This window comes from Actinia tenebrosa, unplaced genomic scaffold, assembly GCF_029948245.1.
Source record: "Actinia tenebrosa isolate PJP-AT-01 unplaced genomic scaffold, QUT_ActTen_1.0 PGA_scaffold13__45_contigs__length_12533684, whole genome shotgun sequence".
NCBI classification, from domain to species: Eukaryota; Metazoa; Cnidaria; class Anthozoa; order Actiniaria; family Actiniidae; genus Actinia; species Actinia tenebrosa.
In genome coordinates, this window is record NW_028292573.1 from 7928252 (window position 1) to 8179354 (window position 251103).

General features: G+C 38.7%; 19 protein-coding genes and 5 long non-coding RNA genes across 28 annotated transcripts; 8 read left to right on the plus strand and 16 right to left on the minus strand.

The window, feature by feature from the left end:
- Window positions 1-9137: 9137 nt before the first annotated feature.
- On the minus strand, window positions 9138-11414 carry LOC148911740 (alpha-1,3-mannosyl-glycoprotein 4-beta-N-acetylglucosaminyltransferase A-like). Its single transcript, XM_089028743.1, has 4 exons — window positions 11327-11414; window positions 10996-11037; window positions 10643-10684; window positions 9138-10576 (listed from the first exon to the last, which is right to left on the minus strand). The coding sequence occupies exons 1-4, from the start codon at window positions 11412-11414 to the stop codon at window positions 10272-10274; spliced, it is 477 nt and encodes a 158-aa protein (XP_088884869.1). The 3' UTR covers window positions 9138-10271.
- Window positions 9411-10082, minus strand: LOC148911741 (alpha-1,6-mannosyl-glycoprotein 4-beta-N-acetylglucosaminyltransferase-like). The gene has a single exon (XM_089028741.1). The coding sequence runs from the start codon at window positions 10080-10082 to the stop codon at window positions 9411-9413; it is 672 nt and encodes a 223-aa protein (XP_088884867.1).
- Window positions 11415-13116: 1702 nt separating the features above from the next.
- On the minus strand, window positions 13117-14211 carry LOC148911742 (uncharacterized). Its single transcript, XR_016119602.1, has 2 exons — window positions 13584-14211; window positions 13117-13361 (listed from the first exon to the last, which is right to left on the minus strand). It is a non-coding gene; the product is annotated as an uncharacterized LOC148911742 (long non-coding RNA).
- A 5142-nt stretch (window positions 14212-19353) lies between these two features.
- On the plus strand, window positions 19354-24296 carry LOC116287251 (vesicular inhibitory amino acid transporter-like). Its single transcript, XM_089028687.1, has 2 exons — window positions 19354-19755; window positions 22427-24296. Exons 1-2 carry the CDS (start codon window positions 19653-19655, stop codon window positions 23734-23736), a joined length of 1413 nt encoding a protein of 470 aa, XP_088884813.1. The 5' UTR covers window positions 19354-19652; the 3' UTR covers window positions 23737-24296.
- Window positions 24297-24870: 574 nt separating this feature from the next.
- On the plus strand, window positions 24871-27291 carry LOC148911743 (F-box only protein 5-like). The gene is made up of 3 exons (XM_089029224.1): window positions 24871-25342; window positions 25528-25642; window positions 26490-27291. Exons 1-3 carry the CDS (start codon window positions 24924-24926, stop codon window positions 26922-26924), a joined length of 969 nt encoding a protein of 322 aa, XP_088885350.1. The 5' UTR covers window positions 24871-24923; the 3' UTR covers window positions 26925-27291.
- Window positions 27292-29635: 2344 nt separating this feature from the next.
- LOC148911744 (biogenesis of lysosome-related organelles complex 1 subunit 5-like) lies at window positions 29636-31023 on the minus strand. The gene has a single exon (XM_089028628.1). It carries the CDS (start codon window positions 31014-31016, stop codon window positions 30564-30566), a length of 453 nt encoding a protein of 150 aa, XP_088884754.1. The 5' UTR covers window positions 31017-31023; the 3' UTR covers window positions 29636-30563.
- A 477-nt stretch (window positions 31024-31500) lies between these two features.
- On the plus strand, window positions 31501-60083 carry LOC148911745 (zygotic DNA replication licensing factor mcm3-like). Its single transcript, XM_089029036.1, has 24 exons — window positions 31501-31631; window positions 32875-32987; window positions 33715-33754; window positions 34354-34436; window positions 34971-35056; window positions 35547-35677; window positions 36475-36549; window positions 37135-37218; window positions 38188-38267; window positions 38683-38788; window positions 38940-39070; window positions 44941-44997; window positions 45833-45930; window positions 46182-46255; window positions 46328-46462; window positions 46943-47032; window positions 47378-47462; window positions 48121-48308; window positions 49143-49232; window positions 50284-50373; window positions 50986-51036; window positions 53714-53930; window positions 57799-57913; window positions 59010-60083. Exons 1-24 carry the CDS (start codon window positions 31563-31565, stop codon window positions 59209-59211), a joined length of 2490 nt encoding a protein of 829 aa, XP_088885162.1. The 5' UTR covers window positions 31501-31562; the 3' UTR covers window positions 59212-60083.
- Window positions 60084-98143: 38060 nt separating this feature from the next.
- On the minus strand, window positions 98144-103969 carry LOC148911746 (uncharacterized). Its single transcript, XR_016119608.1, has 4 exons — window positions 103895-103969; window positions 100642-100835; window positions 99350-99544; window positions 98144-98279 (listed from the first exon to the last, which is right to left on the minus strand). It is a non-coding gene; the product is annotated as an uncharacterized LOC148911746 (long non-coding RNA).
- A 1464-nt stretch (window positions 103970-105433) lies between these two features.
- LOC116300348 (stearoyl-CoA desaturase 5-like) lies at window positions 105434-109416 on the minus strand. Its single transcript, XM_031709208.2, has 2 exons — window positions 108878-109416; window positions 105434-106726 (listed from the first exon to the last, which is right to left on the minus strand). Exons 1-2 carry the CDS (start codon window positions 109414-109416, stop codon window positions 106294-106296), a joined length of 972 nt encoding a protein of 323 aa, XP_031565068.2. The 3' UTR covers window positions 105434-106293.
- LOC148911747 (uncharacterized) lies at window positions 106838-110415 on the plus strand. Of its 2 annotated transcripts, none has more exons than XR_016119533.1 (3): window positions 106838-107231; window positions 108353-108564; window positions 108906-110415. It is a non-coding gene; the product is annotated as an uncharacterized LOC148911747 (long non-coding RNA). The 2 variants fall into 2 exon arrangements; XR_016119534.1 differs by having other exon boundaries at window positions 108353-108486.
- A 1121-nt stretch (window positions 110416-111536) lies between these two features.
- LOC148911748 (uncharacterized) lies at window positions 111537-112442 on the plus strand. Its single transcript, XR_016119535.1, has 2 exons — window positions 111537-111674; window positions 112256-112442. It is a non-coding gene; the product is annotated as an uncharacterized LOC148911748 (long non-coding RNA).
- Window positions 112443-113579: 1137 nt separating this feature from the next.
- LOC116300347 (stearoyl-CoA desaturase 5-like) lies at window positions 113580-118820 on the minus strand. The gene is made up of 3 exons (XM_031709207.2): window positions 118590-118820; window positions 116293-116840; window positions 113580-115542 (listed from the first exon to the last, which is right to left on the minus strand). Exons 2-3 carry the CDS (start codon window positions 116829-116831, stop codon window positions 115110-115112), a joined length of 972 nt encoding a protein of 323 aa, XP_031565067.2. The 5' UTR covers window positions 116832-116840; window positions 118590-118820; the 3' UTR covers window positions 113580-115109.
- A 1869-nt stretch (window positions 118821-120689) lies between these two features.
- On the minus strand, window positions 120690-133654 carry LOC116300345 (uncharacterized). The gene is made up of 10 exons (XM_031709203.2): window positions 133499-133654; window positions 132400-132556; window positions 129273-129944; window positions 128464-128685; window positions 126745-126953; window positions 125092-125832; window positions 124460-124697; window positions 123325-123577; window positions 121148-121282; window positions 120690-120878 (listed from the first exon to the last, which is right to left on the minus strand). Exons 2-10 carry the CDS (start codon window positions 132467-132469, stop codon window positions 120743-120745), a joined length of 2676 nt encoding a protein of 891 aa, XP_031565063.2. The 5' UTR covers window positions 132470-132556; window positions 133499-133654; the 3' UTR covers window positions 120690-120742.
- Window positions 133655-138107: 4453 nt separating this feature from the next.
- Window positions 138108-150915, minus strand: LOC116300346 (uncharacterized). 2 transcript variants are annotated; one of them, XM_031709205.1, is made up of 10 exons: window positions 150712-150915; window positions 149251-149439; window positions 146320-146985; window positions 145040-145267; window positions 144311-144519; window positions 142484-143212; window positions 141500-141710; window positions 140613-140865; window positions 139742-139876; window positions 138108-138277 (listed from the first exon to the last, which is right to left on the minus strand). In XM_031709205.1, the coding sequence occupies exons 2-10, from the start codon at window positions 149408-149410 to the stop codon at window positions 138217-138219; spliced, it is 2652 nt and encodes an 883-aa protein (XP_031565065.1). In that variant the 5' UTR covers window positions 149411-149439; window positions 150712-150915; the 3' UTR covers window positions 138108-138216. The 2 variants fall into 2 exon arrangements, with proteins under 2 accessions (XP_031565065.1, XP_088885324.1); XM_089029198.1 differs by lacking the exon at window positions 150712-150915 and adding an exon at window positions 147727-147892 and having other exon boundaries at window positions 149251-149317.
- A 1541-nt stretch (window positions 150916-152456) lies between these two features.
- Window positions 152457-165955, minus strand: LOC116300354 (uncharacterized). Its single transcript, XM_031709211.2, has 9 exons — window positions 165787-165955; window positions 164104-164805; window positions 163292-163519; window positions 161742-161950; window positions 159979-160704; window positions 158757-158994; window positions 157483-157735; window positions 156880-157008; window positions 152457-152717 (listed from the first exon to the last, which is right to left on the minus strand). Exons 1-9 carry the CDS (start codon window positions 165833-165835, stop codon window positions 152573-152575), a joined length of 2679 nt encoding a protein of 892 aa, XP_031565071.2. The 5' UTR covers window positions 165836-165955; the 3' UTR covers window positions 152457-152572.
- Window positions 165956-169380: 3425 nt separating this feature from the next.
- LOC116300351 (uncharacterized) lies at window positions 169381-181044 on the plus strand. Its single transcript, XM_031709210.2, has 12 exons — window positions 169381-169537; window positions 171646-171896; window positions 172330-172777; window positions 173570-173796; window positions 173873-174067; window positions 174723-174932; window positions 175380-175700; window positions 176842-177057; window positions 177574-177811; window positions 179676-179928; window positions 180488-180622; window positions 180910-181044. Exons 1-12 carry the CDS (start codon window positions 169489-169491, stop codon window positions 180956-180958), a joined length of 2592 nt encoding a protein of 863 aa, XP_031565070.2. The 5' UTR covers window positions 169381-169488; the 3' UTR covers window positions 180959-181044.
- A 1075-nt stretch (window positions 181045-182119) lies between these two features.
- Window positions 182120-193820, plus strand: LOC148911749 (uncharacterized). The gene is made up of 8 exons (XM_089028847.1): window positions 182120-182516; window positions 184450-185178; window positions 185696-186126; window positions 188451-189197; window positions 189647-189884; window positions 190677-190929; window positions 191755-191889; window positions 192437-193820. The coding sequence occupies exons 1-8, from the start codon at window positions 182465-182467 to the stop codon at window positions 192591-192593; spliced, it is 2742 nt and encodes a 913-aa protein (XP_088884973.1). The 5' UTR covers window positions 182120-182464; the 3' UTR covers window positions 192594-193820.
- Window positions 193821-194452: 632 nt separating this feature from the next.
- Window positions 194453-198204, minus strand: LOC148911750 (E3 ubiquitin-protein ligase TRIM71-like). The gene has a single exon (XM_089028848.1). The coding sequence runs from the start codon at window positions 197750-197752 to the stop codon at window positions 195464-195466; it is 2289 nt and encodes a 762-aa protein (XP_088884974.1). The 5' UTR covers window positions 197753-198204; the 3' UTR covers window positions 194453-195463.
- A 2103-nt stretch (window positions 198205-200307) lies between these two features.
- Window positions 200308-203639, minus strand: LOC116290760 (E3 ubiquitin-protein ligase TRIM71-like). The gene has a single exon (XM_031697864.2). The coding sequence runs from the start codon at window positions 203606-203608 to the stop codon at window positions 201332-201334; it is 2277 nt and encodes a 758-aa protein (XP_031553724.2). The 5' UTR covers window positions 203609-203639; the 3' UTR covers window positions 200308-201331.
- Window positions 203640-212356: 8717 nt separating this feature from the next.
- Window positions 212357-224745, minus strand: LOC148911751 (arf-GAP with SH3 domain, ANK repeat and PH domain-containing protein 1-like; the record flags this gene model as incomplete). The annotated part of the gene is made up of 12 exons (XM_089028744.1): window positions 212357-212538; window positions 213963-214031; window positions 214719-214786; window positions 215065-215184; window positions 218646-218731; window positions 219420-219512; window positions 219659-219746; window positions 220077-220165; window positions 221370-221503; window positions 222224-222296; window positions 224279-224393; window positions 224714-224745. Coding segments are annotated over 10 exons (840 nt in total), but the record flags the coding sequence as incomplete, so codon positions are not given.
- Window positions 224746-228575: 3830 nt separating this feature from the next.
- LOC116291633 (E3 ubiquitin-protein ligase TRIM71) lies at window positions 228576-232232 on the minus strand. Its single transcript, XM_031698819.2, is given in 2 exon segments — window positions 228576-230365; window positions 230367-232232. Coding segments are annotated over 2 exon segments (2271 nt in total). The 5' UTR covers window positions 231875-232232; the 3' UTR covers window positions 228576-229602.
- A 2986-nt stretch (window positions 232233-235218) lies between these two features.
- Window positions 235219-238565, minus strand: LOC148911752 (uncharacterized). Its single transcript, XR_016119611.1, has 2 exons — window positions 238236-238565; window positions 235219-237985 (listed from the first exon to the last, which is right to left on the minus strand). It is a non-coding gene; the product is annotated as an uncharacterized LOC148911752 (long non-coding RNA).
- A 1251-nt stretch (window positions 238566-239816) lies between these two features.
- On the minus strand, window positions 239817-250453 carry LOC148911753 (uncharacterized). 2 transcript variants are annotated; one of them, XM_089028990.1, is made up of 10 exons: window positions 246403-247477; window positions 245982-246138; window positions 245661-245895; window positions 245051-245588; window positions 244474-244687; window positions 243959-244210; window positions 243691-243862; window positions 243220-243368; window positions 242697-242891; window positions 239817-242623 (listed from the first exon to the last, which is right to left on the minus strand). In XM_089028990.1, the coding sequence occupies exons 1-10, from the start codon at window positions 246637-246639 to the stop codon at window positions 242505-242507; spliced, it is 2268 nt and encodes a 755-aa protein (XP_088885116.1). In that variant the 5' UTR covers window positions 246640-247477; the 3' UTR covers window positions 239817-242504. The 2 variants fall into 2 exon arrangements, with proteins under 2 accessions (XP_088885116.1, XP_088885117.1); XM_089028991.1 differs by lacking the exons at window positions 239817-242623; window positions 242697-242891; window positions 243220-243368 and adding an exon at window positions 250409-250453 and having other exon boundaries at window positions 243618-243862; window positions 246403-247713.
- On the plus strand, window positions 241434-244074 carry LOC148911754 (uncharacterized). Of its 2 annotated transcripts, none has more exons than XM_089028994.1 (4): window positions 241434-241594; window positions 241692-241943; window positions 242039-242281; window positions 243423-244074. In XM_089028994.1, exons 1-3 carry the CDS (start codon window positions 241434-241436, stop codon window positions 242268-242270), a joined length of 645 nt encoding a protein of 214 aa, XP_088885120.1. In that variant the 3' UTR covers window positions 242271-242281; window positions 243423-244074. The 2 variants fall into 2 exon arrangements, with proteins under 2 accessions (XP_088885120.1, XP_088885121.1); XM_089028995.1 differs by having other exon boundaries at window positions 243429-244074.
- Window positions 250454-251103: the final 650 nt, after the last annotated feature.

The window sequence follows — 251103 nt, forward strand, 5'->3', positions numbered from 1 at the left end:
GCTTAAATAACACTTAGTTATAATGAAGTGCAAGCAATGTGAAAGGGAGTTCAGCAGCAAGCAAAGATTGCAATATCACGTCGAAAGACGGGTATGCAGTAAGGAAGTAAACAACGTTACCGTTTGCGAAGACTGTGATAAGCAGTTTAGCAGCGCGCAGGCTTTGGAGTACCATCGTAATAAAAGGGTTTGTTTAAAGAATGTATGCGTGCGCTGCGACGAGGACGTTACCGACGCCTGGCACCGACACAGATGCCTTGGTAATTACGATCTGCTAGGCGTAGCATGTGAGGAGCACGGTGACGTTGCCGCCAGATGTTGTCCGCAGGAAACCACAAAGGAGTTAACGCAAAGGAAGAAAGAAATAGACGAAACGTTTGCGGAGTTTGACCTCGTAGAAGGTGTAAGGTGGGAAGATAGGGAATATTGGGAGGCAACTTGTGAGCGCTGCGGCTGTCAAAGGAGCGGTCAACATATTTGGCAGTGTTTGTATGAGGGTCAAGGCGGCTTTAAAGAGTACTTAGATCGCTTTGATGCTTGGCATGCCAGTAACGAGGCGGCAAGGAAAGCCCGTAGAAGTTAGAAAGGGGACCTAAGATAGTAAGATAGGGTTTGTGCAAAGAGTCTCAAATCCTGATCTTATTTTTATTGTTGTTTGTTAAGTATCATCAACAAAACAACAATAAAAATAAGGACCCTTTTTAAAGGAGGTTGCGCACTAAGAACAAATAAGGCATAGACCTCTTTTCGTGTCCCAAAAGACGTCGATTCATATTCCTAGGTAGTAAAGTATGACTTGTGCAAAGAGTCTCGAAATACGACTTTATTTTTCTTGTTGTTTGTTAAGTATCATCAACAAAACAACAAGAATAATAGGAACCCCTTTTTAAAGGTATATGCTAGCCTACGCAGCAGCCTTCTTAGGAGGCATTCCTAATCGCCCTTTCAATATATGGACTGTATTACGTGCGAACTACCAGCCGATTGCATTACGCCTGCAAAACCGCGTAAAAAATACACCTGCCTTCATTGCGACAGGGTATTCCTGGAAGGATCCTTTGTGGGGCATTGGTGCTCCGCGGATCCTAAAGCGCAGCGGACCCTATTAGACGTCCTTACGAATGCAGAGGACTCTCAGGCTCCCAATTAACCACGTCAAATACCCACCTGCCATCCTTTTTACCATGACTCATAACATGGGTAACGTCCTGCCCTTCAATGGCGTACCTTATCCTATCGGGCGCCCAAAGGGTGTATATTCTTTTTTTATTCTTTAAGACCAAACGCAGGCGGTCCAAGTCTTCAAAGACTACGTAATTCTTTATCTCATAAATCTCCCCCACCTGCAAATCCCTCCAGTGTGTTTGTATAAACTTTAACTCGTTAAATTTATCCTTGTCCATATATTCTATGAAATATCTTTAAGTGTGTTGCCAAAGTCTCCGAGGTTTTAAAGACCTTACAACACCACCTGCAGGGAATTCGTAGGTGTTCAGCATACGCAGTGATCTCCCTGCAAATGACATCGTAGTCGCTGCTTATGAGCACCTTATAGCCGTTTTCTTCATACCTCTGTAAGAGCAGTTGCTGATCCTCAGATAACCTGCCGTTGCCTTTCGGGGTCTTTAGCTCTATGCAGAATCCACAGTAATGTGTGTGCGCATTCAAGATCATTAAGTCGGGTTGACCGCGTTGATATCCTTTCTGCCAGCACTTTATACGTTTGCCGTCTGAATCCTGCAGTTCACCTAGACCAGGGGCTAAAAGTATCTTAGGGTAAAACCTGCGGATGTAGTCCACCACCTTTTTATGTAGGTCAAATTCATTTTCTATTTTGAATACCAACTTGTTTGGACCGTCAAACCGCCTTTCATATTTACCTGTTTTTCTTAATGCGGGAAGGACTTCTTCGAAGACCCAATCGCGAAACTCCACAGCTTTGGGTAGCTTAGAACTAAATATCAGTTCGTACAAACCAGGTTCGGAAATGAACACGGAATGTGGCTGTGCGTTAGCAAGGGAGCGGTGATTTGGAGCCCCCCTTAGCTCATCCAACCTTTTCTTGTATTTATCAGAGACGTGATCCTTAATTGCATCTCTAGGGCGCTCATATCCTAACGCAGCTGCCACTTCCTTTGCTTTGAAGTACAAAGTTTCGCCTTGCACTATGCATTGCAGTTTGGTTTCGTTGTTTTCAAATACGCGAAGCATTGTATATATAGCATATTTTTTATAGCCATCAATAGGCAACACTTTTAAGTTGGTTCATTTCCACGCTCAGTTGCGCGTCTGAGACGACGAAGATGTAGCAGTTTATCTTGTCAGCATCCTGCGCATCGGTGTTCTTGGTGCGCTTGATCTCCAATGTTATGCCATCCTGCGTATTTACTAGACGTAAACCCTGACCATGTAGGTCTTCGTCGTTGATGGTGCGCATATCGATCCACAGCGCATACTTATCCTTAAAGAATTCCTCAGGGTTAATTTGGTCGCCAAACTTACGCTTTGCCTCCCTGTAAATGTCTGCGGGCTTTATCCCCTGCGAGTAGACCTTGTTTGGGACTCCGTTTATGTTTACCCCCACGTTAGTAATGTTGGGGTTGTGAAAGGCTTCGGAGTCGCGCTTACCGGCTTCGTAGGGCTTAGCAAACACCAACATCAACCCCGTGAGACTTCTTCGGGGGATGTTAATACTTTGGTTAATAACCTCATCCGTCTTATCTAGGAAGCTAAATGTCTTATACATTACTACGTGGTCGTATAAGAATGCCTTTCCGGCGCTATATTCCATACCCGCACTTCGAGCCAGCTCCTCAGAGTAGACTGTCTCGTACTGTAATTCCAAGTTAGTTATCTTGTAGGGATCAACAGCCCCGCTAATTGCGCTGTCCATTCCTCCTATGACGTTCGTAGTGTCCGCCAAGGTTACTTCAAACTGTAACTCGGATAACTGCCTGGGGTAGTACACACCATGGTTCGTAATCACTTCAAAGTCCAAAGGTATGACGTACTTGCTACCATAGGCGGTCTTTACCCTCGTCGCGTCTGCTACTGCGGTTGCTCCACTGGAATCAGTAGGCGCCGGGTTAGTATAGCTGCGAAGCTTACGAAGAATAACACTTCCAATTCCCTGCTCTATCTTTTGTGCACGGTCAAAGGCTGTTAGCCACAGATCCTTATACGTGGTGTACAGGTCGTACCTATTCAAATCCAAGAGGGATTCCCCTGCGAACTTGATTCTCATCTTAGAGACGAGGTTCCTACCCACGTTATTGACGGTATATCGCTTGTCCTTGGTGCTTGGTTGTATTGCTAGGTCAAACCTTAACGCCAGAGTGCCAGGAACCAATACTAGGTTATCCGTTAGACGGGGCACGCCTACATACAGCGTCTCACCTGGCTTTGCGCTGCTGGGCGTAAAGGTGACCCGGTGAAAGGTGCGTTCTGCTTTCAGCCCGCCAACCTGCTTAGGTAATACGTTGGGATTTAACTTTGAGCTTATCATATATAATGGAAGTAGAAGGAACGGATTTTGACCCCCTTACCGAAGAAGGCCAAGTTGATATTAACGATGAAGAATACGAGTCTTTACTTCCTAATGACAACGTAGACGGACGAAGTCTCTTTGAGAAATTAAGTAGTAAGTATGGTAGGAGGGCCCGCGATGCTATGCGTTCCTTGAGAGATAAATTTAGGTCTAAGAACCCCCACACGCCCATTCCAGAATACTTAGAAATGGAATCCCTTGGCGTGCGGTCGGACTTAATGGCGGACCTCATCGAGGACCTAAGAGAGCGATTCCCAAGCCTAAACCTGGCTCTCTTAGACATCCAAATAGGAGACAAAGGGCAGATTCAAGTTAGAGAATCGGGTAGGGAAAAATGGCACAACCTGTATCAAAGAAGGAATTCCAGCCTGCTTAACAACCAACTTCCAAAAGGAGTCACAAATGCGCTGGGAACGCCCAACTTGACCATGCAGCGAGGCTCGACTAGGGAGGAAATGCGACTGGATTTCAATAAGATCTTTAAGGCGGCAGCTAGATTACCGGCCTTTGCAGGCGGCCATGGAACATACGAAGAATTAAGGGCGCAAGTAGGAACGCTAAGTGAGTCACTCCAAACCAAGACAGAGGAAGTTGCTACGCTGAACTCTCAAAAACGGGAATTGGAGGCCAAGATAAATAAAATACAGACCTTACCAGCACGCCTTGCCGAGCAAGCCTCTTCTGCGTATGATTTAGCGGAAGCGCAGCGAGAATTGGCCGAGATTACTAGCCGAACAGAGGCAGTTAATAACGACTTAGAACGAATCACCAGGGAGCGCGAGGACCTCTTAAGGGCAAGTGAGGATTTGGCGGCTCTTAAGGTGTCTTTCCAGAATCTAGAGCTGGAAAACGACGTCCTCGAAGAAAGATTTAAGGAAATGGAAGACGAATTCATGAGGGGAAACCAAGCTACTGTTGAAAGTCATGCCGCCGAAGTTGCCGACTTTCGGCAGCGGATATCTAAGTTGTTAGATGAAAAGACCACTGCCGTGAAGGACTTTCAGAATGCCTTTAGCCGCTTGGCTGGTAAGGATGAGCAGCTAGTACGCATAGGAAATGAATTAGTGGAGAGTCACGACAGGGAAAGGCGTATTATAGCACAAATGGCTGAAAAGGATCTGGAAATAAGACAACTTCAGGAGACCATCGAAGACCTGCAGGGTCGAATAGAGCGGCAGCAGGAAGTAGCTGTGGACCAAACTCGCTCCGAAGAGGAAAGGGAGGCTGCTAGGAAGGAAGTAGAAGCCCTTGAGGTACGCCTTGCGGAATTACAAGCGCAAAGGGAAAACCTGGAAAGAGAATTAGGGCTTACCACCAAGGAAAAGATAAAAAGAGCCCTTTTGAAGTATGGCGTGCCGCTGGCATTTGCGATCGCTATTTCGAGCGTAGTAGGAGTAATCTTGTCCACGCTTAAGGCTACAGGCGCTGGCGTAAAGAAATTAGGCAATGGGCTGACGGACTTGGGAAAAAAGATGGCAGCCGGCTTGCCTGGGCTGCTGGGTTCGGTTGTTTCCTTGGCACTTAGGGCCGGCGGAGAACTGTTGAAGTTCGTGGGGAATAACATTTGGATCTTGGTTGTCGCTATTGGGGTGGTACTCCTGAAGAAGATGAAGGGTTAATCTTATCCTTGTGTATTACTGGCGGCTTATAATCGTCGTTAGGCGTCCGAGGTGTTCTAGACTGGGGATAAGTAAAGATAGTATTCGCACCGCCTTGATAATGCGGAACTAGCGGCAGCACACTCATGGTGCTAATGGCCTTATGATTATAGACAGCGTCCTTCCATTCATATTGCCCATTTATTCGGAGGATGCCGGGGTATTTACCACCACCGCGGGCATCGCTGGGGCGAACTTGAAGCTTTGCATATTGACAATTAGCTATCATATGAAAAGTCGCGGGCGTTAAATCTTCTCCGCTTAGTGTGTTGGGCTCAAATGAAAAATGGGCTGGGTTCCTATTATCGTTTTTTATCCTATAAGGTGGTAACGGGGTATTAGTCTCGTCTAGGATTCTAAACCCAACATTACAACTATCTCCCGTATTAATGCTAATAGTGCAAATAATCAATCCTAAGCCTCCTACCTCAACCCACAACCCAGTGTCGCGCCAACTATCACCACCCGTATATTTTTTATACTCTAAGTAATGAAGAAACCAATCTTCCTTCGCATGTGGGTTCATATACTTAACACCGTAAGAGTGCTAATGGTGGCGTGATTAAAAGCCGCATTTCTTTGATTTTCCATACTATTTACGCAAACGCTCCCGGTGTCATCTACGCGCATTTGCAGCTTTACTTTCCCGTGGCAGTCGGCAACCATGTGAAAAGTCCAAACGGAAAGATTCTCGACGCTCGCCGTTGGCGGCTCTACTGAAAAATGTGTGGCCGCCCTGTTGTTCGTCTTCGCGCGTATGGGTTGCAGTATACCGTTCGCATCCAAAAACCTGAAGCCCACGTTGGCGTGGCTGCTCGCGCCAATGCAAATACTACAAAGGATTAACTTCTTTCCCGAGTAGTTCAAATTCACGGACATGCCCGTGACATCAACCCAAGATGCCTGGGTGTATTTTTTCTCGCCTGTGTAAGTCGTGTAAACGCAATCTACTCCAGCTACGTAGGGGTTGTTCATCGCCATATATAATAGCTCAGACCAATGCTTGCAGCTGTAAAGCCGGCCTTTAGTAGGTTGTGGTCATATTCCTCCTCCTTTTTAGGCGCTCGGTATGGTTCTTTTTTAGGCGCTCGGTATGGTTCTTTTTTAGGTGGTTGGTGCACTTTTTTAGGCTGTTCAACTAAGTGCCTCCTGATGGTGTCAGAGTTCACGTCATTTACCCCAAACTTCATATCCTTAGTAGCTCGTTGAAGTTTGTTGTTGTATCCTACTACAGAACCAGTATTTATAGATAAATTACTAGGCATTAACCAACAACCAGGGGCTACTGCATAGTCCAACCTCGCCTTAGAATTTTGTATAGCTAGTTGGTAACGCTGTACGCCCTTGCTAATGTCGCCCTCCAAGATCGAACTTTCGAATAAGATCAAAGCTTCGGCTCGCGTCTCTTCTGCGGCGCCCGTATTTCCGATTATGCTGGATCGGGTGTTTACCTGAGCTCCCAAAATGGAATACACGTAAGCTTCTATGCTGCGGTTTAAACGGGCAAGGCCAGCTTTGGTTAGTCCTTTACCTTCTGGGGGTATAAAGTTAAAGTATTGCTTCGTTTGCTCGTCGTTGGTAATTTTGATAATCAGCGGATTGGCCCCTGCATACTTACCACCCTCGTCTTTGAACAGAGGTCCGTCTCTAACTTCCTTAGTGGTCTTAGCATTTGGTTCAAAGAAGGTGCTACTGTCGTGAGTTTCTTTGTGATACCCAGTGTTCCATCGCAACTGCAGCGAATGAACTTCCTTATCACTTAGCACATGTCCACCAATCCCCCAATAAGCCCAAATATGTCCCAGACCATTGTTAGCACCCGCGGTACATCTAAAATCCTTCCCTACAACGCCAAACTCCTTACAAAGTCTATCATAAGCCGGCACGCTGTATTTGTTATCTCTAGGATAAAACGTGGCATCTCCCGGTAATGCAACCACCCCCATTTCATGCAGTATTCTTCTAACCGTGAAGTGAAAGTGAAACATAAATATTGAATTCTTCATCAAGTTTGCGCTTACCCCACAGCCGCTAGTGGCACACCAAACCGCAAAGTTCAACTGCTGCGGCCAATAACGCATGTTAGGACCACTTAACCATTCATGAGATTCCTTAGCGGTGGTATGATTAATGGGTACGTCTTTGAAGATATCTCGCACCTTTAACGGAAAGGAATGCTCGTTAGAGATCCGCATGTTTAACGTTAGGTCCAAGCTTGGGTGCTTGTCAAATGGAACCGCGGGTATCGGATAAGTACTGGTACCAAGCAATAATTCCTTTGACCAACCTTGCGTTACCGTGGGATGCTGCACAGATACCGTAGGCGTGGGTTTAACGTAACCAGGATTCTTCAACTGATTGTCTATCTGATTAACCAGCGTAGGTTTCAAATCCTCATTACTGTACATTCTTTCGCCGTTATAGTAAATCCCATCGGGTCTTCTTTCAAACTTACTGGGGTCTGCATGTGGAAACATCTTCCTAAAGGCCCTCCAGTTCCAGTAATCCCGGTTGTCGTGATGCGGCTGCTCCTCTACGTTATTCCCAAAGGCGTCGTACATTAGTATATATAATGGATGTTATACCATCAGCACCTCCACTTTATCCTGAACTTCCTAAGGAGGGCCCCAACGAATTAAATGCCGAGAACTTTCGTCTGAATAAAGCAAACTTAATACTGGCTTACTTGGAAGGGCAAGCGAAACACTACGAAGAGGTTAGAAAAAAGTATGCTAGAGCCCGAAGCATACTACATAAAATCGCAATAACTTCCGGCTCCATGTCCGTGGCGTTAACAGGCACTGGCGTTGCTACCTCACTCACCGGACCTGGAATAGTCGTTGGCGTTCCTTTGGCCAGCGTTGGAGCCGTCTGTGGCATCGTTTCCGCTGTTACGACAGGTATTATAAAGCAATTGTCCGGTAAGATATCCAAGCACGACACACACATAGCCCTAGCAAGAGCAAAGGCTAACACCATCGCCGACTTAGTCTCCCAAGCTCTGCGGGACCGCCGCATAGACGACACGGAGTTCTCTTTGATCCTCGCGGAGGAAAAGAAATACGGCGAGCTAAAGTCGGGTAATAAAAAAACCATCGTGAAAGATCTTTCCGAGGAATCTCGCAAAAAGATCTATCAGGAGGCAAAAGAGGAGCTGCAAAGAAAACTCGCTCAGTAGACATTTGCTTTGAAAAGAACGTAGGGGGATTTCGGCTGCACATTTCATCTTCTCGGAATCCATTCTAACAGCGGGTGATTGGAGTCAATTTGCTGGAATATTTCGTAGATTACGTCAGGGTAATAAGGAATATCCTTATCCAGACGACAAAACATCCACTCGGCTCTGCTCATATCAGAAACCCCGGGAATAGACTTACCGGTAATTTCAGACAAAAGATAGGGAATAGCTTTGTAATATTTTCCTAGCTTTAATTTTTTCAATGTCTTTCGTAGACTTCGCGGGGTTGACTCTTCTAAGTGGTCTATGATTTTCTGCCTTACTTCATCGCCTAAATATACCGGATGTAAACCTTGGATATGACTCATCCAGTCTCGGAAGTATTTTATTCTCTTGTATGGGGTCTTCGTACGACCTCCGTTTGCGTAATACTGCTCTTTGGTAGCATTTGGTACGGCATTACGAATATTCTTACCACACTCGTAACACTGTGCTGACGTGTCGTCTTCTATTTGCATTTTTTTACCACAACACCAGAAACCCTTGGGTTTTGGAATATTAACTTTGAATCTTAGGCAAATCACACAGAAGTCATTGGTGCATTCATGCATCGTATATCCGACAAATATCTTAACCTCCGTTTGCGGTACCCAACAGAGCAGCAGTAAGGGACTTTTCGCGCTGCCACCCGATCGCGCAAGACCCCCCGTAGGGCCTCGTCACTGCTCCAAAAACCCCACCCCCCCCCCCCTGGTGTTTTTCGATTTGTGATTTTTGGCAATGCCGGCGCTTCGCGAGTCCCCCTTACTGCTGCTTTCCGTATATATCTTTAAGTTTATACCTAGCTAGACGTAGTCCATACAGCTATTTCTCGTATAGCAAGCCATCTCTTCCTACCTATTCGATCTTTCCGTATATATCTTTAAGCATATACCTAGCTAGATGTAGTCCATACAGCTATTTCTCGTATAGCAAGCCATCTCGTCCTACCTATTTGATCTTTCCATATATATCTTGAAGTATATACCTAGCTAGATGTAGTCCATACAGCTATTTCTCGTATAGCAAGCCATCTCGTTCTACCTATTTGATCTTTCCGTACTTCAGTGATTTCAATTTTCAAACATTGACAAAGAATTCCTTTAGCACTGTTGCTCTGTGCCTTTAATTGCCCAGTATCTTTGTATTCCTGCCACAGGGTAAAGAGACCACACTGTCCCCTACCATCGCTGTTGCTGTAAGATAACTTAGCTCCTCCAAAGTAATCCTCAGGTGCGCTAACTCCACCAGATTCGACAATCAGCCTAGAAACACGTGCTGGAGTATAAAAACGCACTAAAATGTAGTCTCCTATCTTGATATTTTTACCCCAGAACATCCCATGGAAAGTAGTGTCATACGCAGATGTGATATTGTGTCTGTTATAGCTTATTATTGATGTATTGACTTCAGCATGAGGATTGTGACTGTCTTTGTATATCCGATAGGTAGTTTTAATGTCTTCAAGCGGGCGCACTTGGCCAACGAGAGATGAAAATGTGCCCACATGACGAAAGATTGGGGGACGACACCTCGCCCAAGCAGGATTCCCATGCAGATGGAAATCGTTGAATTGTCGATTCAATATATCAATAGGTAGTACCCAGAAGAAAGATTTGACAAACATTGACAATCGACCAATATCAGTGGTTCGATACATTATACCAATGAATCCTCGCGCACCAAACTCTAATACTGACCACGCTCTCTTCTCATTGGTTGTTATGAAATTCTTAATTGTCTTGAGGTATCCTTTACTTGTTGAGATATCGTCTTCGATCTGAAGATAGTATTCACCCAAATCTTTGGAATATTCAAATAGGAATGCGTAATCTAAGCACTGCTTGGATCACCATTTTACTCTCTCAGGCGAGTCTCCCCACAGTCGCGGAAGGTTCTCGAGGCTTGGGTAAAACGACCGAGGCGCCGTGACCACCCGTAGTAATCCAGAATTCATTTCCTTCGCAAATGAATCGGATATTTCTTTCCGTATGCTTTGGATAACAGTTGTATTGAAGTCTGTTATGAAGACTAAGATAAGGACTTCGCTTTTCTCATGTTCTTCCAATCCTTCCACTAACTCTTTTAACGTTTGGCTGAGGTAGCTGGCCGCTTTTGGTCGCCTAACTGTCGGAACACCGATCACAAGGAAAGCTGAAAGATGAATTGAAAGAACTGTAACTGTTTTTGACTTTAACCTTATTTACTATTTTAACTTACCTCGGGTTTTAGCAGCTTTTGTTATGTTACTTTCACCAAAACCTGGAATAATTTTTGAGTCAAAGTATAAGATATTAAGACAACGCATTTTGGATTCCACTCGACTCTACTGCACTGCACTGCACACTGCACACTGCACACTGCACACTGCACACTGCACACTGCACACTGCACACTGCACACTGCACACTGCACACTCCACTCCACTCCACTCCACTCCACTCCACTCCACTCCACTCCACTCCACTCCACTCCACTCCACTCCACTCCACTCCACTCCACTCCATTCTTCTCTTCTCTTCTTGTATATAATTACCATTTTAGATATTTTAAAATATTTATAAACCACGTACCTGACTTCTTAGCAGCTTCTGTCGTGACACTTTCACCAAACCCTGAAATAATTTTTGAGTCAAAATATGAGATATTAAAATAACGCATTTTGGACTCCACTGCACTGCACTGCACTGCACTACACTGCACTGCACTGCACTGCACTGCGCTCCACTGCACTGCACTGCACTGCACTGCACTGCACTGCACTGCACTCCACTGCACTGCACTGCACTGCGCTCCACTCCACTCCACTCCACTCCACTCCACTCCACTCCACTCCATTCTTCTCTTCTCTTCTTGTATATAATTACCATTTTAGATATTTTAAAATATTTATAAATCACGTACCTGACGTTTTGACAGCTTTTGTCGTCACACCTTCACCGAACCCTGAAATAATTTTTGAGTCAAAATATGAGATATTTAGATAGCGCATTTTGGACTCCACACGACTCTAATGCACTGCACTGCAGTGCACTGCACTGCACTGCACTGCACACTCCACTGCGCTGCGCTCAACCCCACCCCACTCCACTCCACTCCACTCCACTCCACTCCACTCCACTCCACTCCACTCCACTCCACTCCACTCCACTCCACTCCACTCCACTCCACTCCATTCTTCTCTTCTCTTCTTGTATATAATTACCATTTTAGATATTTTAAAATATTTATAAATCACGTACCTGACGTTTTGACAGCTTTTGTCGTGACACCTTCACCAAACCCTGAAATAATTTTTGAGTCAAAATATGAGATATTTAGATAGCGCATTTTGGACTCGACTCGATTCTACTGCACTGCACTGCACCTACTATGCACTATTCACCTACTACTGCACACTGCACCGCGCTTCTCTGCGCTGCGCTCCACTCCACTCTACTCCACTCCACTCCACTCCATTTTCTCTTCTCTTCTTGTATATAATTACCATTTTTGATATTATGAAATATTTATAAATCACGTACCTGACTTTTTAGCAGCTTCTGTCGTGACACCTTCACCAAACCCTAAAATAATTTATGAGTCAAAATATGAGATTTTATAAGGTGGGCATAAAAGACTCTTCTCGTAGAAACGAATGGATTCTTTCACAGTTCCCTACGCCATCTTTGAAGGTAGTCGTGCCTTTGTATCGAAGGCAGATGAACGGCGAGCTTGCAATGATAGAGGCATGTGAATAATTGTCCAAGGTTTTAAAAAAGGTCTCGCTTAGTTATTTTCGGACTTAATACCAACACGTACGAACTTCGTATCCAATAAAGGGTTGACAAGCTATGCATATGAGAAGCTGGAATTCCATTTATCGATGTGGGAGGATATCTAGCACCAGGACAGGCTAGCACTGAGCATGCTCACACTCGCACATAGCTTTCTTCGGGTTATCAAAAGAATCAAGAAAAAAGATCGATTCATGTTGCATCAAATAAAATAAAAAATAGGATCCTAAACTAGAGAAGAATACTATAAATGAACATAAGAAGCATAAAAAGCTATGTTTAAATTTTTTCAATGAGAATGAACACACTGTATTATGGTACTGTGATATTGGGCAGTATATTTAGATGCAGTGGGCTATGTTCTCAGAACCAGGCCTAGACCAACTATGATTATTACTGACATTTGTAAATGTCGTTCTAACAGTCAAAATGTTGACACAAACTATTCTAAGCTGCAGTAGAATGCAATCCATATTACTAACTACAGGGTTCGCGCTAAAGTAAAAACTTAAAATTCAAGGACTATTCAAGGAGTATACAAGGACCCAAAAATGAATATTCAAGGAGTGTGTTCAGCTAACTATGCCAAGGTTTACACGGTGGTTGCACATGGCCGACTTTCAGGTTTTCCGATCTTTCTGACTAGATCTATTTCAGAACCATGCAAGTAGAGCTAGTACAAACACTAAAAGTGTGTAACACTTTGCACTATTTAGTAGTAAATAGTGCTAATTAAACAATAGAAAACAATAATTTAACAGTATTTAGTGGTATCAGTTATGTTACACACTTATAGTGTTTGTACTCTAATGATCAAAACAAAAATTCAAGGAGTTTAAGGAGTAACACGAACCCTGTAACTATTAAAAACTAGTACAAAACAGCACCAATGAAACAATTGAAAGCGAAAGAGATAGATGTGTTTAGAGCTATTTATTCTTTGTGCTATTTCACGGATATATGGCTTGCATTATTTTGCGCATAACTTCTGAGCCATGCTATATTTTCTAGCCCACCTGTAGGGAGCACTAGCTAGTACAAGAATGTTTAGATATCAGAAACACGAAAAGGAAGATTCTTCGTTCAGGATCCATGATACGAAAAATCAGTATCCTAAGCTTTTGCTTTCATGTCCTTCCTTCTCGACTTTCTTCGCCAATATTCTAGGTATAAAATAAGTATATTTTTTACTACTTTGGGCTTGTTTTTAGTCTGTCTAGTACTTGGCAAGATTGTAGATAAAGTCTGTGTAGAATGACAATTTGATTCGCTGTTTTAGCGGTTAAATAGGAATCATCTTTCACTGTCTTTAACTCTGCAGCTCGATCAGGCGAGAAAGAATAGATTCATTCACTTTTAAAGTTAGCTTTTTTTTCTATCCTTACCTGAAGTTTTAATCCAACCAACCAGTAGTACGTTTGCAAGTAATATAAAGACGATGCCGAATAGCAAGAATTTAGCCAAAGTCTTCTTTGATCTACGCATTTCTTTTAGTGAAAGCGTATACTGATGAATAGTGGATATTGTGAATGCAATGGTTTGTGACCACGAGAATGCGACAGCCGGAGAGCAACAATGAAAATGATGCTATGTCTAAAGATAGACAAAAACGCCATGCTACGAAAGCTACGAAAACTAACAAAAAGCTAACAATGAATCTGTATAGAATTATTTGTGACCCAGAGGTAGTTTTTCATTACGACTGACAACAGGTAGTCCTAGCTCCGAATGTATGGGAGGTTGAGAAACAAACTTGCAGCGTGCAGAAAAACAAACTATATAATGATTGATTCTAAAAATATTATCAAAGTGTGCACATGATGGGGCGCGGGGATTCCTTCTCTTAGTTCATTTTCTCTTGGTATAAGTGTTTTTTAGTAAAAAATAGACAGGTGGTTCTTGAAAATCTCGCGCGCTGATTGGTCGAGAAACTCACACTATCACACGATAGTCGCCTCCAGCGATAAACCAAAATGGCGTCCAGCCGCTTTGTTGCTGTTACCGGAAAAAATGCTTTTTATCTTCTTTTTTTTTTTTTTTTTTTCCTTCTTCTTTTTTTCTTTTTTTGGAAGAATCACCTGTGTATTTATACTAAAACAATTATTTGCCTCAGCCTCAGTGAATATCGGAGAATGTTTACCTCGCCGCTCGAAGACTCGTGTCTTGGTAATTATTTAAAGGAGGCATTATTAAATATACAAACCTTTTCTGTAGAGGTAAAATATCCTGCGGGTATAAACCTTGATATCTCCAAGGTGCATCACTCAAACCATAAAATGTTTTTTTCATTCAACTATTTACTTTTTTTAGAATCAATGCTGAAAATCAGCTAGGTGTCATAGGCACTTTTAGCATTTTGTGAAGTTGTGTCGTAATTTGTCAAAGGCAAACCTACTGGACAAAAGTACTGCAGTTTATCTCTAATTTCTTAAAGAATTTAGAAAATATATAACGCTAACAGGTATGACATACATCTAATTAAGTACAATTGATTGTTTAAATTCGAAAATATATTAAGTTTAGCTGCTTATTGTAAATAGGAAAATGTTATATCTCACTCGCAATGATAACAATACAATAATTTATTTAATATAAAATACAAAAAATGACAAATTAACAAATCAAAATTAATGGTTGCTAATATCAATAAAAAATAAGCCAGCATTTGATAAATCCTAGCCTCCTTTGCAGCAGTTCTTAGGAGGCTAGATAAATCCTTAATACTTAACATTCTAACATAAGTAAGTTAGAAAACTAAACTAGAAAACTAGAAACTTAAACATTCCAAAAGCAATTAAAGATTTAAATCAAATCCCGTTCAAGATTCAGTCCTTCAATTTGCAGCTGCATAAGTTGCTTCACATACTGCGATGATATCAGCTCAATTTGATACATGACAACCGCAGTACAAATATATATTTAATATATATTCTCATTCACATAAATTATAATTAATGATGTAAAAATGATGCATGATAAGATAACCCTGGCCTGACCCCGGCCCGCTCTGTGTTTTGTGCTATTTCACGGCTATAAGGTTTGCAGTCCATTTAGCATAATGTTTGAGCAACAACGCTATATTTCCAAGCCCATCCGCTGGGTCCGCTAGATGATGACTAAACGAAAAGGAAGATTCTTCGTTCAGGATCCATGATACGAAAAATCAATATCCTAGTAAGGTTTGGCTTTCCTGTCCATCCTTCTCGACTTCCTTTGCCAATATTCTATTTTTTACTGCTTGCGTCTTGTTTCAGTTGAATGTGCGAAATGGCTTGCATTCTTTTTTTGGCATAATTTTTGGGCCATGCTATATTTCCTCGCTCATCTGCTGAGTTCGCTAGATAATACCAGCATATTTAGATAAAATGTAACACGAAAAGGAAAATTCTTATTTCATGACGAAAGATACGAAAAATCAATATCCTTCTAAGGTAATTTTGCTTTCCTGTCCTTCCTTCTCGACTTTCTTCGCCGATATTCGAGGTATAACATATGTATCTTTTTTACTACTTTGGGCTTGTTTTCAGTTGGGGACCGTTCATTTTTTATCGGGAGGGGGGGGGGCTGGTGGTTTTTGGAGCTTTCTCAGAAAAAAATGTATAGCCCGCCTAGTTTGGTACAAATTTTTTGTATGGCCCACCCTCTCGTTCATATTTCATTTAGATGCCCCCCCCCCCCCCCTCCCCCTCTACCAATTCCTCAAAAATACATATATATGTTTGTGTACAATTCAGTGAGTTCTGTAATTGTAACGTTACATTGATAATCAAAGTAACAGGGAGTACTCACATTCTAAAGTATATACATTTCAAGGCTGCCATTGTAATAGGGTTAACATCTAATTGATCGATCATTGTCTCCTCAGTACTATGATATCTCCGCATACTTTTTGTTGTTAGATTCCATACTTCAGATAAATATATGGTGTTGCATTTCCTGTTGACGTCCCTATTGTCTACAACAGCTGTCTACTTTAAATTTTTACACTTTGTCCAACACACCGATGGGGATATGACAGACTTATTGGAATTATCTTATTGTTCATGTTTACATTATCTACTTTCGTTAAAGATAGTCGAAGGGTATAAGTATAAAGTTTCTTACCGGTTGTCTTCATGCGACATAATTCGGTAGGCTGACGGTGTTACATACAGACGTGAATCACAAAAATCATGACTTGGAAGGGCTCTTATCTCTAATCCACTTTCCTCTGTTGGCTGTAACAGACTCTGGTGCTTTGTTCCCTGCTCAAACAGGTACAGCAAGATTTTGCAACCGAATTACACTGTGAAACCAGGTGACGGAAGACAAATAAACCACGCCATTGATGAACATTCTATCATTATAAACAAGCTCAATGACACACTTGACGAAATTAAAAAACATGACAACACATTGTTCAGCACAAATGGGAGAAACCTAAAGGAAGGGAGCACATTCCAACATGAATTTAATGCAAAACGAAAAGCGGGCATTGAAAAAGTAATTGCTAATGTGACTGAACACAAAGAAGCATTACAGCGGCTGCTGGACGACTGCAAACGGATTTTTAAAGGCTCTGCACAGAAGTTTACCTCAGAGAAGAGAAAGAAGAAAGAAAATAAGAGGAAAACAAAAAATAGAAGACAGCAGCGATATGATGCCAATATTAAGCGAGTATACAGTATTTGTATATCAAATCCAATAGATGCTGAACTCCCCAACTTCTTTTCTTACCCTCCATCCATCAAGGTCCCCGAACTATTCATTGCTGTCGAAAACATTGCTTCGGTGAAAGGCGGCATAGAAGCAAAGTGTGTCGCTCAAATAGTTGCAAATCACCTCACAAATGCAGCTGCTAGTAGACTGCTCACAAATTTACGAACAAAGATAGCGGATGAAGTCTTCTCTCACCTTTATCCCGAAGAGCAGGACACCAATTCAAATACTGATGCCCATATTGAAGTTGGTTTACATGACAGTGAGGACAATGTCAATGATGATACTGATGAAAATGAATACAGCGATGGTGACGATGCTGCTGGCACTGATGAAGATGGCGAGAGTGAGGAGGAAGACTTTTAATGGACTGCTGATATAGCTTTATCACTTTCGTTATTAATATATACTATAGATATTTATTTTTACACATTTATAGCACATTGTTCCTGTTTTAATTTCTATATCGACTGTAATAAAAATTTATTAAGGAAAAGTATGTTTATAAAAAGCGTAGCCCCCCCTCTCAATGCCTCATGTTGTGCCTGCCCCCCCCTTTTTTGGCAATTTTCCTCGGGTGGCCCCCCTCTCAAAACCACCAGCCCCCCCTCCCGATAAAAAATGAACGGTCCCTTGAATCTTTGTAATCTGTCTAATATTTGGCAAGATTGGAGGTATAATCTCGTGTTAGAATAAACGGAAGATTCACTTCGCTGTTTCACTATCTTCCCTGGAGCTCGAACCGGTAGGAAGGAAGAATATTATTTAACTGTTAAAATTATTTTTTTCTTATTCTTACCTGAAGTATTAAGCCAAACCGTGATGTTAGCAACTGTAATAAAGAAGCAACCGAATAATAAGCATTTGGCTAAAGTTCTCTTCGATCTACGCATCTCTTTTGGTGAGGAGGGTCAGCATACAGCTATTTCAAAAAACGCGTTGAATCATACTGATTACTGCACCAGAGGACACTCAAGAAAAACGTTTGCGCATGCGTGGATTTCGTTTTCTAAGAATCTGAAGCGTTTGAATGAGAAAATAAATGTTTGTTTTCTCCAAGTATACTTTCGTCAGATCAAGATACTGTATTAACATACACAATATGAAAGAATTAGCCTTAAGTTTCAAGCATGGACACTAAGTTTTGGCTTTTTGTGAAGTCCAATTTATCAGGCACGTTTATCAGACGTTTTTCACTCGTGTCGATTAGAGCCGCAGTTTTCTTATGACTGTGAAAAGCTCAGTGCCGTAAGCGTGACGTACCATGACCTTGATGCTTTCTAGAATTTTAATTGGCTGTTTTTTTTCACGCGCAATGTGATTGGTCTGGCATTGCCGTGACCTTGGCGTGAGCGTGTCTGCGTGCCAGAGGAGGTTGATCAAGTGGCACGTGACCTAATCGACCAATCACAATCACGATCACAGGCAACAAAAAATATCACAAGAATTTCATAGTCGTCGTTAGTTTAAGAATCATTACTTTCCCTTCATATTACTTATCATAACCTCATATTTTTTAACTGTTGCATGGATTAATGGCAGTAATCCCTGTACTCTGACTGCATACTGAATAGTTCATTCCAATACCAAAGTGCATTGTACTTAAGGCAAACGTTGAATTTTCAGCACACGTGATACACGAGCTACTGTCGAAGATATGGAAATATGAAAACATTCCAGAGGGCGCCTGGAGGCCTTAAATCAAACCGCCCTGTGGCGAACTCGTGGTAATACTAGTTGCGCTTTTTTCAGAAGTTTCACATTTGAAATATTCAATTTAGCTGGTAAGATCAGAAAACGTCCTTTTATTTATTTTCCTTTTAACACCTACTTTGTTTAGTTTGATATTTTGTTGAGTTTGGAAGCGAATTCTGTGATGAATTACACGTCTGAACTTCAATTACGAAAGACGTCTTCGACTTCAATGGAGTCAATTGATTTTTACAACCCAGGGCCCGGTTGTGCGAAGCCTGGATAGCGCTATCCAGCGGATAAATCCTTATCCAGTGGATAAGTCGATGCTGCAAACCAAAATATATTTATCCACTGGATAAGATTTATCCCTTGGATAGTGCTATCCAGGCTTCGTACTACCGGGCCCAGGATACCACTTTTTGATCCATTGAGCATGCGCTTAGAGCAGTAGCGCAAAATTCTTGATGCATGTTCACTCAATAAGCCTGAAGCGAGATGACGTCTTACCCCCGACTCTATACCATAATAGTTTTTTAAATTCTTTCATATTAAAATGTTTGTTTCCTTAGAGAACACAAGAACAATAGTCATAATTAAAGAGCAAAAGCAATGTGAAAAGAATTATGGTCTAGAGACGGGGGTAAAACGTCATCTCGCTTCAGGCTTATTAAAGAATCGTTGTCGGGTTCAGAAACATAGAACATAGAAGCTGAGACTGAAATGGCACATGGGAAGTACGTTAATTAGATGCATGATGTGACCGGCGACCCGTGGCATCATCCACTGTTTTTAATACGCGTTTGGCATCCTAAACCGACTGCATGGATGGCGCAAATAAATAAATAATAATATAATTATGTCATTTCCCAACTGCCATTTCGGTCTCAGCTTTTATGTTCTATGTTTCTGAACCCGACAGAGCTTGGGCTGCGTGTGGATTTGACTGACGTCACGCTTAAAAGCTCTATAGAGACGTCACCTTAAAGTTTGTTTGATTAGCTGCAAGTTACTAACTAGATCTATATGCTTCTGATGCTGGAAACACATTTTATCGAAGAACAATGGCGATCGAGCTTCTTTCCTTTAAACAACTTCAAACATTTAACAATAACGACAAAGCTGACGTGGAACGAACAGAGGCCGATAAAAATCCACGCTTCACTGGTAAACTATAAGAAAAAATATATATATGATTTTTGATAAGTTCATATTTGACCAAGATAAGTTTTCAGTGATAATGGTAATAGCACGCTCATGGGCTAGAATCGCCTTCCGTATGATATTTCTACTATACTTCTCATAGAAGCTTGATACAGTCACTCTTTGACCAGGAATCGTTACTTAGATTTTAATTCAAATTTAAAAACTTACATGCAGCTAAGATATGAACCGGGTACCAAAGAAGAGGCCTCAATCTTCAATTGAGTTTCGACGAGTCAGCCAAAAACTCCGTAAAATAGTTTAAAATGAAATCAATAAGTTTTCAAACAATAATAAGGAATCCTGTATTCAAATGCAATGCCTGGATTGGAACCACAGCCGAACATTAAAGCAAGGCTGCAGTAACATAAAAAATGTTTTGACTACACTATTAAGCATAAGTCTGCTGATCCGAGGAAAGACAAACGCGTCAAATCGAGCAAAGACAAACACATGAAATTGAAATCTTAAGCAGCTGAGAATCGCTTGAAGTTTATCTAGCAAAATATGGAAAGTTAAACTAAGCTTTTCTAGAATTCAGTGCAAATCGGTAAACTGCGCGCAAAATGTTTATTGGGAAACCTACTGTTCTAGGTTTTTGTTCGACTTTATCCACATAAAATCAAACAAAACCAGAACTTTTATTAAACAATAAATTTGTCTTTGTATGATGAATGCAAGGGTGGATACAGCCAAAATTTTAGGGGGGGGGGCTAATTGAGTTTAGGGGGGGGCTAATTGAGTTTCTTCCGTCAACACAACTAAAAACAATATAAAAAATTTTGTTTTTTTTCTGTTGAAATGGGGGGGGGGGGGGGAGCTTTAGCCCCCCCCCCCTTTGCCCCCCCCCCCCTGGATCCGCCCTTGGAATGTTCTGGTTGAGTGATAGCAACTATTAGATACTATTTGTCAGTATTTAGTTTGATTTTATTTCACGGTTTAATTGCACCCGCTCTATGATTTAAAGAGGATGTACACTTAATAGTGTAAAAACACTAACAAACTTGTTTTCCTCTAACCGTGCACAGAGAAGGAAAAGTTGCTCCGTTTGTTCACAGAATAAGGGTATAGAAGTTGTTTCTCTTTTAAAAAAACGTTCTAAAATACTTATTATTTGTTAATTAACCCTATATGATTGATATTAATTGTTTATTGAAAAGGAAAGTGCCTTTTTCCATGCTTTCTTATTTATCATCTAGTATCTTGACTGTATCTGCGCGGAAATATTTATTCGCATAGTTTGTGGTCATCAAATGAAAGTTTTCACTTTCAAAATGTTCATACATGAAAATAATAAGGAAATGAGTATTTTCAGCCATACTTGCTTTGGTCCATCGTGCACGGTCAGTATCACATGATGGTACGGTTCAACCTCAAATGACCTCAAACGCTTTGTTCTATAAGGGGTTTCCAAACTATTCCGCTTCATTAACTATGGTCTAACATGTAGCAACTCGTCTAACATGCAGGAACTCATTTCTTATTTGCAGCAACTCGTCTAACATGCAGCAACTCATTTCTTATTTGCAGCAACTCGTCTAACATGCAGCAACTCGTTTCTTATTTACAGCAACTCGTCTAACATGCAGCAACTCGTTTCTTATTTGCAGCAACTCGTTTCTTATTTGCAGCAACTCGTCTAACATGCAGCAAATCGTTTCTTATTTGCAGCAACTCGTTTCTTATTTGCAGCAACTCGTCTAACATGCAGCAACTCATTTCTTATTTGCAGCAACTCGTCTAACATGCAGCAACTCGTTTTTTATTTGTAGCAACTCGTCTAACATGCAGCAACTCGTTTCTTATTTGCAGCAACTCGTCTAACATGCAGCAACTCGTTTCTTTTTTGCAGCAACTCGTCTAACATGCAGTAACTCGTTTCTTATTTGCAGCAACTCGTCTAACATGCAGCAAATCGTTTCTTATTTACAGCAACTCGTCTAACATGCAGCAACTCGTTTCTTATTTGCAGCAACTCGTCTAACATGCAGCAACTCGTTTCTTATTTACAGCAACTCGTTTCTTATTTACAGCAACTCGTTTCTTATTTACAGCAACTCGTCTAACATGCAGCAACTCGTTTCTTATTTGCAGCAATTCGTCTAACATGCAGTAACTCGTTTCTTATTTGCAGCAACTCGTCTAACATGCAGTAACTCGTTTCTTATTTGCAGCAACTCGTCTAACATGCAGTAACTCGTTTCTTATTTGCAGCAACTCGTCTAACATGCAGCAACTCGTTTCTTATTTACAGCAACTCGTCTAACATGCAGCAACTCGTCTAATTGCTGCATGTTCCTTTTGGGCCACCGTACGGCAGGCTATTGCCCAATATTCCCCTTCACAGTTCCCTGCGCCATCTTGAAAGGTAGCCGTGCCTTTGCAGCGAAGCGAGACGAACGGTGAGCTTGCAATGATAGAGACCTTTTTTAAACACCTTGAACAATTATTCCCATGTCTCTATCATTGCAAGCTCACTGTTCGTCTCACTTCGATGCAAAGGCACGGCTACCTTTCAAGATGGCGCAGGGAACTGTGAAGGGGACTATTTCCCTTTCGCGACTAAGTGTCATCTCAAGTTAGTGCGTACGACGAAAACAGTGCCTTAAAATGACACTACTCTTTTCAATTTCAGCAAACCACGAGATGTTGAGTTTTGATAACCTAGCTTCAAGTAGAAATAGTGTTGGAGAAAGAGGAGACGAAAATCTTGACGACACTGACATCGTTAATGTCGAAGAGATAGCTCCACGCACGATAAAGATGTCAAGCTGGAAGGCTGCGGCTAACTTCATCTGCGACATCGAAGGGATTGGTCTCTTAAGTTTACCATATGCTATCTTAAAAGGGGGTATAGCGTCGTTAATAGCACTGCTCGTCGTACCAATTATATGTCACTACACTGGAGTAGCTATGATTGAGTGTTTATACGAAGAAGACAACGAAAAGAGGAAAATTCGAGTTCGTTCGACCGTTGAAGACTTGGGCGAGGCGTCTTTTCCCAAATATGGTAAAAAACTCGTAATCATCTTACAAAGCATTGGACTCCTAATGGTGTCTACGTCATATTTGGTTCTAAGTGGATCATTCCTTACGCATGCGTTTCCAAAATTACCGCTGAGTGAGAGAATGTGGATAATCGTGGGCGCAGTTGGTGTTCTACCAACTATCTTTCTCAAACATCTATCAAGAATTGCCTGGGTTAGCTTGCTAGGGGTCGTAGTTCTCATGGTACCAATTGGATTTGTTCTATGGCACGGGTTTTCGCATGCATCTTCATGGAAATTGGAAAATCTATTGTTTTGGGACAGCCAAGGGTTTTTTGTAGCTTTTGGGATCATAGTCTTTAGTTACACAGCTCACCCGGCTCTTCCTCGCCTAGAAGGATGTATGATATACAAGAAATCCTTCAGTAAGGTCCTTGGCTTTTCATTCTTATTTGTCACTCTTATTAAAGTTGTCTTCGCGTTGACATCTTTTTTGACATTCGTCGGCTTAACTCAAGAAGTAATTTTGAATAATTTTCCTGTAAACATTCTTTACCACGTTATCTGTGTGTTTCTTAGTCTTAATGTTCTTTGCTCGTATGCTTTTCCTGTCTCTGTCGTTTATCAAGTTATCCAAGAATCAATCGCGTCAGATTCATGCCTTCACAGATTACCCAGAATGCTTTCGTTCTCGTTGACTCGTTTATTCTTACTGTTCGTTACCTTGGTAACGGCTCTTGTAGTCCCACACTTCGCTCTTCTTCTAGCCTTCTTTGGGAGTATGATAGCGTCTTTGTTTTCATTTGTCTTTCCGTGTTTGTTTCACCTTAAGCTCAAGGGAGCTTCTTTGAGCTGGTGCATACGTTTTTGCAATGTTTCTATTATACTTCTGGGAATCTTTTCTGCTGTTTTAGGCACCTTTTTCTCAGGCAAAGCTCTCGTAGAAATTTACCAATGAATAGGTGGACACCAGTAATAAAATGCCCCCTTCAACCAAAGACATCCTCGATACAAGCTCATGCTAGGCTATAGAGTGACTCTATCTATACACAAATAACTTGTTTCAAGAGAATATGAACTAAGAGAAGGAATCCTACCTATATAGCCTTGTAACCATCATGTGCACAGTTTGATGCTATTTTTAGCTTGGAGATATTTTGAGTGAAGAACCCGATTGGTTGATTTCTTGAGGGTAGACGTCTTCCAGACTTTCAGTAAACAAAGCCTGTGTTTTTGTCATGGACGTAGCGAAATATGGCGCTTTTCGTGTCCTGAAACGAGACATTAAAGGGAAGCATGATTATCGCGCGGGTATGGTAACGAGTTAAAAATAGCATCAAAGTGTGCACATGATGGGGCAAGGGGATTGTTCTCTTGCTTGTTTACCATACATGCATACACTACAGGCAGCTGTGCATTTATTACTTAAAGTGTCTATTACCGCTAACGAAACGATATTTACAGTACTGATTGTATTTTAACTCTTAACTCGTCATATGACTAAAGCATTTGAGTTTATTTGTCAACATTTGTAATCTTTTGTTAGAAAAATGGAACTTTGGAAAATTGGAACTCTGGCGATTTAGGTCACTAGGAATTGAAAAACCAATGCGACAACATTGTTATATCATTATTATAATTCATTTTAAATGAGATTTAACGTTATCTAGCGTTAATGGTAGTTTCTTGGGCGAGAGTTCAATAATGCTGTTTGACAATTTTATCCATTCTCGTTGCCAAAACCTTCTCAAACCTTTGATTTTTCTGAGAAGGCTCTGGGTACGAGAATTCGAAATGGGCTTCCTGTGTAATTTGACAATTTAAAAGTTTTTATCTCAGTTCTTAGTTATTAGTCACGAAAACAATGTTCAATTAATAAACCGAGACGTACAAGACTCGGCGTGAATAAATGTTACAAAAATGAGTCTGTCATAAATGAAATTTAGTATTATGAAGAAAATACTTGATATGGGTTACCTGTGGTATTTTTTTAACGGGAGGGTTGAGATGCTGATCGCTGATTGGCTGAAGTGGTTCGTGGCGCAGAAATCAAAAACTCTTGAAATCAAACATGGAAAACGCCATCAAACAATGTTGACTGCCTAAATTTTGCCTTAATTTCCCCAAAAATCTCTCGCGATTATCATGAGTTCAGCAGAAATCAAGCAAAATAAGACTCCAAAGAACACTATGAAGCAATTTGCTACTCTTCCAAGCTGTTTTTTAACGCCAGAAAGCGATGAAAAGACTCACAGTTTTGGAAGAGTCACGCCAACACAAGATCAGTCTTCGTCTGTATTTCTGAGTCCTCCTCCGTCTTTGGAAAGGAAATCCTTACCAAACTTTGGGATTTCTACTCATGAAGATCCACTAAAGCTTGAACTACATTTTGATGATTACTCAACAAGGATATCTTCTGATTCAAGGAGTTTGAGATCTCCTTTGCTACACAGAGACAAGATCGGAAGGACAAGGATAGATTTAATTACAGAATTAGTACAACGCAACTGCTTCAAGATATGTCGAAGTATTTGTGAACATCTGAACGATCGAGAACTCTCCAGGTTAGTACTGATCCCTCAGTTTTATTCTATTGCAGCGATTGTGCCTTTTTTGATTTTCTTTTTTTCGTAGAAGCAAATTCGCGCCAAATATCTCAACAAAGCACGCGTTGTTTTCACAAAATTGAATTGCACATCAAATTCAAAATGATTATTGATCAACATTTATTTTTATAATAATTCTACAGGTTTGCTTCAGTGAGTAAGAGTTGGAGGAGTTTTGTTAAGGAAGAGCCTCAGATTCGCGATCGGTTGAGTTTTTATTTATTGCAGCGCAAAGAGTATTGCATTCTGAAAGGAAAGGTATGTTTCACTACATTTCTTGCACCAGCACCAAAGCAATAATAAAAATGACTCTTCTAGTCTTTTCTCTTGTATATTTCCCTCCAACGGAGAAAATCATATTTGTTTATTCCTTTGTGAGTCAATTTTTGGCTAATATGTAGCAAGATTGTTTCAAGAACAGTTTTAAAATTAAAAATTCTTATTGCCCTCCTAGTACAGCTCTGTTTTTTGCTTGTGTCCAGAGGGAAGGAAAAAAGGAGGCACGATCCAATTTCATTGTTATTTATGCTATAAATTTCCTTGCAATAGGAATCAATTCAAATTGATTTGAGCTGCTGCTCCGGGGACTTATACATGGACTGTATAGCCACTGCCAAAGGCACTTTCTTATATATGCTTTTGACTTTGACCCCGTTGAATTGCACCACTGGTGTATTTTTGGTGGTGATTAGCCATGACAAGTTTCTTTTGTGTGTGGCTTAGTGGTAGTACACTCACTTCTGCAAAACTTAACATGCTAAAGTTCAGTCTGTGAGTTGGCTGTGCCCTGACTTAGATCAGCACAGAGGTTGTTTCAGGGTTTGGTCTGTGAGTTAGTCATGCCCTGACTTAGATCAGCCCAGAGGTTGTTTCAGGGTTTGATCTGTGAGTTATCCATGCCCTGACTTAGATCAGCCCAGAGGTTATTTCAGGGTTCAATCTGTGAGTTAGCTGTACCCTGATTTAGATCAGCCCAGAGGTTGTTAGTTCAGGGTTTGATAGGCATATTCTTATTTAGATCAGTCAAGAAAAAGTCAAGATATATTTATACATTAGAAAACAAGGCTTTCAAAAATCCTCATTTTCCATAATTATGTTTTTGTAGGAAAATCTTGGTTCACCTACAAGTGTAAAACCAGACTTGTCTTCACAGCAGATCAAAAGGACACCCTTGGTAAATATTGATGCGAACAAGGTCACTTCAAGTGTAGCGAAAACAAGCAGGGAAACTCAATTACCGATTTTACAGCAACAAATATCTACACCTGTAACTAGTCCCTCTGAAAACTTTCGTCCTTGTCCAAAATGCTGTTCACCGTCTAACTATGCTAGAGTACTTGGTAGTCATTGTTGCTGTCAAAGATGTGGACTTGAATTTTGTTCGGTGTGTCTGCAAGATACCAAGACCCATAAAGAAAAAGTTTGTAGAGGATTAGATAACCCATGTGAGAGAATAGAAACAAGAAGTAAGACTAGAAGGAAAGGAACAGAAAATTTGGTAGGGAGTAGAAAGAGTAAAGAACGCATGCGGCGGTTATAACATTTAGAAAAATGTCGACTACTTATGACCTTTTTAAGGTTCAAGACTTGAGATGCACATACAGTATGGGCAGGCCCTACATCACGGAATGAAAGCAATGCATCTTCAAGTGTGAATATTCCCTAATGTAAATATCTTATTTATATAACTGTGTATCATATGTATGATTGTGTAAATACTTTATTTAGATAGGTATACTTTTATCAAAATTATCAATATATGTAGTGTCCTATGCAAGTTCAAGTGAGGTAAAAGCCACAACTAATTCTCCTTCTAAATAAGTTTGATTTGTACTTGTCCTAGCTTTTGGACAGTTATTTCAACATCAGGAATTGAGATTTATATCTTCAAGGTCATTAGTGAAATTCCATTTACATAGAGAAGACAAAGTTTTTACCTCACATTTACCTGTGAACTTGTTAATTAATTGTCAAATGTTTAACCCTTTTTTAGTTACATTAATTTAAATTTTTTAGTTAGCAAATTTTTAAAATATTACTTAATGGTCTTAGATTGTACAAGAGGTATTTTTATGACTTAAAACACAAACCATAGTTCACTAATTGTAAGTAGTGGAACATCTGTCACAACAATTAAAAACTTATATATCATGAGGCTATCATTTGTTATTATTGGAAGTTAATCTTAAAATTAAATCTTATCTTATTCGTGTAAGAGTAGGGGATTGTCTCCCCATTCAACAGCCTATCCCAATTTGGAGGCACAACACTAACGTACTAATAAATCACTCATGATTGTAAGCCACACGGCTGCTAATAGTGCCTTAACATGTAGCCCGTAAAGTCCTCCACTGCACTGTAAAGCGCATTGAGACATGTGATAATGTGCTATAGAAGAACCCCATTATTATTATTATTATTATTACTATTATTATCATTAGAAGAACTTGGTAGTTTAGGATTGGGTATAAATTTTTCCCTTTTCAGACCATGTGTCATTATTCGTTTTAGTTAGATCCATAATCACAAGCTTAAGTCTTCTGATGATCAAATATGCAACTGTTAACTTAGCATCGGTCTCACACTCCGGTGGTGCCGGGTTCGAGTCCTGCTGTGGACACCGAGTTGAGACTGTATTTGTCCTGATTCCTGATTAGTTCAGATTCAGTTTCTCGACCATGCTTGATAATAGCCAACTGGTTTGCTTCCTTGCCAGTTGGGATTCTTAACACACTTTATGTTTCTTTGATCATTCATTTCAGTTTCATTAATTAATTGTAGGAGGGCCATAATGGAAACTACTGGGTTACCAGTAATGTATGTCACCCTCGTTAAATAAAGTCAATTTAATTTCACTTATTTATTTAAACAAAGAAATCATACTCTAGGAAATGACAGATGGTCTGAAATGGGAAAACATTACACCAAGCTAAACTGTATACAGCTATCAAACACCTTGGGATAATAAATTGTTAGATTGTGGAGGAGAGCTTGAAGCATCATGCTGCTATTTGCATGATCAAATTAGGGAAAAAACATGATTCAACAGAGTTAGGAATTAAAAGAGAAATTGCTAACATGCTATGTAATCTTTCAAAATGCAGATGTTTTTACAGTCCGAACTGATCCAGAATATCTGAAAGGAAACCCAGAAGTTTTTGGTTAAAAATCAAGTTTGTTTGCTGCAAAAGAAGCCAACAACATTCTCAACTTCGGCAGGAAGCTAAGAAGGTCATAACGAACTTTTTTTTGAAGTTCTGAAGTTGGTTGCCAGCTTGAGAATTTTCAAACAGTTTGGAACCTGAAGGTGTAAATTAAATTAATTGATGTGGAACCAAATGTAATGTTTCTGTGAGGTAAACAACTAATTCTCTACATGTTGTGCATATATTCTTTTGTTTTGGCTATACTCTTAGAACCCTTAGGATTTGATAGCTTGTCCTCATCCAGCGGTGAGAGTGCTTGCCTCTTACCAATGAGAACAGAGCTTTCAATATGAGGTGGCTACCGGCAGTTTATCACCGGATACTTCACCTTAAACTGCAGGCTATTTTGACTAAAAATTAATTCATTGCCAAATAAAGTTATATACAAACACCAGTGGCTTCATCCCCCTACTTTTTAGGACTAACCACCTACTACAAATATTATTGAAAGTTCTGGAGAAGCAGAGCTTGATGTGGTATGTGAGTAGAGTTGTTTGTTGGTTCTCTCCTGTGTAGTATGTGAGTAGAGTTGTTTGTTGGTTCTCTCCTGTGTAGTATGTGAGTAGAGTTGTTTGTTGGTTCTCTCCTGTGTAGTATGTGAGTAGAGTTGTTTGTTGGTTCTCTCCTGTGTAGTATGTGAGTAGAGTTGCTTGTTGGTTCTCTCCTGTGTAGTATGTGAGTAGAGTTGCTTGTTGGTTCTCTCCTGTGAATAATGTGAGTAGAGTTGCTTGTTGGTTCTCTCCTGTGTAGTATGTGAGTAGAGTTGTTTGTTGGTTCTCTCCTGTGTAGTATGTGAGTAGAGTTGCTTGTTGGTTCTCTCCTGTGCTTCGACCGTTTTCCGGGTTCTCTGACTTTCCTCTCTCCGTAAAAATCAACTTCTAAATTTTAATTGGAATACAGTGGAAGAAGAGCCACTCTGTGGATTCCACTGTTAATCCAATTATTTAAATTATATTATTATAAATGTTATAAACAGCATTCTTGTTCTGGGTCTCCTACGTTTTTATGCCATCAATCAAATTGATGTGTTTTGAATAGACCTTGCTTGTCAGTAGCATTGGGCATGTCCATTTGTTTTTTATTCACTATTAATGCATTAATAAACAGTTATTTGCCTCAGGCTCAGTGAATATCAAGGAATATTTATTGAGATGTGAATCTTCAAGTATTTTTAACATAAGTGAATTGAATAAATAACGGAGAGAGAGTTTTTTTTAAAGATGTTATTTATCTCTGCAAGAGATATGCATGCTATATTCACCTGTAGGCTGGATTTATTACAAACTTATTTCAATAAAGTTAGTCACCTGAAAAGCTACAAAGCTGAGACCGGCAAGCATTATGGGTAGATACATTTTACATGTTTCAATCACTTGATAACTGTGATGGACTTGAGATCTTCTACCAGTTACAAGTTAACCTCCTCTGAGCATCCTCAACTATTGCAGTTTGTGTCAAAAGCTTTACTTGTTTGATATAAAACATTTCCCCATGGTTCTCAGCGATCACAGCTTTCTAGGTTTTTGATGACTAATTTTATTGAAATAATTGTATTCACTTGTGTAAAAATACATAGAGGTTATCAGTCGGCTAAGCAGTCCAGTATTTGAGTGAGTCAAAATACATGTAATGAGTAAAAATGCACAGCCATATCAGATGGTTAGTCTACTGATAAGTTGTTTATCATTTACTTCTGCAAAGAAATGCTCAGACTCTCTCTAAACCCTATCGTACCCAGCGCGAGCAGATGAGAAGTGCTGATGCGGTCTCATATCAGGAATGGTCTTTTCCTGTATCACGCACATTCTTTGCTGAATTAAATGATAATAATAACTATTATTATTTGTGAAAATGCTTGCCTATGATTGGCTGAATTTGTTTTACAAAATACTTTGCATCAGCCAACCAAAAGAAGTCTTTTTCTTAAACTAATCTTTGCCTTCTTTCTTTACTTTAGTACTTTGGAATAGTTTTCAATGTTCTTTTTTGGTTTCTGTTATTCCATATTTTTCTCTAAGTTTTTGAGCTTCTGTTTCAAACTCTTTTTTGATTTTCTCCTCCTCCTCAATCATTTCTTGTTGAAAATTTTCCCAATCTTTCCTCGCTTCTTCTTTGATCTTCTCTCTTCGTTTTTGGTGTGTGTCTTCCTCTTCTTTAACAAGAATATTATGACAGCTTTGTCTTGCAGTTTTCAACTTTTCTTTCAAGTCTTCAAGCAAAACTGCTTGGTCGATAGACTTTGGTATCACATCTTCGATCTGATGCAGTTTTTGCTGAGTTTCTGTTAACCTCTCTACTTCACGATCATTCCTCTTGCCTTCAAATTCTCTAAGGAAGTATTTACATTCCCCTCCAATCACTGATCTGTGATCAAAAAGTCTTCCATATACCCCAGTTATATTTTTCATCACTTTTTCGCCAGCCATTTTGAAAACAAGAACGAAGAACCACGAAATTTACCCGAATGCATTCCGAGCTTTACTCTTATACTTCGAGAGTTTGTCGTAAATTAGTCGGAAAAAGCAGGAATCCTAATTTGAGAAAACAATTCTAGTGCTTTATTAAATTTGTATTTTTTTTATAGAATAACTTTTGACATCTCATAAAAAAGATACAAATTGGAAATTACTAAATTATTAATTTGAAATATTTTATAATCATAAAGGCTGATTTATCATTTTTCGGTCTTTAAGGCAAAAATATTTGACAAATTGTACATCTAAGAAATCTAAGCTCATTAATAATAATTCTATTGAGAAGTTTGTGGTCATTAGAAGTTGTCATATTAGAAAATTACAAGGAAAACATCCCCTTAAAGTGGGCTTCCTGTGTAAGTTATTCCATATATGGTAAAGGTTCGAGTTTGGCGGGAAAATCTAATCACGTGGGTGAAGAGCAGAGCTGGTTCGTGTTGAAGTGAACATAAACCTCGTTGTTTTACTGAAGAATTCTTCCAAAATTCAACAAAAATCATGAGTTTAGACAACGAGCAATACCTCAGAGGGATTCAGAGAGAGTATCTTGACTTCCTTGACGACGATGTAAGTAGGATTTCGTTAACTTTCTAGTTTATTTTGTGAGATATTTTGATGTGTTCGCGATGGCTGTTGATTGAAGTTTGTACAACGTTAGAAAATGTGTTCAAAGTTAACTCTTTTGTCACTCGATCTCCCTCTGAACAACGCTATAACACCTCTATACCTTCCTTCTAGCGAAAATGTTAAGGTTTTAACTAATCTTTGCCACTGAAGAGTTTTAACTGGAACTTTATTTTTCCCGGGAAAATATGTCATCGAGTCACATGTTTCTTCGTAATGATTTTCAAATTTTCTGGGTTTTTTTCCTCAATGTTTTCGATTTATCTTCCATGATTCTAAACATTATTCAAAGTTAAATGAAAGACAGCTAGATCGATTGTTTGAAAAAAAATATTTCTCAAAATATTGTTGTGAAATTTAACGTTTACTATACCTTATGAATATTCACGACTCATGTTATATCACACAAGTGATAATAATAATGATAATAATTTTTTAAATATTTTTTTAGTCTTAATTTTCATCTTTTGTTATTTTCTCTTGTGGTGAGCTGTTAATACTGATCAGCATCATTACTATAACATAGCTTTATCAATTTGATTATGCAAAGAATGTGTGTGATGATATGGGAAAAGACCATTCCTGATATGAGACCGCATCAGCACTTGTCATTTGCTCGCGCTGGGTACGATAAGGTTTAGAGGGAGTTTGAGCATTTCTTTGCAGAATTAAATAATAAACAACTTATCAGTAGGTAAGCATCTGATATGGCTGTGCATTTTTACTTGTCACTTATATTTTGTAAATACTCAGTCACTCATAAAAAAACCCCGGCCATATCAGATGCTTAGCCAACTGATAACCTCTATTTATTTACACCCACCATGCCCCATCATGCCTTTCATTCTAAGATTGCCACCATATTGTGGAAGAAGTCCATTAAGCAACAAGTCATTATTTAAGTTGGAGGGGGGTGGGGGTGGAAACGTTTTTGAATTAAAATTTTTTTCCAGACCCCAACCTAATAGCATTCATGTGTTTTGGGCACCCCCTTCAATCGTTTAAAAAATCCTCCCAATCCTCCCAATCTTCGTTTTTGCTAAACACTACTACACTAAAAAAAATTTGAGGGCCCCTCATTTTCTCCTCCACCCCCACTCCCCCCATCTTAAATAATGACTGATTCCTAACAACACCTTACGCAGTAGTTTTATATTGAAGTATATTTATTGTTGCTGTGTTGTAGGAGGATCAAGGGGTGTACCATGGCAAAGTGAGGGACATGATCTCTAGAAATGAATGTCGTCTGATTGTGAATGTCAATGACCTGCGGCGAAAAAATGAGAAACGAACAAACCTGTGAGTATAGAATAGCAGATATTAGAGTTACACACTATTGCCTTCAAACAACAATTGTTTAAAAGTGAAACATTTGGGTCAATACAACAAAATGTATTGAAATTGACCCAAATATATGAGTGTAATATAATGTCCACATGATATGCTGTCAGCATTTGGAACTTCTTTGAATAATATTTGTTGAAATTTGCATTCTTTACTTTATCTTTGGTATTCTTCGATTGCATGTTACATCATCGCGGCCTCTCAAGGGAGCGCTGGTACCATTTAACAAAAGATTTCTTATTAGTATCCATTGTTATTCGCACCACAATGGCCGCCATGCTTTTGTCTTTTCACTCTCTTGGGAATGCTTACAACCCAACAGTTTGTTGATGTTTAGAGAGATATAACTAGCTAAAAACTAGTGTGAGCTGCGTCGGTGTTTCTAATGAAACAGTAATGATGAAAAGGTAAATTATACACCGTGAAAAGATGAAAAAACTTACTGACATTTCGGACGCTAGTCCTTCGTCGGAGTAAAAGAGATTTACTCCGACGAAGGACTAGCGTCTGAAACGTCAGTAAGTTTTTTCATCTTTTCACGGTGTATAATTTACCTTTTCATCATTGATGTTTAGAGACTGAAATTTGGGGTTTCAAATGATCTCGTTATCAAGAAATACAGAAGTATTTTATGAAAATGGGAAAACATAGAATTATTCACCAATGTATATTTGTTTTCCAGATTACTAAATAAAGGATTTGAAGAGCTTTTGGCATTTCAGGTAACATTTAATTGTTAGATTTTTATTTATCTGTAGTGGTGTTTTATATGTTATTTCTCATCCCCTTGAATTCTGATTTCCCAGGGTAAAAAGGAGATTTGACACATGAATCCTATTTTGACTTGCATCCAGCTAATGTTAGCCATTCAAAACCAAGAAAATTTTTAAAACTGAGATGTTACGTTTCCTCTTGAAATTATGGATTTTCAGGCAACAAAATGAAAAAAAAAAATTTGCTAACATGGGCTTGATAACAGGACACAATAATGAGTGAATTTTATATTTTTATTGCAATTCTAATTCTAATTCTAATTCTGATGCGTTTACCAATCCTGGGTGGACAGCTTGATGCCTAACAGGCCTTGTGGCCCAATTGATAAGGCAGCTGGTTAGCACGGGCACTGAAGATGGTCATCACCAGCGTCTTCAGTGGATCCTTTACGTCCACCTTATACAGGGTTATATAGTGAAGCAGGCATGTTTTTATTTTTCGCTGGTCAATTTTCGCAGGCTTTATGACATCTCAGTTTTGCGTGACATCATTTCTGTGTCACTATTTCAGATTAGCTGGATGACCACCATATTTAATTTTTTTTCAGAATGCATTAAAGGAGTTTGTAGGCACCGTTGATACAGCTTACGGTAAAAAATACGAAGAATTCTTTATTGGTTTTGAAGGAAGGTAAGGCCATTCATTCGATAGACTCCTTGCATGTGATGTCAAAGGATCACAATTTGGAGAACAAAACAAAAGAATTTTGATCTCCTGAGAATTGGATACCTATCGTTTCTAAACCTATTTGAGAAGGCAGCATGGTCAAGTGGTCATAGCAACGGTCTCGCAATCTGATGGTGCTATGTTCAATCCCTCTGTGGCCACTAGCTGAAACTGTATTTGTCCTGATTTCTGATTAGTTCAGGTTCAGTTTCTCGACCATACTTGTTAATAGCCAACTGGTTTGCCTCCTTGCCAGTTGGGATTCTTAACACACTTTATGTTTCTTTTATCATTAATTCATTTCAGTTTATTAATTTGTGGACTACACTGTGAACCAGCAGTTAGCTAAGTGTACTCTCCACATTAAATAAGGTCATTTATTTATTTGTTGTTTTGTCCTTCTTATTGAGCTGCATTCTGCCGTACTGCAAGGGGTATATTAGTATATTATTTTATAAAGCAGCAGTCAACATTGCATTTCATTTATTTTGCCCCCAGTTTTGGTTCTAAACATGTCACCCCCAGATCGCTATCTTCAAGATTTCTTGGCTCTGTAGTGTGCCTTGAGGGAATCATTACAAAATGTAAGTATTGTGCACGACACTACTTAACATTCAGACAACCATGCAGTAGAGCAATTTTCATATGATTGGGAAACATACATATTACTGACATAAGGTATGCGCACAGCACAACATGCTTTTACATCTAGGGGCAATAGAACAGCAATGCATAAAACTATATAAATAATATTATAATCATCATCATCATCAATATCATCATCAACATCATCGTCACCATCATCAGCAACACCACCACTGTATGGTTGCCACAAAGTATATAAAATAGACTGGAGACTTTTAAGTGTGTTTCATGAAAGCATTTACTAGAGCATGTGGCAAGAAGCGAATACATTAGTAACATGAAACTACATTTAATATAATTATACTGAGGATCACGTGCATCACCATCACCATCATCATCATTTATAATATCATAGTATAATTTTCGTAAGACCACCACTATCCCTACATCTATCAACATTCAATATCAACCTTGACTTGCTTTTACCAGGTTCATTGGTCAGACCCAAGGTGGTACGCAGCGTGCATTACTGTCCTAAGACCAAGAAAACACTAGTGAGAAGATATACAGATATGACATCACTAGATGCAGCACCAACAAGCTCTGTCTATCCCACAAAGGTTTGTTGGCCTTTATACTTTAAAGATCTGTCTACTGTAGATAGTCAGGCTCTAAGACACTCACATTATGACACTTTTTTGGGGGGAGGGGATAGTACCGTTGACACTATCTTGTTCAGATACTAGACATTGGGTTAGTAACTCTAAATCCAGTAGCCTAGCATTAAAACCATTAAACTCAAGGCAAAGCTAATAAAAAATTATAGAATATGATATATTAGCAACTAAAAGAATACATAACATTTACTTGGTAACATTTACTTGGTAACATTTAGGATATGCAATTTTCTCCTATTACGAAACTTAACGAAAACCCTGTTGCTTCATGATCAAATGAAATATCAAATAAAAAATCAAATAATAATGATAATAATAATAATAGTCAATAATAAATAGAGGATATTACATGGGCTCGCGGAGATACGAAATTTAACTTCGAGTGTTGAAAAGACCTCTCACAAGTGAGCGCAGCGAACAAGTGAGAGATTTTCAACACGAGAAGATAAATTTCGTATCTCCAAGCGCCCATGTAATATTCTGTTTATTATATAATTATCAATGAAAGTATGTTGTGGCTTTTTCAGGCAATTCTTTCCGTGTATTTTTGAATAGCCATCGCAATGGTGTTATTTTCATGTGTGAAGATATCAATTTTTCGAAATAGAGAAAAATAGATATTTCATTGGTAATTATATGATAATAAAAAATATTATCATCAACGAAAATCTACAGTGTACTTACAAACGTTATTTGATGTCTTTACAAATGGACTTATTAATGATGGTGCATCATGATAGGACGAAGATGGGAATCCATTAGAGACTGAATATGGCCTTTCAACATACAGGGATCATCAAACATTCACTATTCAGGTAATGGAGTGTTATGGTATGTTGTTGAAAAACAATGTCCAGCCAGAATCAGATCTTGTTCAGTCAAATCTTTGCCTTGCAAAGAAATTCATTTTGAAGAAATCCAGAAATTCAAAGTCATTATGACCATTAATGTTGAGCCAGAAACACGGTAGCTCTGAGCTAAAACTAATTTGACTGGTGACTGATCAGCCATTTTAAGCCTCATATATGCCTAATTTACTGTCTTTTCATTTCAGACCACGTGTCATTCCCTAGAGTATTATTTCCTTGTTTAATGATTGCACATGAAAAGACACATGAATATGGATACAAGTCAAACAAAGAATCTTATTCTCAAGACCACATGTCATTTCCTATAGTATCATTTCTTTGTTTAATGGTTGTGCATGAGGAAGACACATGAATATGAATACAACTCAAACAAAGAATCTTATTCTCAAGAGAATGACACGTGGTCTGAAATGGGCCAGACATACGACCAATAGGATTTGGTCTATTATCAGTGAGATTTAGTGTTTGATTAGAAATATACAAAAATAATGAAATAAAAGTGAATTATTTTAATATTATTTTTTCTCGCAGGAAATGCCAGAGAGGGCACCAGCAGGGCAGTTACCCAGATCAGTGGACATCATCGCCGATAATGATCTTGTCGATAAATGCAAGGTACATATTAGCCAAACATTTTGTCCAAGTCCAGTGCAATATTCACTCTCATTTATAAAATAGCAGTTGTGAATCTTGCATTCTGATTTGTTGGGAGGGTGTGAATTATGAGAGCACACAGCACATATGCACACTTTCTACTGGTCATTTGTATACAAAATAACAGTTAATCTAATTTGTATTTCATTAAAAAAATTCACAAAATTGCTTGCTGTGCTGTGAGCAGTGCACTGCTCTCTGTATCCACTTCTCATATTCTGCCAACCACCACATGCTTTATAGCGTGTCCCACTAAGCAGCATTATTCAATTTATTATTGGATTATAATTAATTCTTCATTTTCAATTGCCGTCAATGTATTCAAAAATATATTATGGCACATTTGAGACAAAAAATGATAAACTGTCAAAATAGTGCAAAATTAGCCAATCAACATTGAGCTTGACTACATTCCAACATGCGGCAATCATCTAATGTGCTCGGAGTGATACATGGGTCGATAAAATTTAAATTGGATGAAAACATCCCAATTTTTCAAAGTCCAAATAATTGAAGTATTTGTGGATAATTATTTGACTCAATTATGATTATGTAAACCAGACTAGTGAAAATTTTTGCCTGGGAGCCACTTGCAGTTGAGAAATTTTGGGTTAAAAGAGAAAAGAAAATGGGTTGAGTAAATGACGTCATTTACTCACAATTTATATGCTAAATAAAATTGATAATTTCTATCTGAGACATTTTACTGTAAAGAAAATATGTTGCTTGGATACTATTGGGGCCATACAGATACTTTTAACTAAGTTTATAGTCTTTTCCAATTTTTATCCATTTTCATCCAAGTGCCCTTTAAGACTGAAATAACCAAGAATCCAATAATAAACTGAATAATGCAGTGTAAGGGGTGAACACTTCATGTCATTTGGCAGCTGTAATAAACTGTTTTCTTTATTGTTTAATTGATCACAGCCTGGGGATAGAGTACAAATAGTTGGTACTTTCCGTTGCTTGCCGTCAAAGAAGGCTGGATTCACAGCGGGTACATTCAGGTTGGTAAGACAATGGAATCCAGAACTATAGATCTTTTCAGCTCTGACGTAATGTTTTCCCATTTCAGACCACATGTCATTCGCTGGAGTATCATTTCTTTGTTTAACGGTTGCACATGAGAAGACACATGAGTATGGATACAACTCAAACAAAGAATCTTATTCTCAAGGGAATGACACGTGGCCTGAAATGGGAAAATATTACCCCAAGCTGAAGAGGTCTATTAGGAAGTTTTGATGCTCTTCATAATGTTTTTATGTGGAAATCAAAGCTTGTGTGGCGTTGAATTGTTGAGAGGAAAGTGCTGTGCCACCCATGCTACCCTGGATGGGAGTCCCTTAACAAAGACATGCAGCTTTCTTTTTTTATAAGAAAGAGGGATAGCCGAGTTATTTATGTCTGTTTTATTTTCAGGACCGTGTTGATAGCTAATAATGTTCAAGTCATGAGCAAAGAAGTTGCACCCAACTTCTCTGCAGCAGACGTTGCAAAGATCAAGAAGTTCAGCCGCAGCAAACAGGTATGAAATATAGCGATGTCATGATACTCCATCCCATTCATCCCATCCATCCCTCTATCCCATTCATCCATCCATCCCTCCCATCCATCCCATCCATCCATCTCATCCATCCATCCATCCATTCTTGGCTAACAGATACATTTTATATCAGGATGTGTTTGAGATGTTGTCCAAATCCCTTGCGCCATCCATTCATGGTCATGAGTACATCAAGAAAGCTGTTCTCTGCCTCCTTCTTGGAGGCTCTGAAAAGATCCTTGAAAACGGCACCAGACTTAGAGGGTGAGCCAATGATAGTTGATAAGCCTAGTGGTAAAAAATGGTAAACTTAAATAAAACTAATGAAGCTTGATATTTTTAATGCACATATTTCATATGCATATGCTCACATGCATGCTTTCTAGATCAAATTAGAATTTACAAGTTAATATTTGCAGAGGGAAGAAAACCGCAGAACCCAGAGAAAAACCCTCTAAGCACAGGAGAGAACCAACAAACAACTCTACTCACATACTACACAGGAGAGAACCAACAAACAACTCTACTCACATACTACACAGGAGAGAACCAACAAACAACTCTACTCACATACTACACAGGAGAGAACCAACAAACAACTCTACTCACATACTACACAGGAGAGAACCAACAAACAACTCTACTCACATACTACACAGGAGAGAACCAACAAACAACTCTACTCACATACTACACAGGAGAGAACCAACAACAACTCTACTCACATACTACACAGGAGAGAACCAACAAACAACTCTACTCACATACTACACAGGAGAGAACCAACAAACAACTCTACTCACATACTACACAGGAGAGAACCAACAAACAACTCTACTCACATACTACACAGGAGAGAACCAACAAAACAACTCTACTCACATACTACACAGGAGAGAACCAACAAACAACTCTACTCACATACTACACAGGAGAGAACCAACAAACAACTCTACTCACATACTACACAGGAGAGAACCAACAAACAACTCTACTCACATACTACACAGGAGAGAACCAACAAACAACTCTACTCACATACTACACAGGAGAGAACCAACAAACAACTCTACTCACATACTACACAGGAGAGAACCAACAAACAACTCTACTCACATACTACACAGGAGAGAACCAACAAACAACTCTACTCACATACTACTATGGAGAGAACCAACAAACAACTCTACTCACATACTACACAGGAGAGAACCAACAAACAACTCTACTCACATACTACTATGGAGAGAACCAACAAAAAAACTCTACTCACATACTACACAGGAGAGAACCAACAAACAACTCTACTCACATACTACACAGGAGAGAACCAACAAACAAACTCTCCTCACATACTACACAGGAGAGAACCAACAAACAACTCTACTCACATAACTACACAGGAGAGAACCAACAAAACAACTCTACTCACCATACTACCCAGGAGAGAACCAACAAACAACTCTACTCACATACTTACACAGGAGAGAACCAACAAACAACTCTATCACATACTACACAGGAGAGAACCAACAAACAACTCTACTCACATACTACACAGGAGAGAACCACACAAAACTCTACTTCACATACTACACAGGAAGAGAACCAACAAACAACTCTACTCACATACTACACAGGAGAGAACCAACAAACAACTCTACTCAACATACTAACAGGAGAGGACCAACAAACAACTCTACTCACATACTACACAGGAGAGAACCAACAAACAACTCTACTCACATACTACACAGGAGAGAACCAACAAACAACTCTACTCACATACTACTAGGAGAGAACCAACAAACACTCTACTCACATACTACACAGGAGAGAACCAACAAAACAACTCTACTCACCTACTACATCATGGAGAAGAACCAACAAACAACTCTACTCACATACTACACAGGAGAGAGAACCAACAACAACTCTACTCACATACTACACCAGGAGAGAACCAACAAACAACTCTACTCACAACACACCGGAGAGAACAACAAACAAACTCTACTCGCATACTACACAGGAGAGAACCAACAAACAACTCTACTCACAATACACTACGGAAGGAGAACCAACAAACAACTCTACTCACAATACTACACAGGAGAGAACCAACAAACAACTCTACTCACATACTACACAGGAGAGAACCAACAAACAACTCTACTCACATACTACACAGGAGAGAAACCAACAAACACTCTACTCACATACTACACAGGAGAGAAACCAACAAACAACTCTACTCACAATACTACACAGGAGAGAACCAATCAAACAACTCTACTCAACATACTCACACAGGAGAGACCACAGCTACTCCCAACCTATTGAAGAACCACAAACACTCTACTCACATACTACACAGGAGAGAACCACAACAAACAACTCTACTCACATACTACACAGGAGAGAACCAACAAACAACTCTACTCCACATACTACTATGGAGAGACCAACAAACAACTCTACCACATACTACACAGGAGAGACCAACAAACACTCTACTCACATACTACCTATGGAGAGAACCAACCAAACAACTCTACTCACATACTACACAGGAGTAGAACCAACAAACAAACTCTACTCAGCATACTACACAAGGAGAGGAGACCCCACAAACAACCTCTACTCACATACTACAAACAGGAGAGAACACAACAAACAACTCTATCTCCATATATACACCAGGAGAAGACAACAAACAACACTACTCACTAACTACACAGGAGGAGAGACCAACAAACAACTCTACTCACATACTAACAGGAGAGAACCAACAAACAAACGCTACTTCACATACTACACAGGAGAGAACCAACAAACAACTCTACTCACATACTCACTATGGAGAGAACCAACAAACAACTTCCATATCACATACTACACAGGAGAGAACCAACAAGCACTCTACTCACATACTACACAGGAGAGAACCAACAAACAACTCTACTCACTCGCATACTACACAGGAGAGGAACCAAACAAACAACTCTACTCACGATACTAACCTACATGGAGAGAAACCAACAAACCAACTCTACTCACATACTACAACAAGGAGATAAACCAACAAACAACTTCTACTCAGCATACTAACTACAGGAGAGAACCAACAAACAACTCTACTCACATAGCTACTAGGAGAGAACCAACAACAACTCGACTCACATACTACACAGAGAGAACCAACAAACAACTCTACTCACTACTACACAGGATAGAACCAATCAAACCAACTCTACTCCACATTAATTACACAGGAGAGAACCAACAAACAACTCTACTCACATTTATACACCGGAGAGACCAACAAACAACTCTACTCACAATACTACACAGGAGAGACCACAACAAACAACTCTACTCCATACTACACAGGAGAGAACCAACAAACAACTCTACTCACATACTACACAGGAGAGAACCAAACAAACAACTCTACTCACATACTACACAGGAGGAGAACCAACAAACAACTCTACTACATACTACACAGGAGAGAACCAACAAACAACTCTACTCACATACTACACAGGAGAGAACCAACAAACAACTCTACTCACATACTACACAGGAGAGAACCAACAAACAACCTCTACTCACATACTACACAGGAGAGAACCAACAAACAACTCTACTCACATACTACACAGGAGAGAACCAACAAACAACTCTACTCACATACTACACAGGAGAGAACCAACAAACAACTCTACTCACATACTACACAGGAGAGAACCAACAACAACTCTACTCACATACTACACAGGAGAGAACCAACAAACAACTCTACTCACATACTACACAGAGAGAGAACCAACAAACAACTCTACTCACATACTACACAGGAGAGAACCAACAAAACAACTCTACTCACATACTACACAGGAGGAACCAACAAACAACTCTACTCACATACTACACAGGAGAGAACCAACAAACAACTCTACTCACATACTACACAGGAGAGAACCAACAAACAAACTCTACTCACATACTACACAGGAGAGAACCAACAAACAACTCTACTCGCATACTACACAGGAGAGAACCAACAAACAACTCTACTCACATACTACACAGGAGAGAACCAACAAACAACTCTACTCACATACTACACAGGAGAGAACCAACAAACAACTCTACTCACATACTACACAGGAGAGAACCAACAAACAACTCTACTCACATAACTACACAGGAGAGAACCAACAAACAACTCTACTCACCTACTACACAGGAGAGAACCAACAAACAACTCTACTCACATACTACACAGGAGAGAACCAACAAACAACTCTACTCACATACTACACAGGAGAGAACCAACAAACAACTCTACTCACATACTACATGGATGAGAACCAACCAAACAACTCTACTCACATACTACACAGGAGAGAACCAACAAACAACTCTACTCACATACTACACAGGAGAGAACCAACAAACAACTCTACTCAAATACTACACAGGAGGAGAACCAACAAACAACTCTACTCAATACTACACAGGAGAGAACCAACCAAACAACCTCTACTCACATATACTCAGAGGAGAGAGAAACCAACAAACAACTCTACTACAATACTACACAGGAGAGAACCAACAAAACAACTCTACTCACATACTACACAGGAGAGAACCAACAAACAACTCTACTCACATACTACACAGGAGAGAACCAACAAACAACTCTACTCACATACTACACAGGAGAGAACCAACAAACAACTCTACTCACATACTACACAGGAGAGAACCAACAAACAACTCTACTCACATACTACTATGGAGAGAACCAACAAACAACTCTACTCACATACTACACAGGAGAGAACCAACAAACAAACTCTACTCACATCTACACAGGAGAAGAACCAACAAACAACTCTACTCACATACTACACAGGAGAGAACCAACAAACAACTCTACTCACATACTACATCAGGAGAGAACCAACAAACACTCTAACTCACATACTACACAGGAGGAGAACCAACAAACAACTCTACTCACATACTATACACGAGAGAACCAACAAACAACTCTACTCACATACTACACAGGAGAGAACCAACAAACAACTCTACTCACATACTACTATGGAGAGAACCAACAAACAACTCTACTCACATACTACACAGGAGAGAACCAACAAACAACTCTACTCACATACTACACAGGAGAGAACCAACAAACAACTCTACTCACATACTACACAGGAGAGAACCAACAAACAACTCTACTCACATACTACACAGGAGAGAACCAACAAACAACTCTACTCACATACTACACAGGAGAGAACCAACAAACAACTCTACTCACATACTACACATGGAGAGAACCAACAAACAACTCTACTCCCATACTACACAGAGAGAACCAACAACAACTCTACTCACATACTACTATGGAAGAGAACCAACAAACAACTCTACTCACATACTACACAGGAGAGAACCAACAAAACAACTCTACTCACCATACTACACAGGAGAGAAATAACAAACAACTCTACTCACATACTACTATGGAGAGAACCAACAAACAACTCTACTCACATACTACACAGGAGAGAACCCAACAAACAACTCTACTACATACTACTATGGAGAGAACCAACAAACAACTCTACTCACATACTACACAGGAGAGAACCAACAAACAACTCTACTCACATACTACACAGGAGAGAACCAACAAACAACTCTACTCACATACTACACAGGAGAGAACCAACAAACAACTCTACTCACATACTACTATGGAGAGAACCAACAAACAACTCTACTCACATACTACACAGGAGAGAACCAACAAACAACTCTACTCACATAGGACTAGTCTGAAGGTCAAACCAGGGGGGTCGTATTGGGGAGAGGCGAGCGCTTTTCATGCTATGCCAACTGTTTCCCAATGGTGCATTAATTGTATGCTGTATTACATGCAAGGCCCTGTCCCTTGTTCAAATCGTCATATATTGCAAGACTGTATACTGTTATCAAATATAAACATTGTATAATGCGTTTGTTAAAAATTTTATGTTATTACTATTATTATTATTATTATTATTTATTATCAAATATAAATAACGTATTGTTATTATTAACAGAGACATCAACATCCTTCTGATTGGCGATCCTTCTACTGCCAAGTCACAAATGCTAAGGTATTGTTACAATGTAAACAAATATTAGGCAAAATAAAAAAATAAGTGTGTTTCCTGTTGCATGAGAAAATAATAATTGGGTTCAGTAGGTCGGATTTTTTTTTCTTACTGATACAACAGCTTACTGGGAACCCTGTGGTGCTTTTGGAAATGAAAAAAAAAATATTAGGGTCGGCAAATATTGGCAAGAAAATTAGGGTCAGTTGCACAACAGGAAATACACTTATTTTTTGTTTGGCCTTACTAGGAAAATATTATATGCTCTTGGCAGGACTTGAACCCACGTCTTTGGTATTTTAGATCTGTTAACCACTATAATACAAAGACTAACCATTGCTAAAACACAGTCAGTCAATGAAATATAAAGCAGCTGTTGGGGTCCGTGGGTGATATCTTTTCTCTAAGGGAGAAAAGTCGAACACTGTGCTGTGTTACAAGTTACAAGGCTTAGTACGATTTCTGTCTCAATGAAAGAGTGGACATCAATCAAAGTGTTTCCATGACATTGCAGGAAAATACAAAGTTTACAACAGCACATGCCTATGTAATGTAGTGAAAACGCCTTGATTGAAGTCCACTAAAATCGAGTTTGTTGCATCAGCGAAATGTACAATTTCATGCATGTGATTGGAAAGGGCTGTAATGGTACCCTGCGTGTAGTAACTAGTAGCTGGGAAACACCAACCGATTGCACAGTTACTTCTATCTATGACAGTTGTTTTATAAACTTTACTAATACCAACCATCCATGACAATACAGCAACCATCTTCAACAAATACTTGAGATTCTTGGATAATTAATTCTTGGATATTAAAATTTCTGCTATGTTTTTAGATATGTTCTACATTGTGCGCCAAGAGCCATCCCAACCACTGGTCGAGGATCATCAGGGGTGGGTCTGACGGCTGCCGTCACTACTGACCCTGAAACAGGTCAGTAATAATATTGTGGTATACCTCCACCATGGAGGGGGGCGGAGAGGCTGAGGAGGGTATATTGTGTAGTACCAGAAAATATCCATACCTCCCCCATGGAGGGGGATTGGAATTTCCAAGGGGTAGGAAGGGCCTGTTGAGGATATATTGTGTACCTCCCCTATGGGAGGTGATTGAAATTTTCAAGGGAAATTTTTGCTGGGAAATCCAAAATGAAGTATAATTATATTTTTTGTATTGATTGACAGGTGACCGTCATCTGGAAGCAGGAGCCATGGTACTTGCCGACAGGGGTGTGGTTTGCATTGATGAGTTTGACAAGGTACAACTGGATGACCTAACTTAGATCAACCAGGATTTGATCATAATGGAATATCTTTAATATATAATTCAGATGAGTGACATTGACAGGACAGCGATCCATGAGGTGATGGAACAAGGCCGTGTTACTATTGCCAAGGCTGGAATCCATGCCAAGCTGAATGCTAGATGTAGTGTGCTTGCTGCTGCTAATCCTGTCTATGGAAGGGTAAGATACTAGAATATAATATCACTTGGATGGTGGTGTATGAATAAGGGACATGTATTGGGGACACACCCTGTTGTGTGTTAGATGTAGTGTGCTTGCTGCTGCTAACCCTGTCTATGGAAGGGTAAGATACTAGAATATACTATCACTTGGATGGTGGTGTATGAATAAGGGACATGTATTGGGGACACACCCTGTTGTGTGTTAGATGTAGTGTGCTTGCTGCTGCTAACCCTGTCTCTGGAAGGGTAAGATACTAGAATATAATATCACTTGAATGGGGTGTATGAAAAAGGGACATGTATTGGGACACACCCTGTTGTGTGCTAGATGTAGTGTGCTTGCTGCTAACCCTGTCTCTGGAAGGGTAAGATACTAGAATATGATATCACTTGGATGGGGCTGACAAAGTTATTAAAATATTGACTGCTAGCTGTCGTGCGATGATGTAACTCAACACGCATGGGTTGTGTTTTTCAGTATGACGAATACAAGAATCCCATGGATAACATTGGCATGCAGGATTCTTTGCTGTCCCGTTTTGACTTGCTGTTTATCGTCTTGGATCAGGTATGGAGACACTCTTCAAAGGCATGACTTTGTGTGTTGGGATGGCTTTGTGTGAGAGTGGATTTGGATTTGAGCAAGGGTGTTAAATTTTTGTGTGGGTGTGACTGTGTGTATGGGCATGGCTTTGAGTGTAGGCTTGACACTCTTCAAAGGCATGACTTTGTGTGTTGGGGTGGCTTTGTGTGAGAGGGGATTTAGATTTGAGCAAGGGTGTTAATTTTATGTGTGGGTGTGACTGTGTGCAGTCATGGCTTTGGGTGTAGGCTTGACTTCATATGAGACCTGATTAGGATTAAGACATATTGATCATTCAAGGTAATAAATAAATCTATGTTATTACTACAGATGGACCCTGACAATGACAGAAGAATTTCTGAACACGTCTTGCGAATTCACAGGTTTAGAAAGCCTGGCGAACAAGAGGGGGAAGGTAAAAAGTTACATACATTAGTTATTATCTATCATTATTACTCAGTGTTTTTTTGAAATAGCTGTATGCTGCAAATCTAGCTTGTTTCTTTAATAGATGCCACAAGAGACAGTATTGTAGTGAACAGCATAACATACAGTCAATGTCATTAACGTTGTCCACCGATAAAAGACATTTAGAAATTTACACATTTAGACATTTACACATTTAGACATATACTAAAAGAAATACTATCACGTGTTTACTCGAACGTTCTGGCATAAAACAAACGCTGAAATACCATTCTCCATCTTAAATCCTCACTAAATGGTCGGGGCATTCTGGATTTTGGATTCACGAATTGAATTTTACATTTAAAGTTCAGGCTGACGCACACAAGGCAAAGAAAACATAATGAAACACGTGATATATCTTTTAGTCTAAATGTCTAAATGTGTTAATGTCTGTTTTCGGTGGACAACGTTAATGACATTGACTGTATATCAAATAGAATGAAGAATATTATTCATTATGGAAAACTAATAAATGATATAAATGATTTTCACTTGTCTCACGATTGAGGGTAATGACCTCAAAATGACCCTCAATCATGAGAAAAATGAATAAGTATCATTTGTATATCAAATACCTGAGAAATTCTGTTATATTTTTTTTGAAGCTCTTCCATTTGGAGAAGCATCAGATATCCTGTCTACCCGAGACCCAGAAGCTGAAGAAGAAGATGAGGATACACCCATATTTGAGAAGCATGACCCCATGTTATATGGTCCACGCAAGTCTAAGAATGACAAATTTATTTCCCTTGCGTTTATGAAGAAGTATATCCATGTTGCTAAAGCCATTAAGGTATGTGTATGTGCACTGATGGTCAATCACTTGACTGCATAGACATGCTCTGTGTTAATCGTCGGACCATGTGTTTATGTTGGATTTAAGAATGGGCAACCTTTGTCATGCAATTGGGCTGCCTGTGGTCCCATCATGTCCAGGGGGAAAAGATTTCTAAGGTGCTGATGAAAACTGGTTTTGATAAACGTTCATACGCATCATCCTTTACAAATACTTCAGAATAATATGATATTTTTTTCGTTTTTTTGGTGTGTTTGTTATTTTATGAAACAGATCAAAAAACAGTTTTCCGTGTTTGATACTCTGATCAAAACACTTGGGATGTTGAGAGAGCACTCAAGAAGCTGGAAACAACTCTGCTACGCGTTGTGGTTTTATACGCTCCTCTTGTGTTCTCTCAACATCCCACGTGTTTTGATCAGAGTATCAAATACGGAAAGCTGTTTTTGATCTATTAATTTATCTACCTCCTGTGCCTTCCAGAAAGTGGTTAATTTATGTCACATTTGGAAAACGAGAGATTAATTTTAAACTTATATGTTTCCTAGTATATCACTCCAGGTTACCATGTGTCATTCTCTTGAGAATAAGAATCTTTGTTTGAGTTGTATCTCTATATTCATGTGTCTTCTCAAGTGCAACTGTCAAATAAAGAAATAATCTTTAAGGGAAAGACTTGTGGTCTCAAGTGCCACCCGTTTCATGTTTCTGTGACCTAACAGACTTCAGGCGTCCGGCATTTTAGGCTCTGTCAATCAAATTTACAAGTAGTGCAGAACTTCATATGTCAAAATATATGACCTGCTTTGACATTGTAATACTTTTTTTCAGCCTGCCTTGACAAAAGAAGCTGCTGATAAGATATCCAAAGCCTACTCAGAATTAAGGGACCAAGAAAACGTGTCCAACGAAAGGGCAAAGGTTAGTTCGACGTCACCCATGGCTCCTGTATAAACATCTGAGTTTGGGATTAAATTTGTGTTGCTTTGGGGAGTGGCAAGCAGTCTTGTCACTTGTTGCTTCCCTGAGGAGAGCCCTTGAACAAAACCACCATAATGCTGCAATATCCTGATGGAGAGCATAGTGTCTTATATAAACATAGATTTAACAAATTGACATCTATATGTTAAGTGTATGCTACATCGAGTGTATAAGCAGATTAAAAAATCTGCCTCAGTTGGGTTTTCGCGGGACTCGAACCACTGACTTCTCGTTTGCTAGACAAGATCTCAACCGCTCTGCCACTGAGGCTTTACATCAGTTTTTTATGTGTCTGTCCTCTTACAATGTGATGACGTAATTTATCGTCAATAAGAGGACAGACACAAAAAACTGATATCAATTTGTCTTTACAATAACAAAAATGATAAAAAACTTTTCACTGATCAAAACAACCAATGAAATGAGTGCGCACTCATTGGCGTCAGCTTTATCTGTCTTTTTTCTTATTGATATTGTAAAGAGAAAACATAACATATTTTGACTTGTATTTTACAACTATCACTCCCAGTAAGAGTTCTTGCACGAGGGTTGCTCAACACTCAATGGATCAAAATTACATAGGTGTAATGTTTTGCACATTTCAGACTGTTTCATTCCCTTATGAATGATTCTTTGTTTAAAGGATATCCATATTCATGTGTCTTCTTATATGCAACCATCAAACAAAGAAATAATACTCAACAGAATGATGTGTTTATACCACATTCATTATTTACAGCACACAACACTCAAGTGTTTATTTCTATGGACGGAGGAAAAATGGAGAATGCAGAGAAAAACCCACATGACAAGGGAGAGAACAACAAATCAAACAAGCTCAACTCACATGTGGCTCAGTTGGGAATTGACCCATACTAAGCTACACATGGATGAGAGACAGTGCAATAGTAGCGCATGCCACTCATGCTACCCAGAAATCATTTATGTCAAAAAACATTTAATATTAATAAGTTTGCCTTTGCATCTATAGACTACCCCTGTAACAGCAAGAACACTGGAAACCTTGATCCGCCTCTCAACAGCTCACGCTAAAGCAAGAATGAGTAAAACTATTACTGAGGTAAGGTGCTGTAGATACCAGGGGTTACTGAGGTGAGGTGCTATAGATACCAGGGGTTACTGAGGTGAGGTGCTGTACATACCAAGGGTTACTGAGGTGAGGTGCTGTAGATACAAGGGGTTACTGAGGTGAGGTGCTGTAGATACCAGGGGTTACTGAGGTGAGGTGCTGTAGATATCAGGGGTTATTGAGGTGAGGTGCTGTAGGTACCAGGAGTTACTGAGGTGAGGTGGTGTAGATACCAGGGGTTACTGAGGTGTGGTGCTGTAGATATGAGGGGTTACTGAGATGAGGTGCTGTAGATACCAGGGGTTTCTGAGGTGTGGTGCTGTAGATACCAGGGGTTACTGAGGTGAGGTGCTGTAGATACCAGGGGTTACTGAGGTGAGGTGCTGTAGATACCAGGGGTTACTGAGGTGAGGTGCTGTAGATATGAGGGGTTTTTCTCAGCTGATCAATAAATGTTTTTATGAGTGAATGAATAAATGGATGAATAAACGAATGGGTGAAAAAATAAATGCATGAATACATTTACAAGTGTATCGAAGAAAGAGATATTAAGAGAATGAATGAAATAATGAATGAATGAATAACCATCAGTTGTGTTTTTAGAATGATGCTGAAGCTGCTATCAACATGGTCCAGTTTGCTTACTTCCACAAGGTTGGCTATCTGATCACTCTTAAAGTGCATATTTTTATGACACGAAAACAATTTAATGTTGAAAATGTGTAGTTTATTGGTACTAATAAGAATATCATGGTTAAATTTGTTTCAAAAACATATTTCTCTAGAAATTCCAAAACATTTAGCACAAGTTGTGATGTCATTTTGTTTACAAGTCTCCAGATTTAGTTGCAAATACACGAAATATGTTTGAATGTAGAATCTTAATTTCAGGTAGTACACTTTTCAGTTTCCGAATATTTGAAGAGAACTACGTAAAAAATAAATAGATTATGTTTTTTGTTGTTAATTTATACGAATTACCACAATTTACATTTAGTGCATTACTACCAAACCTAGAGTACGTGTCAACAAAATGACGTCACAAATTGGGCTTAATTTTCTCACATATCTCAAGAAATAAGCTTTTGAAACAAATTTCATTACGATATACTTATTATTACTAACAAACTATACATTTTAAAGTGCTACTACGACGAAAATCGCTCAAACTTGGATTCAGTTGAAACTTCCTAAGAATACTCTTTAAAGGTCCAATAATCACTGTATGAAGTGTTTTCTCGATATTCATGACGAAAGTATGATATTTTTACGATTATTTTTTGGAGTCTGTGACGTCATAAACTCAACATCGAACATCGCTCCATACATTTCTTTGTAGTTTATGATCAAAATATCAGTAGTAAAGGGAGAAAGAAATACCCAAACACCCCAAAATATTAATTATAGTCTCAAGTAATGTGAAATAAGCACATTAGCCACCCTTTGGGCTTCATAGGAATAAAATAAATTAAGGATTTATATACAAAGAAATATATGTAGCAATGTTTGATGTTGAGTGTATGACGTCACAGACTCCAAAAAATAATCGTAAAAATATCATACTTTCGTCCTGAATATCGAGAAAACACTTCATACAGTGATTATTGGACCTTTAAAGAGTATTTTTAGGAAGTTTCAGCTGAATCCAAGTTTGAGCGATTTTCGTCGTAGTAGCACTTTAAGCAATAAATTTTTTTTTGTGTCATATACACTGTAAAATACAAGCAAAACAAATCACACTTTTCTTTATTCAATTCAACATATTTGTTGTTTCCCAAGCTCCTGTAAGTATTGCATTTTGGAAGAGTCTAATGGGAGGGAGCACTGAACCCTTATTGAAGGCATGGATAGGACATTAGAGGCTTCATAGAGACCCCTTATATAAATTATGTTGTCATGTATATGCTTATAAAAACAACAGTAAATACAGGGTCTGGAAGGGTATTTGCGGGAGCTTGGACAATGCATAAAATATTATTAGCTCTGGTTCTGGGAAATTAGAACAAAATCTTACGTGATTCAAAATATTGACATCAGTTGTGATGCAGAATTTTGCTTTTGGATTTTTGGGAAAAATTTGAAAACATTAATAAATGTCATAGGATTCCGGGAAAAGTAGCACTTGATTGAGATCTGGAACCCCCCTTACAGACATTGTCATAAGGGACTGTTCAATAATTATGCCTCGGGGGGGCTGGAGGAAAAAATTGAAAAAAATCATGGAAAAATTCACACCCCCCCCCCCCCCCAATTTTATTTTGACCCCCCCCTCTCCTTATGACCTTTTAGACATACCTCAATAATGTTTCAACCCCCCCTTTAAGTCAGCAAATACTATTAAAGCCCCCCCTTCTTTGTGCGATTTTTTCAAAGCCCCCTACTTTTCCTCCAGCCCCCCCCCCCCCCCCCCCCCCAAGGCATAATTAATGAACAGTCCCTAACATTTCTGCTCCAATCCAACACACCAAATAATAATTTGACCTGTGAGTTTTCCATACTCTGACTTACTCACTTAGGTCAACCCAAAATTCGTTTCAGGGTTTTATAAAGTAGGCCTCTTTAGCTTGGGTGTATTGAATAATAATTCTGTATTCACTCCACCAACCTTATGAAATGAGTATTATGTAACTGCTCCCAAGTCACTGGGGGTGAAAGCACCACTGTTTCAAGTTTGAGGTCCCAAACAAAACTGATTTTTATTTCCAAATTTGGTGCACTCGTTGAGACTCATTGCATGTGGTCTCCACATCCCATAATATCTGGTTCCACAGGGAACCCATAGCTGATGATAGGCAGTTAATACAATATAATAGTTTTTAATTTTTATTTGAAAAATGCATTGACCTAACACATCCCTGACTGATGATTAAGAGAGAATTCTTTTCGTATTCGAGCGGTGAGTGCCAAAACTATTTTCTTGAAGAAAGGCTGTTGTTGTACAAGGCTAAAATCTTGTTATTCAGAAAGTTTAACTTGTTTGGAAGTGGAGATGACCGATAAAAGTGGAATCAAAGTGTTAACCCAAAGCAAAAAATTGAAGCGAAAATGAGGTTTAGGCCTTCATTTGCTTATTTCCCATACATTTTCTATAAAAAAACCTGACAAAGCAACATTCTAACACAAATGCAACAAAACATCTTTGTACAATTGAAAATACAGCTTCAAACAAGCATTTATTATAGTACATCAGTTTGTAACTGTTTAAAAAAGGTTTTGAGTGTTAACCCAAAACGAAAATTGGGATCAAAACTCATACAAAGGTCTAGTTTTTGGCGCTTTTTGCCATTATTGCTTGTTATTGAATAAAATTTCCATTTAATGCTTAACACAGGTGGAGAGAAAGGTGAGCAAGAGGAAGCAGCAGTCAGACACAGAAGAGAGCGGCACAGAGGGAGAAGACACAGGGGATGAGGGAACACAGAGAAAAACTAAAAAGACATCTAAGACACCTAAGAAAGCAAAGAAGCAGAAGGTCCCTAAGAAGAAAGAAGGAGAAGAAGGCTATGATCCATTTGATTTTGATAGTGATGAAGAAGAGGGACAAGAGGGTTGGTATTTCATTTATGCTTGATGACGTCCTCTTAAGCTACGGACACACGATGCAACATTGCACACAATGTTGCATGCAATTGATGTTGGAAGCCATGACACACAACGCATTTTGGTGCTCACAATGTTGTTGAATTAGAAAACTATCCTACTTCAGCAGCATTGCCTGCAATGTTGCACGCAGTGTTGCACCATGACATTGTGTCTGGGTCTTTACAACAAGTATAAGAATCCTGTTCTTGGTATTCTTCTTACTGGTATCCATCCTCCCTTCCTTTTCTTCCTTCCTTCCTTTTTTTGTCTTCCTTTTTCCTGTCTTCCTTCCTTGCTTCCTTGCTTCCTTCCTTCCTTGCTTCCTTGCTTGCTTCCTTGCTTGCTTCCTTGCTTGCTTGCTTCCTTCCTTCCTTCCTTGCTTCCTTCCTTCCTTCCTTGCTTCCTTCTTTCCTTGCTTGCTTGCTTCCTTCTTTCCTTGCTTGCTTGCTTGCTTGCTTCTTTCCTCGCTTGCTTGCTTCCTTCCTTCCTTCCTTCCTTTCTTCCCCCCCTTCCTCCCTCCCTCCCTTCCATCTTCTCTCCCCTTATAAATATCACACAGCGAGGACGCTCCAGCTGTGAACACTTGGATTTTTTTCATGATATTAATTCCTACTGTTTCAAACCATGTTAAATGAGGTAAATTTATTCATCTGAACATTTGTTCTCTTCTACCTAAAATGGATGAAATACGCTTAATATTGGAACATCATAACAAAATTGATGTATTTGCAATCACGGAAACCCACTTGAAGTCGACAGTCTCAGATAATGAAATTAAAGTAGATGGTTTTACTACTTATCGAAGGGATCGTCAAGCTAAAGGTGGTGGAGTTGTTGTTTTTGTACGGGACACTCTATCAGTTCTTAGAAGAGGGGACCTAGAGTCCACTTCTGTCGAAGGTATTTGGCTTGAAATTCTTATAAACAACTCAAAGAATATTTTATTTGGGGCAATTTATCGACCTCCTGTTGGTTCCCAGTATTTAAGTGACAATTTTAATTCTGAACTGGAAGAATCCCTTACTATAGGCGCCACAACTGAGAAAAAGGAAATATTGCTAATTGGCGATCTGAATGCAAATTTTCTTCCTCGCCAAAGAGAAGTTGGCACCTCAAGGGAGTTAAAAAATATTCTCAATGGTCTGGCCATGTCACAACTTATTAGGGATTCAACACGGACAACAAGAAACTCTAACTCATTGATAGATGTTATACTTTCATCACACCCACATAACATTCCATTTACATCTATTGTTCCTATTGGTCTGAGTGATCACTTCATGGTTGGTTGTGTACGAAAAATGAATTCTTTAAAGTTCCAAGCTCGCATGGTTTCGGGCCGTACTTATAGTAAATACAACAAAGATTCCTTTGTGAACGATCTAAAGAATGCTTCGTGGGACTCAGTGTCTTATTCTAATAGTGTTAATGATGCTTGGAATAATTTTAAAAGCATTTTTACCAAAATTTGTGATTTACATGCTCCTGTGAAAACAAGAAAGGTTCGTGGTTGTTCTAATCCTTGGATGACGCCAGAAATTTCATGCTTAATACACACTAGAGACTATCATTTACGTAAAGCAAAGCTTTCTGGGAAAGACGAAGATTGGTTCATTTATCGCTCATGTCGTAATCGAGTTACTGCTGCAATAAGGCGTGTAAAATCTGACTATAATAGGAACTTTATTGAAGAAAATATGGACTCTCCGAGAAACTTTTGGAAAGCAGTTAAAAAAATCCTCCCGAGTAAATCTCCAAAAGCAGATGCAATCAATCAACTAAAGATCAATGGTCAAACTATCACGGATAAAGAATGCATCTCTAACAGTTTTTGTAAATTTTTCACAGATGTAAAAGCTCGGATATCAGGCGTGAATAGAAATCATTCGTCAACAATCTTCTTTCCCCTTAGCAGATCTACTAATCACAAGTTCCACTTGAGTGAAGTTAATATCGGCTTTGTCTGTAAATAACTCTTGCAGTTAAAGACAAACAAAGTGACTGGGCTTGATGGTCTTCCATCACGATTGTTAAAAGATGGAGCTGTGTACATTAGTGCAGCTGTAACGTCTATTATAAATCTTTCCATCAGAACACAACAAATTCCTCTTGACTGGAAACATGCAAAGATTATACCGTTATTCAAGGAAGGAGGGAGAGACGAAATGGACAACTACCGTCCAATTTCCATTCTACCAGTGCTATCAAAAATCCTAGAGAAGGCAGTTCAAGTACAATTAATTGAGTATCTTAATGAACACAATCTTATGTCAAAATACCAATGTGGTTTTCGCCGCAAGTACTCCACGCAAGCAGCAATAAATTTCGTTACAGACTCCATTAGAAAGAATATGGATGAGGGATTATTGACAGGTGCGGTATTTGTAGATTATCGAAAGGCGTTTGACACTATTGAGCATGCTACCTTACTAGAAAAACTGAAGCTACTTGGTATCTGTGATAAAGAGCAACGTTGGATGGCCGAATATCTTAAAAATCGTACCCAGTCAGTATTTCTTGGTGGTTCATTGTCAGATCCTCAAGTTATGGTTTCTGGAGTACCACAAGGATCCGTATTAGGCCCTTTGTTGTTTTCTCTTTATGTTTCAGATCTTCCGAATTGTTTACAAAACACTAAAATACTGATGTATGCTGATGATACCGTTATTTACTGCTCTGCCCCAAACATGGCTCAGTTAACTCAAAAGCTAAACAACGAGCTTAAAAACCTTGCTGATTGGTCAAAGTTAAATGATCTCTACATCCACCCCAAGAAAACCAAATACGTGGTATTTGGAACTCATATGAAACTTAATCAAATTGACTCTAATTTAAACTTTGATGTTTATTTAGATAACAATATTCTTGAACGTAAGAGCTTTTATAAGTATTTAGGAGTATACCTAGACCAATCGCTATCCTTTAAAGAACATGTCCACAGACTTATAAAGAAAGTTTCAAGTCAGCTTGGCTTACTGAGTAGATTGAGAAATAGTCTCACTACGTATGCAGCTAACAAAATCTATACCACTATGGTTTTACCAAAATTAGATTATTGTGATTTTACATGGAATATCAATTTGGCTGCTTCTATTAATGTCTCTTTAGATCATTTACAAACGAAAGCTGGCCGAATAATTTTAAAGGATTGTAGCTTAGACCATGATAAGGTGATAGATAAATTGGGCTGGAAGAGTCTTCGAAATAGATGTTCAATTCATAAGCTTATTTTTATTTTTAAGTGCTTAAATGGCATTGCACCTGAGATTTTTAATGGTTACTTTAATTATGTCTCACATGGCTATAATACTAGACAAAATGGTTTAAATATTATCATACCAAAAGTTAGGACTGAATCAGCCAAGAAAACGTTTTATTATTCTGGAGCTATCATTTACAATAGTCTACCTAGCTCTCTTAAAGAGATTAATTCTTTATTATTATTTAAGTCTAATCTCAAAGATATTTTTTAAATGTTTTAATGAATTGTATTGATTTTTACTAACATTTTAGTATTTTACAGTATATATATATTTAATTATCTTATTATTTTGTTGATAATTTTTGTTGCCCCCAGGGCGCTCCTTGATAACAGCTGTTTGCTGACGAGCTTACCCTGGTAAAACATGTAATTATTATTATTATTATTATTATTGAGTTCAAATATCCTAATTGATCAAAATAAATCTTATTTCCAAAAGTATGCATAAATAGATAGTGACAAAAAGTGTTCAAGGTTCAAGATGTCCTCACTGTAATTTGATTCTTGAAGGTTTCTAATCCCATTCTAACTAGGATCAAAATTGACCTGTTCTTAAACACCTGCCTTCACAGATGTTGTGGAGAAAATAAAGAAGCGTCGCTCATCCAAGCCAAGTGCTGATGACAGCCAGGCAGAAGAACAAATGGACACAAGTGAAGCAACACAAGGAACAATAACAGATGAACGGTAAGACGATTTCAGTTCTTTTGCCTTCTGCTTTGCTGTATTGAATACTCCTGTTGCTTTAGAAATAGTCTTTAATCAATGTTCTCATACTCATTAATAATTCATGAGGAAACCAGCCAATCAATGGGCTATTTTTGGGTCACATGATGTTACTTGAAACCTGGTAAAGTCTTGTGAAAGGAGTGGATTCAGTCTGTAGTAACTGGAACAAAATTAATTCAGTCCTAGGACTGAATTAATTTTGTTCAAGTTACTCCAAGTCGAATAATAATGAGTATGAGAAGTAATATTTCAAAGCCTCCAATATCGGACTGGACGGGATTTCAAGTCCGCGCAATTAGTTGGAACTAATTGCTTGGACTTGAAATCCTGTCCAGTCCGATATTGGAGGCTTTGAAATATTACTTCTCTAGTATCAGGCCATGTGTTTAACCCTGTAAAATAATGCAAGATCGTTGGTGTATCTTGTGATGGATGCTGGAGAAAAAATAATACTCAAAGAAATGACATCATTAAACTATCTTTGAATCAAAATGAATATTAGGTATTGTGAAATTATATTGTTATACCATAGTATCCTTCAATGGCAAGTGTTTCGATGATGACAAAAAGGGTGTGGGGGAGGGGAGGGTGGGACATAGTGCTGGAGGAAGCAAAGTGGAGGGAAGATGAGCCAAACTTGTAATATTTAAAAAAATCTTTAATACCTTGAAATCCTCACAAACTATCATTAATTATAAGCAAGGTTTGTGCTACTCCTTAAACTCCTTGAAAACTCCTTGAATTTAATTCACGTTTTCAAGGGCACTTGAAAAGCTCTTGAATTTTACGATGTTAGCGAAACTCCTGGGATTTATGCTTTGATCATTACTTGCATGGTTCTGAAATAGATCTAGTCAGAAATATCGGAAAATCTTAAAGTCAGCCTTGTGCAACCACCGTGTAAAACCTTGGCATAGTTAGCTGAACATACTCCTTGAAAATTCATTTTTGGGTCCTTGTATACTCGACCTTGAATAGTCCTTGAATTTTAAGTCGTTACCTCAGCATGAACACTGTATGAGTTACTTAAATGTGAATTATTTCTGTTTGACAGACTTGCCAAGTTTAAAACCTCCTTGGTAAATGCCTTCTCCGCTGCTCATGCTCAATCCCTGCCTCTTGCTCAACTGAGGGAGTCAATAAACAAAGACAATACTGACGCTAAGTATGACGAGCTGGAATTTGACGCAGCCATTCAAATCATGCAAGAAGCTAACCAGATATATGCTGCAGATGACAATGTATTTCTTATTTAACATCGACATAGAAGTATGCATTAGAGAAATTTATTTGCAACATAGAGAGAAGGTAGTTTGGTGATAATTGGTTTATATGTGTATTTAACTATGCATGGTTTCTAATGATTTTACTGCCAATGATTTTTGGGGGCTTTTCATTGCCATCAGTCCAAAATATAATAGGTACAGACTGATTACTTTTGATTGACAGCAGCAGAAAACCAAATTTTAGTGAGCAGCTCCCCACTAGCAAGTTTGCATGTTTATGAAAATAGCAGTAACATGCTTTTACCATGCTTTTTCTTGGTTAAAGATCAAATTTAAAGCTAAAAGCAAAATCAAGGCAGGAAAATTAATTTAAGCATGTATAAAAGCTACAACATCCAGTTCTGTAAAACATGGTTACACCTCAACCCAGTGTATCCCATGATGCACTGGGACAAAATGGTTCAAGTCACTAACTTGATATGTATGTTGAGTGTATATATATTTCAATACCCAGTTACAGTGGATATTCTCGGTGGTGCCTGTAGTAACAAGCCTCCGCAATATCGCAAGTTATTTACAGGCATTTCTTTGTCAGTATTATCCACCAGGGAATATTTGCTTCTGTCCCCAATAGTTAGGTGTCTGTAACATTGGAGTGCCTACGAGGCTACAGTTGACTGTAGATTGTAATATTTTGAACCTCTTTATTTCATTTCCTGGAAAGGAATACTTTATAATACCAGCAACTTTGTTACCCTACTTTAGGTTACTTGAAGAGTCACACCATATATCTGTGAAACATTTACTATGTAGTGCTTAAAAATATTTAGTTAACAATTATTTAGTTGTAAAATAACTTAGAATTCACTCATAAACCAAATAAAGACGCATTGAGGTATTTCCTTTTTGCTCCCAATGTTCTGCTCTGTTAATATCCACTTTTGTACAAAATAGCTGCAATTAGACAACACGTTTGGTTTTGTTTCACGGATATATTGCATGCATTCTAAGACTTAACAAACTTGTACAACAAAGTATGTTAATGAAGATATTTAAAACACCAATATTTTACAGTTTATTCATTTAAACTATCAAAGGTATCTTGATATTTAACATACAAAGTTTCTCTTATTCCTCTTTCATTCACTTTTTTCTTTTCTCTTCCTTTTTTCTTTCTCATTCTTTCTCAGTTGTATTTTATTTTATTTTCTTTGCTAGCCTGCTTATTTTCAAGTCTTGTTTTCATTCCACTTCTCTTCACCCTCCTTCCCTTCTCTTGTCTATTCATTTATCTTTACTTCTCCTTTATTTCTGCTCTGCTCTGCTCTGCTCTGCTCTGCTCTGCTCTGCTCTGCTCTGCTCTGCTCTGCTCTTCTCTCTTCTCTTCTCTTCTCTTCTCTTCTCTTCTCTTCTCTTCTCTTCTCTTCTCTTCTCTTCTCTTCTCTTCTCTTCTCTTCTCTTCTCTTCTCTTCTCTTCTCTTCTCTTCTTCTCTCTTCTCTTCTCTTTTCTTCTCTTCCCTTCCCTTCTGTTCTGTTCTCTTCTCTTCTAGTCTCCACTCCTCCTCTCCTCTCCCATCTTTTCCTTTCCCATTCCTATTTTCTCTTTGTTTTAGTCTTGTTTATTAATAATAGCTACAGCCAAACAGTAGCATTTACTACGGATCAGCAAAAGCTGCAGCAACTGTGATATACTAACGACTTTCTTTGTTGCACTTACACGCCCGACAATTCAGTCTATGATTTTTCAACTAAGAAAACTTAAAAAATTAAATTGGCGAAAAAGCGCCATTCTAAGTAACTTTAATTTCGTAACTTCATAGAATGAGTTTTTCATCACCTGTTTCAATTCAAACACAGTTTCCTTGAACAAAGCGACGTAGTGCGCATTTATTTTTGTGTGGTGGGTGGGTGGGTGGGTTGGTTGGGTCGGTTGGATGGTTGGTGGTTGGGTTGGATTAGTGGCTGGATTAGTGGGTTGGTAGGATGGTTGGGTGGGTGGTTTGGTTTGTGTTGTTGGTTCATATGGTTGGTCCATTAGTGTCCATTAAATAGTCTTCACCCGTGGAGGGGGATTGGAATTTCCAAGGGTGGGGAGGGTCTGAGGAGGGTATATTGTGTAGTACCAGAAAATATCCATACCTTCCCCATGGAGGGGGATTGGAATTTCCAAGGGGTGGGGAGGGTCTAATGAGGGTATATTGTGTAGTACCAGAAAATATCCATACTTCTCCCATGGAGGGGATGAGAATGATTGTTTGGGAGGAGAGGGAGTGGTTGTTTTCACGACGTTGGTAAAACTCCTACGATTTCCATGATTCATTCATTATTTTACATATTGACAGGAGCGGATCCAGGAATTTTAGGAGGGGGGTGGGGGACTATTACAAAGGTTTTACCAAGAACTTGCGGAAAAGAGGGGATGACTTACTAAGGATAATACTGAGAAATGTGAGCGAAAGGGGGGTGACTATAATCACCCAATTTTACTACCCCTGGATCCGCCCCTGTATGTCGCTCCATAGTCGAAACATTCGACTTGGCTTGTCGAATTTGTGCTGGACTCAAACCTATTCAATAGAGTTGAACTTACTTGCGACAAACATCATTCGCTAACCATGAGCCTATTTAGAAATTAATAGCTTCGACTGAACTTAGTTCATGGTTGGTTCGACATTTGCCATGGCTAGTTGGGTACATCTATCGGTTTCCCCGCGCTTCACATCGGTAGTATAGGGGATGGGGGTTCCAGCGCAACGACCACCGGAGGATTACCCGTCTAAAGTGAATTCCTCGATTCGTACCGCGATTACCCGCATCCCGTGTCTATGTAGTTAAATATGTTAGTCTATATATGGAGTGCGAAGATTGTAAGAGGACTTTTAAGAAAGAAGTGGACTTGAAGAAACATTTGAAGATGAAGACGAAATGTATGAGCAGCTATGATTGTGGATGTGGTAAGAAGTTTGAGACTAAGGTTAAATTGTTTTGGCATTGTCAGGATTGTGAGTATGACTACGACGATCTGAAAAGGGTCTGGAATTAGGTATAAGATATTTCCTATTATATAGATGGAATCCCAAAGCAATTTCGAAACGGTGTCAATACCCGGTAACGGTGAGATTGACGTTAGACAGTTTTGGCGTCAGTCAGAAAGGAAGGTCAAGAGAACGCTTCGAAAAGGTATAGAGGAATTAGGAGCCCTAAAAGCGAGTATAATGGTAGAAGTAAGTTTGTCAAAAGATGAGGTAACGACAACAGCAATGCTGCGATCAAAGTCACTGGTTATATTAGAGTCCACGAATCTGGATAGGTCACTCAGCGAAGCCTTAGAAGCAATAATGGAGTCGCTGTCTAACTACACGAAAGAAGGATCAGGTTGGACAGTGGAGGAGGTAGAAGGTATGGAGGTTAGCATGGCAAGGTACGTGCCAATACGAGGAGGAAGTTACGTCCCCCTACCAACGTGGGTAGGAAGGAAGAAAGCCATAGTCAACGTAAAAAATGATGACAACAGATGCTTTATGTGGGCAATACGATCCGCACTGTATCCAGTAGATAAGGATCCACGTAGACCAAGCAAGTACCCAACAGATGATTTGGAGTGGGATGGCGTAGAGTTCCCAATGCAGTTGATAGACATACCGATATTCGAGCAGGAAAATGACCTAGCCATTAACGTTTACGGAGTCAGAGACCAAACGATAGTGCCACTAGTGCTGTCAAAGAGTAAAGGAGAACGAATACACCTCTTCTACCACGGCGGACATTATTCGTGGGTCAAACATGTTAGCAGACTATTTTACAGACACACCAAACACAAAGGCAAGAAATACTTCTGCGACTGTTGTTTGTTATCCTTTACCAGCGTTAAAGCTCTAAAGGATCACGACGAAATATGTCGCGGAGTCGAAGAAGTGGCGCAACGGATCCAGATGCCCACAGATAAGAACCTATCGTACTCAGACCATCAAAAGCAGATGCAGGTGCCTTACGTGATATATGCAGACTTTGAAGCGTTGATAACTAAGGAAGAGCAGAAAAGTGGTGTCACGAATAAGGTGGGATTACACGAGATCTGCTCCTTTGGTTACATAGTAGTCAGATCAGATGGTAAGGCCAACCCTCCTGTGATTTACCGAGGTAAGAACGCAGCTAATAAGTTTCTAGAAGCATTGCGAGAAGAGGAGGAAGAGATAAGAGAACAATTAAGACGCCCAAAGAAGATGGTATTTACCAAAGAGAACCAGGAGGCTTTTACCAAGGCAAAGAAATGCCACATTTGCCAACATACGCTTCTCCAGTTTGGAAGACGGGCCAAGAAAGCGTGGGACGAAGATGGAAAGTATCTAGGAGAAGCTCATTTTAAATGTGGCAGGTATGCAAGGAAGGGGGGAAAGCCCAACAAGCCTTCCACCCACTGCATTCATTGTCATAAAGCATTCGTTGAGGATTTCTATGTGGATAAGGTTAGAGATCACTGCCACATCACGGGTAAATACAGAGGTGCGGCTCATTGGAAATGCAATATAAACTTCAAAGTAGATCCAGAAATGGAAATACCTGTATTCTTTCACAATTTAAGGGGTTACGACAGTCACTTACTCTTACAAGGAACAGACGGCTCCGAAGTAAAGTGCATACCCAACAACAAAGAAAGGTACATGTCCGTAACTGTGGGCAAGCTGAAGTTCTTAGACTCGCAGCAGTTCATGGCGGACTCCTTAGCAAACTTGGTTAAATACAACACGGAGTTCCCCATTTCCAGCCAATACGGCGCGGAAAGGAAAGGAGTGTACCCATACGAATACATGGACTCCTGGGAGCGATTCGAAGAACCCCTACCACCCAAAGAGAGATTCTACAGCACCCTAAACGAGTCCGGTATAAAGGACGAGGAGTACCAGCATGCGTTAGATGTGTGGGAAAAGTACTCCTGTGAGAATATGGGAGAATACCACGACATCTACCTACGTTCAGACGTAGTGCTGCTCGCAGATGTTTTCCAAAGCTTTCGAAAGATGGCAATGGAATACTACGGGTTGGATCCAGCGAACTTCTACACGGCTCCTGGGCTTAGTTGGAGTGCGCTGCTAAAGAAGACAAACGCGCAACTGGATCTCCTAACGGAATACGACATGTACCGCTTTATGGAAGACGGTATCCGCGGCGGTGTTTGCGGACCCAGCAGACGATACGCAAAAGCGAACAATCCCACGGTGGATTACGACCCGGAGAAGCCAACCACATACATCTTCTACTTAGACGCAAACAACCTCTACGGTTGGGCAATGTCGCAGTACTTACCTGTACGCGACTTCGAATGGGACAACATAAAGCCCATAGAGTTTTACCTAAACGTAGGTAAAGAAGACGACAAAGGTTACGTGCTGGAGGTTGATTTGGAATACCCAGAGCACTTGCACGACGCGCACGATGAGTTCCCGTTAGCACCAGAAGCAATAGAAATACCATTTAAGCAGCTGAGTCCGCTGCAGAGGGAAATGTGCCCTGGCTACAAACCGTACAGGAAGCTAACGATGAACCTAATGGACAAGAAGAAGTACGCGGTGCATTACCGCAACCTGCAGTTCTATGTGCGCCACGGCTTACGCGTGAAGAAGATCCACCGCGTTTTGAAGTTCACGCAGGAACCATGGATGCGCTCCTACATTGACTTTAACACACAAAAGCGTACGCAGGCAAAGAATGACTTCGAAAAGAACCTGTTTAAACTAATGAACAATAGCGTATTTGGTAAGACAATGGAGAACATCCGCAAGCGCGTAAGCATAAAGATAGCCAGCACCAGAGAGGAAGCAGAAGCATACGTGTCACAGCCTGGATTCGTTAGATACGTAGAAATGTTAAACTTCTACGTGATTCACATGAAGAAAGCGAACCTATTCCTGAATAAACCCGTATACACGGGGTTTACAGTGTTAGACCTATCAAAGCTGCTCATGTATGAGTTTTACTACGACAAGCTAAAACCGAAATACGGTGATAAGTGCCGCCTCTTATACACCGACACCGATTCCTTGATACTAGAGGTGCAGACGGAAGACATTTGCGAAGACTGTGTTCCCGACATCGATGAATACGACACCAGCGATTACCCACGCGACCACTTTCTTTACTCCCCTAAAAACAAGAAAGTAATCGGGAAAATGAAGGATGAGATGAAAGGAAAACCCATCGTCGAATACGTGGGCCTGAAACCCAAGATGTACAGCGTTCTCAAAATGGATGGTGTAGAAAAGAAAGCTAAAGGCGTAAAAAAATACGTGGTTAAGAAGGACATAACCCACGATTCCTACTTAAAGGTCCTGCGTACGCGTAAGGAACAGCGACATAAAATGAACAGCCTGCGCAGCTACGGACATCAAACACACAACGTTACGCAGGAGAAGGTGTCACTGTCAGCATTTGATGGTAAGAGATGGATGTGTGATGATGGTATTCATACGATAGCATTCGGACATCACACGATAAGCAGTTCTTCTTTGACGAACCCACGAGTGGGACCATCATGAAGATAATACAAGATGGGCTGACCCTTCTTAGCTAGCGCACTTCGGATCTGGTAAGTTTCCAAAGACCAATTAGGATCCGTAGCTCTTTTGGATCCTCCTTCTAATTCACCCGGCTCATAGAGATATCGAACCGTGACATCACCTAATCTCTTTTCCTGGGGGAAGACCGCCCTCGAACTTCTGACGTAGGATTTGTGCTCCACGTGTTTCTTTTTTATGGCATCCTTGGGTTTCATTCCCGTAGCCCTGGCCGCCTCGTTGTTCAAAGCCGCGACGACCTGGGGGAGCCTCTGAGTCCATTCCCTGTTGCGTTTGGAGGGATCTTCCAGCTCTTTCCAATACTGGTATCCAAAGAGACGCTCAGCCAGGGTCTTATTGAATCTTTCGACAATGCTCTGACCCCTGTGGTACTCAGCTTCGGCTCTCCTAATCTTAGTGTCATGGTCTTTCAGGGTCTTAGTAACCACGCCCATGAACTCTGTCCCCGCATCCACTTGCAGCAGCTTAGGCCATTTCAAGACGCGCTTATAAATCCTACCTAGGGCTTCTGCGACTTCTCCAGAATCCTTGCTGGTTATGGGTTCGGCGTCCTTATATCTGCTTGCGATATCGACTACGGTCAAAGCGTATCTATAGGTCTTTCTTCTTACCTTGTCGTGTGGTAAGAAAAGCAAATCTGCCTGATGAACTTCATTGGGGGTATTTACGGTAAAGCTGGGCCTGGGAATGTACTTGGGCACGGGAAGATAAACCTGCCAGAGGGTTTGTTTTCTTAGCCAGTTCTTAGCCGTTTCTTCTGATACCCTGGCCGCGGTCGCGAGTTTCTTGATGGCCGACGCTCCTTTCCAATAGCCTTCAGGCCCATAGTAAATCCTTTTGAGTTTGTCCTCTACGCGGCCCATTATATGAATTCCAAAACAAGATTGATCTTGCGTCCGTTGAAATCCACCGTCTTTCCGTCCACTTTAATGGTGATGTTTACGCTTTCTACCAAATTAGACAAGTCATAGCTCAAAGAAATGGGAGTGTATTCTACTGGGTCAAATGGATTACCTTTGGGCAGAAACTTGGACATAAGAGAAGACTTTTCTCCATTGTTGTAACTATGGACCAAGTCGCAATAGACTTCGTAAGAGGATGCGACTTTCCATTTCACAGGTATGGCTGTGTTGGTAATCGTCTTGCCTGAGGCACATAATAAAGATCCCAATGGGTCAAGCTTTCCAAAAGTCATTGAATAGTTTGGCATATTGTGTTTGAGGGTCATTTCGTGCGGCAACCCCGTGGTGAGAGTATAACCGTGTTTTGCTAATTCCTTGGCCAGTGTGATTGGTGTGTAATGTCCATCGGGCAGCAATACGGCTTGATAGTTAGATCCTCCTGTATGCTCAGTGACTATGCCCCTAATCAGGTTATGCCAAGAATTGTACAAAGAGCAACTAACCAACCGAACCTTATGGGCTTTAATGGGGGGATTCAAGTAAGTGGTAAAGTCATTCTTGTCGCTTTCCAAAAAGACGATCATATATTTCAGGAAACACAGTTTCCTTCGTTAGAGCAGATACGCCAAAGCTACGCCCCCTGCCAGTCCTGCGACTCCTACAAAGACCAATTCATTGTCTTTTTGTTTCTTAGATGGCTGGTAGTAATTCTTGAACTGAGGCCTTTTCAACCCCGTCGATGCCGCGGGGTGTGCTTGCGCATAAAGTTTGAAGGCGTAGTCTGTGTTTTTGAAGTTCTTATCCGCCTGCATCTTGTCTTGGTAGTTCTTGTCCAACCAATCCCTGTGAGCTTGTCTTTTTTCATTCCAAGCCGCCACGTCTCGCTGATATTTCTCCAGCGCTAAGTCGTGTCTCTTCCTTTCGGCGGCTAAATCTCCGCTGCGATCACCTCTAACTAATCTATCCAAATATTGACCGCCATAATTAGCTCCAGTGAATGCTAAAGCTGCAATAACTCCACCTGCGACCACGCTAGCCATATATATTACACCGTAGGGAGGTACTTTTCCTTCCGTAGGTAATCCTTTACCATGATAGCCCCGCCTACGGCAGCGGTCATCTTAGCAAAATTAGCGAAGCTCTTGCTTGGGTCTTCAGTAAAGTCTTCTTTGAGCACTTTCTTACCTACCCAACCAATACCCGCAACGATGGAAGTAATAATAGCTGCTTCTTCAACAGTTTTCAATAACGCGGTTGACATTATATTACAAAGCGAGAAGGTTATTACTCCATTTCAGGGATCTTACTTTTTCTAACAGCCGGTTCCACAGGTGCGTGCACGGGCGCGTGATATGTTGGTGGTCCTACCTTTTTCGTTGCCCGCCATTGTAAGTAAAGGCTGCCTGCTGCTATAGCAACTCCTAACGCGCCAATGACGTACCCAGGATTAATAAAGGATTCCTCTTCTTTCTCTTCCACCTTTTCTTCTTTTTTTGCCTTGTTCTTCCTGTTCATCTCCGCGAGCTTCTTCCCCGCGGCAACTCTGCCTGGAGATTTAGCCTTGGTAATCTTGGTATCTTCTACGGGAGCCTTTTCTGGTTGTTCTTCGGTGCCACTCATCTTATATTAAGGGACTTGAAGGACTTGACAAGTAACTTGGTTACGACTTGAGAACGACTTAATAATGACCTGACTAAGTACTTACGAATGACTTGACTAAGTACTTATGGTGACTTGACTAAGTACTTACGAATGACCTGACTAAGTACTTAGGGATGACTTAACTAAGTACTTGAGGCGACTTGATCAGGTACCTCAGCAAGTGCCGCCTGGAAGACCTTTTCAACGTCCCTGTCCTTCTTGAAGTCCTTCCAAGACACCAGTACCTCCTTCAAGTCGACGTGCTGAGCTACGTGAAGTGCCGCAGAGGCGACTGCCATTAACTTACCACACTTCAAAGACAACCACCCACAGGTTATCTTAAGTTCTTGGGCGATGACATAGTCCTCGCTTATGTCCTTCCGTAGTTGCTCCACGTCGTCTATGGGCAGCGCAAGTCCAAGCAATTTAGTTGCAAGTCGGATAGCGGAGTCTGCTACGGCGTCCGTGGTCTTACTTGCAAGTGCGGCCTCGTACCTCTTATGGAACTTTTTAACTTCCTCTTCTGGCAACTTGTTAACTTGCTCATGGGTAAGTTCCTTACCTATCATTTCTTTACACTTCCCCGAAGACACAAGGATGTTAAGTTGTTCCTTAAGGTTACTTTCGTCTAACTGTGTGGGGACTTCATCTAAGAGCTGCTCAATGTCCATATATCTTTATGGAATACGGAAACCTCAAAGAGAAGATCATCTTGGAATGTTGGTGCGTTTTTAAATGTCGCATGTATTCGTGTAACTGTTCCTTGGATATCTCACCGCCGTAGTCGCTTAAGATGGTTTCCAGGTCAGACTTGCTCGGAGTATAAAATACGACAAGCGATCCTATGTTTTCCCTAAAAGGCTTAGAGACGCTGGTAAGCTGCTGCGAGAGCAACCAAACGCTGATATTGTCGTGTCTGCCGCTAAAGGCGAGCTTCACCAACTCTGACGTGCGTCTTTTTACGTCGTCCCCGCAGGCGATGTCATCCAGTATGAGCAAGGTTTGCGTATTCTTGGGGAATTGTTTGTGCCAAAACTTAAGATGGCTGGATAACTCGTTAGGGTCTAAGATATCTACGAAGAAGTCGTCGTCTTTCACTCCTATGCCCGTCCAGGTGCGGTTATTCACGTAGGTGGGGCAAAGCAGCACTATGTAGTCGAAGCGGTATCTAAAGGGTCCTAATAGCTGCTCCACGACGAACTGGGTCTTTCCGCAGCCGGTGGGTCCTACTATCAGAGCGTTACAAGGCATGTGATCTGGGTTCATTTATATCCCTTCTTTCGAAGGGAACTTGTTCCCTGATATATATGGAGCCAGTGGAAGCAGTGCAAAGAATTGTCGCCGACGCAAAAGATAAAAGAGACACCATAGAAATGCAAAGGGAGGAGATAGACCGGTTAAAAGAGCGCGTGCAGGAGTTGTACGATTAAATGTGCGGTCTGAAGCGTGCAGAACGGTTTGGCGCGCTGATAACGATGGCAACGTGGGCTAAGGAGTCCGTTAAGGACTTCATGCGATATCCCCCGTAGAATGTTAACAATAAGGTTAAATCTTTGTTAAGGATGCCTGGAAACTATTTAAAAAGTGTCTTAGAATGTTAACAATAAGGTTAAATCTTTGTTAAGTCGCCCATAAGCTATTCCAAAAAATGCCTCAGAATGTTGACAATAAGGTTAAATCTTTGTTAAGTATATGTGGAAACTATTTAAAAAGTGTCTCAGAATGTTGACAATAAGGTTAAATCTTTGTTAAGGATGTTAAATGGAGGCTAAGATACTGTTAAGTATATATGGACTGTTTGATGTGTAAAAAGGTGTTCAGCACCAAACAAAGACTGCAATACCATGTTCGGCATGGAGTTTGCACGAAGAAGCCAATTAGTAAGGTTTGTAAGGATTGCGGTAGGAATTCAGCACCGTTCAAAAGATGCAACAACATCAGGATAAACGCATTTGTGGGCTTTGTAAGGACTGTAATAAGGAATTCCACAACCCCTTCGAAATGCAGCAGCATCTGAAAAGGGGCGTCTGTAATCGAACCAGACAGTGTAGTTTCTGTAATAAGATACTTAGTAGTCGTCAACGTTTACAGACGCACCGGAGAACGCATGAAGTGAATTATAGGTTTCTCTCCCGCGCTTACGACTTGGAAGGCGTGGATTGCTACCAATGTGCGGATTTGATGTGTCGCTGCCCGCATAAAGAGGATTACTTAAAGTGCTACTACGACGAAAATCGCTCAAATTTGGATTCAGCTGAAACTTCCTAAGAATACTCTTTAAAGGTCCAATAATCACTGTATGAAGTGTTTTCTCGATATTCATGACGAAAGTATGATATTTTTACGATTATTTTTTGGAGTCTGTGACGTCATAAACTCAACATCGAACATCGCTCCATACATTTCTTTGTAGTTTATGATCAAAATATCAGTAGTAAAGGGAGAAAGAAATACCCAAACACCCCAAAATATAAATCATAGTCACAAGTAATGTGAAATAAGCACATTAGCCACCCTTTGGACTTCATAGGAATAAAATAAATTAAGGATTTATATACAAAGAAATGTATGGAGCGATGTTCGATGTTGAGTGTATGACGTCACAGACTCCAAAAAATAATCGTAAAAATATCATACTTTCGTCCTGAATATCGAGAAAACACTTCATACAGTGATTATTGGACCTTTAAAGAGTATTTTTAGGAAGTTTCAGCTGAATCCAAGTTTGAGCGATTTTCGTCGTAGTAGCACTTTAAGGAATCGCATAGATTACCATAAGAAGATAGTCCGTACTTTCCCCTCTTTTGAACACGCCGAAGGCGTTCCGTGGACTAAAAGGGAGTATTGGAGGCAGGAGTGCGATCGTTGTGGTTGTGTTAGAGAAGAGGAACATATCTTCAACTGTCTTAACAAAGATTTAACCTTATTGTCAACATTCTGAGACACTTTTGAAATAGTTTCCAGGCATCCTTAACAAAGATTTAACCTTATTGTCAACATTCTGAGACACTTTTGAAATAGTTTCCGGGGTGTCTTAACAAAGATTTAACCTTATTGTCAACATTCTGAAACACTCTTTGAAATAGTTTCTGGGGGCCTTTAATAGTAAAGCAGGGTTTGTGCAAAGAGTCTCAAATCCTGATCTTATTTTTCGTGTTGTTTGTTAGGGATCAACATTTAACAAAACAACAATAAAAATAAGGACCCCTTTTAAAGGTATATGCTAGCCTACGCAGCCGCATTCAATATATGGACTGTATTACATGCGAACTACCAAGCGACTGCATAATCCCTGAAACCCCCGCAATTCGTGAGGAGAAAAAATACACCTGCCTTCATTGTGGCAAGGTATTCCCCGAAGGATCCTTTGTGGGGCATTGGTGCTCCGCGGATCCTAAAGCGCAGCGGACTTTAGCAGACGCGCTTAACTACAAAGAGGAGATGGAGTGACCCTCCTTTCAATGTCGAACTCCCACCTCCCATTCTTCTTACCATGCGAGCGCAGATGGGTGAATTCCTCGCCCTGTATGACGTACCTGACCCTATCAGGCGCCCACAGGGAATACTCTATGCCGTCACTGTCTTTGAGGACCAGCCGCAAGCGGTTGATATCCTCGAAGACGACATAACTTTTTATTTCATACGCAATACCTTCTATTAGATCTCGCCAATGTATTTGCCGCAGGCTCATTATACCTATGGAATATCTTTAAGTGCGTTGCCAAGGTCTCCGAGGTCTTGAAGGCCTTACAGCACCACCTGCAAGGAATTCGTAGGCGCTCTGCATACTCCGTGATCTCCCTGCAAATGACGTCGTAGTCGCTGCTAATCATTACCTTATAACCGTTTTCTTCATACCTCTGTAAGAGTAGTCGCTGATCCTCGGATAATACCCCGTTGCCTTTTGGAGTCTTCAGCTCGATGCAGAATCCACGGTAATGGGTGTGCGCATTCAAGATGAGCAGGTCGGGCTGACCGCGTTGATATCCTTTCTGCCAACACTTTATACGTTTGCCGTCCGAATCCTGCAGTTCGCCTAGACCAGGGGTCACACGCATTTGGGGGTAAAACCTGCGGATGTAGTCCACTACCTTTTTATGCAGGTCAAACTCATTTTCTATTTTGAATACCAACTTGTTTGGACCGTCAAACCGCTTTTCTATTGCATATCGACCGTCCTTACGCAGCGCGGGTAGGACCTCTTCGAATACCCAATCCTGAAATGCTTCTGCCTTTGGCATCTTTGAACTACATATTAATTGATAAAACCCAGGTTCGGATATGAACACGGAATGTGGGTGAATAGTAGAAGGGATGCGATTCGTTACCCTTAACTCACTCAGCCTTTTCTTATGTTTTTCAGAGACGTGGTCACTAATAGCTTTTTTGGTGTTTTCGTATCCTAACGCAGACGCCACCTCCTTTGCTTTAAAGTAAGGCTTGTCGCCTTGCACTATGCATTGCAGTTTGGTTTCGTTGTTTTGAAATACGCGAAGCATATTATACGTAAGGAATATTTTAATAGGCAACGCTCTTTAGCTGATTCATTTCTACGCTTAACTGCGCGTCAGACACCACGAAGACGTAGCAGTTTATCTTATCACCGTCGCCGGCACTGGCGTTTTTGGTGCGCTTGATCTCCAATGTTATGCCATCCTGCGTATTTACTAGACGTAAACCCTGACCATGCAGGTCTTCGTCGTTAATGGTGCGCATATCAATCCACAGCGCATACTTATCCTTAAAGAATTCCTCGGGGCTAATTTGGTCACCAAACTTGCGCTTGGCCTCTCTGTACACGTCTGCGGGCTTTATTCCCTGCGAGTAGACCTTGTTTGGAACGCCGTTAACGCTTACTCCTACGTTAGTAATGTTGGGGTTATGAAAGGCTTCGGAGTCGCGCTTACCGGCTTCGTAGGGTTTGGCAAACACCAACATCAGCCCCGTGAGACTTCTTCGGGGGAGGTTAATACTTTGGTTGATAACCTCATCCGTCTTATCCAAGAAGCTAAATGTCTTGTACATCACTACGTGGTCGTAAAGGAATGCCTTCCCTGCACTGTATTCCATGCCAGCGCTACGGGCCAGCTCTTCGCTGTACACGGTCTCATACTGCAGCTCTAAGTTGGTGATAGAATAGGGATCCACGGCTCCACTGATTGCGCTGTCCATGCCTCCTATGACATTCGTAGTGTCCGCCAAGGTTACTTCAAACTGTAACTCGGATAACTGCCTGGGGTAGTACACGCCATGACTCGTAATCACTTCGAAATCCAAAGGGATAACGTACTTGCTACCATAGGCGGTCTTTACCCTCGTTGCGTCTGCTACTGCGGTTGCTCCGCTGGAGTCCGTAGGCGCGGGGTTAGTATCGCTGCGAAGCTTACGAAGGATAACGCTTCCAATTCCCTGCTCTATCTTTTGTGCACGGTCGAAGGCTGTTAGCCACAGATCCTTATACGTGGTGTACAAATCGTACCTATTCAAATCCAAGAGGGATTCCCCTGCGAACTTGATTCTCATCTTAGAGACGAGGTTCCTACCCACATTATTGACGGTATAGCGCTTGTCCTTGGTGCTTGGTTGTATTGCTAGGTCAAACCTTAAAGCCAAGGTACCAGGAACCAATACTAGGTTATCCGTTAGGCGGGGCACGCCTACGTACAGCGTCTCCCCCGGCTTTGCGCTAGAAGGCGTGAATGTAACCCGGTGAAAGGTGCGTTCTGCTTTCAGTCCGCCAACCTGCTTAGGTAATACGTTGGGGTTTAACTTTGAGCTTATCATATATAATGGAAGTAGAAGGAACGGATCCAGACTTTGACCCCACCACTGAGGAAGGTCAGGCTGACATTAACGACGGTGACGAAGAACCGCTGCTTCCCACCCAACAAGTCGACGATTCCCTAAGGAATAGAATTGCAAAGGCCCTAAGACATCCCAAAGCACGCGAGTACACGTTTCCGCGTGAGCACATAGAGCTTCAAAACATGGGCGAGCCGGAAGCAGCCGCACGGGAAACCATAGAGTGGGCGACGCAAGAGCTAACGCAGCGCTATTCCCACTTTGACGTTGACGACGTAAGGCTCACAGAACGCGAAAACAAAGTCCTCATAAGCGTCCAAGACCTAAGATTTCCTGACAAAGACCGCTGGACGAAACCACAACCCCTCTTTGATGAGAATGGTGACGTTAGGGGTGACGTCTCAAGATTAAAAGGCTTCCAGCGTGCCACTAGAAGCATGTTAGAAGGCTTGGAAGCATTGAACGAAAGGATTGCGCTAGAAAAACGCGCTATCGAACTGCAAAAAACGTTAAAAGAAAGGGAGGAAGAATACGCAAAGCTAACTCAGCTAATTGTCGATGCTGAAAAAAAGTTCGGTAACGAAAGAATGGTAGAAATGAGGAACCAGTTGGATAAAGCTTTGCGCGAAAGGGATAAAGCACAAAGGGACCTGGAGGAGGCCAAAGGCTCAGGCGCCTCAGCGGAAGCGCTGCGGGAAACGTTGGAAGAAAGGGAGGAGGAATACATGAAGCAAAACCAACGGCTTGCCGACGCGCATAGGAGGGAGGTCGAATTTAAAAATCAAGAAATAGCTGAGTTGGTAGACCAAAGAACCCGAATTCGACGTGAAAGAAATCAGGCTCAAAGGGCTCTTAACCTCGCCCTGCAAGAGTTAGACTTAATTAGAGGCGATACCGAAAACCTACAAACCACCATAGCTGGCTCTTTGGTGGAAAGGCGGCGGTTAATGGCTGAAATCAATACTAAGGAGGAACAAATCCGGCAAAGAGATCAGGCCATCGAAGACCTGGAGGAGCAAATAGAGCGGCAGCAAGAAGTAGTTGCGGACCAAACTCGTACCGAAGAGGAAAGGGAGGCTGCCCAAAGGGAAACAGAAGATCTAGAGGTGCGCCTTGCGGAATTACGGGCGCAAAAGGAAAACCTGGAAAAGGAGCTGGGGCTTACCACCAAGGAAAAGGTAAAAAGAGCCCTTTTGAAGTATGGCGTTCCGCTGGCGTTTGCGGTTGCTATTAGCACCGTAGTAGGAGTTATCCTATCCGCGCTTAAGGCTACAGGCGCGGGCGTAAGCAAGTTAGGTAAGGGACTAACGGACTTGGGAAAAAAGATGGCAGCCGGTCTTCCTGGGCTGCTGGGTAGTGTTCTTGGCCTGGCACTTAGGGCCGGCGGCGAACTGTTAAAGTTCGTGGGGAATAACATTTGGATATTAGTCGTAGCTATTGGGGTGGTACTCCTGAAGAAGATGAAGGGTTGATCTTATCCTTGTGTATTACTGGTGGCTTATCGTCGTCAGGCGCCCGAGGCGTCCTCGACTGGGGATAAGTAAAGATAGTATTCGCACCGCCTTGATAATTTGGTATCAAGGGTATGGCAGTCATGGTGCTAATGGTCTTATGATTCCAGGTAGCATCCACCACGCTGCCCTTTGACGTCGTGGCATTAAATACGACAAAGCCTTTATAGCTGGTGCCTGGGATGACGTCGCCGGGACGAAGTTGAAGCTTCGCATATTGACAATTGACTATCATATGAAAAGTCACCGGCGACTGGTTTTCCGCACTCGATGTCGAAGCCTCATACGTGAAGTGTGATGGGTGCCTGCTATTTACCTTTTTCCTATATGATAAAAGTGGGGCGTTGGCCTCATCTACAATCCTAAACCCAAGATTACAGCTATTCCGTAGGTTAATGTTAAGGGTACACATAACCAATCCTAAACCCCCAACCTTTACCCAAATTCCGGTATCGTGCCACTCATCCCCCTGGTAGTAAATCTCCCCTAAGTAATAATGGAAGTCTTCTTCCTTTACGTGCGGGCTCATATATTTCAGCAAATAAATTTGCTTCTAGAGACTAAGCACCGTAAGAGTGCTAATGGTCTTGTGATTATAAGCCGTATCTCTCTGATTTTCTATACTATTTATGCAAACGCTCCCGGTGTCATCTACTCTCATTTGCAACTTTACCTTCCCATGGCAATCAGCAACCATATGAAGAGTCCAAGTCGTAAGATTCTCAGCGCTATTCGTTGGCGGCTCTACGGAGAAATGCGCAGGCTCCCTGTTGTTTGTCTTATTTCTCATAGGCTGCAGTACGCCATTCTCATCCAGGAACCTAAAGCCCACGTTGGCGTGACTACTCGTACCAATGCAAATACTGCATATTATCAGCTTCTTTCCTGAGTAGTTCAAGTCTACAGACATGCCCGTGACATCAACCCAAGATGCCTGGTTGTATTTTTTCTCGCCTGTGTAAGTCGTATAGACACAATCTACTCCAGCTACGTAGGGGTTGTTCATCGCCATATATAATAGCTCAGACCAATGCTTGCAGCTGCTAAGCCGGCCTTTAGTAAGTTATGGTCATATTCCTCAGGTATCGCAGGCAGGACCTTCTTTGATGGTTTCTTAACTACGGGTAGCTTCGTTTCGTGTGACTTTTTTGGCTTCTCTACGAAGTGAGGAATGTTCCTAAGAGTGTCAGAGTTCACGTCATTCACCCCAAACTTCATATCCTTAGTAGCTCGTTGAAGTTTGTTGTTGTATCCTACTACAGAGCCAGTATTTATAGATAAATTACTAGGCATTAACCAACAACCCGGGGCTACTGCATAGTCCAACCTTGCCTTAGAATTTTGTATAGCTAGTTGGTAACGCTGTACGCCCTTGCTAATGTCGCCCTCCAAGATCGAACTTTCGAATAAGATCAAGGCTTCGGCTCGCGTCTCTTCTGCGGCGCCGGTATTTCCGATTATGCTGGATTGGGTATTTACTTGGGCTCCAAGGATAGAATACACGTAAGCTTCTATGCTGCGGTTCAAACGGGCAAGGCCGGCTTTGGTTAACCCTTTACCTTCTGGGGGTATGAAATTAAAGTATTGCTTCGTTTGCTCGTCGTTGGTAATCTTAATAATCAGCGGGTTAGCCCCTGCATACTTACCGCCCTCGTCTTTGAACAGAGGTCCGTCTCTGACTTCCTTAGTGGTCTTAGCGTTTGGTTCAAAGAAGGTGCTACTGTCGTGAGTTTCCTTATGATATCCCGTGTTCCATCGCAACTGCAGCGCATGAACTTCCCTGTTGCTTAGCTCGTGCCCACCAATCCCCCAATAAGCCCAAATGTGCCCCAAACCATTGTTAGCACCCGCGGTACACCTGAAATCCTTCCCTACAACACCGAACTCCTTACAAAGTCTATCATAAGCCGGCACGCTGTATTTATTATCCCTTGGATAGAACGCAGCATCTCCCGGTAATGCAGTAACGCCCATCTCATGCAGTATTCTTCTAACCGTGAAGTGAAAGTGAAACATAAATATTGAATTCTTCATCAAGTTTGCACTTACACCACAGCCGCTAGTGGCACACCAAACCGCAAAGTTCAGCTGCTGCGGCCAATAACGCATGTTAGGACCACTTAACCATTCATGAGATTCCTTAGCGGTGGTATGAACAATGGGAACGTTTTTGAAGATATCTCGCACCTTTAATGGAAAGGAATGCTTGTTAGAGATCCGCATGTTCAGCGTTAGGTCCAAGCTTGGGTGTTTATCAAATGAAACTGCAGGTATCGGATAAGTACTGGTACCCAGCAATAATTCCTTTGACCAACCTTGCACGGGCTTATGTTCGATATAACCAGAATTCTTCAGTTGAGAGTCTATCTGATCGACCAGCGTAGGTTTCAAATCCTCATTGCTGTACATTCTGGAGCCGTTAAAGTAAATCCCATCGGGTCTTCTTTCGAACTTACTAGGGTCTGCATGTGGAAACATCTTCCTAAATGCTCTCCAATTCCAGTAATCCCGGTTGTCATGATGTGGCTGCTCCTCAATATCATTCCCAAAAGCGTCGTACATTAGTATATATAATGGATGTTATATCATCAGCACCTCAGTTGTACCCAGATGCTCCCAATTATCACGCTACCACTAAGGATACAGGTCCTAACGAATTAAACGCGGAGAATTTCAGGCTTAATAAAGCGAACTTAATCCTGGCTTACTTCGAGTGTCATGTTTAAGATACATTAACCTATAGTATGGGCTCATGTAATGGGGGTGTCAGCATCAAGTGTCATGTTAAAGATACATTAACCTATAGTATGGGCTCATGTAATGGGGGTGTCGGCATTGAGTGTCATGTTAAAGATACATTAACCTTTAGTATGGGCTCATGTAATGGGGGTGTCAGCATTGAGTGTCATGTTAAAGATACATTAACCTTTAGTATGGGCTCATGTAATGGGGGTGTCAGTATATATTGAGTGTCATGTTAAAGATACATTAACCTTTAGTATGGGCTCATGTAATGGGGGTGTCGGCATCAAGTGTCATGTTAAAGATACATTAACCTTTAGTATGGGCTCATGTAATGGAGGTGTCAGCATCGAGTGGTGTGTTAAAGATTCATTCACCTTTTTTATGGGTTGTCATTTACTGCTTTGGTTAGTGTCTCACAACTGTGTGTCATTTCAATACAAGTTTTGATGATGAAAAACCATAATAATAATGGACTTGAGGAATGATTGCAGCAAACTATTTGAAATTATAAGCATGTTTGAATGTGGAATAAAGAAATAGAGCAAGATTTTTTTTCAAATCATTCATAAGTATTCAATGTGAGTTGTGAATCAAGGGTAAAATGAATATCTTCTTGTCAATTTATTCCTAGAGTTTGTGGCAGTCGCTCTTATGCATTTTTAAGTTCGGGTTGTTTTCGTGTCATAAATTATTTGATCTATTTGTCATATTATGATGATTAAGATTAGGATTTGCACACAGTCATAATGGAAGCTTATTTTGGTTTTAAATTACATTGCACAGGTGTTTTCAGCTTTTGAAAGCTGGGTATATTTTGCTGTTCTCTTGGTACTCTCATTCCATGCTCAATAAAAGGGTCAGGGCTAAAATTTAATCAAGTTAAACACAAACCTGGTTTTTTTTTCTAAATTATTTTTTGTGTTTTATAATAACAATTTAATATTAGGCTAAATATTTTATATTGGATTTTATGAGGGGGGAGGGGTCAGAGAAAGAAAAAAAAAAGTACAGAGTAACTTTGTATGGAAAAACATTGGAATTTCTGGGGGTAGGGGGGGTCTTTTGAGAAATTCCTCCGTAGATACGGATTGACAAGCAAATGGGACACATGCAAACAGCTATTCCTCCAGCTCCCCCCTCCCTCTCTAAAGAATGAATGATCCCCAAAGAGATTCTACTGGGGGAATAAATACAAAGGTGAAATTCTGTCCACTGATTCTTTATTTTCCAAGGCAGCCCGTCTTACAAAATGCTTATTTCAACTGTGCCAATAATGCTAAAAAACATTAATTATGTTGTAACCTCCATTTTTCCCCCAGGTCCAGAGTTCTCTTGGGTGCTTGACACTGACACTATTTGTACAGTGTGACACTACCGCAGCTGCAGTCACCTAGACCAGTTAGACAGAGTGAACCAATCAAAATGTGGTATGAAAACAATGCATCCTAACTACAGTATGGTTGCTGGAACTGGACCAAGAACCTATGATTCCTCAGTATGGTGTTGCAGTATACATCAGGCAAGTAAATATTATAGTTGTTCAGCCCGGAGAATATATAACCTAAGTTTTAGGCCCATGCAAGGGAAGGGGAGAGGGGAGGAGATCACTGGGAAGAAAGGGGACCGGACTGATATTTGGAACTCGTGTTGAGTTTCCATATTCTGGACGCCCTTCTGATTGGACAAAGACCAACAGGGATTTACCAGAAGTATCATTACAACTCCACCACTTTCTCTCTATACGAGATTCTTTTACAGACATGTTTACTGTATTACCAGGTTACCTTTGGTAACAAAGGTCATAGAATACCTTTTTAACTCGTGGATATGTGAAGCATAGAAACAAGTTATTGTGAGGGGTCTGAATATGCAAGTGTGTCACTCGCTCACATTCTCCACTTTCACATCCCCATAATGCCTTGCGTCTTTGGGGGGTAACCAATCAAAAAACTGTCCCAAATTGAAAGGTTTCTTAATTGAATTTATACTATACCTGCTTTTATCTGTACAATACTGATTATCCGTTTATTCCAAGTTATTTTTGCGTGTACAGATCATGAAGAGTTTTGGTCTTACAGAAAATGTTTTGACTTATGAAAAAAATTGTAAAATTTACTTTAAACGTGTTCAAGCTTCCATCCTTTTCTGTGTTTTACTTCATTTTATTTTTGGATACCAAACAAGGTATTTTCAACATTGTATGATCAGCCTTCAGCAAAATAAGTAGGTTTTTAACCTCTGGTTACCCCCCAAAGATGCAAAGTATTATGGGGATGTGAAAGTAGAGAATACAATAAATTGTCCAATACCAAACAGAGCGATGGTACTTAATCCATGAAATAAAAACAAAATAGTTATTAGCTAATAATCAATCTATATATGAATACACAGGAAACATCAAATACACAAGAAACATGTTAGTCATTTGTTCATCAATGCTATGACTATCACACATAGATTGATTCACTGGAGTGATATCAACTAAATAGACACTAAATTGCGACCATTGATTCTTTATTTTTCAAGACAGCCCCTCTTACAAAATGGTTATTTCAACTGTGCTAATAATGCTAATTAACATTAATTATGTTGTAACCTCCATTTTCCCCCCAGTTCCAGATTTCTCTTAGGTGCTTGAATGGACTGACACTATTTGTACAGTGTGACACGACTGCAACTGCAGTCACTTAGACCAGTTAGACAGAGTGAACCAATCAAAATGTGGTATGAAAACAATGCATCCTAACTACAGTATGGTTGCTGGTACTGGAGCCAAGAACCTATGATTCCTCAGTATGGTGTTGCAGTACACATCAGGCAAGTAAATATTATAGTTGTTCAGCCCTGAGAATATATAACCTAAGTTTTAGGCCCATGCAAGGGAAGGGGAGAGGGGAGGAGATCAGAGGGAAGAAAGGGGACCAGACTGATATTTGGAGCTCGTGTTTAGTTTCCATATTCTGGACGCCCTTCTGATTGGACAAAGACCAACAGGGATTTACCAGAAGTATCATTACAACTCCACCACTTTCTCTCTACCAGGTTACCTGTGGTAACACAGGTCATAGAATACCTTTTTAACTCGTGGATATGTAAAGCATAAAAACTAGTTATTGCGAGGGGTCTGAATATGCAAAAGTGTCACTCACTCACTAAGAAGTTAGCACATCGATAATTAAACAGTTAAGAATCTTCTTAAGTCATCTGCTTACGAAGGTTACATGAAACATATTATGGGACTTCATACATTTCTTATGTGATGTCTAGCACTGATCTGAGCATGCTCACACTAGCACACTGACCTTCACACAATCTTGTACCCAGAGCCTGCGTTTCTTCTGGCTTGCGGCGAAGAATGAGGGCTCTGGCATAATCCATTTTTTGATGCATGCGCAGTTTTTGGAAGTTAAAATTTGATCATTGAAAATCATGCTTTCAAACAGAGTTCTACGTTTATTTCCGATCTGAAAAAAGAATTGGAAATCGGGAACATATTTTTTTATTTTTAGCAAGTCTTTTAACGTGAGCGCTCTTATACCGGCAGTCCAAGAAATCCTGGTCTCAAAGAATGGATTATGCCAGAGCCCTCGTTCTTCGCTGCAGGCCAGAAGAAAAGCAGGCTCTGGGTACGAGATTGACCTTCACATTATTCATATAGAATGAATCAAGGAAAGATTGAACTTTAATTGGGAGGATGAGGTGGGGATAAACCTCAATAGGGTGAGTTGGGGATAAACCTCAATAGGGAGAGGTGTGGATAAACCTCAATAGGGTGAGGTCGGGATAAACCTCAATAGGGCGAGGTGGGGATAAACCTCAATAGGGAGAGGTGGGGATAAACCTCAATAGGGCGAGGTGAGGATAAACCTCAATAGGGAGAGGTGGGGATAAACCTCAATAGGGCGAGGTGGGGATAAACCTCAATAGGGCGAGGTGGGGATAAACCTCAATAGGGCGAGGTGGGGATAATCCTAAATAGTGCGAGGTGGGGATAAACCTCAATAGGGCGAGGTGGGGATAAACCTCAATAGGGCGAGGTGGGGATAAACCTCAATAGGGAGAGGTGGGGATAAACCTCAATTGGGGGAGGGGTATTGGGTACTTATTGATTTTTTTGTATATTGTTTTCAGGAAAAGACAAGTGATGGACTTGGCATATTTTGGTGAGGTCGCAGTATTTGATAGTTAGCCTTTTTTCATACCTAGTTTTTTTGACTTAGAAATTTTTGGACTTGTAAAAATTAATTTTTAATGTTGGGTTTGAAAAATAAAGTTTTACTATGGACTTAGCATGTTTCCTGTTTTTTTAATTAATTCCATCTTTACCCTCTCCACGCCCTTTTTGACAAATACCACCCTAAGGTCCCTCATCATCAATACCTCTTTGAGGTCTCGCCAGCACCGATACCTCCTCGAGGTCTCACCAGCACCACTACCTCCTCGAGGTCCCACCAGCACCACTACCTCCTTGAGGTCCCACCAGCACAGATTGTTGCTACCCCCCGCTGACCAGGACCACAGCAGTAAAATTACTGTCCCAACAACAGCCATCTTATGAAACCATACCAGCTAACTCCTCTAATGGTGAACACTGCTGATAAGAAAATCAGACTCTGAACTCCCTACAGACCCATGAGAGTACCTCGATTGCAAGCCAGCCTTTGTACTGTGAAGATAAGTGCAAGTATGAGAATTACAAAATAACCACACCCCATTCCCCATAGGTTTTACTGTACAACAGTGATGTTATTTAATATGAAAAGCTAACCTGGACTCTGTACCCTTCAATGAGTGGTTCATGTTACCCTATAATGTGTTCTATAAAGTATTAATGTATTCAGGGTCTGCTGAGGGACTGGGTCTATAATGCATTCAATTAAGTATTAATATATTCAGGGTCTGCTGAGGGACTGGATCTATAATGTATTCAATTAAGTATCAATATATTCAGAGTCTGCTGAGGGACTGGGTCTATAATGTATTCAATTAAGTATTAATGTATTCAGGGTCTGCTGAGGGACTGGGTCTATAATGTATTCAATTAAGTATTAATATATTCAGGGTCTGCTGAGGGACTGGGTCTATAATGTATTCAATTAAGTATCAATATATTCAGAGTCTGCTGAGGGACTGGGTCTATAATTGATATTAATTTATTCAATCAATCTCAAGGGAACAGGGATTATTATTTTACGCTGTATCATAATGATATCCCATCACATTTTTTATGGCAAAAACATTAATGAAGTGCCAAAATATTGACTGTTTCTTGTTCTGCTACAAAATGGTGGACTTCTGAATTAGGGTCCCCTTCAGATATTCCTGGCTACACCCTCCTGTGTTAAACTCTTGGTATTAAACATTTTCCATTTGTTGTTTCTTTAGTTGATATAGTTTTTCTGTGTAGGTTTTCATGAAACATTCTTACTGTTTAAATTTTATATGAAACTGAGGTCTTATTTTGCTGGTGCAAAAACTTGTTAAATTACAATCCTGTGATAGAACCTTGTATATCAGTCTAGCCGAACATCATTGAACTCAAGATTAGGTCACCTAGAAGTGATTCAACTTCTTGTCTTCCCAGGTTGATAATCTACTTTTATGGAAGTCTGAATGGTGTCTTATGCAAGACTATTGAGCACACTACCCTAAAGTTATCACTGTTGTACACACCCATGAATAGTGAGGTATGATTATTTCTACTCTGCTTGCACTTACCTTTGCAGTGACTAGCATTTACGCAATCGACGCACTCCCATAAAATCTGCAAAGAGCCATCACCCGGTAAACTTACCCACAACCTTCAGCAAGAGAACAGCCAACCGATAAATGGCAACAAGGTTAGACTCTGTCAGGTTAATCGGTAATTTTTTGCACTGTCTGACGATGATACCTAGCCTGGTAGGGCAACTTCGGTTAGCACTGATAGGGCCTTGTGGGATCACTCTTTGTCTGGCCCCTACCCTTCGACCTGTCCGGCATGGGTGACCCTAACAGGAGTACATGACTCCTGCCGGCATAGCTCTAGGGGTCATTGGGACACGCAAACTGCCTCACCACGATAAGGTGGTGATCCCATCGAGACGGGTTAGGACCTTGTGTGAGGTATCAAGTGTATAGAGTGTGTGCAACCATGTGACTCAAAATCCCTTGAGATGTGGATAGCAATGAAACAGCTGCCATCTTGACTGATCTAACAAGAGAAGCTAATGAGGAATGCTTTGTGATCATCAACCAAGATGGCGAAGATGACATAACATGCACCTGCTCTATTTCATTTTTCTGGTGTATGAAAAATAAATAGTAAAAAAATCTTAAAATAGCAGCCAATCTCATAATGAATTTCTTTAAAATTAAAATATATAATACTGAAATAAACGGATTTTTAAAAAAATTACATTTCATATGTGATTTTTTCTGAATTATTTATAGTCTTGGGTTTTGAATAAAAAATACTTATACCTTTTTAACCTTTCTGTGGTGTGCTGAAAATAGTTATGAATGAAAATGTTTTCAATAAAATTATTGTAAACCATAAAGAAAACATTCCTACAAAAACATTTCTGAAATAATCTTATTTGCAGGACTCAAAACAGCAGCAAAAAATTCAATGCCAATTTTCTGATTGCAAGTAAGATAAAATAATTGTCACCTATGCTCATTTTTTTATGTGACTTGGAGTTGTGAAAGGCTTGTACGGCACTCTTCTCCAGTCATTTCATCTATAAAGGCTTGTAATTTACCTATTACATAATTTATGTTCTTATTTGATATCCGAGCACATCCCACATGGCATACTGCCTCATATATAGAGGATATTACATGGGCGCGCGGAGATACGAAATTTATCTTCGAGTGTTGAAAAGATCTCTCACCAGTGAGCATAGCGAACGAGTGTGAGATTTTCAACACGAGAAGATAAATTTCGCATCTCCAAGCGCCCATGTAATATTCTGTTTATTATATAATTATCAATGAAGTATGTTTTGGCTTTTTCAGGCAATTCTTTCCGTGTATTTTTGAATAGCCATCGCAATGGTGTTATCTTCACACGTGAAAATAACATGATATTTTCACGTGTGAAGATATCAATTTTTCGAAATAGAGAAAAATAGATATTTCATTGGTAATTATATAATAAAATTATATATGTCACCTATGATGTTGAGAATAATATGTTGAACAAAAACGCTCAGTCAAAATTCACTTGTTCTGCACAAACATTAATTTGTGTTATTTTGAGCCCTGCATGTTACCATTCCTTTAGCCGAACATAACTTTTCCTATTCCTTCTAATTATTATTTTTTGTCGAATCTTAACTAAAAGCCAGTTTTTTTACTCCTAGGCCGAGGTAAAGTCCTGAAATTCTTTCAAATTAATCTTATAATAATATTATTGTTGAAATGTGTAGTTCCAGAAATCATCCATACCCAACCCCACAGAGGAATTTGGAATTTCCGAAGAGTAGGGGGGTCAGAGAAAGAACAAATATTACAGAAGTGCATGGAAGAAAATTGGAATTTCCGGGGGGTAGGGGGGTATCTTAAAAAAATTCCTCCGTGAGCCCTGAGGTATGGATAATTTATGGAACTACACAATTCTACAAAATTCTTATTTAACATTTTTTGTTTATACTATGGAATCCACTGCAGTGTTGAAATGCAAGAAACAAAGCATGTCATTGTTTACACCCACAAACATTCACATCTTGTCTCAAAACATACAAATTGTTGGCTAGAATTCGGAGCCTTCTTTAAGTCATGTTTCATAAAATCACAAAGGAAAAAGGAAAGAAATTTGCAATAAATATAAAGTATATATAATGTATTTATAGAAAGAATTCAAGCAAATTTAAAGTGCTAACTTGATAAATTCAAAGTTTTTTTTCAAGTTGCACATGCCTTTAGGAATGCAGTGGAATATGCATTGATGTTTGTGGGTGCAGGGATCATGACAGGTTTTTCCAGCATTTCCACACTATGGTAGATTCTGTAGTACAAGGTATACTTTTCTCATAGCCTAGGTAGTAACTATTTTTCTTAATTGTTTTTTTAAAACTTAAAAAATATATATAAGTCTAGCATTTTTCAAACTAATTTCTGAAAAATGCTAGACTTATTCTTCTTTTAATTGCTGCATAAATGATACTAGATTTTAATTTCTAAACCATGTTATTCATATTGATACCCTTATCTGTGATGAATGATTCCTGTCATCAGCATCGTATTGATTGACTTGATCTTGATGGTGCTGCATCATCTCACAAAGGCTTTGCAGCCCAACAGCTTGGTATGACTGAATATGACAGATTTGGTGAAGCTAGAAAATAAAAACAATGAAATTGTCAAAATCTTGTTGCCTGTTTTAGTCACACACATCAGATAGGATCAAACGGCTGAGTTATATCTTTGATAACTACAGTAAGCATGGGTAGTGCAGCAGTAAGAGCACTCTCCTCTCATGATCACCAAGGCAAGGGTAGCACATGGGTAGTGCAGCAGTAAGAGCACTCTCCTCTCATGATCACCAAGGCAAGGGTAGCACATGGGTAGTGCAGCAGTAAGAGCACTCTCCTCTCATGATCACCAAGGCAAGGGTAGCACATGGGTAGCACAGGTAAGAGCACTCTCCTCTCATGATCACCAAGGCAAGGGTAGCACATGGGTAGCACAGGTAAGAGCACTCTCCTCTCATGATCACCAAGGCAAGGGTAGCACATGGGTAGAACAGGTGAGAGCGCTCTCCTCTCATGTTCACCAAGGCAAGGGTAGCACATGGGTAGCACAGGTGAGAGCGCTCTCCTCTCATGTTCACCAAGGCAAGGTTTGTTACTGGACTTGGTGTCATATCCTTGGGGTGGGGGGAGAAGTGGGGTGGGTACTCCCATATATGGACTATATTGGGATGATCTGCTGAACAGGGTATGGTTTTTCAAGCTTCTTGTCATAAACAGGGTATGCAATTTCACTCAAGTTCCAAGTTCTTCCTGAGTTTCCTCTCATATTCAGGGTTTCTACTTTCGTATTGACTGAAACTGGTTATTATGGTCTTCAAAAAATGATCTGTGAGATGACATGATAATATTGAAACAAGAACTCAATGCAATTAATTTTATGTTTTGTCATAAACAGGGTCTACAAATTTGTGTTTTTTTTTTGTCATAAACAGGGTACCCCTTTCAGAATCCCAGCAGAACATCCCTACCCAAATCCTAGCAGAGTACAGTACCCCCACCAGGTGTCATATGTGAGTAGATTTGCTCTTGAAAGGTTTCTCTCCTGTGCTTCAAGAGTTTTTCTCTTGGACCCCAGTTTTCCTCCCTACACAAAACTAACTTTTAGATTCCAATCGTCAGGGCTCATTGGAAGAAAAGCCACTCTGTGGAATTGCCAAAGTTCAATTCAATGTACAGTATTGATTGATTGCAAGTCATACTACTAATTTTCTCAGTAATGACAAAAGGGTAAATTATACAGGGTGAAAAGATGGAAAAAAGAAAAAACTTACTGATGTTTGGGATGCTAGTCCTTCGTCGGAGTAAAAGAGGAAAGACTAGAGTCTGAAATGTCCCAGTGTATAATTTACCCTTTTATCATTACTGTTTCAATAAAAACACTTATACAGCTCACACTTTTTTTAGCTAGTTAACTCTTCTTAATTTTCTCAGCAATTTGTTTCACAGTGCTTGAAAATATAGCATTGCAAGTTGCTGAGGTGATGTGTTACACTGCAATGCCATCTCAGCAACTTGCAATATATTCTGGCTCCTCAGGAAAAAATTAAGAAATGTGCGCATACATCCTTGAAAAAATACCCCTTACTGCGTTTTTCATAAACATGTAAACTCTGTGTCTCAAAATTTGTTTTTTTGCTGCTGTCAATCAAACCTAATCAGTTGGTACCTTTTTTTTGACTGGCGGCATGCAGCAAAAAAACAAATTTTAGTATGCAACTCGGAGACATAGAGTTCGCAGTTCATTAAAAAATTGCAGTAAATAAAATTGTGAGAAAAGTTGTTTTAGGGGTCATATCATATTGAGTATCATATGTATTTTAAAAATATTTTTTTAATATATTTAATATATTTGGGTTTCCTTGGTTTGCTCAAAAACACAAAGAAACAAGAACAAATCAACACAAACATAAACACGGTGCAATTGTTGAAGTCTCTTGCATGAGCATTGCAATAGACAGCGCTAGCAAAAGATATTTTGCAGGTTGTCAGTGATTGTATATAAAAGACTGGCCTTTATGAGAATATAAGTTTTCATATGTACAATGTAAACTTGGATGTAGCTTTATTTCTGATAAAGTCATCCTCATTAGTATTCTTTATGGATAAAGACACAAGTCATTATATAGAAATTTGTTGAATACTAAAATGAAGAGGACTTTATCGGGTACAAGGGTCCAAGAATGTGATGTGTGTGGTCACTAAAACACTATGAACAGTATGTCACAATGATGTCACAGCTTGTTTATAAGGGAAAGAACGGTCAGCTGTATTGATACAATTCATATGTAGCTCTGAATTATATCTGGTTTTCAACTATTTTATAAACCCGTGTTTATCCTACAATATATACGGTATATGGTTGGTATTAATGCTTTCGTAAGTTCTAAAACGTACTTATTGGGCTTACTGGGCTACTTCGTCTTACTGGGCTATTCCTTCTTGTATATACTGTATTTGACTATACGTCTAATATTGGGATATTGATTTCTAAGCGTATGTAAACATCAAGGTGTCAATACGACAACGCAATACTATATTCAGTTCCATCTCCCCCCACCTGACTGAAATGATGAATAAAACCTGGTTTTTAAAAGAATATGGAACCGTAATGGTAATCTTAAGTTAAAGCTTAAGATTTTTAGTTCAAAACTGATTCAGTGCAAAAATGATGAAACGATAGCTCAAAATAAAATGCTTTTTTGAAGGATGAATGAATCCAGAAAACACGAAATAAACCTTATCATAGTATTTGTATGGATTAGTGTAGTATGTAAGCATTTCTTACCGGATAAAGGATGGTATTTTTAGCCACGTTTTTCTTCTTTTTCCGCCATCTTGTGTGTTTATGTTTTTGACAAAACCCGCACAGCATCATGGGACACCACAGGGATACCATGCAGTAGAAAACACAACGAAAAACAAGAAATGGTTGTAGACTACCTTAAGGAACCAAATTTATAGTGATTCCATCAGTCGATGTTTTCGCTCTTTTGTCGATTCTAAATACTACAACCCCACAAACTTACGGTTATTTCTTGTTTTTCGTTGTGTTTTCTACTGCATGGTATCCCTGTGGTGTCCCATGATGCTGTGCGGGTTTTGTCAAAACATAAATACACAAGATGGCGGAAGAAGAAGGAAAACGTGGCTAAAAATACCATCCTTTATCCGGTAAGAAATGCTTATATACTACACTAATATCCATACAAATACTACGATAAGGTTTATTTCGTGTTTTCTGGGTTCATTCGTCCTTCAAAAAAGCATTTTATTTTGAGCTATCGTTTCATCATTTTTGCACTGAATCAGTTTTAAACTAAAAATCTTAAGCTTTAACTTAAGATTACCATTACGGTTCCATATTCTTTTAAAAACCAGGTTTTATTCATTATTTCAGTGAGGTGGGGGAGGTGGAACTGAATATAGTATTGCGTTGTCGTATTGACACCTTGATGTTTACATACGCTTAGAAATCTGTAGCCCAATATTAGACGTACAGCCCAATAAGACGAAATAGCCCAGTAAGCCCAATAAGTACGTTTTAGAACTTACGAAAGAATTAATACCAACCATATCCCGTATATATTGTAGGATAAACACAAGTTTATAAAATATTTGAAAACCAGATATAATTCAGAGCTATCAATTCAGCTGTAGAGGAAAAGGAGTCCCAATTATTTTTTGCTGACTATTATTTCCCTTATAAACAAGCTGTGACATCATAGTGACATACTGCACATAGTGTTTTAGTGACCACACACATCCCATTCTTGGACCTTTGTACCCGATAAAGTCCTCTTCATAATTTTTAGTATTCTACAAATTTTTATATAATGACTTTATACATAAAGAATACTAATGAGGATGACTTTATCAGAAATAAAGCTACATCCAAGTTTATATGAAAACTTAAATTCTCATAAAGCACAGTGTCCTATACTGTTATGTAGTTATGGGTTTCCTGTGTTCCCACCCCCATAATCCCCTGTGTACCACACACTGCCTCATGGTATTTCAGGCCGAACTTTGACAGTGTAGTTTTGGTTGTTTATCTAAGTAATAAAGTCCACTTTTATACTCAAATATATCACATTTGGCAACAAGGATAGCTGTTACAACTTCATCTACATTTTATTTCAACACCATGCCTGAAAAGGAACGTAGCACCAACAGCCCCTCACATCAAGCTATGGCCTTTGTCAAGCCGTGCTACTGCTACGATGTACAACACCTTCAGGTGAACTGTCCGTTTAAGAACCCTCAGTGTCATTTTTGTGGCAAAACAGGCCACATTGCAAAAGTTTGGAAATTCAAGGCAGTGAAACAGAAAGACACACCAGTCAACCAGCTGACTGAAGGCAAAGCTTCAGACGAAGTGACTGATGAGTACTCCGTGTTTAATTATTCTATAGGATCTCACCGTTCTGCGTATAAAGTTCACCTATCTATTGATGGCCATGACATTTCCATGGAAATCGACACCTGGTCTTCTGTCAGCCTGATTTCCAGTCAGTTGTTTCATTCAGTATTTGGAGAACAAAAGCTCAACACCTACCCAGCCAAGCTCCGCACCTACACAAGTGAGGAAATCCCTGTCCTGGGTTACATAGTCGTTGAGGTCCAGTACAACAAACGAGTTGAAAACCTACCTTCCCTCATGGGAAGAGATCAGGCTGGATTGGAATGCAATTTATCATGTAGCCACAGAGACTGATATCCATCTGAAAGTACTCAATAAATACCAGGACCTCTGGAAAGACAACCTCGGTAAGATCACAGGCACCAAGGGCAAGATCTATGTCAAGGAAGATTGTCAGCCAAAGTTTTTCAAGTCGCGTCCAGTCCCTTACTCATTGAAAGATAAAGTTGATGCTGAGCTACAGTGCCTCCAATGCTTAGGCATAATAGAACCAGTGCAGTTCTCAGAGTGGGCTGCACCAATTGTTACTGTGCTGAAGCCAGATGGCAGTGTCCGGATTTGCAAATCAACAGTAAATCAAGTCAGCATAAACAACCAGTACCCTCTTCCAATAATTGAGGATATCTATGCAACACTTTCAGGCGGTGAAAAATTCATGAAGCTAGACTTGAGTCAAGCTTTCCTTCAACTTGTCCTGAATGAGGATTCGAGGAAACTCACAACAATCAACATGCAAAGGGGTTTGTTCCAGTACACTCGTCTCCCATTTGGCATCTCGTCTTCGCCCTCATTTTTCCAGCACATCATGGACAACATCGTTCAAGGACTGGACTCAACATGTGCCTACCAAGATGATATTTTGGTCACTGGAAAGAATGACCAGTAACATCTGGCAAATCTTGAAGCTGTGCTTAAGAGATTGTCAAACTCTGTCCAGAGTTTGCCTTAAAAGGGACAAATGTGTGTTTTTGGCCCCTGAAGTCACTTACCTTGGTTACAGGATCGACTCCAGTGGTCTCCACCCAGTCAAGGACAAGCTGGAGGCTATCACCAAGGCACCAGCACCAAGCAACGTGTCAGAGCTCAAGAGCTATCTGGGCCTCTTGAACTACTACGGCAGGTTCCTCCCTAATCTGTCAACTGAGTTGGCCCCCCTTCATCAGTTGCTGAAGAAAAATGTCAGGTTCCACTGGAACAGACCACAACAACAAGCCTTTGAGAGATCCAAACAGTTGCTGATGGAGTCAGATCTTCTGGTTCACTTTGATCCCTCCAAAAAGGTGATCCTCTCCTGTGACACAAGGCCATATGGCCTGGGTGCTGTTATCTCACATGTCATCAATGGAATTGAGCAGCCAATCAGTTGTGCTTCACACACACTATCACCAGCTGAAAAACAGTATTTCCCAACTTGAGAAAGAAGCATTGGCAGTAGTTTGGGGAGTGAAAAAGTTTCACTCTTACCTTTATGGTGGTCATTTCATCATTAACAATGATCACAAACCACTTGAAACACTCCTCAGTGAGTACAAAAGCCTTCCCACACTCGCCTCTGGAAAAGTGCTGCATTGGTCTCTAACACTTTCAGCCTATGACTATACCTTCAAGTATAGACCAGGAGCACAGTTAAACAATGCAGATGCTCTGAGTCGACTTCCTCTTGGCACGTCACCAGTCAACATTCCTGTGCCTGCAGAGACCGTACACCTCATGAACTTTCTAGACACAACACCAGTACAATCTAGTATGATTGCCACTCATACTAGAACTGACAAGGTTCTGTCTCAAGTAATGTCTTACCTTACGATGGGTTGGGCAAATCATGTCGAAGAAGATGATCTGAAGCCTTACTTTCTGTGAAGAAATGAGCTTAGTATAGAAAAGAAGTGTATTCTTCTGGGAAACCGTGTTGCCATCCCCACCTCTCTCAGGTCACTTGTCCTGGACATAATACATGGCACACGTGGGAATCGTCAAGATGAAAACTTTTGCCCGCCAGTATGTTTTCTGGCCTCATCTTGACAAGGAAATTGAACTTTTAGTCAGAGGTTGATTTATCTTGCAAGAAATAGCCTCAACATGATCTTTCCACGTAAAATCAGATGATAAAGTTACGCCCAGATGCTTAAACGTATTGGTTCTTAAAATAACATTATTAAGTACTGTAATGGATATATCATGTGCTAAATATTGTTAGTTTTCTTACTACTACCAATAAGCATAGATTTATTCTTACCTATAGATTAAGCGATAATTTGTTGCAATAACTAATCCAATAAGCCTGAAGTGAGATGACGTTTTAGCCCCGTCTCTAGACCATAATCCTTTTCACACTGCTTTTGTTCTTTAATTATGACTATTGTTCCTGTATTCTCTAAGGAATCAAAAATTTTGATATGAAAGAATTTTAAAAACTATAATTATGGTATAGAGTCGGGGGCAAAACGTCATCTCGCTTCAGGCTTATTTGCTATTTTGATTGAATCAGTATTAAGGCTGTTCTGTATATCGCTAACGTTCGAAGAAAAACAGTACAGCACAGTAACATCAGAATAAATTGGCATTTTGCAGTGTTCAGGTACACTCTACAGATCATTGATATAGATGACGAACAACAGAGGGTCCAAAATACTTCCTTGTGGTACCCCATGACTTACACGCATGAGAAAATTTCACAGTGTAGCAGAACCTTATATACTTGCACTCAATAAATACTGTACATTGAATTGAACTTTGGCAATTCCACAGTGGCTCTTCTTCTATGGAGCCCTGACAATTGGAATCTAAAGTTGGTTTTGTGTAGGGAGGAAAACTGGGGCCCCAGAGAAAAACCCTTGAAGCACAAGAGGAAAACCTTGAGCTAATCTACTCACATATGACACCAAGTCCAGTATCAAACCTTGCCTTGGTGATCATGAGAGGAGAGTGCTCTTACCTGTGCTACCCATGCTTACTGTAGTTATAAAAGATATAACTCTGCCATTTGATCCTATCTGATGTGTCTTACTAAAACAGGCAACACAATTTTGACTATTTCATTGTTTTTATTTTCTAGCTTCACCAAATCTGTCGTATTCAGTCATACCAAGCTGTTGTGCTGCAAAGCCTTTGTGAGATGATGCAGCACCATCAAGATCAAGTCAATCAGTACTGATGACAGGAATCATTCATCACAGATAAGGATATCAATATGAATAACATGGTTTAGAAATTGAAATCTAGTATAATTCAGCATTTAAAAGAAGAAGAATTATTCTAACATTTTTCAGAAATTAGTTCAAAAAATGCTAGATTTTTTTTTTAATTTTAAAAAACAGAATTTAAAAAAATAGTTACTACCTAGGCTATGAGAAAAGTATACCTTGTACTACAGAATCTACCATAGTGTGGAAATGCTGGAAAAACTTGTCATGATCCCTGCACCCACAAACATCAATGCATATTCCACTGCATTCCTAAAGGCATGTGCAACTTGAAAAAAACTTTGAATTTATCTACTTTAGCCAGCACTTTAAAACCTGGTTTTCACTAGCGACAGAAGCAGAAACGCAAGACGTATGTTCATATGAAAATCAATCAACGGAGACGTAAGCAGAACATTGACGTAAGCATAAGCAGAAGGAATGGAAGGTTTCCTTTTTCTTATGCTTCTGCTTCCTTCCTTACGTCACTAGTGAAAACCAGATTCTTATGCTTCCGTCACTAACATACAGAAGCACAAGGTGGTAAGCCAATCAAATTCTCATACTTAGTCCCCGGCACACATTGGATTCTTACATAAACAATGGCTTCCTGTTGTTTTTCTTATAGTTCTGTCACATTTATTTTCACTAGAACATAACGAGCTTATGCTTATGCTCATGCTTCCATCTCTTATGTTGCTAGTGAAAACCAGCCTTAAATTTGCTTGAATTCTTTCTACAAATACATTTTATTTTCGTACTCGTTATTTATTTCAAATTTCTTTCCTTTTTCCTTTGTGATTTTATGAAACATGGCTTAAAGAAGGCTCCTAGTTTGCTCTCGTATGCTCTTTAATCAAACTGCTGCTAAGAAAGACAACAATTTGTGTACAACAATTTGCATGTTTTGAGACAAGATGTGAATGTTTGTGGGTGTAAACAATGACATGCTTTGTTTCTTGCATTTCAACACTGCAGTGGATTCCATAGTATAAACAAAAATGTTTAAAAAGAAGAATTTTGAGATAAAGGTAAGAGAATTTTTGGCTTTACCTAGGCCTAGGAGTAAAAAAACTGGCTTTAGTTAAGATTTAAGAAAAAAAATATAGTAGGAATGGGGAAAATGTTTTTGGCTAGAGGACTGGTAACATGCAGGGCTCAAAATAACGCAATGCTTGTGACAAGTGTCAAGGGGGCAAAGGGAGGCTGAAGCCCCCCTCCTGCAGAAAAAACAAAACAAAACGAAACTGAAGAATGAGATGCTTTTTTAAATTGTTTTCCGTTGTGTTGATGGAAGAACCTTGATTGGCCCCCCCTAAAATTTTGGCTAGATCTGCCCTTGCGTGTTTCATGACAAGTGAATTTTGACTGAATATTTCCATTTACATATCAATCTTAATATCATAATTGGCAATTGTTTTATCTTACTTGCAATCAGGAAATTAGGGTTGAATTTTTTGCTGCTGTTTTGAGTCCTGCAAATAAGATTATTTCACAAATGTTTTTGTAGGAATGTTTTCTTTATGGTTTACAATAATTGTATTGAAAACATTTTCATTCAAAACTATTTTCAGCACACCACAGAAAGGTTAAAAAGGTATAAGTATTTTTTACTCAAAACCCAAGACTATAAATAATTCAGAAAAAATCACATATGAAATGTAATTTTTTTTAAAAATCTGTTTGTTCCAGTATTATATATTTTAATTTTAAAGAAATTCATTATGAGATTGGCTGCTATTTTAAGATTTTTTTGCTATTTATTTTTCATACACCAGAAAAATGAAATAGAGCAGGTGCATGTTACATCATCTCCGCCATCTTGGTTGATGATCACAAAGCATTCCTCATTAGCTTCTCTTGTTAGATCAGCCAAGATGGCAGCTGTTTCATTGCTATCCATATCTCAAGGGATTTTGAGTAACATGGTTGCACACACTCTATACACTTGATACCTCACACAAGGTCCTAACCCGTCTCAATGGGATCACCACCTTATCGTGGTGAGGCAGTTTGCGTGTCCCAGTGACCCCTAGAGCTATGCCGGCGGGAGTCATGTACTCCTGTTAGGGTCACCCATGCCGGACAGGTCGAAGGGTAGGGGCCAGACAAAGAGTGATCCCACAAGGCCCTATCAGTGCTAACCGAAGTTGCCCTACCAGGCCAGGTATCATCGTCAGACAGTGCAAAAAAATTACCGATTAACCTGACAGAGTCTAACCTTGTTGCCATTTATCGGTTGGCTGTTCTCTTGCTAAATGTTGTGGGTAAGTTTACCGGGTGATGGCTCTTTGCAGATTTTATTGGAGTGCGCTGATTGCGTAAATGCTAGTCACTGCAAAGGTAAGTGCAAGCAGAGTAGAAATAATCATACCTCACCATTCATGGGTGTGTACAACAGTGATAACTTTAGGGTAGTGTGCTCAATAGTCTTGCATAAGACACCATTCAGACTTCCATAAAAGTAGATTATCAACCTGGGAAGACTAGAAGTTGAATCATTTCTAGGTGACCTAATCTTGAGTTCAATGGTGTTCGGCTAGACTGATATACAAGGTTCTATCATAGGATTGTAATTTAACAAGTTTTTGCACCAGCAAAATAAGACCTCAGTTTCATATAAAATTTAAACAGTAAAAATGTTTCATGAACCTACAACAGAAAAACTATATCAACTAAAGAAACGACAAATGGGAAATGTTTAATACCAAGAGTTTAACACAGGAGGGTGTAGCCAGGAATATCTGAAGGGGACCCTAATTCAGAAGTCCGCCATTTTGTAGCAGAACAACAAACGGTCAATATTTTGGCACTTCATGAATGTTTTTGCCATAAAAAATGTGATGGGATATCATTATGATATAGCATAAAATAATAATCCCTGTTCCCTTGAGATTGATTGAATAAATTAATATGAATTATAGACCCAGTCCATTAGCAGACTCTGAATATATTAATACTTAATTGAATACCTTATAGACCCAGTCCCTCAGCAGTCCCTGAATATATTAATACTTGATTGAATACATTATAGACCCAGTCCCTCAGCAGACCCTGAATATATTAATACTTGATTGAATACATTATAGACCCAGTCCCTCAGCAGTCCCTGAATATATTAATACTTGATTGAATACATTATATACCCAGTCCCTTAGCAGACCCTGAATATATTAATACTTGATTGAATACATTATAGACCCAGTCCCTCAGCAGACCCTGAATATATTGATACTTAATTGAATACATTATAGACCCAGTCCCTCAGCAGACCCTGAATATATTAGTACTTGATTGAATACATTATAGACCCAGTCCCTTAGCAGACCCTGAATATATTAATACTTGATTGAATACATTATATACCCAGTCCCTTAGCAGACCCTGAATATATTAATACTTGATTGAATACATTATAGACCCAGTCCCTCAGCAGACCCTGAATATATTAATACTTTATTGAACACATTATAGACCTTAGTCCTCTAGGGTAACATGAACCACTCATTGAAGGGTACAGGGTCCAGGTTAGCTTTTCATATTAAATAACATCACTGTTGTGCAGTAAAACCTATGGGGAGTGGGGTGTGGTTATTTGGTAATTCTCATACTTGCACTTGTCTTCACAGAACAAAGGCTGGCTTGCAATCGAGGTACTCTCATGGGTCTGTAGGGAGTTCAGAGTCTGATTTTCTTATCAGCAGTGTTCACCATTAGAGGAGTTAGCTGGTATGGTTTCATAAGATGGCTGTTGTTGGGACAGTAATTTTACTGCTGTGGTCCTGGTCAGCGGGGGGTAGCAACAATCTGTGCTGGCGAGACCTCAAGGAGGTAGTGGTGCTGGCAAGACCTCAAGGAGGTATTGATGATGAGGGAACGTAGGGTGGTATTTGTCAAAAAGGGTGTGGAGAGGGTAAAGATGGAATTAATTAAAAACATAGGAAACAGGCTGAGTCCAAAGTAAAACTTTATTTTTCAAACCCAACATTAAAAATTTCTAAGTCAAAAACACTAGGTATGAAAAAATGCTAACTATCAAATACTGCGACCTCACCAAAATATGCTAAGTCCATCACTTGTCTTTTCCTGAAAACAATATACAAAAGAATCAATAAGTAACCAATACAAGTACCCCTCCCCCAATTGAGGTTTATCCCCACCTCGCCCTATTGAGGTTTATGCCCACCTCGCCCTATTGAGGTTTATCCCCACCTCGCCCTATTGAGGTTTATCCCCACCTCACCCTCCCAATTAAAGTTCAATCTTTCCTTGATTCATTCTATATGAATAATGTGAAGGTCAATCTCGTACCCAGAGCTTGCTTTTCTTCTGGCCTGCGGCGAAGAACGAGGGCTCTGGCATAATCCATTCTTTGAGACCAGGATTTCTTGGACTGCCGGTATAAGAGCGCTCATGTTAAAAGACTTGCTAAAAATAAAAAAATATGTTCCCGATTTCCAATTCTTTTTTCGGATTGGAAATAAACATAGAACGCTGTTTGAAAGCATGATTTTCAATGATCAAATTTTAACTTCCAAAAACTGCGCATGCATCAAAAAATGGATTATGCCAGAGCCCTTGTTATTCGCCGCAAGCCAGAAGAAACGCAGGCTCTGGGTAGGAGATTGTGTGAAGGTCAGTGTGCTAGTGTGAGCATGCTCAGATCAGTGCTAGACAACACATAAATGTATGAAGTCCCATAATATGTTTCATGTAACCTTCGTAAGCAGATGACTTACGAAGATTCTTAACTGTTTAATTATCGATGCGCTAACATCTTAGTGAGTGAGTGAGTGACACTTTTGCATATTCAGACCTCTCGCAATAACTTGTTTCTACGCTTCACATATCCACGAGTTAAAAAGGTATTCTATGACCGGTGTTACCACAGGTAACCTGGTAATACAGTAAACATGTCTGTAAAAGAATCTCGTATAGAGAGAAAGTGGTATATTTGTAACTATACTTCTGGTAAATCCCTGTTGGTCTTTGTCCAATCAGAAGGGCGTCCAGAATATGGAAACTAAACACGAGCTCCAAATATCAGTCCGGTCCCCTTTCTTCCCTCTGATCTCCTCCCCTCTCCCCTTCCCTTGCATGGGCCTAAAACTTAGGTTATATATTCTCCGGGCTGAACAACTATAATATTTACTTGCCTGATGTGTACTGCAACACCATACTGAGGAATCATAGGTTCTTGGCTCCAGTACCAGCAACCATACTGTAGCTAGGATGCATTGTTTTCATACCACATTTTGATTGGTTCACTCTGTCTAAGTGACTGCAGTTGCAGTAGTGTCACACTGTACAAATAGTGTCAGTCATTTCAAGCACCCAAGAGAAATCTGGATCTGGGGAAAACATGGAGGTTACAACATAATTAATGTTAATTAGCATTATTTGCACAGTTGAAATAACCATTTTGTAAGAGGGGCTGTCTTGAAAATTAAAGAATCAATGGTCGCAATTTAGTGCCTATTTAGTCCATATCACTCGAGTGAATCAATCTATATGTGATAGTCATAGTATTGATGAACAAATGACTAACATGTTTCTTGTGTATTTGATGTCTCCTGTGTATTCATATATAGATTGATCATTAGTTAATAACTATTTTGTTTCTATTTCATGGATTAAGTACCATCGCTCTGTTTGGTATTGGACAATTTATTGTATTCTCTACTTTCACATCCCCATAATACTTTGCGTCTCTGGGGGGTAACCAGAGGTTAAAAACCTACTTATTTTGCTGAAGGCTGATCATACAATGCTGACAATACCTTGTTTGGTATCCAAAAATAAAATGAAGAAGTAAAACACAGAAAATGATAGAAGCTTGAAGGCATTTGAGTTAAATTTTACAATTTTTTTCTTAAGTCAATACATTTTCTGTAAGACCAAAACTCTTCATGATCTGTACACGCAAAAATAACTTGGAATAAACTGATAATCAGTATTGTACAGATAAAAGCAGGTATAGTATAAATTCAATTAAGAAACCTTTCAATTTGGGACAGTTTTTTGATTGGTTACCCCCCAAAGACGCAAGGCATTATGGGGATGTGAAAGTGGAGAATGTGAGTGAGTGACACATTTGTATATTCAGACCCCTCGCAATAACTTTTTTCTATGCTTCACATATCCACAAGTTAAAAAGGTATTCTATGACCTGTGTTACCACAGTTAACCTGGTAATACAGTAAACACGTCTGTAAAAGAATCTTGTATAGAGAGAAAGTGCTGGAGTTGTAATTATACTTCTGGTAAATCCCTGTTGGTCTTTGTCCAATCAGAAGTGCGTCCAGAATATGTAAACTCAACACAAGTTCCAAATATCAGTCCGGTCCCCTTTCTTCCCAGTGATCTCCTCCCCTCTCCCCTTCCCTTGCATGGGCCTAAAACTTAGGTTATATATTCTCTGGGCTGAACAACTATAATATTTACTTGCCTGATGTATACTGCAACACCATACTGAGGAATCATAGGTTCTTGGCTCCAGTTCCAGCAACCATACTGTAGTTAGGATGCATTGTTTTCATACCACATTTTGATTGTCTGACTGGTCTAAGAGACTGCAGTTGCAGTAGTGTCACACTGTACAAATAGTGTCAGTCCATTCAAGCCCCCAAGAGAAATCTGGACCTAGGAGAAAAAATGGAGGTTACAACATAATTAATGTTAATTAGCATTATTAGCACAGTTAAAATAAGCATTTTGTAAGAGGGATTGTCTTTAAAAATAAAGAATCAGTGGACAGAATTTCAAATTTCTTTTTATTCCCCCAATAGAACCTCTTTGGGATCATTCATTCTTTAGAGGGGGAGGGGGGGGAGCTGGAGGAATAGCTGTTTGCATGTGCCCCATTTGCTTGCCAATCCATATCCACGGAGGAATTTCTCAAAAGACCCCCCTACACCCAGAAATTCCAATGTTATTCCATACAAAGTTACTCTGTTTTTTTTTTTCTCTGACGCCTCCCCCCTCATAAAATCTAATATAAAATATTTAGCCTAATATTAATATTAATTGTTATTATAAAACACAAAAAATAATTTGGAAAAAAAAACAGGTTTGTGTTTAACTTGATTAAATTTTAACCTTAGCCCTGACCCTTTTATTGAGCATGGAATGAGAGTACCAAGAGAACAGCAAAATATACCCAGCTTTCAAAAGCTGAAAACACCTATGCAATGTAATTTAAAACCAAAATAAGCTTCCATTATGACTGGGTGCAAATCCTAATCTTAATCATTATAATATGACCAATCAATCAAATAATTTATGGCACAAAAACAACCAAACTTAAAAATGCATTAGAGCGACTGCCACAAACTCTAGGAATAAAATGACAAGAAGATATTCATTTTACCCTTGATTCACAACTCACTTTGAATACTTATGAATGATTTGAAAAAAAATCTTGCTCTATTTCTTTATTCCACATTCAAACATGCTTATAATAGTTTGCTGCAGTCATTCCTCAAGTCAATTTTATTATGGTTTTTCATCATCAAAACTTGTATTGAAATGACACACAGTTGTGAGACACTGACCAAAGCAGTAAATGACAACCCATAAAAAAGGTGAATGAATCTTTAACACACCACTTGATGCTGACACCTCCATTACATGAGCCCATACTAAAGGTTAATGTATCTTTAACATGACACTTGATGCCAACACCCCCATTACATGAGCCCATACTATAGGTTAATGTATCTTTAACATGACACTCGATGCTGACACCCCATTACATGAGCCCATACTATAGGTTAATGTATCTTTAACATGACACTTGATGCCGACACCCCCATTACATGAGCCCATACTAAAGGTTAATGTATCTTTAACATGTCAATTGATGATGACATCCCCATTACAAGAGCCTATACTAAAGGTTAATGTATCTTTAACATGACACTTGATGCTGACACCCCCCATTACATGAGACCATACTATAGGTTAATGTATCTTTAACATGCCGCCTAATGCCAAGACCTCTATAAGGCTGTGTTCATAATGTATGGCAGAGGGGGCAGGTGAAATTGAGGGGGGATCAGGAAAATTTTGGTAGGAAGAAAGGGGGGATGGGCAAATTTTTATCAGACAAATGGGGGATGCACAATTTTTGGAAGAGGCTACAAGCCTTGCTAAGGGGGAATGTATTTTTTTGCATGACTTTTAAAAGGGGTGTTAAGAATTATTCTGAACATTTCAAATTTTCACCTCCCCCCCATACATTATGAACACAGCCTAACAAGATGCCATACTAAAGGTTAATGTTTCTTTAAATGCACTATATAAATAAAATTATTATTGTTATTATTATTTAACATGACACTCAATGCCAATTGCCCTATTTCACTATGACGTCACTGCTTGTTTATGTGGGGGATAGAATCACCAATCCAATAGAAAATTCAACAAAATTTGCTCCTAGCAAAACAGTTTAATCTAAAATGGCCTGGTTTTCAGATATAATATGTGTTAAGATGTACTAAAAAATATTCTGAGCATTTGCTGGCTATTCTACTTCTCTTCATGGATTGATATGGGTTTTAGGACAATTTTCGATTTGACCCCGTCCGATGACCATGATCCTTTTCGTTTAAACAATAGATTGTTTTGATGTGACGTTGTAGTGAAATAGGGCAATATATTGAAGTGTGACACTTGAAGTTTGATATCTCATTTGCCGACTAGCATTTTGGGGGATTAACACGTGGTGGATTAACACATTTTGTTGTCCCTGCCTAAGGAATGTGGGGCATTAGGTGGGGATTCGTTTTGTAAATTCCAAGATGGTAGCCATTGTCACAGCATTTTACTTTCTTATAAAACAACTAGTTATTCAACAATTATTCACCAAAGGCGAAATGATTATCGGGAAATATTTACCGAGACGTGAGTCTTTGAGTGGTGAGGTAAATATTCCCCAATAATCACTGAGTCTGAGGCAAATAATTGTTTTAGTATAATACACAGGTGATTCTTTCAAAAAAAGAAAAAAAAGAATATAAAAGGCATTATTTTCCGATAAGAGCAGCAAAGCGGCTGGCCGCCATTTTGGATTTTCGCTCAAGGCCATTATCGTGTGATAGTGTGAGAATTCTTGACCAATCAGCGCTCTAGCTTTTCTATAATCACCTGCATATTTTTACTAAAATAATATATTGCCCAGCAAAATTTAGTTGCCCCAGAGGGTGGGTGTGGAGGAATTAGGGTTGGGGTTTACTTTGACTGGTGCATTAATTCTTCAAAAGAAAAAAATGGTAACAGAACACTCCCAAAAACATTAGATAATTCAACCCATTATCTAATTGTTGTTGTTGTTTTTTTTTTTTTTGTTTTTGTTTTTGTCTTTGTTTTGCTCTCCAGGGAGGGGTTGGTAAATATGCGTTTTGGTCTGAAGAAAAAATAGTATGAAATTCTTTGACAGAAAAATTGAGTAAAGACATTCGAAAACGTAACAATAAACATCTTTAAACCTGTTCATAGCTAAGAAAACCATCCTACGAAGACAAAATGTATGTTTGAACAAGTTTTTTCGACCACGGCATCCGAGTAATTTCACGTGGTCAAACAAACACTCGCTAAGTCAACGAAAACACGACAAATATCAGGAAAAACGCCTATAGAGAAGTAAACGAATTTAACTTAAATCATTAAAGGGTTCTTCATAGGTTCTGAACGTTTTTTACCTTTTAAATAGCGTGTTTTCTTCTCTTTTAACAACTTCATCTTGTCCTCAAAGTCCGCCATGTTTTTGATGTAGCACCGAAAGGGCTGATGGGATATCTGTATTGATACCCATAATACCTTGCGCTAATATACCATTTAAATGCCGCAAAAGAAACAATCGTCAGAAATTTTTTTTAAATTTAAGCAAAAGGACTTACTTTGAACGGTTATATTTATTAAATATTTTAGATATAACGCGAGCGCTGATTGGTTACCTACCGTGTTTATGAGGGCAGGGACACACTTATTGTTCAAAACATTTTTATGAAAGCAACGCCTCGTCGTTCCTAAACTTGCTTCTCTCGTGCGCTACAGCTCACAGCGCGTTTATATCACAGTACAGAGACATTAATGATGAAAAGGTAAATTATACACCGTAAAGAGACATGCGCGCGCGTTTTATATTCGTTATTATAAAATAACTGCTTTGAATCTCGCTTTCTGATTGGTTGGGAGCGGGTGCTTAATGAGAGCACACAGCACACCTGCGCACCTTTAGTTGCGTCATTCCTATATAAAAGAACGGTTATCATAATTTGTATCTTATAAAAGAAATAAAAAACTTGTTTGCTTATGAAGCATTTGGGGATTGGCAGAACACTCGAGAAGTGTCGAGAAGTACTGCGTTACGCGTCGTGCTTCTCCTAACACTAACCCCCTGCGTGCTTTATAACTGCGCACAGCACGCGCCCGCGTTTGACGGAGCAAGTGTGACACACGAGACTTCATTAAACAGGTGCATTTTCGATTCTTTAATCTTTCTCTTTTGATTTCATGTCCTGCGCATTTTTAGGGTAGTAACTATCAAAACACGCACTTAAAACCCTTGAAAATTAAAACCCTCCAGGTAGATGACTATTTAATGGACACTAATGGAGCAACGAATGATAAATCAGACGAACCAACCAGATGAGCCAACAACACCAACCAACCTACCCACCCACCCATCCAACTCATCCCACCCACCTTCTCAACCGACCCATTGACCAAATAACCAACTGACCTACATACCCATCAATCCACCCACCAACCAACTTTCTGCCAATCAACCAACCAACCTACCTACCTACCCACCCACCCACCCACCCACCCACTAACCCACCAACCCACCCGCCAACCAACCAACCTACCCGCCAACCAAACAACCAACCAACCCACCCACCCACCCCCCAACCAACCTACCCTCCAATCAACCCCACCCACCCCAACCTACCCGCCAACCAAACAACCAACCAACCCACCCACCCACCCCCCAACCAACCTACCCCCCAATCAACCCACCCACCCACCAACCAACCAACCTACTCGCCAATCAACCAATCAACCAACCAACAAGACAGACAAAAATTAAGCAAACAAAGCATGGGTGGTCTTCAATGTGTTCTACTGAGTTCTCTGCCAAAAAATCAACTTATAAATTCTAATAAAATCTATATATTTTATAGATCTATAGATATTCTCACAACAGGGTTCATCCCATATTCTATTTAACACTATGATGCAAATAAATTGTTCTTTATTATTATTTTTTATCATTATTAACTATAAAATGTAACAATAGACAAAGTGGAGGTCATTTCGAGAATGACACATACAACCTACAACTTTACAATTCAACACTTAATTTTAACATACACTGTAAACTAGAGTACAGGAAATTCCATCTTTAAATCTTTATTTTTCTTAAACATTTTGAACCTTTTTGTTGCAAAGTTTTCTGAAAATATATGCTTTTTTATAGAATTTCCAAGTCACATGGAATTGAGCTTCAGGTATTGAGAAGAGAACAATAAATTAAATGGTTTTACTTAGTTTCCCTTTTCTTACATTTACTCCCTCCTTTTGAGAATGCAAACAATATTTTCACACCACGCAGTCAGTCCTATAGATTATGTTTCTTCACTCGTGGTAACTATAAATTTCGAATTGTACTTGAGATTGTAAGATTTCCTATACAAACATTTTATACAAACGTATAAGTTAAATACAATGGTGTAAACCTTTAGCTTATATTTATACTATTTTTTTTCAACAGACTGCTGATGATCATGCTTTTGGCAATTGTAGAAAACGGAATGAGCAAAATCAATGTTATGAAAAAAAATTGCCAAATTTATGTTCATAACAATATTTGAAATATATGTCAACTTTAAAACAGACTTTTTTAAATTCATAAGATATATGAGCCACTCAAGAAATTAAAAATTACTCTTGGGAATGACAAAGATAAATGGGAAAACATTGCACCAAAGCTACAAGGATTAAATGAAGATTTTTCGCTATAATTTAGACAAGCAAAATATTTTAATTTTACTTATTTTTTTCACCTCAATTAGGCAGCAGTACGTTATTGTTCAAGTCAGTCTGATTTAGTGTGCCTTAGCTCTCCAGTCCTCATCATTCTCTTCAATATGATTTCTCTTGGAGTGACCTTCATATCGTACACCCAGCCAATTCGAGCACAAAAATTGATCACTCGTGTTGTAAAATTTACTTTTGTACCAAACTCACTAGTTGCGTAATCCTGTGGGAATGTGTGATGATAGTTATGGAAACCTTCACCACCAGCTAATGCGCTTACCAACATGTTTTCAGAAGGATTGATGTTGACGTCATAGGGTTTGTTGCCAAACATATGAGCAAGGCTGTTGACGCACCACGTGACATTGAGAGTGAAGACGTATCTTAAAGCAAAAGCAGTGAAGTAGGACAGCCACAGACTCTCCCCCCAAAGGTAGGGTACAATTGTAGGGATTACCACACATGCTATCAGGGATATCAATTTGTAATGTCTGCAAAAAAAGCATTGATATATTTAGAAGAGATAACTAGCTAAAATGTTGTGTGAGCTGCATCAGCGTTTCTAATGGAATAGTAATGATAAAAGAGTAAATTTTATGTGACAGAGTCAAAAGACACTATTTTGGACAGTAATTATTTAGTCATAAATCTATATTTTTAATTAGGAATGCCTCGTGTACACATAGGAATGTAATTCTTTAGTTAACTGTTTGCGTGGAAAATGCGTAAGCAAGAAATAATTTCCGTACGTAATTACATTACAGTGAGTCATGCCTAGGTTTGGCGCTTGTTTACGTAAGTTCGTGTTTGGGACATCCTGTTTGCGCCTAGGGCGTGCAACATTGCGTAGGATGTGTAAGGTCTTAAGAATGCAGGTTTTTCCATAAAAATAGGCCCAAACTAAGCTTAAATCAGTGTAGTAAAAGTTCTTGAAGACGTTGCGTTGTCTACGGATATTTTCACATATCAAGACTAGGAATTCTCTTCGATGTAAAGGTATGAATCTTTGCAGCCTTTTACACTTTTACCTAGGATAGATTTAGGACAAATCTATGTTCATATCGTTAACTAGTCATTATATTTTATAGCTTAGATTTTCTACATATTTGTTAAGCATTCGTTTCATGTTGTAGTAATTCTAGTCGCATTAGCGCGTAATTTAGTACAAAGTTATTCACGCAGTAGTAATTTAGTAATCACGCTGAGTGTATCTTGTCTTTTAAACTCTTTAAAACGTTTACTATAGGATCGCTACCGCCTTACTCGCTTGTTTAACCTTTTTACTACGATAAATAGCCTTAACTGCGGGATAAAAGACCTTTTCTTTCCAACCTTTAATTTGTTCGCTACTTAAACTCTACACTCAAGGTCATTGTCGCGACCGCGTGTTCAGTAAACCGTGTAATTCTTAGTTTGTCATAAACAAAGGTTAAAATACTTACCTAAAGCCATAGTTAGCCTCTAGTCAATTTTTCCTATTGCTTTTTCCATTGGTTTAGTTCATTTTAAACGGTTTACCGACTTGTACATTAAACTTTGCAACCTAGTAATTTTCACTCGCGTATTGTAAACACTGCTAATCAGTATGCAATATTCAAATTACCTGTGACGTAATTTACGTATTTCCGTTTCTAGTTATATCTAGCAAAACTGTATTTTATTCATAACTTTTAGCTATTTAGATAAGCTACAAATTTATTTTATCTCATTGTAAATATTTTTCTTGTTTTCATTAGAGATATCCTGTAATCTCGTTCCCGTTTTTTTTCCGTGTATTGTAAAGTTGTGTGAATTTTTCAATAAATTCTTTTGTCAAAACCACTTGCAATCTGATTCATAGCTGAGCGCCTTGCCGCCGGTTACATTTACACTGTGAAAAAATGAAAAAACACTTCGGACGCTAGTCCTTCATCGCAGTAAAAGAGAGAGAGGTGGTAGAAAGAAGAGTTTATACTATACATCTATGAACAAGACAAAGAAACCAATGAAAACATTGAGAACTCTTTTACTCTAGCGAAGGACTAGCGTCCGAAACGACAGTGCTTTTTTATCTTTTCATGGTGTAAAATTTACCCTTTTATCGTTATTGATATATTTAGTTTGTTGGGTTTTTATAGAGAAGGGAAAAAATCCAGAGAAGCTGGAAAAAAACTTTTCTCAAGGAAGAGAACCAACAAGTTTTGTTCAAGTCGTACTGCTATAAGTGCAGGAATTGAGCCTTTGAAGACCACAGAGGGCTAGCACTCATATGGTTGGTACAACCTTGGCAAGGAAAATTTAAGTACTTTTCAAGGATAAAAGTCTATTTTTCAAGGATAACTTAATGCAAGTGAGCTAATACTCCCCTCAAAATGTAGCCACCTCTTTCCCTTTCAGTGATCTTACTCTGAAACTGGGTATGAATTTCAGCAATTTTACTCTGGAACAAGGTCAAGGTTCAAAGGGCTCAGCAGCACATATGTTGACATTAAACAGGCATGAGTACCCCATTCAGGGGGGGGGATAGTGACTATTTTGTCCCCTTAGAAAGCCCCACATTTGCACTGTATTACAGACTTTACCCAGCTTTCTCCTCAACCTTGGAAAGGCTAAAAATTAAATATCTTAGTAACTGAAGCCCTTCATTATAAGTTAATTAATACCTTCTTTGAAACATGACTATTTCATCAGCATACAGATCACTCAAATCAATTCCTTTTCCTTTGGTGATGACATCAGGATGCTTTCGTTGAAGCAGCCAGCCAACATGTGAAAAAAACAAACCCCTTTTGGCATTGTGTGGGTCGCCGTCAGTCTCAGAGTACTTGTGATGGACACGATGATCTCGGGACCACTCAAAGATGTCATTTTGTGCAGCCATACTATTAGATACCATGAGAATCAATCTTAGGGGCCACTTGGCCTTGTAGGAACGATGAGACCATAGTCTATGAGCTCCCATAGTGATGCCTAAGCCGCCAAAATGATGACACAGGATCACCCACAACATCGTCAGGATTTTAAGTCTTGGAAAGAGAACAATGCCATAGAGTGCCATCAAGTGGAGGAGAATCATGAATACCACGTTAATCCAGACAATCTGTCGTTTGAATGGCTTTTTCTCTGGCTGTTGGTCATTTTTGCCAGGAGTGGTAGCATGGTTCTCTTGTTGAGTGGTTTGTTTGGAGTCACAAGGTGCCATGATTTGAACCTGCAATGAAATATGAAATAAGTAAGGCCATATGTTACAGTGGTAGATTCTACCAAGTGAATAGGCCTTCAAATAAAGACACAAGCCAGCTGAGCAGTGAACGTGGTGCACAAAGCATGAGTGGACAAAAAGACCACCCCTAAGCATTTTTGGAGCTTGAAAAAACTGTTTTTATTCTTTCTTTCCATATTTCTGCTTCTTGTAGGCAGGTATGTTGAAGAAATGGAAATGCAGCCTGTACTAGTTTTAAAGCAGGTGGGGATTGGCAGAACACAAGGAAGTGTTTGAAGAAGCACGACATGTAGCAGAGTGCTTCTGGAAACTTCTCAAGTGTTCTGCCAATCCCCAAGAGCTTTATGACTCCACACAGCACAGCAAGCAAGTTTTTTATTTCCTTTATAAAATACAAATTTACACTAACTGTAATATTCAGTATAGACATGAGAAATGACACAACTAAAAATGCACGTGCTTGCTGTGTGTGCTCTCATAAAGCACACACTCTCAACCAATCAGAAATCATTTTATAACAGTTATTTCGTAATACAGTGGAATCCTGTTAATAAGGACACCCTTGGGACGGACAAAACTGTGCTTATTAACAGGGTGTCCCTATTAACCGAGGTTTCAGAAAAACAACACTGTACTGTAAACTTGAACTACAATGGTCGATATAACAGTCTAAACTGGAACAAAAAGCACAATACTGTACAAGCACGACATCATTTCTGTACTATACTGTACTATGCTGTATAATTTCATTTAAAGAAATCTGTGTTTTTTTTTGAACAGAGTTCAAAATACTGGGATTGAACCAAACTAATTGAACATCGCTTAAAATCCTGCTAAAATTGAGCACTGTCTATTTCATTATGCTGTAATAGGAAACTATACTGCAATGATCAGTGTGTGGTCCGTTGATATGCAAAAACTGACAATATAATCTGTAATATATGCTCATTATATCAATAAACAAATACAGTAAAGACGTCTTCAAATTTCAAGTGTCCTTAATGCGGGGTTGATTATGTATGGAAACTGTCATTCAGGTCCTAGAAATGTGTCCTTTGTACTTATTAACGGGTGTCCTTATAAAGCGGGTTAATTTAACAGAAAATGAATGGAGATTTCGTTGGGACTTTGAAACCTGTCCTTTATAATAACGAGATGTCCTTATTAAGTGGGTGTCCTTAGAGCGGGGTTCCACTTTATATACTTTAGTCCACAAAAAAAAAAAGAATATGCTAAAGTTGGGTTACAGTAGCCTGGGAATGAGAACCAGCGGCAAAACACAGCTAAATGCACTGCAGTTGGCTGGAAAAATTCACTGCTCAGCTGGAGAGCTATGAACTTGTGACAAATGACAGACTGCTTTAATGCTATTGCCAACAGCGAGGGTACTATCATAATGTCTTCGTTCAATAACACCATCAATATCAGCTGAAACCTTTTTTCTTTCAGACAATATATTAATAATACTAGCTATGATGGGGAAAAAGCTGTTTGTTTATTCAATATTTTAAGCTTTTGAATGAAAAACTAACCACTGTTCTCTCAAATTTTATCTCTGAAATACGAAATTAACCTTTTTTTTAACCTTTAGAACCAATAAATTGTTTTTAGTGAATGGCTATGGAAGGCATATTTGGGAGTCGTAATAAGCTTTACACATCAAATTATATCGTAAAATTACGATTTGCACATTAGTCAACGACACGGTAACTAATATATTTTTTCAATCTATTAAAAATTGGAATATTTTCAAAGATATAGATCTAAATTTGCATTTTTAACTTCGGTTAACCATTTTACTACGACGTGTTATTAAAACGTCGTAACAAGAAAATTGGCCTAATTTTTGGAGGAGTGGAAGGAAATCTTTGCACTTAAATTCCTTTAATCGTTTATTAAACTTTAAAGATCTATGAGAAGCAATCTTTGGCAAAAGAAATTATATAATAGATTCCCGGGTTTTGTACAAATATTTTGAAGACAAGCGAATGCGTATGAAATGTAGTCATAATTAATTCGTAAATAGCGAACTATCTTCTTACCTTTTGCAGTAAATGCTCCTAAACCCTTCTGGAGACCACGAAGAACTTCTTTTGAGTGAAAAAAGACGTTAAACAAAGGCGATCGAAGTCACTCCCAGCTTCAAAATGAAGAGTCTTCTTAATCCATATTTTTTATACTTCAGTTGCTTCGAGCATTCAAGGTTACCGGAAGTCGTACTATAAGAGCAGTCTGTAGTAAGTATGGTTAGGAGAATTTAGATCCATCGTCGAAACGTTTTTTCAAAACTCTCGATAAACATAGTCTAAAGTCAACTAGTTTTTAATCTAACTTTCCAAGTTTTGATATCTAAATTAATATGTAAGAAATAAGATTTAAATTGTAGAAATAAAAAAAAGATTAATTTGAGATTTACTTTGTAGAGGATTGAATTTCTCTATAGTTAGAGTAAAAGTCACGCTTATGAGTTGATTCATCTACTGTATATGATTTGTTAAGATCATGATGCGGTATAGGATATGGTGTGACACTTAAACCAATCAGAATCCTCAATGAAAACCCCCAAAAACTGAAACGTCACATGTACAAAAAACTTTAACTGTCAAAGTCGATATTTACATGCATCACGTTTTGTTTTCCGATTTTTTTTCTGCCTATGAGTGAAGAAAAACATTGTACGTATGTCGTATAAATTCTAAATATAGGATTTTCATCACTCATATTTATTATTCTTAAATTTTCCGTGAGCTTCACGTGTCTTTGAAATTCGTTTTTTTAAAAAGATTCTTATTAATTATTTATGTTTTTTTGGTTCCAGACCGTTGGTAAGAAAGGCCATTTTGTAAGCTGTCAAATCGAATAATATCGTCTGTGAAAAGAAAGAGAGATAAAGGAAACGAAAACAAAAAAGGATGAAGAAAAGAATAGACTACTAGAAGAAAAAATGTTTTTGAAAAATTCCTTCATGAGCGATTAAAAAATAAAGAGTCAAAAGCTAAAGTCAATGGATTGTTTTTACTTGGCCTTTGAAATAATTTACGACGTCGTATACTAATGAATAAATACTATGTGATGATTTGACGATTTTTGGCGATAGGATGTTGAGCACGTGAAAAGTCGATGTGTGACGCGCCACATGCAACGATTAGTCCATTCAACTAAAATTGTTCAACCCGAGAGGACATATTTTATTTAACAGCAAAAAGAGTTTATAGAACAAATCAGTAGACATCCTTATACACTAGTTTAAGAACGCCTAGCAACATGATTGATTTCTATATGCCCTGCTTCTACGATAAACATGATGCTTTATGGTATAACTTAGGTACTAACAACCATATAAGGTAGGATAAAAACTAAAGATATTCGTACCCAAACTGGACCACAATGCACCACAAAACATCCAGTGAGAGATTTCGTGTATATATAGCAATCTTTTCTATGAGAAAATGGATGCATTGCATTGTGGGATAACTTGGGTACAAACACCATATAAGGTATGACGAGAAAAACTACTTGTACCCAAGCCAGACCACAATGCACCACATTTTCTATGGATCGAAGCGCCTCCTATACAAGCATTTCAGTAGAGGAGTGTTCTCTATCTGTATGGTTGGTTTGCGGTGATAATACACCATCTGTCACCACGGTCCGAACTGATTTAATTCCTGGACCCGCCCTCCCAAAAGGCGATTTTCCGCAACTTGTCTCGCAACGACATTGCGGCAGAAGTTGCATGGAGCATTGTAACAGCGCCATTTGAAAAATGTTAGACAACAGTTACAAGTTGGGGGTAGACTAACCGAAGACGAGCCAACTAACCAATCAACGATCAATCAGACGAACCAACCAATCAACGATCAATCAGAAGAACCAATCAACCAAATCAACGATCAATCAGAAGAACAAACCAATGAACGATCAGTCAGAAGAACCAACCAACCAATCAGCGATCAGTCAGAAGAACCAATCAACCAATCATCGATCAATCAGACGAACCAACCAACCTACGATCAATCAGACGAACCAACCAACAAACCAACGACCCAATAATGCGAATAAATTAGTTGTCATTATTATTATTATTTTACTACTAACTTCAAAAATTAACTATTTGATTTATTGGAGGATGTTTTGAGAATAACACATAAATTCTATTATAATTTAAACTAGGATACAGGAAGCTTTTCATCATGAATTCTCAGGCTCAACATTTTAAACCTTTTTATTGCAAACGTTTCCAAAAATACATACTTTTTTATAGAATTTCCAAAAAATATAATTCAGCCATAGCTACCTAGCAACATGAATATACTACAGGTAGAAGAGGAAAATTTATTAAATCATTCTTACTTTTTATTTTATTTGTTACATCTAATGATCAATCCTCAGATCAATCCTGAGAATGAATGAATAGAATGAATGAATAGAATAAATGAACCTATAGGTAATGTTTAAAAGTCATTTTATACAAAAGTATAGATACAATATTTTTAGCGGCCCTCTCTTTCCTTATATATAAAACAAATTGGGCCCTCCCCTAAATACTTGCACAATTTTTTCTGGTCCTCCCCTCCCCCATAACCTAGGCTGACCTTGTTTTTAACATAGCAGTAGACGAGTTGCACGTCTTCCCTTCTTCTTGTCACAGTAGTTGTCATTCTACTATCAAACTCTTCTGCGTCATAATTCATTTTTTTACATTTCTTTTGACCTAATTGTTATACATAAAAAAGTTTGGCTTCCCTTAAGACTTGCAAAATTCTTTCTCGCCCTCCCTTTAAGCCTGCATGAAAAATAATGATCCTCACCCCCATTTGCACCAGCCCTCCCCCCCTTTAATTTTTGACCTGTCCCTAATTGCTTTATATTTACTTTCTATTTCAAATGACCTTTGGTCTTGGAATGCAGTATTCAGTATTCAACCTTTTTTTAAATAGCTGTAAACATTTGTCTCTTACGATAGATTGGTGAGGCTCGACCCCTTCTCATTGTAGAAAACACGATGAAGAAAATCAATTTTATGAAGAAATTGCAAAATACATGTTTACAACAATATCTGCAACATGTCAACTTTACTGTGTAGACACTAGAGCCATTCAAATGATCACTTCAGAAGCCAGATTCTTACGGAGGCTCCAACATTTTTTCGTTCGATTCCAGCTAGAGTCCCTTGTGTTGTTGTTGCCGTTAAAGCTTGATTTTATAACAACTACTTCGTCAATGAACGATATTTTTATCCCCCCCTGTATTTTATTGAAAGTTTGCACTTTGTGCCACAGTTTTGCATACTACCACGTTTAGCTGTTCATTAGTTCACACGGAGTGAGCAAAAAATTAAATATCTAAAGATTTTTCGCCCGCTTGTTGTGATTGGATGGCGCTAAAAATGCTTGATTCCTTTGTTTCTATAGAGAGCTGTGATTGGATCGTTATGAAAAAATGTCAAAAAAGTGTTCATGGTTCGAGACTTTTTAAATTCATAAGATATATGAATATATATCAGCCACACAAGAAATGATACTCTTGGGAATGACACACATTTTGAAATGGGAAAAAAATTACAAAAAAGTTACTAGAATCAATGAAGATTTTTCGCTATAATTTGGACGAGCAAAACTATTTACATTTTACTCAGTTTTTTTACCTAAGAACAGAAGTTATTGTTCTGGTCAGTCTGATTTAGTGTGCCTTAGCTCTCCAGTCCTCATCATTCTCTTTACTATGACCTCTCTTGGTGTGACCTTCATGTCGTACACCCAGCCAATTCGAGCACAAAAATTGATCACTCGTGTGGTAAAATTTCCTTTTGTACCAAACTCACTGGTTGCGTAATCCTGTGGGAATGTGTGATGATAGTTGTGGAAACCTTCACCGTTAGTTAATGTGCTTACCAACATGTTTTCGGAAGGATTGATGTTGACATCATAGGGTTTGTTACCAAACATATGAGCAAAGCTATTGACGCAAAACGTGACGTTGAGAGTGAAGACGTATCTTAAAGCAAAAGCAGTGAAGTAGGACAGCCATAGACTCTCCCTCCAAAGGTAGGGTACAATTGTAGGGATTATCACACATGCCATCAGGGATATCAATCTGTAATGTCTGCAAAAAAAAAAATAGCATCGATATATTTAAGGCGCGAATACAGGAAGAAATTTGTACTCTGTAACTTATCCTGCAACGACGTTGCTACAGAAATTGAATGGAGCATTGTAACAGTGCAATTTGAAAAAATGTTACGAGACAAGTTGCAGCTGTCGTTGCAAAAAGTATAATTCGTTTCTACTTTTGGCAAAGACTGCGTCTCCGTTGTACCTTGTGTAAACACTCTTGCAACCTGTTTCGCAAAGCTGTAGCGAGACAGGTTGCAAAGAAAGTTGCTCTGTGTAATCGCGCCTTTAGTGATTTATTTGGGTTTCTATAGAAAAAGGAAAAACAGAGAACCCTCAAAAAGCCCTTGTCTCAAGAGAGAGATCCAGGAAAATTTGTTCACAGCCATTCTCAATCACACGCGCCCTCTAGCGATTGTTTCTGTCCCAACGAATCAGGTGTGGACGTCAATCACAAGGCGTTTCCATAGCATTGTCGGAAAACACATAGCTATAAAGGCATGTGCCTATAGAATGTCATGGAAACGCTTTGATTGACGTCCACCAAAATCTACTTCGTCGCGACAAAAGCAGTCGCTAGAGGGCGCGTGTGATTGAGAATGGCTGTAAGTGATATCAAGTGAAGTGCAGGAATTGAACCTTTAATAAAGACAATGCACAGAGATACGAGGTTCTCCTCAACCTTGGGTAACAATTAAATATCTTAGTAACTGAAGCCCTTCGCTATGGATTTGATTGATACCTTCTTTGAAACATGACCATTTCATCAGCATATAGATCACTCAAATCAATTCGTTTTCCTTTGGTGATGACATCAGGATGCTTTCGTTGAAGCAGCCAGCCAATATGTGAAAAAAACAACCCTCTTTTAGCATTGTGCGGGTCGCCGTCAGTCTCAGAGCATTTGTGATGGACACGGTGATCTCGGCACCACTGAAAGATGTCATTCTGTGCAGCAATACTAGTAAATATCACGAGAATCAATCTAAGTGGCCACTTAGCCTTGTAGGAACGATGAGACCATAGTCTATGAGCTCCCATAGTGATGCCTAAAATGCCCATAGTATGACACATAATCACCCACAACATCGTCAGGATTTTAAGTCTTGGAAAGAGAACAATGCCATAGAGTGCCATCGAGTGCAGGGAAATCATGAATGCGACGTTAGTCCAGAAAATCTGTCGTTTGAATGGCTTTTTCTCTGGCTGTTGGTCATTTTTGCCAGGAGTGGAAGCCTGGTTCTCTTGTTGAGTGGTTTCTTTGGAATCACAAGGTGCCATGATTTGAACCTGCAATGAAATATGAAATAAGTAAGGCCATATGTTAGGGGTATAATCCAACAACAACCGGCGTCGGGACAGGTCATGCTGTGAGCGCCAAAGAAACTATTTTCTTGAAGAAAGGCTGTTGTACAAGGCTAAAATCTTGTTATTCAAAAAGTTTAACTTGTTGGAAGTGGAGGTGACCGATGAAAGTCGAATCAAAGTGTTAACCCAAAGCAAAAATTTTATTCGAAAGTTAGGTTTAGGATTTCATTTGCATTATTTCTCATATATTTTCTATCAAAAGCAACATTCCTAACACAAATGCAACAAAACATCTTTGTACAATTGGAAATATCACTTCAAACAAGCATTTTATCATAGTACATCAGTCAGTTTCTAACTGTTTAAAAAAGATTTTGAGTGTTAACCCAAAACGAAAATTGGGATCAAAACTCATACGAAAGTCTAGTTTTTGGCGCTTTTTGCCATTATTGCTCATTATTGAAAAACATTTCCTCTTAATATTTTACTACAGCAAAAAGTCACGCAATTTATTACGATGTAACGAGGAAATTGGCCTAATATTTGGTGAAGTAGGCCCATGAACAGGTACTTCAATGTCATTTTGACATTTTTTTCACAGCTTTCCAACCAGCGCCGTATTAGAAACAAAGGGATCAAGCCTTTGCTGGTTCTTAGTGTGAGTCGCTCAACGTTTCCCACGTGGGGAGGCAAACGTTGTGTGACAGACATTAAGCTGGCTTCTCAATCTTATTGAATTTGCGTTTTTCAGTTTTGTGGCCTGTCAAGTTGGATGCGCACGCAACCTTGAGAAAACAGTCTATTGTTTTGTGGTTTTAATTAGTAGTTTGCGGAAAGGTAATACTTTGACCGATGACCTGCGCTGGCGGATTGTCTTTTTTAACGAGAAAACTACTCAGTTCCCCACAGTTCCAATCAGTCTAAGATTTCAGATATCCAACCGACAACGTTTTTTGAAATAGGTGTATGTTCCAACGAATTGTATCAGAAGTAGAAAGTATCGAATTACCTTTTGAACTTTTTAAATTCATTTGTGACACTGATTTTTACAAAAGAATAATACAATATTGTCAATATGTTCCTTAAAAAATTTGGGAAGGACTGGTGGCGTAGCGGTGAGAGCGCTCGCAAAACATCGATGCGATCTGAGTTCGAGGCCCGCTGGGCTCGGTGTCTTGTGAGAAGAGTTGTTTGTTGGTTCTCTCCTGTGCTTTGAGGGATTTTCTCCACGTTTTCCGGTTTTCCTCCCTCCACAAAAAGGAGGTTCTTACACAAACACCTATTTCAAAAGACATTGTCATCGCCAAAGGCGATAGGTCATTCCGAGACAGAAACGGTTTCGTCAACTACAAACCACATTGAATCAGTCTCAACACTAAGGTCCATGTTCTTGACGAGAATAAGAAGCAGAAACACAAGTCATTCCAGCTATTCTTGGATCTTGCAATGACCTATATTCTATCTTTTACTCCGACGAAGGACTAGCGTCCGAAACGTCAGTAAGTTTTTTCATCTTTTCACGGTGTATAATTTACCTTTTCATCTCACACTAGTTTTTAGCTAGTTATATCTTTTTATATTCTATCACTTTCATCTCATCCCCTTTAGGCGATAACAACGTTTTTTGAAATAGTAATAATAATAATAAATTAAAATTAGAATAAGTACATACTTAAAGAGTAAAGATAATATAATAAATAATAATAATAATAATTAATAATATCTTCTTACCTTTTGCAGTAAAAGCTCCTTTCTGCGATCAAAGTCAGTCCCACCTTTTAAATGATGAAATTTGTTAATTGATATTTTTTATAGCTTAGTTGCTTCGAACATTCAAGGTTACCGAAAGTAGTACTTTGAACCTAGTCCGTAGGTCAGTGAGCATGGTTAGGAGAATTTAGATTCTTCGTCGCAACGTTTTTTTCAAAACTCTGGGTAAATATAGTCTAAAGTCAACTAGTTTTCAATCTAGGTTTAAGTTTTAATATCTAAATTAATATCTAAGAAATAAGATTTAATTTATAAATTAAAAAAAAAGGATTATTTTGAGATTTACTTTGTAGAGGATTGATTTTCTCTATAGTTTGAGTAAAAGTCACGCTTATGAGTTGATTCATCCATGTATATGATTGGTTAAGATCATGATGCAGTTGGATATGGTTTTACACTTAAACCAATCAGAATCCTCAATGAAAACCCCTAAAAACTGAAACGTCACAAAACTTAAAGGTTCAAAGTCGACATTTCTGACGTATTTTTTCTGAATTTGAGTTAAAAATACATTGTATTTATGCCTCATAAACAATCCTAAATGTAGAAATTTGATCACTCATTTTGTTTTCTTAAATTTTCTATGAGGTTCAAGTGTCTTGGCTCCCAGACCATTGATAAGAACGTAAATTCGAAGACGTCTACTAATGATGCCCAAATCACCTGATGTCGCACCATTAAATATTTTAAGCAAATTTGGAAAAATGCCAGTGTTTAAACACGTACTGTCAAATCGAATAATTGGTAGATCTTTGTAAATATATACGCTGTTATCGCTATAGGTGACAGGCGAAAGGGTCATTCCGAGACGGAAATGGTTTGGTCGACTTCAAACAATATTGAATCGTTCTCAACACTAAGGTCCATGTTCTTGAGCTATTTTTGGATCTTCGAATGAGCTATTTCCTATCATTTTTCGCCTACCACCTATTACCCATCGCTTTGGCGATGACAACGTATATTGGAATAGATGTATAAGGTTAGAGTTGTTTTCAAAAACCCGTGAAATGCACTCAAGCATATTTAACACTAATTCACTCTAATTCTTTCTCATTGCGTTTATCATATCGTCTGTGAAAAGAGAGATGAAAAAAAGGGAAACAATAAAGAAAGAAGAAAAGAATAAAAGAAAGAAAATGTGTTTGAAAAATTCCTAAAGCGATAGAGAAATTAATTAATTCATTACTATCTCCTTAATTAACTTTCTTGAATCTGATTGGTTGACGGCTTCTCCTATTTTAGCATTTATTGCCCATTTATTGGACAGTGTAATATGACAATAGCGCAGCGCACTGATTCTAAAAATAGCTTAAAGATTCGGACAAACATTGCATTCTGTTTAACCGCTACGAGGATTATACGAACCGATTTTATTATTTTTACTTAAAGTTACAATAATAACCCATGTAAACTAAGATCAACTGCGATCGGCTGTGAAAATTATCTGCTGAAAGTAAACTTGTAAGTTTGTTTGTCCGAATTTCGCCTTTGTCTTCGTTTTTATGACGTCACGGTTGCGCTGCGCTATTGAAAGAGGCAATACCAAAATATGTTATTGTTTTTGGTCGTTTTACTGGCTAGCAATGTTATCATGGAAATATTTTATTATCATCATCATCATCATTCATCATCATCATTATCATCACTATCATTATCATCATTATCATTATCGTCATCATTATCATTATCATCATCATTATCATCATCATTATCATCATTATCATTATCATCATCATTATCATCATCATTATTATCGTCATTATCATCATTATCATTATCATCATCATCATCATTATCATCATCATTATCATTATCGTCATCATTATCATCATCATCATCATTATTATCATCATTATCATCATCATTATTCATCATCATTATCATCATCATCATTATCATCATCATCATTATCATCATCATCATTATCATCATCATTATCATCATCATTATCATCATCATTATCATCATCATTATCATCATCATTATCATTATCATCATCATTATCATCATCATCATCAACATTATTATTATTATCATTATCAAAAGAATTAATACAAATAATATGGTGAATGAGGGCATATTTATTTGACAACAAATAAATAGTATAAAACAAATCAGTAGACCAACTTGTAAACTAGTTTCAGAACGCCAAGCAGCATGACCCCAGTATTGACAGAGAAAGATGATGCGTTGGCCTTAACTGGAACAGCTATGTCTACGATTCTGCTCATACGTTTACCGTCTGCTGACCTGAAATATCCAGAAAGATTTCAACTTTATTTTCTGAGTAAGATAGCCAGGATGCATTGTGGTATAACTTGGGTATAAACAACTATATGAGGTAAGATCAAGAACTGAAGCTATTTGTACCCAAACTGGACCAAAATCCACCACATTTTCTGTGGATCGAAGCGCTCCTATATTCAAGCATTTCATTTCGCGCGATATTTGTGAGGAAGAATCGTACCTCCCAAATAAGCCTTAAATTAAGAACATTTAAAAATCGGGAAAAGGCATACCAAGTTGCCAATTTGCTGTTTCTGTGGATCAATGTTTCATCTGTAACATCTTGCCATATTTTGCCATCATCGTCGGAGTACTTGATTTTCAGGCCTGGAAGTGATGTCCTAACTCTGATTTTGTTCCCATCAAGGCTTAGGAAGGAAAATCAAATTAAGAGAGAGATAAGTTTTATATCCTAAGGATTTGACTCAGCGACGCAGATTAATTCGCCGAGAAAACAAGAACATGCAGAGGTACAAAGCGCAAACGCAAAAAAACCGGGGGAGGGGAGGGGGGGAGGAGGAATTGGCGGTCCTTGTACGGTTTAAAATATTTCCTGTGTAAGCCTTTTAGGGATTCCGATTCAAAAGTCAGTAACATAACATAGCTGGTGCAAAAGGTTATTCCAAGAGCTAAAATGAGTAACTTGTAAGGGTGGCTCCATAAAGGTTTTGCACCATAGTGCGGTTTTCGAAAAGTTTTTTTTGAAAAGTTTACGGCACGAACACGGTCGTGACACAGCAAGGCATACGCCAGACCAATCACATTGTACGAGAATTTACTCTCCATCCAATCAAATACCCGGAACACGGCATAAACACGACGCGGACACGGTCACGCCAAGACCACGGCACTTTTAGACCAATCATATTGCGCATGAAAAAAATCAGCCAATTAAAATTCTAGAAAGCATCACAGTCACGGCACGTCACGCTTACGGCACTGAGCTTTCACAGTCATACGAAAACTGCTCTAATCCAGTTTGGGCTGCCTGTGGTTAGATGACAGAACAATAAAATCCCTTTGCTCTCGGGAATTGAATTCTTCCTCATGTGAAATGATTGTATTGTTCCTGCCATCTAACATGGCTGCCGTCACGTGATGGTGCAAAACCTCTATACCCCAAGTACAAAAAACCTTTATTTTGAAGATGTCATGAAAAGGTCTGTTGCAAAAACACCAATGAATAGCCGTTATTTTAAAGAGGGTAGATACAGGGCGAAATCATTGAAGGCACCAAGGATTTAATCAAATAGTTCAATAGACTCGAGTTCCAAATCAGTACCGCTGTGTTCCTTGATTACAGACTCATTTACTCAGGGTTAGCCTCGTATCAGTGTCTAAATATTCACAAATACCAATGGCAAAGTAAAGAATGCACAACTTTAACAATACAAACACTTTGAAATTCCACGGACCTTCACTGGAACACAGGAATATTCTATACAAAACCGAGTCTAACCCTGAGCAATAGAGAACTAGAAACTGGAGTATTCGTCTGGTCTTGCTTTGTGCAATCTTTCCCCATTTTAAACCACGTGTCATTTTCTTGAGAATAAGATTTTTTGTTTGAGTTGTATCCATATTCATGTGTCTTCTCATGCACAACCGTTAAACAAAGAAATGATACTCTAGGGAATGACACGTGGTCTGAAATGGGAAAACAGTACGCCCAAGCTTAATATGTCCATAATTGGACGTCAACCACAAGGCATTTCCATAACATTGTCGGAAAACACAAAGCTATAAGGGCACGTGCTTAATGAATGTCATAGAAACGCCTTGATTGACGTCCACCAAAACCTTCTTCGTCGCGACAGTAGAAACAATCGCTATAGCGGCGCATGTGATTGACGATGGCTGTAAAAACATTTAGCACAAGCTTGCTAATAGTCCTCGCCTTGACGTAATAGTTACCCATTTCAGACCACGTGTCATTCTCTTCAGAATAAAATTCTTTGTTTTAGTTGTATCCATATTCATGTGTCTTCTGATGCACAACCGTTAAACAAAGAAATGATACTCTAGGGAATGACACATGGTCTTGAGAATAAGATTCTTTGTTTGAGTTGTATCCATATTCATGTGTCTTCTCATGTGCAACCGTTAAACAAAGAAATGATACTCTAGGGAATGACACGTGGTCTTGAGAATAAGATTCTTTGTTTGAGTTGTATCCATATTCATGTGTCTTCTCATGTGCAACCGTTAAACAAAGGAATGATACTCTAGAGAATGACATGTGGTCCTGTAATGGAAAAACATTGCACCACAACAAATCAGGTCTTTTTCTCCCCAAAAGCGGAAAAGCGCCCGCAAAAGTTCTTCTTTGAACCCCGTTACTGAAACGCTAGGTTTTTGGCGCGAATTTCTCTCCGTCTGTATGTCTTCCTTAAAATTTATATTTACAAACCTTGCCCCTGGGGGAGGGACATAGTACTTGACACCCATCTTGTCCAATCTTGCCATTTCTTTTTGTCCCAGAAGGTTAGCAAACTGTTTCCAATTTTCTGTCCTCTTCTTGTTTCTTTCATTTCTATCACTCATGCCTTCCCACGATGCCTTGTGCCACGCACGTTCAGCGATCGCTAAGAGTCTCGGGTAAATCATGCTGTCCATTTGGTCAGCGGTGCGCACAGTCTCAGTCCACAGGGCTCCCGCCATACCTAAAATACAACCGATTTATCATTTGTTCTATAAACGATTAAATCTCTGCAAACGATTTTCTAGGTTAATGAGATTCTGCGCACACAATATTTTGCGTGCGCGGTTGCAATCAGAAAATGTGCTAATCTGCTTACTAATACGGCACGGTTCCCTACCTATCAAAGCTTGTGTGTTAACTTAAGTACATAGCAAAGTCAATTAAATATCTGTCTTGCGCGCGTGTTAGTTCGCGTTAGCAACTGTGCTCTGCTTACTAATACAGCACAGTTCTCGACCAATCAGAGCGCGCGTACTATTTAAACTAAATAGTTAAAACGATTAAAACTCTACGACGGATTTTCGATCTACGCCAATAAGATTATGCGCAAAATATATTTTAAACAAAATACAGCTATTTCAAAAAGGTTGAATGACTGAATACTTAATAGTTCATTCCAAGACCCAAGGGCATTGTGGGTCATAGTGACATTGTCTAAAGTAGGATTAATAATAATTACTTATTCTATTTTTAGTGTATTCCATCTGAAACAATTGATGGGTTGCAAGCATTCCCAAGAGAGTCAAAAGACAAAAACATGGCGGCCATTGTGGTACCGTTAACAATGGATGCTAATGACAAATCTTTTGTTAAATGGTACCAACATGGCCGCGATGACGAAACGTGCAATCAAAAAATATACTAACTACATGTAGAGAGTTAATTGCTGTATATTTACTTTTTATTTCAGTATTGAGTATGCAGTATTCAGTATTCAACCTTTTTTTAAATAGCTGTATACATTTGTCTTTTACGATAGATTGGTGAGGCTCAACCCCTTCTCATTGTAGAAAACACAACTTTTTTTAAATAACTGTATACAAGAAATGACAGCGGTACCCACCAACGATATTTTCTGTGTTTTTCAAATCGACGCACATGTTTGGATCTTTACACAACTCTTCCCTGGTCAAAGGTTCTCCATTTCTCTTGTTTTCCACGTTAGCAAACAAGTCATCAGGCATAAACCCGAACGTTTTACGAACATCTGTGAATCGAGTCGCCCAGTAGTACCCACGCTCCTCTGGGTCAGGTTCGTACGGGTGGTCAAAGTAGAGATGCGTGGCCTGGGTCATAACGACCTAAAATGTACACAACAAAAAAATTATGGTTTAAATTAACTTTCTTTATCGTAAAATATGACGGATCTGTTTACTCAAGCAATTCCTTCATACTTTGCGTTCACGACTCCAAACCCAAAGTAGATGTTATTTTCACCAAAAAAGTTTGAGTTTGAAAGGGGGGATTCGACTGTCACCCCCCTCCCCTCCTTCCCATCCCAGCCTTGTACGCGTGAAAAGGCGCAATCATGATCGTACCCAAAGCCCACGTTTATCTTGTTCAGCACTGAGAAAAGACAGATGAGAGGTTTTCTCGCTGCTGACCAAGAGGAACGTGGGCTCTGGGTACGAGATTAGCACATGCGCTCAAACCCAAATATGAACTGTAATATAAAAGCTAACAGCAATCTTTTACCTTATAACCAGCATTGGCCAGCTGGTAAGCTCGTTTTCCACCTCCCCATTCCCAAATGTTATTCCACGCATAAGCATACACCTCTGGGGTCGTGATGAAACTCCTGTTATACGGGACATCTCCTTTACCCAGCAATCCGTCCTCCCATCCAGCAAGATTCAACCCTTTAGCTTTGGTTATTGTCGCCACGCGCTGAACAAAGTAGTCTTTGAGTTGATCTACGATATCACTGGCCGAAAAATTGAGCCCTCTTTGTTGAGCAAGGTTTTTGCAAGCACTTGACTTGGTCCAGGCTCCATGAGCAACTTCATCGCCGCCAAAGTGATAAATAGTCAGCGGTTGCTTATTTGTGTGCATGAGCACAACCTCCTTGATGATATGCTCTACGAATGTGTAGGTCGATTCAAGGCACGGGTTTATGGCGTCGTCCTTGAAATACTGTACGGAGAGGTATTCTGAAGGATCGTCTGCTTCTGTTAAAAGGTACTTCTGAGCTTCTGATGGGTTGGTAGAATTCTTTTTCTTAAATCTACCCTCCATAGATTTGATAGCGGCGTATCCATGGCCCGGCATGTCGAACTCAGGAATCACTTGAATATGGCGGTCACTCGCGTATTGTAAGATTTCTTTGTATTCACCGACTGAGTAGTAATTAGGAGATGTTGGCTCGTCAGGACCTGATCCTAGGTCAGTCTGAATACACTTGAGACCTGTTGGGTCGTAACATCTTTTGGAACCAATCTGTACAATGGCAGTACAATGATTTGAACTAAGAGTTAGTCTTAAGGTGCTGACACACGGTGCAACATTGCACACAACAGGACTGTTGCAGCGTGTGTCTACCCCAAACTTATTCCACGCAACGTTGCATGCAACAAATCCTGAAGTTGAATCGCGCTCTACTCTTTCAACATTGCGCGCAACAAATTTCCATCATGTGAACATGGCTGCAACATTACCTGCAATATTTTGAAATTTCCAGCCAATCAGCTTGCGCCAAATTTATAACTGCTGACACAAGCAATGTTGCGTGATTTTGTTGTAATGTGTGTCACCCCAATTCAAATTTGTTGCTTGCAATGTTGCGTGCAATGTTGCACCGTGTGTCAGATCCTTTAAAGTGTTCCTAATGGAATCAGCCCCTAGGTTGCATCCTAATACCTGTTACCTATTCTCCTCGCGCTTCATAGCACATAGGGCCTTATACGTTGCATCAGGGTTCGATAAAATTCCATCGTCAATCACATGCGCCGCTATAGCGATTGTTTCTACTGTCGCGACGAGGAAGCTTTTGGTGAACGTCAATCAAGGCGTTTCCATGACATTCTATAGGCACGTGCCCTTATAGCTTTGTGTTTTCCGACAATGTCATGGAAACGCCTTGTGATTGACGACCACCAAAACCTTCTTCGTCGCGACAGAAACAACCTTGATTATGATTGCTTTGCTTTCCCGTAAGACTTCAAAAAAGACATCAATAATATCTAAAAAATTCGAACAAAAACTTTCCACCACGATTAAGCAGAAAATCAAACATATATCTTTGAAAGCAAAACACAGAGCAAAAGTCTGCTTCCCACCTGAGTAGGTTCAAGTAAGTAAGCAACCTTTTCCTAGAAAAAGGCTTGACTCTAATACAATTTAAACAAATACCTGAGTAAGTTCAGGCAGCCCAGGAATCTCGAGTCTCCATCCCTCGTCATCCGACAAGTGGAAATGAAACTTGTTCATTTTATACGTTGCCATGGCGTCGAGGAGACGAAAGACCGCTGACTTAGGCATGAAGTTGCGTCCAACATCTAAGTGCATTCCTCGGTAACTGTATCTTGGAGAATCTTGGATGAACACTTCAGGAACAGAGTCTAGAAAAACCGAGGAGGAGGAACGACACAAAATGGTCAAAAGGCTTTTCATTTTGGCCATAAAGTTAGGTTTCCCTTTCGATTCGAGGTTTTATCTCCGGGATCTCGGTGTTTCTCCCAATCCCAGTCTCCCCCTTGAGTTAGCCCTGCCCTGACTTAGATCAGCCCAGAGCTTGTTTCAGGGTTGGATCTGTGAGTTATCCATGTCCTGACTTAGATCAGCCCAGAGGTTGTTTCAGGGTTGGATCTGTGAGTTAGCCATGCCCTGACTTAGATCAGCCCAGAGCTTGTTTCAGGGTTGGATCTGTGAGTTAGCCATACCCTGACTTAGATCAGCCCAGAGGTTGTTTCAGAGTTGGATCTGTGAGTTAGCCATACCCTGACTTAGATCAGCCCAGAGGTTGTTTCAGGGTTTGATCTGTGAGTTAGCCATGCTCTGACTTAGATCAGCCCAAAGGTTGTTTCAGGGTTCGATCTGTGAGTTAGCCATGCCCTGACTTAGATCAGCCCAGAGGTTGTTTCAGGGTTGGATCTGTGAGTGAGCTGTGCCCTGACTTAGATCAGCACAGAGGTTGTTTCAGGGTTGGATCTGTGAGTTATCCATGTCCTGACTTAGATCAGCCCAGAGGTTGTTTCAGGGTTTGATCTGTGAGTTATCCATGCCCTGACTTAGATCAGCCCAGAGCTTGTTTCAGGGTTCTATTTGTGAGTTAGCCATGCCCTGACTTAGATCAGCCCCAGAGGTTGTTTCAGGGTTTAATAAAATTTGAGGCTGTTGAAGTAGAGTACATTCACAACCATAATATATTGGTAAACAAAGAAATAATAGTCAAAGGAATGACGTGGTTTGAAATTGGAAAACATTACGTCCTGAGTATGTGTCTATATAACACAGATGATAAACACATGCGCATGCTCCGAAGTTTAGCGAGAAATTCTTAAACACGTCGTGATAATGAATCAAACCATTGGAGATTTAACAGCGTTTGTATAATGCGAATTTCTCGTATTATTTGATCAGAGAAAGAAAACAACTTAAGTAATGTGTAAGGAAAAATAAGTTCTAACTTTTCACAAGCGGCCTTAACTTTAAAGATTTACCAAACACCCGTAAATATCCAATGGTTATATTTGAGATACAACTCGCGTGCTGATTTGTTGGCTACCGTGTTGATATCAGAGTTTTAGGACAGAGATACCGACATGCTCGTACAATATTGTTAAAAATATTTTATAAAAGCAATATAAAACGGGTTTTGATATATTTGTTCTGTGATATATACACTCTGGGAGCAGTAAAGCACTCGAGAAGCAAGAGACACTTAACTATGCCTCGTCGTTCCTAAGCTTGCTTCTCACATGCTCTGCAGCTCCCAGCGTGTTTGTATAACAGTACAGAGACGCGCGCGCGTTTTATATTCCTTAAACACGAGGCGTCTACGAATTTCCCGCCTATTTTCAAAGCATGCGCAGTGCGTCTTTCACCCGTGTCGGTCTATGTGAGACTCACCATTGTCATCTGTAATAGCAAGTAAGGACTGTATTCCGTAAAACACACCCGCTGCACTTCTCCCTACAATATTGATCATCTGCGTTGAAACTTTTATATCTAGGGTATACGCTTCAAGGCTGTTGGAATGGCTTCCTGCAATAGTGATGTTGCCAATAGCAACGCGCAAGACTTTGGTTGATGGACTGGGTGCTGACGTGACAACAGTCATGGAGAATTTATCTGGATGGTAAAAAATAAATCGAAAGTGAGTAAGCAAAATGTGGTTTATTCTATTGAAGTTGTTTTAAGGGCATTTAAAGCAACAAGTTCTGGGGATTCAAAATAAGTTGAAACAGTGAGGTTCACTGAGGATCAAACTATGGACCTCTTGCTTAGCAGGCAGCACACTAACTAACCAAGCCACACTTGCTCCTTAAAACAAGTGTGTGAGGTCACTGAGGATCAAACTATGGACCTCTTGCTTAGCAGGCAGCACACTAACTAACCAAGCCACACTTGCTCCTTAAAACAAGTGTGTGAGGTCACTGAGGATCAAACTATGAACCTCTTGCTTAGCAGGCAGCACACTAACCAACCAAGCCACACATGCTCCTTAAAACAAGTGTACCAGGTCACTGAGGATCAAATTATGGACCTCGTGCTTAGCAGGCAGCACACTCACCAACCAAGCCACTCTTGCTCCTTAAAACAAGTGTGTGAGGTCACTGAGGATCAAGCTATGAACCTCTTGCTTAGCAGGCAGCACACTAACCAACAAAGCAACACTTGATAAGGTCAAAAATCACTCATTAGCAATTGATTCTTACCAGCCAACACCTTTGCTTCTGTAGTTAGTTTACTATCAGCATATATCTTCCATTCGCTATCAATAGTCATTCTCTTGTCTTTGTCTAGACCCGTCATTGACAAAGGTTGAGGAACAATGAGCGGTATATCCTGAGAGTTAATGACATCAATACCTACTTCATCGTATCTCTTTTTCGCAGTGTATGGGTCGTAAGCATCGCCCGGAAAACGCTTCCATTGCTCTTTTGTCAAAAATGGCTCAACAAAGTCCAAGCTCTCTCCAACTGTGCTGGTGATAACCTTTGGCTTTAACCCAGGCGCAGAGACATACCAATTGGGCATGACATCGGTCCTTGCTGCAACCCAGTGCTTCGCAGTCACATCAATGTCAAAACTGTTGCCAGGCAACAGATCTGGGAATTTGGCTGTAGGTTGAAGCTTATGTAGGCAGCCATTGATATGTTCAAATTTGACTGGCGGGCTTCCTGTCTGAGGGATGACGAGTCTAATACTACAAAAATAGATAGTCCAGTCACTCTTTTTGATTGGCAGCTGTCCTTTATTGGTTAGATTAACCTTCGCAGTGTACTTTTCTCCTTTATAAGCCAAGTTACTGATGACTTTGTAACGGAGGTCAAGTTTGGATGCCATGTTGTCAATATCAGCTTGTGTTATGTCAGCTTTTACAAGAACTGTCAAAACAAAAAAGACATTTTCTTCATATTTAAATTATTATGAAGCTGGTAGTTTGCATACCATATATCCATGAAAAAGTTAACTAACAAAATTGTACAAATTAGTGCAAAGTTTTGTAGGTCTACGGTCTACTGAGGTCTACTGAACTTAGTGCAAAGTTGTGCAATTTCTTACAAAGTTTTTTAAACGTCATATGTTATCATAGTTAATAGAGGGGAATGGTTAGGAAACCTATTGTTATCAGGTCTTTGTTCGCTTTTGATGTTGAACCAGTCTTAACCGTGCACAATGTCTGATTTATGCTCATCTGAAATTGCAAAATAAGTAAACATAAACTTTGGGTATGGGATTGTTGTAAGGAATATTCAAAAATCTCTTATAAATCTTTAAGTATTTTGAACTAGCAGGAAAAAGAAAGATTTTGGTCTGTTCACTCAGCCATTGCCAACAATGGTAAAACAATGGTAAAACAAAGGATTGTGCACGGTCACGCTTGAAAAAACTGAACAAAGACCTATAACGATAGGGTTTCCTAACCATTCCCCTCTAGTCAGTGCACCTCACCCAAATGCAACAATTGTTTGGAGGCAAATTAAGACTGCAATTTTGATATCTGCCATTGCCCTATTTCACTATGACGTCACAGCTTGTTTATGACGGGGACAGAATGGCGAACAACATTATTAGGACTATTGAATTTTATTCTGCAGCTGAAGTGATAGCTCTGATATGTCAAACATTTTATAAACCAGAGTTTTACCCAGGGCTGTCAACCCCCGAGATATTCAAATCTGGAGAATTGATAGGGAAGTGACATGACGTCACAGCGCATCAAAAAGCGTGCGAAAAGATGTCTTTCGCTTTGTAACATTTGATGTGATTGGTTTATTTCTGACCAATCAGATTATCGCTTATATTACAATGGCCTGCTTGCAAGAACAGTTTATGAGGAACATTTTGATTTTGTTAGCGATGTAAAATAACACAAACAACATGAAATAATTGGAATTTTATGGTTGTGAAAGTCAAGTCTCACAAGACAAGAAATGGTCAGCTTCAGGGATTATCTGGGAGATTTGATACTCTAATCTGGAGACCGCGAGACACGGTCATAGATCTGGAGACTCCCGGTTTATTCGGGAGAGTTGACAGCCCTTTAATCTTCCATAGTTTGGGAAAACGTCGTTGGTCGGAGATATAAAATTTGAAATATTTTGAAATATTTTCACAGCAGAACAACGTAGTTTTCTTTTAGATTTGTATATGAAGCATGGCCTTTTTTTTTTAGAAATGTGATTTTTCATATCTTCAACGCTAGAAATCATAAAAGCACAAAATTTCTCTTTAGTCTCAGATCTCAGATGACAACGTTTTCTGAAATAGGTATATTTTATCTCCCCCCCCCCCCCCCTCCCCCGTCGGAAATGATTGATTCTGAGCGACATTGTGTAACCGGCGGCAAGGCGCTCAGCTATGAATCAGATTGCAAGTGGTTTTGACAAAAGAATTTATTGAAAAATTCACACAACTTTACAATACTCGAAAAAAAAAACGGGAACGAGATTACAGGATATCTCTTTACATCGTAGAGAATTCCTTGTCTTGATATGTGCAACGTCTTCAAGAACTTTTACTACACTGATTTAAGCTTAGTTTGGGCCTACTTTTATGGGAAAACCTGCATTCTTAAGACCTTACACATCCTATGCAATGTTGCACGCCCTAGGCGCAAACAGGATGTCCCAAACACGAACTTACGTAAACAAGCGCCAAACCTAGGCATGACTCACTGTAATGTAATTACGTACGGAAATTATTTCTTGCTTACGCATTTTCCACGCAAACAGTTAACTAAAGAATTACATTCCTATGTGTACACGAGGCATTCCTAATTAAAAATATAGATTTATGACTAAATAATTACTGTCCAAAATAGTGTCTTTTGACTCTGTCACAATTGGAATTCAAGTTACAGTATTCTGAGCAACATTGCAATGTGTCAAACGCTTCAGTTCACTGTGCTAGTGATTAAAAATAGTTACCAACAACACGAATACTGATTGAAATCATTTCAAAATGTGTAACAAATACAAGAACTAAAAGTCACCGATGATTCTTGAATCTAATATCTCGAGTAAGCCGTAGTAAAAACAAAAAACTAAACTTATTTAGTAGCAGACTGAAGGATAGTTCGTGCCTTCATTACACGAAATAATACAATAGAACTGCTACAAAGCTCAGCTGGTTTATGGGCTAGTTATAGCTTTAAGTCCAAATCATTTAACTAGTTTCCGAGCCATTGCTTCGAGACAAAGAATACTTTCAACTTTAGCCAGTGTCTTTTATAAACTTGAGTTCTGTCAGATACTCGAGCTCTAGCGTTTCAAAAAAAATGATGAAATGTCGGAAAAAGCCCTTAAAATGTTATTGAACACATGATTGCATGCTTACCCAACTGTATACAGAGCACAAATGCTAATCCAAGGACAACATGACTGAGCTTTGAGGTCTTCAGATCCATCTTTTGAGGTCCGTTTACTTAAGTAAATCTTTGGCGGTATTTAGGGTTTGCACGGTGTGACCTTCTGCAAAATGGAACGCCAAAAATCTGGAATCGGGAACATAGGAATTGAGGAATTGGAATTTAATTACGAATTAAAATGGCAGATATCATGACGGTTGATTATCTCGATCTTAAATGAAATTAGAGCTTTTATTGTATTGCTGTTAGTCTTTTCTCCTTCTATTTCTTCTCCTTGAAGTTCTTTTTCTTTTTCTTCCACTTCTTCTTCTTCTTCTTCTTCTTCTTCTCCTTCTTCTTCTTCTGCTTCTGCTTCTGCTTCTCCTTCTCCTTCTCCTTCTCCTTCTCCTTCTCCTTCTCCTTCTCCTTCTCCTTCTCCTTCTCCTTCTCCTTCTCCTTCTCCTTCTCCTTCTCCTTCTCCTTCTCCTTCTCCTTCTCCTTCTCCCTCTCCCTCTCCTTTGTCTTCGCTTACGCGTGTTTATGTTATCAAAAGTAACTGTAATAGCTATATATGAATCAAGTCTCTTTGTTTTTGCATAACTTTTAAAACAATTACTTTCCACGGGAGAAGGGGAGCCGGAATACACGACCTAACGATTTTCGGCTTTTTTCTCGTACCTTCACAACACCCTTAAACTAGAAAGTAATCTTAGATGTTTTTATAAAATATCTCAGTATACGAATATTCTGTGGGAGAAAGTTGCATTCGTAAAATGATTATATTTAATTAATTCGTTATTTATTTTCATAACTCTAGAGTCTGTAGAACTAATTTAATGTGTTTAAGAAAAAACAAGAGTAATTGAATGCTGTGAAGGTATAGACTGACATTTTTGATACCACTTTATTAGTATATACTAAAACAGTTTATTTGCATCATTTTAGGGAGCTTTTGAATAAAAAAATATATTCCTAATTGATTCCTGTTTGTATTTTATTCATTAATCATGACAATATTCTTGGAATTCCGTGTATATTTGGAGTTAAACTTTAATGTTAAATGATCAATTACTACTACTACTTACTTACCCAGTCCTTCAAACCTTTTCTTCGCGTGTGAAAGCAGGAGCGAAAATCTTTGTAACTTTAGATGAAAGCGTTCACAAAAGAATACATCGAACCATGCATAAGACACTAATAGAGCGTTTTCACTCACGCGAGAAGGCAGCCATAAACAATAGAAACTTTCTGCACAGTATTTGCATAAAAATAGAGTTCAATTCCCGGGGGATAGAAAATGTATTGTTTTGGTACCCCATAATGGCCGCTGTGATGTCACGTGAAAACGCTCAGCTCTATAGACACGGAATGCCTGAGATACTCTTAGAATTGATTCAGTCTACATGAAGTGAATAGCTAAATGTTAAAAAATGTTTCTATCGGATTTGAGCGATGCATCTTGACATTGTTAATTAACTATAATCTTGAAGATATTAAGGTTTATATTTTTGGCTGTGACGTCACCAGGGCAGTTCAAGGTCACTTTGTCAAGCATGGTTAGGATAGCAGCCAGGAAGATAGCGACGGAGATGATGATCAACGCGATTTTGTTTTGAACATATAGTTAAATTAATAGAGCGGAATGGTTTGGAAGCTACATAGAATAAAGCTATTGTTTTGCGTTTGAGGTTGAACCGTACCATTACGTCAGTGATGCCGACCGTGCACAATGAACCAAAGCAAGTATGGCTAAAAATACTCATTTCCTTATTATTTTCATGTACGAACATTTTGAAAGTGAAAACTTTCATTCGATGACCACAAACCATGCGGATAAATATTTCCGCGCGGATACAATTAAGTTACTAGATGATAAATAAGAAAGCATCAAAAAAGGCAATGGCCTTTTCAATAAACGATTAATATTAACCATATAGGATTAATTAACAAATAATAAGTATTTTAGAATGTTTTTTCAGGATTAAAAACTTCTATATTCCCTAATACTGTGAACAAACGAAGCAACTTTTCCTTCTCTGCGCACGGTCAACACCATATAACAATGGATAAAGTCGAACAAAAACCTAGAACAGTAGGTTTCCCAACCATTCCGATCTATTAACTATGGTTTGAAGTGCTGCCTCAAGCAGTCTGTAAACCTATATGTGGCCACTAAGGGGACGTGTACATGAAGAAAACTTAACTTGTCCCTGGTAGCAGGGACACCTTTCTAATCGAGCCAACTATATCAAGCATTTACACCTAATTAAAAAACGTAGTCGGGTTTGAGAAGGTCATTTTATCGAAGCTAAGACCGAAAAGGATTTTGGGTACTCCGAAATGTGTATGATATTTGCATATAGACATGTAAAAATGCACAGTAGAGCAAAGTTGGTCGACCTAGATTAACAACATGCCAAAGCCATGATGCATAAAATGTGCACAGGAAGGGAAAACTGCAATACGCATGAAATTAGTATAATTGTTTGTCTTCCCATGTTCCCCTTCGGTCTTAGCTTTGATGGCATGACCTTCTCGAACCCGACAACGTTTTTTCAATTAGGTTTATATGGAACGAAGTTGTCCCTTTGAACCCGGGACAGCTATCGGTGTCAATGAAGATACGCATGCTCAAACGAAAAAAATTATTTCGGTTAGGCGAGTTGAAGTGTTTACATGGGGAAAGTTGTCCCGGGTATATACCAGGGTCGACATCCTATTTCGCAAAGAGAGTAGCCCTAGCAGTAGGGTGACACAGGGTAGAGTCGGTGTAGAGGGTATCCAGTCTACCAGGGACAAGTTTTCAGACCCTAAGTCTTATTTCTGGCTCAATAACGCAAGGCGCCGAGTCTCTTCTACCAAGAGAAAATGAACTAAGAGAAGGAATCCCCGTGTCTCATCATGTGCACACTTTGATACTATTTTTAGAATCATCGATGATATTTTTAACTCGTTACCATGCCCGCGCGATAATCATGCTTCCCTTTAATGCCTCGTTTCAGGACACGAAAAGCGCCATATTTCGCTACGTCCACGACAAAAACACAAGCTTTTGTTTACTGCAAGACTGGAAGCCGCCTACCCTCAAGAAATCAGCCAATCAGGGTCTTCGCTCAAAATATCTCAAATTTAAAAATAGCATCAAACTGTGCACATGATAGTTACAAGGACTATATAGGTAGGAATCCTTCTCTTAGTTAATATTCTCTTGCTTCTACTCATATTGCTGGTTCTCTCCTGTGCTTCGAGGGTACTCTTTGTTCTCTGATATCTTCCACGCAAAAATATATTCTTCTAAATCTCATTTGTATTTACTTTATAAAAAAACCACTTTGTTATAATATCCCATTTCTTCGTTTATTTATTCAAATTTTACAGAAGTTAGTTCCTCAAGCTTTACAGCTTTTCATATTTGAAACTCTTTTTTTTTTACACGTTTGAAATGATTTTATTTCATATTCCGTATCTTAAACCTATGATAATAAATATGTTATTTTCAATAACTATAAGGGTTTCCCCCCTCAAAGCTAACTTTTTTCAAACCTTTCTCAAGCCTACCCCTGCAATAGACCCCATTACCTTGGGCGTAATGTTTACTCATTTCAGACCACGTGTCATTCTCTTGAGAATTAGATTCTTTGTTTGAGTTGTATCCATATTCATGCGTCTTCTCATGTGCAACCATTAAACAAAGAAATGATACTCTAGGGAATGACACATGATCTTGAGAATAAGATTCTTTGTTTGAGTTGTATCCATATTCATGTGTCTTCTCATGTGCAACCATTAAACAAAGAAATGATACTCTAGGGAATGACACATTCTCTTGAGAATAAGATTCTTTGTTTGAGTTGTATCCATATTCATGTGTCTTCTCATGTGCAATCATTAAACAAAGAAATAATACTCTAGGGAATGAGACATTCTCTTGAGAATAAGATTCTTTGTTTGAGTTGTATCCATATTCATGTGTCTTCTCATGTGCAACCATTAAACAAAGAAATGGTACTCTAGGGAATGACACATTCTCTTGAGAATAAGATTCTTTGTTTGAGTTGTATCCATATTCATGTGTCTTCTCATGTGCAACCGTTAAACAAAGAAATGATACTCTAGGGAATGACACATGGTCTTGAGAATAAGATTCTTTGTTTTAGTGGTATCCATATTCATGTGTCTTCTCATGTACAACCATTAAACAAAGAAATGATACTCTAGGGAATGACACATTCTCTTGAGAATAAGATTCTTTGTTTTAGTGGTATCTATATTCATGTGTCTTCTCATGTGCAACCGTTAAACAAAGAAATGATACTCTAGAGAATAACACGTGGTCTAAAATGGGAAAACATTACGCTCACGACGAGTTCTATTCTAGGTGGCTTGGATTGATCTTATCAATAACTATATTACATCAATTATTTTCTTTAAATGTTACTTTTGGTTGCTTTTTTTTTCTCTTAATTTGAAAATCATGACTTCATCATTTTATGATTATATTTTTTACCATTATTTTAACCTTGTTCTTTATCATAGTTTAGTAAGCGAGCTTTAAAGTTTGGATCTTAAATATTTAATAAATAATGATTCAGTTTACTATAGGATATGAAATTCAACGAAACGAAGTTCTTAAGGACCTTCGCGAGTGAATCTTCCAAGTTACTTTTTTTTCATATTTTCATCGAGGAAAGATATTCGTAACTAGTATAAGAGGGCCAAAAACATTTTATTGTTAATAGTTAATAGAAGGATATTCGCTAGTAATTTAATATCAGAAATTTTTCTGAGTTCCCTAGTGATAACTAGGGATGACAAATAGACCTCCTCGGCTCTGACGTAATGTTGTCCCATTTCAGACCACGTGTCACTCCCTAGAGTATCATTTCTTTATTTAAGGTTTGCGCTCGGTTGCACATGAGAAGACACATAAATATGGATACAGCTCAAACAAAGAATATTATTCTCAAGGGAATGACACGTGGTCTGAAATGGGACAACATTACGCTCGGTTGCTCCAGAGCCGAGGAGGTCTATTCATCAGTGTACTTTAAAAATTAATTGAGGACATAACGTTTAGTTCAAAAATGCGACATTTTAAATCTAAGAACAAAAACCCTGTGTTTTTTTTTACTGTGAACTGATCGTTCTAATAAAAACAATTTAGAAAGCTAAGCAACTGGTGTGATTTTGTAATTTGGAAGTAAAAAAATGCATGACCCCTACCCAATCCGAATCTTTTAACTTGAGCCCCTTTTAAAACAGGAAAAATTTAGAATTAAATTATCAATTCAGCTAATTGCCCTATTTCACTATGACGTCACATCAAAACAATCTATTGTTTAAACGCAAAGGATCATGGTCATCGGAGGGGGTCAAATCGACGCAAATTCACCGAAAATTGTTCTAAAACCTGTATCAATCCATGAAGAGAAGTAGAATAGCCAGCAAACACTCAGAATATTTTTTAGTACATCTTAACACATATTATATCTGAAAACCAGGCCCTTTTAGATTAAACTGTTTCGCTAGGAGCAAATTTTGTTGAATTTTTTATTGGATTGGCGATTCTATCCCCCACATAAACGAGCAGTGACGTCATAGTGAAATAGGGCAATTATTTTTGGGGTGACCCCCTTTAATGCCATATTTTACGTGCTTCCCAATTCCCATTAGCCACCCCCCCCCCCCCCCCCACCACCGTAAAAAATGAACGGTCTCTACATGTTTACTCCCAGTAGTTGTTATGGTATAAATCTACTGACTTGAAATGTTGTCTTTTCATGTGGATCATGCAGCTTGGCCGTGTATCAATCACTGGAAGGGGACTGGACCTCGATCATTCTGCTCATGCGTCGATCATCTGTTGACCTGTAATCACAGCAAATACACACTGACTATCGTGATAAAGGGAAGCAAATATGGTGTAGTAGTTAAATGTCCAAATTTCGCTACTGTAAGTCATACAGGTCGGGTCGCCGTTCGGGTCGCAGATCGGGTAGCGGGTTCAATTCTTGAGGACGCCATTTGTCAAATGGGTTTATTCAAGAAAGCATAAATAAGAGAGGGAAACTCCTTAATAACGCGCGCGCCATGTAAATTCCCTCGCACTCGCGCGCTCTTGCCGTTTATTGTTTTGGTCCACTAAAAACGAAACGGAAAGTCCGCGCGCGCGCGCGAGTCGATGACGCACGGGAGTAGGGTAAGGCGAAATTTAAACTGCATCCGATTACTAAAAATAGACCAACCGGGAATTTACATGGCGAGCGCGTTATCTATCATCCGCCATCTTTGTTTACTTACTACAAAAATCTATTTTTTCATGTGTTACTGATTTAAACTTTTCCTAAAATGTTCATATAACCTAGATTTTTAGGAGTTTTTTTCGAATGAGCTATTAAAAAATAGAGTCCCGTGCAAAATTTGAGGGTTTTGCCCTGTTGAAGCTCAAAACGCGTATGGTTCTTCAATAAAATCTTGTAGAGTTTTCAGCGGTTTTTGAGCGCGCGCACGTCGTGGGTTCAAATCGAACGTTCAAAAGTAGGCAGCCACCTTAAGAAGTTTTCCCTCTCTTATTTATGTTCTCTTGGTTTATTTGATGTGTTGCTTTTGGCACAAGAAATTTTTTCCAGGTTGAGAGGAAACCCTTGAAGCGCAAGACCTTTTACCCACACATACAGCGGGTCAAGGGATGGCGTAACTTGGTGAACGCCGGTGAGCTGAATTCAGCAGTACAAATGGCGCTCCAATCGACTCATTACAAATTGCTACCAAGAGCGAAATGGCTTTTATTTATTTTCTACAACCATGACATTGGCGCGCGCGTATGAACCTCTTTACCTTGGGCCTAACGTTTTCCCATTTCAGACCACGTGTCATTCTCTTGAGAATAAGATTCTTTGTTTGAGTTGTATTCATATTTATGTGTCGTCTCATGCACAACAGTTAAACAAAGAAATTATACTCTAGGGAATGACTAGAGAATAAGATTCTTTGTTTGAGTCGTATCCATATTCATGTGTCGTCTCATGTGCAACCGTTAAACAAAGAAATGATACTCTAGGGAATGACACATTCTCTTGAGAATAAGATTCTTTGTTTGAGTTGTATTCATATTCATGTGTCTTCTCATGTGCAACCGTTAAACAAAGGAATGATACTCTAGGGAATGACACATGGTCTGAAATGGGAAAATATCATGCACAAGGTAAAGAGCTCTGCTGATGAAACGAGTAATGGTTATGTTCCAACATTGATCACAATAATGTTGCGAACACGATAAGTTGCTGCGAACATTATCGCAATTTCAACGAGCTACAAGCATAACTTTCATACCATGTAGTAAGGTAGACTTTGCCATCGATATCTGTCTGATCTGTGACGTCATGCCAAGTTTTCCCGCCATTTTTGGAGTACTTGACTGGAAGGCCTGGCAGAGCAGTTCTCACTTTTATTCTTCTACCTTCGAATCTGGTGTGAAATTCAAGTTAAGAAAATAGAACTTAAACGCGAATTTAAAAAGTTACTTTCTTCAGTCAGAAATGAAAGGGTTATATAATTTGTCTTTTTTAGGAGTATGATTTAAGGATATAGATTGTATCGTGCATGCATTTATAGTGCTATAGGCCCCTTGCAGTACGTCGGAATGCAGGTCAATTTGGAGGATATAACAATAGGTTTCCAATTCTCAGGAGATTCAAATTCTTTTCTTTTCTCCTCCAAATTGATCTGCTTTGATTTCACGTGCGGGGGGTCTATAAGTCTTTCTGAGACGTCCAGAAAAAGAGAAACGAGTATTACTCGCGCTGAATCATAACGCTGTTTAAGGAGACACCATTTTTCCTTTTACAGATTTTTGTTTATGAATCGAGTCACCATTACTTTGGTATTCGGCCTGTTTTTCAAAATGTTTTCTCAAGCTTTCCACCATATTAAAAAAAATCGCGTCCCATAAAACAGCTCCTGATTTAGTAGGCGTCCTCATTGTTACCATTTTTGCGTCGCAACCTTGGAAAGGCCAATATCACTGCAACAGACCACTTTTCTAATTCTTTTTTCAATTTCCCCCCCATTAGTTTCTTTTGTTAGGTAAACCAATATGGCCGCCATCTCTATTGTCAGTTGAATTTCTAGGGACTGAGTGAAAACGCTTTACATAGTTCTTTTAATTAGTACTTCTAAATAGTTTAAAAGCTAATTGAGAAACCTTGCCCCAGGGAGTGGTAGACGGTACTTTATGCCCAGTTTATCGAGTCTTGGAAGTTCATGTTTTACAATAAAATGAGAAAACTTTTCCCATTCTGTTTCCATTTTTTCGTTTCGTTCTTTCATGTCCCGGATATCTTCCCAAGATGCTTTATGCCATGCTCGTTCTGCGAGTGACAGCAGACGTGGAAATATCATGAAGTCCATTTGGTCTGGGGTTCGAACAATCTCGGTCCACAGGGCGGCAGACATACCTGGAAACGAGTGGAAAGCTTCCCATAAGAATGGTTATCGTACGAGTGGGAAACGTATACGGTACTGACTTACAGCACGTACACGGTACGACATGCCGTAACATTGAAATGGCTTCCCATAAGAATGGTTATCATTTGAGTGGGAAACATACGGTGCTGACTTACAGCACGTACACAGTACGACATGCCGTAACATTGAAATGGCTTCCCATAAGAATGGTTATCATATGAGTGGGAAACATACGGTACTGACTTACAGCACGTACACGGTACGACATGCGTAACATTGAAATGGCTTCCCATAAGAATGGTTATCGTATGAGTGGGAAACATACGGTACTGACTTACAGCACGTACACGGTACGACATGCCGTAACATTGAAATGGCTTCCCATAAGAATGGTTATCCTATGAGTGGGAAACATACGGTACTGACTTACAGCACGTACACGGTACGACATGCTGTGACATTGAAATGGCTTCCCATAAGAATGGTTATCCTATGAGTGGGAAACATACGGTACTGACTTACAGCACGTACACGGTACGACATGCCGTAACATTGAAATGGCTTCCCATAATTAAAAACGATTATGAGGGAGGAGTATTGTGAATTAGTATCAAATAGACTCACCAATGATATTATCTTTCTTCTTCAGCCTAAGACATCCATCTTTCAGTTTCTTGCATTCGTCTTTCCCAGTATTAGCGTACACATCGTCAGGCATAAACCCAAACACTTTTTGGGTGTCTATGAATCGTGTCGCCCAGTGGTTCCCACGCTCCTCTGGGTCAGGTTCGTACGGATGATCGAAGTAAAGATGGGTGGCCTGGGTCATTATAACCTGGAATGCAATAATTGGTAATAAAGGTAATTCCCTTGAAAGAAATTTTGCCAATAACTTTGTCCTGAAACTTTGCATGGACATTAACTATGTTATGGACATTTAAAAACTGCAATAAAAAGATGTGTCACCATTCTCGTTGTTTCGCTAGATGCCGACTCTCCAAATATGTAAATTCATGGGTTTTATAGTGAAATGCGGTAGCAACCGGAAGCTGTAATCAAGAACCTTTATTCACAGTTAAAAGTACTTTTATATAACAAAACGTACTTATAACTCGAAGTTTACTAGATAATCTATACTATTAAATCTATCAAAGTCATTGGGTGACTATGATTCTTGAACTATTAGTGAAAAATGCAAGTATGTGGGCCTCTACAAACGTCCAAAAATTACACATGTCAACTATTCCCATCAAAATATTTCAAAATCTATCCAATAAACTTTCCTTCATATTTTGATATATAATGACGAGCATTGTATTTATCAAAAATCTGAAATAAAAAATGGGGTCACCATTCTCGTTTTTGATTTATCTTGAAAAAACATCTCAAAATAGTCGAAAACTGATATTTTTTCAAGTGGAGATAATTTTTACAAATACGTTAAATAAAATCACTGTAAACACTTTACAGAAGTAAAAACATTGATAACTCCATGGCCCTTGTCGAGATGGTTACGATCACTCATACGATTTAAATGTTTGAATCTTAACACAAAATATCCTAAAAAGATTCTAAGAATGTTGCGAAGCCAATGCCTTACCTACCTACCTTATAGCCAGCATTAGCTAGCACATAAGTTCCATTGCCGCCTGTCGCTGTACGAGCGTTATTCCAAACATTAGCAATGACGTCCTTGTTTCCAAACGAATCTCTTTGAAATGCTATCTCTTGTTGAGGAGACTTGAAAAACGCGTCTGCCCATCCACCAAGTTTAAGTCCATATTGTGCTGTGAGATTTGCTAGGCGTCCGATGAAATATTCCTTTATAACTGCCTTGCGATCTTCGCTTTGATTCTTCGACATAAATTTATCACATGCCTCGGAGCCTTCCCATACGCCTCTGGGAACCTCGTCCCCACCGAAATGATACACAGTCAGCGGCTGTATTTCGCTGTGCATGCGCATTACACTCTCAATGACATGTGAAATGAAATTGTAAGTTGATTCAAGACAAGGGTTGATAGTGTTGTCATTAAACAGCTGCACAGATTGGTATTTCGAGGAGTCTTTTAAATCTACCAAGAGAAATTTTTCCGCACTCGGGTCACCAGCTTTTTTGAGGTTTTTATATCTTACTTCCATTGACTTAATGGCGGCATGTCCATGGCCCGGCATGTCGAACTCAGGAATCACTTGAATATGGCGGTCACTCGCGTATTGTAAGATTTCTTTGTATTCATCGACTGAGTAGTAATTAGGAGATCCGTTGGGCAGAGCACCTAGTTCAGGTTGAATGCATATTGTTTCGGTAAGATCATGGCATCTTCGCGCACCCACCTAAAAATAAAAAATAAAAAACTTGTTATCGCTAATCATCACCGCAAAGTACAGCAGTGGCGCAGCTCAACGGGGTCGAACTGAAAGCATGTGAAGGCGCCTATGGCAGCCGCATTACAGCCCATGTATGACCCCGCAGTACAGCTCTAACCAGTTTGAGTTATTTAGGGTTGATTTGAGAGAAGGAAATAAAAACCCTCGGAGTCAGAAAGCGAACCAACCAACTCAGCTCATATGGGGCGACACCATCTTGACTCCGACATCCGACAATTAAGGTTATGACAAGCAAAACGTCGTGAAACTTGTTGCTCAACATTGGTTCAAGTTAAAGAACCGTGATATTTGATCCGCAATACATTCTCTTTGTGGCAACGAGTATAGAGAGCTTCTACCTCGTGCAATGAAGAAATTTTGCCGCGCGTTTGGTGGTAATATATATAAAAAAAAGCAATCGTTTTGCAACTTGCATTGCACCATTGCCGCGCGTCAAATATTGAAGAAATAAAAAAATGCGCGCGCTTGCCGTGTGCAGTTACAAAGCACATGGGGGTTGGCAGAACACAAGAGAAGTGTTAGGAGACGCACGACGCGTAGCGGAGTGCTTCTGGACACTTGTCGAGTGTTCTGCCAGTCAATGAATAACTTCACACAGCACAGCAAGCAAGTTTTTTCATTTGAAATATTAATATGAAAGTAAGATGACGTAGATTCAAGAGCAATCTATTATACAAAAATGCTGTCGTGGAAAGTACTGCTGTTTTTTCATTTGCAAATCATCCTTATAACTGAAATATATGGCTTTGTACACTTTTAGTTTTTTTTAACTTCAGAACACTTTGCGTAAAATAATCACACTGCAAAATGTAACCCATTCTTGAAGTTACGTCATTTCATTTGCATATTGATATTTCAAATATCTATATATATGAACAAAGGAGGCCACATACAAAAATACTGCAACAATACTACTACACTGTTCACATATGAGTATTTTTGAAAATAAAAATTTTCCTTGTTATACACTTTAAAATCTATTTTTTTGTGAGCATAAGCTTTTCCTTGTAAAAGGCTTCACTCTAATACATCTTATAAAATCACCTGAGTAAGTTCAGGCAGCCCAGGAATCTCGAGTCTCCATCCCTCGTCATCCGTCAAGTGGAAATGAAACTTGTTCATTTTATACGTTGCCATGGCGTCGAGGAGACGCAAGACCGCTGACTTAGGCATGAAGTTGCGTCCAACATCTAAGTGCATTCCACGGTAGCTGTATCTTGGAGAATCTTGGATGAACACTTCAGGAACAGAGTCTAGATGCACCGAGGACAAACGACAAAGAAGGAAACAGCGTCTAAGAAAAATGTGCACAAATGCTTGTGGTCATGTCTGTCTCCAGTGCGCAGACCTGTCTTTACACTTCTTATTAACAATGTTTGTCTTTTCTCACTCCTAATACATCAATGATGCTCTGAGTCTGTGTATATTGCATGTGGTCATGTCTGTCTCTAGTGCGCAGACCTGTCTTTACACTTCTTATTAACAGTGTTTGTCTTTTCTCACTCCTATCACATCAATACTGTACTGAGTCTGTGTATATTGTATGTGGTCATGTCTGTCTCTAGTGCGCAGACCTGTCTTTACACTTCTTATTAACAGTGTTTGTCTTTTCTCACTCCTAACACATCAATGCTGTTCTGAGTCTGTGTATATTGCATGTGGTATGCTTGTCTCTAGTGCGCAGACCTGTCTTTACACGTCCTCGCTTTTCATTGGTTGAACGTCAAGTACAAATCTCCCTACCCCACCCCTGCTGTATTCATACCTACTCACCATCTTTATCAACGAGTGACAGTAAAGTCTGTATCCCATAAAACACACTCCTGGGGGAGTTCCCAACGACTCGAACTGTTTGGTCAGCGGTGTTCACATTTAACAGATACGCCTCGTGATTGCTCGAATCAATGCCTTTCATTTTAATGCCCGGGTTGTCAATCTTTAGACTTATCACTTTATGCTGCATCGGAGATGTGGAAAATTCAACTGGAATCTTGAACCTGGCTAGGAATAGCAAAAATACCAAGAATATTATTCCCAAGAGAATTTATAAGAAGTGGACGTCATGTTGGATGACAAGGCGTCGTCTTCAGGATAGTCGTCATAAGGACGTCATTTGCAGGAATTTATGTTGCACGATATTTATTATTTATTAGTAACAACCGCTGCACGCATTCTTTTGTGTGTGTTTCCTCGATATTACTTTACTGAAAGGAGAGATTGCGCGATATTTTTTCGTAGCTTAAGTGCTTTCTTGATTTGGGGGGGGATTATGCAACCTCCCCCCTCAATTATCTAATTGTCCGTCCCTAAGCAAAGGGTTTTCATGGCATTTCGTAGGCACGTGAAGACTTTGTGGTAACCTACAACAGTGTCATGGACACACTTTTTGACGTCCATCAAAACCCTATCTCGGCACGACGGCAAATGTACGACTATGAACGTTCTATTGAGAAGCATTTTAAAAGTATAGTCAAATAGAAGTCAAAGTAAGTAAGTTCAAAGTCACGAAAGACGAACCTAGAAACTCAGGCCTTTTTAAGTTACTTTGTTAATAACACCAACCAACATGGCGGTCATGTCATTGACATTTGACATTTGACGACACTTAAGAGGCTTTGCACCATCACGTGCACACGCCATTAATACAGCTTGGACTGCCTGTGGTTAGATGGCAGAACAATAAAATCCCTTTGCTCTTAGGAAGTGAATTCTTTCTCATGTAAAACGATTGTATTGTTCCCGCTATCTAAAGCTCCGTTTATACTGGCGATTTTTGCGGCGATTTTTGCTGCAATTTTTGTGGCAATTTTCGGAAATATGAATTCTTTTGTCTCATCCTTCAAAAGAGACATTCGTCTAGGAAAATCTTGGTATCCTGAAAAAAACTTTACAATTAAATTCTTTATCATTATTTATTATGGACAAAATAGCAAAAAAATCGCAGCAAAAATCGCAACAAAAATCGCTAGTGTAAACGGGGCTTAACATGGCCATCGTCACGTGGTGGTGCAAAGCCGTTATGGCAAGAAAATGCTTGCAATATTATCTCTTACCTTGCAATAACTTTGCTTCGTTTTTCAGCTCATTCTCAGCATGAATTCTCCACCCCATACCAAGATTCAACCTCTTCGCCCTGTCAAACTTATCAACATACAGAGGCTGTGGTATGACCAACAAAGGACTGTCCCCCACCCCCTCAGGAGCATCGAACCCAATGACGTCATAGCGCTTCTCTGGAGAGTAAGGGTCGTACTCATCGGAGCGGTAGCGCTTCCACGTTTCTTTAGTCTTGAAATCTTCTACAAAACTTAGATCTTCTCCAACAGTACTGCGCACGAGCCTGACCTCATTATTTGGACCAACCAGGTACCAGTTCGGCATCACGTGAGTTCTTCCACCAATAAAATAGTTTCCTTTGTGATAAAGATGAAATGTTTCACCAGCTCTGATTATTGTCGATTCAGAAGCAGGTTCGATCTTGTGTAAACAGCCGTTGATGTGGTGTAAAGTGACCTTCGCGTCGTGACCGTGTAATAGTCTAATGCTGCAGAAATAAAGCGTCCATGTCTGTCCCTTGATCGGCGCGCTCCCGGTGTTGGTAATAGATATTATAGCATGGTGTTCGTCTTCGCTGTTGTATACCAGTTTGTACCGGATTTTAAAGGGGTTGGTGATTTCTTGTTGTTGTCGACTTCTTGCTGTCGGCTCCGCAGCAACCTCTAAAACAAACAAACCCAAATAAATAAATAAATGAATGAATGAATGAGAGGGGGGAAGAGGGGGAAAAGGGGGAAAAGGGGGAAAGAGGGGGACATAGGGGGAAGACGGGGGAAGAGGGAGGAAGAGGGGGCAAGAGGGAGAAGAGGGGCAAGAGGGAGGAAGAGGGGGAAGAGGGAGGAAGAGGGGGAAGAGGGGGAAGGCGAGGGAAGAGGGAGGTGGGAGGAAATATAGCGACAATCATTGAACTGTGGAATACACCCTTCTCATAATGGCTGATGAACTCATCTTGCAAGATTGAGCCAAGCTGCTCATTCAAAATAAAGGCTGTTAGCGCTAATTCAGACCAAAACAAAGGTCATTTTCAAAATACTTTTCTTCTTTAAAGTCATTTCATGTAATTTTATATCTTTTATCGTGAAATAATGACTGGGTGATCTCGTTTTCGTGCACTTGTCAGCCATTATGAGAAGGGTGTATAGGCCAGAATTTTTTTAATGATTTTTTATGACAGCCACACCCACTTTTGTGTGATTGCCCCTCCCATTTTCATTGACAATTCCAAACCTCCTACGTGTGTTCTTTAGCATGCCAACATGTTGGCTCCATTTTGATCCCATAATGTACAAGTGGAATATTTGGAATTTAATTTATCAATGAAAATCATACAAAAGTGGGCTTGGCTGTCATAAGTTTGGCCCTATTCCACAGTTTGGTGATTTTTATGGTATGTGGGTTCTTACCCGAGGGGGGTACTCCCACATATGGACTATACGGGGATGATCCGCTGAACAAGGTATGGTTTCTCGAGCTTCTTGTCATAAACAGGGTATGCAATTTCACTCAAGTTCCAAGTTCTTCCTGAGTTTCCTGTCATATTCAGGGTTTCTACTTTCGTATTGACCACAACTGGTTATTATGGTCGTAAAAAAGACAATACATGAGATGACATGATAATTGAAACAGGAACTCAGTGCAATAAATGATATCTTTTGTCATAAACAGGGTCTACAACTTTGAGTTTTTTTATCATAAACAGGGTGCCTCTTTCAGAATCCCAGCGGAACACCCCTACCCAAATTCTAGCTGAGTACCTCCCCCCCCAGGGTTTCTTACAACTTTTGGTCACTTTTACAAACCTAATGTTTTTGAGCCCTCTCATCGCTCCCCACCCACCCGAAATGCAACACATTCAGTTCCTTGAAACAGTACTAAATATATTTTGTACAAAATAGTACAAAAGAGAGCTTATCACTTTATATTGTTTCAGCTTTTTCATACAGTACTTGATTTCTTTTCTTTTCTTTTTTCTTTTTTCTTTCATTTAAACATATTTATTGTAACATTTACCCCAAAAGCAACGAAACTTAACAAGGGGGCTTAAGTCTATTTTACAATATAAATAATAAATAACAACAGTGGACAGTAGGTAAATAAGTACAATAAATACACAATAAATACAGACTAAAATAGTACAACAGTCTCATAATGAGATAACAATAGGAAAAAAAAACAACATCAAAGTCGGATTGGAAACGATTAGTGGCTAAAATATATTTTTGAACTTCAGAAAATAGTCATAAAGTAAAGAATTTAATTTTTGCTTTTTTGAGAACAAATTTGTCCACAATGATCCACAAATCTGTGCAGTTGAGGTAAGAAAAGAAGAACGTTGAGCAGCAAATCAAGGACATACAAAGAAAAAGTGCATTACTGTTTCATTCGAAGTCTCACAAACACATTTCGGAGAAGGCAAACAATTGATACAAAACAAATACTCAAACACACTTGCTTTCTAGTAACTTTAAAAAAAGAGTTTACCCATATTACTCTATTTGCTTCAAAAAAAATATTACCCATGCTTAGGCTGGGTTCATAATGTATGGCAGGGGGGGGCAGGTGAAATTTTATTAGGGATCAGAAAAATTTTTACCAGTAAAATGGGAAGCTTTGAATTTTTTTTTCCAGAGAATTGGGGGGATGCAAAATTTTTAGAAGAAGCTACAAGAGATTTCACCTGCCCCCCCCCCCCCCTCTGCCATACATAGTTATTTTTTGGGGGACTTCAAGGGGGGGTCTTAAGAATCTTTTTGTCTCAAAGATTTCACCTGCTCCCCCCCGCCCCTCCCTCTGCCATACATTATGAAAGTAGCCTTAACCCATAAATCAATTCTATTTAGTCTAATTCTAATTCTAAAAATTTATTACCTGTGCGAAGGCACATATTTGCTTAACCCGTAAATGTGTGAAATCTGTCTGGTACATACCTTTACTAACGACGTATGTGGGGATTTCATTATCAAAGTATTGATGGAGTAAATAATAAACAGTTACAATCCCTATGCACACCAAAGCAGCTGATGCGCGCTGGTGTTTGCAACAGCAACATGACACTAATTGCATGAATGTCGTTCGATATGATGACATTCAGGAAAAGTAAATGCTTGGAGTGATACCTAGAATAAGAAAAATAGCTTGTTAACAATCAGTGGGAGGATGGATGGATGGATGGATGGATGGGTGGATGGATGGGTGGATGGATGGATGGATGGATGGATGGATGGGTGGATGGATGCATGGATGGATGGGTGGGTGGATGGATGGATGGATGGATGGATGAATGGGTGGATGGATGGGTGGATGGATGGATGGATGGATGGATGGATGGGTGGATGGATGGATGGATGGATGGATAGATGTTCTGTCATCTAATCACAGGCAGTTCAAGCTATATTATTAGCACTGTCACATGAAAGAAATTGAGTAACTTTCCAGCTTTAGGCTTCCTTCTTGCAGAATAAGATTAAATTAGTCCCTTTTTTCATTCTGTAAATACCACTGTGTTTAAAGACTGAAGACTCATCTCTGCAGACTTAGCCTCCCTTAAGAGCAAATCATTTGCAAATGTGAACTTTAATGTAAAGAATGTGCAGCTTGAACAATACCAATGTTTTGAAATCCCACAGACTTTTAATGGTATCTGTGAATAGATGGCTTTTAAACAAGCTTTTAAACAAGGCTAAGCATGTGCAAATGAGTCTGTAGTCTTCAAAAACAGTGGTATACATTGAATGTGAAACTAGTGTATTGGCTCATTCAACAATAATAAATAGTTTTAAATTCATGACACATATCAAACACGTTTTGCATATGGCTCCAAGCCAGAATTTTAACAATTTCTTATCAATGTAAATTTAAGTCCAAGTATTTTTAAGAATAGAATCTCCAAAGAAGCCATGTCCTATTTCCAATTTTAATTTTGACTTGTGGGCTCACAGAAAGACAATACCTTTTTATTTCGTTGAAGTCAAATTTTTGGGAATCTTAACCAAACTACAATATATAATAAGCGTGTAAAGATTACTCAAGGATATGGTCTTTGTTTACCCTTTCATTTTCATAAATTGGACAGCGAGTTTGGCTCGAAAACTTAAAAAGGAAATTCCTATTCAAGAAAAGATTCAAATGGTATCTTTTGGTATCTTTTCTTAAGCCACTTGAGTCTAAAATTTAAGAAGAATTTGTAGTCTTTGAATTTGAGAATATTTTGCTTAAATTTTGACTTTGAAATTAAACTTTTTCTTCTCGTATATCAAGGCTTTTAAAACAATATCAGTTATACGCCATTTAAAAGGGATACTCAAAGATTTCATCGTTCTACTTAATCTAAGAAGTATACTTAAGATTAAAAGGATAATAAGTATAAAATAATTCTAAACTATACTAACCTTTGTTATTTATATTTCAAGCGATGTGTTGTCAACTCCATGCAGTTTCCTCCACTGTAAGCAACTTCCAACAGTTTGCCACATAAGCGTCACGCAAGGCTCGTCACGATAGGGGGGCATTTAACAAAATAAAATCCCTTCAAGTTTTGAAAGTTTTTAAAAACTCAAAATAATCGGAAAACCATTCCAAACATAAAATACACGAATGACAAGATGCCGCCGAGGAAAGTTTTCGTTCAAGGGTGGGCTTCCTGTGTTTATACACAGGGAACCCAACATTGAGACAAGCCATTCTGGAACGATCAGGTGTGTGTCAACATTGTTTTCTGTTATCTGGAGTTGCTATGAAACCGCTCAAGGTTCTGGGCAGGGACCATCAAGTGACATGCTAGACGGCAGTCCTCATATGAAAAACATTGTTATGTTATTCGTGTCATAAAACATGGTAGTCGTCTGGGTTCACTATGACGTGTCATCAATGGGGTAGTGAGAACGTACCGTAGAAATGTTTTCGAGTTGAAGGAAGAGAGGGAAACAAACAAACAAAAAAGGAAGGGAGGGAGGATGAAAAGAACGAAGGAACGAAGGAACGAAGGAAGAAAGGAAGGAAGGTAGGAAGGAAGGAAGGAAGGAAGGAAGGAAGGAAGGAAGGAAGGGAGGAAGGGAGAAAGAAAGAAAGAAAGAAAGAGAGAGAGAAAGAAAGAAAGAAAGAAAGAAAGAAAGAAAGGGAGGAAAAGAGAAAGAAAGAAAGAAAGAGAGAAAGAAAGAAAGAAGGAAGGAAGGATGAAATGAAGGAAGGATGAAATGAAGGAAGGAAGGAAGGAAGGAAGGAAAGAAGAAAGCAAGGAAGGAAGGAATGAAAGCGGAAAATAAACCAGCACGCCAAAAAGAGAAAAAAAGTAAGAAGGGAAAAAAAGGTAGAAAGAATGAAAGTAAGAAAAAATTAAATTACGGAAGGAAGGAAGAAAAGCAGAAAAAAATATAATCGAACGCAATGTATTCTGGTCTAGCTTGGGTCCAACATTTTTCTACGAGCCCATTAAGTTACCCATAATAAACCAGTATACACCTTGTTTACAACAAATTAAAAACAGAAATAATTGCTCAAATAAGCCATACTCGACAAAGGTATAAAAACCTATCAAGGTAAAGTATACAGCCTAGCGGGTGTATTCCAAAAGCTCAGTGAATGGACAACTTCGACGATACGGCGGCCATCTTAGATCTTTGTTACAGTAATGACGTCGATTGATATTAACAGCTCACCACAAGAGAAAACCACAAAAGATGAATCAAGATATTTGATATGTGATATTTAGGGGGATATTGAGAAAAGTTATTTTGCGTACATATATGAATTCAAGTTTTTTCATCTTTCAATGAAGTTTTCCTTCTCAAATGATGATGACTCAGATGATGATGATGATTATGTTGTTGGAACATTTGTCAGTGATAGTGGATAGGTGGGGTAGGTGATTTTGTGACTTGCCATTATACCCATTTTGTAAAATATTTTCTTTTTATTGAGGGGGGGGGGGGGGGGGTCCTGAATTTTTCAATCAATCTGGAAGGGGACTCACGAAAAAACTGAATGCTATCAGGTGGGGTTCTCGAATTTTTTTTGTATCATAGGCATTTTCTCTTAAATAATGATCGATCCCTTACATGCATAACGTCAGGGTCAAATTAACATTCTCGTGCAGTCTAGGTTTCTGATTGGCTCTACTACCCAAAGTTGGAATGCATTGTTTTCATTCTACATTTTAATTGGTTCTCTTGTCTAAGTGGTCTAAGTGAACCTGGTTACAGTAGTTGCACTCTAAGCTTCTAAACTTTGTTCACAAACTAAACTGAGCTAAAGCTAAATCCTCGAGAAGACGCACCAAACTAGAGAGATTACAGAAATGAGGACCAAACAATGATTTACTGATGGAGTAGGACTTGAAGACTTCACAGTAGATCCCTGATATTCCACACTCCTGCTAAGTCTTCTCCCATCCGCTGATCTGTTGAGGAAAACAGGATCAATGAGTTTGAAATACTTTATTGCAAGACAAGCTGCAGGAGAGATAACTTAGTGCGCGCAAAAAGGGGCAAACTCCGAGGACATTCTTTAGTACCAATATTTAGTAGAAAATCGTACTTTACTGCTCAAATTCGTGAGCAACTAGTTTTAGAAAAATAAATTACAATTTTCACTCTCAGCCATTTCTGAAACTATCTGTAGAACGAAGCACACGTTTTGGCACTTTTGATTCGGATGCTCACCAAGTCGGTTCAACCTAGAGCGTAGACAAGGGGGGCGAGGGGCGATGCCTTCCTTCGTGGCAACAAAATGACGGCTTAATTTGCAATTTATATAGTAATTTTTAGTTGCTTTGTTAGTTCTAGAAAATAAGACTTAAAACGCGTACCGGGCGGCTTTTTTGGTTCGACGTTTCGGGATCTCAAACGAAATGGAGCGAATTTCAAATTTCGCCCTCCCCTCCCCCTTCGGAAAACCCTGGCTACGCCTCTGCAAACTTCCTGTTGGATGAATAAATTATCTTTATGACCTGACGTTGAAGCCACTAAAATGTTTCAAAAGCTCATACCAGATAATTTACTTTTCTCTCTTAGGAAATCGTACGTTATTCTTAGCGCTATATAAAATATAATGTATTATCTATTTATTATTTTACACGCGTTTTACGCCATTTCATAGCCAACTAGAAAACTGTGTTCTGATTTTCTCAGCCATTTTTTAAAATATATTGAAAAAGAAAGCACACGTATTTTTCACTTTTGAATGGATGCTTACCAAGACGGTTCAAGCTTCACGTTGCCAGTTGAAATTATTATAACTTATTTAGATTTTGAGCCGCTAGTACGGGTTTATAAATAAAGGAAAAAGCGATGAATGCGACCCTGAATTGAGATTTTTAAAATACTTAACAGTCGACTGCCCTAGCAACGGTTTCTGGAAAGTTCGAGAAATTAGAATTGATGCTCGGCTTTTTTTTTAACTTCGTTTTCATCATATTACTAACGACTTATAACGACTTTAGTATGGTAAAACAAAGGATATTAACTCGGGGTCTGCTGATAAACTCGTGGGCCATTATAATACTTTCAATATAAAGTTATGCATCACAAATTCTGATAAACAAAACATCAAAGATAATATCAACAACCGTCCATAATAATAAAATACAATATGATATTTGAACCTAAATTACAATATAACATGCATATACGATATCTCTATATACACTTATTTCAATAAAGTTAGTCACCTGAAAAGCTACAAAGCTGAGACCGACAAGGATTATGGGTAGATACATTTTACATGTTTCAACCTCTTGATAATAACTGTGGATGGACTTGAGATCTTCTACCAGTTACAAGTTAACCTCCTCTGAGCATCCTCAACTGCTGCAGTTTGTGTCAAAAAGCTTTACTTACTTGAATATAAAATATTTCCCCATGATTCTCAGCGATCGCAGCTTTCTAGGTTTTTGATGACTAACTTTATTTATTGAAATAAGTATATATATCAACAAATATATCCTAAAATAGATAACAATTATTCTGAAAGTGACTCGTTTGATATCCAAATATAAAATGAACTCAGGGTCTGAAAATAACTGAGGAGAAAGTGCTGCCTTTGTAATTACATCTGCAAATGGTTAGACTTTCAAGTGGCTTGGATGTCCACTTTAAATGGCGGTGGTCCCACCTCTCCACATTTACTAACCAACATAGGAGGGACGTAAAAGAACCACTGAGGACGTAAAGAAACCCTGGCAGTGACCACCCTCAGTGCCTACACCTCATACTAACTATCTCTCATTCATAAATCATTTAAAGCGCCTTTGAACATATCCATATGGAAAAGAGCGCTGTATAAATATCATAATCATCATAATCATCATCAACATATATCCTAAAATAGATAACAAATATCCAGAAAATGACTCGTTTGATATCCAAATATAAAATGAAAGAGTGCCAGAAACAGAAAAAGATAGAATCTTGAGCAAGTTTAAACATATATCCTAAAATAGATAACAAATATCCAGAAAATGACTCGTTTGATATCCAAATATAAAATGAAAGAGTGAGAAACAGAAAAAGATAGAATCTTGAGCAAGTTTAAACATATATCCTAAAATAGATAACAAATATCCAGAAAATGACTCGTTTGATATCCAAATATAAAATGAAAGAGTGAGAAACAGAAAAAGATAGAATCTTGAGCAAGTTTAAAGTAATTAATCTTAAGAGTTTCTTCGTAAGTTAATATAATTTCTGCAACACCAAACCTTTTGATGTCCTTAACGCACTAAAATTACCTCAGAATGAACTGATAATCAGTATTTTACAGGCAAAAGTAGGTAGAGTATACATTCAATTTAAGAACTTTTCATTTGGGACAGTGTTTTGATTTGTTACCCCCAAGGCGCAAAGCATTATCAGTAACCTAGTCTCCCCCCTGGTCACTCAGGGGAGAAAGCGTTGCGTGACGACACTGAAAGCGGCTGTGGGGGAGACTATCAGTAACCCCGAGTGAAAGAACTTTACGAACCGGCTGAGTTCTCCTTCAGAACAAAGTCAAGTTCAGCCAATCAGAATTGAGGAGACAACTTCGTAATTCAATTAGCATTTCCCGTGATTCTGCCAAGAGAACCGTGAAAACCTAATTCTTCATTCTTTAAATTGATCGTAAATGCTAGTTGAACACATGGTGCAATTCCATTTCAATCGACAAGAGAAATCAACTTTGTACTCAGTTCTTGCTCGAAAAAAAAAATAATCAAAAAGAGTTGAGCTATGATGGCAACGCGGTCAACCCAGCTGTCCAAACACCAAGCAAACGCAGTATGTCTAATTTATATTATAAAATGTAACTAATTAGTGTATAGAATGAAAGTATTTAAGATAATGGAATAGTTATCAAAACGTCCGGTCACCTCCTGTTTGTTAATTAAAATTTCAAATAATGTTTTCTTAAAATTCTTCAAACTATCATAATACAAGTCACTCTTTCTAAAAAGATATTGCCAAATTGATAATAGTATGCATTTAGAAAAATAGAAAATCTTATGTGGATACCAAAAGAAACTCAAAAAAGTCGATTCCACTTTGCCATACCCCCGAGACATCCGCAGAGCTGAGGCGGCGTATGGACATCGGACCTGACGGCGATTAAATCCTTCTGCCCTTGGGTGTACGAATTACGCAAGAAAATGTTCTAGCCGATGCATCAGGGGAGAGACCAGCCGGCCCCCAGACCATATCGGCTAATTCCTTGCATCTCTGCCACGCACGGAATCGGCTGATAATCTGATGTTTAAAAGTCTGGTGCATATTGTTTTCACGGCTATTGTTATGCTGATTAACCAGGAACCGTGGTCCAGTGGAAAAAGCTTGGGCTACCATATCATGACGTTAGGTAAAGTCCAGTTGAGCGCGAACTGTTAGTACCTGGATGGGTGACCTTAAACTTATGCCTACTGAAAAATGTAAGCAGGTTTTTTCCCGTAACTTTCAATCCATTGAAACGTTTTAGTTTACGCTGACAAATCGTCGAAAATAAAAACTAAGGAGGCATTTAATCCGTGACCGACAGGTTGCAATCATGAGCAAGGTCAACGAAGAGAGTCGTTCGTATGAAGCTGTTAAAGTTGTTAAACTGCACGCGTTAAGTTATTCCCCTTGTATTGTACCTGACAATCACACTGTTAAGAAATGCGCGTTAAATCCCCCTCTCCACGTTAATTAACCACCCTGTTCCGGTGGGTGGCGGGGCGGAGGTGTCTTAAGCTATGGTCAATGCTTAGCTGCTTAAGCAGCCTCCCAAGTGCATTCAGAACTGGATATACGCACAACTAAGCATTGACCATTGCTTTTATAGCATAGCAAAACCGTAAAAAAGTATGTGTTGATCAAAAACAATTCAAATTTTGTTCTAAAGAAATCTCCATTAAATAGCGCGCGCTACTTAATCACATCAGCGTGCACCATCCACTTCTGGATACACGCTCGCGCACGCTAATCAACCAATCAGAGCGCGCGTTATATCATGGCTATGTTATGAGATTGACTTGTGCATGTATATAAGCGCCACCGAAGTAAGAATAATAATAGTATTTCTCTTACGGTCACGCAACGCCTAGCATTACTAACCTTGTCGCAAGTAAGACCTTGCCGTGTACTTCATCTGGTATGTCACGCCATGTCTGTCCATTGTCATCTGAATACTGCACAGTAAGGCCTGGGATAGCTGTCTTCGTAAGAATCTTTCGATTACTGGATCTAGTATATACATTGAGACAGTTTGAGGACACATATATTAAACAAATTATTGTAAACCAATTATAAACCTAGGATTTTAGGGAGTCGAGGGATGGATGGATGGATATAGGGAGGGAGGGAAGGGAGGGAGGGAGGGAGGGAGGGAGTGAGTGAGTGAGTGAGGGAGTGAAGGATGGTTGGATGGATGGATGGATGGATGGATGGATGGAAGGATGGAGGGAGGGAGGGAGGGAGGGAGGGAGGGAGGGATGGTGGATGGATGGATGGATGGGATTGGATGGATGGATGGATGGATGGATAAATGGACAGGAAAACCACGGAATCCGTAGAAAACCCTTGAATTAAAAGAGAGACCGAACAAACTCTACTCCAAGACCACATAGGTGAGAGCCAATAGTACCCTAGCACTACACCACCATTTCCCCCATTATTTCATTATTATTTCTCGATAAATACTTTTACTTTAACACTTACTTTGCTCCAGGAACAGGAATATGATATTTAATACCAAGTCTGTCTAGACGTTTAAGTTCTGTATATCCCAAGAAATTCGCGAACTTTTCCCAGTCCTCTGTAGTCTTTTTATCTCTCTCGGTCTCGTCGCTAATGTCTTCCCACGATGCCTTGTGCCACGCACGCTCTGCGAGCGCTAAGAGTCTTGGGTAAATCATGCTGTCCATTTGGTCAGCGGTGCGTACAGTCTCAGTCCACAGGGCTCCCGCCATACCTTTACAACAACAATACGACAATACCAATAATTGCAAACATTCTTCTAATAATGATAATATTGAAAGATTAAAGATAATCACAAACAGATAGATACAAGGCGAATTATTACGTTAATGATGATGATTAGGTTTATGGAGATACGTGATGCAATAGAATTAAGTTGATTGCCTACTTTTGAACGTTCGATTTGAGCTCACGATGTGCGCGCGCTCAAAAACCGCTGAATAATCTACAAGATTTTATTGAAGAACCATACGCGTTTTGAGCTTCAACAGGGCAAAACCCTCAAATTTTGCACGGGACTCTATATTTTTTAATAGCTTATTTGAATAAACTCTTAAAAATCTAGGTTATATCAACATTTTAGAAAAAGTTAAATATCCTAACACATGAAAAAGTACCGAAACTACAAAATATGATAATGATGGCGAAGAAGATAATGATGGTGATGATGATGTCAAAACGTGTGTTTTCTTTCTGAAGATAGATAAAAAATAGCTCAGAAAATTAGAATTAAGTTTTCTAAAGCTGGTGCCTAGGAATTAGAGAAGTAAATTAAGATTTTCTATGAGAAAAAATCTATTTATCTGAAGTAATCTCTTGAAACATTTTACTGGCTTCAACGTCACTCACAGAGATAATTTATTCATCTCACATGAACTTTGTTCCGACTTTGTGAGCTTGGAGTCAAAAGTGCAAAAACTTGTGTTTTCTTTCTGAAGAAAGATCAAAAATAGCCAAGAAAATTAGAATTGAGTTTTCTAAAACAGGTTGCCAAGGAATTAGAGAAATAAATTAAGATTTTCTAAGAGAAAAAAATCTATTTATCTGGTGTGAAATTTTGAAACATTTTACTGATAATTTATTCATTTCACACGAAGATCATTATCATTGTAATGATATTGATAATGGTGATGATGATGGTAATGATACTGATGATGATGATGATGATGATGATGATGATGATGATGACGACGACGATAATAGGAGTATAAAAAGTCACTAGTTTTCTAACCCACCAACAATATTTTCCTTCTTCTTCAATTCAGGACACGAGCCATCTTCCTTGCAAAGCTTCTCTCTCGTAACGGCTTTCCCCCAGCGATTCACTCGCACATTCGCATAAAGATTTTCCGGAATAAACCCGAATGTTTTCCGAGTGTCTGTGTACCGAGCAGCCCAGTAGTACCCACGCTCTTCCGGGTCAGGTTCGTACGGGTGGTCAAAGTAGTTGTACGTTGCTTGAGATAAAACCACCTGAAAAAAGACGCTGCATCAAATACTAGAAAAACGGAACATCTTAATGCAGACATATGTAGTGAGATAAAGTTATATCAATAAATTAACCTTTAGATTTCTTGACTCTAAACAACGGTCGCAACAAAGAAATACACTATACGATACACTGCTGACAACCAAAAAAAAACTTTTGGGTGCCTTTACACACTTTACACATTGACGACAAATCGTTTCTTCTTTGCAGTAATTAGTTGTTTCTTTTTTTGTTTTGTTTGTTTGTTGTTGTTGTTGTTGTTTTGTTATTTTTTGTTTTTGTTGCAGCAATTGGTTTTCTATACTATTGCAGCAACTCATCTAACATGCAGCAACTCGTTTCTTATTTGCAGCAACTCGTCTAACATGCAGCAACTCGTCTTATTTGCAGCAACTCGTTTCTTATTTGTAGCAACTTATCTAACATGCAGCAACTCGTCTAACATGCAGCAACTCGTCTAACATGCAGCAACTCGTTTCTTATTTGCAGCAATTCGTTTCTTATTTGCAGCAACTCGTTTCTTATTTGTAGCAACTCGTCTAACATGCAGCAACTCGTTTCTTATTTGCAGCAACTCGTTTCTTATTTGCAGCAACTCTTCTAACATGCAGCAATTCGTTTCTTATTTGCAGCAACTCGTTTCTTATTTGCAGCAACTCGTTTCTTATTTGCAGCAACTCGTTTCTTATTTGCAGCAACTCGTCTAACATGCAGCAATTCGTTTCTTATTTGCAGCAACTCGTTTCTTATTTGCAGCAACTCGTCTAACATGCAGCAATTCGTTTCTTATTTGCAGCAACTCGTTTCTTATTTGCAGCAACTCGTCTAACATGCAGCAATTCGTTTCTTATTTGCAGCAACTCAAACAAGACAAACGAGGACAAACGTTTTAGTTTTTAATTTCAATCTTTAATTAGTAGTTTGAATTTTTTTCTAAAGTTAACCAATACATCTCCAGATGTACCTACCTTGTAACCAGCATTGGCCAAATTATGAGTCCTTTGACCTCCTCCTCTCCACGCATAGCCATACACATTATCGTTTTTGATGTTCTCTCTCTTGTATGGCACGTAGTTCGGACCAAGTAGACCGTCTTCCCAGCCAGCTAGACCCAGTCCCTTTTCCTGCGTTATATTAGCAACCCGCTGTACAAAATAGTCTTTGAGTTTATCAACAATATCTTTGGCTTTGAAATCATACCCTAAGCGAGAAGCCAGTTTTTTACACGCACTTGAGTTGGTCCACGCCCCCTTAGCGACCTCGTCGCCACCGAAGTGATACAACTTCAGCGGTTGTATACTTTGGTGCATGCGTACTAATTCCTCGACTACGTGCTCAACGAAATTGTAAGTCGACTCAATACAAGGGTTGGTAGCATCGTCTGTGAACCATTGAACGGTCATGTATCTAGAAGGGTCTCCTAACTCCGTTAGAAGGTACTTCTCGGCGTCTGTTACGTTGACTGTCTTTAGGCGATGATAACGAGCTTCCATTGATTTGATGGCCGCGTGGCTGTGGCCTGGCATGTCAAACTCTGGAATAACTTCAATATGGAGCTTCTTTGCATGTCTTAGGATCTCTTGGTATTCACTTTGAGTGTAGTGTTGCCGGGTTGTCGTGCCTTCGGGGGGTGAACCAAGCTGTGGAATGAGGCACTTTCTTTCTTGTAGATCGTGACAACGTTTAGATCCAACCTGGAATAATAGAGAAATTGTTTAAGGAAACCAAGACGTGGAATCTGATTTCCTTCCAACTAAAACACTTCTTATACTGTTTTCATTGCTACGCGCTGATCGAGACAACGCAGAGACAGGTATATAGAAATTAAAACAGGGTTAAAAGAGGTTTAAATAAACGGGTTTAGATAACTATTAACAAACGCATTGCAACCTTTGATGCAAAAATGCTCATAACTGTCCTTTACGTTGAACAAGAAACTGTTTCAGGGCAGTTTGATTCTTGTGAAAATAAATGCTTGAAAAAACCAGTTTAACTAAGTTATGGCGTGAATGGAGTACTATTAGAATAATCCCCTTCACAGTTCCCTGCGCCATCTTGAATTGTAGCCGTATTTTTGTACCGAAGCGAGACAAATAACGATGAGCTTGCAATGATAGAGAACTTTTTTTAACAACTTGGAAAAATATTCACGTCTCTATCATTGTAAGCTCAACGTTCGTCTCGCTTCGATGCAAAGGCACGACTACCTTAAGCTTTGAAGATGGCGCAGGGAACTGTGATGGGGAATATTATATCTTTTTATCAAACTCATGAATAATTCATGAGGAAAACACAACAGAAATCACGGCCGTGAAGAGTGTTGTAAATCTGATACAAAACTGTGTTCATTTGCATAAACTTCAAGTTAGATTTTCTTGGCCAAATTCACTTTAATTTTGAAACTTTTAGTGAAACACAAAGGAACTAACCTAGAGGTTTGACAAGTCATATACAGTATTCGTGTCCGTGTTGTATCAGATATACAATCACTCGGCTACACCTCGTGGTTGTATATCTGATACAACACGGCCACTCATACTGTATATATTACTTGCAAAATTGCAAAATTGAATGGTTGCGAAATTTTCATGTTTCGCATACTGAAATAGTAATTTTAAACTCTAACCAAGAATCTTTCTTTCTAAGAGGTTTTTTTGAGCTCAAAAATTTAAAAATTGGATAAAAATCATAAAAGATAAAGAGATAACTCGTGGTAACCATGGTAACTTGCCTGTGTTAGCTCTTCCAGTCCAGGTATTTCCAGTCTCCATCCCTCGTCCTCGCACAGATGAAAGTGGAACTTATTAAACTTATAGGCTGCTAGCATGTCTAGGAAACGCAACACCGTCTTCTTGCTTTTGAAGTTACGACCAACATCTAGATGCATACCCCTGTACTCGTATCTAGGGACGTCCTTGATGGTTACCTTGGGAACCGTTCCTAAGGACGCAATCAAATGGTTCACGTTAACCTTAATTATGACGTAAGTTTTTCTAGTTTCTAGGGGCGTCCTTGCTGGTTACCTTGGGAACCGTTCCTAAGGACGCAATCAAATGGTTCACGTTAACCTTAATTATGATGTAAGTTTTTTCTAGTTTCTAGGGGCGTCCTTGATGGTCACCTTGGGAACCGTTCCTAAGGAAGCAATTAAATGGTTCACGTTGACCTTAATTATGATGCAAGCTTTTTTCTAGTTTCTGAGGCCAACAAAGAGGCAACACAAATGACCTGGAGTATATTTTAAATGAATTTTGATTCAAAGGTTTTCTTCCGGGTTCTTCAATTTTCCTGCAACTGCGAAGCCTTACATGTTAAATAAAGTCAGCTAGCCGTGCCCTGTACTTTGCTAGCCGTGCCCTGTACTTTGCTAGCCGTGCCCTGTACTGTGCTAGCCGTGCCCTGTACTTTGCTAGCCGTGCCCTGTACTTTGCTAGCCATGCCCTGTACTTTGCTAGCCGTGCCCTGTACTTCAGCCCGCAAGTCGTGTCATGATTTGATAAAATTGATTCACCATCATTACAGTAAAAACCCGCGTATAAGAACCTAAAATTTAAGAACCTGTTAGGCTAAAATTTCATTTTTAAGCACCCTTCACATAAGAACCATTGTAGGCTAAAATCCTAAAACAGGTTCTTATTTTTAAAAAAGAAGAAAGAAATAGAATCAATCTTTTCAAAAATATATTTATAACACAGTCTGTACACAATAATGCTATAAACACTATAACTGTACATGGTTACTGTAAAGAACATGTCCTCATTGAATAAAAAAATCCAACTTAAAATGAAACTTTATTTTATTTCTTGAACAAAAGTCAAGAACCTAATTAAGAACCTAGTTAGCCTAATTTAACACAAAATACCATTTATATAAGAACCTGTTTAGGCTAACTTGAAAAAACCTAGGTTCTTATATGCAGGTTTTTACTGTACTACCAGAATTCTCTTCGAACTCTTTTCTTTTATTCAAGGGTTTTAAAACTCGTTTTGGGAGTCACAATGCAGGGGCGGATCCAGGATTTTGTTCAGGGAGCAATGCTGCTCACAAAGTTAACCCAGGGAGGGGTGCACCCCTTAGAATCAAAGGGAAAAAACAGTATTGGTTATCTTCGAAGTAGGGGCACAAAGTCAAACAAGGGAGAGGTGCGCACCCCCTGCACCCCTCCCCTGGATCCGCCCCTGCAATACATTGGTATGAACTAGGTCGACAAGAAGAAATAGGAAAATGAGTCACATTGTATCTGTAGTTGCATTGTGATATGGAGACTAGAGAATTCCAAACCTTTCTCGTCGATCATCGCCAACAGGCTCTGAATCCCATAAAACACCGCAGTTGAAGTCAAACCAACCACTTTAATGGTCAGCTTTGAAACATCCACGTCAAGACTATACGCTTCCTGATTGGTTGATTTCTTGCCAGCTATTGTGACGTTGGGATCACCCAGCTCTAGCTTGATGTCCTTCACAGGGTCAGGCATGGATGGTGTTCGTTTAGTGTCGTTCACGTTTTCTTGTTAGCGAAAGAAAAAAAAAATTCATTCATCAGTAGTGAGTAGCCCAACATTACATTGTTGTTCAAACCTCATGATATGCACGTGACGTGCCGTAACTGTATACGGGCATTTTGATTGGCTAAGTAGTAATGTCCTGTGCCGGCTTTGATTGGTTGAAAATATGTTAATAGTAATTTCATGTCGTGAAGGTACCCAATACCTGCACAATCCTAAAATTCCTAGTGGAAAATAAACTTATATTGTATTGCGTAAATAAATGTCCAAAACGCTGTATTGAATGTGTGTTGTGGTTTATTGAGTGCACCAAAACGCTAATGAAAGTTTGAAAACGTTAATGAACCCACGCAAACATATTCATGATTGTCAAATTCAATGCTAAATTTCTTAATGAACGTTCCATCGCATGATTGAGACTCCGTTCGCCTTATTGTATTCCTGTTCGCTCTAATGACAGTGCTTTTTCGTTTCAATGAATATTCCTTTGCGGTTAATGAACAGCAAAAGGTGTACTTAAAATAACGGCTCGAATTGGTGAGATGAATAATGACTTTGACACAAAAGATCGGATAATATTTCTAACCTGCTAAGAATGTGGCCTCATTTTTAAGTCCACTCCCAACAGACATTGTCCACGTGGTTTTCACAAGACTCATTCGTTGTGTGTTATTCCATCCAGACACGTGTAATGGCGTCGGTATCAGCAGTAAAGGCGAGGCTCCTAAGTCTTTGATATCAATCTTATCATATCGCTGTTCAGGTGAATAAGGATGGTATTGGTCTTCTGTGTAACGCCTCCATTGTTTCTCACTCTTAAAATCGCCAACAAACTCCAGCCCCTCTCCTATTGTGTTCTTAATGGTCCTAGGTTCCAGTCCACTCGCAGCTACATACCAATTAGGCATAATATCCGTCCTAGCAACAGCAAAATACTTCACCTTAAATTCCACCTTAACTTCAGAGCCCGGACCCAGGTCCTCAAAGTCGTCCGTAGGTTCCATTTTATGAAGGCACCCATTGATATGAGTCAGCTTGACCCCGGGACCTCCAGGGACTATATACCCCTGGGGATTGTGTGGTAAATGATCGGGCTCTACGATGCGAATGCTGCAGAAGTATATTGCCCAGTTCCCTTTCGTGACGGCGATGGTTCCTTTGTTGGAAAGCGTGACACGTGCTTTGTACTGGAGCCAAGTGTCGATGAAGTTGTCTATGACGTCATAGCGTACGTTGAGGAAGGATGACATGTAATCGAGGTCAGTTTGCGCCAGTGAACTGACAAGAACTAAAAAAGAAAATAAAAAAAAGATACAAAACAGATATCTTATATTTTGTGATAGCATTACAAGAAAAAATGAGGACATTTTTCAAAATTTAAATACAACGTTTTAGAATTCGTACGAAAATAAATCACAATACTGCTGTTGATTGAAGACTCATTTACACAGGGTTAGCCTCATTTTAGTGTCTAAATATTCACAAATACCAACGGTAAAGTAAAGAATGCACAATTTCAACAATTTGAAAATCCACGGACCTTCACAGAAAAACGTGATTATTATACACAAAATCGAGGCTAACTTTGAGCAAACTGATGATCATGATGGTGATGATGATGATGATAAAGGTGATGATGAATGATACTGACGCTGATAATGATGATGTACAATAAAGCTTTCAAACAATGCTTGCAATTCTTGTGACATTCCCTTGAGTAATATTTCTTTAATTACTTATCACGCTATATAACACTAAGTTATTTCCTCGTCTACAATAACATAGATGACTACATGGCTGCCATACTTCAAATGCCTAAACTAATTGTAAAGTAAACCGCATATCATATCAGATACGCGAATATGGTACCACATTATGTTCATGCTAGAAACCAATCGGTTTTTCGTTCCTCGGCATTAAATCTAAAATAAACTTGCCATGAATAAAAAAAGAAGAGCTCTTGAGACGGATGTCATGATTTGCTAAGTCAGATAGGGACTATCAAACAGACAGAACTAATATTGACCTGCAAAGATGACCCGTCGTCGTCTGCAGACTTCATTCAGAGCTATTTAGAGCTCAATAATTCGATGAATCTTTAGTGCTAAGTTCATAAGGACACAACTTTCGATAGAGAATTAAATATCTAGATTCAATAGAGACAAAATGTTGACTTGTTGTTCATATTTGCTGGGAAATGACTCTCTGGATGTTCAAGTAATTCAGTGTTTAATTTGCCTTAAATGACTTAAATGTGAAGCTGAATTACCTGGAGTTGTTGTCAGCCATGTTAGAAGAATAAGGACATGAAACAACATGACGAAAAAACCCCAAACGAGCAGGGGAAACCAGTGAGGTTGCTTCAAACGATAGCTTATGCGCGAAAGCTATTCGCCTGTAACAGTACCTCGGTCTTCTCAAAAGATGCTAGATTGTGTTTATTGTAGATCTAGTTACTACAGACAGAAGATAGTTGAGACAAAGTAGGGACAAAGGGTCATCACAGGTGAAAAGAAAGATGATGATAGCAGGAAATACTGCAAAAATATCATACCTATATCCAAAGTTACAGTATTTTCTTATAAATTGATGCAGCAAAATTGTCGCGTTCTTGAATGTAAGAAGAAAGGGAAGACGGGCAAGTGAACAAGTGTATACTTTGCATTGACACTTAATACCGAATGGAAAAAAGTATTTTAAAAAATTAAAATAAGTTATAACGTTTGATGAAAGATTAAATGAAAAACATACACTCAATTGAAGAATCGTTGTCGAGTTCAGAAACATAGAACATAGTAACTGAGACCAAAATGGCACATGGGAAGTACGTTAATTAGATGCATGCTGTGACCGGCGACCCGTGGCATCATCCACTGTTTTTAATACGCGTTTGGCATTCTAAACCGACTGCATGGATGGCGCAAGTGAATAAATAGAGGATATTACATGAGCGCGCGGAGACACGAATTTTATCTTCACAGCGAACGAGTGAGTGATTTTCAACACGAGAAGATAAATTTCGTATCTCCAAGCGCCCATGTAATATTCTGTTTATTATATAATTATCCATAAAATCAACTTAACAAGCTTTTTATTATTATAAAAAGTTTTTATTTATAAACTAATAGCTTAAATACACATGGAAACGATATTTTCACATGTGAAATAACATGTTATTTTCACATGTGAAAATATCAGTTTTTCGAAAAGGAGAAATATAGGTATTTTATGGATAATTATATGATAAATAATAATAATAATAATAATAATAATAATAATAATCTGAATAATAGTAAATGAAAATGGAATGAAATAGTTATTGAATTAAAACAAAAAACAAATAAGAATGAAAATGATTTGAATTTAATCTTAAAATGACACGAATAATATTCAAGTAAGGCAAATGAAATGATGAAGGAAAAAAAATTATTGGAAAAACTTGAAATCATGATTATTCAACATTGTATGTCTTCTCTTGTATTCTCTTGAGCATAGAGAGTTTAGCGGTGTCGCACGAGAAGACCCATGAATATAGATACAACTCAGCTTAACCCAAACAAAGAACCTTATTCACGTGATACTAATGTTGATTCATTGATTGACAATCCAGGGCAAACAAAGGAATAAGATAGCGAAATTGTGTATATCTACTTAGGCCCCGTCCATTCGTATTCGGAAATTTTTGTATCCGCAAATTTTTGTATCCGCAAATTTTTTTTTTTTTTGCGGATACGAAAGTGTTTGCGTCCATACGCAACGTATTCAAATCGTCTCACCGTCCACACGTATCCGTTTTCGTACGGATACGGACACAAAAATTTGCGGACACGTGTGGACGCAACTCGTATCCGTAAAATAATTAGGTTTTAAAAATTCGAATTTTTACTTGCTATACTATTAAAATTAACGCAAAAAATTCATCTTTACGATTAATCTGATCAAAGATATCTGCTAAAATGCGCGCGTTTAAACTTTTTTTCCATTGAAAAAATAATTCTAAAAAATTAATATTTACCATCGTATTTTTGTAAGAATGTTGTTTGAGGTATAAAATTTTGAAAACGAGCGTTTTGGTTTTTTTTCTCTTTCTTTTTCTTGATTTTTTTAGATGTATTTTCCTACTATTAAAATCGATCTCCCTTGACAGAAACGAGATTGGCTCCGAGAATTTGGATAGACAGGAAGTGGTCTGTAACGACTTGCGAGCGAAGTTATATATTTGGTTCTGTTGCCCTTTCAACGAAGAAAAAAAATTTAAGATCACAAGTGTGAGTAGGAATAATGTTTAGGTCACCCATCCAGGTACTAAACCTCCTCAGTCGGGCTTGACTCAGTATCTTGGAAGCCCAAGGTTTTCCCACTGGACCACGGTTCCAAGTGAATCAGCATAATAATAGCCATGAAAACAATGCACCGAATAGACTAGACTTTTTAACAGTATTTTATCATCCGATTCCGTGCGTGGCAGAGATGCAAGGGATTAGCCGATATGGTCTGGGGGCCGGCTGGTCTCTCCCCTGATGCTTCGGCTAGAACATTTTCTTGCGTAATTCGTACACCCAAGGGCAGAAGGATTTAATCGCCGTCAGGTCCGAAGTCCATACGACGCCTCAGCTCTGCGGATGTCTCGGGGGTATGGCAAAGTAGAATCGTATTTTTTAAATTTCTTTTGGTGGGTTCGAATCCCAGCGTATCCAGATAAGATCTGTTTTATGATTTTGCCGTTGTCGTTTGTTTGTTCATCGTATTCAATATTGTAATCTTATTCTTATTATTATTTTGCAATCTTTTGCTATGTATTTGGAAATGATTTTTTAAACCTTTGGAAAAAATATATAAGACACTTGCCTAAAATTAATTCGAAAAAAATAGTTAAGAAAATTTTAAATTTTTTTATTAGATGACTTATATTCCACAGGCTTTTCTCGAATTTTTAGAAAATAAAACTCTCAATACAATCTCAATCTTAATTGGCATCAGACGTACTGTTTGATAGAGGAAAAACTACTGTAAAGCTATTACACCCATCTATCCACCCACACTTTTATTTTATTAAAAAATAAAGAAAAATGAAAAAAATGAAGAAAAAAATATAAAAAAAAAAAAAGGAAAGGGGGGGAGGGCTGGGGGGAGGGGGAGGGGGGAGAGGGAAGGGAAGGGAAGGAGGGGAAGGGAGGGAAGGGAAGGGAAGGGGGGCAGGGGAGGGGGGGGAAGGGAAGGGAAGGGGAGGGAGGGAAGGGAGGGAAGGGAGTGGAAGGGAAGGGAAGGGAAGGGAAGGGAGGGAAGGGGGGAAGGGAAGGGAAGGGAAGGGAAGGGAAGGGAGGAAGGAAGGGACAGGGAAGGGGAGGGGAAGGGAGGGAAGGGAAGGGAAGGGGAGGAAGGGAAGGGAAGGGAGGGGAAGGGAGGGGGGGAAGGGAAGGGAAGGAAGGGAAGGGAGGAGTGGAGGGAAGGGAAAGGGAAGGGAAGGGAGGAAGGAGGGCAAGTGTAAGTTTTTCCTGTTCCTCCTTTTTTCCATTCCTTTCCTTTGCTTTTCCTTTGCTTTCCAATCCTTTCCTTTCCTATCCTTTCCTTATTTCATTTTCTCTCTCTTCTTGTAGCCTCCGTACTTGTCTACAGTGATCGTACTGTTGTACTGTAAGACCGTTGTAAATTTACTTCAGTTCTATAGAATACATTTGTATCGTTATCAAAATATTTCCCCCAGCTGTCGAGAAAGTTACTGACAACGCCTCGGTATTGTCTCTCTCCACGGCTCTCTTGAACCACAGATGTCCAAGTGTACTAACATTTTATTCAGCTGTACAACTCCGCTACTCACACCTGGGTTCTGGACCAAAGACAACCAATGGTGGAGTATCTTTCGTATGTACTATCCATCGACTCTTGGGCTGACTCTGAGAGGCGGTCAAGAGTGAGGGAAGGAACTGTTAGCTGAATATTCTGTGTAAGATTTTTAACTACTTCAAGGATAATGGCTTCAGTTATGTTGATATTCCTAATTCTAGGAGTTTGCTTACCAGGTAAGAAGAAAAACCTTTTAAAAAGGAACCTTACTTTAATCTTTCAAATTTAATTTTACCAATTTAAGGATTTTAAATATATAAAAATTGGTTTAAAATTTATTTTCTAATCAAAATTATTTTCATGGCTTCGAAATTTTTAAATTTAAAACGAACAAAAATGCAAAACGGGATTGCAACAAAACGTCATTCGTACAATTTTGTTTTAAAAACTTAAGATATAAAGATAAAGCTAAATTTTAAAAGGGCCACAAATATACAAATTCACGATAGTTATACACCTTAACTGATCAAGAAGCTAGTTTCAAAGGAGTTTATAGTTTAAAGAAGTTTATAGTTTAAAGAAGTTTACCAGTCCATTTTTACCGGTAACACCCGAAATATGAAAACAAAACAAGTCGTCTAGTACATACTATATAATATACTATATACGGAACTATATACCATCATATTCTAATAACAACGCTTTTCCACCTTGCTTAGAGAAAACATCTTTGAAACACTAAGATGTTTGACTGAACTTTTAGGCCCCGTCCACACGTATCCGAAAATTTTTATATCCGCAAATTATTTTTTTTGCGGATACGAAAATGTTTGCGTCCACACGCAGCGTATTCGAATCGTTTTCACCGTCCACACGTATCCATTTTCGTAAAATTTGAGGAAAAGGACACAAAAATTTGCGCACACGTGTGGACGCAACCCGTATCCGTAAAAAAAAAATGCGGATACAAAAATTTGCGGATACGTGTGGACGGGGCCTTAAAAATTGGAGTAGGAGAACGTTTTGGTCAAGAAACCATAATAAGAGAAACAGAAATTGAACGATATTCAAAAAAAATTTTTTTGGACGAACTCTATATTTAGAGACCTCGATTTTCATAGCGCGATGCGATAAAATTCATGGATTTTAAAGATCAGAATAAGAAAATGCTGTGAAATGAAAAGGTGCAAGTAAAAGATATCTTAACGGTGTTTATGCGTTTGAACACCATTTTTCCTGGTATCACGTGCACGTCTTGCATATGTGTGCGAGTCCAAAATTGTTTGAAAAAAAAGTTTGCACCCTTGAATAAAAAAGAAGAAGAAAAAAACAGATGAATTACGCAAAGAAAAACTTTCCCTTCTTACTGAGGAACAGCTGGTATCTAGTTTGTCATATATACAGACGTTTTTTAAATCAACTTTATCGGTCGTCTAATCCGATTGCGCTTTATAATGAGAACGAAAAAATGTTGTGGGGATATGATAGAGAGGTTTATGAATGAAAACGGAAATGAAAACGAACAAACAAAACGAACGAACGAACGAACGAAGGAAGGACGAGGTAGGAGCGAAAGAAGAACGAACGATGGAACGAGCGAACAATCGATCGAACAAACGAAGGAACGAACGAAAAATAATCGATCGAACGAACGAAGAATCGATCGATTAGCGAACAAATGAAGGAAGTAATTAACGAACGAATGAACATGCAACCGAACGAATATATGAACGAACAAACAAAAAAATCGTTTGAACAAATAAAAGAACGAACGAACGAAAATAAAAAATCAATAGAGGAACGAAACGAACGAAACAATAGTTTAAGGAACAAGCGAGCGAATGAACGAACGACCGATCGATCGAACGAACGAAGGATCGAATGATTGAAGAAACGAACAAACGAACGAACGAACGAACGAACGAACGAACGACCGATTGATTGAACGAATTAGGATCGAATGATTGAAGGAATGAACGAACGAACGAATGAACGAACGACCGATCGATTGAACGAATGAAGGATCGAATGATTGAAGAAACGAACGAAGGAAGCAAGCAGTGAAAGGAAAGATGGAACGAAGAAACGAAGCAAGAACGAATGAAGGAACGAGCGATCGATCGAATGAATGAAGGATCGAACGATTAAAGGAACGAACGAAGCAAGCAGTGCAAGAAACGAAGGAACGATGGAAGAAACTGAAGTAAAGAACCAACGAACAAATAAAGGAATGGATAAAAAAAAGGAACGCGCGGCCATGTCTTTCGTTATTTCATTATCTTATGAATAATTACAAACCACCCTTTCTTAATGTAAACTAAGGTTAAATTCTTCTTTCCTTCAGCTTTGAACGCCCAGGTCAGCCAATCAACACTCGACTACATCGCAGGGAATCTCGGGTTACGCTATGACATACTAGACAACATGCAAGACACCTGGAAAACCTACTTGATAGAGCTGACCTTGACCAACGAAGGCTCACAAGCCATTAGCTTGGGAAACTGGGCGATATATTTCTGTCATATTCGCGTGATTGAACCTGAACACACGAAACATAACCCTAATGGTTATGTACTACCAGGCTACGCGCTAAAGGTAATTACATTAACACTAGGGATTGGTTAATATGTGAGATAAAACGAGTGCACTGATTGGCTGGTCTTCGTATTTTGAAAATGAAATCTTCAAATTTTATTGAAAAGCTTTCGATTTTAGTAGATTTACAATATTTAAGAATTGTTCGCAGAAGGGGCGAGCAACTCTATATTCAAGTCTAAAAATAAAATTATACTAAATATATATATTTAAAAAAAAACACTAATGACGATGATGATGATTGATGATGATAATGATAATAACAACAACAACAATAATAAGAATGATGATGATGATGATGATGATGACCGGAAGTGGAATCTGCTTGAGCCCGTGATGTTCTACAACAGACACGCGGTAAAGGAACCACCTTTACCTCAACGTATAATTATTATTGTAATTGTCATAAAATATCGGTATCATTGCCTGATAGATCACCCACATCAACGGCTGTCAACATAAGCTCGAGCCGACGCCCGAGTTTAGAGCCTTGGTAGCAGGTGAAGTCAGAAAGATTCGTTTCAAGTCGGAGTTCTGGGCGGTCGCTAAGACTGACGTCATGCCGAACTTCTATGTAGCCGCTGACGGACTGCAGGCTCGTACGATTACAAGCACTTCCGGTGAAAGCCTAGATTTTGTTGGGGACTTCACTACCCCTAAACAGTGGAAGCGCTACGATGCTGATAAGTATAATCCCTATTCTCCTCAAGTGAGATTTACGATTAATGACATCAAGGACATGAAGCGACCTGGCCTGCCAGTTATACCGAGTCCATCCGAGGTGACTGGGTTCGAGGATAGTCAAAGACTGAACTTAATGACAGGGGACTGGAGTTTGGTTGCTGAAAGTGGCCTCAGTCGAGAGAAGAAATTCTTGGCTAGTGAGTTATAAATATACATTGAAAGTATTTCTAATGGGTTATTTCTCACGATACTGTATAAGGAATACCTCGTTGCCATGGCAAAACTAAAGTTAAATTAAAGGGGCACTTGGATGAAAATCAATAAAAATTGGAAATGACTTTAAACTTGGTTAAACTTATCTATATGGCCCAGATAGTAGCTAGGTAACATGTTACCTTCACAGTCAAAAGTTGCGGGGAAAAGTACTCAATTTTATTCAGCATCTAAATTGTGAGTAAGTGACGTCATTTACTCAACTCTATTGTTCTTTTCGCTTTTAATCCCAAAATATCTCATCATGCAAGTAGCTCCCAGGCTAAAATTTTCACTAATCTGATTTTCATAATCATAATTGAGTCATATTATCCTCAAATACTTCAATTATTCGGACTTTCAAAAATCGGGGCGTTTTCATCCAAGTGCCCCTTTAAAGATAAGTATTGCTGTACGTGTTTCACTTCACGTCATGTTCCTATCTCATATTCAACTGCTGAATTAGAAGCTTTACAATAACTGAAAATTCTTTCTGGCTGACAGCACATGGTGGTCAGTGTTCGTCCACTTATTTGGAGCAAAGAATGAGATTCAAAAACTTTTATCACATGATTGAAACTTGGCAATCCCTTGTTAGAGTCAAATCCATATTCATTTAACTTTTCAAGTGTTACTGGTAAACAAAGAAGTAATACTCAACGGAATGACAAATGAGACTTTAGAAAAAACATTGAATGTGGCGAATATTGATCGGCTTGTTTTTTTCTCATTTTCAGCGGCACTGGGCCTAAACATCAATTACAACATCAACACATTCCGTCAGATCCACCTCAAGCTTGGTGACGTCCAGATCGCAGGAAAACCATCGTCCACTAACGAGGCGTACAGCCTAAACGTAGAAGTCTTGCTGGAGAGGATCACAATCACCGGCAAAACACCAGTTGCTGTATTCTGGGGGATACAATCACTGTTGAGTTTGGGCCACTCTGGATATGTACCACAGGTAGCCCTCTTCTCTCCTCTCCTCACTGCTCTGCTCTGCTCTGCTCAGCAATTCAAAATCTATTTCTCTGTTATAGATCTCAATCCGTGACGCCCCAAGATACGAATACAGAGGAATGGAGATCGATCTTGGGAGAAACTTCATGCCGAAGTCTGAGATACTGAAGACGATTGACGCCATGGCGATGTACAAACTGAACAAACTACATCTACACTTGACGGATGATGAAGGATGGAGGCTGGAAATACCTGGACTCCCAGAATTAACCACGGTAAAATGAACGTTTTCCTTGGACGATGACTGATCCCATCTTCTTATCTTGCCCTGAAAGATCATCTAGACTGATCTAAGTCAAAGCATGGCTAACTCACAGATTGAACCCTGGAACAACCTCTGGGCTGATCTAAGCATGGCTAACTCACAGATTGAACCCTGAAACAACCCCTGGTCTGATTTAAGTCAGGGCATGGCTAACTCACAGATCGAACCCTGAAACAACCTCCGGGCTGATCTAAGTCGGGGCATGGGTAACTCACAGATAGAACCCTGGAACAACCTCTGGGCTGATCAAAGTCAGGGCACTGCTAACTCACAGATTGAACACTGAAACAACCTCTGGGCTGATCAAAGTCAGGGCACTGCTAACTCACAGATCAAACCCTGAAACAACCCCTGGTCTGATTTAAGTCAGGGCATGGCTAACTCACAGATCGAACCCTGAAACAACCTCTGGGCTGATGTAAGTCAGGGCACAGCTTACTCACAGATTGAACCCTGAAACAACCTGCTCTAGGCTGATCAAAGTCGGGGCATAGAAATCGCGAAATGATGACGTCAACCTCGGTTTCTTGTAAAAAGTCAAATAATCAAATAGAGAATATCTAAGTGAGAATCGCTCACTAGGTTCTTTCATTTTTCTCTGTTAGATCGGATCCAGGAGGTGTCACGATCCACAGGAAACCCAGTGCGTGGATTCCCAGCTCGGCTCAGGGCCTGGAACGGGTAACGCAGGGACTGGTTTCTACACGGTCGACGAATACAAAGAAATCCTTCGATATGCTAATGATAGACACGTGGAGATCATTCCAGAGTTCGACATGCCTGGACATGGTCACGCTGCCATCAAAGCTATGCAGGTAGTCATGACAAAAAACCTACTTATATCTTGTAAGAACATGTGTAATAGGTAAATTTCGAGCCTTGTATGAAACGACTGAAGAAGAGGGCCAATGGGCCTTTCACAACTTCAAGTCAACTAGAAACCGTGGACAGCTGTTTCGGCCTGTATTGGGCCTCGTCAGCAGAATCCCACGAAAGTAGTACATGATAGATGAGGCGGTAGGCCGTCACCATGGTCACCGTGACGCGTCACGCAAAACATTTGCGCGCATTTTCAATAACTTTAATAGACAAGGCGACGCTATTCAACCGGTACTTCATACCGTTTTATTTGATATTACTGTTTGTTTTTTTGCATGCAAGTCATTCATACGACATTATTCTTTTCATTTATTTGACGTAACTAGCTTCACTTATTCATATGACGTAGTATATATGTTATGACGTCATTTTTCTCATTCAAGGCCCGTTACCAGAAGTACCTAGCGATGGGAGACTCGTACAAAGCCAACCAATATCTTCTATCCGACGCACAAGACACTTCCAAATACCTGTCAGTCCAGTTTTTCACAGACAACGCCATCAACCCGTGCTTAGAATCGACTTACGAGTTCTTTGAACACATTGTCTTCCAAGTACGAAACATGCATTTAGGAATTCAACCCCTCAAGATCTTTCACTTCGGGGGTGATGAGGTCGCTAAGGGCGCGTGGACAAAATCCCCGGCTTGCGCTAAGATGTCTGCTCAACTTGGTCTCAACTTCACAAGCCCAAATATTGTAAAGGTACAAAAAGCTTGGGCCTTGGCTAAAGTAGAAAACATGTTTCCAGAAACACTTAAATCGTAAAAAAATACCACGTTTCCAGTAACACGTTTCTTTAAATGTTCTCAAAGTTGGCAAAACTGTCAAGAAACATCTGGAAGCATGTACTTTACTCAACATCGGTTAGCGCAAGCGCACCTCCTCGGCCGCCATCTTGTTTTGACAAGATCAGCGAACGTTGCGAAGTAACGAACGTTTAGAATGTTGACTTTTTTGTGGCTAAACGATGAAACATCGGGAAACACTTGTTTCCATGCGTCTTGGAAGCTCGAAATGTTTCTGCCACAGAGGAGAAATATTTTTGAGTCTTCGAAGCAATATTTATTGCACGCAGCGATGTTTCTCATTTGGATAAACTTGGAAACATCGAGGAAGCATGTTTCCTTGTTTAGCCAGAGTCTTAAGAGGTAACCACACTGTGGATATGGTGATTCTAAAACGGAATACTTGACTTCATCTATTGTCTCGTGTAAAATGTTTATCAGGTGAATCATAAGTTTTACATATAATTCTTTCTGGAGCACATGACACAAAGACTTTTATCAGCTGATTGAAACCCTGTAATTCGACCTAATGATGATGAAACAGTAATGATAAAAAGGTAATGTAAATTTTACACCGTGAAAAGATGAAAAAACTTACTGACGTTTCGGACGCCAGTCCTTCGTAGGAATAAAAGAGAGAGAGAGGTGGTAGAAAGGAGTGTTTATATACTGATAATAAGACAAAAGAAACCAATGAGAACAAGGTGGGTGGGTAAGGAAACGAAAGAAACAATCAAAACACAAAAGAGTGGGTTAGTTAAAAACAAAGCGTTTATTAATCCCGTTGGGACTAAGAGTGCCCAATAGGTGAATAAGCCGTATTTCTTTGGTCTTGCGACAATCATTGTTACCGTTAATCAAATAAAGACCGAAAACAATGAAGTCAGAAAGTGAATGGTTAGCTAGATTAAAATGGCGGGAAACTGGTTTGGCGTAAAATTTACCCTTTAATCATTACTGTTTCATTAGAAACACCGACGCAGCTCACACTAGTTTTTAGCTAACTCATCTAATGATGAAGACTTGATCGAAAATATATTTCTACTTATTATCGAAAGGATCTGAAGGAAATCTTCGTTCGACGTGTGGCCAATATTGCGCACAAATACTGCTTGGATCTTGGAGCCTGGGAAGATGGTGTTTTAGGTGTTAAAGACACGCCGTATGATCGATCCTACCTCAAGAATCGTCACGTCTATGCCTATGCTTGGGATAATGTATGGGAATGGTTTCAAGGAGACAGGGCCTACAAACTGGCTAACGCTGGATACAAGGTAAGAATGTGTGACGCATAACGCAATCCTACCTCGAGAATAGTCACGTCAATGCTTTTGCTTGGGATAATGTATTATTGAATAGAGCAGGTGCATGTTACGTCATAGCCGCCATCTTGATTAACGATAACAAAGCATTCCTCATTAGCTTCTCTTGTTAGATCAACCAAGATGGCGGCTGTTTCATCGTTATTCATATCTCAAGGGATTTTGAGTCACATGGTTGCACACGCTCTATTGGCCAACGCTGCGTACGAAAGCGTGAAACTAAGCGTGACAAGTAATGCATTCTATCAAATTAAATAAAAGAATACGATATTAAAGAGCGTGACAAGTACACAAATACGATCCTTCGCATGATAATACATAAAGAAGATTCAATGTAGAAAGCGTGAAGACAAAACGCGATATTAATTCTCAAAAACAGCTAATACTCTTTACAAACTTTGCAATAGTAAAACTCATAAAACGAATCTTACTTGATTAAATCATTATTACTAATATTACTGCTTTAAGGTCGTTATGACCCAGGCCACCCATCTCTACTTCGACCACCCGTACGAGCCTGACCCAGAAGAGCGTGGGTACTACTGGGCACCACGTTTCATCGACACTCGCAAGACCTTTGGCTTTATGCCCGATGATTTGTACGCTAACGCTGACTTCACGAGAATGGGAGACCCGATAATTGACCTGTGTAATAACATGTACAAGGGAAAATGCATTCCTCTCAGCAAACCAGAGAACGTAGCGGGTAAGTTGAATCAGTACGGATCACGTGACTATTGTCGCCATGTTGGATTGCAAACAAAATGGACCATTTTCGAGATACAAATTACCGCTGTGTTTCTTGATTACAGACTCATTTGCACAGGGTTAGCCTCGTATCAGAGTCTAAATATTCAGAAAAACCTACGGTAAAGTAAAGAATGCACAACTTCATCAATATACAAACACTTTGAAATTCCACGGACCTTCACTGGAACACATGAACATTCCGTACAAAATCGAGGCTAGCCCTGAGCAACAGAGCAATCGAAACTTGAGTATATATTTAAAAATACAAAACATCAGAATGAAACTTGCATTTTTCTATTCGAAAATAGCAAATATCTTTGATGATATAGGTCAAAATGTCTTGCTTTCAATCTCAAGGAATGACGTGACGTCACCAAGAAAGATAGCCGCCATATTGGATCATATTTAAAAAATATATAGAAAATCGTTAGCTTAAATCAACCAACATGGCGGTCATAAAAAATTATCAATTTTATTTAGAAAACCTCATGAAGTGATATAGTTAGTGGTTTGCAATGATCTCCAGGAGAATAAAATAACAAAAGACGTTGCTGCCTTGTTGGTATAACGAAAGGAAAAGTATTTTGTTGAATTCAGCCAACATGGCGGCTGCCGTGACGTCACACGAAACATGGCGGCGTCCGTGACATCGCACGAAAGCCGAGAACAGAAGAGTATTGTCCTGGAATGTCTATTTACTCGTTAAAAGCGAACCAGCACATATCCAGGAATTGATGAATTTTACGATAAATTAAATAGATGAAGATTGAAACTAAACTGTTTAACGGACCACTAGCTAGAAGCGAAAAAGTCCAGAAAAGTGCACAATAATATCGGACACAATCCTTGATAACAAAACAAACCGTGCAAATTTAAAATATTCAGATATTGGCTCAGTCAATAGATCCGCATTAAAAACAAGTGATCTCAAACACTTGCCAGTCCCGACCACTTTTCTCCAATTCAAGTACCTCTAGCTCTAAAAAATCTCCTTACAACGGAACATTGACGCGAGAGGGAGAGGTTAAACTACGCACCGGTCGGCCTTCCTTGATAGCAGGAACTAAAGGAACTACGTACGTATGAGGAGCGATTTGGGATATATAAATCTTGAAAACTGGTTCTCAAAATCCAATCTATCTAATATAAAACGCCGACGACTTTTCGAAAATGCGTAACATCATTATCAAGTGAAAAAATAAATTAAAAACATGGTATAAATAGTAAAGTGAAAAATAGAATATGAATCAGTTCTAAGGCACGCGTTGGCGTGTACCCTAGGGAAAAACAGTCACTTAAACAATTGAGACCGAACTGAGTGCGATTGTGTATTCAAGGTTAGCTTAAACTATCTTCGCTATTCTCTACTTTGACATCCCCATAATGCCTTGCGTCTTTGGGGGGTAACCAATCAAAAAGCTGTCCCAAATTGAAAGGTTTCTTAATTGAATTTATACTATACCTGCTTTTATCTGTACAATACTGATTATCAGTTTATTCCAAGTTATTTTTGCGTGTACAGATCATCAAGAGTTTTGGTCTTTAAATTTACCTTGAACTTCTTCAAGCTTCTATCTTTTTCTGTTTTTTACTCCTTCATTTTATTTTTGGATACCAAACAAGGTATTGTCAACATTGTCTGATCAGCCTTCAGCGAAATAAGTGGGTTTTTATCTTCTGGTTATCCTCCAAAGACGCAAAGTATTATGGGGATGTGAAAGTAGAGAATTGACTTACCAGTGATATGGAGATCTCGAATCCTAAATGTCCAACATTTGGTCCTATTACCGTGCTCGTACTGATATTGAATCGTTTTCCAGGAATGGCGGGTGCCCTGTGGAGCGAGACAGTACGAACTCCTTCCCAACTCCAATCCATGATCTACCCACGACTGTTAGCTCTGGCCGAGAGGGCCTGGCACGTAGGCTGTTGGGAGAGCGAGAAAGACGTAGCCATGAGAAAACAACACCAGAAGTTGGACTGGGAGTTGTTTGCTAATAGTCTGGGGCATAAAGAACTGATGAGGCTGGATAAGTTGAATATTGACTACCATATTCCCGTGCCTGGGGCAAGGTTGGTCAGGGACTTTAAGATTTGCAAAATCTACGACGACGGCGACGTCAACCGGAAGTGTAAATAATTTCTCTTTGGGGTTCTGTTCATTGGAGATTTCATTCAAAACATTGTCAGTGAATTCAACTCATCCATAAGAAAGACAGATTTTAAAGACTCGAAACCCCAAAGTGAAGTTATTTACACTTCCGGTTGACGTCGCCGTCGCAGATTTTGCAAATCTTAAAGTCCCTGGTATCTAACATGTCACGTGACTATAGCCATGTTGGTGTCTAGGACACGTGACCACAACCCTTTTGAAGTTCGACAGCTCACGTAACCACGCACCAAGTGGTTGACAAGAGGAAAGAAAAACAACAACAAAAACAATGAAGGTTAAAAACAAAACAAAAAATTCTTCTGACAAGTATGTCCAAAATTGCAATCGAGGGACGGTAGGGGAGATATCCTTGTTGAAATATGCGCTTCTGTCACCAGCCAAAAAATCCTATAATTAACTCTAGTTCCCCGAAATAGTCTCCAATCCCTAAACTGCTACCGTTTCACTTGAACATGACAGAGTTGTTAATGGAGTCCTGGAGACAAACGTCGCCTTACCAGGCCTGGTGGTACAGTACAGTACTGATAACGGCAGCACTTGGAGTGACGTCACGTCCGGTCTAAGACTTACGGGCAAAGTAGTGCTCGCTACCAGGTAATATTTGAAATATTCTTGGTTTACATCATGTACTATCCCTCCCCTCCCTCAGTTATAAATATAGTGTCATGGAGAGACATTAGTCTATTAGCTATCCCGAGGTTGAGGAAAAGCTGGATCGAGTCTTGATATTGCAGTGCATTGTTGGACTGTTTGGGGGACATATTTCCAAGATGGCGTCTATTTCGTCCTCTAATACAGTCTCACAATGCACTGCAATGCCAATGAATGTAAATCAAAGTTATGACTTACCCAAGAAAACCAATGAATATTCTGCTTCACAGGTCAGCAGACAGACGCCGACAGAGCAGGCGCATCGAGCTTCAAATGTAACACCATGGCATTGATGGACGAAACTAAAAAGAGCATAAAATGTAGTATTCAACATTACTTGAATAAAGTTTGTTATGATGTTTGAAGATTTATAAGATGTGATTAGATCCGGGGAACAACCTCTTAACTGAATTAAGTCAGAGCACCGGTGTGCTAATCTATGTCAGGGCGCGGCTAACTCACAGATAGAACCCTGAAACAATCTCTAGGCTGATCTAAGTCAAGGCTTGGCTAACTAACAGATAGAACCCTGAAACAACCTCTGGGCTGATCTAAGTCAGGGCATGGCTTATTAGTACTCAACGGCTCTAATCTCATGCGATGTAACGTTTCAATTTGACGCCAGCGTGATAAATCATATCGTTTTTCGCTAACTTTATAAACGGTTTTTTCTAATTGCTATAAGGATGTTTTTTCAACAAACGGTTCATCTAAAACCCTAACTCAAACTATTCAAATTTAAGCCCCACAAAACTAAAAATAAACCTTATCACATCATTTACATTCGCATATCACACCGCACCATTAGCAATAAATGAAGGGAGAGGGGAGGGGTGGTCTTCCTAAATCCACTGATGACGTCAAAGGAAGTATAAAGACTATACTATTGCTTACTATCAATCACGTGACAACCCCCAGTTGACTGGGGGGCAAACAAGCGGTTGACTGGGGGACAACTAGCGGATGCTAAGTCAAAACATATCAAAATAAGTCCTCAGACTATTGTATTTGCCTATTTTCACGACATCAAACCAGAAAACAAGAGATCAAAACAACCACCAGGATTCTACAAGCCATCAAAAAAGAGCTATTACCGGAAGTGACGTCTATTGATAGCAACCTGTAGGAAGTATGTTGCACAAGCTCTCCTTTCCCTATTGCTATTATTCATGAGCTTGAGCATCTATTTTTAGAAGTCACGTGACATGAACGTACTTAACTTGAAAAATGTCCAATACTTGGCTAAGACGCTGAATTCTACACGTCCAAACATTAAACATTGACAACAGAATGTCAGCTTATAAACAAATAGAATCAAGCAAAAATGTTTGGTTAGCTTACATATTTGGGTTTCTAGGAGACATTGTCTAGATTGAGCAATGAAGTATAGTTTTTTTTTTGAAATTTTTTTGAGCACTTTAAAGGCTTTAGAAGAAAAGAAAACTTGAGTTTATTGCTCACTTAACAAAATAGACGGAGAAGAAGAATATATTCAACGTAATATCTAGTTTGTACTGTTTATATCTGGAACAATGATAACACGTAACAAGAATAAACTACAGAAGCAAACATTCGCATCTTATATTCAATTCCATTTGACAGTCAACACCTAGATTCTAAGAACCTGTTTTAAAAATAGTCTAGACTTTCCAGTTTAGACTAGTGAACGCTTTAGGCTGAAGTTCAAGCTTGAAATAAGAGGGACATTTCTACGAAACTTCTCGATTTATCTCAGTCCGTTGTGTTTCAAATATGATAACTGAGTTAAGTCGAAGCTTATGAACCATGGATAAAATTCTTGCGTTTGTTACTATTTTTGCCTTGATTGTCATCGAAGGTAAGTATGAATAATTTGCTTATTCGAACAAGAAAGATTAATCTGTTTGATGCATTATTCCAGAGTCTCACTATGAGGAGATTCTAATTCTATGTTTTATCATAGTTCAACTATGGTTTTATGTTGCGTTAGAACTAGACACATAGAGGATATGATACATGGGCGCGTGGAGATACGGAATTTATCTTCGAGTGTTGAAAAGATCTCTCACGAGTGAGCGCAGCGATTTTCAAAACGAGAAGGTAAATTTCGTATCTCCAAGCGCCCATGTAATATTCTGTTTATTATATAATCATCCATAAAATCAACTTAACAAGCTTTTATTATTATAAACTAATAGCTTAAATACACTTGGTAACGATATTTTCACATGTGAAAATAACCTGTTATTTTCACATGTGAAAATATCAGTTTTTCGAAAAGGAGATATATAGGTATTTTATGGATAATCATATGATAACGCTTGATTATACAAACATTGACAAGTTAAACTGACTTAGTATTTTAATTCCTTTAGCTTTATACGAGCTTTATCCGGTTGTTACGTTGATTTGGACCATTTATCTATGAGACTGAACACACTGACTTTTGAATGCTTGTTAATATATATTGTTGGTATAACAATTAATTGGTTGCAAGTATTCCCAAGAGAGTCAAAAGACAAAAACATGGCGGCCATTGTGGTGCCGTTAACAATGGATGCTAATGAGAAATCTTTTGTTAAATGGCACCAACATTGCCGCGTTGATGTAACGTGCAATCGAAGGATATTTGGCACTGAAAGTGCATCTCGGTATGGACCACTTCGACGATTTGGCGACCATCTTGAATCGCAAGGCATTATGGGTCCCCCTGGGGGAGGGGAGGGGGGGGGGGGAGGAGGGCAAAACAAAACAAAGATGCTGGAATGACGACCACACAATATTTGAAAACATTTCCTCAGTTGTGGAACTGTTTATTCAATTTTGATTCATCTCTTGTCAACTAGACCGTTTTCTTAAGGTTGCGTGCGCATCTAACTTGACGGGGGCCACAAAAATGAAAAACGCAAATTCAGTAAAATTGAGAAGCCAGTTTTATATTTAAAGAGGAGAATAATCGATTTTATGAATTCTTATTAGAAAAAAATTCATAGAAATGCATGATAATATTCGTGTTCTGGTATCGTGGCCCGTCAGACACTAGAGAAAAACGTTTGCGCATGCGTGGATTTCAGCACGTTTTCTAAGAATTTTGAAGAGTTTGAGTGAGAAAATAAATGTTTGTTTTCTTCAGGTATACAAAAAAGTTCAAGAGTATACTTTTGTGGGACCAAGATACTGTATTAACAAACACAATATGAAAGAATTAGCCTTAAGTTTCAAGCATGGACATTAAGTTTCGGCATTTTGTGAAGTCCAATTTATTAGGGATGTTTGAAAATCAAATTTACATATGTTTTGACTAATTTGAATACGGATTCAGAGCATGCGCAGACGTTTTTACTCGTGTCGGCCCGTCAAGTTCCTTAAATTTCGATGCGCACGCAACCTTGAGAAAACTTGCCTTGGTGTGAACCGTGAATGTCAATTTACGTCATTATTATAACAAAGCTTCGTTTATTTTTTCTGCTGGATAACAAACAAACTTAATTAAAATGTCTCGTATCTTGAAATAAAAAGTATCTTATAACAGAAAGAAAAGTATATTTGAAAAAGTTTCAGGGTATAACATTAGTACTCCAGCAAAAGTTATTCATAAATTTAAGGAAGTTTTTTGCCATCAGTCAATCTATTAAACAGTCATGCGATTACTTCCTGCAACTTGCCTATTTCGCGAATCCCGCGGGAACCCAAGATTTCTCCCAACTCGTTCCCAAAGTTTCTCGATATGATAGCTTCGCTCCTTTAAAAAAAAACAAGCATGCGCTTTAAATACTCTTTAAACTCCACAGGCCCAGCTAAATACTCAAGCCTCGTAAGACTGGATCAGTACTTATTGAATAGAGTTGTATCTAGCCTGGCTGTGAGGTACGATGTTCTAGACAACCTTCAGACAACCTTGAACGATAACCCCAAAACATACCGAGCTCAAATAACCTTGACAAACAAAGGACGAGACGTCATACCGAAGGGAGACTGGGGACTATACTTCTGCCATATAAGGATGATCGAGGAGGAACATACTGCGCATGCTCCGAGTGGATACCGCATACCAGGAGATCATGGTTTCAAAGTTACGCATATCAATGGGTGCCTTTTCAAATTCAGCCCAACTGAAGACTTTAAAGACCTTGATGTAAAAAACTCGATTCGAATTCAGTTCAACGCTTCGTTTTGGTGCGTTTCTAGGACTGACGTCATGCCGAACTGGTACATCGCGGCGGAGGGACTGGAAGCTCGTACCATTACCAGCACAGCAGGGGAGGGGTTAGGCTTTGTTGGTCTATTTGATACACCAAGGAAATGGAAACGATATCCCAGTGATAAGTATAACCCCTATACCTCTGAACAAAGGTACGAGATGTCCGGGGTATCGGATATGGGGCGACCGGGGAATGTTGTACTGCCGACACCGTTAAATATATCGAGATACAACGTATCTCGTACCGCAGATGTGAGGACAGGAGACTGGATTATTGTGGCGCCAATCGAGCTTGAAAAAGAAGCAAGATTCTTGGCAGGTAAGAAAGACTAATACCCGGCACATATCCATAATTGAAATGGCTTCCCATAAGAATGGCTATTGTATGAGAGGGAAACGTACGGTACTGACTTACAGTACGTACACGGTACGACATGCTGTAACATTGAAATGGTTTCCCATAAGAATGGTTATCGTATGAGTGGGAAACATATGATACTGACTTACAGCACGTACACGGTACGACATGCCGTAACATTGAAATGGCTTCCCATAAGAATGGTTATCGTATGAGTGGGAAACATACAGTACTGACTTACAGTACGTACACGGTACGACATGCCGTAACATTGAAATGGCTTCCAATAAGAATGATTATCGTATGAGTGGGAAACATACGGTACTGACTTTACATAACGAAGTCGGTACGACCTGCTGTAACCATAAATTGGCCTAAACCCCAAATAATTCATGATTCTCGTATTTTATTCAAACCGCTTCAATGGCTACACACTAGATTGAACAAGGTTTGATTACTCACCTATTTTTATCGCCAGGTAAACTCGGCATCAATGAAGTAACGACTCAAGGCAGTCACCGAGTGTTCCGTCTTATCCAGCTCAAACTTGATGACGTCAAACTTGGCGGGAACTTTTCGTCCAATCAGGAAGCTTATGAACTGAACGTCGACGCTGGAAAGTCGATCATTACAATATTAGGGGTGACGGCCTCAGGTGTTTTCTGGGGGGTGCAGTCACTACTGAGTATAACTAGGGAGGGGAGGGTGCCGCATATTCATATCGTTGATGCCCCAAGATATGAGTTCAGAGGAATGCATATTGATGTGGCAAGGAATTTCTTTGATAAAGAAAATATTTTTAAGCTAATCAATGTGATGGCAATGTATAAGATGAATAAACTACATCTACACTTGACAGATGACGAAGGATGGAGGCTGGAAATACCTGGATTACCGGAACTTACTAAGGTAAATATCATTTATATATTTAGCCTTTACTTTGGGTATTATGCAGGGGCGTAACCAGGGGGGGGGGGGGGTCACAGGGTGCCCGTGACCCCCGCTTTCAAAGCCAAAAAAATCTATGATATGTGTTGGTGACTAATTAACATATCTTTTATTGCTTCGTTCTACAGAACGCTTTTTGTTTCAATTATAGCCGTGTACGTTGTTCTGTTCCCCTCTATCGACCACGATTCTTTTTCGTCAAAACAATAAATTGCTATGACGTCATATAACGTCATAGTGACAACTCGGTATGTAAGGACCCCCCCACCCCCTTCCCCCCAATTACAAATCCTGGATACGCCCTCTCTTATGTTTAACCATTTTGCTTGAAAATCTTCCTTTGAGATGCATTATTACCTATTGATTCATATCAATCAGCTGAATGAATCTCATTCATCTCATTACCAGCCTACAATGACAGGCAAACACTGCCCGTCATGTGCTATTAACCAGAGAGTATTCTATTGCTTGGTATCAATCAATGAAATAAGTCGACCTCTCACTTCCTGTCAATGTATTTTCTCAAGTTTTAAAGAAAGCAATAATCAAAGGCATGAAGAACAATTTAATATAATAACAATATTAACATGAAAAACGTTATGCATAAAGTAACTGAGGACCTCTTAGTGTAAGTAATATTCTTGTGCTATGGGCTATTAAGATCTAGCTCTATAGGTGATGAAGAATTGAAGGAAGGAACGCGGAATCGAAGGAAATTCTTCGAATACCCGCCAAACGATGGGAAATTTTGCCGAGTATGCAAAAAAATAAATTAATCACATTCAAGGAGTAGAAATAAAAAGAATGCATGGCTTATATGATAAACCGACTAAACTAAAGGAATAATTTTGAAAACACTTCATAAAAACAAAAAGATTATTATAACAACGACAACAACAACAAAACGAAACAAAACAAAAAAATTATAAAAGATCACGTGACCGTTTCCCGCCATCTTGCTCTCTAACGGCGGCCATTTTGAAAACTTCTAGCAAACTTCCTCTAAAATAATGTCGTAAAAAGCATCAACTTCGCATTTATCTTCAATTATTATACATTATTAAGTAAGGATTGATGTCTTTTTGCCTTTCAGGACATTATAAACGTAAAACTTAACTGTAAATTTCAAAATAAATTCCGAAGCAGTTCAAATTAGATTTTTTTAAATTATCCAAGGCTTTGGGTTTTCTACTTTTCTACGTATTTATCTCTATATCTCTAATTTTGACATTAATTGCAGATATATTTTTGTCTTTTTAGTCTTAAGAACTATTTCGTTTAAATGAGCTTTGGGCTTTTCTTAAATTGCTACAAAAGAGTGACTGAAATTTTAAAGTTCAAAACAAACTTAAAGGACGTGATTGTCCTCAATGAAATGGTTGAAATATTTAGCGAAATTTAGCTCTGGTTAAAAATATATGGATCAAGAAAACTTACCTTGAAATTTTGTTTCATAGAAGCTTATAATGTGAGATTTAAGCTTGTTTTTGTTGATGTTTTCCCCCCATCAAATGTTGTTACATCCAGATTCAGTGGGAACGTAGTCACGCACTTTCTTGATAGTAAATGTCACGCATCACACAACTCAGTCGCGCATTTGGTCACACAATGAATATCTGATTTGAAAATATATAAAATATATATTTGAAAACCCCTTGAATTAAAGGAGGGGGTAATGCGTGACAAATGACATGTATCAGTCAAATCGTTTTTCATGATGACTTTTGGAAATTTGTGGTAAATTTCGCTCTCTTTCTATATAAGAGTAGAGCGTCACTGAAAAACCTCACCGCTCGGTACCTAACACGCTATATACAAAATTGTCAATATCCTTTGAACCAATCGCAGCGCATGTGGTCACTATTCATCCAATGAAAATGCTTAATTGCATACACGGTCACGTCACGCTACGTCACGGCATGCCACATCCGTATCATATGTTTTCATACAAATCTTCATTGCAATGTCGTAGCGTGTGTCCGCGCCGTGTCCGCGTCTTTACTGGCTTGCTTCTATAGATGTTTTGCACCATCACGTGACGGCAGCCTTGTTAGATGGCAGGAACAATACAATCGTTTTACATGAGAAAGAATTCAATTCCCGAGAGCAAAGGGATTTTATTGTCCTGGCATCTAACCACAGGCAGTCCAAGCTGTATTACTGGCGTGTGGACGTTATGAAACAAAACCTTTATGCTTTTTTCCGTCCTTTAATTTGTGCAGACCTGTATGACCGGTTTCAAACAGGTTTATCAGGTATTGATTATCTCATTACTGGCTTTTTAGGTTGGAGGAAGACGCTGTCACGATCCAACAGAAAAAACGTGTATTGCATCTCAGCTCGGATCAGGCGCCTTCACTGGCAACACAGGATCTGGATTCTTCACCACAAATGATTATCGAGATATTCTACAGTACGCTGAAGACAGACACGTGCAAATTATTCCCGAGTTTGACATGCCTGGACATGCACACGCGGCTATCAAATCCATGAATGCCCGTATGGAGAACTTGACGAAGCTTGGCCAATACGATGAAGCCAAGAAGTACCTCCTATCAGATCCAAACGATCAATCAAAATACCTGTCAGCGCAGCTCTTTAAAGACAATGCCATCAGCCCGTGCGTCAACTCTACGTATGAGTTCATCGAGACTCTTGTTAAAGCGATAAAAGCATTGCATTCTGGGATACAACCACTTCAGATATTCCATTTCGGAGGAGATGAAGTTCCCAAAGGCGCTTGGACGGGGTCGCCATCATGTAAGGACTTGGCTAAAGAGCTTGGAATCAGTTTGACAGATCCATCAGCAGTAAAACACCTCATGGGATACTTTGTACAACGCGTTTCTAATATCACTAAGACGCACGGGCTAGACTTGGCTGCTTGGGAAGATGGTCTTCTTGGAGCCGACGAACAACCCTACAAGAGGTCATTGGTGATGAATAGGAATGTGTTTGCTAATACATGGGATAATGTATGGGAATGGAACAAAGCCACACGACCCTATAAACTAGCTAACGCTGGATACAAGGTAAGAATGTGTGACACGTAACGCTATCCTACCTTGAGAATAGTCACGTGTCTGCTAATACATGGGATAATGTATGGGAATGGAAAAAGTCACACGACCCTATAAGCCAGCTAACACTGGATACAAGGTAAGAATGTGTGACACGTAACGCGATCCCACATCGGGAATCGTCACGTATTTTCTAATGCAGGACCGCCATTTAAAGTGGTCATCCAAACCACTCGAAAGAGTCTAACCATTTGCACATGTAATTACAAAGGCAGCACTTTCTCCTCAGTTATTTTAAGACCCTGAGTGTTAATGGCAGAGGTTTAGCACTTGTCCATATAGGTCGAAATTGCAAGAGTTGACTGTAGTGAAATACCATCATGCATGTTTCTTATCTTTTGAAGCATTAAAAAAATCCATCTAAATTTAATCGTGAACATGTTTTTTTTTCCGATTTAAAGGTAGTTATGACCCAGGCCACACATCTCTTCTTTGACCACCCGTACGAACCTGACCCAGAGGAGCGTGGGTACTACTGGGCACCTCGCTTTACTGATACAAGAAAGACGTTTGGCTTCATGCCTGATAACTTGTACGCTAACGCTGACTTTAAGCAAAACGGGGAGAAAATAACAAACGTGTGTGAAACTATCTATGAAGGGAAATGTGAGCAACTATATAAACCAGAAAATATCGTAGGTAAGAAAAATTAAGTTGAAATTTTATCAGAGAAATTTCCCTGCTAGCAGAGTCTCTCCTCTTTCTCTCGCTTCTTTTAGGCGGGAAGAAGGGAGACTCTGCCGATGTAGAGCGTTTCCTTTGATACACCGCCGTCCACGATGGTGGACGAACGAAACCAGTTTTAAAACCGGTTTTTAAGAGGGTGCATGTATTGCGCATGAGAAAATGTAACACACGTACTATGGCGCCAAACGTTGTTTGACGAGAGCGGCTGTCAAAATCATGACGGCGTTGCTAAGTTACGCCACGCAGGCGCGACAAGTATAAGGTCCTACATCGGCAGAGTCTATTTTTTCACTCCTCCAAAATAAAAGGAAAATAGGTTCTGCTAGCAGGGAACAGAGAAATTAACCTGACACGAAGTTTGGGGTTTCATGTGATACCTGTGGTCCGTCCTTCTGACTTGATGATTAAAAAAGCAACAGGGCTGAAAAACAATTAAATCAACAGTCTTGGGTAAAATGGCGGGCTCACCTGTTTCCAATAAAATGGTTCCAAAAAAATCTCAAACTATTAGAACTTACTTGCATTCCTTCCTAAAAATTTGGAAAAAATTCCATATTATGTCCAAAAAATTTCCTTCACAAAATAAATTGCCTACCCCCCCCCCCCCCCCCTCAAAAATCTAATGGTCTACTTTTGAAGCTATAGAAACTAGAAATGATAATATTTAATTAAGGGAATGACATATGGTTCTAAATAAGTGAAAAGCTCTATCGACTCATGGCTTATTATTCCATCGCTTTCCAGGTATGTCGGGTGCCCTGTGGACAGAGACAATACGAACGTCTGAAGAACTAGACTCTATGCTTTTTCCTCGATCACTTGCCTTGGCTGAGAGGGCCTGGCATAAAGCAGACTGGGAAAATATTCAGGATGACGTCAGACGCGAGAGAATGAAGACAAGAGACTGGGAATTTTTTGTTAATACTCTGGGTTACAAGGAACTCGGACGGTTGGATAAATTGAACGTGGCATATCGTATTCCACCACCTGGTGCAAGGTAAGACACTAAGGTATATTACCAGATCAGGAGCCCATTACTAGTAGCATCCATCTCCCATACAGGGTCTGTGAGCCAGCATATTCCCAGATCAGGAGCCCATTACTAGGGGCATCCATCTCCCATACTGGGTCTGTGAGCTTGCATATTCCCAGATCAGGAGCCTATTACTAGGAGCATCCATCTCCTATACTGGAGTCTGTGAGCTAGCATATTCCCACGTGTAGTTACGGCTAGGTTAAGATACAGTACAGCTACGAATCGTTTCTCACGCCTACGATAACAGCTCTATGTTGTAATGGTTGATGATCAAAAAAATGGAAATATATTAAGTTTTGACTGTTGTATCACAGCGTGGGACAATCACTACAGAGCTAGTCTCTAACTAGATGAAAGCCCAAAGATCTAATTAGAATTTAGAAGTTGGGTTTTGGAGGAGGGAGGAAAACCAGAGAACCGAGAAAAAAACTTCTACTCACATACGACCCCGCGCCCCGCGGGACTCGAACCAGGGTCTAATGATTTATATAGGGATTTATGAATGAAAGATTGCTGTTTATGCAATTTACAATCATGAGAGATGGTTAGAATGAGGAGTAGGCCGCATTGGTAAGAGGCGGCGAAACAGGGCCCGGTTGTACGAAGCCTGGATAGCGCTATCCAACGGATAAATCTTATCCAGTGGATAAACCTATTGGATAACAACATCGACTTATCCACTGGATAAGGATATTATCCGTTGGATAGTGCTATCAACTCTTCGTCAAGCTTCGTGCAATCGGGCCCAGCAGTGCTTCCCAATGTGATAGATTCTTTTTTCTATAGACTGGTGTCTGACCAGCTACATACGAATGTTCTAGTGCCAGGTCTCACCATTCAGTATACTAGGGACGAGGGAAAGACTTGGAGTGATGTGCAAGAGGGAATTAGAGTTACGGATGGAATTAAAATTGCAACAAGGTCAGGAAACTATTAACCTATGAAAAAATGAATGAATAAACTATCTAATAAAGAAATGGATGAACGAGCGAAGGAACGAACGAACTAAGGAATGAAGGAAAGAAGGAACGAATGAATGAATGAATGAATGAATGAAGCAAGGAAGCAAGAAAGCGAAAAAAGCAAGGAAGGAAGAAGGGAAGGAAAGAAGGAACTGAGAAGGAAGGAAGTAAGGAAAGAAGGAATGAAGGTAGGTAGGTAGGTAGGTAGGTAGGTAGGTAGGTAGGTAGGTAGGTAGGTAGGTAGGTAGGTAGGTAGGTAGGTAGGTAGGAAGGAAGGAAGGAAGGAAGGAAGGAAGGAAGCAAGCAAGCAAGCAAGCAAGCAATGAAGGAAGGAAGGAAGGAAGGAAGGAAGGAAGGAAGGAAGGAATGAATGGAAGGGTGAATTTATTTGGTACAATTTATTTCACCGTGATTCATTGCCCTTTCAAGGCACAAGGCACAGCTATTGACATCGATTGGTTCTTTTTCCATCCTTATGATAACAAACATCTCTCTCGTTCTCAAAGGTCAGCGGACAGACGTCGTACGAGCAGGCTCATAGACGTATCAGGAAGAAAGGTCACAACAACAAACTCATCACCAAGATTAGATAAGATGACATCTACTACCATAATCTTGTGGTTATTGGCTAACCTATTAGTGTTACGTATACACGTACAATAACTGCTGTGTGCATTTATAAAGCACGCTGTTATAGATGATTTTCGAGATCTGCGAGCGCTTTCATAAATATCGCAGGCGCAGACATGAAAACGATTCATTTTCAGGCAAAAAGCATCAACTATATACAATGGTTTTGACCAATTTTGCACCTTCTCCACGCCTTTTCCTAATGCAAATAGCTCATTTTTGGCCATTTTCAGGAAAAAAACATAAGCTGTACCCCAAGGTTTTCACCCATTTTAGACCATTTCCAAATATTTTTCCAGATATGTTTTCTTAATGTCGTATGGACAATTGGTGATTTTTGGGCTTTTTTAGGTAAACAGCATAGGCTATAGCTCTTGGTTTTGACCGATTCCGAATATATCATTTTTCATGTAAGGTTAGCACGTGCCACCTACATCTGCCGGCCGGCATCTCCTGGCCCCACACGCGTCTGGTGGCCCCTTGACCATAACTCGGGAACAAAGCATGCTATGGTAACGAAACTTGGTAGCATTGGTTAGACTGCTGTTTTCAATCATCTGACCACGTGACATGACGTGCCGTCACATATCAAGTGACATGTCATTCCCTTTAGTTTCATTTCTTTGTTTTTGTGCAAATGAAACAAAGAATCCTATTCTCAAACTAATAACACGTGGTCTGAAATTTCAAAACAAATGACACAGTCCCTGACATGGGACGATAAAATAGATAAATGAATAGTCTTGAAGCGTTTTATGAATTCCAAGATATAACTAGCTAAAAACTAGTGTGAGCTGCGTCGGTGTTTCTAATGAAACAGTAATGATGAAAAGGTAAATTATACACCGTGAAAAGATGAAAATTACTCTTAACGTAATTGAAGCTTATTTCTTGGCATTAATTTACATTTACGCGGAAACGTAAACCTTGATTATGTGAGAACTGTAAGAGCCATTTACACCAGCTTTACGCAATGTTAGTAAAGTAGGCATTTATCACCAGCGTAAAGCTGCTTAAACTAATTAAATGAATTCCAAATGTGAATGTACTATCAACATCACTAAAATAGGTGCTCAGTAAACATTAGGGTGTGGCACATTTTAAAGCTAAGATTTAGACTTGTAGCCTGTTACTTCTCTCACTCGCTCTGTTGTTGAGCTCGCAGTGAATCAACTGCATCCCAAAAGCCTTTGCATGCATTCATCCCCTTCCCATATTCCATTGTGAATAGAAGGAATAAATTCAAGTGAATAGAAGGAATTTCAAGTCTGGTTTTTAGACTTCTTAGCGTGAATAAAATATTCATTAACTATAATAATATGTAATTATTTGCTTAAAGAATTCATGGTTCTTACCTCCCCTAGTTACCGTTGCTATGTCCCACGAGCTCAACAATTTAGCTAGAATATCTTAGAATTTAAAACTCTGATTGCAGAAGATTGATTGTAAATTGCTTCAATAGACTTTATTCGTGGCGTGACAATGTTATTCCAATTCATCGTGACAAACCTCCAGGGGATTTATTTTATTTTGTTTTTACTCTTCAAAAAAGTCATCAGTAACCCAAAGGATATGAAAGGAATAACGATGATATCCCGACGAGTTTCAAAACAATATCTCTTCATTCCCCCAGAGGTTTGTCACTCTGAATTGGGAAAACATTTTCACACCACGAATAAGGTCCATTGTTTACTGTCCTGTGAAACTAAAAGACAAGAATGCTTCATAATCCTTGGGACAAGATTTGAATTCCACTGCGAAAACTGCTGCAATGGTGATTGGCTCGCTATTGTCTGAGTCAGTGACTACCATCAATAGACTATTTACATCAGATGTCCTCGTCAAATTACTCATTTCCTTTCACAATAATAAAACACATATCACACATTACATCAACTGATAATATTTTTAATCATCAAACTAAATATGGGTTATTTACAAACCAATTACTTTTCCCTTTGCTAATAAATATTTACAACAAGATTGGCATTACTACATCAAGTCTACAATATTACTTCGTCTAGTATACAATAGCTTAGCCTGGGTAGCAGCACTTTAAATAAAAGAGCCGGTCACGCTATGAAGGAGAGACGAAGCTGAATAGGTATGACTTACCCTAATATCACAATATTAGCACTAACACTAATATCACAGTATCTCATTGTACATAATGGTACAATCTAAACTAGGTCTATTTACATATCCATCAAAATGTTATCAGGGTTATCTTAACATTCAGTCTTGATACAAATAACATTTTAAATTGCTAATAAATGTAGAGAATTAGGTGATAGACAGCTGGAAAACATTTAATTTATGAAATTTTAACTCCTCACAATAACAAAAGCAAAAAAATTAATATTTGATATATATTTGTAAAAACTCTAGATGCATCTAATTTTCAAATTTTCTATCTAAAAATGATATTCACACTTCCATGTAAAGAGAATTAGCTGATACACACCTAAAAAACATTACTTTTTTTAATTTTAACTTATCAAAATGATAAAAGAAAAAACCTTAATATTCAATTTTATCTGGAAAAATTCTTACTACAAATAATGTTCAAATTTCTACGTGGAAAGAATTAGCTGACAAAGAATTACTTAACTATTATTTAATTTTAATCCTTTTTTGTTTCATCCACGTTTTTTTTATTTTCATAATATTTAATTATTTTTTTGACTCATGAAAATGATAAAAGAAACAAATTTCTCTGTAATGATTTGGAAAAACAAAGAGAATCTACGAAACTAAGTTATACTAATTTCAAGTTTACTCATCAATAATGAGGATAAAATCAATGTTTTTCTCAAAATTTTCATGGAAAACATAATGGAAGAGTTATTAGGGTTACTGTACTGTATGAAATGGATAGAAGTGTAAAGAATGGTTGATATCTATTAACAATAAACAGTAACTCTATTACCCCTACATTCTAGCACAAACACTCGACCATCAGCTGTAACTACTACATCAACAGGAACATTCATCTGACCAACACCTGAACCACGGCTACCAAATGACCTTATAAACTGACCTTCTTGTGTGAAAAGTTGAACACGGTGATTATTACCATCACAGACAAGAATCATGTCTGGACCATAAACACCCAGTCCATGTACACCATTAAACTGACCGTCTCTTTCTCCCTCTTCTCCAAACTTGTACAAGAAAACTCCATTCACATCAAAAACACGAACATAGTTTATGTTCCAATAAGATACAAAATATTTCGCGTTACCATAGGTGATGTACCAAGGCTGTTCATTATTATCAGGCATATCAAACTCATAAACTAAATCTCCTTGTTTACTGAACACCTTGATACTTGGTTTGATACCCAGTTCTTGTTTTCCCTCACAGCACACTGCGATGTTTTTATCATCGTTAACACACATTCCACGCGGTGCAAACCATTGGTCATGTCTGTAGATGGTTCTTACATAAGTACCGTTCAAGTCAAACTCTTGTATCCTGCCTTTACAACCTTGACCATCACTGACAATTATCCTGCCTTCATTAAACACCACTCCAAATGGATAATATAGTTGACCTTCTCCTGTTCCTTCCCTGCCAAACTCTCTTAAATAGTTTCCATCAAGACTGAATATTGGAATACGGTGATTTCTACAATCAGCAATGGCTATCTCTCCATTATCACTGACTGCTATCGAATATGAATAATTCAACTGTCCTCTACCACTTCCACGTCCTCCAAATGTTTTCACAGGTTTGAACAACTCCTTCACATCGAGTATCTCTACATTCTGAGGCGAGTTCTTGATCTTTTCTCTTCCAATATTCACCTGAATTTCGTGCCGTCCACTTTTTTGTGGCTTAAAACTCACACGGTATTTTCCAGTTTGCTCTTCAGACATTTTCTTTTCCACCTCGTTGCCCTCCACATCTTTAATTCTAACATCAATAGACTCGATTCTTGTGGGACACACTTCTCCTTCTGTGTTCCTGGTGATTATCTTGCACTCGTTTATAAAACCACGAGGACCTTTCTTGACTGATTCAATTGTGGATCGAGCAGGGTCCGTCACATTCTTCACAATCCTGCCGATGTCTAGCAGTGATTGCATGACTTGCTCTGTCACGGAGTAACGTATTGTCACGTTACGCTCGATTGGCTGACGGCACAAGATCGAAGGAGCTTGTGATAACATTTGACTTCTTTCTACAATCATTTGCTTACTTTCTATTTCCTCATATGCTACATCTCTCTCCAACAGTGCTCGGCAACGTTTTACAAATTCATCTGAATCTTTTAATCTTGTTTGAATAGCCGTTTGTTCTTCATGATTTGCTGTTGTTAGTTCCTGGAGCGTCTGGTTCAGTTCCTCCTTCTTCGCTATTCCGTGTTCTCTGGCCATGTTGCAAATCATTTCAACTACATCATCGACATCTCTCTTTGCCTTGGCAACCTCTCTTTCAATTCTCTCTATGTTTTCTTTTGATTGTTGTAATTCTTGTTGGTCGTTTTGTTTCCGTTGCTCGACTCGATTCATCGCTCCTTCGATCAATTTCCTCGAGTCCTGTCCAGCGTCTTCTAAGCTCTGCAGTTGATGGTTTTGATGATACACAGTAGCGCATGTAGCGCATTTTTGGCATACGCTGAGTCTACATGTGTCCTCTTGACAATGGTATTCAAGCTTCTTTTTCTCGTGTAACTTGCACAGCATCTGGTTTTTGATGAAACTGTTCACATTTTCATCCTTAAATTGATTGAGCATTATTGGTTGGTGTTCATCTTCTACTTGCCTATATATCTTGTGGGTTTTATGGATGTTGAAGCAAGCCTCACATATCAAGCCATGACACTGCGCACAAAATGAATCCAACACTTGCGGCTGTTCACAGCAAACACAATCAGATAGCCCTGGTTGGTTCGCTCTAGTTTTCATTGCTTGCAGCAACGTTAATAGAGAATCAAAGTAAAATGAAGAAGGAAGCTTCGTGGGATCGCCGTCTGGCACAACCATCGTCGTGTTGCACATCGGACAGTTCATTCGATTGCCTCCTTGATTCCCGCTTGTCTCGTACCACTGAGCGATGCACTCTGTACAAAAACTGTGAAGACATAACAGAGTCTTGGGATTGGTAAATATTTCTGTACAAATGGAACAGGTGAGTTCTCTTTCGAAGTTGTCTGTGATGTCTTTGAGCGATTTGAATGCAGCCATTTTCTCAGGGATGCGGAAAAGGAATGCAGTGAGTCAGATTTCTTGGAACTGGAATGTGATATTCAAAGAGTCACGTGAAGACCCTGTGGAGAATGCGTCTAGGCACGCCGCCTGTGATGACATCAATCATGGAGATTCTTGACCTGACCTTCACTAGAGTGAATCAAATTGCTCGACATGGTTTTGTTTGTGACGATCAAATCGGAACATTTTGTCAGAAAGAATGTAAACAATCCAAAGCAATTAGTTCATGTGATCGAAACCTTTTCTTTCTTGACTCGGGAAAAGCTTTATTGGCCTCATAGTTTTTGTGTAACCATTCAGTACTAGTCCTTTTGAGAAATGGATAATAGGGAATGGATTTTAAATTTGTATTTTCAAAATGGCCAGCATTTAGTATTGCTAGTTACAACAAAAACACTCAAATACCTTACCTGAGGTCATCATCATTAACATATTGGAAGTATAAACCTTCATAACTTAGAGTCGCATCACTCAAATCAAGAAATTTTTTTCCAATCAACAACTATTTACTTAATGCAGAACCAGTACTGAAAGTATTGTCGAAGGGTTCATTTGCACTTTAACCATTACACAACGCTTGAGCAATCAAAACACGCTTCAAGAGTGCCAATATTGCCCAACATTCTCAAAATACCTTCAACATAAAAAATACACTATTAAGCATTAATGATTGTTAATATTATGAGCTGTAGTCATTGCTGATGGCTGATGTCCTTCCGACTTTAAATAGGTAATGTTACACTGCTTTAAACCATATTTATTACCCATTGAAAATAAAATGTTAAAAAGAAAAAGTCTAGTCTATTCGGTGCATTGTTTTCACGGCTATTGTTATGCTGATTCACCTGGAACCGTGGTCCAGTGGATAAATCGTTGTCATTCAAGATACTGAGTCAAGCTCGTCTAATTAAGGAAGGTTAGCATTTGGATGAGTGAGCTAAACATTATAGTACTAACTCCTTTGCTGCTTTTACCCGACCTTTTTCTTTTTTTTTTTTTTTTGCTTTTAAAAATAATAGAATATAGAATAGTTGTTGAGTAAACATTAGAGGGTGGCACATTTTAAAGCTAAGATTCAAAATCGTACCCAGTCACTTCTTTCACCCTCACTGTTGTTGCGCTGTGGTTGATGGGAAGGATTTAGTGAGTCTGCAGTGAATCAACTGCATCCCAAAAGCCTTTACATGCATTCATCCCCTTCCCATATTCCATTGTGAATAGAAGGAATATATTCAAGTGAATAAAAGGAATTCCAAGTCTGGTTTTTAGACTTCTTTGTGTGAATAGAATATTTATTAATTATAATAATATGTGATTATTCCCCTGAAGAATTCATGGTTTTGACTCCCCCCTAGTTACCGTTGCTATGCCCCACAAGCTCAACGAATTAGCTAGAATATCTCACAATTATTTTTTTTTTTAAACTTTGATCACAGAAAATTGACCATAAATTGTTTCAATTTTTTACTGTCCTGTGAAACTAAAAGACAACAATGATTTATAATCCTATTCTTTGCAGCAGACATTGTGTATTTGTATGTGGGACAAAATTTTAATTCCACTGGTAAAACTGCTGGAACAGTGATTGGCTCGCTATTGTCTGAGTCACTACCATCAATAGACTATTTACATCAGACGTTCTTGTCAAACTGACTCACTTCCTTTCAGTCATCATTTTCTTCCACTACTGTTATCCTACTTATGGAGTTGATGATTTAAGTTTGAATTTCCACAACATTTCTTACTTCATTAGTTCATACACCTTGAAGAAATATTATATTGTATCCTTTGAACAAGAATGAATTAGTAAAAATAAATTTGATGATATTAAATACTTTTGGTAAAATGTCTTGTCTTTTGAGTGTCCACCTGATTAGTTGTGCTTGTTAATGATGATGTCACCAGTTAACATGTGGGGGATGGGGTGGGGACCACATGGGAGTGACCACTTGATGAGCTATGCTTGTTAATGATGATGTCATCAGTTAACATGTGGGGGTGGGGTGGGGACCACATGGGAGTGACCAATTGATGAGCTGTGCTTGTTAATGATCATGGCACCAGTTAACATGTGGGGGGTGGGGTGAAGATGTTTTTGACTGTTGTGAGAGAGAACTGTATGGCAAGCAAAGGTTGTTACTCTTGTCTTACTATCCTTTCATTGATAAAATCAAGAGAGCAGAAATAATAGAGCGAAGCTTCTCATTGTGTGCTCACCATGTAAATTCCTGGTTGTGCTATTTTTAGTAACCGGATGCAGTTTCTGTTCATGCTCTTTCTGTTTATTGTTTTAATCACCAAAAACGAAACGGAAATAGCGTGCAAGCAAGTTGATGATGCACGGGAGTAGGGTAAGGAGAAATTTAAACTTCAATGTTCCGGTTACTAAAAATAGCCCAATCGCAAATTTACATGGCATGCGCTTCAATATAACAAGTTTCCCTCTCTTATTTATGCTCTCTTGATAAAATGTACTAATGATAAATAATATAATATAATAAAACAATATAAAACACATATCACACATTACATCGACTAATAATATTTTTAATCCCTAAACTAAATATGGGTTACTTACAAACCAATTACTTTTCCCTTTGCTAATAAATATTTACAACAAGATTGGCATTACTTCATCAAGTCTACAATGTTACTTCATCTAGTATACAATAGCTTAGCCTGTGTAGCAGCACTTTAAATAAAAGGGCCTGCCACGCTATGAAGGTGAGACAATACTGAATAGCTATAGCTTACGCTAATATCACAATATTAGCACTAACACTAATATCACAGTATCTCATTGTACATAATGGTACAATCTAAACTAGGTCTATTTACAAATCCATCAAAATGTTATCAGGGTTATCTTAACATTCAGTCTTGATACAAATAACATTTTAAAGTGCTAATAAATGTAGAGAATTAGGTGATAGACAGCTGGAAAACATTTAATTTATGAAATTTTAACTCATCACAATAACAAAAGCAAAAAAATAAATGTTTGATATATATTTGTAAAAACTCTAGATGCATCTAATTTTCAAATTTTCAACGTGCTCGCTAAAAATAATATTCACACTTCCATGTAAAGAGAATTAGCTGATACACACCTAAAAAACATTACTTTTTTTAATTTTAACTTATCAAAATGATAAAAGAAAAAACCTTAATATTCAATTTTATCTGGAAAAATTCTTACTACAAATAATTTTCAAATTTCTACGTGGAAAGAATTAGCTGACAAAGAATTACTTAACTATTATTTAATTTTAATCCTGTTTTGTTTCATCCACGTTTTTCTATTTTCATAATATTTAATTATTTTTTTCACTCATGAAAATGATAAAAGAAACAAATTTCTCTGTAATGATTTGGAAAAACAAAGAGAATCTACGAAACTAAGTTATACTAATTTCAAGTTTACTCATCAATAATGAGGACAAAATCAATGTTTTTCTCAAAGTTTTCATGGAAAACATAATGGAAGAGTTATTAGGGTTATACTGTACTGTATGAGAGGGATAGAAGTGTAAAGAAGTGTTGAATGGTTGATATCTATTGACAATAAACAGTAACTCTATTACCCAAACATTCTAGCACAAACACTCGACCATCAGCTATAACTACTACATCAATAGGACCATTCATCTGACCAACGCCTGAACCACGGCAACCAAATGACCTTATAAACTGACCTTCTTGTGTGAAAATTTGAACACGGTTCCTATAACCATCACAGACAAGAATCATGTCTGCACCATAAACAGCCAGTCCACATACATCATTAAACTGACCGTCTCTTTTTCCCTCTTGTCCAAACTTCCACAAGAAAACTCCATTTACATCAAAAACACACACATAGTTTATGTTAAAATAAGATAGGAAATATTTCCCGTTACCATAGGTGATGTACCAAGGCTGTTCATTATTATCAGGCATATCAAACTCATGAACTAAATCTCCTTGTTTACTGAACACCTTGATACTTGGTTTGATACCCAGTTCTTGTTTTCCCTCACAGCACACTGCGATGTTTTTATCATCGTTAACACACATTCCACGCGGTTCAAACCATTGGTCATGTCTGTAGATGGTTCTTACATAAGTACCGTTCAAGTCAAACTCTTGTATCCTGCCTTTACCACCTTGACCATCACTGACAATTATTCTGTCTTCATTAAACACCACTCCACGTGGATAATACAGTTGACCTTCTCCTGTTCCTTCCCTGCCAAACTCTCTTAAATAGTTTCCATCAAGACTGAATATTTGAATACGGTGATTACTCAACTCAGCAATGGCTATCTCTCCATTATCACTGACTGCTATCGAACGTGGATTCTTCAACTGTCCTCTGCCACTTCCCTCTTCTCCAAAGGTTTTCACAGGTTTGAACAACTCCTTCACATCGAGTATCTCTACATTCTGAGGCGAGTTCTTGATCCTTTCTCCTCCAATATTCACCTGAATTTCGTGCCGTCCAATTTTTTGTGTCTTAAAACTCACACGGTATTTTCCAGTTTGCTCTTCAGACACTTTCTTTTCCACCTCGTTGCCCTCCACATCTTTGATTCTAACATCAATAGACTCGATTCTTGTGTGATACACTTCTCCTTCTGTATTCCTGGTGATTATCTTGCACTCGTTTATATAACCACCATTAAAACCTTTCTTGACTGATTCAATTGTGGATCGAGCAGGGTCCGTCACGTTCTTCACAATCCTGCCGATGTCTAGCAGTGATTGCATGACTTGCTCTGTCACGGAGTAACGTATGGTCACGTTACGCTGGATTGGCTGAAGGCACAAGATCGAAGGAGCTTCTGATAACATTTGGCTTCTTTCTACAATCATTTGCTTACTTTCTATTTCCTCGTATGCTACATCTCTCTCCAATAGTGCTTGGCAGTGTTGCACAAATTCATCTGTATCTTTTATTCTTGTTTGAATAGCCGTTTGTTCTTCATTATTTGCTGTTGTTAGTTCCTGGAGCGTCTGCTTCAGTTCCTCCTTCTTCGCTATTCCGTGTTCTCTGGCCACGTTGCAAATCATTTCGACTACATCATCGACATCTCTCTTTGCCACATCTATCTCTCTTTCAATTCTCTCTATGTTTTCTTTTGATTGTTGTAATTCTTGTGCGTCGTTTTGTTTCCGTTGCTCGACTCGATTCATCGCTCCTACGATCAATTTCCTTGAGTCCTGTCCAGCGTCTTCTAAGGTCTGTAGTTGGTGATTTTGATGATACACAGTAGCGCATTTTTGGCATACGCTGAGTCTACATGTGTCCTCTTGACAATAGTATTCAAGCTTCTTTTTCTCGTGTAGCTTACACAGCATCTGGTTTTTGATGAAACTGTTTATATTTTCCTCCTTAAATTGATCGAGCATTATTGGTTGGTGTTCATCTTGTATTTTTTTCAATAACCGATGGGCGTTGCAGCAATCCTCACATATCAAGCCATTACACTGCTGACAAAACGCCACCAAGACTCGCGGTTGTTCACAGCTCACACAATGGGGCAAAACTGGTTGATTAGCTTGGCTTTTCATCCCATGAAGCAAGTCCAGAAGAGAATCCAAGTAGAACGAAGAAGGTAGCTTGGAAGGATCGCCGTCTGGCACAACTATCGTCGTCTTACACATCGGACAGTCCATTCGATTGCCTCCTTGATTGCCGCTTGTGTGATACCACTGAGCGATGCATCTTGTACAGTAGCTATGAAGACAGGAGAGGGTTTTGGGGTGAGTGAATACATCTAGACAAAGAGAGCAGGTCAGTTGTTCTTCGAAGGTATCTGTGATGTCTTTGAGCGATTTGAATGCAGCCATTTTCACAGGGATGCGGAAAAAGAATGCAGTGAGTCAGATTTCTTGGAATTGGAATGTGATATTCAAAGGAGTCACGTGAAGACCCTGTGGAGAATGCGTCTAGGCACGCCGCCTGTGATGACATCAATCTTGGAGATTCTTGACCTGACCTTCACTAGAGTGAATCAAATGGATCGACTGGGTTTTGTTTGTGACGATCAAATCGGAATATTTTGTCAGAAAGAATGTAAACAATCCAAAGCAATTAGTTCATGTGATCGAAACCTTTTCTTTCTAGACTCGGGAAAAGCTTTATTGGGCTCAAAGCTTTTGTGTCACCATTCAGTACAAGTCGTTTTGAGGAATGGATAATATTATAAAAACGGCAGTCGAATCAATTTTCAAAACATTCTTCTAAACAACAAGGGTAAATTTGAAAGGGAATGGAGGGATCCTACACCGCCCCACCCTCCCCCCCACCCCCCACCCCCTCCTTCCCTTATGTGCTTTGCAGGCTAGGACTCGCAACACTTCACCTCCAAGGTGTAGGCTTGTTAGAATTGGAGCATCATTTGTTCCATGAATCTTTAGATATGCGGAGAATGTTCATCAAAACACAAAATTGTTGTTTGGTATGTACTGCAAAAGTTGTTTGACGTTAATCTAAACCTACTTCATTCTGATGATTCCACAGATACTCTGTGCTTTAAACCATTACACAACTGTTGAAGAGCGGATTCGTTCAATAAATTTAGGGGGGGCCTAATTGAGTTTAGGGGGAGCTAATTGAGTTTAGGGGGGGCTAATTGAGTTTAGGGGGGCCTAATTGAGTTTAGGGGGGGCTAATTGAGTTTAGGGGGGGCCTAATTGAGTTTAGGGGGGGCTAATTGAGTTTAGGGGGGCTAATTGAGTTTAGGGGGGGCCTAATTGAGTTTAGGGGGGGCTAATTGAGTTTAGGGGGGCCTAATTGAGTTTAGGGGGGCCTAATTGAGTTTAGGGGGGGCTAATTGAGTTTAGGGGGGCCTAATTGAGTTTAGGGGGGCCTAATTGAGTTTAGGGGGGGCTAATTGAGTTTAGGGGGGGCTAATTGAGTTTAGGGGGGCCTAATTGAGTTTAGGGGGGGCTAATTGAGTTTAGGGGGGCCTAATTGAGTTTAGGGGGGCCTAATTGAGTTTAGGGGGGGCTAATTGAGTTTAGGGGGGGCTAATTGAGTTTAGGGGGGCCTAATTGAGTTTAGGGGGGCTAATTGAGTTTAGGGGGGGCCTAATTGAGTTTAGGGGGGGGCTAATTGAGTTTAGGGGGGGCTAATTGAGTTTATTCCGTCAACACAACGGAAAACAATGAAAAAAGATTCTTCTTCAGTTTTTTTTTCTGCTGAAGGGGAGCTTCAGCCCCCCTCCTCCCCAACCTGGATCCGCTCTTGCTCTTGCACAATCAAAACACGCTTCAAGAGTGCCAATATTGCCCAACATTCTCAAAATACCTTCAACATAAAAAATACACTATTAAGCATTAATGATTGTTAATATTATGAGCTGTAGTCATTGCTGATGGCTGATATCCTTCCGACTTTAAATAGGTATTGTCACACTGCTTTAAACCATATTTATTAACGATTTCATTGGCAAAACTGCTTTGTTTTACGCTGTCCAACAAAGTAACAACGAAAGTGTATTTCGTGCATTGATTGATGCTGGTGCTGATGTCAACAAAACTGATAATATTGGCAAAATCGCTTTGGTTTATGCTGTCCAACAAAGTAACAACGAAAGTGTAGCTCATATTTCATTTTTTTTTCCTATTTACAGTTCAGATAATAAAACAAGCCATTTTAATCTACTCAGTAATATATCATTATTCGAGATGAGGGTGACATAAATATTTATAGAACTGAAATAATGTAATAATATTTTTAATGTTTTTGTAGTAATTTTTAAAACAATTTTGTGCCATGTCCCGGCTTATTTACCACTTTTTTCGTCATCTAACCGTCAAAGTATGTTGTGGACTCACGAGGTGATGGATAGATGACAGAAATCGTGGTAAATGAGAGGAAATACCACGGAAATTGGAGGAAATTGGTTAAAATTCTAAAAGATTGCTAAATTTTTAAAAAGATTTCTATAACCAAAAAAAATAAATCACAATTGATTGAAAATATTTTTCGAAACTTCTATTCTTACAGCAATTACTTCCTGTACGGGGCTCTTCCGTGAGGTACCCTCCACACGCACTACAACTACATTCTATATTTACAACATACAACACTCAACTGTTTATAAAAAATATACATAAAAATATAGAATAAAAAAGTGTTTGACAAAAATCTTCAACATTTTGACTTTTTTTAAGTTTGGGAATGTTTTCCCATTTCAGACCATGTGTCATTCTCTTGAGAATAAGATTCTTTGTTTGAGTTGTATCCATATTCATGTGTCTTCTCATGCACAACCGTTAAACAAAGGAATGATACTCTAGGGAATGACACATGTTTAGTTGGACCTAGTGAAAATATTTTTCAAACGAATCTAAAAAATTGATTCCTATTTAAGGTTTGGAATAATGCATTGTGGACCAAGTCCACTCCTTTCACAGTCCCTGCGCCTTTGGAAAGATACGAGACAAAGGGTGAGCCTTCCTTTTGGCGCATGCGCAATTTTCTGGAAGTCAAATATAATCAATAAAAATCATGCTTTAAAACAGAGTTCTGTGTTTTCTTCCAATTAAAATAAAAATTGAAAATATCGGGAACATTAAAAATCTTTTTTAACAATTCTTTGAACCCATGCGCTCATATACCGGAAGTCAAAGAAATCCTGGTTACAAAAAATAGATTATGCCAGAGCCCTCGTTCTTCGCCGCAGGCCAGGAGAACCGCGGGTTCTGGGTACGAGATTGATGGTGAGGTTGTAATAATAGAGACCTTATTTAACACCTTGTACAATTATTCACATGTCTCTATCATTGCAAGATGGCGCAGGGAACTGTGAAGGGGACTATTCAATTTCACGTCATTCCCTTGAGTATTACTTCTGTCTTTACCAGTGAATATCATTCTTAAGAGAAGGACGTAAGATAGTAAGAAGGACGTAAGTACATTAGATCTAGTAAAGGTAAAAGGGTAAATTTTACAGCGTGAAAAGTTGAAAAAACGTACTGACGTTTCGGACGCTAGTCCTTCGTCGGAGTAGCGTCCGAAACGTCAGTAAGTTTTTTCAACTTTCACGATGTAAAATTTACCCTTTTATCATTAGTTTCATTTGAAACACCGACGCAGCTCACACTAGGTTTAAGCTAGTTATCTCTACATTAGATCTAGTTTACTTGCTCTATAATCACAGAATCAATTCAGACCACGTGCTATTCCCTAGAGTATCATTTCTTTGTTTAACGATTGCGCTTGGCAAGACACACGAATATTGATACAACTCAAAGATTGTTTTTCTCAAGACAATGAATGACACGTTGTCTGAAATGGGAAAACATTAAGCCCAAGGTAAAGACATATATTCAATATTTCTTGAAATCCACAAATACAAGTTTAGATTCTGCAGGAAAATAGCTTTCAAAACTATCATATCAAGCGAGTACGCAAAATCTCACGTAAAAATACTTTTCACCTAAAAAATTTAAAAAAATTCCCGACAATGAATTACGATATTTCAGTCATTATAAAATATATTTTTTGAAATTTGTTCGTTATGAAAAAAAAAAACTACATGGCAAATAAAAATATTGCCTTATTAATAAATAAAAAGCTCAAATAACTATAATTTGAAATATTTTATGATATACTACTCATTATATTCCCTGCAGTCATTCTTCCTCCGTAGAAATTGCACTTGCAAACAAAATGCACAGCGGTTTTCCAGTTGCCATGACGATGAATGACGTCATAGGAGTAACACCCACATTTGACGTCACTGTCATTGTATTATTCTGAGAGCACATGGACAAAACTGATGGGAAAGACTCCGGATTTTTTTGGATTCTTTTCTAATTCGCCGACCTAAAAAAATATAAGAAACAGCCATTTGTGTCTTTTTTGCTTTATTGGGTCAAAACAGGACTGACCCCACTACCCCACTACTGCTTTTTGTAATTTTCCCATTGCTAATCAAACACCCACTCTACCAAGCCCATAAAAAAACCTCTGGGCCGATCTTAAGTCAGGGCATGACTAACTCACAGATAGAACCCTGAAACAACCTCTGGGCTAATTTATGTGAAGGCACGGCTAACTCACAGATCAAACCCTGAAACAACCCCTGGGCTGATCTAAGTCAGGGCATGGCTAACTCACAGATCAAAAACACAGAAACATCCTCTGCGCTGATCTAAGTCAGGAATGGTGAGAGGTGAGTGATGAGACCCCAGGGGTAAGGGTGAGCGACCTTTACTTACCCACCACTCAGCATCTTCAGCATCACCTTTCACGATAATGATGTCACCTTCCTTGAACGAAAGCTCATCTTCGTTATCAGCCTCGCAGTCATAAAGAGCTTGAACCCGACGAGGATGAGAGGAAGTGGTCTATTATCAGAAAAATTAGATCAGAAGATTAGTTTAGAGCGGTTTTTGAATGACTTACAGCGCGTACACAGTACGACATGCCGTAACATTGAAATGGCTTCCCATAAGAATGGTTATCGTATGAGTGGGAAACGTACGGTACTGACTTACAGCACGTACACGGTACGACATGCCGTAACATTGAAATGGCTTCTATAAAAATGGTTATCGTATGAGTGGGAAACATACGGTACTGACTATACAGCACGTACACGGTACGACATGCCGTAACATTGAAATGGCTTCCCATAAAAATGGTTATCCTATGAGTGGAAAACTTACGGTACTGACTTACAGCACGTACACGGTACGACATGCCGTAACATTGAAATGGCTTCCCATAAGAATGGTTATCGTATGAGTGGGAAACGTACGGTACTGACTTACAGCACGTACACGGTATGACATGCCGTAACATTGAAATGGCTTCTATAAAAATGGTTATCGTATGAGTGGGAAACGTACGGTACTGACTTACAGCACGTACACAGTACAACATGCCGTAACACCCAAATGACTTCAACTCACGTTGATTTTTACGGAGGGAGGAAACCGGAGAACCCGGAGAAAATCCTCATGGCAATACAGAGAACAACACATCAGACAAACACGATCCAGTCCGAGCCGGGGCTCAAACCCGGACCACAACGGTGATAGCCGAGCAATAAACCACTACGCTTACCATTGGCAAAAAGTCTCTATACAGTTTTTTTTTATCCATCTAAAGTCTCTTACCGGAGTACAGTGTAGCCTTGGAGGTAGCTCTGGTACTGGTGTAGAGGGGCCTTCAGGTAAACTATCATCTTTATTTGGACCTTTAATTATAAATAATAATAATATTACTCTCCATATTTCTCTATTGACTACAGATGCGGTTATCAAATACAGTGCAACCTCTATAATACGGACACTAAAGGGCCAGAACAACTGTCCTTTATATAGAGGTCGGGTCTATGAAACATAGAATGAATGGTGATTTGCCGGGACCTGAATATATCTGCCAGCAATATAGAGGTGTCCGTAATATAGAGGTGTTCGTAATATAGAGGTGTCCGTAATATAGAGGTGTCCGTAATATAGAGGTGTTCGTAATATAGAGGTGTTCGTAATATAGAGGTGTCCGTAATATAGAGGTGTCCGTAATATAAAGGTGTCCGTAATATAGAGGTGTTCGTAATATAGAAGTGCTCGTAATATAGAAGTGCTCGTAATATAGAAGTGCTCGTAATATGGAGGTGTTCGTAATATAGAGGTGTTCGTAATATAGAGGTGTTCGTAATATAGAGGTGTCCGTAACATAGGTATCTAGCAGCTTTTCCTGTGCTCTTACAATCTCGTACCCATTGCCTGCGTTTCTTCTGGCCTGCGGCGAAGAAAGAGGGCTCTGGCATAATTCGTTTTTTTGGACCAGGACTTCTTGGACTTCCGGCATAAGAGTGCATGCGACCGAAGCCTCGCCAAAAATAAAAAATATGTTGACCAATTACAAATTTTTATTTTGATCGGAAGTAAACGCAGAACCCTGTTTGAAAGCATGATTTCATTGAACATATTTAACTTCCGGAAAAACGCATACGCCACAAAATGGATTATGCCAGAGCACTCGTTCTTTGACGCAGGCCAGAAGTAACGCAGGCTCTGGGTACGAGATTAGTGCTATTACCTTTGTTTGAAGGCAGGGTTGAATCGGTTCTCGTCGGCGGAGGCGGCACAGCTGGAGGTCTAAACAAACATTTTGATTACTCTAAGCCATGTCTATCAAAAATGAGTATATTTTTACACAGCTGCAATACTGGACTTTGAAGGGTGCATTCTTGATCTCAAAAAATCGCACGGTCTTCTCGTACAATTCGGATTTTATAGATACTCGTGATGTTTCGTTTCGAAAGTTCTCAAAAAAGGTTCGTCCAATAGAGGTTTTGGACCATCACGTGCCCACGTCCATAATACAGCTTGGGCTGCCTGTGGTTAGATGGCAGAACAATAAAATCCCTTTGCTCTCGTGAATTGAATTCTTTCTCATGTAAAACGATTTTATTGTTCCTGCCATCTAACATGGCTGCCGTCACGTGATGGTGCAAATCCTCTATTTTGAAAAAAACTTTCAAAACATCACTCGTACCTATTAATTCCGAATTGTACGCGAGATCGTGTGATTTCCAAGGGCGCTTTCCATTAAGTTACGTCATAGTCGCCATATTGGTTGACTTTGGATTATGCCAACCAACATTGCGGCCATTTCTTTTGCCCTTGTACAAGTGACGTTATAGCCACCATGTTAATTGATTCTGGGTCATGTAGACCAACATGGCGGCCATTTCTTTTGTCCTTGTGCATGTGACGTCATAGCCACCATGTTAATTGATTCTGGGTCATGTAGACCAACATGGCGGCCATTTCTTTTGTCCTTGTGCATGTGACGTCATAGCCACCATGTTAATTGATTCTAATGTCGGGTAATGTCGGGGGTTTGACGTGGGTGTCATCGAATTGAGGCTTGGGGGGAGGGGGAGGGGGAGGATGAGTAGATGGTTTACGGCTAACAGAGGAACATCTCATTGGGATTGGAGGCGGAGGGGATTCAGGCGATGTCTTGTTTGCATCTTCATGCCTACCAAACAAAAATAATTACATAATGGACTACTTCGACAATACGGCGGCCATCTTGGATCGCAAGGTATTATTGGGCATCCACGGGGCAAATAAATCTTTGTTACAGTAATGACGTCGATTGATATAGAGAGTTTTAGATTGACTTTTTTTTCTCCCCGCAAACGGCAAACGTGACCACATTTTCATAGTTTTCCTTCATTTTACTTTACCTTTTACGAACCTTCTCACCAAGCGTAAATACTCTTTTGTTTTTCTACTACTTGGACTTTTTTGCGATTCTTTTTCAGTAATTTAAAAGACTTTTTTACTTGTCAACTGACGTTTCACGTTTGCCGTGAACGTAAATCTAAAACTCTCTATTAACTGCTCACCACAAGAGAATACAACAAAAGATGAACCAAGACGGTACACCGATCACCTTTACCCATAAAAGAAAGATACACACACGAAACTCTACATATTTTTACGTCAATGTTTGACAATAGAACTCAATAAACTTCTTTCTGTCTGACAGCAGAGTTTGAGTTTGTTTGATGTGTTGTTCTCTCCTATGCTACGTGGGTTTTCTGCAGGTTCTCCGGTTTCCTCCCTCCCTAAAAATTAACATGTGAGCTGAGCGTCGTGTGCATAGAACATCGAATGTAGTGGTAGATCCCAACATGTGAGCTGAGCGTCGTGTGCATAGAATATTGAATGTAGTGGTAGATCCCAACATGTGAGCTGAGCGTCGTGTACATAGAATATTGAATGTAGTGGTAGATCCCAACACGTGAGCTGAGCGTCGTGTGCATAGAATATTGAATGTAGTGGTAGATCCCAACACGTGAGCTGAGCGTCGTGTACATAGAATATTGAATGTAGTGGTAGATCCCAACACGTGAGCTGAGCGTCGTGTGCATAGAATATTGAATGTAGTGGTAGATCCCATCATCAACATGTGAGCTGAGCGTCGTGTGCATAGAATATTGAATGTAGTGGTAGATCCCAACATGTGAGCTGAGCGTCGTGTACATAGAATATTGAATGTAGTGGTAGATCCCATCATCGACATGTGAGATGAGAGTTGTGTGCATAGAACATCGAATGTAGTGGTAGTGCGTTTGAGTGAAAAGTGTCCCCAATTAGTGCGAAAGCGCTAGAATCACTAGACACTTAAATAAAAATATTTTAGCACATGATGACCAGCGTTTGACTACCATTTAATTTGGAACAGATAATGAAATTCAAATTAGGTTGAAACACCGAGTTCTTGGTTGTCAAAACCTGCAGTTATAGTTACTAGTGGGCTATCACTAATAGACCATTAGTAGCTTAGCCAATCAGAATGCAGGATTTATGATAAACCAATACTAGGTTTAGACTAAAAGTCTATGAAATCCTATGAAGATTAAAATGGTTTATCACTAAACGTACCCTAATTTTGGTCCATGTCCAAAGGTGCTGGAAGATACCGCCCCAGAAGCTGGGAAGGCAATACTAGATCTGACAGACACAGCGACGGTTTCCCCAGACCTGGGGGGTGCGGGAGGTTTTCTTCTCATGATCACCGGGGATGCATTAGGTTTTGATAACCTATTCCCAGCTCCCATCGGCGTGTAATGACCGGGAAACTCATCGGTGAGACTGAGCCCTGATATGAGCGCGCTGACGGCTTCTTCGTCCTGTTGATGCGTTGAGCTGTATTTGGTTGGCGTGACAAACTGGCTGACTGGTCTTGATGGTAAGACTCGACGGTGGCGGGGAGGAGTGGGGGGACCTGTTCGACCCTGAAGACAAAAACATTAAAAGGCACATTAACCTTTCACTGTGAATAAGACGGAAAAAAATGACCAATCTGCGAACTACACGCTCATTGGTTATTTTGATGTTGTCACAGGGACAGGTCGTTTGAGAAAGTATACACGATGTTGCATATAAACTTCAATCGCTCTGTCCCCGCGACCTGAAGAACAAATACAGTCTATATTGGCTTCCTGCAACTTGTCGTAGGTACCAGACTATTGCTGTGACCAGAATTTATCACAAAAATCATTAAGAATTGTCTCTGTGATCTGATCTCGTGTGAGAGACTTTAATATTAATGTTAACGTTGATGATATTGATGATAGTGATGATGATAGCGATGATGATGATGATGATGATGGTGATAATGATGGTGATGATGATAGTGATGGTGATGATGATGGTGATGATGATAATGATAATGATGATGATAGTGATGGTGATGATGATGGTGATGGTGAAGATGATGATGATGGTGATGTTGATGATGATGATAGTGATGATGATGATGGTGATGATGGTGATGATGATAGTGGTGATGATGATGATGATAATGATGATGATGGTGATGTTGATGATGGTGATGATGATAGTGATGATGGTGATGATGATAGTGGTGATGTTGATGATGGTGATAATGATGATAATGATGATGATGATGGTGATGATGATAGTGATGATGATGATGGTGATGTCGATGATGGTGATGATGATAGTGGTGGTGATGATGATGATGATAGTGATGATGATGATGGTGATGTTGATGATGATGATAATAACAATATAAATAATAACAAACTTTATCAATTTCTCAAAACTTTATCGATTATAGATATTTCCTCGTGGTTCAGCACGATTCGTCGTTTGCTATCAGGTGGATGGTTTAGTAACAACTACCTTATCAAACTTGGTGGAGTCGTTCAGTGTTTCGTCGTTACTCAGGTTAGCTTTGATGTCAGCGATATCAATAGCTACGTCATATATACCGTCAGCATTTAGAGAAAACATACATTTAAGTGTTCGCTTCGGCAACCTTTCGCGAAACTATCCTAGTTATGTGAACACGACCTGCAGAGTTGCTGCCAATCTCATGATGTTTTCAACCAATAAAGGTTTTGCATTATCACGTGCCCACGTCCATAATACAGCTTGGACTGCCTGTGGTTAGATGGCAGAACAATAAAATCCCTTTGCTCTTGGGAATTGAATTCTTTCTCATGTAAAACGATTGTATTGTTCCTGCCATCTAACATGGCTGCCATCACGTGACTGGATTCCTCACTTAATGAATTCGTTGCACTGAAGAAAAGTTGGTTTAATGCGTGTAACCTCCCTTGAAAACCTTGTTGCATTTCTTGTTGTGCGCAACAGTTACAATACCATAAATGCTGTTATCGATAGAACCTACCTGCGTTAAACCCCAGTCGATTTTCACGTGATCGCAGTGGTTTACCTTTCCTGACGAATACTTTTTCAACTATTGAATAAAAAGGAAAAATTGAAGCATTTTAAAAAGGACCAAGGACGCAACGTTCTTGCTAGGTACCGCAAACCTCAAACTGCAGTTTTCCTTGAAACTTTCGACATTTAGCACAAGGCGTCATAATGAAGTTCTTTCTTGAAGAGCCGCCATATTGAATTTCATTGATGCAGAGTGTTTCTCCGTGTTTGCAGGCGTGTTTCTGGGCCTGATCCCTAGCGGTTTGCGGCAATAATGCTAATGGTCTGTATTAATTCACGCGCCTCTTCATTTCCTTCCTTCGTACCGCTCTCCTTACTCAACTAGAGCCAAACTAAGTCACTATACTACCTACAACCTAGGTACTTACTCAATTCAACCCAACCCAACCCAATCAAACTCAGCTCAACTCATAGAACAGTATCTTATTGCAAATGTTGCGGTCAAATGTTTTGTCCATTAGTGGCCATTACATTAGATAGAGAATAAGATTCTTTGTTTGAGCGGTATCCATATTCATGTGTCTTCTCATGCACAACCGTTAAACAAAGAAATGATACTCTAGAGAATGACACGTGATCTGAAATGGGAAAACATTGCACCGCGACGAATAAGGTCTATTCTATTCAACATACATTCATTTATATTTCTATATTCCAGATCCCATGATTTCAACGATAGTAAGTTCAGTATAGAACATCTTACCAGATCACTAGTCTCTTTGTGACCAGCGTCCCTCGCCAGGTCTAGTGGCGTCTTGCCGTTACCATTCGCTGTGAAAACAATTAATTAACAATCATGAATGGATTCTCAGAGATTTAACCGTGAAACAACCTCTGGGCTGAGTTAAGTCAGGGCACGGCTAACTCACAGATCAAACCCTGAAACAACCTCTGGGGTGATCTAAGTCAGGGCACATCCAACTCACAGATCGAACCCTGAAACAACCTCTGGGCTGATCTAAGTCAGGGCATGGCTAACTCACAGATCAAACCTTGAAACAACCTCTGAGTTGATCGAAGTCAGGGCACAGCTAGTTCTCAATGCTTACCTATAGAGGCTATCGATAGCACCTGATCGCAAAAGAACCTTGGCTACTTCTGTTTTACCGTCCTTTGCGGCTAAATGTAGAGCAGTATTACCATCTATGTTCACTCCATTCAAGTCGTTACTATGGGAACAAACACCATAACCGTTAGTAAACGTTTTGCCTCCAAGCCTTAGGGTTGAGGACAAAATTACTAGATTTAAAAAAGAAGTTAAAACATAACTATTTAGGCAAGCCTATTTTAATTATATATAATATTTTAAATTAAATTTTGAGCTCAGAGTAACTGTGAGTTTTGGTAAATTTAGTTTATTTAGTTACGTTTATTTTGATTTTCTATCTGTAAATATAATGAATAGGACTACATGATTTTAGATATAGTTTTAGTACAATTTGATTCTTAATGATTGTAAAGAGTGTAAAGCACAACTTGATCATACATTTTAATGAATTTTGCGCTATATAAGTAATAAAATTATAATTATTAGTATAGGAAATCGCACGATCTCGAGTACAATTTGGAAATTAATAGACTAAAAGGCTCGTGCAATTACTCGATCTTTCAAAACATTACGAGTGTCTATTAATTCCAAATTGTACGAGAAGATCGTGTGATTTTTTGTTTATAGTTCACTCAACGAAATTTCAGTAAAAATGCGAAGCGACGCCGTTCATCTTTGTCTATTTGGAGGCCGATTTTCAGTCCATCGCGCAACTGAAATGCATAAAAAAGATTAGTTCTTACGGCTTTAAAATTTTATTTATATGTTTTATACAGACAAAATGATAGAAAATAATTGTTTTGACATTGTTTTGGCCGTGTTGCCATAGCGACTTAATTCGCTACTCCTACGGAGTACAATTAACGCTATAATTGTACTCCTCTCGATCAATCAGAGTCGAGTAACTTTGTTGAGTGTACTATAATTATTATTATTAATACTCTTGTCAGCTAAAGTCATGGTTTCCAATCAGATCCAGAGGAATTAAAATCTTGTCCAAGTACTACAAGGATAACGAGGCAATTTTCTTTTCTTTTCGTCGGACAGTAACCAAATGAAACAATTTATAAACAACCTTCCACCAATCAGAGTCTTAAATTATGAGATATTCTTGACAATAGACTGTTTTCTCAAGGTTGCGTGCGCATCCAAATTTAAGGAATTTGACGGGCCACGATACCAGAACACGAGCTTTATGATGAGAATTATATCATACATTTCTATTAGATTTTTCGATAAGAATTCATAAAATCGATTATTCTCGTCTTTAAATATAAAATTGTCTTCTCAATTTTACTGAATTTGCGTTTTTCAATTTTGTGGCCCGTCAAGTTGGATGCGCACGCAACCTTGAGAAAACGGTCTATTTGTTGAGCTTGTGGGACATAGCAACGGTAACTAAGGGGAGTCAGAACCATGGATATCATATTTATTTTCATTCTCAATGATGAACTTCGTTCGTTCGTCCATTCGAATGGTCACTCGTTAAACAAATTGTGCAGACTTAGAATATACCGTATTCCAATTAGTCAAAAACCGCTGTGTTCTTTGATTAACGACACATTTACTCAATTATTCGCCGAAGATGAAGTGATTATCAATGAATATTCACCGAGCGGCAAGTTAAGTATCACCATAATTGTTTTAGTATAATTCTAGACTTGAATATCAAAAAAAGACGAAATTCAGGATGAAACAACGTTTTAGTTGCTTTCGATCATAGTTTGAGAAACCTCATAATTACCGCTTCAGCAGTGAATATCGTTTCAGAATCACTGTTCAAGTCTAAAACTATACTAATCGCACCGCTCAAACATGGCACAAAATAGGCGGACACATCCGGGACATTTCTATTGTTTTGGCGCGCGGTTCAAATCATGTTCACTTGACTGTGACTCGTTTACAGAGTAAAATTACAGGAGAATTGGCTGAAAATGGCTCAAGTAGACTCTGAAAACCAGTAATTTTGTATCTTCTTCTTAAGTTTTTTACATGGCCAAAGGGTGCAAATGAAAGTAGAGATATCATCTTGTCATTTGGTAAAATCAAAAAAATTAAACGATAAAATTTTTTTTGAGGATTTTAACAAGAAAAAGAAGGACTTTTTAAACATTTAAGTATGGAAACATAGAGGTCGTACATCTTGATGTTGAAATATTTTGTTTTCCAAGTGAGTTGGTCGATGGCCAAAAGGTGCAAAACAAACTTTAATGTCTAAAGAACATTTTGCACCCATTACACGGACTATCCGTTAAAATTATATTTGAGGTTTTTAAAGTTAGAAAAATGTGTGGTCTTTGCGCCTGGGTTGAGCGGGATTCCCGAAGTACTTGCAGCTGTCCGCGGGACTCTCGGCAGCATCAAAAACATAACCTCTATTGTTTATGGATTAAGTCATTTTTCATTTCTCGCCTAAGCTTCTTATCATTTAGCTCTTTTGTCTCCAAATTGAATGAATAAACACTGTCTTGTGTGTTTTTTTCATCGGACAAACCTCCTAGTTCATTCAAACTTTGACTTTTAGGAGCCACCAAATGAGTAATTGTCATGACTCATATGCTATATATGCTATCGAATCTACTAATAGGTTTTCATATCGCTCATTCAAGAAAGGTGAAGATCGGCAGCTCCATAAAGGCTAACTGCGTATTAAGCGTCTCCTTGACTTTTGATTTATAAAAGAAAAGCTTTGAATCGAAAACAGGAATAAAAATTTACCGGTAACAAGAAGTACGCGAAACTTTCTGTTTATAAGCGATTTACTCAAACAGTTTTTCATTTTCATTAAACGGTTTTTGATAGCAAACAATTTTTTTTAATAAACGACAGGAGAAAACAGAGTTTTCTGTCTTTGGCCGCCAGATTTAACCGATTAGTTAACCACGATTTAGGTTTTAAATCCTTCCTTTAAACTAGTTACTGTATTGAATTTATATGTCGGTTAGCTTGCAAAAGAGCCGTAAGTTTCAATTTGTAAACTAAATTCCTATGCTGGTCAAAAAAGTTTGGTAAAAAGACTAGATATTAGTTTGTTTACATGCGTGGTGATCACTTGTCAAACACGGATTATAAAGACAAAGGAGGCGGTTTTTGTCAGTCTCACACTTCGTTCGAGGGATACGCTTCGCAGCTTCCCGCTCCCCGCTTTGCTCGGATGCATTCGCCAATCAGAACTTGAGGAATTCTATTATCATTCAAATTTATGCCCACCCATTGAAATGTACGTGAGAATCTGAACTGTAAGTGCATGTCCCTAAAACAATAGGCATTCTGTGCCATGCACAAAAGCTAAAGTAAAGAATGCACAACTTCAAAAATACAAACACTTAGAAATTCCATGGACCTTCACTGGAACATGTGAGTATTCTAAACAAAATTGAGGCTTAGCCTAAGCAACCGTACAGAGCATTTACTTCCTCTAACAGCTCCAACTACAGTTTTTTGTTTTGTTTTTTTTTAAGTGCCCCTCACCTCTCAACTCAATATCCTCAATATTTTATATAAAAATACTATAGAATCAATACTGAAAATATTGACTTAAGTGTGAGGGGTACTTTTAACAAGGGCGTGTCGTGTACTAACCTATTTTGAGCAAAGAAATCAACAATGTGTAGTGAGGTAAGATCTTCTTGTTCCACGGCGACATGTAAAGCAGGGTTCAGCGATGGCTGAAAAAAGAATGACAAATAAAGGTGAGGCACACCGGGTGCGATGTTGCAAGCGACATTGCATGCCACTTAATTTCTTAGTGCGCATGCTCGACGAAATGAAATATATCAATTTCGTCGAGCATGCGCACTAAGAAATGCGTTTCTTCTGGCCTGCTGCGAAGAACGAGGGCTCTGGCATAATCCATATATATCCGTATAAGAGCGCATACGTTGAAAGACTTGCCAAAAATAAACAAAACATGTTCCCTATTTCTAATTTTTATTTCAAACTCTGTTTGATAGCATGATTTTCATTGATTATATTTTTAGATATAATAAAAATTCTGGAAAATTGCGTATGCGCCAAAAATGGATTATGCCAGAGCCCTCGTTCTTCGCCGCAAGTGAGAAGAAACCTAGGCTCTGGGTACGAGATTGTCTGGGTACGGGATTTGTAGGTTGCTTGAAAATCAGGCTTAAAAACACGACACGAGTATTTAATGTTTGCAACATAGTCGTGCAATATTTCCGCAACACTACTGTGTCTCGTAAGTTACTGAGCAATTGTTGTTCGTATTCTCACTTCGTACGCGAAAAGTTGTTTTTGGTTCAATGAACAGATCAGGCTTCTGCAACAACAGATAATGATGATGATGAGGGGCTGATTATCGAATCGTAAATAAAAATAAAATAAAATAAAACCTACGTCTCCTGGTAAAGGGGTTGTCAGGCCGACTCCCTCTCCGAATCCTTGTAAGACGGCTAGAATATCACGAGCCTTGACAGCAAGATGAAGTTCCTGTAAGAAGCAAAATAACCTCATCATTAGAATATTCCAAGGCCCTCCGCTGCTCAGCGCAACGACATGAATTGATTTTGTAAGTCTTTTAGCATATCTGGCGCGAATGATTCCAGACTTGTAAATATTCGTATTGTACAACTTACTTGTAGAATCTTGTCTGGTCCATCGCCAGATTTCTGAGCATACTGGTGCTTGATGTACTTGGCTCTGATGAACTCTTTCTTCTCTTCCCTGGATACAACAACACCCATTATCATCATGATCATTAACATCATTATCATCATCACCATCATCATCATCATCATAATCACTATCATCATCATCATCACCATAATCACTATCATCATCATCATCATCATCATTACCATCACCATCATCGTCATCACCATCACCGTCATCATCATCATTACCATCACCATTACCATCACCATCACCGTCATCATCATCAACATCACTATCATCATTACCATCACCATCACCATCACCATCACCATCATCATTATAATCATCATCGTCATCATCATAAGTAACTGCTATCTTCCTCGTAGTCATTTCACTTACATGTTACTCGTAGCTGTTGGCTTCTTGTTGTAGTCGAGTGTTGCTTCCATGATCTCATTAAAACCACCATTACTGATTGCCTTTGCCAACTGCAACAAAAACAATAATCAGTATATCAGTATGTTTAGGATAACTGTGCCCATAATAGTAACACTGTATCACAAATACGACCAGTCCAAGCAGCCAGAAGAAAAAACATTTTACGACCACCACTCCCCACGGGGCTCTTCCCTCCACACGCACTACCACTACATTCTATATTTACAACATACAAGACTTAACTGGCATGTTGATTTTTACGGAGGGAGGAAACCGGAGATCCCGGAGAAAACCCTCGTGGCAAGGGAGAGAACAACACAACAAACAAACTCAACTCAAATATGATCCAGTCTGAGCCGGGGCTCGAACCCGGACCACAGCGGTGAGAGGCGACCGGTAAAGCACTACACCACCCCAGTTCTCAAAAGCTACGCATCAGTTCTTATAACCTTTTATAACTTGGTCAATCAGTTCTATAGAAATAACGCATTTGACAACTGGCAGGTTTGACTTAATAGAAAGCGCCGTCAGTCTCCTTTGTTTGGTTTGTAATAGGTCTTGCTCTGGACTCTGATTGACTATCATTCGTGTCTTGATCCATGTCTTAATCAGTGTTTGATCAAGTATCAAGACTCATCTACCTGACCAAATACGATGTTCTGGTTCGTTGCTGACCTTATGAATAACTAATGGTTTGTGTTGTTATATTCTCTACTTTCACATCCCCATAATACTTTGCGTCTTTGGGGGCTAACCAGAGGGTAAAAATCCACTTATTTTGCTGAAGGCTGATCAGACAATGTTGAAAATACCTTGTTTGGTATCCAAAGATAAAATGAAGAAGTAAAAACCAGAAAAAGATAGAAGCTTGAAGACGTTTAAGGTAAATTTTAAGAATTTTTTCGTAAGTCAATACATTTTCTGTAAAACCAAAACTCTTCATGATCTGTACACGCAAAAATAACTTGGAATAAACTGATTATCAGTATTGTACAGATAAAAGCAGGTATAGTATAAATTCAATTAAGAAACCTTTCAATTTGGGACAGTTTTTTGATTGGTTACCCCCCAAAGACGCAAGGCATTATGGGGATGTGAAAGTAGAGGATATGATGATAAAATCCTTTGAGTAATCTGACCAAGAGTTCTGAAGTACCCATGTTATCAATGAGCGTACTCTAGATACATGGACACTGAGTTACTAATGAGTTCGTGTTGTTATATATGATGATAAAATCCTTTGAGTAATCTTACCAAGAGTTCTGAAGTACCCAAGTTATCGAGTGTTAATGAGCGTACTCTAGATACATGGACACCCATGTCGCGATGAACACCTGAACACTCGATACATGTCAAGACACCAAGGTTTGTAGACAGCCATGTGGGATCTAGTCAGAAGGCAATGAAAAAAGCAATGAGAGCACATAGCATGCGCGCGCACTTTCAGTTGCGTCATTCCTATCTAAAATAACAGCTATTGTAATTTGTATTTTATAAAAGAAATAAAAAACTTGCTTGCTGTGCTGTGTGGAGTTATAAAGCACTTGGGGATTGGCAGAACACTCTAGAAGTATCTAGTGTTCTGCTAATAGAGAGTTTTAGGTTGACTTTTTTTTCTTCCCGCCAAACGGCAAACGTGACCACATTTTCATCGTTTTCCTGTATTTTACTTTACCTTTTACAAACCTTCTCACCAAGCGCAAATACTCTTTTGTTTTTCTACTACTTGGACTTTTTTGCGATTCTTTTTCAGTAATTTAAAAGAATTTTTTACTGGTCAACTGACGTTTCACGTTTGCCGTGAACGTAAATCTAAAACTCTCTAATACTTCTCTCGTGTTCTGCCAACCCCCGCGTGAATCGTAACTGCACACAGCACGCGCGCACATTTTCTATTTCTTTATTGGTAAAATATTTATTTATTTATTTTATTTTATTCAGTATTTTAGCAGGAACATCTAATTTAGCACAGACTAGTTTAGATAGAGTCCTGTATAATATCCAAAGAACTAAAGCCTGATTTCAGTCTGTTTCATAATCTTATGGCTGAAACAGCAAAGGATCGAGTGCCTAAAACAAACTGTGTTGTAAGTGTGAGCAATACATACCTTTTGCTGTACAATCCACACATGTGTCATTACCAGGAAGCCTTTGCACCTGTTCCACGATGCTTTGTCTTAACTGTGAGAAAGATATATAACGGTGAAAATACTATTTATAAAAAGTCAATAATAATTCATGAAGGAAACACAATAGGAATCATGACCATGAAGGTGATTTTATATCTGATATAGATTCGTCTTCATTTGCATAAACTTTAACTTGGATTTTCTCTATCAGACTTGGTTCATTTCGTAAAGAATTCAGTACACTATGAGAACATACATCATGAGTTTTTTAAGCCATTTAATAAACTCGCAGATCGTGTTTTATCGCTCAGCACCATTAAGGCATGGCTCTTTTGAGGAAGTGATGGAAAATCAGTTATTTATTCATATCTTTGACAGTTTACTATGAATCTTTCCCAAATTTGGCTCGTAGTAGTAATTCTTCAAGGCAAGCAATTACCGCATATCTGTTACCAGGGAAACCAGGTCACGTGACCACAAGGCCGCCATCTTGGATTTTTTAAAAAAATCGTTTGTAATCGTATTGAAACTACTTCAAAAGTCCTGAAAATCCATATTCCTTTTGATATTTGCAATACCTATATGGATCTAATTGGATATCTTGGAAATTATATTAAGTTTAATTTTTAGAATATTTTTAATTTTTTGGAAAACATAGAAAATATTCTAAAAATTAAACTTAAAATAATTTCCAAGATATCCAATTAGATCCATATAGGCATTGTAAACATGAATAGTAATCTGCATTTTCATGACTTTTAAGTAGTGTTTAAAAAACGAGTAGGAGTGTTTTATCAGGTATAAAAGCACGAGGCGTAGCCGAGTGCTTTTATACCTGATAAAACACGATCTACGAGTTTTTTGAACTGCTTAAAACACTCATGAACAATTTATAAGATTTTGGTTCAACTGGAGCCACCATACACGTCACGAACATGGATTTTTATACTTCGATAGAGATTTGACGTCACGGGCATGCGCAATCAGATTCAATAGAAGCTCCCACACGTTGGATATTGCGTGCCAAGGCAAAGATAGGCACGTTAGTCAAAGATTATTAGGGTTGACTATGACCTTGATGAAGCTCTAAGTCTTCATCTAAACTTGGATGCATACTTCATCCCTGATGAAGTCATCCTCATAGTATTCGAGTGGTCTTTATATAAAGATCACATGTGTCTTTATATAAAATCACTTGAATACTAATGAAGAGGACTTTATCGGGTATAAAGGTTCATGCACGTGACGTGTATGGTGCCTCCAATTGGACCATAAGCTTATGAATTATTAATGAGTGTTTTAAAGATGTTTCGGTACGTTTACAAACGGCTTGTTTAAAAATCCAAGATGGCGGCCTTGTGGTCACGTGACTTAGTTTCCATGGTAACCAAGGCCCTAAGGTTCCTTCTTTTCACAAAAGACATTAACTTGCCAAGTTTGGGGAAGATTCGTAGAAAACTGGCTATGATATAGCTAATCAGTTTTTCATCTGAGAGCCATGCCTTAATGATGCTGAGCGTGCATTGAAGTTGACTAGGATTCTTTAAAGGATGTCTTGTGGATACCAAAACATTAACTATCCTCTACTTACCTCTTTGATATTATGTACTATTGATGATGAACCATCCCGTGGCTTCAAACGAATATATATTTTTAGTAAAATCATCAGCTAAGTTAGCCGTGCCATGACTTAGATCAGCCCAGAGGTTGTTTCAGGGTTTGATCTGTAAGTTAGCCATGTCCTGACTTAGATCAGCCCTGAGGTTGTTTCAGGGGTTGATCTGTGAGTTAGCCATGCCCTGACTTAGATCAGCCCAGAGGTTGTTTCAGGGATTGATCTGTGAGTTAGCCATGCCCTGGCTTAGATCAACCCTGAGGTTGTTTCAGGGTTCGATCTGTGAGTTAGCCGTACCCTGATTTAGATCAGCCCAGAGGTTGTTTCAGGGTTTAATCTGTGAGTTAGCCATGCCCTGACTTAGATCAGTGCGGCAAGTACTGTAATATATAGTACATCTCACAGCTCCTGACTCTTACCTCACTATCATTGTCTCCAAAGGCTTTCTCTAGGGCTTCTTTCCTACTATTACTGATGACAGACACCCACTTGTGCCTCCTGACATGCCTGCCATCACGTGATGGTACCAGGCCCCTATTCAAATTTGAATCAATGTGTACTGTTTTAATTCATATTACTGTGCAACTACACCAACCAAGGCCTCCCAAACAAATTTTCAAACAAATTAGCCAATCACGCTTTAGTATTTAAACAATAGAATCTGCACAAAAATTTTCACATTTTCCTCACTTAAAGTCATATATTTTACTTTATACGAGTGTGTGTATGATCAGAAGTGAACAAGAAACAGTTTAAAACCCAGACTTCACTAATTTATCTGATATGCTGCGTTAAAATGTGAGTTGGCAAAAGCCCAGTGAGGAAAAGCAAACATACATGACTGGTAAACTTACGCATTTAAGTTGGCATCATCTTCTGCTTGGAATAAGAATGTTCAATTATCTGCATCAAGAAACAAGGATAATGTATTACCTGCGTGACATTATTTTGAATCATACACAGACATCCTGGAGATCGTCACGCAATGCTACGATCCTCATGTGGAGCGTTGCGTGAATGAGAAGAACGAGAGTGAGGACGAAAACAAGGTTGACAATGAGGAGGACGACGAGCTGGAGGAGGAGGAGGAAGTGGAGTAGGAGGAAGAGGAGGAAGAGGACAAGGAGGACAAAGATGTGCAAGACAATGAGGACAAGGAGAATGAGGACAAACAGGACTAGGAGGAGGAGGACGAGCAGGAGGAGGATGAGCACAGGGCTGTCAACTCTCCCGGATAAACCGGGAGTCTCCAGATTTTGGAGCGTATCTCCTGGTCTCCAGATTAGAGTCTCAAATCTCCCAGATAATCCTGAAACTGACCATTTCTTGTGAGACCTGGGTTTCACAACCATAAAATTCCAATTATTTTGTGTTTGTGTTATTTTACATCGCTAACAAAATCAAAACGTTCCACATGGCTAATCTTGCAAGCAGGCCATTGTAATGTAAGCGATAATCTGATTGGTCAGAAATAAACCAATCACATCAAATGTTACAAAGCGAAAGACGTCTTTTCGGGCACTTTTTGACGCACTGTGACGTCATGTCCCTTCCCTATCAATTCTCCAGATTTGAATATCTCGGGGGTTGACAGCCCTGTGAGCAGGACGAGGACAAGAAGGAGAGCAAGAGCAAGAACAAAAACAAGGAGAACAAGAACTCATTTTTCCAATAAATCAATGCTTCATACTTACGAGATACTAGTGAAAAAGTTCGTCTCTTTCCTTCCACTTCTTCCTACACATCCATCCAAAAAGAAGATTTCTTAACACTTTTAATGATTATTATTAAAGAATGATGCGATTTGTGTTTCTTCAAGCATATTTTTCTCAGAAAGAAGCATGAATCTAACCCGTGACCTTCTGTTTGCGTTAGTCAGACGCTCTAACCTGAGCTACTGGAGCTTGTAAATTTGTTCCGAGGAAAATATGCTTGAAGAAAAAACAATAATTACGTTCTAATTCGCTGTAAATTATTTTCTACCTAAATTCTGTCTAAATTCATGACAAACAAACGTGATGATTGTTGGATGCTAGTGAGACTAGGCAGGTATAAGAGTCGGATCGGATCGGAATATTTGAATTTTATTTGAATTATTGAAATATTTGCGAATATTTGAATTGATAGCCTACACTTTGTGAATATTTGATTTGATAGCCTACATACCTTTCTCAAGACACGTTCGTGCTCTTTTTTAACGGTTAACCATCCATATTATTAACGAAAAACAGTGAAAAGTCCAAAAATCATCCCAACACAGTGCTGCCGCCATTTTGATTTTCGAGTGCCAGTCTTCTCAGAACGTACAGCGCACAGGGTGACCGCACATTTTCGAATCATTTAGCAGCAAAAAAGGAATAAAAAGTTTCTGTCATTTGATTGTTCAAAGGCTTTTGACTACGTATCACACCATGTAGTTTCTGAGAAACTTAAGATTGTTCCAGGTATTAATCCTTATATAATCAACTGGGTAATTGATTTTTTGAAAGACCGTAGTCAAAGAGTTTGCATAGATAATTTATGTACTCCCTTGGTAGCCATTAACCGCGGAGTGCCACAAGGTACAGTGATTGGACCAATACTCTAATGATAAAATATACTGATAATATACCAGCAGTATCTGGTGATACCAGTATTCCTGATACCTTAGGCTGCGTTTATATGTGGTAGAGGGGGGGGGGGGGGGGGCAGGTGAAAATTTGAAATGTCCAGAATAATTGTTAACACTCCCCCCTTAAAGTTACGCAAAAAATACGATCCCCCTAAGCAAGTCTATTAGCTTCTTCCAAAAATTGAGCATCTCCCCATTTTTCTGATAAAAATTTGCCTATCCCCCCCGTGCTTAGTAAACATTAGGGTGTGGCACATTTTAAGGCTAAGATTCAAAATTGTACCCAGTCACTTCTTTCACCCTCACTGTTGTTGCGCTGTGGTTGATGGGAAGGATTTAGTGAGTCTGCAGTGAATCAACTGCATCCCAAAAGCCTTTAAATGCATTCATCCCCTTCCCATATTCCATTGTGAATAGAAGGAATAAATTGAAGTGAATAGCAGGAATTTCAAGTCTTGTTTTTAGACTTCTTAGTGTGAATAAAATATTCATTAATTATAATAATGTAATTATTCGCCTTAAGAATTCATGGTTCTTACCCCCCTAGTTACCGTTGCTATGTCCCACAAGCTCAACAAATTACCTAGAATATCTCACAATTATTTTTTTTCTTATTTGATCACAGAAAATTGACCATAAATTCCTTCAATTTTTTAGTGTCCTGTGAAACTAAAAGACAAAAATGCTTCATAATCCTTGTCTTTGCAGCAGATATTGTGTAGTTGTTTGTGGGACAAGATTTTAATTCCACTGAGAAAACTGCTGTAACAGTGATTGTCTGAGTAACTACCATCAATAGACTAATTACATCACACGTTCTTGTCAGACTGACTCGTTTCCTTTCAGTCATCTTTTTCTTCCACTACTGTTACAGGGCTGTCAACCCCCGAGATATTCAAATCTGGAGAATTGATAGGGAAGGGATATGACGTCACAGCGCGTCAAAAAGCGCGCGAAAAGACGCCTTTTGCTTTGTAACATTTGATGTGATTGGTTTATTTCTGACCAATCAGATTTTCGCTTACATTACAATGGCCTGCTTGCAAGAACAGTTTATGAGGAACGTTTTGATTTTGTTAGCGATGTAAAACAACACAAACAACATAAAATAATTGGAATTTTATGGCTGTGAAAGTCGAGTCTCACAAGAAATGGTCAGCTTCGGGGATTATCCGGGAGATTTGAGACTCTAATCTGGAGACTGGGAGATACGGCCCAAAATCTGGAGACTCCTGGCTTATCCGGGAGAGTTGACAGCCCTGCTGTTATCCTACTCATGGAGTTGATGCTTTAGTTTGAATTTCAACAATATTTCTTACTTCATTAGTTCATACACCTTGAAGAAATATTATATTGTATCCTTTGAACAAGAATGAATTAGTAAAAATAAATTTGATGATATTAAATACTTTTGGTAAAATGTCTTGTCTTTTGAGTGTCCACCTGATTAGTTGTGCTTGTTAATGATGATGTCACCAGTTAACATGTGGGGGATGGGGTGGGGACCACATGGGAGTGACCACTTGATGAGCTATGCTTGTTAATGATGATGTCATCAGTTAACATGTGGGGGTGGGGTGGGGACCACATGGGAGTGACCAATTGATGAGCTGTGCTTGTTAATGATCATGGCACCAGTTAACATGTTTGGGGTGGGGTGAAGATGTTTTTGACTGTTGTGAGAGAGAGCAGTATGGCAAGCAAAGGTTGTTACTCTTGTCTTACTATACTTTCATTGATAAAATCAAGAGAGCAGAAATAATAGAGCGAAGCTTCTCATTGTGAGCTCACCATGTAAATTCCTGCTTGTGCTATTTTAAGTAACCGGATGCAGTTTCTGTTCATGCTCTTTCTGTTTATTGTTTTAATCACCAAAAACGAAACGGAAATAGCGTGCAAGCAAGTTGATGACGCACGGGAGTAGGGTAAGGCGAAATTTAAACTTCAATGTTCCGGTTACTAAAAATAGCCCAATCGCAAATTTACATGGCATGCGCTTCAATATAACAAGTTTCCCTCTCTTATTTATGCTCTCTTGATAAAATGTACTAATGATAAATAATATAATATAATAAAACAATATAAAACACATACCACACATTACATCGACTAATAATATTTTTAATCCCTAAACTAAATATGGGTTATTCACAAACCAATTACTTTTCCCTTTGCTAATAAATATTTACAACAAGATTGCCATTACTTCATCAAGTCTACAATATTACTTCATCTAGTATACAATAGCTTAGCCTGCGTAGCGGCACTTAAAATAAAAGTGCCTGCCACGGTATGAAGGTGAGACAAAGCTGAATAGCTATAGCTTACCCTAAAATCACAGTATTAGCACTAACACTAATATCACAGTATCTCATTGTACATAATGGTACAATCTAAACTAGGTCTATTTACATATCCATCAAAATGTTATCAGGGTTATCTTAACATTCAGTCTTGATACAAATAACATTTTAAATTGCTAATAAATGTAGAGAATTAGGTGATAGACAGCTGGAAAACATTTAATTTATGAAATTTTAACTCATCACAATAACAAAAGAAAAAAAATTAATATTTGATATATATTTGTAAAAACTCTAGATGCATCTAATTTTCAAATTTTCTACGTGCTTGCTAAAAATAATATTCACACTTCCATGTAAAGAGAATTAGCTGATACACACCTGAAAAACATTACTTTTTTAAATTTCAACTTATCAAAATAATAAAACAAAAATACTTAATATTTAATTTGATCTGGAAAAATTCTTACTGCAAATAATTTTCAAATTTCTACGTGGAAAGAATTAGCTGACAAAGAATTACTTAACTATTATTTAATTTTAATCCTTTTTTGTTTCATCCACGTTTTTTTAATTTTCATAATATTTAATTATTTTTTGACTCATGAAAATGATAAAAGAAACAAATTTCTCTGTAATGATTAAGAAAACAAAAAGAATCTACAAACTAAGTAATACTAATTTCAAGTTTACTCATCAATAATGAGGGCAAAATCAATGTTTATCTCAAAGTTTTCATGGAAAACATAATGGAAGAGTTATTAGGGTTATACTGTACTGTATGAGAGGGATAGAAGTGTAAAGAAAAGTGTTGAATGGTTGATATCTATTAACAATAAACAAAAACTCTTTTACCCCAACATTCTAGCACAAACACTCGACCATCAGCTATAACTACTACATCAAAAGGACCATCCATCTGACCAACACCTGAACCACGGCTACCAAATGACCTTATAAACTGACCTTCTTGTGTGAAAAGTTGAACACGGTGATTCTTACCATCACAGACAAGAATCATGTCTAGACCATAAACAGCCAGTCCATGTACACCATTAAACTGACCGTCTCTTTCTCCCTCTTGTCCAAACTTGTACAAGAAAACTCCATTCACATCAAAAACACGAACATAGTTTATGTGAAAAGAAGATACAAAGTATTTCCCGTTACCATAGGTGATGTACCAAGGCTGTTCATTATTATCAGGCATATCAAACTCATGAACTAAATCTCCTTGTTTACTGAACACCTTGATACTTGGTTTGATACCCAGTTCTTGTTTTCCCTCACAGCACACTGCGATGTTTTTATCATCGTTAACACACATTCCACGCGGTTCAAACCATTGGTCATGTCTGTAGATGGTTCTTACATAAGTACCGTTCAAGTCAAACTCTTGTATCCTGCCTTTACCATGTGGACCATCACTGACAATTATTCTGTGTTCATTAAACACAACTCCACATGGAAGATACAGTTGACCTTCTCCTGTTCCTTTCCTGCCAAACTCTCTTAAATAGTTTCCATCAAGACTGAATATTTGAATACGGTGATTCAAACAATCAGCAATGGCTATCTCTCCATTATCACTGGACTGCTATCGAACGTGGATAATTCAACTGTCCTCTGCCACTTCCCTCTTCTCCAAAGGTTTTCACAGGTTTGAACAACTCCTTCACATCGAGTATCTCTACATTCTGAGGCGAGTTCTTGATCTTTTCTCCTCCAATATTCACCTGAATTTCGTGCCGTCCATTTTTTTGTGGCTTAAAACTCACACGGTATTTTCCAGTTTGCTCTTCAGACACTTTCTTTTCCACCTCGTTGCCCTCCACATCTTCGATCCGAACATCAATAGACTCGATTCTTGTGGGACACACTTCTCCTTCTGTATTCCTGGTGATTATCTTACACTCGTTTATAAAACCACGAGGACCTTTCTTGACTGATTCAATTGTGGATCGAGCAGGGTCCGTCACATTCTTCACAATCCTGCCGATGTCTAGCAGTGATTGCATGACTTGCTCTGTCACGGAGTAACGTATTGTCACGTTACGCTGAACTGGCTGACGGCACAAGATTGAAGGAGCTTCTGATAACATTTGACTTCTTTCTACAATCATTTGCTTACTTTCTATTTCCTCATATGCTACATCTCTCTCCAACAGTGCTCGGCAACGTTTCACAAATTCATCTGTATCTTTTATTCTTGTTTGAATAGCCGTTTGTTCTTCATTATTTGCTGTTGTTAGTTCCTGGAGCGTCTGCTGTAGTTCCTCCTTCTTCGCTATTCCGTGTTCTCTGGCCATGTTCCAAATCATTTGAACTACATCATCGACATCTCTCTTTGCCACATCAATCTCTCTTTCAATTCTCTCTATGTTTTCTTTAGATTGTTGTAATTCTTGTAGGTCGTTTTGTCTCCGTTGCTCGACTCGATTCATCGCTCCTTCGATCAGTTTCCTCGAGTCCTGTCCAGCGTCTTCTAAGCTCTGCAGTTGGTGGTTTAGATGATTCAAAGTAGCGCATTTTTGGCATACGCTGAGTCTACATGTGTTCTCTTGACAATAGTATTCAAGCTTCTTTTTCTCGTGTAGCTTACACAGCATCTGGTTTTTGATGAAACTGTTTACATTTTCCTCCTTAAATTGATCGAGCATTATTGGTTGGTGTTCATCTTGTATTTTTTTCAATAACCGATGGGCGTTGCAGCAATCCTCACATATCAAGCCATTACACTGCTGACAAAACGCCACCAAGACTCGCGGTTGTTCACAGCTCACACAATGGGGCAAAACTGGTTGATTAGCTTGGCTTTTCATCCCATGAAGCAAGTCCAGAAGAGAATCCAAGTAGAACGAAGAAGGTAGCTTCGAAGGATCGCCGTCTGGCACAACTATCGTCGTCTTACACGTCGGACAGTCCATTCGATTGCCTCCTTGATTGCCGCTTGTGTGATACCACTGAGCGATGCATCTTGTACAGTAGCTATGAAGACAGGAAAGAGTTTTGGGCTGAGTGAATACATCTAGACAAAGAGAGCAGGTCAGTTGTTCTTCGAAGGTATCTGTGATGTCTTTGAGCGATTTGAGTGCAGCCATTTTCACAGGGATGCGGAAAAGGAATGCAGTGAGTCAGATTTCTTGGAACTAGAATGTGATATTCAAAGGAGTCACGTGAACACCCTGTGGAGAATGCGTCTAGGCACGACGCCTGTGATGACATCAATCTTGGAGATGCTTGACCTGACCTTCACTAGAGTCAATCAAATGGATCGACTGGGTTTTGTTTGTGACGATCAAATCGGAATATTTTGTCAGAAAGAATGTAAACAATCCAAAGCAATTAGTTCATGTGATCGAAACCTTTTCTTTCTAGACTCGGGAAAAGCTTTATTGGGCTCAAAGCTTTTGTGTCACCATTCAGTACTAGTCCTTTTGAGAAATGGATAATAGGGAATGGATTTTAAATTTGTGTTTTCAAAATGGCCAGCATTTAGTATTACTAGTTACAACAAAAACACTCAAATACCTTACCTGAGGTCATCATCATTAACATATTGGAACTATAAACCTTCATAACTTAGAGTCGCATCACTCAAATCAAGAAATTTTTTACCAATCAACAACTATTTACTTAATGCAGAACCAGTACTGAAAGTATTGTCGAAGGGTTCATTTGCACTTTAACCATTACACAACTCTTGAGCAATCAAAACATTCTTCAAGAGTGCCAATATTGCCCAACATTCCCCAAATACCTTCAACATAAAAAATACACTATTAAGCATTAATGATTGTTAATATTATGAGCTGTAGTCATTGCTGATGGCTGATATCCTTCCAACTTTAAATAGGTATTGTCACACTGCTTTAAACCATATTTATTACCCATTGAAAATAAAATGTTAAAAAGAAAAAGTCTAGTCTATTCGGTGCATTGTTTTCACGGCTATTGTTATGCTGATTCACCTGGAACCGTGGTCCAGTGGATAAATCGTTGTCATTCAAGCTAGATACTGAGTCAAGCTCATCTAATTAAGGAGGGTTAGCACTTGAATGAGTGAGCTGAACATTATAGTACTCACTCTTTTCCTCCTTTTTCCCGGCCTTTTTCTTTTGCTTTTAAAAATAATAGAATATAGAATAGTTGTTTAGTAAACATTAGAGGGTGGCACATTCCAAAGCTAAGATTCAAAATCGTACCTAGTCACTTCTTTTACCCTCTTTGTTGTTGCGCTGTGGTTGATGGGAAGGATTTAGTGAGTTTGCAGTGAATCAACTGCATCCCAAAAGCCTTTACATGCATTCATCCCCTTCCCATATTCCATTGTGAATAGAAGGAATAAATTCAAGTGAATAGAAGGAATTTCAAGTCTGGTTTTTAGACTTTAGTGTGAATAAAATATTTATTAAACATAATAATATGTAATTATTCGCCTAAAGAATTCATGGTTCTGACTCCCCCCTAGTTACCGTTGCTATGCCCCACAAGCTCAGCAAACAAGCTAGAATATCTCACAACTATTTTTTTAAAACTTTGATCACTGAAAATTGACCATAAATTGTTTCAATTGTTTACTGTCCTGTGAAACTAAAAGACAAGAATGCTTCATAATCCTTGTCCTTGCAGCAGATATTGTGTAGTTTTTTGTGGGACAAGATTTTAATTCCACTGGGAAAACTGCGGCAATGGTGATTGGCTCGCTATTGTATGAGTCACAACCATCAATAGACTATTTACATCAGACGTTCTTGTCAAACTGACTCACTTCCTTTCAGTCATCATTTTCTTCCACTACTGTTATCCTACTCATGGAGTTGATGTTTTAGTTTGAATTTCCACAATATTTCTTACTTCATTAGTTCATACACCTTGAAGAAACATTATATTGTATCCTTTGAACAAGAATGAATTAGTAAAAATAAATTTGATGATATTAAATACTTTTGGTAAAATGTCTTGTCTTTTGAGTTAGCTAAGGCGAAATTTACACTGCAATGCTCCGATTATTAAAAATAGCCCAGTCGCAAATTTACATGGCACACTTCTCAATAGGAAGTCTTCCTCTCTTATTTATGCTCTCTTGATAAAATGTAATAAATAGAGGATATTACATGGGCACGCGGAGATACGAAATTTATCTTCGAGTGTTCAAAAGATTTTCAAAATGAGAAGATAAATTGCGTATCTCCAAGCGCCCATGTAATATTCTGTTTATTATATATTTATCCAAAAAAATCAACTTAATAAGCTTTTCATTATTATGATTAATTAACTAATAGCTTAAATACACATGGTAACAATATTTTTACATGTGAACATAAAATGTTATTTTCACATGTGAAAATATAAGTTTTTCGAAAAGGAGAAATATAGGTATTTTATGGATAATTATATGATAATGATAAATAATGTAATATAATAAAACAATATAAAACACATATCACACATTACATCAACTAATAATATTTTTAATCCCTAAACTAAATATGGGTTATTCACAAACCAATTACTTTTCCCTTTGCTAATAAATATTTACAACAAGATTGGCATTATTTCAGCAGGTCAGTTGTTCTTCGAAGGTATCTGTGATGTCTTTGAGCGATTTGAATGCAGCCATTTTCACAGGGATGTGGAAAAGGAATGCAGTGAGTCAGATTTCTTGGAACTAGAATGTGATATTCAAAGGAGTCACGTGAAGACCCTGTGAAGAATGCGTCTAGGCACGCCGCCTGTGATGACATCAATCTTGGAGATTCTTGACCTGACCTTCACTAGAGTCAATCAAATGGATCGACTGGGCTTTGTTTGTGACGATCAAATCGGAACATTTTGTCAGAAAGAATGTAAACAATCCAAAGCAATTACTTCATGTGATCGAAACCTTTTCTTTCTAGACTCGGGAAAAGCTTTATTGGGCTCATAGTTTTTGTGTAACCATTCAGTACTAGTCCTTTTGAGGAATGGATTATATTATGAAGACGGCAGTCGAATCAATTTTCAAAACATTCTTCTAAACAACAAGGGTAATGATTCCACAGATACTCTGTGCTTTAAACCATTACACAACTGTTGAAGAGCGGATTCGTTCAATAATTTTAGGGGGGGCTAATTGAGTTTAGGGGGGGCTAATTGAGTCAACCCAATGGAAAACAATGAAAAAAGCATCTAATTTTTCTTCAGTTTTTTTTCCTGCTGAACGGAGGTTTCAGATCCCTTTGCCCCCCCCCCCCCTCCCCTCCTCCTCCCTCCCAACCTGGATCCGCTCTTGTTCTTGCACAATCAAAACACGCTTCAAGAGTGCCAATATTGCCCAACATTCCCCAAATACCTTCTACATAAAAAATACACTATTAAGCATTAATGATTGCTAATATTATGAGCTGTAGTCATTGCTGATGGCTGATATCCTTCCGACTTTAAATAGGTATCGTCACACTGCTTTAAACCATATTTATTAACAATTTTATTGGCAAAACTGCTTTGTTTTACGCTGTCCTACAAAGTAACAACGAAAGTGTATTTCGTGCATTGATTGATGCTGGTGCTGATGTCAACAAAACTGATAATATTGGCAAAATCGCTTTCGTTTATGCTGTCCAACAAAGTAACAACGAAAGTGTAGCTCATATTTCAATTTTTTTCGTATTAACAGTTCAGATAATAAAACAAGCCATTTTAATCTACTCAGTAATATATCATTGTTCGAGATGAGGGTGACACAAATATTCATAGAACTGAAAAAACGTAATAATATTTTTAATGTTTTTGTAGTAATTTTTTAAAATTTTTTGTGCCATGTCCTGGCTTATTTACCACTTTTTTCGTCATCTAACCGTCAAAGTATGTTGTGGACTCACGAGGTGATGGATAGATGACAGAAATCGTGGTAAATGAGAGGAAATACCACGGAAATTGGAGGAAATTGGTTAAAATTCTAAAAGATTGCTAAATTTTTAAAAAGATTTCTATAACCAAAAAAAATAAATCACAATTGATTGAAAATGTTTTTCAAAACTTCTATTCTTACAGCAATTACTCCCTGTACGGGGCTCTTCCGTGAGGTCCCCTCCACACGCACTACAACTACATTCTATATTTACAACATACAACACTCAACTGTTTATAAAAAAATATACTTAAAAATATAGAATAAAAAAGAAGTGTTTGACAAAAATCTTCAACATATTGACTTTTTTTAAGTTTGGGCATGTTTTCCCATTTCAGACCATGTGTCATTCTCTTGAGAATAAGATTCTTTGTTTGAGTTGTATCCATATTCATGTGTCTTCTCATGTGCAACAGTTAAACAAAGGAATGATACTCTAGGGAATGACACATGTTTAGCTGGACCTAGTGAAAATATTTTTCAAACTAATTTAAAAAATTGTTTCCTAATTAAGGTTTGGAATAATGCATTGTGGACCAAGTCCACTCCTTTCACAGTCCCTGCACCTTTGGAAAGATACGAGACAAAGGGTGAGCCTTCCTTTTGGCGCATGCGCAATTTTCTGGAAGTCAAATATAATCAATAAAAATCATGCTTTAAAACAGAGTTCTGTGTTTACTTCCAATTAAAATAAAAATTGAAAATATCGAGAACAATTTTTTAAATGTTTGACAAGTCTTTGAACCCATGCGCTCATATACCAGTAGTCAAAGAAATCCTGGTTACAAAAAATGGATTATGCCAGAGCCCTCGTTCTTCGCCGCAGGCCAGGAGAATTGATGGTGAGCTTGCAATGATAGCGACCTTTTTTAACACCTTGGACAATTATTCACATGTCTCTATCATTGCAAGCTCACCGTTCGCCTTACTTCGCTGTAAAGGCAGGGCTACCTTTCAAGATGGCGCAGGGATCTGTCAAGGGGACTATTCAATTTCACGTCATTCCCTTGAGTATTACTTCTGTGTTCACTAGTGAATATTATTCTTAAGAGAAGGACATAACATATGAAACACTAGATCTAGTTTACTTGCTCTATGGTCACAGAATCAATTGCCCTATTTTACTATGACGTCACATCAAAACAATCTATTGTCTAAACGCAAAGGATCATGGTCGTCAGAGGAGGTCAAACCAACGCAAATTCACCGAAATTTGTTCTAAAACCCGTATCCATCCACAAAGAGAAGTAGAATAGCCAGCAAACACTCAGAATATTTTTAGTACATCTTAACACATATATCTGAAAACCAGGCCATTTTAGATTAAACTGTTTTCGAGTAAATTTTGTTGAATTTCTATTGGATTGGCAATTCTATCCCCCACATAAACAAGCAGTGACGTCATAGTGAAATAGGGCAATTAGTAGCCTTTCTTCAAAACCCAATTAACATTTTGCAAAATTTTATACGAACTCAGACTCAATTGGATTGCCAGTCTTCATATTGTCAGCGCCTCAGACTTCACTACCGTAAAGAAGGATCGGCTTTAGTGTTAATGTACTAGAGTCATAATTAAAAAAACATCCCATCTCTTTTTTCAGTTTAAAAAAAGCTTCTAAGGCTGGTTTTTTAAGTTCTTGCTGTGCAATCGAGAAATTCCAGAAAGCACTTAAGGTTAGACCTAGATACTTGTATAGCCAAACGTTTTCAAGGATATGTTCCCTATAGCAAAAGGTATAATTGGTTAGACGTTGTCCTGCTTTGTTAAAGATCAAAACTTTTGACTTCTCAATGTTCACTGTTAACCCATTACTGTTGGAATATAAATTTAGCTGGTTGAGTAATGATTGTAGATCCTTTGGGTTTTTGCTTCGTCAGTGTATAGAAGACAATTTAGAAGCGATCCATCCACTAGAATAGGATCAGCACTTTCAGATTGTTTTAGAATATCTGCTAAGTCACTAAGAAATATATTAAAAAGAGTGGGACTTAGCATACAGCCTCGTTTTACTCCCTTATAGCAGAGAAAAGATTCTGTTATTAGCCCCTCCTGTTTTATAGCTGAACAGTCCTCCTTGTACATTGACCTAATAATAGATATAAAGTTCCCTTGAAAGGGAATGGAGGAATCCTCCACCCTCCACCCTCCCCACTCTTTCCCTTATGTGCTTTGCAGGCTAACACTCGACACACCTCGAAGGTGTAAGCTTGTCAGAATTGGAGCATCATTTGTTCCATGGATCTTTAGATATGTAGAGAAGCCTCATCAAAACACAAAATTGTTGTTTGGTATTTCATTGATGGTCCTGGAATGGTAATCCTGCAATCAGGAATCAAAATCAACAATGACTGCAGCTCTTTTTTCTCAATAGCACCAAAAGCAAGTTGTTTGACGTCCATCTAAACCTACTTCATCCTGATGATTCCATGTGAATGATAGTGAGACTAGGCAGGTATAAAAGTTGGATTGGAACGGAATATTTGAATCTTATTTGAATTGTTGAAATATTTGCGAATGTTTGATTTGATAGCCTACACTTCGCGAATATTTGGTTTGATAGCCTACATACCTTTCTCAAGACACGTTCGTGCTCTTTTTTAACGGTCAACCATCCATATTATTAACGAAAAACAGTGAAAAGTCCAATAATCATCCCAACACAGTGCTGCCGCCATTTTGATTTTCGAGTGCCAGTCTTCTCAGAATGTACAGCGCACAGGGTGACCGCACATTTTCGAATCATTTAGCAGCAAAAAAGGAATAAAAAGTTTCTGTCACTTGATTTCAAAGGCTTTTGACTACGTATCACACCATGTAGTTTCTGAGAAACTTAAGATTGTTCCAGGTATTAATCCTTATATAACTAACTGGGTAATTGATTTTTTGAAAGACCGTAGTCAAAGAGTATGCATAGATAATTTATGTAGTCCCTTAGTACCCGTTAACTACGGAGTGCCACAAGGTAGAGTGATTGGACCGGTACTCTTTACCATCATGGTTAATAATATTACACCGGTTTCTACCAATACTTTAATGATAAAATATGTTGATGATATAACATGTAGTATACCAGCAGTATCTGGTGATACCAGTATTCCTGATACCTTAGGCTGCGTTCATAATGTGTGGCAGTAGGGGTGGGGGAAGGGGCAGGTGAAAATTTGAAATGTCCAGAATAATTCTTAACACTCCCCCCTTAAAGTTATGCAAAAAAATACGATCCCCCCTAAACAAGGCTATTAGCTTCTTCCAAAAATTGTGCATTCCCCCCATTTTTCTGATAAAAATTTGCCCATCCCCTCCGTGCTTAGTAAACATTAGGGTGTGGCACATTTTAAGGCTAAGATTCAAAATCGTACCCAGTCACTTCTTTCACCCTCACTGTTGTTGCGCTGTGGTTGATGGGAAGGATTTAGTGAGTTTGCAGTAAATCAACTGCATCCCAAAAGCCTTTACATGCATTCATCCCCTTCCCATATTCCATTGTGAATAGAAGGAATAAATTCAAGTGAATAGAAGGAATTTCAAGTCTGGTTTTTAGACTTCTTAGTGCGAATAAAATATTTATTAATTATAATAATATGTAATTATTCACCTGAAGAATTCATGGTTCTTACCCCCCCTAGTTACCGTTGCTACGTCCCATGAGCTCAACAATTTAGCTAGGATATCTCAGAATTTAAAACTCTGATTGCAGAAGATTGATTGTAAATTGCTTCAATAGACTTTATTCGTGACGTGACAATGTTATTCCAATTCAGCGTGACAAACCTCCAGGGGATTTATTTTATTTTGTTTTTACTCTTCAAAAAAGTCATAACTATCCCAAAGGATATGAAAAGAATAACGATGATATCCCAACGAGTTTCAAAACAATATCTCTTCATTCCCCCAGAGGTTTGTCACGCTGAATTGGGAAAACATTGTCACACCACGAATAAGGTCTATTGTTTACTGTCCCGTGAAACTAAAAGACAAGAATGCTTCATAATCCTTGGGACAAGATTTGAATTCCACTGCGAAAACTGCTGCAATGGTGATTCGCTCGCTATTGTATGAGTCACTACCATCAATAGACTATTTACATCAGATGTCCTCGTCAAATTACTCACTTCCTTTCATAATAATAAAACACATATCACACATTACATCAACTGATAATATTTTTAATCATTAAACTAAATATGGGTTATTTACAAACCAATTACTTTTCCCTTTGCTAATAAATGTTTACAACAAGATTGGCATTACTACATCAAGTCTACAATATTATATAGATATCAATACAAAGATTAGCCTGCGTAGGGGCACTTTAAATAAAAGGGCCTGCCACGCTATGAAGGTGAGACAATACTGAATAGCTATAGCTTACCTTAATATCACAATATTAGCACTAACACTAATATCACAGTATCTCATTGTACATAATGGTACAATCTAAACTAGGTCTATTTACATCTCCATCAAAATGTTATCAGGGTTATCTTAACATTCAGTCTTGATACAAATAACATTTTAAAGTGCTAATAAATGTAGAGAATTAGGTGATACACAGCTGGAAAACATTTAATTTATGAAATTTTAACTCATCACAATAACAAAAGCAAAAAAATTAATATTTGATATATATTTGTAAAAACTCTAGATGCATCTAATTTTCAACGTGCTCACTAAAAATGATATTCACACTTCCATGTAAAGAGAATTAGCTGATACACTAAAAAACGCTAAAAAGCATTACTTATTTTAATTTTAACTTATCAAAATAATAAAAGAAAAATACTTAATATTTAATTTTATCTGGAAAATTCTTACTGCAAATAATTTTCAAATTTCTACGTGGAAAGAATTAGCTGACAAAGAATTACTTAACTATTATTTAATTTTAATCCTTTTTTGTTTCATCCACGTTTTTTTTATTTTCATAATATTTAATTATTTTTTGACTCATGAAAATGATAAAAGAAACAAATTTCTCTGTAATGATTTGGAAAAACAAAGAATCTACAAACTAAGTAATACTAATTTCAAGTTTACTCATCAATAATGAGGACAAAATCAATGTTTTTCTTAAAGTTTTCATGGAAAACATAATGGAAGAGTTATTAGGGTTATACTGTACTGTATGAATGGGATAGAAGTGTAAAGAAGTGTTGAATGGTTGATATCTATTAACAATAAACAGAAACTCTATTACCCCCTACATTCTAGCACAAACACTCGACCATCAGCTGTAACTACTACATCAACAGGAACATTCATCTGACCAACACCTGAACCACGGCTACCAAATGACCTTATAAACTGACCTTCTTGTGTGAAAAGTTGAACACGGTGATTATAACCATCACAGACAAGAATCATGTCTGGACCATAAACAGCCAGTCCACGTGCCTTAAAGGGCCACTTGGACGAAAATTCGGACAAATTTCAAAACCCCTCTATGGGACTACAAACGGTTCCAAAACAATCAATAGAACTAATTAAACAATATCCGAACCTTAAATTTACCTTTTGTGTGAATATTGGTTCAAAAAAATAGGTCTTAAAAGTGTCCGCCATTGATTTATTCGTTCACGGCCAAAAGTCAATTCGGCCAGCGGTCTTCCGTAGGAAACCTCCTTGTGACGTCATTTACTCAACCCGTTTGTAGAAGCAGCGTTTACACCATACATTTCTTCTTGTATCTGCTTAGGTTTTTTTTGCTTTTTTGTAAGCGCAATCTTAAGAATAATAGTCGTTTTGTGAAATTTGGTATTCGAAAACCATGGAAGGTCATGGATTTGATGAATTTAACTATTCTGAGGAGCTAGAGCCGATTGCTACCGAAGAAGAGTATGTTGTTTACCAGAGGGAACTCGAGATAGAACTGGAAGAAGAAGAAATGCTAAAGAAACGATTTGCAAAGGAAATACAACTTAATCACTGGTAAGATATATAAACATTAACCTGGCTATACCAGTTATCAAATCGTGCAATGCTTTTAATCAAGACTCAAACTATTCTTCTTATATTTGTACTGTAGGTGCAGTTGCTCCGCTTGTTCACTGACTTTGATCACCAATCAAGCAGAGTGTTTTTGTTGTCAAGACATTGACCGTTGTAGGGAGAAATTGGAAGATTTTGAAGAAGAACTTCCTTGTATAACCGAACATCCTGGATTTAGGTCCATATGCCTTGACAAGTGGGTTTTAGAGACGGCTGCAATTGGTCTCAAGACGCGTAAACGACGAAGTTACGTCGTTATGAGAGAGCAAGGGCTAGTACCAGAAGCACGGTAAGTGCGTGAATTACTACGTATATACTTATATATATAATATATAGTGAACAATCTTTAATGAATATTACAGTAATTGATATCCTAATTTGTAGATTTTTCAGATCAGTTGCGTACCGTCAATTTTATCGCCTCATATGGGAATACGACGGTAATCTAAGAAGACTGCCTTTGCCCTGTTGCGTATATAATGCCATACGATCAGAATTTCCCTCAGAACATGGGACATATAAAGGGTTTATAGAGGAAGATGAAGAAGAGGAAGAAACAAATACCGATTCAGAATTTGAGGACGAAGAGTTACAGTTCGATGAAGAAACTGAATAAAATCAAATGTCGTAAGTGATAAATATATTATGTAAAAGATGAAATGAAAATTGCTCCTGTAATGAGTGCAAACACCAATAAACATGTGGCTCATTTGTTGCTTATCCCAAGTGTGCAACTTAGATAGTGCTGTTGTTAAATCAGTGCTGTTTTCACTTTTAGTGTTTGTACTCTATAACAGAATTGTAAGAAAGACAAATTTCAATGCAATATATAAATGCATAGAGTAATAGATCAGCTAGAGCTGGAACACTGCCCTCTCTTGTGGCCCTTCATTGGATTGCCACAATTTTTGCAGCTAGGTGCTTTTCTGGCTGATTGTCTTGGCTGGAGCAATGCTTGCAATTCTTCATCTAAACAAATAAATAAAGCTTGATAATCTTGTGCAATCAAAAATTAATACAAATGTTAGATTTCACTAATTACCTGTGCACGTAGGTGGACAAATCTGTGTTTCTTTCTCTTTCCTTTGTCTATATCTGTTTAACGCTGCTTCCTTGTCCTCTTTGTCTAACATTGAATGCAATGGCTGAGGGACACTTTCTTCAAGTTCGTCTCTGACTTGTTTTAACTCCGCTTTTGGTGTTTCTATCAACGTCCTGTAGATATCACTTATGTAGTCTAGAAATTAATGTGTTGATTCATTAATGCCATCACATAATCAAAAAAATATTTACTAACAGCAATAGACTAGTTTCATGTTCAATAGACACTGCTGTATTTTATGTCTCCAGATTTATTTCCAGAGGCTTAGCCTGGTTATAATAAGTAAGCTGTTCACAGAGACCATAATAATTTTTGGTATTTGAAACATTGGTAATGTACATTCTTCATAATTATATGCTCAGGCTAAGCCTGTGCAATAAATCTGGGATCATAAAACACAGCAGCATTTATTAAACATAAAACTGGTCTCTTTACAGATGTGTCTTTCCTGAGTGATGCCTACCATAATTTTGTGGTACTTTTGATTCCTTCACTGTTCCCTCGCCATATTTGTATTTTATGTACTTGACCTTGAGTTTTGGATTTCCGTGATCATCCTTTTTTGAATCACGTTGAAGATTGTAATTGAAATGCAGTGCAGCTAGTATTGTCCTTCAAAGAAAGTGGAAAATATGCTTGATTCTTTTTTTTTTCCTTTTGTTTCAGGCAAAGGTTAGCAAGATGAACTCTTTAACAGGAATAATTGAGTAGGACATTTTTGAAAAGAGGTTTTCATTCTTTATACATTGTTTTTTCTTATATGTTGGTAACTATAGTAGGAAGGAGAAAAGTAACTCCTTTGAATAATCCTGAATAGATAAAAACACTTTTCAGGCTTGGAAAAATTTGAAGACTCCATTTTCACTCATCCCCCTCCAATAAATAATGAATAGTCCCTAAAGGTTTATCAAAGGAAGTATTTCTTGTATCATACCTGCTATACATGCCAAGATAAGAAAATGCATACATCTTTGGAGCAAAATGATTAATGACACTGTGATAGCCCTCAAGGCAGCTTGTTTGAGCATTAGTTGATACTTGCTTGATTGCTTTGCATAAACTGTCTTTTGTAAGAGCATCATAGAGCTTTTCATATGCTTCTGACCCTGGAAGTAGCATCAATTAGTTTTCGTCAATTTCCATTTTTTTAGTCTCATCTATTTTGCAAGGATTATATTTACATTATACTTTATACTATATACCTTTTAACATCCATGCTTTGGGAACTGTGATGATTCCATGTTTGCACTTATTGTAAATTTTGTTTGGAAGATCCTTGTGTTTATTTATAATATGGAATAAAAAGCTTTGAAATTTAGCCAGTTTAACTTCTCCCAGAAGGACTGGTGTGGAAGTGGCAGACCAGTAGAAGTGGGAGATGCAGGCCTTGTACCAGCGACCAATAATCTCACAACCACGTTCTTTACTTAACTTCAGCATTTTCTTCTTTATTTCTAAAATTATAGAGCATGATTATTATATAAGAGCAATGATATCATTCTCAATGATTCACATACATAATGGCTATGAAGAAATTTTTAATTCTTGTCACAACAGACCTTTAACATGTCTGTGTTATTTTCCCACTTATTTTTTCTCTTCTGCATAATTAGTTGAAAAAATCTTTCTTTTCATTTCATCCATTTATTCATTCATTTCATTGGTTTGTTTGTTTGTTTGTTTATTATTTGTATGTTTTCATAGACATTCTACTTACTTTTTGCAACATGCCAAAGATCAAAAAAGTGATTAATCTTAGGCTTGCCCATTTGCTGACATATCTTTGGGCATTCCTCTTTCATCCACTTCGTGATGGATGTGTGCCTGTCAGTGATATATTGCTTTATTATCATGCCTTTAGTTAGCAAATATAAGATAGACCGTCGGTGGCCAAGAAATTCCATTGCTGCACTGCTACCAGCTTCATTTGCCTTTTAAGATAAAAACAAATAAAAATAATGAGAAATATCAGAAATTTGACATTTTTGGTATACACATTTATCCACCTTTTTTCTTCAGTACTATACTTTATTTTCATATTTACTGCCCTCATTGCTTTGCATAATTTTGACTACCGGTACTTTCTTTTGTTTTAGCTTGGTTACTTTTTGTCATGTAACATTTTTTTATATTTGTGTGATTCACAATAGAGAGAATGCATTAAAACCATGAAAGAAATACAAAACTGTTAATAGTCACTATAACTCAACCAGAACATTCATTACACAAAGAATAAAGTGGTCTATCACATGTCTTTGTGTAATGAACAATGACTTCGGTGACATAGAACTAACCTGAACTAGAACTATATTTATTATCAGACCAATTGTGCAGCAGAAGATGGTGTATGTTCCATACTTTGCAGAATGACCCATACTGTCATGCCGCCCGTCCCCGGCTAACTCAACTGGAACACCATCTAATTGATTAAAAATATTTCTTTGGTAACTCCTCCAGAAGGTGACTATTGATGGAAGTAGCAGGTGCTTCTGATGATAGTAGTATGTGGACTCATTATAAATCAAAATATTTATATGTCTCAGCACTTGTAGAACTTTCTTCACTGAAGCACCTGCTGTGAGTATTGCAAAACTCAGCAGTATGTTGCCAGCAGGGAACTTTCCAATCAATAAAGGTTGACTTGACCATACATTAGTCTTTTCGCAGCTTTTACACTTGGTCTCTACAGTTACCATTGTGCCTGACTGAATCGTAGAGACAGATGGGTTTGGGGACTTGCAAAGATGGCAGATTTGGAAAAGCATCAATAGATGTGATAGGAAAACAATAGCCTTGGGTTGTTGGCGGCAGTCTTTTCCATCAGTACGCAATCTAACAAAGAAATCAAAATGAATAACTAGCCCAGCAGTACAATATGGCAAATGAAAATCTATCATTTCTTACCTATCATTTACGTTTTCTTTGTCAGAGTCTGAATCATCATCTATCTCAATTCCATCTGCTGGTTCATCCTCTATGGGGGCATCATCAGTACATTCCATGACTTTCTTCACCTCATCCTCTATTTCCTCCTTCATTTCTTCATCATACTCATCAGACATGTCCTCTTGATCATCAGATAACATTTCCTGATCACTTTCTTCATCCTCAGCTATATACACATCTTCAGTCTGACAGTCTGTAATAAAAAGAAAAGAATGGAAAAAATTTGAAACACAAGAACAGTAACATTTGAAACTGATAGTCTATGAAAGCATAGTATACCTATAGTCCTTGTAGCACAAGATTTAGTTGCTTTTGCCAGTGCCTCAGTAATTAGGGAATTTGTAGTTTCCAACCTGTTTAACCTGAGTTTTAGTGCTCTAACGTTTGGTTTTAGTTCAAGACATTGCTTGCAATATGTCTTCTCCAATTGTGTCTCCTATGAAATATACATATGGAAAAAATCAATCCAACAATATTGTTTTATTTACTCCTATTGGCAGTTTAAACTTAAAAAGACAAGAAATGTCAGCAAAACACAAAACAATCCAGTAATTCATAATAAATTTTGAGCATTTACATTGCAATGGTTAATTGCAGATTATGTCATAAAAAGCAATTGATAATTATTGATGAAAATTCTTGAATAACATAAACTGAATAATTTAGTTCAAAAGTGAGGATCTCAATGTGTAAGTGTTACCCTTTGTGTATTCCCCGAGTCATCAGAGGGTTGTGCTGGCTGTAGGTGACTAGTGTCTAGCTGTCCTTCAGGAACATTGCTCATTTCTTGATCTGGAATTTCTGTTTGCTCAACAGAAGACATTTCAATATGTTTTTCAAGTTCTCCTGAATTTTCAGTGGTGTTTGTTGCCTGTTCACTCAACTCTGCTGGCTGTAGGTGACTAGTGTCTAGCTGTCCTTCAGGAACATTGCTCATTTCCTGATCTGGAATTTCTGTTTGCTCAACAGAATAATAATAATAATAATAATATTTATTTATAAAGCGCAAATACAAATCTGTTCTAAGCGCTAGTAAACAAACGACAAAGACAACGACAAAATAAAATAATTTACAAAGAATATGCTAATTTGAAGAGATAAGTTTTAAGTTCAGTTTTGAATGAGGCAAGACTTGATGCATTTCGGAGAGATATTGGAAGTGAGTTCCAGAGTTCAGGAGCAGCCACAGAGAAGGAGCGATGACCATAAGATTTAAGATTATAAGAATGTGCTGATAGAAGAACTTGTGATGCAGAACGAAGATTACGGTTCGGTTTATACACTGAAATGAGTTCCCGGATATAGATAGGAGATTGGCCATGAAGAGCTTTAAAAGTAAGTAATAGGATTTTATATTTGATTCTAGATTCAATTGGTAGCCAATGCAGATTAACGAGGATAGGTGTAATGTGGTCATGTTTATGGGAAAGAGTGATTATTCTGGCAGCAGCATTCTGTACAGATTGTAGTTTATCTAAGAGTTTGTTTGGTAAGCCAAAGAGCAGAGAGTTACAGTTGTCGAGTTTGGAGGATATGAACGCGTGGACGAGAGTTTCAGTTGTTTTCAAAGAGATGTATTTTCTTATTTTAGCAATGTTTCTGAGATGATAAAAAGAAGACTTGCAAATATTATTCACATGACGAACCAAAGTAAGATGCGTATCAAATATGACACCAATGTTCCGAGCATGCATTGAGGGCATTATCACATCAGAACCAAATTGAAGAGAAGGAAGAGTTAACTGTGGGCTGTGCTTTGAAGAAAATAACAGGAATTCAGTTTTGCCTTTATTTAGTTTCAATTTATTTGTAGTCATCCAAGCATCAATATCAGATAGACAGTTTTCAATCAGATTCATGGAATCATTAAGGGACAAATCATCATTACAGGAGAAAGGAATATATAATTGAGTGTCATCAGCATAAAGGTGGAAAGACATTCTGTGTATTCGGAGGATATCAGCTACTGGAGAAGTATAAAGGAGATACAACAAAGGACCAAGTACAGAACCTTGAGGTACGCCACAATCAAGTTGAAGGGCTTCAGAAGAAAAATCATCAATGGAAACAAATTGAAAGCGATCAGTGAGGTAGGACTTAAACCATTGAAGAGCTATGCCAGAAATGCCAAATTTTGTATGGAGACGATCTAGAAGAATTTGATGATCAACTGTGTCAAATGCAGCAGATAGGTCCAAGAGTAGCATGGCAACACAAGAACGATTGTCAATGGAGTGGAGGATATCATTTTGTACTCGAAGAAGAGCAGTTTCACAGCTATGAAATGTTTTGTATGCAGACTGCAATGGTTCATGGAGATTGTTCAGAGACAGATAATCATTTAGCTGAAGGGAAACGACTTTTCCAATAATCTTGGAGATATTCTTTAAATTAGAGATAGGGCGATAATTTCCAAAAATTTCATGATCAAGAGATGGTTTTTTCAGTAACGGTTTTAAAACAGCAACTTTAAGAGAAGATGGAACAACACCAGTTTGAAGTGACAGGTTAACGATTTCACATATAGTAGGCAGTAATGCACCAAAATGTCCAAGTAGGAGACTTGCAGGAAAAGGATCAAGACTACAGGATTTAGATGACATCTTTTTCGCAATGACTGATAATTCATCAATAGAGATAGGCGAAAATGAATCAATTTTACAATCCAGTTTAGGTGAATCCAGATAAGAGAAATCATTTGAAAGATGTGACGTAGGAACGAAGCCATTTCTGATGTTAACGATTTTGTTTTTAAAGAAGTAAACAAAATTGTTAGCTAGATCTGTGGATGAAGTTGAGGTTGGTAGTTTTTTCTCAGGTATACGGTGTAGCAATCGATCAATAGAACGGAATAGATCATTACTGTTAGAACCAGCATCAGTAATCAAATTAGAATAAAAATTCATTTTTGCATCAAAAATCAGTTTTTTAACAACATTACATTGATCAACATATAATTCACGGTCAACCTCTAATTTGGAACGTCGCCAACGTCTTTCTAGATTACGACGCTTTGTTTTATTAATTTGAATTTCGTCAGTATACCATGGAGCTCTTGGGCGAAGGGAGATGGATCGAGAACGTAAAGGAGCATGTTTATTTAAAATAGACGATAAAACAGAGTCATATTGAGTACACAAATCAGATAGTTGAGTAGCAGGACATTGATATAGTGCAGAGTTCATAATATCTTGTTGGAGACAATCAGCATCTATTGCACGAAGCTTGCGATAAGAAATGCTTTTTGATTGAAGTAGAGGCTTGTTTACAGATAACATACAATGAACAGCATAATGATCAGATAAAACAGGATCGTGTACAGTAAGGTTGGTCACAGATTTTTCATCAGATCTTGTAATGATTAGATCCAAAACGTGATTACTTTTATGTGTAGGTGAAACAGGATCAAGGACAGTCAGATTAAAACAATCGAGTAAATCCATAAAGCGATTAGCATTATTATCTTTAGTGTCATTGATGTGAAAGTTAAAATCTCCAGAAATTACCAGTTTGCCAGAAGATGTAACCAGTCGTTCCAAGAGAGTAGTGAAATCATCATTAAATAGCAAGCTATTTGAAGAGGGTGGACGATAAACAATAACAATACGATAAGTAGACGATTGATGATGAAGTAGCATTTCCATAAATTCAAAAGACGTGTGAGACATTGTTACATGATGATTGATTTTCAGGCTATTTTTATACATTATGCCAACACCTCCACCAGTACGATTTTGACGAGGAACATGACAAAACGAATAACCAGTAGGACAAATATCACGCACAATAAAATCAGAATTAGTATTTTTTAGCCAGGTTTCAGTTATAGCGAGAATATCGATGTCTCTTTCAACAACATAATCCTTAATTAAAAGAGATTTATTGTTTATTGAACGAGCATTTAAGAGACAAAATTTCATGTAGTTTGCAGTTGAGGTAGAAATTGAAGCAGGTTCAAGTGATGCAGGAATTTTAATGTTTGTTGTTGAAGCAGGTGATGATGAAATTGTAGAACGATCTGTACGATGACCACCTCGCTTGCCACGAAATCGAAAAAGCTTTAATTCCTTAAGAGCAGAGGAGCAGCAAGATGAAGGAGCTTTTGTATTACGGCGAAGTTCGAAAAGATTTGCTCTTGAGTATGTTATTAACGGCAGTTGACGGTTAAGATTTGAATTTCCAGCTGTGGAATCCAGGATTTCTTTATTGTAATTAAGGACCGATGTTCTGTTATGGCCATAAAAGACATGGGATAACACAGGTGTAGATGTTAAATGTTGTAAAGAAAGACGAGGCATATCCAATGAACGATGATAATTATTTGTGTGATGAACCATATGAAGTCGTTGAACCGTAGTCTTGAGGTCAGAGTTAAACGAAGAAGGGCCAGGATTACGATGAATATCCATAGAAATAGTAATATCAGTTGGAGGATCATGACCAGGAATAGATAATGAAGTATAACCATGCTTAGATATTTTTCCAACGGCAATACGAGACTTGTAGAAACCAGACTTGAGACGAAACGAAGTTAACTGACAAACATTCCAGGGAGATGAACTTGAAACCACTGAATTAATCACTAAACCAAAGTGCAGAGATTTACTTCTTTCAAGATCCAAATGACGATTAATGTTATAATTATCAATATAAGAAAAAGGGACTACATAACAGCGACAAACCATAAAAAACAATAACGTATATACAGACAAAGAATATGTGGCTGCCATGTTAGGCGCCGGAAGTAATCAAATATGTTTTTCAAGTTCTCCTGAATTTTCAGTGGTGTTTGTTGCCTGTTCACTCAACTCTGCTGGCTGTAGGTGACTAGTGTCTAGCTGTCCTTCAGGAACATTGCTCATTTCTTGATCTGGAATTTCTGTTTGCTCAACAGAAGCCATTTCAATATGTTTTTCAAGTTCTCCTGAATTTTCAGTGGCGTTTGTTGCCTGTTCACTCAACTCTGCGACGGTAGGTTGGTCGGTAGGCTCACTATCTGTTTTCAAGTCTGAACTTGAAGTCTGAACTTGATCGTACTCATGAAGAATTTTTTTGAGTGACTGTAAGGGAGAACCCCGCATTAGTTATGAATAGGGTGACATCGAATTTTACTCCAACGCTCTCCAAAAGAATCACAAAATAATTCACAAACAAACAAGAAAACGGATATTTATCTCGGGTTGTTTTCTTCGAAATATTTTCAACACGGATATCATAATTTATTCGCAAATTTGCTCAGCTCATGAGGTGCGAAAACTATCGCATGGCGACATCCACGACCTGCTTTGACTGAATTTCAGGGATTTTATCAGCATTTTAGTTGCTATATAAGGCAAACAAATGTGATTCTTGAAAAATAAGTTTGTCCTAATGTATATCGTTTGGCTGATCGTTCAGTATT

Bases quoted from the DNA above. Each gene is read 5' to 3' on its own strand.
- LOC116300354 (XM_031709211.2), bottom strand. From the start codon at position 165,835: ATGTTGTTTCATGTCCTTATTCTTCTAACATGGCTGACAACAACTCCA. The intron at 157,009-157,482 runs GTAAGTGTTAAA...TGTATATACTAG, and splicing joins ATTCCTGTTCCTGGAGCAAA to ATCCAGTAATCGAAAGATTC. The intron at 152,718-156,879 runs GTTAGTAATGCT...TTTCCTCAACAG, and splicing joins AAGGTCTTACTTGCGACAAG to ATCAGCGGATGGGAGAAGAC.
- LOC116300348 (XM_031709208.2), bottom strand. From the start codon at position 109,416: ATGGCACCTTGTGACTCCAAACAAACCACTCAACAAGAGAACCATGCT. The intron at 106,727-108,877 runs GTATTAATTAAC...CTTTTTTTGCAG, and splicing joins ATAGTCATGTTTCAAAGAAG to ACATTACAAATTGATATCCC.
- LOC148911753 (XM_089028990.1), bottom strand. From the start codon at position 246,639: ATGAGCAATGTTCCTGAAGGACAGCTAGACACTAGTCACCTACAGCCA. The intron at 245,589-245,660 runs GTAAGAAATGAT...TTTCTTTGTTAG, and splicing joins AAAGAAAACGTAAATGATAG to ATTGCGTACTGATGGAAAAG. The intron at 243,369-243,690 runs GTATGATACAAG...CTTTCTTTGAAG, and splicing joins TATCTTGGCATGTATAGCAG to GACAATACTAGCTGCACTGC.
- LOC116300347 (XM_031709207.2), bottom strand. From the start codon at position 116,831: ATGGCACCTTGTGATTCCAAAGAAACCACTCAACAAGAGAACCAGGCT. The intron at 115,543-116,292 runs GTATCAATCAAA...TTTTTTTTGCAG, and splicing joins ATGGTCATGTTTCAAAGAAG to ACATTACAGATTGATATCCC.
- LOC148911741 (XM_089028741.1), bottom strand. From the start codon at position 10,082: ATGTATCGAACCACTGATATTGGTCGATTGTCAATGTTTGTCAAATCT.
- LOC148911744 (XM_089028628.1), bottom strand. From the start codon at position 31,016: ATGGCTGGCGAAAAAGTGATGAAAAATATAACTGGGGTATATGGAAGA.
- LOC116300345 (XM_031709203.2), bottom strand. From the start codon at position 132,469: ATGGATCTGAAGACCTCAAAGCTCAGTCATGTTGTCCTTGGATTAGCA. The intron at 128,686-129,272 runs GTAAGAATCAAT...TTTACCATCCAG, and splicing joins AGAAGCAAAGGTGTTGGCTG to ATAAATTCTCCATGACTGTT. The intron at 125,833-126,744 runs GTATTTGTTTAA...GCCATTGTACAG, and splicing joins GGCTGCCTGAACTTACTCAG to ATTGGTTCCAAAAGATGTTA.
- LOC148911745 (XM_089029036.1), top strand. From the start codon at position 31,563: ATGAGTTTAGACAACGAGCAATACCTCAGAGGGATTCAGAGAGAGTAT. The intron at 35,678-36,474 runs GTTTGTTGGCCT...GCATCATGATAG, and splicing joins GCTCTGTCTATCCCACAAAG to GACGAAGATGGGAATCCATT. The intron at 36,550-37,134 runs GTAATGGAGTGT...TTTTTCTCGCAG, and splicing joins ATCAAACATTCACTATTCAG to GAAATGCCAGAGAGGGCACC.
- LOC116287251 (XM_089028687.1), top strand. From the start codon at position 19,653: ATGGCGATCGAGCTTCTTTCCTTTAAACAACTTCAAACATTTAACAAT. The intron at 19,756-22,426 runs GTAAACTATAAG...TTTCAATTTCAG, and splicing joins TAAAAATCCACGCTTCACTG to CAAACCACGAGATGTTGAGT.
- LOC148911750 (XM_089028848.1), bottom strand. From the start codon at position 197,752: ATGGCTGCATTCAAATCGCTCAAAGACATCACAGACAACTTCGAAAGA.
- LOC116300346 (XM_031709205.1), bottom strand. From the start codon at position 149,410: ATGTCATCATATCGAACGACATTCATGCAATTAGTGTCATGTTGCTGT. The intron at 139,877-140,612 runs GTTTCTCAATTA...ATTTCACACCAG, and splicing joins CTACCACTCCCTGGGGCAAG to ATTCGAAGGTAGAAGAATAA. The intron at 138,278-139,741 runs GTATGAAAGTTA...CTGTGATTACAG, and splicing joins AAAGTCTACCTTACTACATG to GTCAACAGATGATCGACGCA.
- LOC148911749 (XM_089028847.1), top strand. From the start codon at position 182,465: ATGGATAAAATTCTTGCGTTTGTTACTATTTTTGCCTTGATTGTCATC. The intron at 182,517-184,449 runs GTAAGTATGAAT...TAAACTCCACAG, and splicing joins TGCCTTGATTGTCATCGAAG to GCCCAGCTAAATACTCAAGC. The intron at 191,890-192,436 runs GTCAGGAAACTA...TCGTTCTCAAAG, and splicing joins GGAATTAAAATTGCAACAAG to GTCAGCGGACAGACGTCGTA.
- LOC148911740 (XM_089028743.1), bottom strand. From the start codon at position 11,414: ATGCGCTATCTAAATATCTCATATTTTGACTCAAAAATTATTTCAGGG. The intron at 10,685-10,995 runs GTACGTGGTTTA...AAATTATTCCAG, and splicing joins AGAAGCTGCTAAGAAGTCAG to GTTTTGGTGAAAGTAACATA. The intron at 10,577-10,642 runs GTAAGTTAAAAT...TTCATCTTTCAG, and splicing joins AAAAGCTGCTAAAACCCGAG to CTTTCCTTGTGATCGGTGTT.
- LOC116300351 (XM_031709210.2), top strand. From the start codon at position 169,489: ATGGCTTCAGTTATGTTGATATTCCTAATTCTAGGAGTTTGCTTACCA. The intron at 169,538-171,645 runs GTAAGAAGAAAA...TCTTTCCTTCAG, and splicing joins TCTAGGAGTTTGCTTACCAG to CTTTGAACGCCCAGGTCAGC. The intron at 179,929-180,487 runs GTTGGTCAGGGA...TGAACATGACAG, and splicing joins ATTCCCGTGCCTGGGGCAAG to AGTTGTTAATGGAGTCCTGG.
- LOC148911743 (XM_089029224.1), top strand. From the start codon at position 24,924: ATGAGTTCAGCAGAAATCAAGCAAAATAAGACTCCAAAGAACACTATG. The intron at 25,343-25,527 runs GTTAGTACTGAT...ATAATTCTACAG, and splicing joins AACGATCGAGAACTCTCCAG to GTTTGCTTCAGTGAGTAAGA. The intron at 25,643-26,489 runs GTATGTTTCACT...ATGTTTTTGTAG, and splicing joins ATTGCATTCTGAAAGGAAAG to GAAAATCTTGGTTCACCTAC.
- LOC116290760 (XM_031697864.2), bottom strand. From the start codon at position 203,608: ATGGCTGCATTCAAATCGCTCAAAGACATCACAGATACCTTCGAAGAA.
- LOC148911754 (XM_089028994.1), top strand. From the start codon at position 241,434: ATGGAAGGTCATGGATTTGATGAATTTAACTATTCTGAGGAGCTAGAG. The intron at 241,595-241,691 runs GTAAGATATATA...TTTGTACTGTAG, and splicing joins GAAATACAACTTAATCACTG to GTGCAGTTGCTCCGCTTGTT. The intron at 241,944-242,038 runs GTAAGTGCGTGA...CCTAATTTGTAG, and splicing joins GGGCTAGTACCAGAAGCACG to ATTTTTCAGATCAGTTGCGT.